At 39.3% G+C, this 243,793-nt stretch overlaps 1 protein-coding gene across 1 annotated transcript; it reads right to left on the reverse strand.

The window, feature by feature from the left end:
* Positions 1-105,081: 105,081 nt before the first annotated feature.
* On the reverse strand, positions 105,082-242,769 carry BRINP2 (BMP/retinoic acid inducible neural specific 2). Its single transcript, XM_072648559.1, has 8 exons — positions 241,966-242,769; positions 173,216-173,565; positions 139,139-139,329; positions 134,995-135,200; positions 115,069-115,174; positions 109,474-109,710; positions 108,687-108,909; positions 105,082-107,098 (listed from the first exon to the last, which is right to left on the reverse strand). Exons 2-8 carry the CDS (start codon positions 173,485-173,487, stop codon positions 105,982-105,984), a joined length of 2,352 nt encoding a protein of 783 aa, XP_072504660.1. The 5' UTR covers positions 173,488-173,565; positions 241,966-242,769; the 3' UTR covers positions 105,082-105,981.
* Between the last annotated feature and the right edge of the window lie 1,024 nt (positions 242,770-243,793).

The following is a 243,793-nucleotide window of genomic DNA, read 5'->3' on the forward strand; positions in this document are numbered from 1 at the left end:
CTTTGAGCAGGTCACTCAAACTCAGTGTGCGTAGGCACACTCCTTGGGTTTTATTTACTTATTAATGGGGGGAGGAGAAGGAAAATGGAACAAGCATTTATTAAGTACCTACTATGTGTCAAGACACTATGATAAACTTTTTATTTGCCTCTCACAACAACCCTGTGAAGCAGATGCTATCATGATTCCTCTTTTGTAACTGAGGAAACTTAGATTAAGTGACTTATCTGAGGTCACATAGCTAGAGGAGTCTGAGGCTAGATTTGAACTCAGGTCTTCCTGATTCCAGGGCCATTGCTCTATCCATAGTCATTGAGCTTTTATACAGTCCCTCCACTGAACCATTTAGACATCCTTCAGATGCTTCTATTTATGTATTAAACTGATTGGTCTACGACTGCTGAAGATACAGTTTATCTAGATTTTAGCAAAGCATTGGACAAAGTAGCTCATGCTCTTCTTATGGAAGAGCTGGAGAGATATAGGTTAGCAAACGGTGCAGTTAGGTAGATTCTGAACTGACTATGCTCAAAGATGAACTGTTATTCATTCAACATCATGTTTGAAGGAGGCTCCAGTGGGGTGTCACAGGAATCTTTCCTTGGTGTTACAGGGAATACCCCGCACCTGTGATGTTTAACATCTTGTCTTTCATTCTGACTCCATGTCAACCTGGCTGTCTCTTGTGAAGTCCTGGAGGGACCTTTGCTTGGCTCTGTGCTATTTAGCCTTTTTTTAAATCAGTGATTTTGACAATGCCATAGATAGCATGCTAATCTAATTTGAAGATGACTTAAGGCTAGGTTGAGAAGCTAATATAACACAGAAGGTTGGGGATCTAAGAAGATCTTGAAAGACTAAAATGTCAAGACAAATGAAATTTAATAAAGACAGTTGTTACACTTCGGTTTTTAAAAATTTCACAAATACATGATGTAAAGGGAATTGCTAGGTCTCCTTTTGTCTGAAGAAGATCTGAAATTTCAGTAGACCACAAGATTAATGTAAATCAACAGAATGATCTGACATCCAAAAACAGCTGTCAAGATCTTAGGATTCATTGAGAGAAGCAATGTTATCAGGATTAGAATCTCCTTTTCTCTAGTAATAATGACAGCATGTAGTTGGCACAGTAGATAACATATGGAGCTTGGAACCAAGAAAACTCATCTTCCTGAGTTCAAATCTAGTCTCAGACACTTGTTAGCTGAGTGATTTTGGCATGTTACTTAATGCTGTTTGCCTTAGTTTCCTCATCTGTCAAAAGACTGTTGAAGGAAATGACAATCCACTACAGTATCTTTGCCAGGAAAACCACAAATGGGATCACAAAGAGTTTAAAAAAACTGAACAAAGAGTAAAAACAACAGAGTGTTTCACTCTACTTTAGTTACCCATTTCAGGAGAGGCATTAATAAACTAGAAGACATTCAATGGAGGATAAATTAGATGATAAAGGGCATCTAGGTCATGCTTATGGGGAGTTAAAGCCTTAGGAACTGAGATAGTTAGGGTAGGGAAGAAAAACTACGAATAGGTCATAACTGTCTTCAAATATTTGAAAGATCATGACATAGAAGATGGAACAGGCAGGTTCTACTTGGACCTAAATGGCAGAAGTAAGAACGAGTAGAAGCTACTGAGAGTCAGATCTGGGCTTAATGTCAAGTTGCCTTGAATGTAATATTGCAAGTTCCTCTTCCCTTGAGGACTTCAAGCAAAGGCTAGATGACTATTTGTTAGATGTGTTGGAGTGAAGATTCTTTGGGGGCAGTGAGTTGGATGAGATGGCTGCTAAGGTCCTTTTTAACTCATTCTATGATCATTTCTTACCTTCAACTGTGCCAAGAATGATGCAAATGGGGCATTTTTTGAGAGCCTACATTTTATAATCATTACAGACATCTCTTTCCTCTAGCAAAGGCATCTTTAAAAATTAAGCTCATGGTAAGGATATTTTCCACAGAGTGGAAGAATATACGATGGCGATACATTTTTTAAAGTGACATTTTGAAGGGATGCTTGTTACCTGCGTGAAATTGTAATGCTTCATGTAACAATAAAAATAGAAATCATATGGATGCTTTGACAATATATTTCTGGGATACATCTCTGTATAATCTTTCTAGGGTTATTGAGTCTGAGTCTTATGCAATTAAGCTGAAATTTGAGTGAATCTGGACCACATACGTTTTCAATTTGGATCATTTGCTTTTTAGATCTATAAATCCTCAGAATTGGCTTCAGAAATTCACCTTTGAGCCCAATTTGTCCTGATTGCAGTCTGTACCCCATGATTTCACAGATACTTAATCCTCACTGAGTTTAGTAGATAGCCCTGTCCAAGCTGTTTGCAGCTCCACTAGAGTCCATTGTCCCTCAGCTAGTCAGTCCCTCTCTTTTCCCCAGTCCATAGTATGTTTTTATATTTATTCGGTGCTGACTAATAATGATCTCACTACCCTTGCTGCCACTTTTATTGACGACATGTTTTTTTCTTTTCCTGAAGTACACAAAGGTGAAGGCAAGAGTAGATATATGCAATCAGTACTTTGCTTTTTTACAGTCTGCTAATGATGTCATCTCCAAGTACACAGGGAGGGCATCCATTGGAGAAGAGATTCTAATACAGGTATAGGAGGGAATTGATCACCTCTGAGGTTCCTTCCAGTTTGGAGATTTTGCTGTATTTTCCCTTGATCATGACACATCTGGAATACTCTGTTCATTTCCAAATCCAAGGCTTTTATCATGGCATCACTCATGTCCATTTTTCCTTTCTTCTCTGTCCCTAACACTTGTTTTCACCACCCAGTTCAAAGCCCAGACTACTGTAGCAGATCAAAAATGATCTACCTTCCTCTTGTCTCTCTATTCTCTGATGGCTCCTTCACATTATCTCTAAAGTAAATTTCTTAATTATGTTGCTACCATGTTCAAAATATTAATTAGTATTTCACACTTTTAATTAGGCAGCTAGATGGAACAGTGTATAGCATGGCAGGTCTGGATTCAAGAAGACTCATCTTCCCAAATTCAAATCTGCCCTCAGACACTTACTAGCTGGGTGACCCTGGACAAGTCACTTAGCCCTGTTTGCCTCAGTTTTCTCATCTGTAAAACAAGCTGGAGATGGAAATGGCGAACCACTCTAGTATTTTTGCCAAGAAAATCCCAAATGGGGTCATGAAGAATTGGGCAATACTAAAAAAAACAAAAACAATTGAATAACAAAAAGAACAAATTTTATTTAATTAGGATACCTTACCTTGACCTTTATAATTTGTAATCTGACTCCAACCTACCTGCCCATCTCGACTTTGCCAGGGTATTGCCTGTTCCACACTCTAAAGTATAACCAAACTCAGACATTTGCTATTTCACTACCTCTTCCTATTCTCTCTGGACCTTTCCACACATCGTTCTCTAGACTTTCTTTTCCTTGTGCCTTCTTTCCACCCAGAATAGATTTTACTTTTTCCATGAAGGTTTTCCTTAACTAGAAGTGATCCATCCAGTCCAAAACAATACTGACATTTACATAAGTCTTTCACCATTTACAAAGTTATGATCTAACTGTGAAATAGATAAAACAAGTATTATAAAGAAGGAACCTGAGTTTCAGAGAGGATAAGTATCTTCATCACTATCACATTCCCAGGACATAGCCAGACCAGAACTCCAATTCAATAATCCTGATGCCAAAGACTGAAAAATCAGAAAAGTGTTTTTTACTTTACATCCATAGATCTCAAAGTATGATTCCAGAACCCCAGGGTTTCCCAAGACATTTTCATTGTGTCCGTAAGATCAAAACTATTTTCATAAGAATACTAAGACTTTTAATTTCTTCTATTGTTTTTATATATGTACATACATATACATACACATATATATGAATTGATAGATAAAACCTATATATGCAAACACTCTTTGGGAGATCCTCAATATTTTTAATAGTTTATAGGGGAGTCAAGACCAGAATGTTTGAGAATGTCCACACATCATAGTCCCTCTCAAATTGTACCTCTCTATTTGGCCTTTTCCATACAAATAATGATATTTTAGCTCACAGAATGGATTTTGGAGTGTATTTTCCCTATCCCGTACTAGTTTGTAAATGTTTTGAGGTCAGAGAGTTTGTATTATTTGAGTTTTGCATATTTGAACCTAGAAACGTTATTATTAGAAGTCATCCATATGCACTGTATTTGCTGAACTGAGTCATATGTATATTTCCATACTTGATGAACTGATCTACTGGTACCTAGGAACTTTAGGTACCAAGTCAAACCATATCAACACAAACTTATTAAGCACCTTCTACATGTCAATCAGTGTACTAAGTTCTGGGGACATTGGCAGTTACAAATGTGAAGGCCCAGATTTTCTTAAGAATTGAAGTAAGAATTGAAGAGGATCAGGAAAGACTTCCTACAGAAGAGTGGATTTTAGATGGTACTTGAGAAAACTAGGGTAGCTAGGTTGTGGGGATATGGAGGCAAAGCATTCCAGGCACAATGATTGTGTTCATCCTTTGTTGCTGAAGAAGACCATGATATCAGAGAAATGATGATATGACTTGCATTTGACTTTGTTTTGAGTGAAGGGACACTGTGCTGGTCACCAGCCTCACTTCACCTCCAGAGCCATCTGAATCCAGTGACCTGATATTCATCAGGATGACTAGAGATGTTCCCATATTTGGATGATATTGTATTGATTACATCCAGACCTAAAACATGGCAAGGCCTCCTAAATGAAATCCATGACCCCTCAAAAGCATTCAGCCTAATCATTCACACAGTAAAAAAAAAGTGGATGAAAAAATTCTAAATATTTTCTAGAGTAAGATATGAAGTAAAATGAACAGTTCACAGAGTTCATCCATCACATCATGCATATGGGAAAGATAATGCATAAGGTAATGAACTGGGCCCCAAATGAACTAAAATTGTTGTGACTTACATGCATGAATGTATGGATGCATGTATGTATGTATAATTTTCCTCACTTACATGTTAAAAGCAATTTTTAATATTTGGGATTTTTTAAAGTTTTGAGTTCCAAATTCTATCCCTCCTTCCTCCCCTCCTCTCTCCCTTTTCTGAGATGGTAAGCAATCAAATATAGGTTATATATGTGCAAGGTGTGACTTACATTTGAAAAGCTGCAAAGTACTTTCAATATACAAAATGTTCCCTAACATAAAAACCTCTTTTTCAAAGGATGATATTCTTCTTCCTGGTAGTGCTGTATTGACAGCAGATCACATCATATCACAATCTCTGGAGAACTAAAGTTGTGAATGACCCAAAGGGGTAATAGGGAGAATCTTGAACATAAATAGGCTAGAGAATGAAAAATATGTACCAAAAAAAGAAGCAATGTAAAATATATTAACCAGGAAATGGAAGGTTGGAAAAGAAAGTACCCTAGACATGTAGTGAGAGTGAGGGACAATAGACAACCTGACTGGATATGATACTGGTAAATGGTCTAGAGACATACCTGTGTTTTAGGTCATCTATGGAGGATTTATGGGAGAAGAGGCATAAGAAACACAGCAGATGAGAAGATGTAGATAAGATGTGAACCATACCAGTAGTGAGAGAACTCACATGGATGAGATAACAGAGCGACTGACATCCTAAAGCATACTTTCATAATTGATTCAGAGGACTTGCTAATTGAATGACCCTGGGCAAGTCATTTAACCTGTGAACTTCGATATCATCTGTAAAGTGAGAGGGTTGTTGTACTCAGTGAAGTCAAAGAGCCCTCAGCTCTAAATCTGTGTTCCTATGATTGTCTCATAGGCTCTTGCCAATTTCTAACCATTTATGGAACACTAAGGTTTGCTCAGTATTCGGCATACACTAGTTCATTTAAACCACAGAACCACTCTTTTATGTACAGACTATAGATATTATTGAACCCATTTAAGATGAAGAAATAGGATGCCAGAGCAGTTACCTGACTTGCCTATAGTCATATAATTGATAAATGTTGGGCTCAGGGTTCAAAACCTTGTCTTCCAGACTCCAAATCCATCACTCTATCCTCCATAGCAACCTTCCTCTCAACTGGACTGTCATTCCTTTATTTCTCCACAATGTTCCTTCATAATCTGATTTGCCTCTAGCCTGTCTTTTATCCTTGGTCTGTACCTTAATACTGCCTATTTTCTTGGGCATTATTCATTATTTAAATCTACAAGATATTTTTAGAGCATTGTTTGCATTGGAAGAGGCTTAAGAAAGCTAAATCTCGTATTGTCTTCATTCTACTTTCTCTTTCTTAAGGGATCTAGTGAAAATTTAAAACTGCACTTTTGAAGTAATGGTCTATCTGAAAACTGCTTTGCTCTCTGATGAGTCTTTCTGTGTCCTGCAAATGGCTGAGCCTGCCGCCTCATTAACCTTCCACCTTTATTTCCTCTGAGCCTCATTCCTCTGACTTTTAAAGCTCTTTACCACTTGACCCCATCCTACCTATCCAGCCTTACACTTTACTCCCTTCCACATACACTATAATCCCCCAATACATGTTTCTTTCCTGTTTCTCTTGACACTTCATTTCCCAATTCTTTGCCTTTTCCCTGTCTGTCCCCTACAGTTAGGACTCTTCTTTCTCTTCTTTGCCTCCTGGGTTCCTTCAAGAGGCAGTTAAAATGCCACCTTCTGCAAGAAGCCTTGGCCAGTCTTATTTAATTCTGTTCAAATCTCTCAGAGATTACTACTATTTTATCCTTATACATTTTGTATGTACACAGCTCCTTGCATGATGTCTCCCCTATTAATGGAAACTCCTGAGGGCTTGGAATTTTGGTTTGTTTGTTTGTTTTTGTCATAGTTGTTATCTACATTCTTTGGATTTCCAGCATTTTGCACAATACCTGGCACAAAGTAAGAGCTTAGGGGAAGCTAGAGAGTGCCATAGTGGATAGAGTGGCAGGCCTAGAGTCAGGAAGACTCATCTTCGAAGGTCATATCCAGCCTCAGACACCAACTAGCTGGGTGACCCATGGGCAAGTTACTTAACCATGTTTGCCTCAGTTTCCTCATCTGTAAAATGAACTAGAGAAGGAAATGACAAACCACTCCCAGTATTTTTGCCAAGAAAACCCCAAATGGGATCATGAAGAATCAGGCAGGGCTGAAAATGGCAGAACAATAACAAATACTCAATAAGTGCTTGCTGATTTGACTTGAGAATGGCCCATTCAAAAGGTCATTCTTTTCCCCATGACTTTATTGTGTGTGTGTGTGTGTGTGTGTGTGTGTGTGTGTGTGTGTTTTCTTTACTGGCATAAACTGAATGAGTTTAGAGAATTGGCTATGCAATCTTCCTTTCTACTTTATAACAGTTTTATAAAAGAGATGCTAATTCACCATGAGTTAGGTGAAGGGGGTCCAATAGTTCTGAAGATTAATAGAGAGACATGCAGCAGAGTAGGGGCAGGGTGCCTGGTTCCCACCGGCAGCAGTAAATATTTCTTTATTCCTCCTCAAAAATTCTCCAATAGGTGTGAGATCTAAGAAAAGTAAACAACCTCTCAAGAAAGACTTTGCCAGCTGCCAATAGCACAGCTAGCTTCATGTTCACATTGGGGGAATCATAATTTGTGGAACATGTCGGCTTCTTAGAAAGGGTGAGGTATGATCAAAAGGGTAGAATGGATGACCTGTGAGAAGATACACAAATGGGCAGTACTATGTCATGTTCTCCCAATGGAAATGCTATTTTCTGCCCTCAAACAGCTTCCTGATTTTTTTCTGGGCTCTTGGTGTTTTGTCCAAATCCCTAGATAATCACTCAGCTACCAGATATTGACCTTCCTTCCCCCCAAAACAATTGAGAAAGGGAATGAAAAGAGTTAACACATATAACTAAAGTGACTTTTTCCTGTCTTTCAGAAAATATAATAATTCATCTGAAATCCAGCTCACCCCCAAAATTCACAAGAGAACACCATTTTTGTCACATTAATGAGTTTAGGAATAGGGGACAAGGATTGGACTTGGGCCTTTACTGGAACTTCTGAATAAGGAAACTCTTTATTGTCTTCTATGCCACCTATGGTTTTGCAGAGGTGAAAACTCAGGGCAAAGAGTCCCAGGAGTTTTGAATTTCACTTTAAAAAATGGAATTTTACAGGTCAAAATGTAATTGGAAAATGCTTAACAATAAAAATACCACCTCAATAATGTTAATTTGTGGTTTTCTAAGTCAATATGTGACCTTCAGGGATCTGAAGCAGCTCTTTCTAACTCAAGGCCAGATCTCTCTTATTAAGTCATACTGTCCCTCAATGCACTACACAATGTTTCATTGTATTCAATAGGCACTTAATAAGTGCTAATTGCATTGCATATCCTCTTTGATGACTTCTTTGACCTCTATAATTTGTTTGTAATGTGGCTAATGAAACCCTCTTGAGCCTAACCAGCACATACACATACATACATTCATGCATGCAAACATGCCCATACACACAGAACAGGAGACAGTGGGACTTAGGAAAAGCCCTGACTTTGGAGTCTGAGGACTAGAGTCTTGCTCTCCCTCTGACTACTCATGTGTCCCTAGGCAAGTCATTTTATCTCTTTGAGGCTAAGGCCGGTCATCTGTAGAGAAGGGTTTAGACTAGTTAACCTATCTCCTTTCCACTTGAAAATCTGGGAGCTTTTAAACATCGCTTTCAAACTCAACTCTCTCCTGTGACTCAAAGAAGCTAGCAAATGTTCAGTGGCTACACCATAGTAAAACCACGTCAACAGACAAGCTAAACCAGGTTGAGCTAGCCAACAGTCCTCAAACCCATCGATGAGTTTTGGAGGTGTCTACCTCAAGCATGTGAAGACTTCCCCAGCACAGTGGACTGATAAAAACAATTTGTTCCAACAGCTATGAAGGCAGATTAGAGCTTATTCAGATATCCAAGACACCAAAGTCATCACTTCTTGTCTTTTGTCTTGCCAATGGACTTCAATGACTCTGGAAGAGAGAGTGAGGCTGACTATTTTGGGCAAGTCTGTCTCACTTAAATACAATTCATAAATGAGTCAAGGCATCCCCCTGTGGTGTCATTGGTCCCCTGAAAAGCAAAGGACCAACAGCAAACATTAGGCCTGAGGAAGTTAATAATAACAATGGATATTTACGCAGTACTTTAAAAGTTAACAAAGCAATTGACATGTTATTTCATTTGAAATGCTTGACAAACCTGTGAAGTAGGTTTTGCAAAGTTTTATTTTTTATTTTCATTTTATAGATAAGGAAACTGAGGCTCAGAGTTGTGACTTCTCCATGGCCACACAGCAAGGAAGTGTCAGGGATAGGGTGGATTTCAACCCTGATCTTCCTGATGGCACATCTGACCCTTAATCTTCTGTATAAGGACACGTACTTCTCAAGATCTGAATAGTAAGACTTGATAAAAATCAGACAATTCTGGAGCAACAGAATGAGAAAGAATCCAGGTATCCTGACTCTCACACTGGGGCTCTTTCCACTACATACACTACTATTCTGTTAGCCAGTGTATAATCTCAGCCATTTTCTTGAATAGGTCAATACTAGAAAGGGAATGGTGTAAGAGTTAAATCTCTGAGTAGCAGGAAAGACTAATGAGGTGATAGAGAGGCTAGCATTGTTTGTTCTGCAAATTAAGGTGAATTATGTCCATCCTTCATATCTCGGATGGCCTCAACATCTTCTACTTCATCACCTACCAAGGGTTCCACTTTCCTTCCCTGGCCTCATCTCCCACTACCCTGCTCCATGTAGCATCTGTCCTTGAAATACAAACTTCTTAATTATTTAGACTCACAAACTGAACAATGACGATGTCTTTTCCCAACATTACTAGTTGCTTCCTCCACTGAGAGTGACAGAGCTTGTCCTAGAGCTCTCAATATATTGGGCATCAGACTGTGAGAGCAGGGACTATTATTTTTTTTTTCTTTTCTTTGTATCCCCAGCACTTAGAAACTTCCTGACATGTAGTGGGCTCTTTATCAATTTACAAGATGCAAAACTCTTTCCTCATAACAACCTTATTGAGTGGAAAATATTATAATATTGTTCCAATGCTATTATCACCCATTGTACAGATGAACAAAGTGAGTTTGGGAAAGGCGATGTGAATGGCTCAGGGTCAGATAATAAATAAGTGTTTGAGTTAGAAGCTGAACCGAGGTTATCTGATACCTGTGATATGCTTCATCCAAATGGGTGGTTAGTCCTTTTTGTCTTTTTCTCCTACTCACCAGGGAAGTATCTCTCTGTTTCTGTCTGTCTGTGTATGTGTCTCTGTCTTTTTCTGTCCCTTTGCCTCTCTCTTCTTCCTCTCAGTTTCTCTCTCTTTGTCTCTTTCCTTCTCCTCTCTCTCTTTGTCTCTCTCTCTTCCCCCTCTCCCTCACTCTCTTCCCTTTCTTTCTCCCTCCCTTCTTCTCTTTCCCCCTCTTTTCTCTGTTTCTGTCTCTCTTTTCTGACCAAAGAGATCAACCCCTATTGCCACAGATGACACTTCTACCTCCTAATCCTGGATTTGCCTTGTTTTAAGGCAGTCTTGCTTGGCTGGGAATATTATTGTCCAGTCAAGGAAGAAATGAAATAGTTTTGAAACCAGAAATCGAATTAATTAAAACAATTATTACCATAGTTTCCCATACTCAAAAAAGGTTGTTAGGTAAGATTGTATTTTTTCCCCTCTAGACTGTAGAAGAGCCTTTTATTATTTTTTTTAATATTTTGAGCCTCAATAAGCAGGAAAGGAGCAGAACACTTCTGAAGAGGCCTGGGAAATGAAAAAGGAATGATAATTCATTATTCAGTAATCAACTGCCTCCTGAAACAGCAGCAGGTTCTGTGAAGACACGGATCTGTGAGCAAATTCTTCCAGGACCCTGCCCAGCCCCCTCTAGGGCGAATGTTTTCCACAGAGACCTTATTAAGAGGATAGAGAGATGGGGGAGGCATCAGGGGGCAAAACTCCTCATAGCCCCTCTGCTTGAAGCCCATCCTATTGACATGCAGATTCATTTTTATTAAATGCTGGCTCACTTGCCTTGACTCTCTCATTAAGAAGCTCTCTGTCAAACAATTATCTGTATAACCTGAGTATTCAGGCTGGGTGACTCACTCCCAATATTACCCTACCTATTGTCACGAGATAGAAGAATATACAATTTGTCTTCTTAAAACTTGTTTTCAGGCAGAGGGTTCTCCTGGCCAATTCTCAGTCCTCCTACTTTCTCTCCTAGAAGTTCATGGAGCATGCTTTGGGGGCACGCACTTTTGCTATCATAGCTTTCACATACAGATTTCCAGAGACCCCTTCCCAGTTAATACAGGTCTACAGTGGATCCAAATTTTTCTGGAATTACAAAGGCCTCTTCTGGTTTGACTTCTAAAACTGAGTAGTGGCCTCAGAGTAACCCATTTTAATGTAATGCAAACCTAGAACTCTGAGCTCTTTGAGATTAGATACTGTCTTTGGCCTTTCTTTGTATGCTCAGCTCTTAGCATTGTGAGTAACACATAGCAGGTGCTTAATAAATCCTTTTTGACTGACTAATACCTTAAAATACTAGAATTGCAGAGTTCCTGAATCGGAAAGAACCTCAAAATCCATCTAGTCTAACGACTAAATACTTTCCAGCCAAGCAAGTCTCATTTCTGTTTCTCACACACTATGCTTCATTTCCCATCTCCATGCTTTGGTACAACTGCTCCCCAAGCCTGGAATTCGCTCCTCCTGGCTAACTCATCCTAGAATCCTCAGTTTCCTTAAAAACTCAGCTCAAGAGTTACCTTCAACATTACACTATTTATGACCCTCCCAGATGGTAGGGTCTCCTACTCTCCCAACTGAATTGACTTTGTATTAATGTAATAATATAATGTAATAAATTAATGTGACGTAATAATTTTATACAGAATATTCCAAAAATCTTAGCACTATTTTAAATGCTTAAAACTGAAAATTGTACTAAAGCTTTTGGAACACCTTACTACTTAGATAAAATTATAAATACAATAAGAGAAGTATGTGATAAATTAATGATATCCATATGTGGGAACATGTGAGAAGATAGACTATATATAGGAATATCTATATCTAGATATATCTACTTTGATATATATGCAATGTCTCACACAGTAGGTTCTAGACTCTTTGGGAGCAGGGACTATTTCTCTTTCTTTTTTGAATTTGTATATCTATCACCTAATATGTAATTACGTAGTTGTTGCTGAGTCACATCCATCTTTCCTGATTCTATTTTAGACTTTCTTGCCAAAGATAATGGGGTAATTTGACATTTCCTCCTCCAGCTCATTTTATAGATGAGAAAATTGAGGCAAACAGAGTAACGTGACTTGCCCAGGGTCACATTGCTAGTAAGTGTCTGAGTCCAGATTTGAATTCAGGAAGATGAATTTTTCTGACTCCAGGCCCAGAACTCTGTGCACTGTGCCACTTCACTGCCCCTAACACATAATAAGTACTTATTAAATATCTATTAATTGGTTGTTAGATAACTGAACAGGAATTCCCCTCTATAATATTCCCATATGATCATCCAGTTTTTGTTTAAAGTAATCTCAGAAATCATCCCATACAACTACCTGATTTTACAGATGAGGAAGCTGAGGAACAGAATGAAAGTGACTTGCTCAAAGACATCCAATTTATTAATATCCTAACAAGGACTAGAACCTGATTCTTTAAACACCAGGACTCTTTCCCCTGCATTGTCGGAGCCTTCCTTAGTGACGATGGTCTAGTGAACAGAAACTGCAGGTAGTCAGGGATGATTCGTTAATATCAGCAATGAAACATGCTCAGTCTTGCATGCATTTGAATTTGTTTACTACTGGATGAGATCCAGGCTATAGGTGGAAGCCAATCTTGCAGCAGTGCCGCTGGTCTCTCTTTGGCTCCTGGCCGGAAACCAAGGCAGTCTGGCATACAATCTGTCATTTCCATCAGAATCTGATGGACAAGGCAGTCAGGATGCAAGTGAGCCACAGTAGTTTATGGAAGCAATCAAAAGGGGTGTGAAAAGGTGTTTAATCACAAGGTTACAAACTGATCTAAAAGTGAAAGGGCTGGAGAATCATGATTTCTGCAGAGAAGAGCTGTGAGAGAGGGAAAAGAGAGCTCTGAAATCAGAGCACTTGGCTTCCAATCTCATTCCTTACTGACCTACTACCTTTGTGCCTTGGGGCATATCTTTTAACCTACCTGGGCCATAGTGTTTTCATCTGCAGGATCTGGGGATTGGCCTAGATGGCCTTTAAGATCCCTTCCTATTCTGAATTTATATACATATGTATAAATTCAGAGGAGTTTCAGGCATTGCAGGAGCCAGGGAGAAAGCTAGAGTCAACGCTTCTTAAGAGTAAGACCTTTAATATCCCCAAGGATTGGATATAATAAGTATGTGTTAAACCGTTTCAGTCATGTCCCACTTTTACACACACATATATGTATATATGTATATATATACATATATGCATATATGTATATATTGCATATATATATACAAATGTAGAATATCTATATAGGAATATAGATATCAAAATATAAATATCTATGTCTAAATGGGCAGCTAGGTGGTGCAGTGGATAGAGCACCAGTGCAGGAGTCAGGTCAACCTGACTTCAAATCTCACCTCAGACACTCAGACACTCACTAGCTGTGTGACCTTGGGCAAGTCACTTAACCCTAGTTGCTTCATCCTGGGTCATCTCTAGTCATCCTGATGAATATCTGGTCACTGGATTCAGATGGCTCTGGAGGAGAAGTGAGGCTGGTGACCTGCACAGCCCTCCCTCACACAAAACAAAGTCAGGTGCAAGTCTTGTCATTATTTCTCTGATGGCATGGGCTTCTTTGGCAACAAAGGATAAACACACACACATCTATATCTAAATATAAATATCCATATCTAGATATATACATGTTGATGTGTATGAGATGTCTCACATGTAGGATGTAGACATTTGGAGAACAGGGACTGTTTCTGTTTCTTTTTTGTTTGTATGCCTAATACCTAATACATAATTTTGTTGTTGCTATTGAGTCTGTGAGTCACATCCAATTCTTCGTGATCCCTTTTGGAGTTTTCTTGGCAAAGATACTGGAGTAGTTTGCCATTTCCTTCTTCAGCTCATTTTACAGGTGAGGAAATTGAGGCAAATAGGCCTATGTGATTTGCTTAGGGTCACACAGCTACTAAGTGTCTGAATCTGATTTTGAACTCAGGTTTTTATGACTCCAAGCCCAGCGCTTTATCCTGTATGCCACCTAACTGCCCTTTAATACTTATGTAGCACTGAAGATTATTGTCCAACTTAGTAATGATAATGGACTGTCCCTCACGAGGATATGAGAGTTGGTAGAAAAAGTAGAGAATTAGCTCTATCTCTCCAGTAGGAAGCTGGCTGACTGCAGCAAAAGTCTGCCTCCCTGCCTTGGTCACAGTTCCTCTAAGTCCTGTCTAGTGGGGGTAGGAACATTTAAAAGACTCATTTTCATATATTTCATGAAATGATCACAAATCCAGCTCATATCTCAAGCACATCATAGAAATACAGAGAAGTCTCCAACACATCTGAGCTTCTCATTCCCCTGTTAAGAATCATATCTTTCTTATTTGCTTGCTTTCTAAGAACTGTGATCAACCCAAAGACCACTCATGATAGCAGAAGGCTGATAATGAATCTTGCTCTCCATTACAGAGATGTGATGAATTCAGGGTACAGAATGGCACATACATTTTTGTATACAGCTACAGAAGAAATTTGCTTCACTTGACTCTCCATATTTGTTACAAGAAATTTGTTTTTCTTTTTTTTCTTTCAATGGAGCCTGGGGAGAAATGAAGGTGCTAAGGTATGAAAAACTGAATGAACTTTGGGTGAAGTCACTGTATTATTAGTTTAGCTTAACTGTCTTTGTTACAAAAGATTTCTCACAAAGTGGGAACAATCTATAAATACAGGCAATGGGAAAACAAAACTCCCATAAAACTTTTTTTTAAAAGAATCATATCTCAACTTTGTATAACCTAAAAGGAAAACACATTCACATTATAGTGTATGTACATTTACTGCAAGAAGTAGAACAATATGAAAAAAACACAATATTGAGATTCCCCAAACAGCTGCTCACTGCTTAGGTAAAAGAATCAGCCATCTGCAAACTTAGAAGCAGCTGCCATCCAAAGGAAACCACGGAGGTAATGTGGTCTGGAATCCTCTCAAAGGAACTAGCACTCCTAGAAACCATTGGTAAAGGGGAACTCATTCATTCCTCCACGTTCCCGACTACTGCCCTTTACTTCCACAGTTCTAGATAGGGGATGGTCTAGTCCCATGCTCAAGCCTCAGAGGTTGGTCCATTTCAGTTCCTATGCATGTATCTAATAATTCTTGCCTGGTGGCTCAGCAAAATTTGCAGATTCCCACTGAAGACACACCAGTTTTGTTTTTCCAGGCTCCTGGGAGGTCATGGCACTGACAACATTCTTTCTATCTCTCATCAGTGAGGGGAATAAGGAATATTTAGTATGTATATGACTTCCATCTCATGTTATACTGTTGCAACATTTTGTAAGATCCCTCACCTTTCCTTTTTTCTGAAACTCCAGGTACTTCCTTGAAGCTCTCTGGTTTCTTGTTCCAAGTATGAAGTCCAAGGTGAAACGATCGAGCCAAGGAGGAAGCTATTATCAAGGTAGAAACTACAAGTGATAGCTAGCTAGCTAGATGATAGGTAGATAAATGGATAAACAAGCAAATTAATAATAATAGTTATCAATTCAATTCGACAAATATTAAGCACATGTTACTTGCCAGGTACTGTGTTAAGTGCTTTACAAATATTAAATCATTTGATCCTTATAACAACAGTGAGAATTAAGTAATTTTTATGCTCATTATACAGATGAAGGAAACTGAGGCAATCAGGGTGAAGTGACTTGCCTAGGGTCCTATAGCTAGTAAGTCTCTGAGACTGAATTTGAACTCAGATCTTCCTGACTGCAAGCCTTACACTCTATCCACCACCTAATCTCCCTGCCCCAATTCAAAACATAGGGAATGGACTGGAAAAATACTGCAAGTATTTCTCTTTATCACCTGCGGGAGAGGGACTTTTATATGTTCACCTACTTTCTAAAAATGAGACATCCCCAGTAACTATACTTCCCTTGAATTCAAATAAATTCATTCTGGTTCATAAGATATGGCAATAGGTAGGTGGCTGGAAATAACAATTCTCCAAATCTGTGAATGTTGTGATTTGAATGCTCCAGTGATATGGCCAGTGAGGTGACTCTTATTCACATCCTCCCAGAAATTCAAAATGGGTGTTCAATCAGTGTGCTAGGTGACTTGAGTTCTGTTCACATTGTGAAGATACCAATGGCACATTCTGGGTGTCCATTAGGCAATAGTCATCTTTCTTTATTTTTATAGTCACATATTCCTCTGATGGTATCCTTTAGATTCTTCTCATCATTGTAGCCTGCTCCTACCCACCATGGACCTCTCCACTGCCCTTTCAGTGTTTCCCCATTTTTATTCTTTAGAGATTGTAACCATCGCTAACATGTAGAGCTGAGAATTATGAGCTAATAATGATGACTTACATTATTTGATTCAATTACCTAATAGTGCTGTGTATTAGGTAATAATAATAAGTCCCATTTCCATAGTCCTTCTGGCTTAGAAGACATTTTCTCCACAACAATCCCATTTTTGTGGGGTAGGGTCAAGATTTCTAATCCCATCAATCTATGGAATTCCCAATGCAGGAACTTTTCTCTTACTAGGAAGATAAGCAATTCTTGTAACTCAAAATCTTAGACAGCTTCTTCTGAAAGCGTTAATTACTTTTCCAGGTTCACACAATTAGTGGAAGTCACATGCTCTCTGGTCTTGCTGAATCTGAGATTATCTTGCACAGTATCATAGATTTAGATCTGAAAGGGATTAAAGGGGTCATCCAACCCTTCTCTTCTATTATACCATTAATGTAAGTAAGACCTAGAGGGGTTAAATGACTTTATTAGAACTGAAACTGAGATTTAAACAGAGGTCTTCTGTCTTCAAATCCAGTATCTTTTCCACTACACCCTGATATCCTTTATAGCACACTGCCTCTGACTACAAGTGCTATTGCTATGAGGAAACAGAGACCCTCAGATATTGAGGCTGACCTATAGCAACATAGTTGAAGTAGGACTCAAATCCAGCTCTTCTGATTCCAAACTTAGTGTTCTTTCATGTTCTCTACCCCATTACCTTATATTTATTATGTATAATGGTCTCAAAACCAGGGAGACCTAGACACATGTGGACCTCTGACACATATGGATTGTGCAACTGTGGACAGCTCTCTAAGACTGGCAGTCACAGAGAAAGTGCTGACCACCATAGGTAGTGAGATTTTCTTCATTTGGAATTTTCCTATACTGATGAAATTACAACTTAAGGTCCTATCTCCATACTCTGTATATGCTTATTTAGAGTGCTCCTTGTATGCCTTCATCTCTTCAACTTCTTAGCACCCTTGGCTTCCTTCAAAAATTAGCTCAAATGATATTTTTTTACAGGAGGTCGCCTCAAATTCTGTTACTCTTCCTTCCAAGGTTACCTTATATCTATGTGTTTCCTATATCCTTGTTTCTGTTCATGTTGTTTTTCTCCTGATAGAATATAAGTTCCTTGGGGGGCAGAGACCACTTCACTTCTGTCTTTGTATCCCCCATGCTTAGGACAGTGCCTGAAAAACAGTAGGTGCTTAATAAATGTTTGCTGATTAATTTCTACTATATCACATTGCTTATAGAAAAGTAGTATGAAGTATTTATTTCTCTGTTTTATAGTTGAGGAACCTAAAGGCCAAGTTCATTTAGCTAGCAAATGATGGACCCGGTAGAGAACCTGAGTTCAGGTCTTGTGATGCTATGGCCAGTGATTTGTACCTATCTCTACAACTGCTCATGGTGGAAGCAGATGTTACATGGAAAATACTGACACCAAATGAAAAGACATGTTTTCCACACTCAGTCCTTGGAAATGAGCAAGAGAAGGCAAGAGAAGGGTGGAGTGACTTTCTGTGGCTTTGTAATCTTTTCTATATTCTTTATTTTTGTGTATATGTCATCTCATAGATGACATTAGATCATTAGATCATAATCTCACTAGGGGACTTACTGTGATTTTATTGTTGTATACCTAGAACCTGGCACAAAGCTTTGCGTGGTTATTTAAGAAATCTTTGTAGACAGGAATGTATAATGTATAAAAAAGTAGAAGAAAAAAAGGATACATCTATAGAAAAGTGTGTAACCTTACAGGAAATTCTACAATGAGTCAAATTTAAAGACTGTTAAATTGAAAAGATGGAAAGAAGGGCACAAAACTAAGGATGAATACAAGAGAGTGGCACAGAAATTTACAATTAATATAAGGAGGGCAAAAGCCTAGGGTAATTCAAATTTTACCCAAACACAAAAAAATAATATAAGATTATTCATTTAGGTGTATAGTTATAGCTAAAATCAGGTAGATTTTAATATTACAGAAACATTTTCATTAATAAGGGGCTAAAATTGGAGAAAATAAAGCAGGAAGAAAATGGAGAATTTATTAAAGAACAATAACTAAAGGAAAAAAAGGCCAGTCTGGCTTGAAATCTGAAGTGCTCTGGTAGGCTGATGAGCCCAAACTCAAGCAAAAACAAAAAAGAAACAAATGAGTACACTGCTTGATAGAAGGTGGTTGGAAGTTGAGCTAATTCAACTTCTGTTTTGAATTCATCATGTCTCTAGAGATAATTATTTTATCAAGCAGAATGACCTTCAAATGGTAAAATATAACACAAAGGTAATTAAGAGGAAATTGAAGCCCAACCACTGTAAGTGAGGTGATAGTAGAAAGTACCTCCCTACTTGGAGTATAGATGTCTCCAGTCCCAGAAGAAGGCTATCCAGGCTAAGAACTTGAAAATGTAATGCTTGACCATTATTGCTGTTGTTTTTCGAAGTTTACAAAATGAGATAGATACAAGAAAACTGAAAATAGACAAATCCTGCCCTGATTTTCAACAGAGAGAGGGATTCCAGAAATTAACTTGATGCCCCACCCCAGCAAAATTCAATTTAATTGTAGGGTTTGTATTTTTTGAAAGGGAAGCAGAGGTCACTGATTTATATCACTAGATCCCTGGGAAATGTTAGTTATGAAGTTCATGGCTATCCATCACTCCCTATCCCATATCCCCTATTACTAGTCTTGGGAGGGGCTTAATATACTACTATCAAACACCAGCCTATGAACTAGGCTGAGGTCATCTCTCATAGATGTTAACCTCAAGAAACTTACGAAGCTTAATAACTACTTGGAAGGTATGTCCCTAGCATCTTGCCATGGGGCTCAGGGTTAGATCCTACTCTATTTAACATCATTTTGTCAATGACTTGAGTGAAGACATGCTAACCAAATCTGCAGAACTTACAGAGCTGGCAGAGGCAGCTGGTGTATTCATTAACAACATTGCTTGCGGAAAGTTAAAACTGTTGTAGAAGAAATGAGTTCAATGATTTTAGGGGAAAAAAAACATGGAAATACTTGCACGGAATAATGAAGAGTGAAATGAGCAGAACCATGAGAACTACGTATACAGTAACAGTAACATTGTTTTAAGAATGACTTTGAGCAAGTGAGTTATTTTATCTATTCCAAATACTGAAATTAACCATTTTAGGACATAAGAAGAAAAATTCTATTGGCATCCAGGAAAGAACTGATAAATAGAAGTAGGTATAGAATAATTTCACAGACACACACACACACACACACACACATACACACACACACCTATTTGTGTCTAATGTCAGTCATCTCTAGGGTGGGGGAGGGAAAGAATTTTACATGATGATTTTGTTGTATATTTGAAAGGAATAGCTGTGTAGTGTGTGTGTAGTAGATCTGAAGTTTCATGTAAATAATCATCTTTATTTTTAACTGTACTATGTTGTGTAAATGCTTGTTTTTAAAGAAGTTAAAATGAGATAAAATTTAATGGGAATATGAGTATTGTGCATGGATTCCAAAAATCAGTTATAGAAAAATAGAACTAGATTACTTGGGCTTAGTAGTTTATTTGAAAAAGATTTAGGGATTTTAGTTGGGTGCAAGCTAAAAATGGGTCAACAGTGTGATGCTCTCATGGCACAATTCAGTGGATCTCTTCTCTCATCAATGTGAGTGGTCCCTTCAAAGATGTGGATTGAGACTCATGATGCAGCATTGCATAGAGGATAGAACATTGCACTTAGACCCAGGAAGATGTGTGTTCTAATCCCATCATACTTTAAGGCTGTGCGATCCTCTTACTTACTTGACCTTTCATAACCAGTTTCACAGAGTCACAATCCAATAGCTTAAGTTATGTTATCTTCACCCTCTATAGTTACAGAGTTTCTGTATTTCTGAATTGAATTATTCAGTCAGAGGTATTAAGCCTCTGAATAAGGCCTAGACATCTCTATTGAATCAATCAAATGCATTTTAATAGGATACAGAAAAATCTTTGATCATTTGGAAGAATTGAAGATCAATGAATGTAGTGAAGCAATCTTGAAGCAAGAAGTGGATTGGGATTGTCTGGAGACACATGATCATACTCTTCCTGTTTTATATAAAAGAGCAAATCAATCGGAGCCCAGCAGAATTGAGTTTCAGCTAAGGCACTGAGAAGAAATTGCTTCGAGAAGACAAAATGAACCTCTATCTCCCCCCACCTTTGACTCCAGAATGACTTCCTGAATATAGGAAGGTTGGAGGATTTGGATTTTTCATTGGCATCCTTGCAGTGTCCCTAGGACAGCTGTAGCTTTTAGCAGTGTCCACAGCAGGATCCAAGGACAAACTAAACACACTGAGGGAAGGCAACTTTAAGGCTCTACAAAAAATTGAACACTCCCTGAAGTAGACAAAGGACCTACAGCAGCCAGAAACTCTGAGTTAGTCTTTGCCATACATGTTCTCTAATGTAGAAAACACATTGCCTTGGACCATGTATGTTCTTTTGGGAAACTATGTCATAAGCTCTCTTTTGTGGGAGAAGGGAATTTTATACCTTAGTAAAAATCTCCTTCTAAAAGTTAATTAATCCTGGCTAATTGATATCAACTAATAGTTATAATGAAAGCACATTGGTGAGGTCTCATGAGCATTAGGAGGATGGTCCCATCCAGCAGGGTCCCAAAGACCTCTAAAGATAACAGTTAGCCATTGTCTTGAGACCTAATCTAACATAAAAGTATGGGTTAAGAGAGTCTAGAGCATAAGCTACAATATAATTTGAGAGTTGAAAGAGAGCTTACTGGTCTAGTCCCCTCCACAATATAGCATACCAGTAGTCATCTCATCTCTTCTTGAAGGCCTCTTAGGAAGGGGAAATTGCTACCCAGCACTCATGACAGCCTATTCCACTGTTGCATAGCTCTAATTATTGGGTAGATTTTTTTCTCTTGACAAGAAAACTAAATCTGTCTTTTTCTACCCTTTGTTTCTAGCTCTGCTCTCTAGCGATAAACGGAAGAAGTCTGGTCCTTCCTACACATGAGAGGACTTCAAATACTTGAATACAGTTACTCCATTCCCCCTGAGTCCTCTTCTCCAGTTTAAACATGCTCAGTTCCTCTATGAAATGACGAGAATATAGTATCAACTTCTCACAAGTATCAAATAAAATAATACATATAAAAACTTTTCATATCCTTAAAGCACTAAATCAATTTCAACTTTTATCATGATGATAATGATAATGATGATAATGATGATGGTGGTAATAGTGATGTCTTCCATTTGTGTAATTCTTGTCCATGACTACCTACAAATTCTCAGGGGGATTACCCAGCAAGTTGGGGGTTTTGCTCCGGATTTCTAGATCTCTTGTCATTTTTCATATGACAGTAGAGCACATGAAATGTTCAGTAAATTATCCATCTCTTGACCTATAATCCTATGATCCTTCAGTCTCACTATTTAGCCAGGCTCTCATTGTTTTTATAGTCATACATGTCTCTGACAACATCCATTCTATCTCTTCTGTTTAATTCCTCTTTTTTGGTAATATATTACAACATACATGTGACTACGTCCACCTCAACAGTCGTCTCTCCATTGTCCTTTGAGTGACTCTCAACATCAATCTTTCAAACAATGTAATATTGCATGGCCTTCAGGCATGCAGCAAAATCAGAAGCATATTCTTTTTTTGAGATGCTTTTTTGTTTAGAGAGAAACTTGGGCCTATTTAGAGAATTGGAAAATTTCCCAAAGGCTATCCAGTATGATTCTTCCTTTTTTTTTGATTTGGGCTCATACCATTTCTATCTCCAGTTTCTACACGTGAACTATATATGCTGATAAAACAGTTGTATATGTTATCTATCTAACTCTAATAAGCAGTCGTCATCCATTCCTTTTTTTCCCCAAGAGTATGTAGTGAGTTAAACTAAACTCTTCTGAATTCTTATGAAGCTAAACTAGGAAGTCCTACAATGTTCTAGGGTTTGATGAAATTAAGACAAAATGAATTACAGCCAATACCACTTGGAGAACCTCACCGCCTAGGGGAAATCTGTCATCCTTTTGGAATCTGTATACTGCACATCCCCTAAGACAGTGTCAAACACCTTTGGGCAACATATGATTCCCTCTTTTATGCAGAATATTGATCATGAGAAGGCTATTGAATAAACTTGTTTTTGTTGTTACATCTTTCAAGGAATCATATATGGATTTGACACATGCAACACCCACTCTTTGTTCAAGAAAAGCCTCATAATAGTACTACCTTGCTAGTAAAATATGTTATGATGTCTTAGATTGCATTAATAGAAGAGTAGTATTGAAAATTAGCAAAGTCAGAGGCTCACTTGTCTCTGTGCTGGTCAGACTATGTCTGTGCTCCATTTGAGAAGGGACTTTGACAAAATCCTCTATCATGGGTATAGTCAAAGTGGGTTGACAAGGATGGATGATAAGAGATCTTTAAGCCATGTCTTATGGGTATCAGTTTAAGGAAGGACATCAATATGATGGTTTTGTTTAATATAAGGAAGACTGTAACCTAGAAAAGGGATTCAATTTATTCTACATAGCTATGGAAGCAGCTAAAGTATAGAGAAAATACAATGGGATTGGGAGTCAGAAGACCTAGATTCAAGTTTAGAATATGTCACTTCCTAGCTGTATGACCGTCTGAAAGCCTGAACCTCATTTTCCCCCTTGTAAAATACATATGACGTAATTTGTATTGCTTCCTTTGTGAATACCAGTTAAGTTCAAATGAGATAGCATATGCCAAGCAATTTTGGATGTTATAAAGTACCTCATAAATGTTACTGATGATGATGACGAAAACACAGTTTAAGAAGAACAACGATCGGTCTGTGAAAAGGGTCCAGAGAGCACCAGAATGGCTAAGGGTTTCAAATTCATATCATGTGAGAATTCATTAAATGAACTGTGGTGTTTACATGCTGAAGAGAAGACTTGAGGGGACATAATAGTTATGTTCATGTATTTTAAAGGCAGTCACATAGAAGGATGGGACTTCTTTTCTTTTACCTCAAATGCTAGAACCAGGAGAAATGAAAGATTCAAAGGAATGACTTAAGGCATTGTGTCACAAAAGCCTTCTTAATAATTAGGATTGTCCAAAAATAGAATGGGCTACTTCAAAGACAGTGGATTCATCCTTCTCGGAGTTCTTCAAGTAAAGGTAAGTCAATAAGCATTTATTCATCACTTATCATGTGGCAGGCATTGTGCTAAAAGCTGGGGATACAAAGAAAAGAAAAACAACAGAGGCAAAACGACTATTTGTTGGGTTTGGTATAGTGAGGATTCCTTTCTGTATAGGTTGGACCAGTTGGCTACCTGCATCTTTCCTGTTTCTCCAATTCTGAGATCCTATCATACTATGAAGATAACTTTGTCCCCACCAGAAGGCAGAACTAGGAGCAATGCATACAAGTTACAAAGTAGTCGATGTTATGTCATTACAGGGAAGAATGCTCTCACATTTGTGGCTATCCAAAAAACTGAATAGGCTTACTTGTTCAGTACTGCTTTCCCAATCACTAGAAGTGCTTGGATTGAAGCTGAAATATTCTATGCCATGAAGTATTGGACTAGGTATCTTTTACAATCATTTCTCCCTTGGGAGTTCTATACATTTCCAAGGAGATTCGAGAATCTAATGTCCTTCTATGGGAGACTTAGTAATGTCTTTCATTTCAAAGGATTATTCAGGCAGGGGAATTACCAGCATGACTCCTTAAGGTCTAAATTTAAATTTATTCTTAAAACTCCAGTATCCTTTGGTCGTGAAAAAGGTTGGATGGAATTGAAGATATGGTGAGGTTATTTCTATATATGAACAGGCACATGGTCAGAGTCAGGTTTTAAAATTGTTGACACATGAAACACTTGAGGTCTAGTGTTAAAAAAAAAAAAAAAACCTTCCCAAAAGTACTAATACATGATCATAGCAAGGCAGTGACCCTGGTTTCTAAGAGGAATGCATTTCTGGTGGAGTGTAAGCTCTGACTGGACCTGCCAAGTTAAAATGGCTTCTAATACAGACGGGGTGATGGAGTGTGTGTCTGCCATCCAAGGAGCAGTCAAGTTAAGTTCAAATAGGGTCAGAATCATTGGGTTAGTCACCAGCTGATGAATTTTTTCAGCTGCAACCATTCATAAAGACCACAGTTGAAGCATGAAGGGGTTGTGATCTGTATCAATGAAGAGAACTTTCATAGTGAAAAAAAAGTCATAGGACCATGAACTATTAAATTTCAAATAATGAATTGGAGTCCCATTTGATATGACTTAGGCAATTCAAGCCTTTTGCATATGGCCAAGTTAACTCTGTTCTCAAAGTGGTTATGCACTGATCAGTCAGCTTCCTGTTTGAATGATCCTTCTTTTGTAAAATGAGAGTAATGACATGTGCCTTTTTTGCAACTCAAGAGAGATAAGGGTGAGAATTGGTTAGATCCTTTCTTGAAATCCTTTTAAAAACACAAGTTACAGTGTAAGTCTTTATATAGGCTGGTCCCAAATATAGGCCACACCCCTAAAACAAAATTTCATTGGGTCATTAAATGTGATGAAATTAGGGTAAAGAGAAGTTAGATGACTTTGAGGAAGGTGTCAAGGTAGGAAGGAGCAAAGGAAGAATTTGAATTCAGATCCTTTAACTCTAAGTACAGCACTCTTCCCATGGCACTGTACTATCTGCATTTTTTTTGGAGGGGGAAATAATGACAGATATGTATAGAAAGATAATTACAGAAAATTACCATATATACATACATATATTCACAGTGAATTTTTGTATACTTATTGCAATTCACATAAAGATGTTTTATTCATTTTTGTCATCACTGCTCTCTTCATCTTTTCCACTTAAGTTATCATTATCTTACTAAGAGCACAATTAGAGGCCATACTTAGGTTCTGCATAAGACAGCTTTTGCAGCCTATATTTGGACCAATGCAATAAATTTAAGATACTCTATTTCTAAATTTCCCATTATGCAACTGAGCCTTTAATGTACTAAAATGGATTCAGGACTCTCAGAATTATGAGCTTTCTCATATGAAGAACACTGAATTGCTGAAAAAGAATATTATGAATATCTCCTTATAAGGCATGAGATGTTCAGTGATTGGCAGGAGCCTTGAAGTATTTCACAGATAACTTAAAGAATTAATCAGGTAATGAGAACACGCACTTCCTTCCCTTCTTTTTAGAGATATGGGGGAATATGGATACAAAACGTAGCATACACTGTCAGACTAGTTTGATGTGTTGGCTAGTTTTGCTGAACTGTTATTTTTTTCCTTCTTTTTTTTCTATTATAAAGGAAGACTTGCTGGATAGGGGATGTGGGTGGAATATATTTGGAAATGAAGATATGTCAAAACAAAAGATAATTTAAAAAACAAATATTTGTAAAAGAATAATTGGCTGAATTTCATGAGTTGAGGCAAATTTTAGATTTGCAGCTGTAGTAGACTTTGCCAAAAAGTTTTAAAAATCTAACACACTATACAAACTTTTATCCATTCACAAATATTGCAATTCTTCTTTCCTTCATTGGTATCATTGCAGTTTTCAGCAGGGAGCATCAGTAGTTGGAGGCAGTGCCATACCAGGGCAGTGGAGAATGCCATTCATTTTTATTTCAAATTCTTACTTGCTGATTGCCAGGCCTAGAGGTCTGTGGGCTACCTGAGTCTTACCTTACCTCTATCGGAGGTCTTCGGCTGGCCAAACCGGATACTCGTATGAGAGAAGAGACCTATCAGAGTCGAACAAGGGTTGAGCTTTATTCAGGGTTCTGGTTACAAGTGCAGGGGAATTCTTCCTTAGGAGGGAGCGAAGAATCTCCCAAGGAGGCAAAGATCTTACAATAAGAGATTGGAAGCAGAAGTGTAAGTGGGGAGAGAGGGGGAGGGGAGAGCGGAGAGAGGAAAAGCGGAGCCTTCTGTCCTCACACGTGGCCCCTCCTCCCAAGAGAACTTTCAGGCTTTCCTGACTCCAATTAAGCTCTCCAGCTGCATAGTTTGCATCTGAATACTGTGCCTGTTAGGTAACAATGGGTGTGCCCAGATCCGGGACAGCCTCGAGAGCGGGGATGCTCCTCCCATCATGTATCTCACGGGAAGAGGCGGAAATACACGCGATAGCTCGGTCTCCTCCTCGATTCCCTGTTGTTATTATGGGGGGCCTCGTGAGAACTGTAAGATTTAGAAGTTCCCACCTTTACCCGCCCAAGACTGTCCACATGGAATTGAGCTTCCATTCCCAGCAGCTGATAGCCTGATTTATTTCAGTTCTAGCTTAATTTCACTGAGGACAAGGGACCAGGGGCATGAGGAAAAAGTATCATCAAACTAATTTACATGGCATGGTTTTATTGTTGGAAGTTTGATATCCACAGAACACCTGCCCACCAAGGAAGGATGGCAAAATTCATATTCAAACAGGACTCCTGCGATGGAGACAGAATGCTGATAATGGAGAAATGTAATTTCAATTTTCCATTGCAGCAGGATCCCACATTTGGCCTAGGCATATTTCTTGATTCACTGTACCTCAGTGTCCCCCTCTGCAAACTGGGGATGATATAACACTCTACTTGGCCTCCCATACATCACATACTGCTTATAATGCTTATAACCAGTCCTGATTAGTACTGACATGAGCTAACATTTTATACCATGCAGTTTATATTTGGCACCCTCAAGTGGTCCACTTCTTATTCCAACTCGGCTGTTTTAGAAGAGAAAAGCCAATAAAAATCTTCCTGGAATTTCTCCTTTATGTTTCTACCTTTCAGTTATAGAGTTAGGGTTTGAACTGGAACTCTGAGGATGTACAAGAGGTTGGTAGAAGTTGAGTACTCTTGTCAAGCTCATTTTTACAGACACTCCAAAACAACTACAGGAGTATCTATTCCAATCTATACCTAAACAAGAACCCCATCTATAATATAGCTGAGAAGTGGTCACCTGGGTTTCACCTGAAGACCAAAGCTTGAGGGTACTCACTCCATTCTTAGGCAATCCATTCCATTTTCCACAAGCTCTAATTTTTAAGAATTTTTCTTGCCATGTAGCTTAAATTTGCCTCTTTGTAACAAGAGATTAATTCCATGGGTTACTCTTGTCTGCCCTCTAGGATGAAACAGCTTCTGTCATCTTTACGTTGACAGTGATCATCTGCATCTCTCCACAGCTGCCAGCCAACACTACCAGTTGTCATTCCTTCAGGTAACTACAACTTTCAGCAGGGGTACCCAAGATCTACTCCTGTCATAGGCCTTCTTAGTATGGCAGAGAGGCATTTCTTGAATGTTCCTTTAATCAAAACTGTTACAAAATCATGCCAACTTTCTGAAACCTCTCCCATGTGCTAGGGATCACACAGATCCCTGCCCTCACAAAATAGTTCAACCAATAGTCATGAACATATACACCTCTCTCATCTTGCCCAGGTCTGTATTATTAACTCTAGGTTGAATTGGAGTGAAATTCACAAGCCTATAGATTTTTCCATGACAGCTTAGTGGTACAGTGTATAGTGCCAGGACCGAAGTCAGGAAGACCTGAGTTCCAATCCAGTCTCATGTTTGTACTCACATGTGACCCTAACCATGTCACTTAACATCTGTCCACCTCAGTTTCCACTCTAATAAATGAGGATAATAAAATCTCCTTCCTGCCTGTGTTGTTCTGAGGATAAAATGAGATAATATTTTGTAAAGTGCTTTGCAAACCTTAAAGTGCTATATGCATGCTTGCTATTAGCTATTATTGCCATGGCATGGTTTTATGGTTGGAAGTTGGATATCCACAGAACACCTGCCCACCAAGGAAGGATGGCAAAATCCATATTCAAACATGGCCATGCATGATATTTTTCCTATTCATGTCATTACTTTCCTCATTTGAAATAATCAAGCCCAGCTCCTACATATTTCAGATGTAGCAAACTGAGTCCCAAAGACTTGTCCAAGTTCACACAACAGACTAAAATACTTAATGAATCATTTACTGCTTGCTGGTACTTAAAAACAAACAAATAAACAAAAAAACCTTCTTATTTACTCCTTCTGGCTCAGTATTCTACTAATTCAAGGAGGGCTTGAATTCATAAATATTTCTTAGCATTTGACATCCTTTTTTGGGAGTAGGGAGATATCCCGAGTCATCTTGATGAACCACAACTAGAGGAATCAGCATTCCTATGATGTAGCGGGGAGAGGGGGAGAGTTGAATTTGTAATCAGAATTCAAGTTTCTAGTTTCTTTTATAATAGTTTCTTTTTATAAATGTATTTTATTTTTTAATTTATAGAACAAACAAGCATTTCCGTAATATAGTATAATAAAAAAAGATGACTGCATATGAAACTGCAAATCTACCATGTACAATTTACTATTCCTTTTGTTGTATAGTTATACAACAAAGTTTAATGTGCATTTCTTTTTACCCTTTTTTCCTTCTCCCACCCCGCCCTAGAGATGGCTACCATTCAACACAAATAGGATTACATGTGTGTGTGTGTGTGTGTGTGTGCGTGTGTCTGTGTGTGGGCATATAATGGGCATAAAATTCTAGACATGCTTCTCTTTAGCAGTTTTCTCTGGATGCACGTAGTGTCTTTATATGTTCTTCATAGTTAGTTCAGGTACTCATATAATAGTTATCTATTAATTTATTAAGTCAAAGTCGTTCTTAAAACAATATTGCTGTTACTGTCTAAAATGTTCTCTTGTTTCTGCTCATTTCACTCATTATTTCATGTAATTCTTTCCATGTTTTTCTAAAATCATTGAGTTAATCATTTCTTGTAGCAGTAGTATTTCATCACAATCATATACCACAAACTGTTTAACCATTCCTCAGTTGATAGGCATCTGCACAATTTCCAGTTCCTTACCACCACAAAGAAAGCTGCTAGAAATATTTTAGAACATAGGTTCTTTTCGTTTTTCCCCTAATCATCTTCAGAAATAGATAGAGTAGTGGTATTGCTGGGTCAAAGGATATAGAGAGTTTAATAGGATGCCCTAGTTCCTTAGGTTGGTTCTACCACTGGCTACTTGTGTGATCTTGGCCATATTACATCACTATTCAGGGATTTGTTTCCTCATCTGTGAAATAAGGAGCTGGACTGAACGACCTCTAGAGTCTCTTCCAGCTTTAATATCCTATGATCTTTCCTGTGTGTTTCTGAGAAAGAAAAAAAACAAAGCTTAAGACATGGAGCAGACATTATGTAAGCATTGATTGAATGAGTGAATGAATGAATGAATGAATGAATGAATGAAGTTAGTGAATGAATTAATGAAAAGGCTCCAAAGATCTATCAGATTTCCTACAAGAAAACAGTGTATATTTAAATTCTGTAGACACCTCAACCATGACTTGATCTCTTCCCCGCCCAATTTTACTCTTCTGTTAGGTTGCCCAGATAGAAGCTCACTGGTCAGTTAAATCTCCTGCTTTTCTTATCTAAAGAGAGCTTCTCTCTGAAGAGAACCTGCCTCCTAAATTCAGCATACATAATGACATCCTCCAAGGGAAAACATCCACTGCCAGAACAACTTTCAGAAAAATAGCAAGGAAAATAGCGTATGGGGATATTCAGAAGGAGTTACAATAATTTTCATCTTTGGCAAAAAATCTCTTTAGCACAGCAAAATCAGTTCACATATCTTTATGGAATCAGAGGATTTAGAGCTTTCTCCTCATTTTATAGAGAGAGAGACTTTGACCCAAAGGACTGAAGTGACTCTTCCAAAATCACATGAATAGTAACTGAATAAATGCGTTGATCATATGGCATGGTGTGCCATTATTAAGCTACAATATGATATGGACTTTGTCTTACAATATACAAAGTATTTGACAAATGAGACATTTTAACAACACAGTTTGTATGCTGTGGGTGGACAGTTTGCATCTTAAACATGCCCAGTATTCTTTATGAAGCATACATTTTAGCGATGCAAAATATATGCATGAGTACTTTGATTTTTTTCCCCACACCGTTAGCACCTACAGAATAGCTATTTGACAGGAAACTAACAGTACGCAGTTTGAAACTTTCTTTTATTTCCACTGCTTTCTACCATTTGGATCTACCTTTAATTGGATTTTGATATGAACTAGCCATTATAATTATTATCTTTTTTTTTTTAATTTCGGCAGTTTGCTCTATTTCCAAGTAACTAGCTGAATCCCTGTGTATCCCCCTAAGGAACTTGTTACATAATCCAAACAAAGTCAAGCTTTTTAGCTCAGAGGACTCTAGTTTCATCGGAAGGAAGGATATAAGAGCATATTGAGGGAGTAAGTGAAAGCATCATTTTTTGGTTTTTGTTTTTTCTGTCTGCATGAGGAAGAGAGAGGAAAGAGTCTGTGTTTGCCTGAAAATATTAGATGAAAGGCTGGTTGCTTGTGTGAAGGGAAAAGGAGGGAGTGTGGACAGACTGGAGATGATAAGGGCCATGGAATCATTTCAGGGAAGAGCATAGATGGAGGGAAGAAAGTAGGTGGGTGGATCACTGAGAGGGAGTCTCAGCAAAGGGGTGTGTGAATGTGTTGTCTCAGAGGATTTGTAAATCTGAGAGGAGTTGTGTTAGTGTTTGCAAGGAGGTGGGTAGCTGTCAGGGAGCGAACTCTTAAGAGAGACAGCAACTGAAGAAGTGAGGGTGGCATGTGCGTTTCCCATGTAGGTGTTGGAAGGAAAAGAAAGTGGAGGAATGGGGCAATGGGGAAGGGATTAATAGCTTTTCGCCTGTTTCTGTAACCTGACCACAAACACAGTTTCCCCATTAGGCTTTTTAATGGGCCATTGAGGTTGAAGTATGTGGCTGTGTGCCCTGTCAGGAGCAATGATATTGAGGCAGACAGCCCTGGGGCTCTGCTTCCCCCCTTCAGTTCATCATGTCTGAATTAAAATTGGAATTGTTTGGACAAGCCTGTTAAGTGAATGTTTTTTCAGCATTAGGGGAAGATCTTATGGAGCTCCCATTAGACTGAAACAGCTTCTAAGCACCTCAGGTGGCACCAGGGAGAGGAAACTCATATACCCAAATGCATATAGTCTCTTCTTCTGTTTCTTTTCTTTCCCGCATCCAGAAATGGGCTGAGGCATTTGGCCAAACTCCTCTCCCCATTGAGATCTCTTAAGTCGTCTTGCTTACAGAAAGCTTTTTCAGGCTTTCAGATACTTTGATAGGGCCTTAGATTCAGAAATTCCTGGGTTCAAGTATTGTCTCAAAGATATATTAGCTGTGTGAACTTGGGCTTTACCATGCAGCACCTCCAGTGTCCTTTCTAGGCCTAGAAACTAAGGAGCAAGTGATGATCACATTGGTAAAGTGAATCTCCCCAGTAAGACTTCCTTGCACCAATGCAATCATCTGTTGGGTTGTTCTGAAACTTTTAAATAAAACTATAATTTTAGTGTCTTGGCTTTGGTCACAGAGCCAGTAAGTGTAGAGGCCGCTTAACCTTGGGTCTTTCTGAATTTAAGTCCAGCATTCAATCCACCAAACAATGTTATGGGAACTTTTATGATCTAGTAAAGGTAAGAGAGATATAAAGACAGAGAGAGGTATAGTATATGCATATATGTATTGATTTATACAGGAGCAGCTAAGTGGTGCAGTAGATAGCACACCAGGCCTGTAGCCAAGAAGATCTGAGCTCAAATTTGGCCTCAGACATTTGCTAGCTGTGTGATCCTGGGCAAGTGACTTAACCCCTATTTGTTTCAGTTTCTTCATCTGTAAAATGACCTAGAGAAGAAAATGGCAAACCAGTGAAATATCTTTGCCAAGAAAACCCCAAAATGGGCTTGGGAAGAGTTGACACAGCTGAAACAACTGAACAACATATATGTAAAATGAATATACACACATTATTTTGCAAAGCACTTCCATAAAGACAAGTGTTATAAACCCCATTTTACAGATGAGAAAACCGAACCTCAGAGAGGTTAATTAAATTGTTTGTAATGGCAAACACTCACATTTATACAGTGCTTTTACTATGTGGATGATGTACAAAAGATTGAATGACTCATTCAGAATCATAGTGTCAGAAGTGAAAACTCTATCCAGGTCTTCTGATATCCAAACCTATTACCCAGACTACACCAGGTTTCCCTAGGCTCTTTAAAGAAAATATTATTTTTGAAATAATTTATAATTTTCTAATTTGTGATTAAATTAATAAAATAAATCTTAAATGTTGTACAAATCTATGGATGTTTTGAAGGTGGAGGAAGAATGATATTTAATGAAAAATTATAGAGAAAGAATAGGAGTCTGTCAATCAATCACACATTTATTAATCACATCCCATAAGTAATGTGCCTTTTCTGTTGTCATATACCCTAAAACAGGAGTTCTTTTTTTTTGTCATGGATGCCTTTGGCAGATTGGTGAAGTTTATATATCCCTTCTCAGAATAATGCCTAAATGCATAAAATAAAATAAATAGGATTTTAAAAGAAACCAATTGTATTGATTTTTTTCCTTTCCAAATTCACAGACACCCTTCCACCCCCCGCCCAAATCTATGACCATGGAACCCAAGTTAAGAACCTCTGCCCCAGAGGCACACTTTACCCCTAAGTGAATGATGGTTGGGAGGAAGCTAAGGAGAAAGAAATGAATGTATGTGGAACACTTAAGAACAGACTGCTCTGTCTGAGAAAAAGGCGGGGACCCTGGTAGGGGGAAATTATTTCTGTGGCCAAAAGCATTCTTGGGCCCTGCCCGCTCCATTAACTCTGCAAAGGAAGGGCTTCAGTTGCTGCCAGTGCAGGTGTGAACACTCAAGTCATCACTTTGGAAAGTGGGCCCTGGAGGGCAGAACTGCCAGCTGCCCAGTGATGGGCCCTGACTCCTTCCAAGTCCAGCAGTTTATAACCCAGCCCTCCCCCTCCCATTCCCCTTTCCTGGTAGTGATCTCTGCCTTTCTCCCCTCTTACCCTCCCCTTTTCTGCATCTCCTTTTTAGTTTCCCATGTAAATTGCTTGTAACAAGCGTCATAAAGTTTCATTGTGCTTGCTGGGAGTGTGGACAGACTTGAATGAAATGAGCTCATGTTTCTGGCAAAAGTGCATGGGGGTTAATGCAAGTCAGGGAGGGAGCTGTCCAGACAGTTTCAGGAATGGAACATATTTAACAACCTTCATACTTAGAAAGTGTCAGGAAAGTGAAGGTTGACTTAGATGGGTGTATATGAACCTCAGCTCCCAACCCCCACCATCTGTGATTTCTTCTGATCCTTTCATTTTCAGAAATCCAAACCTTTCTCTCTTATCCTTTTCCTAGCCAAGTATTTGACACTTGGATCATCACAAAATGAACATTTATCTATTTTCTCTTATCCCTTCCTCTTATGATCAACCTGAAGTTTCCTTATTTCACCCTGTTCTGTCATTCTCCCTTACAATCATTCAGTAAATCTCTTTAATCTGTCACCTATACAATAACAGCTTTTTATATGGGTGGCACTTTTAAGTCTGAACCTAGGATTTCATCAGTGTAGTGAACTACTTGAACTCAGATTGGTAGCATCTGTAACTCTCCTATTACTTAGCTTCCTGAAGGTTTGCCTACACCATTGAAAAGTAAACAGACTTGCCAAGAGTCACACAGCTATTACATGTCAAAGGCCAGACTTGAACCTGGATCTTCCTGACTCCAAGGTCAGCCCTCTCTCCATTACATCATGCTGCCCCTCAATTTAGCAATAATAATAGCTCAGAAAGGCAACATGGAATAGAAAACTGACCTTGAAGTCAGGAAGATGTGGGGCTAAGTCCTGCATCTAAAACATGTCATTTGTCCTTTTTGAAGAGGATCAGTGGCATCATGGAATCTTGACTCTGGTCTAAATTGAATTAAAGTGAGGGAGGGTTGTACAAAAGAGTCATTGGAGTCCAGTGGCAAGAGAAAAGTTGGGACTACTGGTCATGGCCCAGGATGCAGAAGATGAATGACCTTGGTATCTTTGATGTCTGACCAAGCTCTAAGCGCTCCACAGAGCCTGCTTCAGCCACCTTCATGACCCTTGGAACAAATTGTTTTCATCCACCCATTCTTCGAGGGGAAATTTTCATATGCTTGGGGACAATATCCTTCTGCCTCACCAATGAGTTTGAGACCTATTGGTCACCCTCAACCTGGTTTAGATGGTCTGCCAAGATGATTTTACCAAAGTAGAGTTGCTGTGCATGCTACAGCTTCTTGGAAACACAGGTGAGAGTTGGGTGACAGGTGGACACCAAAGGTGGATGAGTAGTCCTAAAAGGTCAGAGATGCTCATCCTCTCTGAACATTTCATATACCACTCTGATTGTGTGACCATGAGTACTGGGTGCATCCCTTCATCTCTTAGTGCCACAAGCAACTCACTAAAAATAGAAATTATTGAGAAGGTATATTTCTGCATTGGTAATACATTTCCTTATTTAGAATTATATATACCCATGAAATCATACATTCAGTACCTCCCCCCACACACACACAAAAATGAACTCACATTTATATCAGGCTTTAAGGTTTGCAAAAACACTTTCCTTCTACCAATCCTGTGAAGTAAGCAGCCTACGAATATTAGCATCATCCCCATTTTTGAGATAAGAAAACCATCTCAAGAGGATTAAATGATTGGCTCAAGGTCTCTTCCTGTTACTCTATCCAAAGCAGCATGTATTATTTGTAGTGTGTACTTATGTGTATACACACACATATGCACACACATATGTGTATATATATATGTATGTGTGTAGGTATATACATATAGTATAAATAGATACACACATACTTTCTTTTAATTTGCATACTTTTATTTGAATATATCCTCAATCAGTTCACAAGATAAAGCTCCTCACCCCTCTCCCAAATAAGTTCTAGCATTAATCTTACTGAATTCCCAATAAAACTCTAAGAGCTTCCTTCACCTCTATTTTTGAGGGGCAGGGTGAGATGGAAGGGAAGTTTTATAGCTCTGACAATTTCCATCCAAAGGAAAAAAAAATTAAAGTAGAAGAAAAATGCTTTGCAGATTACATAATTTGCATATTAGCCCTTCATAATGTGAATATTTTGTTTACTTAAAGGGCAGAAAAAGGACATTTGTGAGGGAAACAGAGAAAATCAGTCAGAGGAGGAATGTAACATTCTGAGAATCTAAGAAGGAAAAAAAAAGGTTTTCAGGGGAAAAAAATTAAGATGGTTACAGTGCATTTTTTCCCCTAGTAGCTAATTTAAATATACCTTTTTTCAGGCCTTTGGAATTTATTTTTGGTAAACTCTGAATCAAAGATCTTGGGACTATGGGGAAATTGTATATTAACTGTTCATGTTACGTCTGTCAGAAATGTGTATTTTTTATATCTTAACCTAAACTAGAGGTGGGTTACTTGTTGGGGGTGTAAGCTCAGTTCCATGTGGACAGTCTCGGGCGGGTAAAGGTGAGAGCTTCTAAACCTTAGAGTTCTCATGAGGCCCCCCAGGAAACAGCAGGGAATTGAGGAGTGAGATCTTGTGTATTTCCGCCTCTTCCCGTGAGAACGTGATGGGAGAGAGCATCCCTGCCCTCGAGACTGGCCCGGATCTGGGCACACCTATTGTAATCTAACAGGCATGGTATTCAAGTGCAAACTATGCGGCAGGAGAGCTTAAGTAGGGTCAGGAAAGCCCGAAGGCGCTCTTAGCGCTGAGGGGCCCTTAGAGGACAGAAGGCCCCTCTTCCCTCTCCCCTCTCTCCCCACTTCCACTTCTGCTTTCATTCTCTTACTGTAAGATCTTTGCCTCCTTGGGAGATTTCTCTCTCTCTCCTAAGGAAGAGTTCCCCCTGCACATGTAACCAGGACCCTGAATAAAGCCTAACCCTTGTTCGACTCTGGAAAGTCTCTTCTCTCATACGTTTATCCGGTTTGGCCAGCCGAAGACCTGCGATAGGTAAGATAAGACTCGGGTAGCCCTCAGGCCTCTAGGCCTGGCAGTTACTGCATAATAAATGACCCCAATTTTAGGCAGGAAAAATAATGAGAAGCCACAGCTTGAGAAGCCAGAAGTGAAACCAGAAACAACAACAAAAGCCAATGTATAGAACACAGAAGTCAAAAGAGCCAAGGAACTGGCAGAAGCAGAATCCAGCTGACTAGAAACACATTGGCTCTATAGTTGATGGGGGGAGCTGATCTGGTGCTGAAAGCTGAATGGGGAAAATAACCCTCTACTCTGTAAAGAACTAGATGGAGAAAAGCTGACTTGTTCTCTAGTACCATCTATAACTTGAGAAAGAGGGAAACCCTCAGAGCTTGCCTAGATTGCTCTACACTGTCCTCTGTGGATTTGAGAGGAAACCCCTCAAAGGACACATAGTAGGTCTCTATAGTCTTGCAGATCCCAAGCCAAGGAAACTGCTCTTCACTGAAAGAATATAAAGCTTTCTCATCATCCAGCTAAGAGAATAGACCAGCTGTTTGCTAAAAGAACAAGGTGAAGCTCTTCTCTTCCCCATCCCCAAGTACTAATTGTTTCATCAACCCGAGAGGACTGGAGATGAAACTTTGCTCAGCAGAATAATAGGAAGGTCTAAAGAAGAAGTGATTCTGTCCAGCATGTCATCTGTGATGCCTGCTATTTCCTAAAGAAACCCAAAACATCATGACCTACATGCTTAGATAGGGCATATAGGCCTTTCTACTCATGTGCTTCACAATGATGTGAAGAAATGTGTGTCTACTCTTCCCCGAGGACAAAGCGCATTGTTGGCAACTTGACACAGGGTTATAGGTTGTCATGTTGTGATTGTTATCACTTTTATCTTCTTTTTGATAAATATTTCTTTATTGAGTTAATGCTATTATGTTGGTTGATTGTTTAAATGGGAAGGAAATTGGCATGGACTCAGAATCCACCATTGTGAATAGTATGTCCCTTCTCCCACTTCAGAGGAATCCTTGGGAATCTTGAGAGAGAGGTAGCAATATAGCTTCCACCTCTTGGAAACCACTCTGGTTGAGGTGACCAAGCCAACACTAGCCCAGAGGAAAAGGAAGAGGGAGGGTTGGTGCCATGACAGATATACATGTCAATAACATGACTACTTACTTTACCCATATCCCTTTTCCATGTTTATCTAACACTTTTGCAAAGAAGAATGGTATTCACAGAAGAAAGCAACTTATAATATATCATAAAATACTTGGAGTGACTATTTAAAAAAAAAACATTTGGGGGAGGGAACAACCAGAGCCAGAAAAATCTGGGTTTAGTTTCCATCTTTGACACATACTTGTGTGACTGCACTAGTAACTGAACTTCTTAGTGCCAGCAATTTGATAAGTTTAAAAGTTGTAAGAGCAGACTTAATACTACTCAATGTTGCGTGCCTTCCCTCCATTGATTATCTCCAGTTTATCCTGCATAGATCTTGTTTTTACATCATTGTTTCCATTTTTTCCCCCTATTAGATTGTGAGCTCCTTGAAGGCAGAGGCTGTCTTTTGACTTTGGATCCTCAGCACTTTGCGTAATTCCTGATACATAGTAGGTGCTTCATAAATGTTTGAATTAATAGGAGTTCTCTCACTAGAAATTCCTTGCTTAGATGAAATTGCAGGTCTATTAAAAAAGAATTTTTAAATTAAAAAAAAATTCAATGAGAGGCTTAAAGATGTATTACAGAACTTTGAGAATATTTATAGCTAGAATATTTAGACTGCTTTATCATTGCTATCATTATGGTTTTTAATTCCTGAGTCAACCAACAAAAATGAAATGAAATGAAATAAAAATAAACCCAGACAACAAAACAATATGGTGATCTTGTCTTGATTTGGCAACAATTATTCCATTGTCTTTTTTGATAAAAACAAACCAACAAATGAAATGAAACAAAACAAAACAAAAGTTCACTTAAAAATATTCTCAGTGGTCAATGGAAGGCCTATTTGCATCACACTCTGATTTTATGACTGACATTTCCTAGAAGATAGACAGGAAAACTAAGATAGAATCATGAACCCAAGTGTGGCAGTCACAATGATTTTCATTGTATTGGTGGCTATAATGTCCTCTAGTGACGTGGAAGTCATACCTAGGCACATAATACCTACCAGATGATGAGATGTAGGTATGCAGGTCTTTAGGAATGTCAATGTCACAATTCATGATTGAGCTGGAGGTAGTTTTAGTGCTACCCAGGTGGTTGGAAGAGCTTTTGTACACTTGAATCTCTTGCTGCCAATGAGGATAACTTGACCAGTAGGAAATTCCAGAGAAAAACTGGACATAGTACATAGCTTCTTGGAGGCAACATGGCACAAGGGAAGGTGTTCATCATTTGGAGTCAGGGACTGAATTTGAATCTTTATTCTACCACTTACTGCCCAAGTGACATTGGGAAAGTCATTTTACCTGTCTGGAATTCAATCACCTCATCTATAAAATGAGAAGGTTGAATTCACAGACCTCCAGACCTCCAGAAACCCTAATAGCTTCAAAGATATGGTCCAATGCTCTTCGATATTACTGCACAATTTCCTTCTTACTTATGCTTCTTCCTTCTCTATTAGTGAGGAACTTCATGAGATAAACTGCAACATCATCACTGGTTTGATCCAGATGGAGAATGGCAAGAGGAAAAAAATTATATCTTCTATATCTTCTGTGTTAAGTGCCTAGTAGGTGATCAAAACATAGCTGTTGAGTTTAACTGAATCTCTTTTTCTTGGTTGGAGTTTAGCATGTTATCCTGCTAAATCAGCTCATAAGCAGAATACAATGTCAATCAGTCAACCAGTATTTATTAATGTATCCAGCACTATGTTAGTCACTGAGGATTGTTCTTGAAGAGAACCATGATATCAAGATGATGACATGACTTGCAGTTGACTTTGATTTGAGTGAGGGAGGGCTGTGCAAGCGTATCAGCCTCACTTTCTCCTCCTAAGCCATCTGGGTCCAGTGGCCTGATATTCATCAGGATAACTTGGGATGGGTGCAGTGTAGGACCCTGGCCATTTTAGGTTAAGGTCCTATAGCATCCTCACTTTGAGTGAGATACACCCATTCAATGTATAGGCTCTTTAAGTAGTTACTCAAGGGATGGCCCCTATAATAAAAAAAATAATAAACTGGGAGGGGAAGACCCTCAGGGTTCCTGGGTAAAAGAGAACCAGTTACTACTTAGTATTTACATTCACTCTATACTAGGTGGGCAGGGACCTGTTGTCCAGTCTATGACCTCCAGAGGTTTAAGGTTTGGTCTTTGAGAAAGAAATCTAGCCAATAAATCCAAAAGAAAAAAGGAAGCTTTTGGCCGTGAAAATGTACTTTCCCCTGAGCAGAGCACCCCCAAAAAAGGAGAGGAGAGGAGCTGCTACTCACTCACATGTTGTGTTTTTCTTTCATTCTCAATGAAGACTGAGACATCAAGATGATGACATGACTTGCAGTTGACTTTGATCTGAGTGAGGGAGGGCTGTTCAAGGTCACTAGCCTCTCTTTCTCCTCCTGAGCCATCTAGGTCCAGTGGCCAGATATTTATTGGGAGGACTGGAGATGATGCTGAGGATACAAGTAAAAAGAATGAAAAATCCCTACTAGCAAGAGACTTACATTGTAATAAAGTAGGCTAACATGGCTGCTTATTTATCTACCATCTCACAGTTAAGACTGAGGCTAGAATGTACATTTGTCCCTTTTTGTTCTTCTTCCTCCTTAAATCTTCCTCTATAATTTCCCATGAAGCTACGGGAAGCTTCCTTTTCTTTTCTCCTCTATTTTTGTCTCTACTTCCCTTTCCATTCATTTCCATTCCTCTCCACAGCCTAACCATTGTTTGATGGAAACATTATGAATTTTCTATTTTTCAAGCTTCTTCCCACTTTTATGATAACATTCCTCCCAAAGCCCTTTTCCTTCCTTCAGTACATGGGCAAGAATGCAAGTTCTTATTGAATTTTGCTTTTTTCCTTGATCTTCCCAATTTATTCCAGTCTTTTTGGGAGGGCTAAATCCAATTTTATCCACTCCTCTGTTCAAGAAACTCTGGTGGTTTTTCCCTTGAACCTAGGAGAAATTAGAAATTCTTGTTTTTCATTTAAAGCCCTAAACAATCTGCTTCCAGTCTACCTTTCCAAGTTCATGGCATAATACTGTGCTTTGTTTGTTTTTCTGGGAGTGGGTCTCCCTATCTCCCCCAGGCTGGAAGTGCAGTGACCACTCAGAAGACTGATCCCACTGATAATTGGCAAGACAGTTGTGCTCCCCCCGCCCCCATGCTCTCTTTCCTACCTGGTTTCTTTCACGCTTCCTTAGATAGATTGATGAATTTCTCCATCCCCTCACCTTCACCCCCCAATCCTAGGGGCTCATCATATTGATTCCAGACTGGAAGGGTAACAGATTGGCTTTACCACTGCACCTTGGAACACATGAGCTCAAGTAATCCACCAGCCTCAATCTACTCTGTAGCAGGGATGACAGACCTGGGTCCCTAGCCTCAATATTCTGTTTCCATCCAAAGTAACCTACTTGCTGATGCCCATATGTGTCATTCTATCTCTTGCCTCTGTGTAGACTGCCCCTAATGCCTGAATTGCATTTTCCTCTCACTTCTGCCTCATTGAATATCCAGCTTCTTTCAAAACTCAACTCAAGGGGCACTTCCTAGGAAACTTATGGATGAATAAATAAATTTTGGAAAGTATTTTTAAAGCACTAATTATGTTCCAAGACTTATGCTGAGGGCCAGAGATGTAAATACCAAAGAGAAAGACTCCTTGCCCTCAACAAGCATGGAAGTATCAACAACTACAACAACAAAGCTAGCATTTCTCTAGCTTACAAAGCATTTTCAAATATTCTTTCATTTTGCCCTCACAATAACTCTGGGAGGAAGTTACTATTGTTATTCCCATTTTACTGAAGGGGAAAAAAAACTGAGGCAGACAGACATTAGGTGAGTTGTTCAGGGTCACAAAGTTAATAAGTGTCCAAGGCTGGATCTGAACTCAGTTCCTCCTTACTCCATGTACAGACTCTGTCCATTGTGCTATCTAACTGACTAGAGCTTAGAGTTAATAGTGGGAGACAATACTTACAGAGAAAAGATGACCTACTTGGAGCATGGCAAGAAGAAGGTCAAAGTACTAGTGCCCTCTTCCCTGGATATTGCCTTGTATCTCTTTTGCATATATTTTATGTTAATTTTTTTCTTGTGTGTGTATATTTCCCCCCAAATAGAATGGAAAATGCTTGAGAACAAGGACTATTGTCTTTGGAACACAGTAGGCACTTAATAAATGTTTGTTGAATGAAGGGATGAATCTGTAGGAAATTTGGATTTTTTTCCTCTTCTAGGAGAGGTTCAAACCAATTACTTCCCTCATGCTGCCAATTCTAATGTTTGTTGGAATTCTAATTAGGAAGGGAGCACAGTAACCCAATATGTGTGTGTGTGTGTGTGTGTGTGTGTGTGTGTGTGTGTGTGAGTGTGTGAGTGTGTGTGAAGCTAGGTCTGGGATGGGAAGAGTAGTCTTGCAAATGGCGAAGTTCTATCCTTACAAAAAATTTGCAGGATCTCTGCTTTCGTGACCTAATCAGTAACCAACGACCATAACCTAAGGATCTGATGCATTTCTTGACTTTATAAAAGTTAATAGCTGTCTGGTACTTAAGGCTTTAAAAGTAAGACACAGATTGAAGAAAAATTTAGCCTTCTATTGCTGCATAACATTTAGGGTAAAAGTGTTGATGACTTCCAAAACAGCTCCCACAGCCCCAGTTCCTCTTTTTTAGGACAATACCATCATGTCTTTTGCCCTCATTCACGATGGATTTGGGTTTAGGGAGCTCCATTTCCTACCTAGCTGTGCTTTCCTGAAATAAAAAAGAATAATTAATGGTTTCCAGTTGGGTGCTGTGTGGTCTCAGAGAGCTACTGCTATGTCTGTGCTAGCCTAACGATGCCACTGACATCCATTAATCATTAGGACTTCCTCAAGAATGCAAGGAAACCTGCTATCCCAAAGGCACCAATTATGTCTGCTTAATATTGATGCAATGTATATTGAAGAGCAGTTGAGATTAGATCTGTGTCCCCTTCTTTTGACACCCCAACTGAGTCACTGCTCAGTGACTCCACTTAACCCCAGTACACACACACACACACACACACACACACACACACACACACACACACACACACACACACACACACACACACATACTCCTGCCTCCTAAATCCCCTTGTTAGTAGGATGCGTACAGGTATAACCCTGTGACCATATTCAGAGAGATCTCATTGGGCATTAAAAAAAGAAAGAAAACCATCAAAATGGCCAGGAACATTTTGTGGGTCTCATTTGCTGAAGTGCATGGCTTTTTCTGATCTAAATGGGTCCCCGGTAAAATTCCTGCTGGGAAGTTCAGGTCATCTTCTCAAACCTTAATGCTCTTACTTCTGGGTCTTATTTTTTTCATGAGAGAACTATTGAGCATCTTGTCAATCCGGTAGCATGCATGCTATGCTAAATGATTCTGAGCAGAATTATAGGACCGACTGAGGTGGCAAGCTTTCATTGTAAAGGAAAGAATATAGTGGAAATTTAATCATACTAATGTAGTCTGTATTGTAGAAGCTAGCACAGAGACATATATGTATTTGTGTGTGTATAGATACATATTTGTAATACATATTGCACATATTAATTTATGTAAATGTACATATATGCACTTGTAGCACACATATAAGTGCATATGTGTATTGCATGTATATATAAATATATACATATAGAGACAGATATGTCTGTGCATATGTGCATAAAATCACAGGCATTAGCAAATAAGAATTGTACTGAGGTGAAGTATAGATCCTGAGAGACCAGTGGAGCAACTTAACCTCAAGAAAAGCTGTTCCCACAGGAGAAATGAATTAGGATTTTATAAGGAGAAAAAGGACATTCTGGCTCAACAGTTTTAGAGTTACCTTGGCCAATGTGTGGCTCACTACCATGGCAGTCTAATTCTCTGCCCACTCAAGATTCTCAGGGACATTGTGTATCATGGCCAATGAGGGTGTGCCCTAGGATTGGGGGATAGGGAATGTTTTGTAAACTACTTTTCTAAATATTCCATTTTCCTGAATAGTTTTGCTTTGAGCTCATGGTGCCTGTTGTCTGACTAATGACAAATCCACCAGGCAGGGTTTGTGAGCTGTAGTTTTGAAATGCAACCACATGGGTTACCCTAAAAACCTGAAGATAGTCATTCTTCTGAGTATTCAAACTGCAAAACTACAAACGCCAATTTGGGAAGATAGCTGAGGGTGTGTGTTGTGCATACATAGTTCTGTGTGTGTTATGTATCTAGACATGTATACATACAAACATTATACATATATATAAATGAACATGTATTTATATGCATGCACATCTACACATAGTTATAACTACTTACACATACATGTGAATACATATATGTTTCCACCATCTTTTCTTTTTTGTCTTCTAGTTGATTCATGTAATTCTTTTCTCATCAGCTAGACAGTAAACTGGGGTTTTGTTTCTCTTTACAATGCCAAACATTTTGTAAATGGTGCTTTATGAAACCTGCCCCAGATGTTGGGCTTACCATCACTAAAGCTCTTCAGAAAGAGATGAGTACATGCTAGGGGTGTTTTGGAGGACAATCTTTTCTAGGTATGGCTTGGACTAGATAGCTATGGATATCCCTTCTACCTCTGAGATCCTTTGACTCTGTGGGCTATGATCAATGCTCAAACAGGAGGAAGGTGGGGAATAACAGGTTCTTTTCTCATCAGTCTAGAAAGTGGTATTTAATTGTGCCTGAATGTTTGTTTAGTGCTTTTATAGTTTTTTTCCAAAGCATTTTCACATAGACTATCTTTTTACTGCCACAACAATCCACCCACAGTTAGGTAGGATAGATATTATTGTCTCTATTTAGCTGATAGGAAAGAAGAGACCTAGGGGCCATAAATGAATTTTTTTTTTTTTAACTCATAAAATGGGTTAGGGACTGAACCCAGAATAAAACAGAAGCCTTTAATTACTAGTCAAGGGTTCTTTCTAGTAGGTCATTATTTAAATGAATCAGTTGACATTTGAGGTCAGAAAAATTCCTTATCAGTTCCTCCCACTCTTCTATGCTTAGGTACGTCTCCACCCAAACCATTTTAGATTAAATTGTAAAATTTCCCAGAAAGAATTTTCCATTACCTATCCCCCCCTCCAGCCCATTTTCTTTAATAGATCAAGTTTCCAAGAAGTTCTTCTTTGCACTTTATTCAAATCCCTCATTATTCTATTCACTTGTGCTATTTCTTATTCTGCCTTAACCAGAGAGAGAGAGAGAGAGAGAGAGAGAGAGAGAGAGAGAGAGAAAGAGAGAGAACAAAACCGCAATACCTGATCACCACCCACTCCATGGCATAACCCTTTCAAAACCCTCATTATAGATATGCTCAAGTTGAGCTAGTTCCATGGCATAAGGCCCAGAGCAAGACAGAGGAAGAAGTCTATACACACATTTTCCCAGCGTGACCAACTTTGAATGAATATGACTAAAGTCTCAAATTTATTTGATGTAAGAATAGGATCATACATCTTCAGTTTCTTGATGTTGTCCTACATTTTTCAGAAGCTAACATTAAAGTTATGAATCACATAAACAGCACTGTAATAATTTTCAAAACCAGCGATCATAAAGAAAGCCAATTTACAGAAATCAGTGGAAATGAGTTTGACTTATTTTATTCATCAGTCAAGATTTACAGTTGTCCGTTACCATGAGAGAGGTATTGGTTAGACATGCTCACATTTCTTCAGCTTTCTATAATCTTTCTCACATCTTAGAGTCAAGGAAGGGAAGAATCCTTTTGGATTATTTTGGAAATCTTCCAAACAAGCAACTTATCTCCAGTTCCTGAAAGGTGGTTTTAGTTGTGGTTTAAATAGAAGGGGATTCTTATGAATACTGAAGTATCTAGTTAACATTGGAGTGACCTTGGGTTATGTCCCTCCATTTCTTTAGGCCTCAATTTTCTTCTCTGTAAAAGGAGGGACACTCGACTTTATGATACCTTCCAGCTCTGAATCTATGATGCTATGGGTCTTATATCCTAGAAGAAAGTAGCTCAAGAGTTCTAATGAAATAAGGTGAAGGATCTGCCCATATGATGGAGACATAAAGACAAGAAGAGTCTTCCCCACTTCATGGTAATTATCTTCATTTTCTCCTTAACATCTTTAACATTTCAGGGGAATGTGATACTCAGCTTCTTTGTGAATCTATGCTACTAATATGTTCTACCAGAACTGGGCAATGATTGCCAATTCAATGCAATTTCATTCAAAACATTCACTGATCACCTACTACGTGCAAAACACTGAACTAGGCACTGGGAGAGGAACCAGCTTAATGCAGGGCAAAAGCATTAGATTTGGACTTCAAAGATGTGGGTTTGAACCCAACTCTACCATTTACTGCCTGTGTCAAATAGGGCAAGTCCCTTCAGCTTTCAGGGTCTCAATTTCTTCCCCTCCAAAATAATAACATTTGTCCTAGTTGACTATCTTGTTGCAGCTCTAAATCTATGACCCTAAGACCCTAAGTGCATTAATGACATCAACAAAGTTTTATGTGAGGATTCTCCTCATATTTCTACCCTGCTGGATCATTTCAGTTGTACAATCTTTGCCCTGGATGGAACTTTCAAACCACTATAGTCCAACCCTTTCATTCTATAAATGAATCTCAGAGAGGAGACCTAGTAGGACACAGTTGGTGGCAAAGCTAGAACTAAAATCCAGATCTCCTGCTTCAAGGTGCAGTGGTTTGTGTTTTTGTTTGTTTGTTTTGACTAAAACTGCTGAGGAAAGATCTAGACGTGGTCTAGGTCTCAAAGGTGGCCAAGTTTATATTATGCAACATCAGTCCTCAAAAATCTTTAATAAACCAGATTAAAATGCAGTTGGCAAATGTTTGACAAAATAAATAAAAATACGATAAACCAGAGATAATATTAATTTGTGGTTTTCTAAGTCTCTGTGTCATCAGCAGGGATGTATTTCTATTAGAGTTTGGCACCACTGGTCTAGGTGATTTCAAAGGTCACTTCCAACTCTAAACTCATACATGAATAATATTTTTAAGTACACTAAATAAAATGCATCAGGTTACAAAGGAAAACAATTATATTGAAACATAAGTACCTATTTATTTATCTGTATAGATCTATATCTACATTTTTATCTATTTCTGAATCCATATCTATCTACAGTCATATCTACAGGTATGTGCGCGCACACACACACAAAGACACACTCAAACACAGTGTTAAGAACTGTGCTCTAAGTCCTGTAATTTTGTGATCATTTTTTAATCCAGGCAACTGGTAAGTTCCAAGCTCTAAATTCAGTTAAAGCAGTATTATTTTGCTTTCTTGTTTTGTGTTATATGAAAGGGGGCTGTTCAGGGAGTACTAGCACCTCTGATAAGAGGGTTGGCTGAGCCCTCTTAAAGGCTGCTCACCCACCTTTCATGTCCACTTGGCACCCAACTCTCATCTGTGGGTCCAAGATGCTGTAGTATGTGCAGTGGCCATACCCAGGTAAAACTATCTGGGCAGACAGGTTAAACCAGGATGAGGATAACTAATAGGTCTCCAACCTATCGGTGACTTAGGGGGATGTCTACCCCAAGCATGTGACAACTTTCCCCTGCAGAACGGGTGGGTAAGAACAATTTGTTTTGAAGCAGGTACTATGGAGCACTTAGAGCTTGGTCAGAAATCAGATGCCAAGGATCATCCATGACATCCCAGGCCATCATCAATTATTCAGACTTATAGCTTGCCACTGGACTTCAATGACTCAGAAGAGAGAGTAAGGCTGATGACACAATTCTGCCTCACTTAAATCTAATTCACTTGCAAGTGAAGATGTCACCATGTGATGTCATTGGAAAACAAAGGATAAACAGCAATAACATAGGAAAAGGAAATATAATGGAAAGCACTGGTTCTGGAGTCCTAGAACCTGTGTTCAAACCCCAGCCCTTTAGATTTCTACCTGTATAAACTTGGATAATTCATTTACACTCACAGGGGCTCAGCATTCTCATCTCTAAAATGAGGGGGTTACACTACATGGCCTTTGAGACTTGAGATCTATGTGCTATGATTTTAATGCAAAAACAAATCACACACACACACGGAGGGAGAAAGGGAGAGAGAGAGAGAGAAGGAGGAAGACAGAGACAGACACAGAAAGACAGGGAGACAGAGAGAGAGGCAGAGAAGAGGGCCTAGTTGGCAGACTCCTCTATCCCTTCATCCCCAGATACTTCCATGAACCAGGTGTGTGCTGCAAACAAAAATGCAAAAAAATGTAGAGACATAGGTGTTGACATTAACACAATGGACTGGCACAAAGGGTAAGGGCTCCTCAGCAGGAAATACGTCCAGGTGTGGTGTTTTATGAGCCATACACTTCACTATTCCCATCACTGGCCAAACTGAACTGGAAAGACCTCTTTGCATTCCATCCTAAATGCCCCACATAAAGAGCTTCTCTCTTTCTGAAATATTTCCTTATTCAAGGCTGCCAATAAAGAAAATCTACAAAGAAAATAGCAACCTATGACTGGGAAAGGCTTCAATGCAACTCCTTCCTTTGGCCCATTGGATGAGGGGAGGGGGAACAGATGAGCTGGACATCAGCAGGCACACTCCCTGACAGCCAAAAAATCAAACCCAGTTTGCAGATGCCTCAGCCCACCATGGAATTTTGGCCCAGGACTGTATCTATTACTGTCACAGTCAAGTAGACAAAGACCCTCAGGGAAACAATGAATACCGAGGTCTGTGGACAGCTCTTCTTTGTGCAGAGACTCAGACAGAAGATCTTAGCACAGTCCAGGAACAGCCTGAAAGTCTCCAGCCCAGAAACTGCTATGTCCAACTGTCCTCCCAGAGGCAGTCAGCCTGCAGTGATGATCCAGAGATTTCTATCTAGCTGGCTGAAGTCCTTTGTTGTTTCTTTGAGGTAGCTGTTACATCTCTGCTATGGTGAGAACTTGGTGTCGGGGAAACACACTGGACTTGATGGAAAACCTGGTTCGGAATCCTTGACCTGCTGCCTCCAAGTTTGTATGACCTTAAACAAATCACTTCATTTTTCTTAATTTCAATTCCCTTAACAGTCAATAAGGAGAGTGGGTGGAGAGGGTAGACTGGATGTGCCTTCCAGATCAAACATGCTGTGATAATTGAGTATTGGTTTTGATTTATTTAGAACAAAGTATTAATTTCAACACACCACTTATGCACAGAACATTGTGCTAGAAGCTAAAGGAGACACAGTGCCTTTAAGACAAAGGTTTTGTCCCCACAGAGCTCACAGTTAGCCTGGGGAAGAGCTGCTATTCTCTCCTCAGTAAGAGAATTTATTCAAAACAGATTAATCTAAAATCATTTTCCTAGTTCCTTGTATTATTAATTTATGAAGTTTCATTTCTTTTATCAAAGTATTCCCAGAGGAAGTGTGGAAGAAAAGACACTAGGCTAAGAATTAAGACACCTAAGTTCTTACTCCAAATTCTTCTTATAGGGATTGTGGGGGAAAAAAGACACATTAAAACACTGTTGGCAGCACTGTGATTTGGCTCATCCATTCTGGAAAGCAACTGATAACTGGGAAAGAAAGTGATTAAAATGTTCATATCCTCTGATGTAGCGATCTGACTGATAGGTAAACATTTCAAGGAAATCAATCATAGAAAGGTCTTATAGACACCAAATTACATACTGTAATTTTTGTGGTAGTTAACAAAGCAGATACCCATTGGTCACGGTCACAAAGCAGTTACAGGATTAGGGCTAGAGCATAGATTCCTTGACTTTAAATGCAATGCTCTTTCTACCATACCATGCTGTTTCCCTAAACAATCTCACAAACACTTCTCAGTTCTCTACCCTCAGATCTCTACCATAGGGAATAGTTCTCAGACAGCACCCTCAAAAAAGTTATGCTAGATGATAGGAGAGAAAGATTCCAGGAAAGCTGATTCCAGTAGGCCACTAGAAAATGAAACCCCAACATTAATTTGGTGCTATGTTAAATTAACCATTTTTATGAGCATTAGAGAAAAAGCCTTCAGGGGAGTAGTATGATATTCCATGAGTCTAGCTCTGCATCATCAGCCTGTCAAGATAGTGGCTTTTCCCTTCCATAATGAATTATTTTATGATTCTATTTTAATGAATGAATTAGGTAGGGATCATCTCAATTTCATTGCATTTTCCTTTTCTAGAGGAATTCAACCTGACTTTGGTCCACAGTGGAGATATATTGGAAGAGAAAATTTAGTTCTCTCTCTCTCTCTCTGTCTCTTTCTCTCTCTCTCTCTCTCTCTCTCTCTCTCTTCTCTCTCTCTCTCTCTCTCTCTCTCTCTCTCTTTCTCTCTCTCTCTCTCTCTTTCTCTCTCTTTCTCTCTCTTTCTCTCTCTCTCTCTCTTTCTCTCTCTCTCTCTCTCTCTCTCTTTCTCTCTCTCTCTCTCTCTCTCTCTCTCTCTCTCTCTCTCTCTCTCTCTCTCTCTCTCTCTCTTTCATCAGTATCTTTATTTCTCTTGAGATAGTTAGCTGGAACAACAAATAGATTACCAAACCTAGAATCAGAAAGGCCGGAATTTAAATTTGACTTCAGACACTAACTAGCTATGTGATCCAGAGAAAGTCACTTAACCTTGTTTGCCTCAGTTTCCTCATCTGTAAAATGACCTCAAAAAAGAAATGGAAAACCACACCAGTATTTTTGCCAAGAAAATTCCAAATGGGGTCATTTAGAGTCAGACACAATTGAAATGACTGAATGGAAGTAATTGTCTGTCTTCTCTAACAACTGATACCTATATTGTATTTTCTAATTTGTGACTTACTTTCCTAACAACCCTATGAGGGACCTACAGTCAGTATTATTATCTTTAGTAAAAAGTGTATTAGATTTTTAGTCATAGAAATTAAGGTCAAATTTCACTTCTGTCATTTACTACCTGTGAGCAGGTCACTTCTTTTCTGGGGCTTAGTTTCTTCACTTGTAAAATGAGAGGTTAGATGAGATGATGTCTAAGGTCAGTAAATCTTTGATCAGATTTTCTCCATTTTACAAATGAGATAACCAAGGTTCACAGAAACTAAGCAAATTACCCATAAACATAAAACTAATAAGTTAAAGTCCCAGGAGAATATGTACTCTCTATGAGCAGAGACTGTTTTGTTTTTTATTTTGTATCCCAGTGCCAAATACATAGCGGATACCACAACAGACATTTGTTGCTTGTTGAATTGAATCTACTGAAGTTCTAGAATTTGAACTCAGGTCTTCTTACTCTGAGTTCCCTTCTCTTTCCCTTATAGAATGATGTTATAAAATCAGACGCTTTAATTAAACCCTTTCCCTATTTACTCCCCTATTGGCTTATTAGCCAATCCTAGTTACCCGTCAATTTCAGTAAGAGTAGTGTTGTTCCCCTATGTCGTGATTCATCTTGATGAAATATCCCTTTCTCATTCTAGAAATAGAATCCTAGTTCCCATTACTCACATATGTTCTAGCCAATCCTCAACTGTCTCACACGCTACATATTTCCCCTAACTTTGGTTTCTTTTATCTACAGAAGAATGGGGTGTTATAGTCTGTCATTCTTCCCCACTCAGCCATTCACTCTAACGTCTCTTAGAGATCAAAGAATGTTGTAACAAATAGCGCCAATCTTTTCTTTAAGCAATCAAACATCTTTGCATAACCTTCTTGGCAGGGTAAATGTAAATGCTTTTCAAATGGACAAAAGAGACAACTTTTTCTTGTGGTTCAGTGATGTACTCATTTTCTATTTCACTCTCATGCTTGGATAAAGCATGAAATCTCCTGCAACCAATGGGGTTTTTAATCCAAATTCTGTGACTTGAAGGTGTAAATTGCCTGTTTATCAAATTTTTGTATGGTGAAAAACTTGAAGGAATTTTAATCTGCTAGATGATTGAATCAAAATCTCAAAAGAAAACCAAAGGGTAAATGACAGACTGAATCTAATAAAACCAAATATTGTAAGGACAAAAGTAAAATCTTAGTTGTAGGCTTAAAAAGTCAACCCACCAATACAGAGTGTAGGACACATAGCTAGAAAGGGTATATGGGTAAATGACCTAGGGACCACAGTAGATGTGAACTCAGTGGTCCACAACCACATAACATAACATCTCCCAAAGCTAAACGAAAGCCAGTTTTACCTGAGCAAAAGTACAAGGGCCAAAACAAGACAGGACAGAGCTCTGCTATATTCTAACCTAATACAACCAAAATGGAGAATTGTGTTCAGTTCTTAGAGCCACATTTTAGAAAATGTCTGACTGGAATGCAACTAAGGAAAGGACAACAAAAAAGTTTAGGGAGATATAAACCCTGCGATGTGGCCTAGGGATATACAGCTTGGACAACTGGAGACTTATGTGGGATGTCATGACTAGGTTCAAGTATTTTAAGGGCACTCATGAGAAACAGAAATAAGATTTAAGACATAACTTGGATGGATAAGTGGAAGTAATGGAGAGGTGGATTTGGGTTTAAAGCAATGAAGAACTCACTAATGTTTAGTCAATTATGAGTCAATAAACACTTACTAAGCACCCACAGCATAATCATGGTAAGAGTTATACTTAGTGCTATCCAAAGGCAAAATGTGTTACTTTGGGAAGCAATGAGCTCCTCATTACTGGAGGTCTTGAAGCAAAGGCTGAATAAATACTTGGCAGCAAATTTATAAAGGAGATTCCTGTTCAGCTATTCGTTGATCACTAGATGAACTCTGAGATCCCTTCCAACTCAGATTTATCTACTTCCTTCCTGAATATAGAAATCTAGGATATATTCCTAAAAAGTTTCCTTTCCTAGTCCATACCAAAGGGGCTAATAACATTGGAAAGATCCCTTCCAAAAGGGAAAAGAAAATCTCTTTTATCTTTTCTTTGTTGCTCTTTTCCCCTCATAATTTCAGATCTCATTTAGTCTTGCTGCTTCAGCATGCTCTTTCTGCCAGCTGTTTCATTTTGTCTACTCCTTTTTCATTCTCTTATTTATTTATTTTTGTTTGAGTCAGTGTCTCTCCTTGCAATTTGTGCTGTTTCTTCTTGTTTCTCAGATGCTATCCAAGAGTCCTCATAAACTAAGAAAATTTCTAGACATGACATTGTACACAATCACAAGTCTTGAAAATTATAAGTTAAGTGACCCTCTCCAACATGGCCAGAACACATTTCCTTACCAATGAGCTCCTTTTCCATCTTCTAGTCCTTGCATCCCATTGCATTCAAGTAAGCATGGTTTTGGTTGATAAGAACCTTCGTTATTCTCTTAGAGACAATAATAATAAAGAACAATCCAAACAAGCACAAGAATGTTCTAACATATCTAACATGAACAGCAGGAGAATGTGCCTGACTGCCAATTAACAAGGAATCAAGTCTAATTTCCCACCTGCATGGTACTTCTGAACCTGTCAGAGATAGAGAAACCAGTCAGCCATTGTCTCCGTGTTTGTCTTCTTGGAAACAGCCTCCTTAAAGCAACTCAAAATAGCATTCATTAAAGTAAAAAAAATACAATCCTATCTCAGCCTCCAGTGCTCTCAACTCTGGTGGAAGAGAATTCTATTCCTTTCAAACGTCTCTGACATAACCTGAAACTAAACACTTGGGTTTGAGATAAGGGCATATTTTCAGAAAAACAGACGGATCAAGTTACTCAAATCCTAAAAAGGCAGAGATTATGAGAAGGATTTGACCTGTTAGTTTATTGGTATAGGGAACTTCCAGATAGGAAACTCCTTCCACCAGGACAGGATAACTATAACTTCTCAGAAAGTTTTAGTCTTAGAAAGTTTCCTAGAACATCGAAGGTTTATGTGATTTGACTTGGATGATTCAGCTAGTGTCAGAATCAGCACTTGAACTCAGATCTCCCTGACTTCAAGAATAGCTTTCTGTCCAGAATGCCACACTTCCTCTTGCTAACAATATCTAGCCCCATAACAGCATAGATAATGTTTTCTCCAAAACCTTGGAGAAGTCTATGTATATAAACCCAATATTCTTGTTTGCCCTTTTTAATCAGGGTCTCCAGTTTCATCATTGACATGAAAAATGCTCTCTTCTCTCACAAGGCTTCTAGAATAGCATCCAAACCCATATCTGCTATCAGTAGACAGATCTAGGTTAAAACCTCAGGTCTCCTTGTATAATATGTGGCATCTGCTACCCTTTCCTAGAAATAAATTTAGATGTTGAGTGCGTGAGAAAATATTCTTTTTCTTGGATATTTTGCCTGCAATTAGAAGATGTTAGCACCATGTAGTGATGCTGCATTATTATGGATATGCTTTAGTCAATGTAAGTCTGTTTTGCTTAAGGTTCTCTGATGTAATTTTGTCAGTATGAATGCTCCTGGAATAAGATTGATATAAGCCTTTTTTTACCTCCTTCATTTAGGATAGAAAATATATTATATCCATTTAATTAAAACTGTGTTACTAACTACTGTGTGTAAATTCAATTAAAATTCATAAGTATTTATTTAGCTGTCCCTATGTATAAGGCACCAAGAGCAAACTTTTCAAGGAATACAAAATTTAAGGTGTAATTCAATACATTTTCCCCCCAATCCTAAACCAAACCAGTACAATTTAACTCAACGCTAAGTTTATTCATTATTGTACATATATATTTGGCAAAATTAGGATTATCCTTTATAACTCACTTTGAATGCTATGTTGGAAACAAATGCCTTTGGGGAATGGCATATGGCTCTATAACTTCGGCGTAGTTTGGCATCAAGGAGTCCCCCCAGAATTTTTCTTCCGTTGCCAGTGGATTCTCTCTTTTCCTGTCCGAAAGAGGTCTATCCATCCTGTTTGTTGCAGATTTCCATGTGTTCTTTGCCTCCCACACAACCAAAACAAGTAATAGGGAGAAGCTGTCATGCAACAATGTGAACCTACTGGGAGGGAGCTGGAAATGGAGTTTGTGATCTCCTTTGCTAAGAAGCTTCCAATAATAGAAGTTTTGTTTTTTTCCACCAGACTGCCTCAATATCTTTACTTTGCATTGCCTCTTACTAAATCCTTCAAGGTTACCTCCCTACTTCTTCCTGATCAATACTTTATTTGCAAACAATGATTTTCTTCTGCTTAAGTTGCCCCTAGCAACAGCTTTAGCTCACAGACATCATCAGACACACCTTCTCCCCCTTCAGAGTTGTTTTCTAAAAGGGTCTGTGTCTCTTCCCACAGAACATTTTAAAACGACATTTATAAACTGGAAACTTAACAAGATTTTTGAACAGAGATCTTTCTTAAGTGGTTTCATCTCAGAAAGCCAAAGATGCATTGGATGGAATGAGAGTAATTCACCATGGGAGCTCAATAAATGTTTGTTGCTTTGATTTGATTTTCGTACTCTGGGGTACCTTAATTTACCCACCTACCCATCTGTGATACAGGAACAATAACATTTTGACACTCACAAGAGGTTGGGGGTGGAATGATGAGAAGAATTAAGGAATTTCAAGGAAAGAACAAGATAAATAGAAGTGTTTTTCTTGTTAGGAATTTTTCCTTAGCAATATTGGCTCTCTGAACTTGGTAAGCGATTTCAGAATTTCACTGGCGATTAGGTTATAGTCATTACCATATCAGCAGTTTCAGACAGTTGTATCAGAATATATCTCACAAGTACATGGCTCTATGATTAGGACAAAACTTTTGAAAAGCCAGTACAAGATTTGGAAATTGTAGCCACACATATAATTGTGGAAAATGTTGAACTTTCACCATAACATATGCCATGTCATTATAGTTTGAGGCTTGGATTCATCAGAGTGATTAGTTCCTCCATCAATTCATATATTCATCTCCACCATTCATTCTCCATTTCACTAAGCATATCACTTTTTCATTCTTTTTTCCTTCCTTCCTTCCTTCCTTCCTTCCTTCCTTCCTTCCTTCCTTCCTTCCTTCCTTCCTTCCTTCCTTCCTTCCTTCCTTCCTTCTTTCCTTCCTTTCTTCATACCTTCTTCCCTTTCTTCCTACCAGATACCCAAGGTATAGCCCACTTCAACTTAAATTCCAGATCTGACATCATCAGTCTTGCCTGCAGCAGGGATTACAGGCATATGCCACCAAGTCCAGTTTATCTATATCTTTCTATAAATTGGAGGACTTACTCTATGGGCTGGAGGGCTTCCTCTGTTTTTCTTTCATATCTTAGTAATAACACTATAGTACTCAGGCTGTCTGTCTCCATCAATACAGGTCCATTTCTTTTAATTTTACAGTCATTAGTCTTCAATCCCTTAATAAGCAAATTTGTTAAGTACCTACTACGTACAAAGAACTGATCTAGATAGTGGAGATTCATTGCTTTTAAAAAATAGCATCTGCCTTCAAGGAGCTTACATTATAGGGGAATAGGGGAAAGAGAAACATATGACCAATAGGAGAAAGAGAAACATATGACCCAAAAGAAATAATCATTTATTAAGTGTCTGCCATGTGCTAGGAACTATGCTAAGCACTTTACAAATGGTACCTCATTTGTTCCTCACATCAATCTTGGGAGGAAGGTGTTATTATTAGCACATTTTGCAGTTGAGAAAACCAAGGCAAACAGAGGTTGTGACTTGTCCAGAGTCAAAGAACTAGCAAGCATCTGACACAGAATTGAACTCAGATCTTCCTGACTCCAGGATCAACACTCTATCCATTGTGTCACTTGATTGCATAGATCAGTCTATAAAAAGATTTTTTTTATAACCAATCCTCCATAAAATCTCTGAATATAGCTTATGCCTAGGTTTTTCACTCTCTTATTCACCTCAACTCCCATACAAGTACTAAAGGTAATAAGTACAGCTAGTTGGTACAGGACATCCATTATTATTTTCCACAGAAAAGGAACAGAAAACCCATGGTCTTAAAGCATAAATATAGATAATATGTAAAATGTTCATAATAGCCCACAAACAATTAGCATCATTCTTCTTTTCTGTTGAATCACCTTTTTCCTTATTATCCATTCAGTGTCACCATGTGATTTAAACTCACCTTGAAAGGTTATTGAACTTAAGGTTGTCAGTAGTGTGACACCCCAACATCCTGTTCATTCCCTCTCCTACAAGGTCTCATATAGTCCTTTATGATGCATTTTACATTAATCTCCAAATACTGACCCAGCAGCTGATTATGCTATGAATAGGGAAGCATTGTTAAAAAGAAAAAACACCAGATTTGGAGTCAACACTCTGAGTCCAAATCCTAACTCTGGTATGTAAAAACCTCTGTGGCTGTGGATGGTTGACTTCATCTCTCTTTTCCTAACTTTGTCTGAAAAACAATTATGTAGTTGAACTAAATGACTTTTAAGGTCCTTTCTTAATGGAACTTAGCTAACTATGGATAAGTTTACCAACAGGCAACCATCAGATGATGACTTTTTTAGCAATAATGCATGAAATGGAATACAATGCAAAATGATCCTCTTTGCCTCTTCTACTTCCTTCATGACCTCTTCTGCTTCCATGCCAATGGTAACAGAGTAACCAAATAGAATTTGCTGAAAAACAACAGTTTTTAGATAATATGCAAATATTAATTTAACTGCCAATACTCATGATAGGACTTAACTTATAAAATAAATACATGACATAGTGAGTGTAATTTTCTGGCATTTTAAATGTATATTTATGGAAAATAATATTAAAAATAATCCCTTGTGGTCTCCTGAATTTTGCCCTCTAGGCAGCTTTTCACCTGCTTATCTCTAGCTTTGGCTCTATGAGCTCAGCGAGAGATTAAGTTCACACTAAAAAAAACAATTGTGAACCTCCCCCACTCTAGTTATAGATGCAGTCTAGTCCTATATATAGCCAGGACCCTGTGTAAGTGGTGCAAATCTCTCGAGAGTCAAGAAAGGAACAAGAATGGTAATCCCATCAGGAAAACCCATTTTATTCCCCAGACTAGAGCAAATACTGAGTTCATTGAATTGGTGGGTGGGAAGAAAATAGAAAAGTATTTCCATGGGGTAGGGTCATATCATATTTCAGCATACTGGGATCACCACTAATATGTCAATATTTTATGTTTCCCATTTGAAATACAAAGCAAGAAAAAATAGCCCCTCTTCAGTTCCATTTGGTCTTCACATGAGGAGAAGGAGCAACGCTGATAGAGGAAGCACTCATTCATTCACAAAAGAAAAGCTTTATATTTCATAATAGTTAGAGAATTATCCAGATGCATCACTGGATTATCTTTCAATGAACAGAAGAGCTCTTGGGTGATGCTCAGCTGGGTTGGATGGAAAATTCCACATAAAGTTATCTCATGAAGTAGCTACTTGTGGTTGTGAAATGGAAAGAGTAGAATTCCCTAGGATATTTATTACAGGTCTTTTATTCTGGAGGATTACTCCTAATTTTGTTAACCTGTCTTTCACCAATTCACTAAAGAAATCCATTCATTTAAATAAATAATGATGGTGACTATTTTTGGAACTAAAAAGCCATTCCCTCTTTTCCTCCTCTCACTTCCTTTCTCCACCCCCATCCCAGCCTCTTCTCGGTCTTCTCCAGTAGTACCATTCTTTGCCCATTTTGATCCAGTAACATAAGGTTTAGGCATACGCTAAATTTTAACAAAGTGTGAGAGTATCAAATCAAAGAGTTCACTCCACAAAGGAGAGTATGAATTTAGAGGAAGTATCAAGATGGGGGAGCACAATGACCCCTGCTAAAAACAAAAGGTAAAGTCATTTAAATTAGCAAGCATTCATTAAGCCTACATGCCAGGCACTGTTCTAAATGTAACCAAATTCTATAGGCATTGCATTTAAATACAAATATTTTCAGTGAAGCCATAAAGGAAAATGTCCAGGCTGTGAAAGAGCTACAGATGGCCAGATGGGTAGAGGTGTGAACAGATGACTCTTAGGGGGCAGAGTGATTTACTACCTGGCACAGAACAAAGTAAAGGGAGTCTAGAAACCGGTGAAAATGTGGAAGGACTCCATCCTGGACATTTGGCAATGCCTGTAAAAATCTAAGGAAGTGGCCCAGGGAAGGATGAACTCAGGAGATGGTTTGTAGTTCAGTTTAGCTGAACTAGAAACAAAGACGAAAGAGAGTGGTTTGAACAAAAAAAGTGGCATAGCTTAAAACATTAAGCATGTTTCTGACCAAAAGCCAAAGGAATTGACCTAGAGTCCAAATGGCCTCAAAATGAACCTGAACCATTCCCTGTCACCTAAGCTGACCTCACAATTTGAAACATTAATTTGTGAGAAAATCAAAAAAGGTACAAAACATATATAGTAAATTTTCTCACACTTTGATAAAACCTCAGTGGATGGCTAAATCTTATATTACTGGACCAAAATGGGCACAGGGTGACACTACTAAAGAATTCTAGGAAGGAGGCAAGGGCAGAAAGCTTGAGATGAGGGTGGGATGAAGAGGAGAGAGGGAGGGAATGGCTTATGAGTTCCAAAAGATGTTAATGACTTATCTAAGATCACATAAATAGGTGGGAGATACCAGGTATTCAAGGTAAACTCCAAGTCCAGTGTTCTGTTCATTGTATCATGTGCTCTCTCTAGATGAGAGGACCTGTTCCTTTCTTACTAAATCCCAATTAAATCCCAAAGGGTCCCTGTATTCTTTTTCTAGGAGTTGGCCAAAGAAGAATCATAGAAAGATTGAAGTGAAGAGATTTTTCCCAAAATAGTAGGTTGTTTGGTGTTATTTATAAGGCAGAATGCCATGTTTATTCAAATATTTATTGTTAATTCCTCCAGGGTCCATTACAAGAGAACTCCCGGAACCTCAGCTTTTACAACTGTGAGAAGCAACAGCTTAGTTCTCTGAGTACCAGCAAGCTCAAAGACTGGCTGAAATTTGGCCAAGGGGCCAAGGAAGGGCTATTTCTATTATAACCAAATCATGAACTGCCTGCATTAGCCCAGTTAAAAGTTATCATTTGGATCAATATAAGGAAAGACTTCCTAAGAATTAGAGTGTCCCCAGAAGAGAATTGTTTGCCTGAGGACGTTGGTCTTTCTTCACTAGAGAGGATGGATGAATATTTGCTATTAACTTTATCCAGAGGATTCATGTATTGGGTAGAGGGTTGGGCTAGATGCAGGCTAAGGTCATTTCCATCTCTGATTCTGTAATTCAGTATTAATCCCTGGTCACTGCCAACTACATAGAAGAATTTTAGCTCCATTTATGTTTGTAGGAGACATTAGATAACTTTGTGAAATAAGTACCCAATCATGGGGATCATAGTTAATACTGATGCTGTATTATTTAAGTATAAATATATAGCTACCAACCCTCTAGCTCTGAGTTGAATCTGCTTGATTTGTGGTGAGTTTAAATAGTGAAGATGAATTTGCAATAATTCAGCGACGCTCTCTCTTCTAGTTATCGTCGTGACCAAAAGTACACACTTGTGAAATATCTAGCCTCAGGCTGGGTGAACCGTAGGAAAAAGCTAAACTATCTGACTGGCTGTGGATTGAACTTATAGTGGAGTTCATTCACACCACTTTCCTACCTAGCTAAAGTATTATCCAGGGAGATAAAAATTCTACAATTAAAGTTAGAATCAATAAGAACTTATTATGTCTCTACTACATGATAAACACTGGCAGCTTCTGGTGATACAGAGACAAAAATAAAATCATCCCTGTCCTTAAGGATCTGCCATTCTAGTGAAGGATATATAAAATACAAAAGTAAAAAAAATACAAATTTCAAGAGCAAGAGAATCTTAACAATTAGAGGGATTAGGAAAATTCCCATGTGGGAAGTAACACCTGAACTCTACTTTGAAGGAAGCTAACAATTTTATGAGTCAAAGGGGAGAGGGCTTTCCCAATATAATGAACCACTTATGCAAAGGTATGGAGGTAGTAGATATAATGGCATGAAAAGAAACATCAATTTGTCCAGCTTACAACTGGTATGAAGTGAAAAAGAGTCTGAAATTGAAACAAGGTAGAACATGAGTCATTACTTTCACCTTTGCCTCTGTAGACTCAAGGACAGACCTAATAGTATTGACCCAGATATATTAGATTTGACAGTTTATTCCTTAAGTTGTATATTTAGCTTCTTAGACATAATAAATAAAGTAGCATCAGATTAATGTGAACCTAGTGATCATTAAAACTCTCTTTCCAGAGAAATAGAATTAGCATCCTGAATTGTTTTTTATGAATTGCAATGGGCAATTGTAATCCCTGCTCCATATGGCTACAGATACATCTGTGTATTGAAAAGTTCATTCCCCATCAGATGGTACCATTTTGGGTCAATGATAATTGCCAGAGACAATATGAAGAGGTGGGTAAACCCCAGAAGATTCCACTGGATTGAGGTTCCCTTCCTACAAATTCTGTGCCCATATGAACTGTCCAACTTCAACACATTCAGCCTTACATCTGAGCAAGAACAGATTTTCTTAATTGGTATTTTGGTATTTATGCTTCTTGCCTTGGCAAGGGCCCCAGGAAGACAGAGACAATGGTGGGGTGGGAATAAATGTTTCACAAAAAGGTTAGCTGGATTGTTTTCCGCTTTCCAAATGCTGAAGTGGATTCTTTTATTTGCACTGATGTATTTGCTCCCAGCTGTCCCAAGTCTGAGGAACTGTCCACAAAGCTGCTGGATGCCTGAGCCAGAGCAATGGAGGGGGCTACTTTCCTCCAGCTTACCAACTGACACCCCTTCATCTTCACTGCCCCATCAACTCCCTGAACACCTCTACTCTTCTTTAGCAATCTGTGGGCATATGCCTATGAGGCTGCCAAAGGCGGAGCTGCCAGCTAACTGCTTCTAATTTTTCCTTTTCGCACACCAACTCTCCTCTTTTTATTCAATAAAAGAAAAACAATAACAACAGTACAAATGTTCTACAAAATTCTGTTGGTTTCACTTACTGATCTTCTCTAGAAAGCAGACCTGTGGAGTCTAGATGAACTGACTGGCTTAGCATGAGGTCACTCCTTGGGAAAAAGGAGTCTAATTATAAGCAAATAAGGCATACACCCTTCCTTCCGAAACTTTTGTGGACTTTGGGGACAAAAGTCTGGCTTTGCCACATTTTTAATACATTAGAGAATCCATGGTACTACTCTTATTTTTAAAAAGTAGATAATATTTAGATAAGATGGGGTAACTAGGTGTCTTACTGCATAGGGCACCTGACCTGGAGTCAGAAAAAAAACCTATGTTCACATCCACCCTCAGATACTTTCTAGTTGTGTGACCCTAGGCAAGTCATTTAACCATGGTTTGCCTCAGTTTCCTTATCTGCAAAGTAGGGATAATAATAGCACCTACCTCCCGGGCTTGTGTTGATAATCAAATGAGATAATAATTAGAAAGTCCTTAGCATAGTGCCTAACACATCGTAAGTTCCATATGAATATTAAGCTAGATCTTTCTCTGAATGTGGAAAGCATTTTGCCTTAGAAGACTATTAGGAATTTTTTTTTTTTAATGTCCTTGCATTGCTATGAAGATCTAAGTCTACCAGAAAAACTCTTGCACACTGTGGTCATTGCTGTGTACAAAGTTCTCCTGGTTCTGCTCCTTTCACTCAGCATCAGATCATATAAGTCTTTCCAGGCCTCTCTCAAATATTCCTGTTCATCATTTCTCATGACACAATAGTATTCCATTACATTCATATACCACAATTTATTCAGCTATTCCCCAATTGATGGACATCCCCTTGATTTCCAGTTTTTGGCCACTACAAAGAGTGCTGCTATAAATACTTTTGTACATGTGGGACTCTTTCCGGTTTTTATGATCTCTTGGGGATACAGTCCTAGAAGCGATTTTGCTGGATCAAAGGGCATGCACATTTTTGTAGCCCTTTGGGCATAGTTCCAAACCACTCTCCAGAATGGTTGGATGAGCTCACAGCTCCACCAACAATGATTTAGTGTTCCAACTCGCCACATCCTCTCCAACATTTATCATTTTCCTGTTCTGTCATGTTTGCCAATCTTATAGGTGTGATGTGGTACCTCAGAGTTGTTTTGATTTGCATCTCTCTAATCAAAAGTGATTTAGAGCATTTTTTCATATGATTATAGATATCTTTAATTTCTTCCTCTGAAAATTGACTATTCATATCCTTTGTGGGGAAATGTTTCCCCTTTTTAATACATTTTTCCAATTATATGTAAAAACTATTTTAACACACATTTTTTAAAAAATGAGTTCCAAATCTTTCATTCCCTTCCCTCCATCCACCTTGAGAAGGCAAGCAATTTGATATGGGTTATACATGTGCAGTCATGCAAAACATATCTTCATATTAGCCATGTTGCAAAAGAGAACATAGACAAAAAAATTCTAGAAAAAGAAAGTTTAAAAAGTATGCTTCACTCTGCATTCATACTCTATCAGTTCATTCTCTGGAAGTGAATAGCACTTTTCATCATAAGCCCTTTGGAATTGTTTTAAATCATTGTATTCTGAGAATAACTAAATCATTCACAGTTGATCATCATAATATAGTGCTGTTACTGTGTACCATGTCCTCTTGGCACTGCTCACTTTATTTTACATCAATTCATGTAAGTCTGTTGTTACTTTTCTAAAAGCATCCTGCATATCTTATGGCACAATAGTATTCCATTATATACCATGATATCTTAACTATTCTCCAATTGATGGGCATCATCTTAATTTCCAATTCTTTGCCACTACAAAAAGAGCTGATATAATTATTTTTGCACATATATGTCCTTTTCTTTTGTTATTTCTTTGGGATATAGATCTAGTAGTGATATTTCTGGGTCAAAGATTATGCACAGTTTTATAGCCCTTTGGGCATAGTTCCAAATTACTCTCTTGAATGGTTGGATCAGTTTAGACTCCACCAATAGTACATTAGTGTCTCAATTTTCAAATATCCACTCCAATATCTGTCATTTTCAATTTCTGTCATATTGGTCAATCTGATAGAATGATGTGGTAACTCAGAGTTGTTTTAATTTGCATTTCTCTAATCAATAGTGATCAAGAGCATTTTTTCACGTGATGACAGATAGTTTTGATTTCATCTGAAAACTGCCTGTTCATGTACTTTGACCATTTATCAATTGGGGAATGACTTTTATTTTTATAAATTTGACTCAACTCTTTATATATATATATATATATATATATATATATATATATATATATATATATATATATATATAAATATATATAAGAAATGAGGTCTTTATCAGAGTAACTTGCTATAATCCTCCCTCCCAGTTTTCTGCTTTCCTTCTAACTTGACTCATTGGTTTTGTTGGTACAAAAACTTTTTCACTCTCTTTTCTATCAGTCTCTTCTCTCCCATTCCTCTCCCCTGTATCTTTCTTCCCTATAAGTTAAGATAGATTTTGATAAACATCTGAATGAGCATGTTATTCTTTCTCTGAACCAATTCTGGTGAAAGAAAGGCTCAAGAACTATCCACTTCTCTGCCCCCCCCCCCCATCCTTCCCTTCACTGGAAAAGTTCTTTTGGACCTCTTTAATGTGAGATAATTCACCCCCATTCTAACTCTCCCTCCCACCTGTTCCCGGTGAATCCCCTTTCTCAACTCTTAACTTTACTTTTTTTTTGGCTATCATAGTCAATTCACACCCATGCCTTCTCTCTGTATATTCCTAACTGCCCTAATAATGATGACACTCTTAGGAGTTAAAAAAGTGTCACCTTCCCATGTAGGAATGTCAATATTTTAACCTTATTGATTCCCTTACTATTTCTCTTTTGTCTTTATCTTTCTGTGCTTTTCTTGAGTGTTGTATTTGAAAGTATATTTTCTGTTTAACTCTGGTCTTTTCATCAGGAATACTTGAAAATCCTCTATTTCATTAAGTATCCATCCTCCCTCTTCCCCAAAGGATTATATTCAGTTTTGCTGGGTAGGTGATTCTTGGTTTTAACTCTAGCTCCTTTGCCCTCCAGAGCATCATATCCCAAGCTCTCCAGTCCTTTTAGTGTAGAAACTGCTAAGTCTTGTGTTATCCTAACTGTGGCTCCACAGTCTTTGAATCATTTTTTGGTAGCTTACAATATTTTCTCTTTGACCTGGGAGCTCTAGAATTTTGCTACACTATTTTTGACAGTTTTCATTTTGGGAACTGTTTCAGTAGCTGATCAATGGATTCTTTCAGTTTCTATTTCACCCTTGCTTCTAGGATATCAGGGCAGATTTCCTTGATAATTTCTGGAAATATGATTCCTATGATCTTTTTTTTAATCATGGCTTTCAAGTAATATAATAATTTGTAATTATCTCTCTTGGATCTATTTTCCAGGTCAGCTGTTTTTCCAATGAGATATTTCACATATTCTATTTTTTATCTCTTTGATTTTTAAAACTTGTTTCTTGATGTCTCATTGAGTCATTAGCTTCCATTTGCCCAATTCTAATTTAAGGAATTTTTTTCTTCAGTGAGCTTTTGTACCTTATTTTGTTTTGTTTTTCATTTAGCCTGTTCTACTTTTTAAGATGTTCTTTCCTTCAATGAATTTTTGTGCCTCTTTTACCATTTGCCATTCTGTTTTTAAAGTGTTATTTTCTTCAGTATTTTTTGTGCCTCCTTTATCAATTTTGACCCTTCTTTCATTATTTTCGTGCATCACTCATTTCTTTTCCCAATTTTTTCCTCTATCTCTTTGATTTTTGAAATCCTTTTTTGAGCTCTTCCAGGAATTATTTTGGGGCTTGTATCCAATTCACATTTTTTTCTTTGAGGCTTTGCATATAGCTATTTTGCTGCATTCTTGTTGTATTCTTCTGAGTTTATGTTTTGATCTTCCCTGTAACCATAGTAACTGCCTATGGTCAGGTTTCTTTTTGTTGTTGCTATATGCTCATTTTCCTAGCCTATTTCCTAACTTTTAACTTTAGTTAAAATTGGGCTCTGCTCCCAGGGTGCAGGAGGCACTATCCCAAGCTTCAGATCTTGTATGCTTCTGTTCTCAGAGCTAGTTCTGGGGGTCTGTAAGTTTTCAGTTCTTTCAAGATGGTATGATTTAGGGAGAGGTATGATAACTGCTCTCCTGGCCTGGGCTCTGGTTTTTGAGTGACCACAAGCACCTTTTTCTGTCTTGGAACTGTGACCCAGGTCCCTGCTTTTCTGTAGTTGCAAACTTCATTGTCCTTTTGTTCCTCTTTGCATTGGAACTGCAACCAAGAACCACATATGAGCAATGCATCAGAATACTTCTCCCAGTGACAGTAAAGGATACTTTGTAGCCTTTTTGTGATCAGTTGTCTGACCCCTGTACAGTCTGTGAGGTGAGATCTCTGGAAGCCACCGCTAATTCAGTCACCCCTGATTGAAGCTACCACTAATTCAGTCACTAATTCCAGTCACCTTGCTGCTGGCTTGTTCTCTACTCTCACTCCAGTAAGACAGATCCTTCCTGCCAATCTTCCAAGTTGTCTTTGGCTAGAGAATTGTTTCACTCAGATTTTTTGTTAGTTCTCTCACCCCACAATTCATTTTGAGGCATTTTTTTTATTTCGTTTGAAGGGGAATTTGAAAAAGCTCAGGCAAGTCCCTGCATTGTTCTGCCATCTTGGTTCTGCCCCCAGTGTACCTTATTTCTAATTTTCCATTCTTAATTTTCTTAAGAGAAGGCAAGAAAGGGGGAAACAAAGGAAAGGGAAAACATTCTGTACACATTTCAGAAATAAGGTTGACTCCTTTCCTTCTCTCCATCTCTCCCCATTTTTCCCACCTTCTCTTCCTGCTTGACTCTCACCAGTTGTCCTGATCTATATAGTCACTGGACCTAGAGGGCTCTGGAGGAGAAAATGAGACTAGAGACTTTGCACAGTTCTTTCTCACTCAAGTCTAATTCAGTTGCAAGTCTTATCATCTCCCTGATGTCATGGTCCTCTTTGGGAACAGAGGACAAACCACACACAACTATAAGGGATTGTCAGGATACCATTAGATTATCTTGTGACAAACAAACTGACATCCACATCATGATCTGTAGACCAATGTGAGACGGAGGCTTGACAATTGTTACAACAAGGTTTTTCCATTCTTATGGGGGTAGGGGGAGTGTGGACTCTCTGTCTGTCAATGTGTTGTACATTAAAACAGTTCAGGAAGGCTGAAGGGGCCTGGAAATTTTATAGAAAGGGAAGAATCTTCCACAGTGCTTCTCCTTGGATTTTTACCTCTGAGATCATAAGCAGGGAAATGCCAATCATGAAAATTGCATGGAATAAGGAATTTCCCAGCTTTGAAGCTTCCTAGTCTATCCAAGGAATGACACATCCAGTTTCCAACTCCCTCATTTTAAAGATAAGGAAACTGAGTCCCAGGAGATGAAGGGACTTGTCTAGGGTCACATAGGTAGTAAGGAGCAAAAATGGGGCTTGAACTCATCTATTTTTATTGTGAGTGAGGTCTTTCCCCTAAAAATTTCATCTATTGGTATGTCAAAATGTCAGTTCACATCTAATACATCCCAGGTGAAAAAATTGCCCTTTTAAACATATTTCCACAGAAGTAAATTATAAAACTTTTCTTACTCAGTATTTCTTGGGGGTGGTTCAGAACTGGTTCCCATAATTTGAGAAATATGAAATATACTAATTAAAATTAGAGATTGACTATAGGCACAGTTTAAAAGAGATATATTAAATCTTTTGAGGTATCATCATCATAATCCAAAAGTTTAAAAGGAATCTTTTTCATGAAATAAAAAAAGAAACAAAGTGACCTGAATGGCAGTAGAAGTAGTTCCATCAGGTGTAGGTTGAATAATCACCAAAAAATATTCATTAATAGATTAATGTGAAAGTGGAAACAGATCATTGATGTACTCTCCTAGGAATCTGTCCTCAGTTCTATGTTGTTCAACATTTATATTGAATGGTTTTACTGGTTTAAAGTCAACTTGAAAGGAGGCCTCTAATAGAATTCCCCAGGTCTCTTCAGTTCTGTGTTGTTTAGCATTATTTTCATCAATGCCTTGGATGAAGATAAAGATGTCATTGTTATACAATATTACAAATGACAAAGTTAGAAAGAATAACAAATCAGATGAGAGAATTAAAGTCCAAAAAGATCACATAAAAACTAGCATGATGAGCCTAATAAAAAAGATAAAATTTATTAGAAATAAGATTAAAGTCTAATGCTTGGGTTCAATGTATAGGATAGTGAAGAAGTGGCTAGACGATAATTCACATGCAAAAGAATTAGAGGTTTTAGAGAACTGCAAGCTCAATATGAAGATGAAATGACTGCTAAAATGGAAAAAAATAGCATGACTATAGATTGCTTTAATAGAGGTATGATGTCCTAAACAAACTTGGTGGATGGTTCCAGTATATTCTACTCTTCTCAGACCACATCTAGAACATTGTGTTCAGTTCTAATCAACATATTTTAGGAGGGATGGGTCCAGAGGTAGATCATCAACAGGATGATCTGAGGACTGAGATACATGATACTTGATAAATGTATCAAGTAATGAATTATTGTCTTTCTTTCTCCCCATCCTTTTTCCATTTGAGTAAGTAGGATAAATTGTGTGTCACTTTCAAGAGCCATACAAAGTGCTGAGTGAGACTGGAATCTGGGGATGTACAGAAGAAAGCCAGGGTTGAGGGAAAGAGCAGGACACAGAAGAACCTCATAGATATTTTTTACCCTCATCTTTCACAGGAAGATGGCATTCAAAGATTCAAGGTCTCTATAGAAACCCAATAACCTACAAGGAGACAGAGAGAGAGAGAGAGAGAGAGAGAGAGAGAGAGAGAGAGAGAGAAACACAGGAGACAGAGACAGACAGAGACAGAGACAGAGAGACAATCAAAACTGGATACTATCCCTTTTTGTGGCAAGAAGGAGCCAATACAGGATTATTGGTAAGTAGTTCCACCAGAAGTGACTATTTATTTACTGTACCTTTTTTTCCAACTAATATTTTTTCTAACTCGGCTGTTTTGTTTGCTTCCTTTTAATAAATCTTCCCTTTATAATATAGTACACTGCATGCTTAACAATAGTAAGTCAGTCTCTGTGTACTGGGAGTTACAATGCATGCAATTTTCCAGGTCTCTGGGGTGGGGACACCCACAAAAGTGGGTGATAAAAAGTGAGAAAAGCCCACAAAGTCCATGACAGATTCTCTACATGGATTCACAAGGATCATTTGACAGTTCTTGAAATACTTGACTTGGAAAAGAAGAAACCTAAGGGTGGCAGAATCAGTACCTTCAAATATTTGAAGACTTGTCATGTGGAAGAGAAACCAGAATTGTTCAACTTGGTCCTCTCAAAGATGAATAAGGTAGGAATTTGAAAGACAGATTTTCTACCTCTCAGCACCAAACTACTCTTCATTAAAGGAAAATATCTTGAATATACAGTACTTCTATCTACAACAAATTTTTCTAATGATCAGAGCTGTACAAAATTGCAACGGACTGCCTTGTGAGATTGTGGGTTCTCTCCATCACTGGAGGCCTTCAAGCCACATCCTATCACTTGTGGGAGATGTTTTAGAGAGAATTCCTCTTCAGGTATGGGTTGTTCAAGATGACTTTTGATGTTCTTTGATCTGAGATTCTCTGATCCTTACTCCCTCTGGTTTACACATACATACTGCTTACTTCTTCCTTTCTCAGCAATTCTAAGGGAGGGATGACAATTATTCTTTCCTGAACTAGTGACTCCCTATGTGCCACATAATCATAGATATAAAATAATGCGAAGGACTTCAGAAGTTCATCTGATCTAGTCCCCTGATCTTTGGTTGGGAAAATATTATCCTTTGCCTGAGGCAATGAGACACAGAGAGGTCGTGTAACTTCTACAACATCACACAGCTAGTAATTGTTAACAATGGGACGAGAACCCCAGGTCTTCCTGTCTCCCACTCTCAGCGTTCTGCTCCTCAGACAAAAATATAGGATTCTATTTTCACCAGGATTTGAAGTGATAGGGTAATAGCGAAAAGGGAAAGCTGTTTGTTTGTTTGTTTTCCTGCCGTGTTCTTTGTTCCTAGGCAATTTGGAATCCATGACAGTCTTGTAGATAAGCAATACAAGCAAACAAATACACACACACACGCACACACACACACACACACACACACACACACACATATATATGAATAGGACTGACAAATACTGAGATGTCAAGGTTTCACTAATTCTGATTTACCTTTGTTGGGTAGGATTCTGCCTAATTCTCCTCTCTCAAGAATGAACAGAAGAACTGTAGGTTCTATAGAATGATAGACTTCCTTTTCCAAACAAGCCTTTGCAGGCTCTGTGTTCTATCTGGCTTTTGAACAGACAAACTGCTCAGCACTAGGCAGCAGCCTCTGTGGTTCACTGGCTAATGCTGGTTCTTTTAAGCCCCTCTAAAGGCTGGTTCCAAAGATGAAATTACAACAGCTTTTCAGTGGCTATGTTTCCTACCTCCCCATCCCCCCATGCTGGACTTTATGGTAAAATGGCATGTTACCTTTCCTCACTGTACTCACCCTCATTCTGGAATTTTCACAAACCAATGACCAATTAAAATATTATTTCCTAGGCAAGAACATAAGATACATATAAGGGTTGGAAATCGGCCTTAAAACCAGGTCATGGGACAAAGATTCTGGAGCACGCCTTCTATAGAATAATAACACCATGGAAATTGAGAGTTGAAAAGTACATTAGAGATATTTAATTCAAGAATTCTTAACTTGGGGTTCATGAACTTGTATATGTATGTGTGTATGCATAGAGATATAGGTACTCACATACATACATATACACACCTTCCTTTCCCCATATATGTGGCTGTACATAATTAGTATATGTGACTATTTGTATTTATATGTTTAAATATAAGTGGTTTCTTAATTATCTTATGGATTTTATTTTTAGGCATAAAAACATTATCCTGTGAAAGGATAGGCTTCATCAGACTGCCAAAGTTATCCATGACACCAGAAAGGTAAGAACCTTTGACCTAGTCTAAGTCCATCCTTTACCATACAAACACTGGTTTTACAAATGAAAAAAAAACTGAGACAAAGAAAAAAGTGATAAAGACCAACATTCCACATGCAGTAAATAGTATAGACGGGGAAAAAAATCTTAATTTTTTTCTGACTCCTAGTCTTTCTTTCCCACCTGCCTCTTTTTGTCATAGAACCTTAGATTGGGGAGGTGTAGAATCCAGTGGGTGACAGACTTTGACGGATTCGGAGCCCAGGTTGGACTGGAGGGTCCACGGGAGGGATCTGTTCCGCGGGGGTAAGACCCCCGGTGCACAGCGCAGCGCGGTCAGCGCGCAGGGCGGAGGGGACCTGAGGGGCCCGAGAGTGGCGGGCGAGACCAGTGGAGCAGGAGATAAGCCAGGCCAAGCCGATGAGAGCCACTGAGTGCCAGATATCAGCGCAGCAGCCCTTGAAACCTTCAGCCTGAAGACTGGACTTCGGTGGGTCAACTACTTGAACTTCCAGGAGCTGGGATGGCGGAGTGATCAGTAAGTGCTCTCTCCTCCCCCCTGATGACCGTGAGGGAACCATAAAAATCTTCCCCAGATTAATCCTGGATCAGCAGGAACAGCAGAAGGGGGCGGTTGGTCTCATAACACCAGAGGCTGGAAAAGTGGCAAGGGGGGATTCTTCCTACTGTGGCGGAGGCGATCTGGAGGGACAGACGACCCAGGACAGAGAAAATTCGCACTGAGACCCAGGCAAGCCTCAGCGCCTGGAGACGAGCCCCAGGAGGGGCGGGAACACGCATTAGCTTCTAGGCGTGCCCCAGCCCTCCAGGGGAAAAGGGAAGACAACAGGGAAGCTGGGATCACCATCACCTGACCTTGCCTTTGCCTCAAGTCAGCTGAGGAGATCTCCTGAGACCAGACCACCCCTCCCACACACCTAACAAGCTAACCCCAGGGTTGATCTGGGAAACAACAACAACAAAAAAAAAAAGCCTGCTTTTAGCCTAGACACACATCAACTCAACTTAAAAGATCTGTATCTTCTGACTGAAAGAACCAAAAGCTACAACACTCAGCCAACATCATGAATCGGAAAAAGCAGACGAAAAGTGAAAAAACCATAGAATCTTTCTATGGGAATAAGGACCAAAACACAAACACCAAAGAGGTCAGAGCTGAGACTGTACTTCCATCTGAAACCTCAGATGGGACTAGGAATTTCTCACAAGCACAACTAGATTACCTGAAACATCTGAAGAAGGATATAAAAGAAAAACTGGCCAATGATTTTAAAATTATAAAAAAAGAATTCACTGATGAGAACATCACTCTGAAAAAGAAAATTGAAGAAATGGAAAAGGAAGTTCAAAAATTAACTGGAGAGAATAATTCCCTAAAAGGAAGAGTTAATCAAACGGAAAAGGAAACCCAAAACCTAATTGGGAAAATTGATCAGATGGAAAAGGAAACCCAAAACCTAACTGGGAAAATTGGTTGAATGGAAAAAGAAGTACAAAAATTAAATGGAGAAAATAGCTCCTTAAAGGGAAAAATTGGTCAGATGGAAAAGGAGATGCAAAAGCTAACGGAAGAAAACAATACGATGAAGATTAGAATTGGGCAAATAGAAACTAATGACTCAATGAGGCAACAAGAATCAGTCAAACAAAATCTAAAGAATGAAAAGATAGAAGAAAATGTAAAATATTTAATTGGAAAAAAAAAACTGACCTGGAAAATAGATCCAGGAGAGAAAATTTAAGAATTATTGGCCTGCCAGAAACCCATGATGAAGAAAAGAGTCTGGACAATATCTTCCAGGAAATCATCAAGGAAAACTGCCCAGAAGTACTAGACTCAGAGGGCAAAATAGTCATCGAAAGAATCCACCGTTCCCCTCCCGAAAGGGATCCCAAACTCAAAACCCCAAGAAATATAGTTGCCAAATTCCAGAGCTATCAAGTGAAGAAGAAAATACTACAAGCAGCCAGAAAGAAACAATTCAAATATCAAGGACACACAGTCAGGATCACACAGGACCTTGCAGCTTCTACATTAAAAGATCGAAAGAATTGGAACCCAATATTCCGTAAGGCAAAGGAGTTGGGACTTCAACCAAGGATCAACTACCCAGCAAAGTTCAGCATAACATTTCAGGCAAGGAGAAAGTCATTCAACGAAATAAGGGATTTCCAGAGCTTCCTGATCAAAACACCAGAACTCAATAGACAATTTGATCTTCAAATGCAGGTCTCCAGAGAATCATAAAAAGGTAAACAGAGGGGAAAAAACAAAAACAAAAACTTGCTACTCAATTAGGGCAAACTGTTTACCTCCCTATAAGGGAAGATGATACCTGTTAATCTTGAGAACTGTGCAGCTATTATGATAAAAGAGATATATGTAGAGGGAATGGGCATAAAGTAAATGATGTCATGTCAAAAATATGATTTAAATATGAGAAGGGAAAGTAATAGGAGGTGTGGAAAGGGGGAAGCAGAAAATGGCAAATTATATCACAGGAAGAAGTACAAAACTATAGTAGAGGGAAGGAGGGGAGGGAGATGAGCATTGTTTGAGAGGTAGTCTCATCTGATTTGTTCAAAGGAGGGAACAATAATCTTAAGTAGATAATCCTAACTAGCTCTATAGGTAGTAGGAGGGGAAGGGGGAAGAAAGGGGAGGGTGGATAAAAGGGAGGAAAGAAGCAATAAGAGTAAAGGGGAGTAAAAGGGAGGGGGGCGAAAAGAAGGAGGGGAAGGCTGCAGGAGGAGGGGGAGAAAAGTGAATACTATTGAGGAGGGGTAGGGAGACGGGAGAGCTAAAAGCACAAATGGTGGGAAAGAGGTTGGAGGGAAATACACAGATTGTAATCATAACTGTGAATGTGAATGGAATGAACTCTCCCATAAAACGGAGATGGATAGCAGAATGGATTAAAAGCCATAATCCAACAATATGCTGCTTACAAGAAACACATTTGAAACGGGGGGATACACATAGGATAAAGGTCAAAGGATGGAGCAGAATATATTGTGCTTCAGCTCATGTAAGAAAGGCAGGAATAGCAATCCTAATCTCAGACAAAGCGAAAGCAGAAATAGATCTAATCAAAAGGGATAAGGATGGAAACTATATCCTGCTAAAAGGCACCATAGACAATGAAGCAATATCATTACTAAACATGTATGCTCCAAGTGGTATAGCATCCAGATTCTTAGAGGAGAGGTTGGGGGAGTTGAAGGAAGAAATTGATAGCAAAACTATACTAGTGGGGGACCTCAACCTCCCCCTCTCTGAACTCGATAAATCCAACCTCAAAATAAACAAGAAAGAGGTTAAGGAGGTAAATAAAACTCTGGATAAGGTAGATATGATAGATCTTTGGAGAAAATTAAATGGGAATAGAAAGGAATATACCTTTTTCTCAGCGGTACATGGAACATTTACAAAAATGGACCATGTACTAGGACATAAAAATCTCACAATCCAGTGCAGAAAGGTAGAAATAATCAATGCATCCTTTTCAGATCATAATGCATTAAAAATTACATGTAATTAAAGGCCATGGAAAGAGAAACCAAAAATCAATTGGAAACTAAATAATCTAATTCTAAAGAAGGGTTGGGTTAAAGAAGAAATCATAGAAACAATCAACAATTTCATTCAAGAGAATGACAATAGTGAGACAACATACCAAAACTTATGGGATACTGCAAAAGCAGTTATTAGGGGAAGTTTTAGATCTTTGAATGCTTACATAAATAAAATAAAGAAAGAGGAGATCAATGATTTAGGCTTGCAGTTGAAAAAGCTAGAAAAAGAACAAATTGAAAATCCCCAAGTAAATACCAAATTAGAAATACTGAAAACCAAAGGAGAGATTAATAAAATTGAAATTAAGAAAACTATTGAATTAATAAATAAAACCAATAGTTGGTTTTATGAAAAAACTAATAAAATTGATAAACCTTTGGTCAATCTGATTAAAAAAAAGAAAGAAGAAAACCAAATTACTAATATTAAAAATGAAAGGGGTGAACTCACCTCCAATGAGGAGGAAATTAAAACAATAATTAGAAACTACTTTGCCCAACTTTATGCCCACAAATTCGATAATCTAAACGAGATGGATGAATATTTTAAAAAATACAAATTGCCCAGATTAACAGAAGAGGAAGTTGAATACTTAAACAACCCCATCTCAGAAAAAGAAATTGAACAAGCCATCAATGAACTCCCTAGGAAAAAATCTCCAGGGCCAGATGGATTCACAAGTGAATTCTATCAAACATTTAAAGAACAGTTAATTCCAATACTACATACACTATTTTTGAAAATTTGGGAAGAAGGAGTCCTCCCAAATTCTTTCTATGATACAAATATGGTTTTGATACCCAAACCAGGAAGAGACAAAACAGAGAAAGAAAATTATAGACCAATTTCCCTAATGAATATAGATGCAAAAATTTTAAATAAGATTTTAGCAAAACGAATACTGCATCTTATCATGAGATTAATACATTATGATCAGGTAGGATTCATACCAGGACTACAGGGCTGGTTCAATATTAGGAAAACTATTAGCATTATCGATCACATCAACAACAAAGCTAACAAAAACCACATGATTATCTCAATAGATGCAGAAAAAGCTTTTGAGAAAATACAACATCCATTCCTACTAAAAACATTGGAGAACGTAGGAATAAAGGGAACTTTCCATAAAATAATAAGCAGTATCTATCTAAAACCTTCAGCAAGCATTATATGCAATGGGGATAAGCTAGATGCATTCCCAATAAGATCAGGGGTGAAACAAGGTTGTCCATTATCACCACTATTATTCAATATGGTACTAGAAATGTTAGCTGTAGCAATTAGACAAGATAAAGATATTCAAGGAATAAGAATAGCCAAAGAAGAAACTAAGTTATCACTCTTTGCAGATGATATGATGATTTACCTAGAGAATCCCAGAGATTCAAGTAAAAAATTACTTGAATTAATAAACAACTTTGGCAAAGTTGCAGGGTACAAAATAAACCCACACAAATCTTCTGCATTCCTATATATTATCAACAAAGTCCAACAGCAAGAGATAGAAAGAGAAATCCCATTTAAAGCTAGGGTAGACAGTATAAAATACTTAGGAGTCTACCTGCCAAAACAAACCCAGGGATTATATGAACACAATTACAAGACACTTTTTGCACAAATAAAGTCAGATTTAAGTAAGTGGAAAAACATTAGTTGCTCATGGGTAGGCCGTGCTAATATAATAAAAATGACAATTCTACCCAAATTAATATACTTATTTAGTGCCATACCAATTAAACTATCAGACAATTACTTTCTAGAGCTGGATAAAATAATATCAAAATTCATTTGGAAAAACAAAAGGTCCAGAATATCAAAGGGGCTAATGAAAAGAAATGCTTGGGAAGGTGGCCTAGCGCTACCAGACCTCAAACTCTACTATAAAGCAGCAATTATCAAAACCACTTGGTATTGGCTAAGAAACAGAGAGGTAGACAAGTGGAATAGACTTGGCACTCAAGATGCAGTAGGCAAGGAATATAGCAACCTTCTGTTTGATAAACCCAAGGACCCCAGCTTCTGGGATAAGAACTCATTGTTTGACAAAAATTGCTGGGAAAACTGGATAACAGTGTGGCGGATATTAGGCATAGACCCATACCTGACACCGTACACAAGAATAAAGTCCAAATGGGTACATGATTTAGGTATAAAGATTGATACCATGAATAAACTGGAGAAGCAAGGAATAGTGTATTTATCAGATCTATGGAGAAGGGAAGAATTCTTTACTAAAGGAGAGATAGAAAGCATTATGAAATGCAAAATGGATAACTTTGAGTACATTAAACTGAGAAGTTTTTGCACAACCAAACCCAATGCAACCAAAATCCGGAGGGATGTAGTAAATTGGGAAAGAATTTTTACAGCTAAGCTCGGGGATAAAGGCCTCATTTCTAGAATATATAGAGAACTGACCCAAATGTATAATCATACAAGTCATTCCCCAATTGATAAATGGTCAAAGGATATGAACAGGCAATTTTCAGAGGAAGAAATTAAAGCTATCTATAATCATATGAAAAAATGCTCTAAATCACTATTGGTTAGAGAGATGCAAATCAAAACAACTCTGAGGTACCACATCACACCTATAAGATTGGCAAACATGACAGAACAAGAAAATGATAAATGCTGGAGAGGACGTGGGAGAGTTGGAACACTAATTCATTGTTGGTGGAGCTGCGAGCGCATCCAACCATTCTGGAGAACAATTTGGAACTATGCTCAAAGGGCTACAAAAATGTGCATACCCTTTGACCCAGCAATATCGCTACTAGGACTATATCCCCAAGAGATCATAAAAATGGGAAAGGGTCCCACATGTACAAAAATATTTATAGCAGCACTCTATGTAGTTGCCAAAAACTGGAAGTCAAGGGGATGTCCATCAATTGGGGAATGGCTGAATAAATTATGGTATATGAATATAATGGAGTACTATTGTGCCATAAGAAATGATGAACAAGAAGACTTCAGAGAGGCCTGGAAGGACTTATATGACCTGATGCTGAGTGAAAGGAGCAGAACCAGGAGAACTTTATGCACAGCAACGACCACAGTGTGTGAGAGTTTTTTCTGGTAGACTTAGATTTTTGTAATAACACAAGAACTTCTTACAAAAAAAAAAAAAATCCCAGTGGTGGATCTCAAGGCAAAATGCCTTCCACACTCAGAGAGAGAAATATGGAAGTCACTCACATAATGTAACAGATCATGTTTGTGTATGTGTATGTGTTTGTGTATCATGTTCTGATTTGTTATACGATTTCTTTCATTTATCTTAGTCTGACTACATAGCATGACTATAGTGAAAATATACTCAATAGGAAAGTATATGTAGAATTTATACAGAATTGTATGCAGTCGTGGGGAGGGAGGGGGGTAGTGGGGGGTAGGTGGGGGGGATAAAATCGCAATTGTATGGCAGTGATTGTTAAACATTAAAAAATAAAAATAAAAAAAAGGAGAAAAAGAAGAAAAAAATAAAATTAAAAAAAAGATATTAAAAAAAAAAACAACCTTAGATTGTCTTGAAGCATTTGGCTCATTGTTCTGTCTCGATACAAAATGGATGTCTGCTGAGATCCACTGGTGAGCAAGTTTGGATTTTTCTTGGTCAGAAAGGATAGAACTAGGGACAATAGGCTCATGTTGCAAAGAAATAGATTTCAATTTTTTAACACAAGGGAAAAGTCATTAACAATTAAATCTATCCAAGAACTTGGAAAGCAATATCCCTATATGACTACAACAATGTAAAAGGAAAGAACAAAACAGTCAAAACTCAATGTGATGTCCATAATGTCCATGGATGGCCCCTTTATAGGACTGGGGAACTATGAATTTAAACATTACATGCCAATTAAGCAAACAAGCATTTATCAAGTAACTATTAGATGCCAGTTATTTTACCAGGCACTGAATATAATGTATTGGTTAATTTTTCTGAACTGTTTTACCCATCCATACACATGCATGCATGCATACATACAAATACATGCACACATATGTGTATGTGTTTTAAAATAAGAGAAAATTTTATGGAAGAGGAAGAGAAAACTTTACTGGAAAAAGTAGGTGACATAAAAACAATATGAACACACTTTTTTTTTTAATTGTCACCCTTCCCAAAGGGAAAAACAAATAATCAAACAATTAAAGTCATGTAAGTGGCAAATGGGGTTGCCTTGGGAAATAGTGGATTCCTCTTCTCTGGAGTTTATTAAAGGCTGATAGACCTCTGACACTTGTGAATTTCCAAAATAGTTTGAATGGGGTTTGGATGGGACTCAATGGCAGCTGAGTCCTTTTGAGCTCTAATTCTGTGAGCCAAGTGTGTGGCTGTTGATTTTTTTTAATATTTTAGCAAAATCTTCTGAAATTGAGCCCCATTAATCAGGAATTTGTGATAATTTAAGGTGAATAATATCTGATGTTTGCCTTTACAGTTCTGAAGAATTTGCTAAGAAAATTAATATTATAACAAGATTGCTCAGGAGGAATATGGTATGGAAGAAAAAAGATGATTTAGGATTCAAGGATACCTGGGCAATATTGGACACATCACTTATCCCAGGCTTCCATTTCCTCATCTGTAAAATGAAATGTTGCACTGGATGATTTTTAAAGTTCCTTTATTGTGCTAACTTTCATGTACTAACTATCTAAGATCCTATAAATCTATCTATTTATGAAACTGGAAACTAGCAGCATAAATGAATTAAGACAATAAACTAGTTTTAAGCATTTAAGTACATTAATTGTTCAAATGCAAATAGATCTTGCTAATTACAAATGAATTTTTCTATTTTTTAAAGCAGACACATTTTCTCCCACTCTCTCCTCCCTTCCTCAATTAATTATCATGTACGTGAAAAGCAATAAGATAAAATAAAAAAAAGTACTTGAGAGAGGCAACTGAGTAAAAATAGGAATTGAAGTTAGGAAATGTGGATTAGATTGGGTGCAGAGACATGATGGAGGAACCTCAAACCTTTACTAGGGAGTCTATTGCTAAATTCTCAATCTGAGCATTGACAGCTTAGAAACTGGCAATGTAATCAAGGCTTGATTTATTGTTTGGTTAATTATCTAGACTTAAGAATATGATGAAGAAAAAAATAATAATGCAGATGAAACATAAAAGTGCTTCTGGGATACATTTTTTTCCTTCTGACAGCCAGTGGTTAAACATTTATGAGCACATAACTATTGTGTATGACGTTGTCAAGTCATTGAACTTCTTCAAGACTGTGTTTATTCACCTGTGAAATGGGGATAATAATGCCAGTACCATTTAGCTACTTCACAGAAGTGTTAGAAATATTAGGAAGCACTCCAAAATCTGTAAAGATTTATACAAATATTAGCATTTTTGTTGTGTTGATGTTATTCTGGCTTTTCACTCTAAAGTATCTAACTCTGACTTTTCGTCTCTTCCCCCCATCCTTGGTCTGAATTAAGGAGATTTTTTTTTCTTTATTATATCTGCCAAACTTCCAATATGATACCAGACCCATAGATCTGACACTTGTAAGTATGAGTGATAAAGGACATTGACATATTTCCTAAAAAAAGAGGATGGAACAAAGTCACTAGACCTCTTCAGTAAGTTCAGTGTCAGCTGCCAGGGCCACTCTTCCATAATAACTGGAGTGGAAGGATATGCCTTATTGTGTCTGAGGTTCTGATTTATTTTAAGGCTAGAAAATGGGGTGAGGGTGAAGATATGGGGAAGAAGGAGACAGATGAATGGTTAATGGAGGCTGAAGTGGCAGATAGAGAGAAAATGAAAGCACATCAGACAGGCAGATAGATTGATAGATTAGACCACAGGATGTAAATTGGCTAGTTTATCTGTCCTGTTTAAAGTCTCTCTTTCTTAACTAGTCCTCTATTTATCTATTTGCCTAAAGCACAGACTGATAAGAGAGCAGACAGATAATATGAACAGGATGGATTAGCAGCAAGTTTCATTGGTTTATGGCAATTTTCCTCCTTGAGAAAAGCTTTGGGGGATTGGTGGGTGCCTTGGGAGATCTGGACAATGGACATTTGTCAAGTACATATTAAGTACCTGTCACTTCATCAGGGACTGAATATATCAGTTAATTTCCCTCAACTGTTTTACCCATCTATACACATACATGCATGCATGCATGCATGCATACATACATGCATACACACTCATGCACACACAGATGTGTATGTGCATGTGCTTGTATGTATTTTTAAAAGAAGAGACAGTTTTATGGAACAAGAGGAGAAAAGCTCTACTGGAAAAGCATTAACAACCCAGGGGGCTTCTTCTACTCCTCCTTCATCAGTGATGATACTTATAATTAACAAAAGCAAGCAGAGGGGTGATCAGAGCATCTCTGAACTGGTCCCATTCCACTGTTCTGGGTCTATCCTCTAAACAATAAACAGGTGTTTCTATCTGTGCTTCAGCACTCAGGAAGTGGACAGCTGCCAATCTGGAGAGTGAACTAAGAGAGCAGGGATTGGTACTTGTATATATTTTGATCCCAACAACTTGCTTTAAATTCTGGTCATGTTGCCAGACCTGCAACAACAATGGAAAAAAGGAAAAGGAAAGGAGGAAAGGAAAAAAAAATCACAAAAAACCCTCAAAATACAAAAACAAACCTAACCAGCCCTCTGACTTGCTGAAAGCTGTCAGCTGTCAGGTCTCCTTAACTGACAGCAGTGTCTCCAGAGCCCCTGGAGCTTCTCAGGAGGGGTATGGGGGCAGGGCAGGACAGGCTAACTTAGTCATTCCTCCCTCCTTCCCAACTCCCTGACCTGTCAATGAGATGACTGAACTAATCATCCAGGCTCATACCTCAGAAAAAAAGAGGCAGGAGAAGTGTTTATTCTTTAATTCCTCTTCATCCAGGGTAAGGGAAAGCCACAGAGTAGAAAGCCAGAAAACCTCTGGCACTATTTGGTGGAGAACAGATTGGAGCTATCTCCTTCCCAGAAGATCAGAATTCCCCGTGGATTGGGGTGGAGTAGGATATTTGGGAAAGAGAAGAGACTACTCAGACTTCTTGACATCTTCAGTCCTGTAGATACCTATAAGTTTTAACTCAGTTGACTTCTCCAGGAGCTAGGCACAAGCAGCTTCTCTAAGGATTTGTTGGTTAGTTCATGTCAGAAAATCTTAGAGCTGGAAGGGATTGTATCATCTAGTAGTCTGACCTCTTGTGCCATGAATTAATATTCTCCACAAAAAAAGGTAGTCAACCATCCTTAGTTTGAAGACATCTATTGACAGGGCATCCACTACCTCATCATTGTGGTAACTCATTCAATAGTCAGTGAAACAATAAGCATTTATTAAGCACCTATTATGTGCCAGGCATTGTGCTAACTTGGGGATACAAAGGAAAACAAAACCAAAAACCAATTCCTTGTTCTCAGGGAGCACACAGTCTAAAAGGAAAGGCAACATGTAAACAATTATGTACAAATGTGATATATACAGAATAAATTGTATATAATCAACAGAGGAAAAATAATAGAATTTAGGTGGATTTGGAAAAAGGCCTTTTTGTGGAAGGTGAGATTTCACTTAGGACTTGCAGGAAGGCCGAAGAAAACAATGAGGAAGGAGGGAATTCCCAGCATGGGAGATAGTAAAAATGCTTGGAGTCAGGATGGAGTATCATATGCAGTAAACAGCAAGGAGACAAGTTTTACTCAATCACAGAGTAAATGGAGGTGAATAAGGTATAGGAAGAATGAAAAGGTAGGAGGGGGTAAAGGTTATGAAAGGCTTTCAATGTCAAACAGAGGGTTTTATATTTGTTTCTGGAGGTCATGGGTGACTAGATTGATTGAATGAAGGGAGGATGACAGAGTTCAACTTGTGCTTTTAGGAAGATCAGTTTTACAGCTGAATGGAAGATGGACTAAAGTAGGGAGAGAACTGAGGCAGGTAGATCCACTAGTAGGCCCCTGCAATAGTTCAGGTATGAGGCAACAAGGGCCTATACTAGAATGGTGGCAGTGTCAGAGTAGGGAAGGAGCCATATGAGAACAACGCAATAAAGGTAAATCAACAGGCTTTGGCAATAGATGGGATATTGGGAGTGGGAACTGGGGAGGGGATGATGAGTGGGAGCCTAGGTTGTGAACCAAACCCATTCATTCTAGCCCTGCATTTGAGACCATGCAGAAAAAAACAAACAAACAAACAAAAAACTGTAGTCTCTCATGTGACAATTCTTTAACTTCTTAAACTTTAACTAACAGGGAAGAAGCCTGGAGTCAGGAAGACATGGGTCCAAATCATATCTCAGATGTTTACTCTGTCACCCTGTGCAAGTCATTCTCCATCTCTATGCTTCAATTTCCTCATCTGCAAGGGGCCAGGTATTATTGATAATAATATCACCTACTTGGCAGTTATGATGCTATGATGATCAAAGGAGATAATATATATATATAAAGTGTTTTAAGAACCTCAAAGTGCTATATAAATATGAGTTATTTTCTTCTTATTATTTTTATGTGTAACCCCTACCTCTATAAACTTTTTTTCAGGCTAAATATCTTAATTTCATTTTCCAGTATTTACTATGTCCAAGGCTAGGCACTGGGAATGCAAAGTCACTAAAAAGCACAGTCTTCAAGGAGTTTATATTCTACTTGGTCTGGGCTTGGGGAGGGATGCACCTGCATATATGAAGCAAAACTAGTAGGAAAGTTATTTGTCCAGCATACTTGGAGAACGAGGAGTTGGAAGAGGTGTAAATGCTCTTTCAGAGTAAACCATAAGGCTGGACAAAGTGATTTCTGTAGCACCCCCTCACCCCTTCACGCTTGCATATTGGATCATGAGAGGCTAATTATTCCCTCAGGGTTCTAAGGGTAAACATGAAGGATTATAGATTTCAAAAACTATCAGTCACAGACCCCCATCTGGTACACTTCCCTCAATATCAATTAGCCAGTTGACATCAATTAACTTTTACAAAAGACTATTTATTGAGGAGATATAGGAAGGAGAGAAGTAACACAGAAAATTCCTATCAATCTGGGAAGTACAGTATCCCCCAGTGCAGAGCAGGTTTGAGCTTAAAGTAGCTAGTATAAAACTTTACCTTTCAATTTAGGGTGTACTCTCCCTCTTGCAAACATACAAAATACCTGAGGAAAATGGGCTCAAAATTAAAACACAAAGGTAATAAGGGAATAAATTATCCTTTTGTTCAGTTGGATTTGCAAGGTACGGTACCTAATCTGGAAGGCCTAACCATCGCTACTCTGAGCTAATCAATTTATCCTTCAGGACTGGCCCTTCCCTGGATTTAGTTTCTTTTGCTACCACCTCTGCTAATCTTTGTTACTGACTATGTTTGCTCAGAGGTCCTTTGATATCTCTTCCAAGCTCTTGGCATTCATAACTTTCATTCTATCCTTAGGTATTCATTTACCTAAGATCAGGAAAGAATAATCACAAAAGAGATAGTAGAAACAGAGATGCCATGAATTCACAGCTATATGGCAGCTGAATATGGAATAAATATCACTGCTCCCTTCCTACTGGAAAATCCACAGCTCTTTTCAAAAGCTACCAGAGAAAAGAGTGAAAAATTATCTGATTCAACCTTTTGAATGCATACTCAGTTCTGACTCAAAGGCCAATTAAAAGACTGACAACAGCATGACAATTGGAAGTATCTGTGCAAATGAAGTTTGGGGTCCTCCATTGTATTTACCCAGAAATTGGTTTATCAGGTCCCTACCTCTTCGGTTGGATCGGACAGAGGACATTTTGACTACTCCAAGGATGGGGCCCTCCACTATTAAAATGATTAACTTAGTACTCTGCGATCCAGCTTTCATTAACCTCTTAAACTTTATCTCTGCTCAGCTCAGTATTCTAATTCTGGTCTCCTATTCCTGGATAGCCAGCATACACCTCCTAGTTTTGAAGATTCTACTTCTGCTCTCTTCCTAGACAAAGAAATACCACTCTCAATTAGGGCTAAGATATTACCTCATCCTGGCTTCCCTCCACATCTTATTCTGAGTCTGGAGATTCACCCTTTCACAATCCCTATAGTTACCTCCTATTTACTTCCATCTTAATGGTTAGCCCTTGACTGGTTGATGTTGACTGATGAAATAAAAGCTTCAAAACCTCTTGTCATCTTTCTTGCAATAGTATGGATGAACTCCACTTTATTAATATTAAAAAAATGGTGGCCAGAAGCGAACACAGTATTCCAGACATCACCCAACAGCACAGAATACAATAAGATTATTGCCTCCATCATCTTGGACAGTCTTTGATTCTAATACTGTGAGGATCTGTGATTTCACAGATGGGTTATCCATATCCTGACATGGATGCTCTTTATACCTTAGTAGGTGGTTTTTAAAAGTTGCTATGAATTAAAAAAATATCATCACCCTGTGGCCAAACATATGATATGGCCTCTGTCCTTAGATGACTCCATCACTAGGCTGGTACCGAAAACTTTACCAGCCTGATATGAACTGCATAACTTGTCATTTATATTTTTATTAATGCATCTCAAAATCAGAGGAGCATTTTTGGTAGCCAAGTTATATGAATGACTCCTATTGCATGCATAACTGGACATTTATCCCCCATTCAATTTCATCTAATCAGATTTAGGTTTTCATCTCATGCTGTCAAGATAATTTTGAATCCCAGTTCTGTCATTCAACATATTATATTTTGCCAATATCCTACCTATGCAATTCAATACTTACTAAACATTTACTATAAAAAAGCCACTAGGTGTTGGGAATAGACAGATTTTAAAAAATCAACTCAAGTTTTTAGTCTACACCAGATCTTGTGTGAAGTGCTAAGGACAGAAAGTAAAAGCAAAGCAAACCAACAATAACAACAAATAGTCTTTGCCCCAAAGGAGATCAAAGTCTGATAAGAAGAGGAGGTAACATTAGAACAACTAAGTACAAACCATGAGGTGGAGATGAGGAAGAGAAGGAAGTTTCCTAAGTATCAGAGAATTTGTAGGCAGTAGCATAGAAAAGATCATGGAGGAGAGATTGAGGGAGGAAATGAATTATGGGGGCAAATTCATAGAGAAGACAGAATGGGGTGGTGTGGGGATTTAAGCATAAGAACTGACCGTAACAAGAAAGGATACCTCTTCCTCAGAGTTCAGAGGAAAGAGAGTATAGACGAAACTATACAGAAGTTTTCCTGGAACATGGAAAATAAGGCAATATATGATGGATGGCCTCAATTTTCTCAGTAAATTTTCAAGTAAGGTCATCTGTTGTGAGTAGAAAACAGGTCTCCCAGGGCCTATAGAAATACTCTTTCCTTTTCCCTCACAAGCAGGTGTCTCCAAACTCATGTAGGCTCAGAGGTTCATTTATATCTCCTTTCCCCCCAGGATGAGGTCCTCTGCCTATCTCTTCCAGGTCTGGAATCTCTGGCTAATCATCCCACTTTCTCAGTTGTCTTTTTTATCTCCTGCCTTCCAATGGAACAAGTGAAACAGGTTATTCAAATTATTCAGTGCCACTCCCCAAAATATCTAGAAAAGGACAGGCAGTAGTAGGCTCATCTCACTCTAGTGATGCCTTATTCTGATTCACTATTATATAGGCCCCATCTCTCCACTATGTTCATATGGATATCATTTGGGACTTTTTCCAATGCTTTGTTGTGGGTGCCATTCATTTAATTGGTCAACCCAATAATTGTGTAAAAAATTAAATGAATTAGCTTTGGCATACCTTCTTATCCATGGTCCAGGTAGACCACTTTCAGAGTAGAGGGTCAAGTAGGATTTACCCTGTGAGAGGCTTGACTCCAATGGGAGCAGGTAGGCTCTTGCTTTGGCTCTTTATACCCCTACTTTGAAATAGAATTCTAGGGAAAACTTTTCAAATAAAATGTAGGTATTTATTATGTCTGGTATCTCATCAAAAATGATTAACAGAGTTCCTTCTAGAAAAAATACTCAATATACAAAAGAGGTAGCAAGCATAGGGACAATCACTGATTTCTTCCATTATAAAATCTTTGCTTACACTACAAGAGGCCCATAAGTGTAGGTTGTTGTTTAATTGATTAGTGGTGTCTGACTCGTCATGACCCCATTTAGGGTTTTCTTGGCAAAGATATTTGAATGGTTTGCCATTTCCTTCTCCTGTTTATTTTACAGATAAGGAAACTGAGGCAAATAGAGTTAAATGACTTGCCAAGGTCATACAGCTAGTAAATTTCTGAAGCTGAATTTGAACTCAGGTCTTCCTGACTCCAGGCCCAGTACTCCATTCACTGTGCCTCCTAGTTGCCCCTAAATATACATTAACTAATACAAAAACCATAAAATAATAATCTAGTTACACTTTCCCTGGAGGTGATGACAACTTTGTGGGACTGCTGAACAGATATTTCATATTCACTTTGGATCTGTACTGTCCAAGCAACTCATAAGTCCAGATCTTCTGGACAGTCAGGCGTGGCTTTTAGTCAGGAGTATACTGATAAACACTTAATAACAAGCTCTCTTGGTGGGCAGGGGGAGGTGTGTAGGCATGATGACACACTTTTAAGTTTAATCTGAATTATTAACGTTTTTCCCATCTCTTTCATAATTCTAGACAATCAACAAAACAATAAGTCAAGCTCCAGTTGGCAGTGTTTACTGATTTCCAAGGTGTAAAGTTCAAAATCAGTTCTCCTGCTTCTTTTAGGTGGTTCAGATTCAGAATGATCAGTTCAATGGCTTTTTTACTATTCCCAGAAGTGGTTGCAGTTGCGGGAATGGGAGGGTGTTCTATGGGATAGCCAGTGTTGACTTAAGAGTGCTCAGCCTCTAGAACTCACAAAGTCACTGCCAAGGTTAGAAAGGTCCAGGATTACTATTACCTAACCTTAGGTCAGGAAAAAAACAGGACAGAAAATGCAGTAAGGCATTTGAGGTCCAGTCTCAGGTTCATATAATCAAGCCCATGTGTTTGCTGCCATATGCTTTAGTTGTAGAGTTACCCAAGGCTAATTGTAGAAAGAACATCTGCGTACACACACACACACAGACATACACACTTTTTCCAAGGAAGAATTGCCCCTAGATGTGTCTCTGCAGACACATAAGTGGGCTTTTTCATTACCCTGAACTATAATTCAGGTGAACTGGATGCCCTTGGGACAGTGAAATGCTCCTTTAGCCATCTGATTACAGAAACACAAGTTCACATTGTGATAGGAAACAAGTACTCTACCTCAGTCTCCCTTCACTTTAATTTTAGAGTGGTAAAATTCACACCTGCCTCCTCTCATCCTGACTTTAGAGACTAATGGGCTAATGCTTATAGAACACATTGGAAGGAGGACCACTGATTGAACACTAGAATAGACATGACCATCACTGCTGGGATGGACTCTGACTTTTTTCCTGGATAGAGGCTGCAATATGCAGGATGTGAGTAATTTGAGATACCTGGGCATTTGGTGCCCTCATTAGTCATAGCTTCCTTCTCATGCATGTGTCATTTTACAAATAAAGCATATTATATCCACAATGTCAGCTTGATTTCTTGGAACTACATTTTTGGGAACATTTTTGTGAATTGAAATAGTGTTACTTGAAATATTGTCTACCTGATATTTCAGCTCATAACCAATCCATTCCCAAAGTCTCACTCTCCTAGGAAGCTGTTGGGAACTTAAGATTTGTGGGAATACTTGGGATGGACTGTCTCCTATCCTTATCAGAATCCAACTAGATCATAGGATCATAGTTCTAAAGATGAAAGGCCCTCCAAAGCCACCTAATTTGACTCTTTCATGTTACAGAAGAGAACACTTAATGGGACTGTTGACCAGGCATTTCATCTTCACCTCAACTTGGCACTGTCCAAACAAATCCCTTGGAATTCATTTCTTTTGGAAAGTTGGACCTAGGTATGTGGTCATTCTCCTGTCAGAGCTCACCATTTCCACTAAGAAGTACTGTGGTAGCTGTCAGGGCCTCTTTCCACAGTGTATCTGGTCCTCCTGGAGGACTCAGAATTTTCTAAACTCTCAAACTCAAAAAGCTATTTAAAAAGCTGCAAATATCTATCTCATGATCACTGTTTGCTCACCTATACTCAGGCAAAGAAACATATTGCAGAAGAGGCTGCCTGGGCCTTGAGATTCTGACTCAGGCTCACCCAAAAAAACACCCAATCTAGTGGCTTTGAGTGAACTCTTACTATTTATGCTAGCATCAAGGAGGGTGTCCCACTTTCACCCTTCATCAGTCATCCCTAAAAGAGAATCTCAAGCCACAAATTCAGGAAATTGGAAAGAAAGAGACAAACATAGAAAGACAGGAAGATGGAGATAGAGACAAAGGTTGAGACAAAGAAGGACAAAGAGAGAGGAAGGATGTTTCTATTAAAACAGCACTCCCTACCCATTCCACTCTCATGGAGTGGGAATAGGGAACCAAGAAACCATCCAGTATTTTCTGTCATTACCATGTCCTTCAACTCTAAGATTGAATACATGTAGCCCACTGGAAGCAGCCCAAAGTCTTACAGATCTGGGTTGGAGAAAGGAGACTCACTTGTTTGTCCCCTCCTCCTTCCTTTATAGTTGGTGGAAAACTCCTTAGTCGAAATCTAATTAACATTCCACTTAGAAGAGATTAGGCTTAATTCAACACTACACACGGATACTGTTGGCATTAAAATATCATTGGATAACAACATCTCTGTCAGTGCCATGGAACCTACTTCATTGTCATCTCTCTCTTAGTATTGCCACTGCAAATATGGAGCTGGCTGCTTGATGGGGGTAGGAAGTGGGGGAGGAGGAGAGAAGACAGAGAAGTTAGCTCAAAGGAAACAGCAAAGGCACTCTGGGCAGCAGCTACTGTATCAGCTGCTGACAATTGGCAACTGCTCCAGATGATTGAGAACTGAACAGCTTAATTGGGGAAGCCAGGAAATCGTGAAGTACCAGCCTGGCATGGTAAAGTAAAAGAACATTTTCTCGGAGCCCTAGGTTCTCTCTGCCTTAGGCTTCCCTGGCTGTTCTTTCTTTGAGAGCCCCAGGAATGTCCTTAGCCAGCTCCCTAGTTTGCTGATGAGCTGTAGTTTTTCTTTTTCCTTCTATGGTGTCTCTAGAAGAAATAAATGCATATCAGCACAGAAGGAAGATCTAGTTAGGCAGACAACATAACCCTGTGCTAAGACAGGAGGATTAGAGGGCAGAGATGTAGACCTTTAAACTCCATGTAAATTCAATGCAAATTGTTCCAAGAACCCTTGGCCCATGTCATACCCTTACCTCAGTTATATTTGGTTTTAAGGGCAGCTAGGTGGCGGAGTGGTGTAGTTAGGAAGACTCAGATTCAAATAGTGTCTTGAAATCTTATAAGCTGTGTGTAGCCTTAGTCAAGTCACAACCTTTTTGTATCTCAGTTTCTCTATATGTAAAATGGATATAATAGTAACACTTACTTATCAGGGTTGTTGGAAAGATAAAATGAGATTATATATTATTATGTCAATATTAATAACTATATGTTAACTATTATTATTTTGAGGTATTATATTGAGTGCTCCAGCTTCTCAGGGGCATCCAGTGGCAAGAGGAATTAACTCCTCAAACAGCCAGCTGCAAGTAATGTGAAAATTCCAGCCCTAGGTACTTCTCCAATTGACACCTCATTGCCATTGGCACAAATAGCTATTCCTAACAGTTAATGGGGCCGTGTTACTCTTGGACTCTGGAGACCAAAGCAAGTAGTCACCTTGCTTCTAAAAAAGCCTTTGTTGGCCAGAAGCAAGATCTCACCTAAAAAGTTATTGAGTCTGTCTTGCCCTTGAGGTGAGAGAACAAGAGACCTTCAAGAAGAAACCTTTAAAGGGCAATGTCTTAGGTTGGGTTTTTCTCCCCCCACTCTGGAATTTCATTGGTCCAAACAAATATGGATCCAGTCAATTGTTCTGGAGTTTAGTCTGATAGTGTTTTCTGGGGCTCTGGTGAGAATAAGTGATTTGCTGATTGTCAAATGGCCAACATGAGCCAGAAGTAGGATGTGAGCTCAGGTCTCCTGGCTTCCCAGGCCAAGTCTCTATCTACCTCTGTACCTCTCATCCTGGGGTCAAGGAGGGATTTGTTCATCAGAGCAGTGATGGGATCAAAGAGAAGACAATGTTTTCTCAATTTATTCCCTGCTTCTCTCTTTCAGATACCATTTTCTTTTCATTTTCCAGAGCAGAAGTGTTATTATTCCATGTGCTAATCTTTCCAGCTTTAACTGAGACCTACCTCCAGTCAAGCCTGTTTATTAAGTACCTACTATATGCAAGGTAATATACTAAGTACTGGGGGTACAAAGAAAGAAATTAAAGTCCCAGTCTGCAGGACTCCTACTAAGGTAAATGGCATATAAATAGAGAGTCAGTCAACGAATTTATTAAGTACTTACTATGTGCTAGGGCTAGGCAGTGCACTAAGCTCTGGGGATATAGAGAAAGGCATAATAATATGAAAGAAAGAGTACAACCAATTAAGAGAATGGGGGATATCTTTCTATAGGAGGTAGCACATGAATTAGGCTACATTTGAATGAATTAAGGAAGGAATGAAAATATGCTTATCAAGTACCTACTATGTGCAAGGTGTCACCAAATAGCCTCCACTTGACTGAATACTACTCATTCTTTCATATCCAGCTTAAAGCCCATTTCTTCCATGAAGTTCACGCCAATCCACAGAGGTCTCCCCTTTCTCTGTATGTCTATGACACTTGATACTTGGACCCATCTATGGTCTTCATTAGAAGTTACCTGATATAGCTAATTATCTTTTCTTTATGCTTATGTGTCTCACATCCCCATCGTCATTTTAAATTCCATGAAGGGCTGGGGTTATTTTTACATACATTTTGTATACAGAATGGCAATCTTGCCTCATACAAGTCTACTGTTTGAAGGCCCCAAGGATTCCACTTCAGACAACAATACAGGATTTTTGAAATCCACATCCTCATCAGAGATACAGTATAAACTGGCTGGTATCCAGAATATATAAAAGACTTCTTTGAGACAGGTGATATTTACAAGAGTCAATCTAATAGACTTTTTAACTACCTATTTCTCTAAATTCTCACCTATCCTTTTATTCAGTTTTGGTCTTTAGTAAGTACCTTCTTAGACAATGTTATCTCAGCCCCTCTATACAACATGTGTTCAATAACTTGTGTTCTAATATTTTTGAATTAGTTTTTATAGTCAGCCATTCAAAGCACAGTTTAGGGACCACATCCTGCATGAAGACTTCTCTGATTTCCCAACCCATTACCACTCTTTTCCTAGTGAAATTGCTTTGTATTTATTTTGCACCTACAATGATTAGATCATTGACTTAGAATCTGAAGGTGTGTTGGAGGCCATCTAGTCCAAGATTTCATTTTACATTTGGGGAAACCAAGGCCCAGGAAGGTTAAATGTCTTAGCCCAATTCACACAGGTATTAAGCATTGGAGGTAGGATTTGAACCCAGGTTTTATGATATGAACCAGTGATATTTTTCATCATACCATACTAAACCCACCCAGTAGACTTCTAAGATCTTTGAGGAGAGGAAACATTTTAGTTTTCTCCTTGTATCCCAAGTGCCTAGTACAGTGTATTGCATATAGCAGGTGCTTCATGCATGTTTGTAGGAATGAACTGAATACAAGAAAGAAGATTTGATTTCCATATATTTTGCATAACAGTAGTTGAAGTCCACCTCAAGTTAAGCAATACTCCTAACACTAGAACCCATGGCATCAATTCTTTTAATTCAGTGACAGTAAAATATTTGTCTCTGCAGGAAAAAAAGGGAGGGGGGATAAGCTTTCTTTTTGACAGACAATGAAAACAAGATAACCTTTATTATTCCTTGCCTCCTTCTCTTTGCCTTAGCTTTTAGGAAATGCAGACATAAATTCAATATCTAAGGGTTTTTGTGAACTTATCTCAGGTGCCTGGTAACATCTATTAATCTGCTCCTCTCAATAGATCTTTCTAAGGTTTTATTTTTCATTGCCCTATTTTAAAGTTCATTTGATTTTAAAAGTGGCCACAAAGCCTTTTTTAGAAGCAAGATCCTAAATCCATACGGTATTTCTTTTGTAGCCCCCACAGTTCCAAACATAGGATTCAATAAATAGCTTTTGACTGACAGAAAGCTTTCTGTTCCTGGGAAGAACTGCTATACACAAATTCATGGTGTTCTTTTTATGAATGATGCAAAGGTGATAATAAAACAGGACAAAAACCTGCAAAAGATATGAAAGAAACCAAAAAGAGGGGAAAGAAGAGAATCAAAGAGATCAGGTGAGACAGATGGGGGTGTGTGCCATTCACCTACAAATAGGTGATTTTGGCACAACCTTAGCAGTGTGTTAGGCCAGGGATTCTGGATGCTTTGAAATAACTGATGTGGATTTAACCATTTTGTTTGATGGATGTGGGCTGCTGTCGAGTGACAGTTGTCTGCTGTCCTGCTTCTGAGCAGATTTATTCTGATAGGCTTGGGGGGGAAGACCTTTTTCAGCCAGTGTGATTCAGCTAATCTCTGAGCATGCTTAACTGGAAGTATGCACTTACAAACAAATTGACTAAGGATTCTGAGAATTTTCATTTTTAAGGCTGTTGTTTTTTTTCTTTTTTCATTCTCTGTATCTGTGTGTGTATGTGTGTGTGTGTGTGTGTGTGTGTGTGTGTGTGTGTGTGTGTGTGTGTGTGTGTGTGCGTTTCTGTTTCAGGGTCTGAGTTTCCTTTCTTCCTGTCTTATCACTTTCTTTTTTTTCTTTTTCTATCTTTTTCTTCCTTCCTCCATCCATCCTTCTTCTATCCTTCTTTCTCCCTCCCTTCCTTCCTCTTTATTCTCTTTCTTTTTTCTTTCTCTCTTTCCTTCTTTCTTTCTCTTTCTTCCTGTCATTATTCCTTTCTCTCCTTTCAATTCCTTTTTCTTTCTTCCTTTCCTTCTCTCTTTCCTCCTCTCTTCCTTCCTCCATTTCTATTTCTCTCCTTTTGTTTCTTTTTCTCTTTCCCTCTGTTCCTTCCTTCCTTCTTCCTTTCTTTCCTTTCTTTTCCTTTCCTTTCCAGCTCCCTAGGGATTTACTTGCCTTCCAAGCAATAACTACCTTGGGAAGACTTATGCTTCTTTCAAGGGTATCCAGATTTTGCTTCCTCACTCTAGATGAAATCCTCTCCAGGCTTTCCTCATCCCTGGTGGCAACCTCCTTGACATCAGGCATGTGATATATTTCCTACACCCTTCAAATTTAGTGTCATATTTCCCAATATGTAAGTGACTTGTTATGTCTCTGCCTACCATGAGAAGTTCTGGTAATTAAAGAGGGACTATTCCTCTGCAGGTGCAGACTGACTCCCCAAGTTCAGTCATTTTATATGTTAACTTGTCACTCTAATGACATCACATACTCCTTGAATTAGTCTATCCCTTACTATAACAAATAGTGAGGTATTGTATAAATGAAGGACGTCTAGGCAGAATGTGATATAGCAAGTTCAGGAACCAGTTAGTAGTCCAATGTTGCTTAAAAGTAGAGTGCATGAATAGAAATAATGAAAGAGGCATCTGAAAAGGTAAGCCAAGGACAGTTTGTGGAAGCTCTTAAATAGTGAATGGAAGGATTCATTTTCCATCTTAGAGGCAAGAGGGAGGTACTGCAGGTTTTTGAGGTAGAGAGTGCCACAGTCAGATTTGTGTCTTGGAAAGATTTTGTCAGTTGTATGAAGGCTAGATTGGAAAGTTAAAAGACTGGAGTCCTACTAGGAGGCTTTTACAATCATTCAACCAAGTGATGATGAATGCCTGAAATGAACTAGGGTAGTAATCATGTGACTGGAAAGGAAAGACATAAAAAAGATGTGGAAAGAGAACTGGTCAACTATTTGTATTTGCAGATAGTATGTTAGAGATAGATAGATAGATAGATGATAGACAGATAGATAGATAGATAGATAGATAGATAGATAGATAGATAGATAGACAGAGAGATAGATAGATAGATAGATAGATAGATAGATAGATAGATAGATAGATAGATAGATAGATAGATAGATGACATTAAGTTTTTACTATATGCAGTCACTTTGCAAAGCAAGGGGGATTTTAAAAAAACGTATGACTGAAGTTTTTGAACTTGTGCAACTGGAAAGATGATGTGCTCTAAAAAGAAGCAGCAAAGTTTAAAGGAAGGACATGTTTAGGTTAGGAAGATGATGAGTTCCATTTTGTGCATATTGAGATGAAGAAATCAATAGGACATCAAAGCAAAGACATTCATTCAGCAAGTAGTTGGTAATGTAGAATTGGAGTTCAGAAAAGAAATGAGACTGTATAGAAAAATGAATATATAGGAGCTGATGAGTTCACCAAGACAGAAAATGATAGTAGGAATCCACTAAGGCTCTGTTCTGGGACCTTATTTCATCTTTCTCTATGTTACCTCATTTGGGTGAGCATTAACTCCCATGAGTTTGATTATAATTTCAATGCAACTAATTCTCAGATTTATGTATTTATTCCTAATCACCCTTTAGACCTCCAGTTTCAAATCAACAACTAACTATTGGGTATCTGAACCTGGATAAACCATAGACATTTCAAACTCAACAGATCCAATAAAGAATTCATTTTTTTTGGCCTCTCTTCTCTTCTGAATTTTGTTGAACTTTCCAGTGGTGGTAGATGGGTACCATTATCCTCCTAGTTACTCAGGCTCACAATCTAGATGTTAACCTCAACTCTTTACTCATACTCACCCCCATATATCTCGTATGTTGCCAACTTCTCTCTTTTTTTAAACTTTGCAACTTTGGGCATATCCCCTTCTTTTCTCTGACATAGATGCCCTTCTAAGGGAGGCTCATGACCCCTCATTCCTGAACTATTACAATAGCCTACTGGTTGGCTGTTCAATGCCTTAAGCTCTCATCAGACCAGGACATTTTACACTCAGGTGATCATTCTAAATTGAAAGTCATATCATATCACCCTCCTACTCAATAAACTCCTCTGACTCCTTATTACCACTAAGATCAAATTTAACATCCTTGTTTGACTTTTAAAACCCATCACAACTTGTCCCCTTTCTACCTTTCCAAAATTCTTACATTCCTATATGACCTAGAGACGTTGACCTTCTTGCTACTGTACATGACATTCTATCTCCTTTTCACTGACTGTCTTCCATACCTAGAATACTTTCCATTCCCTCTTCCGCTTTCTGGCTCTCCTGACTTTCTTTGATACTAAGCTTACACTTTTTGTAAGAAGGCTGTTTCTGGGCCCTCTAGCTCTGGTTCCTTCCCTCTGAGATTGCTTCCAATTTACACTCTCTATATAACTTGTATTTCTGAAATTGCTTTCTGTTGTCTCCATCATTAAAATGTGAGCTCCTTGAGAGAAGGGAACAGAGTTGTTCTTTTCTTTGTATCCTTAGCCCTTAGCACAGTACCTGATGCATAGTAAAGGTTAATGAATGCTTTCTGACTCATTCAGTGAACCTACAAAGGAGATTCAGTAGGAATTGTTAGTTTGGAAGAGAATGGGGAGACAGTGGCTCTAATGAAAGCCAAAGGAAGAGAGAGTATTTAGGAAATACAAGGGGTTAAAAGAAGGAGAGGTATATGGTGAGACTTTCAGGGAATGGTAAAACCAAATTAAGATTTGAGTATGTTTGTAGATAATCCACCTAGAGAATAGTGGAGAGGAAAGAATCAAGAGCACAAAGACAGTTAGTGAGGTTTGGCAAGCAGACAGACCACTTGCATTCTTTCTAGATGAGAGCTCAAATAAGAAGGGGTTGTGGATAGTGGGAGGTAGACCTCTTCATTATCCAGGCTCAGTATAATAAAGAACATGAAAGAAAAAATGTCACAGAAGATGATTTCAAGGGCTGAAGCATTGTTAGGAGGTCAGATATTCCTGAATGTCAAAGATATTCAATATGAGAGGAAGAGGAGGTGAAAGAGAGCTAATAGAGTAGAAGTTTCAAAGTCAAAATCATCACTGCAAGTAAGAATTAAAAAGTAAAATATGAGACAGCTATCAGTAGTCCCTTTCCTCCCCTCTTGCCTCCTATCCTGATTTACTTCTAAGGTTGGTCTTTTTCCCTTCGGGTTTTCCTCTCACCTGTCAACTAATCTGCTAAGCTCATGGAATCATAGAATCTCAGAGCTAGAAGGAAAATTAGAAACCATGTGATCTGACTCATATTTATACTATAACCCCTTCACCTCTAAAATATTCCCAAGAAGTAGTCATTCAAACCTACAATGAAGACCACAAGTGAGTGGGAATCTTACTAGTAACTGAAGCAGCCCATTCCACTTTTGGAGAGCTCTAAGTGTTAAGAAGGTTTTCGCTGTCAATATAAACACATGCATTTGGTTTGGATCTATGATTTCATTAACGTAGGAACTTCTGACAAACAAACACCCTCTAATAATGCAGGAATCTATCCTACAACTAAAGAGTCTTAGAAATTTGTATGCAACACTAAAAAAAATTGACTGATTTTTCTCAAGATCAAGTGGCCAGCATTTCAGAATCAGGACTTAAACCAAGGATTTTATGATTTGGAGGTCCGTTCTTTGTCTACTATGGCATCTTATAACATGCACACACATACACATGCACACATACACTCACACATGCACCGAGTGTATAAACATTCTTGATTATTTTAACCAATGTGGCATGGTTTTTGATATCTTCACCATCTTGTTTGCCCCCTTCTGGATTGATTCCAGCTTGTCAATTCCCTTTTAAAATATGACTCCTAGAACTGAAAACAATATTACAAGTGTTGTGTTGTTGATCAGAGCAGAGTACAGTAGATGATAAATTTCCTTATTCTGAATGCTATGTTTCAGTATAAGATATCATTAGCTTAGTTTTGCTTGCCATGTCATTCTATTTGTTTGGATTGAGTTTTCAACCTCCTAAAACACCCATGTCTTTTTCACATCAGCGACTGATTAGCCATATTCCCCTCATTCTGTCCTTGTGCAGCTGACTCATTTTAATAAAATAAATCAACTGTACAAGTTTATATTTATTTGTAATTTACTTCACCTTATCAGACCTGGTGTATTGTCCTGGTCCGATGAGATCTTTTTGGATACAGACTCTGTCAGGCAGCTGACAGTTCTCTCTGTATGAGTTCCATGACTCACATAAACTTGAAAAAGATTTCATTTGACAATAATATTTCAAATTTACACAGTGCTTTAAGATTTACAAGTATATTATCACCAAAAACTCTAAAAGGCAGTCAGTGAGCTATTATTCCCATTTTACAAATGAGGAAACTGAGAAATAATTTCCCCATGATCATATGACTAGTGTTGGAAAATAAATTAAATCCAGTTGTTGTGATTCAGAATGATATTATTTGGGAAATGAAAAAAAAAGCTCAACAGCCATCTGGTTCAATGAAAAAGAGAATCCCCATTATAATGCACCAAAATAATATTTGCCTGGTCTCTGCTTGAAGATGTTCAAGAAAGGAGAACTCACTACTTCTTGAGGTAGCTCATTCCACTTTGGGGCAGCTCTAATTGTTAGAAAGCATTATTGACATCAAACCTACATTTGCCATTTTGGGTCTAGATAGCACATGTCTAATCCAAATCTATTCCAAGTTTAGACCCTTTCCACTATAAGACACTGCCCTGGAGTCATTATTAAAAATGACTTTGTCTTCAAATGATTAATCAAAAAACATGCCAAACAAATCAGGAGCAAGGACTGCTTCACTAGAGAACTTCACTAGAGAAGTACTACTCCCTCCCTATCTTGACATCAATCCCTTAAAGATCACTTGTGGGATCTGGACATTGAGCCAGGATGTGGTTTCATCTATTCCACAAATTTTCATCTTTTCTTCAATGATATAGTGATCTCTCCTTTCTGTTGGTGAAAAGACAGGCAACTCTATGTTCAAAACATTGTAAGCATACCATATTGTGCTTTTGCTTAACTGTTTTCTTTTTTATCATGGAAGGAGGTTTCAAGTGCAAGGTGGGGGTGTATGGTGATGGTATGGGAGGTGTAGTATAACCCTTAAACAATGAAGATATTTTAAAAAATCACCAATAAAACAAGTATAGAATGAAAGACATGGTCAAATGCTGTACTAAAATCAAGGTTTATACAAATGTCTATGGCATTTCCCTCATCTCTTAGAATAAGATTCCTGTCAAGAGGGCAAATGAGGCCAGTTGAGCACATCTTTGCATCTGTGTAGCTAATGGAGTATCACCTTCCTGGGATTTTTGCACTTTAATAGGAAAATATTAACAAAAGTCTCCAAGACTCCAGAGGAATCAAGGGATAGGGACAGATAATAATTTGATATTTGGTAGCAGGGGAATATGTCCTGTATTCTTTGAAGTCACACTGTGTAGGCAAGTTTATTGCACCTACTCATACTACCCACATGAATTCATTCTTATGCTAATGAGAAAAGGTCAGGGTCTGGACTTAAGCTTAACATGAGGATACGAAGCCTGGATATCACCTTCATTTGGGGGATTGGTTGTTGATGTATGAGCTTGCTCAAGATAGCATTATATTATTAGCATTAAGCCTTAAAGGTATTATTTCGTCTTAGAGGTATTAATCTAGTGCATTAGTACAGATTAGCATATGATGTATTATTTCTTTGGGGTTATAATTAAGGCTTGAATTTTTGATGATTGTTACTCAAAGTGTGTTAGTGGCTGAATGGAGATTTGGCTATTAATTCCAGTTCATGATAAGCTTGCCAGCACTATTACTAACTTGTTGACAATTTCATACTTACAATTATGTCCTGAAAAAGACTGTTGACATCCCCTAATGCAAATTCTGATGACTGCAGTTGTAGCCATGAACTCCTCTAACATGTGACTTCTCAACTTAGCTAGCTGTGAAATTCCACTATGATTTCAAGGTTATAATATTGATATACACAGGTCTCTAAAGAGTGTCTCTGGAGCTACTCTCACTTGCTCCTCTTCTTAGAATTTATTTTGCTTCCTAGTTTGTCCCAAACAATTCCACTACTTAGCTCCACATAGAAAGCTGACATAAAATGCTTACTGACTCTGATACTTACTAGCTATATGACCCTGGACAAGTCACTTAATCTAAATGTCCCTTGGGCAACTAACTCCCTAGGAGATGCTGGATTTGGAGACTCAAGATTTCAGTTTAGTTCCTGGTTCTTCAACTTAGTAACTGCATAATATTGAGCAAGTCACTAAAACTCACTTTCTTGTTCTTAGTTTCTCATGACTTCTAAAATCCCTTTTAGTTCTATGTTTCTGATGCTATGATCCAGGCTCAGTTACACTGGAGGCATCTAAGGTTCCCATATTTAGAGTGCTGGGGCTGAATTCAGAAAGACAATTCAAATCCAGCCTCCCAACACCAGTGAACTAGCTGGGTGATCCTGGGCAAGTTTCTTCAATTGCAAAATAAGGATAATAATAGCAACTACTTCACTGAGCTGTTGAGAAGATCAAATGAGATCATATTCACAGTTCACTTAGCACAGTATCTGGGACATAAGAGGTACTATATAAATGCTAGCTATTATTATTGACATTATTATCATTGTTGTTTGACCCCCAGGCAATCACAATCTCTCTAGGCTTTTTTGTAATATGAAAGGTTTGGACCAGAGGACATCTAAGGCTATTTGTAGCTCTAAATTGCTCATTATTATAGGATCTGTGTTAACAAAGGGAATTTGTACGTGAAGAATATTCTATGCTGAATAAAATATAGCTGCAGAGTGGAACCAAGATGGTGGAGCAGAAAGATGCATATACTCTAGTACTTCCCCCTCAGCCCACAAAAATACCTGTAAAAAATGACTCTCAACAAATTCTAGACCAGCAGAAGCCACAGAATGTCAGAGTGAAAGAGATTTCCAGCCAAAGGTAACCTGGAAGGCTGACAGGAAAGGTGTATCCCATAGGATGCTGAGCAGCCCTGGTCATGCAGCACAGGGAGGAACAGGACCTGAACAGGCCTCCGGGGCAGAATCCCCAGCAGGTATGGTCCCAGATCCCTCAAGTCACCAGTGACAAAGAAAGCTTCAAAGGTCAGTGTGGAAGGGATTTTCCAGCTGGGTGATAGGGGAGCAGGGTCCCCCCCAGCACTGGCCCCAGGTGGCAGCAGCAGCAGCAGCAGGTGGCGGGCAGCTACGGTAGCCACAGAAGCAGCCTGGGTCCATTGTCCCAGCAGCTCAGCTTAAATCCCCTGGGGCAATTGAGTAGCTGATATGAATCTCAGCCCTGAGCATGGTTCTGGGGGGAGGAGGAGCATTAGGACCCTCTTCTTGACAAAGGATTCAGAAGCCAAGTAACTGGTTGGGAAAATGCCCCAAAAAGGGGGAAAAAGACCACAGAAGGTTATTTTCTTGGTGAATAGATATCTCCTTCCATCTTTTCAGATGAGGAATAACAATGCATACTATCAGAGGAAGTCAAGGCTTCTGCCTCTAGTATCTCCAAAATGAACATGAAATGGACTCAGGCCATAGAAGAGCTTGAAAAGCACATCAGCAGCTTGCTAAAGGAGAACCAAAAAAATGCTGAGGAAAATAACAGCTTTAAAAATAGGCTAACTCAATTGGAAAAAGAGGTCCAAAAAGCCAATGAGGAGAAGAAGGCTTTAAAAAGCAGAATTAGCCAAATGGAAAAGGTTCAAAAGCTCACTGAAGAAAATAGTTCTTTAAAAATGAGAGTGGAGTTCAGGGAAGCTAATGACTATACCATAAAACAAGTTACAAAACAAAACCAAAAGACTGAAAACATAGAAGATATAATGTGAAACATCTCACTGGAAAAACAACTGACCAGGAAAACAGATCCAGGAGAGACAATTTAAGAATTATGGGACTACCTGAAAGCCATGATCAAAAAAGAGCCTAGACATTATCTTTCATGAAATTATCAAGGAAAACTGCCCTGATTTTCTAGAACCAGAGGGTAAAATAAATATTGAAAGAATCCAGTGATCACCTCCTGAAAGAGACTCGAAAAGAGAAACTCCTAGGAATATTGTGACCAAATTTCAGAGTTCCCAGGTCAAGGAGAAAATATTGCAAGCAGCTAGAGAGAAACAATTTTAGTATTGTGGAAATTCAATCAGGATAACACAGGATCTGATAGCTTCTACATTAAAGGATTGAAGTGCTTGGAATAGGATATTCTAGAAGTCAAAGGAACTGGGATTAAAACCAAGAATCACGCATCCAGCAAAACTGAGTACAATACTTTAAGGGAAAAAATGATCATTCAGTGATCTAGAGGACTTTAAAGCATTCATGATGAAAAGACCAGAACTGAATAGAAAATTTGACTTTCAAACACAAAAATTAAGGGAAGCATATAAAAGGTAAACAGGAAAGAGAAATCATAAAAGACTTGTAAAGCTGAATTGTTTACATTTCCACATGAAAAGATAATATTTGTAACTCTTGAGACTTTTCTCAGTATTTGGGTAGGTGGAAGGATTACACACACACACACACACACACACACACACACACACACACATACACATAGAGAGTGCAAGTTGAGTTGAATCAGAAGAGATATCCATAAAAAAATAAAATTAAGGAATGAGAGAGGAAAATATTGGGAGAAGAAAGGAAGAAATGGAATAGAGCAGACTATCACTCATAAGAGAGATAAGAAAAATCTTTTTCGATGGAAGAGAAAAGGGAAAAGGTAAGAGGGGAAAAGTGAAGCTTAATCTCTTCACATATGACTTAAGGAGGGAATAAACATGCTCACTAAATTTGGTATGAAAATCTATCTTACACTATAGGAAATTAGGGGAGAAGGGGACAAATGGGGTGAGGGGGATGATAGAAGGGAGGGCGAATGGGAGAAGAGAGTAACTAGAAGTGAACATTTTTGGGAAGGGACAAGGTTAAATGAGAGAATAGAAAAAAAGGGGGGACAGGGTAGGATGGAGAGAAATATGGTTAGTCTTATACAACAACACTATTATGGAAGTCTTTTGCAAAACAACACATATATGGTCTGTATTGAATTGCTCGCCTTCTCAGTGGACATAGATGGGGAGATAGGGAGAGAAGGTGGAATTCAAAGTATTAGAAACAAATGCTGAAAATTGTTATTGCATATAACTGGAAAATAAGAAATACAGGTAATAGAGTACAGAAATTTATCTTGCCCTACAAGAAAAGAGAGAAGATGGGAGTAAGAGAAGGGTGGGGTATGATAGAAGGGAGGGCATAGTGAGGGAAGGGGTTATCATAATGCAAGGTGTTATGGGGTGGGGGAAGGGGAGAGATGGGGAGAAAAATTGGAACTCAAAATTTTGTGGAAATGAATGTTGAAATCTAAAAATAAATAAATAAAACTATTAAAAAGAAAATATAGCTGCTTCAATAAGTACTAGAGGAATACTTCAGAACTGAACATTATATTGGTCACTGTGCTAAGTACTGGATAAATGCAATTAATAATAAAACAGCCTATTGTCAACATGGAGCTGATATTTGGGAGGTCTTCAGGATTACTTGAATGGAGGTGATAAACCTCAATTTTCAACACCTAACATCTGAACTAGCAAAGAGCCAGGCAGCAGGTAGCCCCTTAAGCATGTCTGGGTATTTCTAAAACCTCTTACACCATGACATTCCTACTAGACCAACCAAGTTAAGAAGGCCAAGAATGAGGAGTTCTCAAGATCCATCTTATAACGAAGTCAAGAGGCCACACTCTTTCCCCAAACTGGATCTTTTATTTAGAACCAAGTAGCTATAATTCCCCATCACGCTAGGTACATAAAATTGTGGGGATTTTAAGGGCTGGGGGATCAGAATGGGAGGATTGCCCTCATTTGGGAGTGGGGTTGGGGAGATACATGAGACCAGTGGAAAAAGTCCAGACTTTGGAGTTGGAGGGCCTGAGTTCAAATCCTGACTCTTCTATACTTAAGCACTCATATAACCTTAGGCAAAAGACACTTGGCCACTCTGGGCTTCAGTTTCCTCATGTATAAAACAAGGTTGGATTAGATAATTTCTGTGGTTCTATTGAGTACCAATCCATGATTCGATGATCCTTTGGTCTGACTCAATTTCCACCTAAATAAATCGGTTTTATTGAGATTCCAGTTTTGACAATAATGATCAGTCAGTCCTATGAGACTCCCCTTCCCAGAATGCTTATGTTGCTGTGGCAGGTAGCTGAGTCTCCCACCTGAGACCCTGATGCCTTTAATTGGTGAATTCAAGTCTCTCTCTCTCTCTTTCTCTGCCCACTCATAGAAGATGAAGATGTGCATGTCAGAGTTGTAAAATCACACTTTTCACACTCACTTCACACTTCTCAAGCACCCTTTATCAAACAAGGAAAGCATTTTCTCTTTCCAACCAACTCTATGTGACCTTCTCCTCTCCTAGCACCAGACTCTAACTTAACTTAACAGTTCTGGCTCAGTACATGACAAGTGTTGGCCTCATCTCTGCAGGTGAGGAAAAAGACATGGAGAATTTCCAAAGTTAGGAAGCAACAGAACTAGAGAAAGCAGCTCAAGCTGATATATGGTGTTGTTCATCAGACCAGGCCATCACTCAGTATTTCTGACCCAGAAGGGTTCAATGAAAGCTTTGAAGTCAGCAGTGCCCTGGGCCACTTACCTCACAAAAATTCTGGGTCATGATTTAATATAATAAAGCAGGAAGCTAGAGCATGACAGTAATCTTTGAACAGGATTGAATAGAGCTGACTGGCTTCCCACTGTCTCCTGATTCTAGTTATACCAACTGTGATGTACCATAGGTGGTGAATGAAATACTTGGTATTTATGTGGTGCTCTCTCCTGAACAGGGTGGAGGTTGTCATGCCTACCAACTGTACTGGGAGCATGTAGAGAACAGAGAGAAAACTGATTCACCCAGGGATGGGCTAGGCAACATTTGCCATGTCAGGCAATTAAGGTAGGAAATGTTGCATCCATCTCCACATCAAAAGTAAAAAAAAAAGATTCCTTTCATATTTTTTTAAAGAGGAAAATGGGTAGTGAAGAAAAGGATAGTCTTAGAGGGACTGCTTCCTGGATTTTGTCCAGTTCCCCCTGGGAGTGATTCAATCCCATGGAGCAAAAGATATTGGATATCCAGGAGGCCATTGGCAGCAGAGCCAAAAAAAAGATTTCCCGCTTTGCTTGCCCTTCACCCAGCTACTAGCCAAAACATAGAGCTTTTCTGCCTCTCTGAAGCAAGAACTGGCTAAACTGACCTACTGTGTATACATGTATGTGGGGACAGATCGAGTCTAATCCTAGAACAAAGACAATGTGGTGAGAGAAAGAGCTAACAAAGAACTTATATTTTCCCTTAATCAGTTCCTACCACATAGCAGGAGCTAATAAATACCCATTAATGACTTTTTATCATTCATAAGCATGCCCACAATTTGCACACACACTCCTTTAACACATACATGTATGCACACATGTCTAAAACACACCAGGATATCTTGCAATGCCACAGGTACAAGCAGGACTCCATATCAGTCAAGTCATTCAGTCACAGCACACCAACATGTTCGCAGCAGGCAAAATAACAAACAAAAATTCCAGCCAACCCAGACAAAGACACTCTTTTTTTTCTCTTTTCTCTTTTTTTTCCTCAAAAACGCATTTTTTTTAAAAAATATATTAAACCAGGTAAATTTTACTCAGATGTCACTTGGCTGGAGCAAATTAACAAAACAAATCATAAAATAAATATATTTTTGGTTAAAAAAAAGAAAGATGTCCCTAAACATTGAGTATCTGTTACTAATTTGACAACATTGCTTCCAGGGAATAAGTCCAGTTAGATGGGGGAGATGCATGGGGAGGATGGGAGGAGGGTTGAGCCCTGAAATTGTAGGTGGGACAGAGAGAGAGGAAGAGGTCAAAGAAGGTCTGAGGAATAGGGATTATGAGAAGAAGTAACAAACACAATCTCTGTCTGTTTCATTTGCAGTGGTTTCCCAAGGGGACGGCTTCTGAGGGGAAAGGCAGTGTTGTGAGGGTACAGCAGAGAAAAAATATGAAAACTGAAAAACCAAAATGGGGAACACAAAACCACTACATTGTTAGAAACATCTGGTTAAAAAGAATACAAAAGTGACTCCTTGGAGGGGGAGGCCCAATGCTCAACCCCACTTTTCTTTCTCCTTCCTTTGAATGGCAAGAATCACTTTTAAAGATTTCTGTAGTGTGGTGTTGGATTTTTTTTTTTTAAATCTCTTCTCTTATCTACCATTCTCATCTCAGAAATCACTAATTTCACCAATCAGATTCTGCTTCGTTTTAGTGTCCCAGTGAGGGAGATAATATATGTGTATGTCTATGCTTCTCTGTGCCCACATCTGTATCCATCCTTTCTCCCTAGCACTTGACGTTGCTTAAATGCACGGCATTGGCACTAAGGTAAGGCTGTTTAGATAGTCTTGGCTCCCCCTGCTTCCCAGCCCTGGGGGCATAACCAAGGCCCTCAGGTTAGCTGCAGAGCTTGCCAGTCTCATACTCTACAGGATTTGGCAGTTTGGCATTGAAGGCTCTCAGGGAGGACTGAATCCTGCCCACTTCGTTGTTGGCCAGCTTGAGCCGGTGCCGGAGCAAGCAAGAGAAGAGGTCGAGCCGGACTTTTCCTGGAGGAGAAAGCTGGTTCACTCGGTCCCTGATCTCAATGAGCTGCAAGAGGGCAGAGTCCTGGGACCCTTGAGTGTATGGGTAATCCAGCTGAAGGATTAAGTCCCGAATCGCATCAGGGTCAAATGGCATGCTATAGCCAAAGACCTGCAGGCTGTTGATTTTCATGTAGCCAAGATTCTTGGAAGGGTCAGACATCTCGAGGGGCTCATAGTAAAGTGTCTCATTAGAACTGTCATCCAGAGACTTGATTCGGCTCCTCAGGTAGACGTGGACAGTCTCAAAAAAGGTCTTCCACTTGTTACCCAGGGTGAGCGTCCAGTTTTGGCACTGGGCCGATGCATCCACATTAGTCCTTTCCCAGTCTGGAAAATCTCCTTCGTTCACAGGCATGAACCAGCTCTCTGAATGGCTGCCCCCAAAGGGGTTGACGTAGATGGCCATGGCAGGTTCCAGGGTGCTGTTCTTTGTGAGACAGATCTGGAGTGACAGGGCCAGCATCACATGTACCAGGCCCGGCTTGTACTTGTTACTTTTCAGAGTCAGAAGCATGCGCTTTCTCCACGAGGGGTCAAACCAGCTGCCCAGACGCATGTCATTGCTAATGAAGATGGAGTGCACCTCAATGCGGCTATCGCGTTTCTGAAGCAGGTACTTAAGTTCCAGGTCCTGCAGATCCGTCTCCAGGCCTAGGTAACTCTCCAGAGACTCCGCCACCTCTGGCCGGCACAGCCCTTGGGTCAACACATAGCCATCATTGCAACTCCCACAGCGGGTGCTATTGTCCGGGGCACAGACAGCACAGGCTGGCCCGTCACCCAAGGCACATGGGATGGGAGCCTGGCAGGAGGACTGATCATAGGGGCAGGTGCAGCTGTGGCTCTGCTCCAAGAAAGTCCCAGGGATAGTGCTTTCTGCACAGTATAGGAAGGACTGGATCCGGTTCCACCAATAGGATAAGGGTCTGGGGATAGAAAATAAGAGGGAAGCTTTATAGAGTCAAGGTGAAATACACAGATGATACATCTTTCTTAGGCTCATATGGAACGGTTAATAGGAGGAAAGAAAAAAGTCGAAAAGGCACCATATAACAATAACTGAGGAAAGAACCCATAGAATGGAGAATGCCCCTGGAGGCTCATACAAGACTAAGTAGTCTGTCCCACCTTGCTCAGTCTCTGCTGTGTGAGCACCAAGGAAATTTGAATGTATCCTGGTATTGGGAGTCATGAGCTAGAGTTCTTTGCATGACCAATTTTATCACATTTTTACCATGGCTCTAAAATCCAGAGGGGCTCCCTTAGATTCAGAATCACTTCCTTATCCTTGTCAACAAGCTCTCTGTCAAATGATTCTGCTGACCCACTCGATCTCAACACTCATTCCCTGCTATCATGCCTCCTGCTCTGCAGGAAGTCTCATCGACTTATTGTACCCTCTCCTGCTATTAAACACACTCCCTACCTCACAGCCTAGAAGACTTTCCCATCTCTCATCCACAGATCTGTGCACATCACTTCCTGTCTCCAGCTTCCTTTGTCATCACTTTGCCTCCTGGTTCCCACAAACAGTTTGCTATCTTTCCCTTGTGAGAGATACAGCATGGCTTATTGACTAGAGAGTCAGCCTGAAAACCAGGAAGACTGGGTTCAAGTCCCATCTCTGACTTATACTAGCTGAGTTATCTTGGATAGGTCACTTAACTTCAGTACTCTTTCTCTAAGAGTACTGGACACAGAGAAGGTGTTGACCTACTTCAGTAGAGGGAGTTCCTTCAGCCAATGAAAAGGAAAGGGAAAGGAATAAGCATCTATATAGCACTGACTACATTTCAGGAACTATGCTAAGCACTCTACTATGACCTTGAGAGGTAGGTGCAATTATTCTCTGTATTTTACAGCTGAGGAAATAGAGACTAAGTGACTTGTCCAGAGTCATATAACTAGTAAGTAGCTGAAACCAGACTCGAACTCAGGTCTTCCTGGCTCCAAGCCCCACACTCTATCCGCTATATCATCTAGCATATCCCTCTCTCCTAATTTGTTCTGCATTTTTTCCCATACATTTAGTTAGTTATTCCAGGGAAATTAAAAGTTCTTTGAAAGACGACTTTTCCTATCTCTGGAGGTATCTTCTAATGTCCCTAGCATAGTGATGACTAGATATATAGTATATGCAGCATAAATACATATTTTTTATCATAAACTTAATCAGTTTTGAACATCTGCATATTCAAAGAACAAAAGGGGAATAGCTTGCTTTCATTAAATCATATATGTTAAAATGGACGCAGTAGTGACAAAATTGCCCATTCATTTTTCTCCCCTTCTGATCTTACTTTGGTTTATAAATATTTGTCGAATGAATGAATGACATCAACAGCACAGCTTAGTCACCCCCCCCCTACACTTTTTTTTCTTTCCTCACAGAGACCAGGTACAACCTGTCACTCTTGTTCTTATCAATATGGACAGGATCATTGGCCCAGGTCACATAAGATGAGCTTAGGGCTCTGGCCTTGTCTAGCTGAGTGCTCCGACTGGGTAGCTCACCTTTCTTTGGGCAGCCAGAATCGAGGCTGTCTGGGGCAGCGTTTGCAAAGGTTGAAGAGGCGACGAATGACTCGATGGGTCTTCTTGGACAGCAGTTTTAAGGTGGTCCCCAGCTGCTGGTAACGGTGCTGGAGGCTAGAGTCCATGACCCAGAATTGGGAGATGGCAGTGGAATTCAGGAAGCGGTCCTCTGGAAGTCTCTTCAGCAGGGCCTGGAATTCCTCTATTGGGAGAAACCAAATGGTTTATATTATCAGAGGGAGAGGAAAAGAAAATAACTATTTCTAAGGGACAGCTTGGGAACCACACAGGAGTCCTCTCTGGAATTCTCCCCATAAACACCTGCTGTATCTTATGGAAAACCTCTGAAAGGATTTCTGTTTTATGGCACAGGGGAAAGAGCACTCGAATTGGACTCAGAAGTTCTGGGTTTAAATATCATTCCATTTCCTTATTACTTGGGTTATTTACCCTCTCAATATCATTTTCCTCAGTTGTAAAATGAATACATTGAACCAGATATTTCTTCAAGATAATGCATTACATTTCTTTCCTATCATCACTTGGTGGCCCCTGGCAAGGGTCATCTCTTGGGGTCGCCTGGCAAGCTCTTACTCTTTGTTTCTGACAGAACTACCCATTTCTTTTGGTTGGCCAGACAGAACCAGAGAAGGGATGAGTGGAAGGAAAGCAAGGTGAGTACAGGCTCCCTTCCTAGCTGGTTCTGAGAATCACCCCAAGGTGGCCAGGCAAATGTAGGGGAAGGCGGGGCTGTCAGGTGTCTCACCTGACTCCTCAAACTGCCTGTTGTGAGTAGCCCAGGTGTCCTGAATCTGGAGCAGGCTCTCTTCCATGGCCTGGATATCTGGTTCTGGGCAGTTGCACTCTGGGAAGCTGGGTCCACACTCGCACCAGCAGTCATTCTCCCGGCAGATGAGCTCCCCTTCAGAGCTGCAGGTGATATAGCTGAGAGCAGCTGCCACAAACCGCTCTCTGAGGTACTCAGGCAGCAGTACCTGCAGGCCTGAGGCAAAAGACCTGTCAGGGGAGAGGGACCAACTCCACAAACAGAGCCCTGACCCCGAGTCAAAGAGAAAGAGTCAGCTTCCAGCCAGATTCCCAGAAGAGTGACATTGGAAAGAACTTTAAAGGTTATCTAGCCCAGGGGTTCTTTACCTTTTTGTGTGTGTCATGGACCCCTTGGGTCATCTGGGGAAACTATGGATCCCTGTTCAGAACCATGTTTTTAAAAGCACAAAGTAAATTATACACAATTATAAAGGAAACCAATTATACTAAAATACAATTACAGAAATTTAAAACAACAAGGACAACAAAGTTCCAGGACCCCAGTTTAAGAACCTCTCCTTTAGGCCAGGAACCTGAGATGAGGGAACTTAAAGAGATTTGCCTAATACCATGCTGCTTATAAATGACAAGAGACCTGAGTGTGTGTGTATATGTATGCATATATCTGTGCATACATGTATGTATATAATATGTATGCATACACAAGTACATATGCATATAATATGTATGTGTATATATAATATGTATATAATGCATGTTGTTTACATAATGTGTATATGTATATGATTTACATATATAATATGTGTACATATAATGTAGGTGTATGTAGACATAGCATGTATATGTATATACACATAACGTACATGTGTGTTGTGTGTGTGTATATATAACATGGGCATGTATATTATATATAGTACTGTGCATATATAACATGTGTTTGCATGTATATTGTATGTGTGTACATATAGTATGTATACATATATACATGTATTTATGTGTGTATAGTATGAATACGTATGCATGCATATTATAAATACTGTGTGTATGTGATGCATGGTGTATGTGTCTACATGAAATGCATGTATGTACATTTGAGTATGGTATGCATGTATATGTACATATAATGCATGTATAGTATTATATGTGTATATATAGTATGATGTATGCATGTGTATATATGTATATATATTTGCTGTAAACATTAACATGCTGTGTAAATGTTAAAAATAAGATTTTTGTTACTGTCTCTGCCTCTAACTAGCTGTGTGACTTTGAGGGAGAACCTTAACCTTTCTGGGTCTCCTTTCCATCTTTGAAATGAAGAGGTAGAATCAGAAGTGGAAAGGGCCTAAAAGGTAATCCAATCCAGTTTTCTCCTTTTAGAGATGAGGACACTGAGACTTACAAAGGTTAAGTGACTTGACTTGGGTTACACAGCAAATAAATATGGCAGATTAGATCAGAACCTAAGTCTTCCAGACTCTAAATCCAGTACTCTCTCTCTGTACTGGGCCTGGAGTTAGAAAGACCTGAGTTCAAAATTAGCTTCAGACACTTACTAGCTGTGTGACCCTGGGCATGTCACTGAAACTTCACCTCAGTTTCCTCTAATGTAAAGTGAGAATAATAACGGCATACACCTCTTGGCACTGTTATGAGCATCAAGTGAGATAATATGTGTAAAGTACTTGCTTTCTAGAGTACCTGGCACATATTAGGTTACCATAAAAATGCTTATTCCTTTCCCTTTCTCCTACGCCAGGTGTTCCTAACCTGAGGTTCATGAATGTTTTCCCAAATTATATTTTGAGAGCTATTTTAATTGGATTCTTCTGTGATCCCATGTATTGTATTTCATGCATTTGAAAACATTATTCTGAGATGGGGTGTCACTAAACAGACAAAGGAATCTATAACACAAAAATGGTAGAATCTCTGCTTTGTAAAAGTTTCCCAAGGTCTCTCCCTGGTCCAATATTTTATGATTCTAAGCTCCCTCCTGGGATCTCCAAGGTTGCTTTCATTCCATGATATCAACAAACTTGGCCACCACACATGGACAGTAAACCCAAGAGCTCCATCTCATTTGTATCCCCATGACAGATCTGGAAATTCAGTAGAGAACATCATAGCCCCAAAACTTAGTCAATTCTCTTGCACTTGACACAAGAAGGAACTAGTACTCACAAGGACTCACCTAAAACTCAAGTACAGAGATGTCCAGTGGTCAAAGGAATTCATGGAAAGAGAATGGGATTTCTAGTTTTATATCAGCATTTACAGTATGGAAATGGGAAGAGGTCTTCAGATAAATGAGAGGTTTAAGATGTACAAGAAGGAGAACTTGTGGTTGGATAGTGCTTTCCGCGCCTCTGTCTTTGAACCTAATCTTAGCCCTCACTTATTTAACTGAGCTTGACAACAAAAATCCTAGTTTTCATTTGGCAGCATCTTCTCTTGAGGTTCCCACCCAATCTGGTAAACAACGGAAGTTGTGTTATTTCCGAAACATGAATGGAACACATTAACTGATTCCCCAGTGGGGACATATGGACTAAACTACACCATGCTCCAGAGCAGGAGTGTGGAACGTGTGGCCTTGAGGCCACATGTGGCTTTCTAGGTCCTCAAGTGTGACCCTTCGAAGGGCCACATGAGGACTCAAGGCCACAGGTTCCCCACCCCTGCTCTGGAGTAAAGACTTGTATTGATTTTCCACCTTTGATGCTCACCACCTATTTAATCATAACTGAGCCTACTAATCTCCCTGGGCCTCAGTTTCCTTAGTTTTAAAATGAAGGGGCTGGATGAGCTAACTTCTGAGGTCACATTCAGTTTTACATCTATGAGCCTATGAATCCCTTAATATAGGCACCCCATGACTCCACTGACGTAGAGAAGAGTAAGTCTGATGATGGCCATCTTACAATAGACCTGGGCATGAGGGAGCCCCAGTTCTACGTTTCCAGCTAAGTGTTAAAAGGAAACAAACCTGTGACCATTTCTGTGCTTCGGTTCCAAAGGAGTCACTGTGAGCCGGAGTCATACCTGAGCTGACTGCAGAGAAGTAGAACTCCCCTATATATCTTCCCACCTACCTGTAAAACAGCTAAAAGCTTGGCCGTGGATAACTGTCCATTGCGGGAGGCCTGGGATTCTGATATATGGTGCTCCCAAGGCTGGCCTTCAAAGGACCAAGCATCCCAGCAAACCTGTTTGTTTTGTGACCTAGAGAATGGGGAAACTTCTTGCAGTGTTGAGAGAATGGGAGGCAAAAGGACTCCGCTGTAGAACTGGAAAGGGGGGCACTGAATTCAACCCCCTCATTTCACAGATGAGGAACCCAAGAGCCAGCAAGAATAAGAGACTTGCCCAGGTTACATGTCTAGTAAGTGTTGAAGGGGTGAGTTGACCTACGGTCTTCCTGACTCCAAGTCAAGTGGTCTATCTGGAGGCAGAGGAGGAGTGGTACAATGGTTAGAGTCTTGGGCCTGGAGGCAGGAAGACTTGAACTCAAATCTAAACTCAGACACTTACTATCTGTGTGACTCTGGGCAGGTCATTTAACCTCTCTGTGCCTCAGTTTCCTTAACTGTAAAATGGAAATTAATGAGGTAATATTTGTAAATTTTAGCACTGTACCGGGTACATAGTAGGCATTTAATAAATAATTCACTTGATCCTTCCTTCCTTCCTTCCTTCCTTCCTTCCTTCCTTCCTTCCTTCCTTCCTTCCTTCCTTCCTTCCTTCCTTCCTTCCTTCCTTCCTTCCTATTCTGTACTTTCCCCCAGCATAGCCTGAATTGCTCTGGCTCAATTCCTGCCAGATTCTTATTTCTCCTGAACTTCCCATGGCTATGGCATACATAAACAGAGGGAACAGGGTCAGAGAGACAGAGTTGGCCCCACAGGCTTGGCTTACAGCATAAAGCATCCTGAAAGTTGGAGCTGACACATTTTTGTACATAGACACCTGTGTCACATCCTCACGCTGCTCTCAACCCTCCCCTTCTAGGCTGTCTGCCACCAATTCACCCCTGAAGAGGGCCCCCACATCATATACATTGGTTTCCTACCTTCTCTTAACCCCTCCCCACCTTCCTGTTTTCTCCCCGTCCTGATGGGAACATTCTCCATTGCTGTAGCAGAGGTGCCCTGAGCAACAGCTGTGTGAGTGATGGGCTATAAAATTAAACGGCATAAACTATTCCAAAGCAACCACTAGACATTTTGAACTTCACCCGTCACTATTCCCAGACATACAAACTAGCCCATTCAGGGACCTGAGCAAGGATGGATGATAATTGCATTAGTTAGCACCAAGGAACAGGCATTCTTTATTTCTTAAGAAACAAAAAATAAAATCAAATAAAAAATCTGACTCCCATGGCAGTAGTAGGTCGCTGCTGGCTCAGATTGGTTGGCATTTGTAATAATAGATCCTGGGTGAGGGTTATTGATTTTATAATGTAGAGACAATAATATCTTAAACAGAGTCCAATTCAGTTAAGCCTCAAGAAAAATGAACTTTTCCCCCTGCCAAACAGCTCTGTCTATATCAATTTGCATAGCCGTGGTCCAAAGGATGTCAGAGGGAAATGGAGTACAAGGGCAGGGGAACTCCTATCTTCCTGTCTCCAGGCCTAATGCAATTTTTTTCTAACTTCCCTCCCTGTTTTTGTTTATTAGCCTTCATCTAAGGCTGGCTCCCTCCTCTGTTCCCAGTCTTTCCTTTATCCCCTTCCCTTATTTTTTCACTCTCCTTTGCCTTTCCCCTGTCCCCTTCCCTTCCTCTTCCTCTTACCCCTGCTGCTCCTCTTCCCCTGCCCACTCTCGTCCTCTTTCCCATCCCCTTCCTCTCCCTTTCTTCTTCCCCTTCTCCTCTTTGTTTCTCTTCCTCTCTCTTTTCCTTTCCCTTCCCCTCTCCCTTCCTTTTCCTCTCTTCCCCTTCCTTTTTCCTCTGAATTATCTTGGATCTGTCCCTTCTTATCTGTGTAACCTAGACCAAGTCCCTTTACCTCTCTCTGAACTCTTAATCTATTGAATAAAGGATTTGGATTAGATGGTCTCCAAGGTCCCTCTTATCTCTACATCTACAGTCCTGGCTAGTTTAAGCTTTCTTCTGTCTCAAAAACCTTGTGTACCTTTTAGAGAAGGTTCCCTTCACTAAACACAACTTGGGAACAAAGAGGATGACTGTAGAAGAATTCTGTCTTGAAGAGGATTTGAACAGATTCATGGACTTGGGAAGTGGGCAAGTCATCTCAAAATTTGTTCTTAGAGGGGAAAAGGAAATCATGAATTCTGCCTCAGACATTTCCCAGTTGGATCAGTTTCCTTACCTATGAAATAAGAAAGCTGTACTCCATGGTCTCTTAGGGCCTTTCTAGCTCTAACCTAAGCTTTAATGATCCAATGTCCAGATAAAGTGTCCTGGCTTTAGCAGAATGAAATGGGTGCATTTTCTGCTTGCTAATTTGTTTTTTACTTTGTGGTTTTTCCCCCTTTCTTGCTTGAGTAGAAGGTTACAGATACTTCTGTGGCTGTGGAAAGGTGGGGAAAAGACTTCTTACCTAATAACTGAACCTTGTTTTCTGGACTCTGTACCAGGACTGAGCTGACGGAATCCAGGTTATCATAGTTACTACAGCCCAGAGGGCCTGTCCGGGTCTCTGTGACCTAGAGAAGTAAACAGAGAGGGGGGGTTTCAGTCAATAGGCATCATTTTCCTTTAGAACTCACTAGCGAAGTCATCCAAATGTGCGTTGGTAACCTATCCTTGATTGCCCTCAAGAAAGTCAAGTCAAGTCAATGAGCATTTATTAAGCACTTACTATGTACCGGATACTATAGGACTACCAAGGAAGGTAAAAGTAGTCCCTGCCCTCGCTGAGCTCAGAGACTAATGGGGGAAATAACATGTAAACAGCTAAGTAAATACAAGATATAGACAGCAGAGATAGAAATGATCACTGAAAGAAGACATGCGCAGCAGGAAGCATCAGAAAATAATAATAATGACAACAATTCTAATTAATAATAATAATTATAGTAATCATAGCATTTACACAGTCCTTAAAGGTTAGCAAAGGGCTTTACATATGTTATCTCATTTGATTCTCAAACAGGAGCTCGCATCATTATCCCAACTTACATACAAGGAAACCCAGACAGACATAGTAAGTGACTGCCAAGGTTATATAACCCGTAAGTATTTAAAGACAGGATTCAAATTCTGATCTTTGTTGCTTCAACTCCTAGTTCTGTTCCATCTACCATGCCACCTTGCTGCATCTAGGAGAAGCCCCCCCTACAGAAAGTTGTCTCGAGGTTTATTCATGAAGGAAACCAGAGAAGCTAAGAGATGCTGGGGAGGAGGAAGAGTATTTCAACGATAAGGGAGAGTCAGTACAATGGAACTTCACATGTCTTCTTCACAGGGACTATGGTCAATTGTCCTTCCTCCCTATTTTAAGACAGAAGCAGGATACAGCATACAACTAACTAAGAAGAGTCATACCCCAGAGCTCCATGGTGCCTGGATTTCATTTGGGAGCCAAAAGGAAGCTCTTTGAAGAAGAACTCATATGGGCTGGGTAAGGAAAATAAAAGGAACAATTAAAGCAAGAGCCAGCTAACAAGAATGAGTAAAATCTCTAAGTGGAAGAACCATGGGCAATCTTTGATGCCACCTCTAGTTTTCCCTCTGTCCTCCTTCCCATAGGAAGATTAAAAAGCCTCTGGATATGCAAGGGCAGACCAGATCCACACTGTAGGATGCTGGCAGACAAGTTGTGCTATAGTCAATTCATGTGAAATTGACAGATTTGGGGATTCCCTCAGGAAGCAAAACACTAGAGGAATTTGAATTATGAGTAGTATTATTAGTATTAAACATTTAAGTCCCACCTCAGTCCTAAGAAGTCCACAGAGAAAAGCAGCCATGGGCTTTACTGAATATTTTAATAAGTATATTAAATATACATAAACTCTTATAGCCATGTACTATTCTAGTGCACTACCTCTTTAAAATATTACAAAGCTGGCCCATCAGTTTTCCCATGATGTTTAAAGTACAAGTTGAATAATATGTAGCTTTAACTGAACTGAAACCATTATGCACTAAGAATGATGAGCCATTGCTCAGGATTTTAAACTTCTTTGCCAAGATTTATTCAATTAATAAGTATTTTTTTGTCCTCTATTGTATGGCACTTTGTAGGAATTTTTTTTTTGAGGAGGAGGGAAAGGGAATAAAAGGCATAAGGCACATTCCATGCTCTTTTGGAGAGGTTACAGTCAACTCTTCTATTGGGTGAATGGGGATGGGGTAAAGACTATGCTGACATATGAAATATTCCACTAAGTTATATGCTATTGACTGTGGAGAGAACACTGGGGCACAAGATAGCTGGAGGAATGCTTTTCGGAAGGATCAGTTTTAGACTGGGTGTTGAAGGAGAGATGGGATGGATAGGATGGGAAGAAAGGAGAGGAAAAGACATTTCAGGAATGAAAGAAACAAGGCAGTAAAGTAAAAATGAGTCTGTGGAAATAGATCAGTCTAACTCAGATACTAAGGGCATTTATTAATCTTTTCTGAAATAGGATCTAAGAATGATTATCCCCATTTTTGTCATATATTTTATTATCTTTTTGTTTTCACTTTGGCTAGATTTTCCTCTGCATTCTCCTCCCTTCCCCTCCAAAATAGCTCTCCTTTATAGCACAGAATTTTATAAAAAATAAAAGAAGAAAAAAAATCAATTAAACTGATCAACAAATATGAAAAAATTGACATATGCAATGTTTCACACCCATGGACCCTCACCTTTGCAAAAGAGTGGGAAGAGGCATTTTTTCTTCCCTCTTCTTTGGGACCAAGCTTGTTCTCTACAATTTTGCAAACTTTTTTCGATTGTTTACAGTTATTCTTTTTCCATTTACTTTATCGTTGTCAAGTGCATATCTTTTTCCTAGACTGGCTTTCTTCACATTGCATCAGTTTCATTTAAGTCTTTCCACGATTCTCTATAGTCATCATGTTAATCATTTCTTAAAGCACAGTAGTATTCCATTACATTCATGTACTCTAATTTGTTTAGATATTTCCTAACTGATGTTATCCCCATTTAGTGGGGGAGAAATGAGGCACCAAAGACTTTACCTAGTAGATTTATAAGTATCTTTTCCTCTTAGAAGTCAGTTGAGACAGTCTTACCACAAGCGGTATCAGGCTAGAACATTGGCTCACAATTTTTCTCTCTACCCTAACTCTTACCCTGCTACTAAAGGACTTCGGCATATGCATTGATATTTCTTCAAAACCCAAATTTTCCAGTTCCTCAATGTATTCAGCTCCCATGATGTAGTCTTCCACTATTCCTCTGCAGTACGCAAAGATGTTTATACCCAGGAACCTTCTAGTGGCCTTTTAGAGTCATTTGTTAAATTTTCTGTGTGAGTATTTAAACCTTGGGCATTGTCAAACTCTATAAATTAGGGCTTGACTTATTATTTTATTGAAACTCTATACTTTAAAAAGTGATGGAGAAAATAGTAATCATGCAGATTAAACTTAAAAGTTTGTCAGAGCACATTTTTCTGGAGAGCAGGTTGTTAAACATTTACCAGCACGCTACTGAACACCCTTGATTTCATCACTCACAAGCTTTCCATTGCCTTAAGTACTAATTCAGCAGGTCTAGCTAATCATGATCTCTTATCATCCTATCTCTTCCTACTCCTCATTCTATTTTAAACCTAGTCTTCTTCCTTATGGTAACATTAAATCTCTCCACTGCTTAATATCTTTCTGGGAAGTCATTCAAAATTTTTGCCTCATTCTCTTCCCTCTCATCTTGCAATTTTCTGTCTCTCTCTCTGTGTCTCTGTCTCTCTCTCTCCCTTTCTCCCTCCCTCTCTTAACATCTCTCCTGCTTCAATAAACCCCTACCCTTAATTACTCTTACCATCTGTTTCCTCTTTCCTATACACATGCTTCTCAATGGAGCTTGAACAAGTCTTGAAACCTTGTTGACTAAACCCACTACCAATTTATGTTCTTTAATTTCACATAGGTCTTTACTACAGCACAGCAATCCTATTGCTCCTCTTTAATTGACTGCCTATCTCACTCTCTAAAATGGTTCTTCACCATTCTCTTCATTCGGTAAGACTGAAAGAGCATTTTTTCCCTCATCTTCTGAGCTGAGACCCTCACTTTATACTCCCCACCCCCAAAAAAGAACCAAGGCTATACATGTAGAACTTCCAGTTCTCTTCCCTGAAATTGATAGCCCACCTTCTTCATCTCACAACCTCTTGACATCATTCTCCATGTTTTAGGTTGAGGATGATTCAGATCAGTCCTCAAATAATTTAATGTCGACAATGGAACAAAATGCAATGCTTGTCAGTAATTCAACATTTAACACAGATTTACATAGCTATAAAAGGAGGATATCTAGCAATGGATAGCCATTGAGGACACCTTGAGTTAATTCCATGGAACAAAGGTCCCTCGCCTGACATACCTAATGTAATCCATCATCCAAATATCAGAGATAGCACCTGAAGCTTCTGGCTGCTTTGTACTTAGGTGATGAGGAACAGATATCAATGATCTGAGCCTTTATTCCCCTGTACTATGCAATGACTTCAATACCTTTTCAAGAAAAAAAAACTAGCCTATGTTTCATGGGGGTTAGGTGCTGGTGTTGCTCTTGTCACACCCCAGGACTTCCACCTTTACACTAGTCTCTGATAAAAGTACTGCTTTTCATAACCAAGATCAATTCCTCCACATACACCTTTGAACTTGTTTAGATTTACCTCATTATCATCTCCCTCATCCTCCAAGTTTCAATTTCTCTCTTATTTTTTCTCACTGTACTTTTTTCCTATAGTCTACAGAACTCTCCAATCTCCCTAGTGCTGAAGGGGGTAAAAGAAACCATTAGTAGGTCCTACCATCCCCTTTAACCGTCAACTTATACTTCTCCTGCCATTCTCAGCCAAATACCTTCAAAAAGCCATCTATATCCAGTGCCTCCACTTTTTATTCCATATTCTCTCCTTAACCTTCTGCGATGTGAATTCTGACCTCACTCTTCTGAAAATGTTGTCCCTTTAGTTACTAACAATTTCCTAATCACCAACTTTATTAGCCTTTTCTCAATCCTCATCTTCTTTGACTTCAGTGCTATATTTGGCACTGTCCCCTACACTGTCCTCCTAGATACATGCTCTTTTCCCCTCTGGCTTTTAGGGCACTGCTTTCCTCTGGTTCTCCTTCTTCAAGTCTAACTATTTTTTTTTCTCCAATGTTGATTAATCATCCATGTCATGCCCACTAATTGTGGAAATACCCAAAGGCTCTGTCTTGGGCTCTCTTCTCTCTCTACATTTTCTAAACTGATGACCATATCAACTCTCATGGGTTCAATTATTACAACTATGCAGATGCCTCAGAAATCTGGCCTTAGAATCTTTCTCCCAAGTTTTCTTCCAACATCACCAACTGTGTATTGAACATGTCAAATTAGATGTCTCAGAGACAGCTCAAATTCAACATGTCCAAACAGAATTCAGCACTTTTCTCCAAAAATCTCACCTCTATCCCATACTTCCCTATTATTATCTGGGATACTACTATTCTTTTAATCATCCAGATTGATAACGTTGGTTTTTCCTGACTCCTTATTTTCTCTCATCCCATATATCTGACCAGTTGCAAAATCTCGTCATTTGTATCCTAACAATGTCTCTAGCAAACATCCCCTCCTCTTCACTCGCACAGCTACCATGCTGGTTCAAGCTCTCATCATTTCTTGACCACTGTAGTAGTCTCCTGTTTGGTCTTCCTACCTCAAATTTCTAATTCATCCTCTTTAGAGCTGCCAAAGTGATTTTGCTAAAGTGCAAGTGTGATCAGGTCACTGTCTCCCCACTTTCCCACCATCCCCTCAAATAACACCAATAATATCAATACACATTACCTGCAGGATTAATTTAATTTCCTGTGTGGGGCATTTAAAGCTATTCATAGTCTGACTCCATCTTACCCTTACAAGGTACTCCCTCCCTCTCATTTGGTGATCCTGCTACAATATGCAAGTGTTCTACACATGACACCTCATATCCAGTAGCCATATCTTTACACTGGATAGCTTCCATACCCACAATGTATTCCTCTCTTGTATCTGTTGGATCCCTGGTCTAAGTGGTCTAATCCTTTGACCCCTTAGTCTCTTTTACTCCCTTATTCAATCAATGGCTAGTCCTAGCATTAACACCTTTGTAACATCTCTCATATACTATCCCTTCTATCCTCTGACATTGCCACCACCCCTGGTGTGGGTTCTCATCACTTCACACATGGACTATTGAATTAGTTTCCAAGTAGGTCTCCCTGTGTCAAGCCTCTCTCCATTCTAGTTCAGTCTAGCACTCAGCTATCAAATTTATCTTCCTAAAGTACAAGTCTGACCATCCATCCATCCATCCATCCATCCATCCATCCATCCATCTCTCTCTCTCACACTCTTTCTCTCTCTCTCACACACACACATAGACACACACACACAAACACATTCACACACCAACAACACCAGCATCAACAACTTTACTGATTCTGGTGACTCCCTATTGCTTCCAAGATCAACTCTAAAATCCTCTGGTTTATAAAGCTCTTAATTACCTGACCTTTCTTTCCCATGTTTCCAGTCCTCTTATACCTTACACCACCCCTTCCTCTAGTATACTCTATGATCCAGTGACACTTGCCACCTCCTTGATGTTTCTTGCACATGACATGCCACCTCTCAGCTCCAAACATTTTCACTGGATCATATCTCTCATGCCAGAAACTCTCTCCCTCCTTATTTTTATCCCCTATCTTCCCTGATTTCTTTCAAGTCTCAACAAAGTCTCATATTCTGCAAAAAGATTTTCCCAATCTCTCATTCCCTCTGCTGATTATCTCTTTTTCATACCAAATATAGCTTGGTTATACGTAGTTATTTGCATATGGTCTCTTCCATTCAGACCAAGCTCCTTGAGAGTTGGGACTGTTTTTTGTCTTTTTTTTTTTTGCTTCCCCAGGACTTAGTACAGGACCTGACACATAGAAAATGCTTCTTAAATGCTCATTGACTAGTTTCCTTTAAGATTCAATTCATGATACATCTCAATTTCTAACAGAGGGAGAAGAAACAAGTGTCATTTCAGAACCTTTATGGCTTCAAATTTATTGAGGGAGCTAAAAAAAAGGATGTGGAAGTTCAGGAGGGAAAGGGTGGAGTGGAAATTGTTCCTTTTTTGAGCAGAAAGAAAAGGAAAAATAAAAGAAGGAAAATTGTAGTATGGAAAGAAGGGGATAAAAATAGCTATTTCCAATAATGGGGTGCTTGTAAAGAATATATAAACATCAGAAGAGTGTGGGGACTGTGTAACAGATGAATCTGACCCTTGTATGAAACAGACTAAGGAAAGAAACAAGCATTTATTAAACAACTGCCATATGCCAAGCACCGTACCAAGGTCTTCACAATAATGTGTCCTCACAACAACCCTGGCACTATTAATATGCCCATTTAATAGCTAAGGAAACTGAGGCAGATAAAGGTTAAGTGACTTGTACAGGATCACGTAACTAGTAAATGTCTCAGGTCAAATTTCAACTCAGCTCTTCTTGACTTCAGGTCCAATGTCCTGTCCTCTGCACCATGTAACTGACTCTAGCAAGGGAGACATAGCAGAGTTGAACACACACACACACACATACACACACACACACACACACACACACTTATATATATACACACACTGTTGTGGTGAAAAAATATATCAAACCCATCAGTGACACAATCCAGAATGGGGACAGGTTGGATATCCATTGGGGGATAATATTAGTGAGTGGATAGTCACAAGCAGAATAATCTTCCCAATGCTGAAGAGGATTGAGGGATTTAGAAAGAACTAGATTCAAAGAGATTATTTTATTTTTTCCCTTAGAATATTGGAGAATGGCTAAACAGATTGTAGTATAGTGATATAATAGAATATCAACGAGCCATAAATAATGACAAAACAGACAACTTCAGAGAATCCTGGGTAGTAGGAACTCACTGGAATTGTTTCCATTTGTTTCCAGAGTTTTATTCTTAAGTACCTCCCATCTCTCCCTGGCTAACTCCGCATGTAATACTTAAATGCATAGGACCCTACATATCTTCTCTCTGAACTCTTGGAATAAGCTTTCCTAACATCTAAGGCACACTTCAAATATGCCCACACTTTCTCTGTGCCATCACAAACTCTATAAAAAGTCATTACTTCCTTTCTTATCTTTCTCACCCCAGGAACCACTTCTTTCCTGTTAGAGAGAATCATATCCAGAATATAATATCTCCTTTTTGGTTTTCCCACCTTTTGAAGGATGGAGCCATCATTAAGGCATGCCAAGAAATCATTAGCCATTAGCTTATGGCAGTCAAGGAGAGAACCAGTAGATGTCTGGATAACTGAAGATTTCCACCTCTACTCTACCTTGCCACTGGTACCAAGCTTGTGATGCTTTTCACACTTCTCATCTATTTCTTTTCTGTCTAATTGGTCTGTTTTATTTTCTAAATGACAAAATTGCCTTTGTCTTTTCTCTCATTGCCATTTACCCAAATTTTCTACATTGTATTTCTTCATCTTGTTTCTTATTTTCCTTACAAGAACATAACTTTTATATACCACATTACTCTCTTTTATCCCTACTATTTCTCTTGAATTAGGTGAAACCACTCAGGGCCATAGTCCAATTGTTGGTGTCATTCCACTAATTCTGAGTGATACCTATGAAGTCAAATTTGCCTCTTTGTGTCAGGGCCTCTAATTTCTTTTGTTTGTTGTCTAAAGTTTGGATATTTGTATATAGATATTTGAAGTCATGGGTCTTCCCACTAGTTTGTTTTGTAGACTTTGTCTCCAGTGATCTTCTGAGTATAACTATTCCTCTCTCCTTGAAGTTTTTCTCTTCAGGGGTTTTCCCTGACATTTTTTCAGGGATCTGTGAAATCAAAACTATTTTCAAAATAATACTAAGATGTTACAATATGCTAAATATCAATACATTTAACCCCCATAAATAAAGGCTCTTTGGTGGGAGCTTCTCAGTAATTGAGTGTAAAGGTGTCCTTAGACCACAAAGTTTGAGAACTGTTTGTTGCCTTACATTTAAATTGAAGGAACAGGGATGTGTTGGCAAATGTTTAACAACCAAATCTGAGGTATACAGGACATACTTTTAAATTTAACCTGCATTATTAAGATTTTCTCTATAATTCTGAAAGATCAGAAAATTTAAAACATTAAAATAAAGCCCTGATTTGCAGTGTTTGCCAATTTCTTAGGTGCAAATGCTCACAGTTAAAATTTAACAATTACCTCCTAAGATCTGGCTTTCTCATACTCTGGATATACATAAATAGGCTTTTTCTTCCCCTAGCCTTTTTGGTATAAAAACCTTTTATATATACACTTTGCTTTCCCAAAATATAACCTAAGGCTCGTTATAACAGGCATTGTTTCATTTTGTTTTTATTAAAATTTTGTTTGACTTTTCCTCTATGTTTGCACAAGTCAAAGATTCTGTTGAACTTGCCTCTAGTGATCATAACCAAAGAAAAAGAATAATCAGTCAATCATTTTTATTAAATGCCTACTGTGTGCCTGGCCTTGTGTTAAGTGCTGGGGATCCAAAAGATGGTCCCTGCCCTCAAGCGTGCAAACAGAAGCAAGCTATATGTAGGATAAGCAGGAAATAATGAATAGAGGGAAGGCATTGGACCTAGGTCAGCTAGGTGACAACAGTGCCAATCCCAGAGTCAGAAGGACCTGAATTCAAATCTGGTTTCAGACACTAATTTTGTGACCTTGGGCAAGTCATTTAATTCTCCTGGGGTGTAAAGGAGCCAGAAAGGTCACTGATGTTGATGTATTCATCCTTTGTTGCTGAAGAAGACCATGTCATCAGAGAAATGATGACATGACTTTCATTTGACTTTGTTTTGCATGAGGGAGGGCTGTGCAGGTCACCAGCCTCACTTCTCCTCCAGAGCCATCTGAATCCAGTGACCAGATATTCATCAGGATGGCTGGAGATGACCCAGGATGAGGCAATTGAGGTTAAGTGACTTGCCCAAGGTCACACAGCTAGTGAGTGTCAAGTGTCTGAGGTGAGATTTGAACTCAGGTTCTCCTGACTCCTGCACTGGTGCTCTATCCACTGCACCACCTAGCTGCCCTTAAGGGAGGTCACTAGGTAGAGCAGAGAAGGAAGAGTGTTTCAGGTATGGTGGACAACCTGACACAGAGAACTAGAGTGTCTTGTACATAGAAGTGCCAAGAAGCCAGTATCACTGGGTTAAAGAATGCAAGTGGGGACAGAAGACATAGAAAAGTAGGAGGTGGCTTCATTATATCTTTTAATGCCAAACATAGCATTATATATTTGATCCTGGAGGCAATAAAGATCCCCTGGAGATTAGTGAGTGGAGGTGGTTGTGACAGGCTTCAACCTAGGCTTTAGGAAAATCACTTTAGTGGCTAAATGGGGGATAGATTGGAGTAGGGAGAGACTTGAGGCAGGTAGACCCACCAGCAGGCTATTGTACTAATACAGGTGCATTAGAGTAGTGGAAATATGAGGGGAAAGAAGGAAGCATATTCAAGAGATATTACAAAGGTGAAACTGACTGGTCTTAGCAACAGATTAGATATAGGGTGTGAGAAATACCAAGGAGTCCAGGATGAACCTGAGGGACTGGGAGAATGGTGTTGCTCTTTACAATAACAGGGAATGTAAGAGTGGGAGAAGATCTATACAGTGGTAAAGATAATGAGTTCTGTTTTGGACATACTGAGTTTAAGATGTCTATTGTACATATAGTTTAAGAACAAATGTGTTTGATCTGAGGGCCTGGAAAACTAAGCACCAGGGCTGAGTGGTGGTAGTTACCAAATGACCTCACCCTATCATGGGACAAGAATTTGGGGCTTCATTAGAATAAAACTTTCCTATGGAAGAAAAATGAGATATTTGCTGGTAATAATGGATTCTTGTTACATTCAGTATTCTTTACACGCCCCTCTAAATTTCTCTTTCTAGCTGATCTGGATTTTATGCCCAGCTTTTTTCAAGTTCTAAGTAGAACTTGAAACTTTAATTAAATAATTTCTTTATCAAAAGGTCTTAATGCTAAGAACACTGGATTCCGAGTGAGGCAACCTGGATTTGGATCCTAATTTTGACCCTTTTTATCTATGTGACCTTGGGAAAATTTCAAATCTCCTCTGCCCTAAAATAGAGATAAGCACCATTACATTTGCAGTACCTACATCATAGGATTACCGTGAAAAAAACATTTTGTGGTTCCAAAATCATCTGGCAAATCTGTTGCCATTATAATAACAATGTACAAAGGTATTTTAAGTTCATATTATCTTATGAACTATAGGAATTTGGTGGAGAATGGGGAAGAAAACTGAATGTGACCCCTACCATTCAGTTCACATTTGGCAGGATCTCAACCAGGGCCCTGGGGGTAATAGAGAAGCCCATTAATCCATTACTGGGTCCCAAGCCAGCAGATCTTTCAATTTCTCATTTCGTCAGAGACTATGCTCCATGGAGAAATGAGACAGCTGCTTCAACCTCAGCTCAGAAGTTCTAGATCATAAGCTCTGTTCCAGTATGAAGCATCTGACAGGACAGGGCTGGTAAGAGAAATAGGGAATCACTGTAGGGGAGTCCAGTGGTGGTCATATTAAAGCAAGGTAATAAGGTTGTACAAGGTAGGAAAAAGACAGAGGAGTGTCCCTTTGTTAGTCAGAATTCAAGCAGAAGCTTACATAAGTGGGCTGACCTTGAACCTGACATGTGACCAAAGATTTGACTTTTGAGGACAGCTGGGTGATCAGAGGACAAAGAGTACAGTCTGTGACTTTTTTCTGCAAAAGCAATGTTAGAAAAAGGCTGCAGATAAAGTGGTGAAGAGAGTGTCTATAGCAGCACAAACCCACACACTCAAAGAGAACCTCTGATAGGCTTTCAGGAAGGGAAAATAATTGTGTGCTAATTGGTCTGTTGACAGAGAGAGTCCTGCCTTCCTGCCTTCTGAAAGCCCAGATGAATCTCGCCTTCATTAGCAAGTCCAATTTTCCATAAATAACAAGAGCCTGCAAAACCTCGCTCCAGTCGTCCTGCTTTACTCTTCTCTACCCTTCCCCCATGCACTCCCCTTTCCTCTCCCTTCCTAGGGGGCCCCTGTCAAAGCAAGAGCCAGAGAGAGAAATGGGTTTCTAATTGCAAACATTAGGGCTGGGGAGAGCTGCCTGGGTGAAGGTGAGTGTGCTAAAACAAGCACAAATTGAATTTTACCTCTGCTGCAGCACAGAATTCAGACAGGTCATTTTTAAGGACACTCTTGGGAGAAGGAATACCAGAACTTTCCCCTCACCATCATGCTCTGCCCATAAGATTTAGGGCAGCTTCTCTCTCATCAGTTCGGGTGGATCTTAAATTCCCCCTTTTCTTTCTCCTGCCTCATCCTCCACCTAAGCAGATGACTGAATAGAAGGGGCAGCTAGGTGGTGCAGTGGATAGAGCACCAGTGCAGGAGTCAGGAGGACCTGAGTTCAAATCTCACCTCAGACACTTGACACTCACTAGCTGTGTGACCTTGGGCAAGTCACTTAACCCCAATTGTCTTATCCTGGTCATCTCCAGTCATCCTGATGAATATCTGGTCACTGGATTCAGATGGCTCTGGAGGAGAAGTGAGGCTGGTGACCTGCACAGCCCTCCCTCACTCCAAACAAAGTCAAGTGCAAGTCATGTCACTATTTTTCTGATGGCATGGTCTTCTTTGGCAACAAAGGATGAACTCACACGTATGACTGAATAGAGGCAGGGGTGGAGGTTAGGTGATACATTCAGAGGTGCTCATAATATTGGATTGTGCTACAAGCGCAAGTTTGAAATTCCAAAACATTAGCTAGCTGATAGCTGGTGATTTGAGAGCATAGATGAAAATTTCAAAGATTTCTAGTGGGACACCTTTGGAAGCTGGAACTAAACTTGGAGGTCAAACATTTCCACGTGTCCATTGTGGAGGGAGAAATAGTATCATTCTCACTCCAGATTCTAGCTTTGCAACTTTAGGTAAATGATTTCTCTTCTTTGGACCTCAGATTCCTTATCTGTCAAATAATGGGATGTATCTAAGGGCTTGCCAGCTTGTAGATTATACAATTCTATAATGCAAAATCTATGTAACAACTTCATTAAAGGTTGTAGGTATTTTAGTTTCATCATGGGCTTGGGAGCTGGGAAGATCCCTGCTATCCAAGGTGCCTTTCTTTTGAAGAGATGATATGAGTGATATGGAACTAGACTCAAAATAGACTCAGAACTCTAAGCCACTCTTTGGGTTCAAAATTTTCTTTCCAATCACAAGATTAATAATGTGAAATTAAAAGAAATCATTTAGTCCAATATCTCTGGCTTTATACATACCAGAAACTGAGGCCCAATGAGGTAAGTGACATGTGTGTGTTCCTGTCTGTCTGTCTGTTTGTCTATCTCTGTGTCTCTATCTGTTCCCTACTGTGGTGCCTATTTTGTGACAGGCATTGTTGTAAGTGATGGAGATTCAAAAAAATGTAGAGACAAGTCCCAACTCTTTTCCCAGGGAATGTGGTCAACTGGCTATTTATAAGGGCACTTTTGTCAAATTCTAGATTTCTCATTTCTACTTATTAGTTACCAGATCTCTCAGGTTAGGTGATCCCTTGACTCATCAAAAATACATATCCTCAAAGATCAGATTCATTCATTTATTCATTCATGATGTTCAACTAGCTGTAGGTTAATACATATTTGTTCAATGAATACTTATTGAGGAATTACTGTATTCAAAGCACGCTGATAGGGACTGTAGAAGAAATAAAGGTAAATACAACATGGTGTTTGACTTGAAGGGACTTACTATATAATAGAAAATATAGGACATACAGGGTATCCCAAAAGTCTTAGTACGTATTTAAGTTTAAGACTTTTGAGACACTCTATGTACCCTATAAATATAATACAAGGCCAAGTATGATAAGTGATGTGGGAGAGATAAAACAAAGTATTGCGGGGTTACTGAAGAGGGAGAAATTATGGTAGCTAGATCAAGGAAGTCTTGATGCCTTCAAGCTTTGCCTTATGGGATAGGGGGGATTCCATAATATGGCTATGTGAACAGAAGGCACTAAAAACAAAAAGAATGGCATAGGAAGGAAACCAGGCAGAGCTATGTATGTTTGGGAGCTGTTGAGAAGCCCAATTTGGATGGGACGTGAAGTTCATATAGAGAGATTAGTAATCAGCAAGGTCAAAAGATGCTAAATTGTGAGATGGTGGAGTTTTTACTAATTCCCATAGTTAGGGAGCAGAGACGTATAATAGAACCCATAAAGAGAATTATAATTTGGGACAGGGGATCATGTGAGTGTCATTTCTTCAACTTGACTACTGTCTTTCTTAGTGGGTTTTTTATCTTATTCATTCCTTTTGAGAAATCAATAGAATAGTTATCCAATAATTATTGCCAATATATATATGCTTCCTTTACTCTTTATTGTATTCCAGCAGTTGGAAACTCCCAAATACCTACCAGAGGATGTAACACATTGCCATACTGCATAGCATACTGGGCAAGCCCTTGGCCTTGGTCACAGCTAGCCTGCTAAGATTCCTGAAGTTTGCTATTGTCTTTGTTCCCGTAAATAGAGCCCAACAGGGGAAAGATCCTATACAAATTAAAAAGCTACCATTCCAAGCTCCAATGTACCACAATCTCCCCATTCCCACATTCTCAGCAGCTTAACATCTGGTAAGCACAATGATAACAACAAAAAAAAAAAAGCTTCAAAATTTTCAAATAATTGCTTTATTCTATTTTTAGTTAATCATTTTCTCTATCTGAAAAATAAATCTTTAGTACATTGTATTGAAATGCAAAAGCCATTCCTTTTATTTTTCCATTTAATTCCATCAGATTGTTCCACAATCCTTCCCTCTCTCCTTAATCTTCAGTCTCTTTCCTCTATGTACTAGTTCCTTCCCAGCTGCCTAAAAATATCCCCAAGTCTTCTGCATCCTTAAAAACAATTGTCTATAGACCCTATCATTCACTCAAGCTAGCATCCTACACCTCTCCTCCTCTATCCACAACCAGATTCTTAGAAAAAGTTATTTATCTTCATAGCCTCTACTTCCTCCTCTCTCACACAAGTATCACAACCCTCTACAATATGGCTTCTGACCTCATTGCTCAAGTGAAACTTTTCCCTCCAAAGCTTTTCTCAATTCTCAAACTTATGACTCTCTCTACAGTATTTGACATAGCTGACCACCCACTCTTCCTTAATTGTTACTCTTCTTTGGGGTTTTGTGACATTGCTTTCTCCTGATTCTCCTTTAAGCAGTTCAGCTGCTCATTCTCAGTCTTCTTTACTGATCTATCATCCGCATCATAGTAGCTATGGATGATCCTTAAGGCTGTATTCTGGTCCCTCTTTTCTTCTTTTTCAGTGAGCTCATCAAGACTTTAATTATTAGAAATCTTTCCCTTATCCATAGATTTTACAGGTAAAAGATTTTTCATGCTCTCATAATTTGTTTGTGATATCACTCTTTATGTCTAAATCATGTATCCATTTTGACCTTATCTTCATATATGGGGTGATATGTTGATCTAAAACCTAGTTTCTGCTAAACTGCTTTCCAGTTTTCCCAGCAATTTTTTTGTCAAGTAGTGAGTTCATGTCCCAAAAGCTTGGATCTTTGGGTTTATCCAAACTAACTTATGATGGTCATTCACTGCTGAATATTGTGTACCCAATCTCTTCCACTGATCCATTTTTGACTTTGTTTTATTGTTTCATAATATCTCAAAGGATCATTCACTTCTACTTGCCAAATTTCAATTTTTAAGGAATAATTTTCTTCAATGAGCTTTTATAGCTCTTTTCCATTTGGTCAGTTCTATTTTTAATGAGTTCTTTCATTCAGTGACTTTTTGTACCTCTTTTTCCATTTGACCAATTCTGCCTTTTAAGCAGTTCTCTTCAGTGAATTTACTTTTGCCTCTTTTGCCATTTGGTCAAGTCTAATTTTAAGAAATTATTTTTTTCAGTAGTTTTCTGTTTGCCTCTTTTATAAAGGTGTGGACTCTCTTTTCATAATTTTCTTGTATCATTCTCATTTCTCTTCTCATTTTTTCCTCTATTCCTCTTAACTGATTTTAAAAATCCTTTTGGCTCTATTCCCAGGAATTCTTGTTGGGTGTGTGTCCAATTCACATTTTTCTTTGACGCTTGTAGCTTGTAGATGTCTTAGCATTGTCTTCTGAGTTTGTGTCTTAACCTTCCCTGTCATAATAGCAACTTTTTGTCACATTTTTTTGTCATTGTTTACTCATTTACCAGTTTATTTCTTGACTTTTAACTTCATGCTAAAATTGAACTCTGCTCCTGGGTAGAGAGGGTACAACTGTCCCAAGCTTCCAGTTTATCATGCTGCTATTTTCAGAGCTAGTTCTAGGGCTCTACAAGCTTTTGGTGCTTCCAGGGTGGTATGATCTAAGGAGAGGTGTGGTCATTGATCTTCTGGTCTGTGGTCTAGTCTTTACCCAGGATAAAACTTTGTATCCCTATGGCCACGAGTGCTAATGCTTCTCTTAGCCCTGAAACTGTAACCACATCCCCTGCTCTTTGGTAGTCACAAGCAGTAGCACTCCTTCCTGCCTTAGAACTGAGACCCGGGTCTCTGCTCCCGTGTTAGCAAGCACAAGTACTCTTCCTCACCCTGGAGATGTGAGGAGGGACCCTACACCCCTGCAGCCACAAGCACTAGTGCTTCTCTTCAGCCTGGAACTGAAACCCAGAACTACATATTGGCAATTTCAACAGAATCCTCAACCCAGTGCCAGCAAAAAGGGCAATGTAATCTCTTTTTGATCAGTTGTCTGACTTCCTTATCATCTATGGGTCTAGAGCTCCAGAACATGCTGCTGCCATTGTTTTAGTCTCCTCCAAAGCCCGCAGCTGGTGTTGCCTCTATGTACACTTCAATCTGGGGCAACCATCATCCCAGTATCACAGACTTTTCCTTTTGAACTCCTAAATTGTCTTAAGCTAGAAAAAAAAAGCTCACCCTGACCTTTTGTTGACTCTGCCACTCTGGAATTGATCTGAGGCATTATTTTTAAGTTATTTGAATAAAAATGTTGGGTGAATTCATCTGAGTTGCTGCCTGTACTCCACCATCTTGGGGCCACTGAATGTAAGACTTTTTCATGAGAGAAACCATTTTTATTTTCTTTTTATGCCCAGTGTTTTGTACATAATAAATACTTAATAAATGTCTGTTGTATTGAGTTATATAAAAAAAACCATCTTCTTGTTTCTTTCTCCACAATACTTCTCTCATCCATTCCCTTCTCTTTAGTCACACAATCATCATACTGGGTGAGACCCTGAGCACCTATAACCTGGATTATTGCAATAGTCTTCTAATCAATCACTCCTATTGCCTTCAGACTCTTAACATTCAATTCCATCTTCCACCCAGAAGCCAAAGTGATTTTACTAAAGCTCAAGTCTGACCAGGTCACTTCTCTTTTCAATGAACTCCATTAGTTCTCTATTGCCTATAGGAACAAATATTAAAAATTCTGTTTAGCTTTTAAAGCCCTTTGATGTAACCAGATTAGAAAGACAGCAGAAAGCTGGGAAACAATTTTTATAGCCATATTTCTGATAAAAGCTTCATTTCTCAAATATATAGAGAATTGAGGAAAATTTATAAGAATGCAAGTCACTGCCTAACTGATAAAAGGAAAAAAAGGATATGAACAAGCAGTTTTCAGATGAAAAAATTAAAACTATCTATAGTGATATGAAAAAAAATGCTCTAAATCGCTATTAGAGAAATGTAAATTAAAACAACTACAAGGTATCACACCACAGCTATCAAATTGACTAATATGACCCAAAAAATGATCAATGTTGAAGAGGATGTGGAAAAATTCAGACACTAACACATTGTTGGTGGTTGTTGTGTTCATCCTTCATTCTCGAAGAAGACCATGACATCAGAGAAATGATGACGTGACTTGCACCTGACTTGGTTCTGAGTGAGGGAGAACTGATTGTTGGTGGAGTTGCGAACTGATCCATCCATTCTGGAGAGCAATTTGGAACTATGCCCAAAGAGCTACAAACACTGGGCATATCCTTTGATCTAGCAATATCACTACTAGGTCTGTATCCCAAAGAGATCATAAAAAAGAGAACAGGACCTAGATGTACAAAAATATTTATAGCAGCTCTTTTTGTGATAGCAACGAATTGAAAACTGAGGAGATGTTCATCTATTGAGGAATGGCTGAACAAGCTGTGGTGCGTGAATGTAACGAATACTCTTGTGCTATAAGAAATGATGAGAAGGCACATTTCAGAGAAAAAACAAAACAAAACCTGGAAAGACTTATGTGAATTAATGCTAAGAGAAGTAAGCGGAACCAGGAGAACATTGTACACAGTAACAGCAACATGCTACAATGATCAACTATGATAAACTTAGCTCTTCTCCACAACACAATGATCTAGCACAATTCCAAAAGATGCATGATGGAAAATGCTATCTACATGCAGAGAAAGAACTATAAAGTCAATGCAGATTGAAGCATACAATTTTCACTTTTTTTCTTGTGTTTTTCCCTTTTGTTCTGATTCTTCTTTCACCACATGACTAATGTGGAAATATAATCAGTATAATCATACATGTATAACTTATATCAGGTTATTTACTGTCTTGGGGGTGGGGTGGGAGGGAGAAAATTTGGAGCTCAAAATCTTGTAAAAGTGAATGTTGAAAATGATCTTTACTTGTAATTGGAAAATAAAATACTATTAAGTGGGGAAGAAATAAAGCCCTTTGAAATTTGCACCCACACTACCTTTCCAATCTTGTTATAATTATTCCCATTCTTGAACACAAAAGTATTTCCAAGCTGGCCTCTTAATATTTCTCATGCCTGACACTCCATCTCCCATCTCTATGTCTTTACATACTGGTTGTCCTTCATGCCAGGAATCCATACCCTTCTCCTTTCCCCCCTCTTAGAATCTCTAGTTTCTTTCAGTTCAGCTGCTATCTTCTACATGAAGCCTTTTCTAATTCCCTCATCTCTGTCCCACCCCCAAGTATTTTGTAGCAATTTTGAATATTTATTTACACACAAGTTTTCTTCCTGGCTAGATTATAATTTTGTATAACGCAGCTACTTCACTTTTTTAAAAATAGGGTCTGCACATAGTAGGTGCTTAATAAATGCGTGATGTTTAATTTGTACACTTTGACCTAGCAAAATCCCTACTAGATATATATTGCAAAGAGGATAAAGAAAGAGAAAGGACCTATATGCACAAAGATATTAATAGCAATACTTTCTGTAGCAGTAAAGAACTGGAAATAAGGGCTAAAATACTATGATCAATGAAATTGCATATTTGCAGTGTAAAAATGACAAATGAAGAATTTAGGGAACTTTGGGGCGACTTGCATGAATGGACACAAAGTGAAATAATAAGAACCAGGAGAGAACAATTTACATAATGACCACAATAATATGAAGGATAACTTTGAAAGACTTCGGAACTTTGAACAATGTGACAAAGCATGACTTCAAAAGGTTGATGAAGGAACATGTTTCCTTCTTCTTGGCTGAGAATTGGCAGGCTAGAGGAACAGAATGCCATTTTTATTTTCAAATATGGCAAGTGGATTGATTTGTTTTGCTTGACTATATTTTTAAAAGGGAGGACTTCAACGAGCAGGAGAGATGAGTTAGACGGAAGTGATAAAAATGGCTGGAGGAATGGACGGCAAGAAGAACACATCAATAAAACATAAAAGAAAATTCACCAAGAGAAATTTAGAAGAGGGTATACACCAACAAGGCAATTTTGTTATTATCTTGTTAAATTTAACACACACTTTCAAAAATAAGCTATACAAAAAATTCATAGTTCCGTACATTATCCACCTTTTTTGTTCTTTGCATATTGGAATGCTTGCATTTTGTTGACAATTACTAAGTTAATCATTGAAAAGAAAAATATAATTAAGGAAACAAAAACATAAATAGAGCCCAAAGCATGGAGGATCTTGAGTGTTAAATTCAGATGTTTGGATTTTATTTGGTAGGAAACTGGGAACCACTGAAGGTTTCAGAGCAAGGAGTGACGTGATCAAAAGAACATTCTGGAGTTGGCTTTGGGAATCCCGGAGCTAGGACTTCCTTTAGAAACTGGTCTTTCCCCTCTTCTTTATCAGCCCAATGGATTTTGTAGTTCCCTCTTCCCCATGGATTCTACATCCCCAAATTTACCTTGATGGCAGCTGTTGCTATCTGGATATGGTGGAGACGGCGGAGTGTGCTTTCTCTGTCAATGAAGTAGGAGGCTGCCAGTTGGTGCAGGGTCTCCAGGGACACAGCCGAACTGTTCCCACTTCTCCCAGCCCCAGTAGCTTCACTTGCGTCTGTTTTTCGGCTCAGTTTCCTCTTGTCCACAAAAATAGTCAATGACTCTTCACCTGTATAAACAACCACAACCTATTGGTATGATCTTCCTTTCATTCAGTATTCCATGTACCAATAAAAACACACCTCTCCCTGCTCTCTGTCAGATGAACTAGAGAGGTGCCTGAATACCATAGATTTTCAATCAAAATCTGAGAATAAGGTGCAAAGGGGTGACACGTTTAGTATTCGGCAATTAGCAGATCACTCCCAATTAGGTGGAGTTGCCACACAGACACAACCTGAGTGAAAAGGAATTTATCAGGAAAGCTACCTTCTTTTCACCCCTTCTCTCACCCCAAAACAGAAATGTTAGATTCAAAGCCAGTTTCCCTTGCTCAGGGGTTCCCTTGGCCCTTAAGACGATTATAGATATAATGAAATGCCAAAGAATATCCTGAAAGCTAATCTTAGCTAAATGTTGCCCCCAGTTCCAGAAGGATGTTCTCTCTCACTTTATCTCACCATTTTTCCATAGTGCTTAAGATAAACTATTAACTTGGGTTAGGTACTTGACTTCTCTGGGTCTCAGTTTTGTTATCTAATGTAACTAGAGAGTAGGTCCAAACCAACTCCTTTAAGGTCCTAACTCTTCACAAAATTTTTCACCCAATCCAGATCCTAGTGACTATTATCTTTTGACCCCCAGGCCATTCTACTGCCTTTTTTATTTAAAAAAAAATTAGTATTTTATTTTCCCCCAATTATGTGTAAAAACAATGTTAACATTTGTTTTTTAAAACTTTGAGTTCTAAATTCTCTCCCATTCTCCCTCCCTACTCCACCTCATTGAGAAGGCAAGAAATCTGATATAGGTTATACATGTGTAGTCATGCAAAACATTTCCATTTCAGTCACGTTGGGCCAAAAAAGAGACCAAAAAAAAAAAAAAACCTCAGGAAAAATAAAGTACAAAAAGTACGCTTCAATCTGTGTTCAGACACCATCAGTTCTTTGTCTGGGGATGGATAGCATTTTTCATCATAAGGCCTTCAGAGTTGTCTTGGATCACTGTACTGCTGAGAATAGCTAAGTCATTCACATCTGATGATTTTACAATGTTTCTCTTACTTTGTACACTCTACTATCTTTCTTAAGGAACTCTGCACCCGGTCCACAATCTCCTTATTTACTTTATATTAAGGGATTTCAACATAGAACACCCTAACCTCCCAAGTCTCTCAATCTACTTGGTTCTCATGACTTAGTGCTCTGCTCTCCCTCAGGGATATATGGGAATGGCCACATCTTTGATTTTACCATTGCCTATAAGTTTCCCCCACCATGATGCATAACTGACATCCCATTATTCAGTCAACCTCTCCTATCATTTCATTTCTGTCTACCTAAGTTTCCTTACCTGGAAAATGGGGATAATAATAGCAGCTCCCTCCCACAATTGTTATAGAATAAAACAAATTAATATTTGCAGATCACTCTGCAAACCTTAGGTTTACTAGCTGCTGTGATCATCCTCATCATTGTCATCTCTCTGCATGCCTTATTTCTCTTAAACCTAATTTCCAACCTCATTATGAACTCCAGTGGCTCCACCCTTTAGTCATGCAACCTTTTGGGACTCTCCCAGGCCTTTGCTTGGATTATATATTTTTTCTCTTCTCAATCTCAAACTTTTTAATGAATTAACCAGTTCAACTCTACTACTCTCTTTTCTAAAACAATCTCTTGCTCTCTTACATTATCACTCCTCTCACCTTACCCAATCCAACTCTAGATTAATCTTACCACCTGTCCTTTGACTAGAGTGTGTAAGCTCTTTGAGAACAAGAATCACATCATTTTTGCCTTTACCTCTTTAACACCTTGCAAACAGTGTGTGGCACATAACAAGTGGGTAATAAATGCTTGTTGACTGATTAATTTCTAGATCCTTTCCAGCTCGAGCAATGCATGAATCTATGCACTAGCCAGGTCTAGGGAATGTTCTCAACATCCCGCCTTAGTGATGTGTCTAATTGATTGAGTTTTCCTCGTCGTCATGTATAATTTTAGAAAGCCCTCTTCCTTTGGTTTTCTGACTTAAACTTCTTAAAAGTTCATTCTCAGGGTATCGTTTATAGGACTTCAAGTGATACCTTTACAGCACAGTCCCAGGTGAGACAGGAGTTTTGTCCTTGGGCATTCAAGTGAGGTGTCTATGTATTTCCCCTAGGATGGTTCCTTCTCCCACAAGAAGCCTTGGAACTCAGAAGCTTGAATCTCTTGACCCCCAAAGTATCCATCATGTAGAGACATGACTGGATTCCTTGGGGAGCCCTTTCCTGAGTTTTCAGCCTGAAAGCCCAAGGCAATAACGAATGTTCTCTGTCTTTCTGGGGGAGGTGTGGATGCCACCTCTGCTGCGATCCTGGCTTTACCCATTTGGGAAAAGATAGATCCCAGGGCCCCAGGTGCCTGAGGGACAGAAGGATCTGATTACCATTCCTTACTAAGCCTGATGCTGCAAACACAACAAAAGACTGCTTTCTCTGTTGCTAGGAAATAATCCAAACCTGCAGAAAGTAGGAGACAAGGGACTGACAGGCCATCCTTACAAAACTCACCTGAGAGAAAAATGTCAGCTCCCCCTGCTGACAGAGGCCTTAGAGTAATTTGGAACAAAGGTTCTCTATTATTATTAATTATTATGATCGTGTTTATAGGTATATATTTATTTATATATTTATATCATGGTAGCCTAGCAAGGCCTATGGTCCCCTCATCAGAAAAATATGGTTAAGTGTATATAATGAAATGCACTGAATTATGAAGGAAGATAACACAAAGAAAATTACAATGAAATAAAAAAATACTTAAAAAAACAAGCTAAAGAAAAGCAAGGAAACAAGCATTCATTAAGTGCCTACTATGTGCCAAGAGCTTTACAAATATTATCTTATTTGATCCTTGTGACAACTCTGGTAGGTAGGTGCTATTATATATATTATATTATATACAGGGTATACTGAACCAGAGGTTAAATGACTTGCCCAGGGACATGCAACCAGATTAAGAAACCCTGCTTTCAAATTTTACTAGTTTTGATCCTTTGTTATCACCTGCTTCCGCTATCACTTGTGAATAGTCTGAGCTGCCTGAATGGGAACCCAGCCAGTTGGCTAACTCATCTCAGCACCTCTGCCTCTGCCTGTCCTCTCCAAAGGAAGGTAAATTTTGATGGAAGAAAGCTGCCTAGTTAACTTGGGGGTTACTCGCTAGATCTCCTTATCAGACCAAGCCTTAAACCCAATTCACTCTGGAGCTCATAGATTGAGCAACAATAGGTCCTTGCCCAAGCACCACTTAATGGCTATATTTTGGGCCCTCCAGATTTAGAGTGAATGTCAATAGTAACTGTTTCTCTATTGGCCAGCAAAGCTTCCCCTCCCAGTTTGAATTTTTTTCATTATTATTATTAAACTCACTTCTTAAAGAGGTCTATTCACTGAATGGGTCCTAACTCACTCAAAGTGAGAACCTGAAAAGGCATTAGCCTAAAAGGGTCAGGGTCTCCAGGATCCATCCTGGACCATCTCCAGTCATCATCCTGATGAATATCTGGCCACTGGACCCAGATGGCTCTAGAGGAGAAAAGAAGGCTGGTGACCTTGCATAGCCCTCCCTTACTCAAATCAAGGTCAACTGCAAGTCATGTCATCATCTCCCATAGTCCTCTTCAAGAACACAGGACAAATACAGCAACAACAACCACAACCTCTATTTTCTCAGCATACATCTCCCAAACATGCCCACACATATGTAAATGTTCTCCAAGGCGATCCTGCACTAACTTTTTTTTTCCCTAAGAGAAATTAGAAAATCTTATTTGATTCCATGTGATTTAGTTGACTCTATATTTTCAAGAAGGAAAAGAATGACGAGATAATATCACATGCTGACAAAACCCTTTAAAGTATGACCTGGGAATCAGTCAGTGAGACTCCTTACTCACCTCCAAGAGTTGCAGAGAGTAAGAAATGAGTGCCATACTTTTTGATGAGGTTTTCTGTAATCTGCTGTAGGCTGGGCCTCCGTCCCAGGAGGCGGATATTCCGGATGAATTCTGGGGCTAGGGGCAATGGTAAGCTGAAAAAGTCCTTTCTTTCCAGAGCCAAGTTATTCACCTTCCATCTGGCAAACTCTCTGGAAGAAGTGTTAAAGGAAATAAGTGGTAAGTTCAAGTCAAGAAAGAACATGAGGCAGAGTAGCCAATAAACAAGATTCTGAAGTCAAAAACATTTTCCTTCCCCCTTTCAGTACCCCCTCTCCCAGAACCAGACACCCACGGCCCCTTCTGACAGTGAATCCCTTGCCTTGCCTAATATAATTAAAAACTGTTCCTGGAGCTGGGTCAAAATGGCAGAGTAAAGAAAGCTCTCAGCTGAGATCTTCCAATATCCCCTCCACCCCCCCCCAAAAAAAAACTTTAAAATAATACCTCAACTCAAATTCTGGAGTGGCAGAGCCAACAAAAGGTCAGAGAGATTTGTGACAGGGGAGAAGAGGTTGACCCAGTGCCCACATGGATGAAACACCAGTGGTAGGACTAGGTAGTGGTTACAGAAGTAGCAGCAGTTTTGGGAGGTCTCAAGTCAGAGATAGCAACTTGTAGAAAGAGACTACAACGGGTCCCTGTGCTAGCACCAGATGGAATACTAAATGACAAATAAGCTGATTTCAGAAAAACCTGGGAAGAATTAAATGAACTGATACAAAGTGAAGTAAGTAGAACCAGGAGAACATTACACACAGTAACAGCAACATCGTATGATGATCAACTATGAATGACTTAGCTATTCTCAGCCATACAATGATCTAAGCCAGTTGTGAAGGACTTATGATGAAAAAGTTCTCTCTGGAGAGAGAACTGATGGACTCTGAATGCAGTTTTAAGTATACTTTTCCTTTACTTTCTTGATTTGTGTTGTTTTATTTTGCTTGTGCTTTCTTTTGTAACATGGCTAATGTGGAAATAAGCTTTGCATGACTTCACATGTATAGTCAATATCATGTCGTTTATCTTCTTAAGGAGGGAGAAGGGGTAGGAGAGAGGGAAAGAATTTGAAAGTCAAAATAAAAAATACTGTTAAAAATTTACATGTAATTGGGGAACATTTTTGTAAAAGTTATTCTTAACAAGCTGTTGTACAAGAAAGGATTGTCTACTACAGATTCATACTAAAATGTAAATAACTGATGCACTTAATGTGCTATCTTTTACCAGGCATATTTAAACTTTAACAGATGACAATGTTATAACCAAAAGACTTGAAACTTCTAAAATTTCAAACATTTGCTTAAAAAATCAGAAATTGAGATATTTCTGGTGAGGGGTAGGTAGGTTCATCTACCCCTAAGTCCAGTCTTAACAAAAAAAAGACCCCATAGTTTGATGTTCTCTTTTATCTATCTCCTCCACTTTCATTCTTCATGCCTTTAAAGGGCTAGACCACAGGGGATATACTTTGAGAGACGTTGGATTATCATCAGGGACACAGATGGAATGCTGTCCCTTCTCTAATTCAGCTACTGATCTCCCTAGCTTCCTTTAAGTCCCAACTAAAACCCCACCTTCTACAGGAAGCCTTCCCCATATTCTCTTAATTCCACTGATTTCTCTCTGTCAGTTACTTCCTATTTATCCTGTATACAGTTTGCTTTGTATACATTTGCTTGCATGTTGTCTGCCATTAGATTGTCAGTTTCTTGATTAGGAAAAACTGTCTTTTGTCTCTGTTTGTATTCCCAGTGATTAGCATGGTACCTAGCACATAGTAGAACTTAGTAAATGTTTATTGTATTGCATTTATTGTATTGTATTGCACTGTATTATATTGTAATTGATATATTAGCCAATATACTTTTCAGGTAAGATGGGGACTCCATCTATCTAGGACTAATTCTCTGTTAGGGAGAAGTCACTTTCCAAAGCCTCAAGGGTGTGAAGAACATAAGAAATCTGTTATTCATCTTCCCACAGAACTCTTTAAGGGGAAAAAGTATCCACAAAATCTATCCTTCTTCTATGATAACCATCTTGTGACCTTGAGGATCACATCATCTTCCTGTACCTCAGTTTCCTTGTGTATAAAATGAGAGGACTGGACTATGAGGTTTCTGAGATTCCCTTCAGTTTCCATTTATGTGATCCCATTATCTGAGGAGCTAAGCTAGCAGTGTTTTGATGAAAGAAAAGCAAGCTACCACCATTCTAGGTTCTGGAATTCTCTCTGTGTAATTCTGGAGACCTAAGATTGAAAGGAGGGGCACATGTGGAATGTTGCCAGGGAAAACAAGGGAAAATGGGTAGAATAATAATACGTGATTCCAATGGAAATCTTTTGCTATTCCCACTGTGTGGCTTTATTTATCTAAGCAGGCAAGTTCATAATAATATATTATCAGTTCTTCCTTTGTGCAGGAAATGCTAAACTTTAATTAAACTACAGATTGTTTGTCAAAAGAGCTTTTTCTCAAATCACTTCACAGAGCAAAGAGTGGCTGGCATTTTGTTCTAGGTGACTCACTGGAAGAGAGGATTCTCTCAGTTCCTAGGGGTGTGTTATGATGGTCAGAATTACAGAACTCTGTGACCAGATAGTACTAGGATGGCCACCCAACCAAGCCCTCTTAATCTAGGAATGATTACCCTGAACCCATCATGGACTGAGTTACTATTTTATTCTATGGCAACCAAAGAAGTGGATTTCCTCCACCTACCTCTAAGCCATTATGGTAATGAATGTCCTATACTCTTTTTGGACAGATATTCTTGCATTTTAATAAAACTCAACAATATAGAGATAACTAGCAATTCTGGGGCCTGGGGCAGGTAATATGGAGTGTCCCTAGGAAAAGCAGCAGGAAAGGTACTCTCAAACTAATTTTGTAATTCAGGAAGCAAAAAATAATACAAGAAGTAATTAAGGCAAATCCAATTTAAGGTGAAGAATTATTTATCAGGGTAGCTTTTACATAGCTGAAAGACTGTGTTAAATTTTTATTTCCTCTAAATTTCAACATCCTAAGACAAAGCCTCATATACTCTACCATTGTTAAAGTTCTGTTCAATATATGAAAGTCTAACATTATTCTAATTTTTAAAAAATTCTCTAACTTACAAAAGGATTTGCTTCCTGAAAACAGTATCTCACCAACCCCATTTAAGTGGCTATTTACAAATTATTTACTACTTGACACGAAGACTGACCAGGAGCAATCAGAGAAATGAAATAGCTATGACTAACTAAAGATCAAACAGAAGAGAAAAGATAAAGATCAAACAGGGAAAATTCATCCCTGAAATTATTACTTTAAGTCAATGGAAAAAGGAGATAGGAAATATAGAATTTTGCTTTTTATCTTTAACTATTCAAGGATACATCACTGGTGTAAGACAAGATATATCTAACTGTATACAATCTGGATCCCTACCCTATCATGACTGTATTTTATAAAAAAAATCTATTAATGGACAAGCATTTATTAAGTACCCACAGTATGTTAAGTGCTAAGGAAATAAAGACAGAAGTGCAACAATGCCTTCCCTCAAGGAGATCACAGTTTATAGGAGACAATAACAGGTATGCATACAAAGAACATACATAAAAGATATATGGGGTGGGGAGACACTTGTAGCTTGGGGAAGCAAGAAAGGACCTGGGTAGGAGAAAGTGTTTGAGCTGAGGCTTGAAGACCAGAGATGCCAAGAGGAAGAGGTAAAGAGGGACAGTATTCCAGACATGAGGAACAGCGGATGGAAAGGGCACAGGAGACGGAGTTCCATGTAAGGAAGAATAAATAGATCAATATGGCTGGACATGGAAGGGAGTTTAGTGTAATGTGTTTAGTGTAATGCATTTAGTGTAATGAGGCTAGCAAAAGTAAGATAGAGACAGGATGTGAGGAGTCTTAAATGACAGAGTCTTCATTTGGTCCAGAGGTCATAGAGAGGCAGTGGAGATTATTGAGCAGGACATGTGTGACATGGTCAGACCTGAGTTTTAGGAAAACCACCCTGGAAGTTGGGGAGAGGATGATTTGGAGTCAGGACACATTTGATTCAGGGAGAACAATTAGGATGTTATTTTAAGAGCCTTGCAATGAGGATCTGAACTAGAGTTATATAAGCAGAAAGCAGGGAATATATTTGAGAATTAGATTGTGGAGATAGAAACATCAAAAATTGGCAACTGACTTGAATGAGTGGGGTAAGGGAGAATGAGAAGTTGTATGTGTCACCTCTGCATTGGCTGCCCCAGGGCTTGGAATGTTCTGAATCCTTCTCACATTCTCCTCTGGGAATCCTTCTCTTCCTTTAGGAGGAAGCTTATGTACTTCCTTCTGATTCCTACAATCTCTACTGTCACTACTAACTACACTGTATTAAATGTTTTGGTATTCTTCCATATTTGTCATCTACTTACTTTTTCCATTCCACTCCATTCTATTGCATTCCTCTCCATTCCATTCTGTTCCATCGTCCACATTATGGTCCTTGAACTTGTGATCTTTCCCATTCTCCCTCCAGTAGAATGTAAGTTCCTTGAGAGTAGGGAGTGCTGTATTCTTTGAATTTGTAATTCTGTGCCTTGCTTAGTGTCTGATTCAGAATAGGTGTTTAATAAATGCTTGTTGACTATCCGATTGACTGATACCAAAGTTGTGAACCTGGGCTGCTGGAAAAATACTAGTGGCCCCAATAGTAATGGGGAGGTTAGGAAAAGGAATAGATTAGGGGGCGTTGCATAAAAGATAATGAACTTTGTTTTAGACATGTTAATTTTCAGATGGCTACAGAACATTCAATCTAAAATAGAGAATAAAGTGCTTGTGATGTGGAACTAGAGCTCAAGAGATGCTGATATCTCTCAGATTCAGTTATAGTCAATATAGATCCGGGAGTAATCTTAGATAGAGATGATAACTAAACCCCATGGAAGTTCATGAAGTCACTAAGGAGAGAGAAGATGAGGTAGAAAGTCAGATTGCAAAAGCTTTAGATGATTATGAAAGAAGAGGAAATGAAGGCATTCCTTATAGACATCTTTTTAATGAGTGAAATAGATGTCCTATCTTTTGTGAAAAACAACAATTTTTATCTCATCCCTTTCCATCTTTTATAACAAATTCTCTCTCTAATCCTCAATCCCTATCTATCAACTCCTTTCCTGCTGCCCACAAACACAAGTCACATCCAGTTAAAATAAAAATAAAAAAGCCTTCGCTAGGTCTTACCACCCTTACTATCATCCTGTATCTCTATTTCTATATTCTCAATATTTTCTATGTCCTCAGAAAAACTCCTTGGAAAAGACTGCTTCCACTTTCACTTCTCTCACTTTCTTCTAAATTCTTTACAATGTGGCTTCCAACTTCACCCCTCACGAGAAACTGCTCTCTCCAAAGTTAGCAAGGTTCTCTTAACTGTCAATCAAATCTAATAGACTCTTCTCAGTTTGCATCCCTATTGACCTCTCTGCAGCTTTAGACACCCTCAATCATCTTCTTTGGGGTATTTTCTCCTCCCTGGTTTTTCCTGTCATTGTTCTCCTCCCCATCTGACTGCTTCATCTCAATTTCCTTTCTTGGATCATCTTATACACCCATTAAAGGTATCTATCTATACACCAAGACTAACGCCTAAATCCTTTTCTCTTTACCATCTCTCATTTGATGACATCTCCACCTTCTGTGAATTCAATGATCATCTCTATGGAGACAACTTCCAGATCTCTATGCTCAGTCCTAATCCTCAAGTCCCACTCACAGAATGTTTATTAAATATTTCAAACTCTCCCAGAAACTTGGTACTCTACATGTCCCAAAACAATACTCACTATTTTCCTTTCTAAAGCCTACCTTCCTTCCAAACTTTGCAATGTTTTGTAGTTGGCCGTATTCTCCCAGTCACCCAAGTTTGAAAGCTCTCTTTCATCACAAATCCCTTACTGTCACACCCACATACCAAATCAGATGCCGGCTCTTGTCATTTGTTTCTCTGTGATACCTCAACATTTACAAAGCCACTGCCCCTAGTTCAGCCCTCATCACCTCTCACCTGTACTATGATAAGAGCCTGCTAACTGGTCTCTTTGGTATATGTCTGTCCCATCCCATTCCATCCATTCCATTCTGTTCCATCGTCCACATTGTTGCCTGAGTGATTTCCCTAGAGTATAGGTCTTACCAGATCATTCCCCTACTCAATAAACTCCAGTGACTCCGTTACCTTTGCAACCAAATATGAACTCATATATTAGAAATTTAAAAATCTTCACAACCCAATCCTATTCTAATTTTCCAGTCTTCTTATACATGATTCCCCTCCCCATATTCTATTGTCAAGGAGTGCTCTAATTTGTAATTGTACTCTTCACACATGACCTTCCCTCTCACGTATCTATATCTTTGCCTCGGTTGTCTCCCCAGTCTTGAATACACCCTTTTTCATTTCTGCTTCATGGAATTGTTCCAAATTCAAGTCGTGTTATCTGCAATGTAAATATTTCCTATTTACCTCAGCTGTTAATGCCCTTCCTCCCAAAACTGCCTTCTATCTACACATATGTGCTGTTTTCTCTATTAGAATATAAGCTCTCTGAGGGCAGTGACTATTTCCTATTTGTCTTTTTACTCCCAGTACTTAGTACAGTGCCTGGCATGATAGGTACTTAATAAATACTTATTGATCATCTGATCGAAACTTGATCTGGGAATATAAAGTGAGCAGTGCCACCTCCCACTCCCACACTGACTATGGCCCCACTCCATTTATACTGGGTTTTGCAACTTGTCTAACACCTGCCATGCCTTAGAGGGCTATCAGAAAAGTCAGGATGCAGGGGACCAGTTAAAGCCATTACCAATTCATTAAGAATCCTAAATCATATATCATAAATAAGCACCTGGAATTTTAGGGCTGGAAGACTTTAAAGTTCATGTCATTCAGGCTAAGACACATATCCTGAGAGAGAAATCTGTTCGTCCACGGTGTGATGGCTCAGTAGCAGTGCAGCGGTGCCATGAAATCTGGAAGACTCTCATTCAAAAAGGCTTCACTGCTCTAGGTCTCCACTTCCTCATTTGTAAAATGATGATGACACTACATGATAGGTTCCAAGTTCCTTTCCGGTGCTATAAGCTCCTCATCTGGCCACAAGAGGGACTGAAGTACTGACCTCCTAGGACTATTGTGAGGGTCCACTCAGATCATCTATGCAAAGCACTTCGCAACTTTGAAAGACCTATGTCAATGTCAATTATTGTTAGTGAACATGCTGGGACTAGATGGTAGGACGCCAGCCTCCCAGGCTCAGAGCTCACAGCTACACCGAGCTATTTTTCATCACCCTCTTTTGAAGCTTAATGTAAGTGTGTTTGATCATATTTTAATTCCTTAAATATGCTACATATGGTAACTATAAACAAGCATACTTGATTAAGCCAGGCACCTGATCCCACAACTATGCTGGATAAACACACATTTCCTTTATTTCCAAAAACCTTGACAATATTTACACCACTCTGCCATCCTGCTGGGTTAAGGGGGCATGATTATTCCCATTTTCAGAAATTCAGACATTTTCAAGGTGGCATAGTATATTTTAATGGCAAAGGCAGAATTCAAACTCTTATGCTTTGATTATCCCACCTCCCTGGTTAAACTGTAAATCAGAGGGAAAAAAAAAACCTAAAACAAAGAATTGGCAATAAGTTAGGAAATGATGATGCAATAGGAAGTCTAGATTTTTCCTCCTCCTCCTCCTTCTCCTCCTCTTTCTCCTCCTCCTTCTTTTTCTCCTCCTCATCTTCCTTCTTCTCCTCCTCCTCATTCTTCCTCTTCTTGTTCTCCTTCTTCTCCTCCTCCTTCTTCTCCTCCTCCTCCTCCTCATTTTTCTTCTTTTTGTTCTTGTTCTCCTTCTCTTCCTCCTCTTGCTTCTCCTTCTCCTTCTCCTCCTTCTTCTTCTTCACCACCCATAGAAGCAGAAAGTTCAATCTTTTTTTGTAATTGACATCAGAAGTGGCAGGAAGTCAAGAGGAGTCAGGGAGGAGATAGGAAGTATATAACACTTTAGACATACACTGTGGCAGAAATTCAGAAATTGAGAAGCTATATTTGAAACAAAGCAATAAAATATGTCTGAAAATTATTTTTGATTGCCCTCTTATAATTCAGTGGGTATCTATTAAGAGTGTGGTGTGTGTGTGTACAAGACACTGTGCTAAGAACTGGAGTGTAAACAGCAAAACAGAACAACACCTGCCTTCCCGAAGCTTACAACCTAAGACTGCATAACCATTTTATTTCCTTTATACTTCTTTGCATTTTATTTATATACCTCTAGTTATTTATATATTCAGTCTAATTTATATTTCCTCCCTCCCTCCCTCTCTCTTTCCTTCTTGTAGCTTTTTAGCATGAGTTAAAATGAATGGGGAAATATTAGTGAATAAAACTTTCACTAGGAAATTGTGATACTATCTTCCCTAAAGTTACTAACTCAATTCTATTCAACCAGACATGTAACTAGAAATTACTGTACCTTGAAAATGGCATGTGAGGAAGTGGGAAAGGAGAAGGGGTATGAGAAATGGTGAAATACTCAAAGGATACTTTAAGCAAATCTTAAAGTTTTGGCCTGAGATGAAACCCTAGTCAATGAACCTTGGTTGCATTCTCTGACAGCATTTCCAAACCTCAGAGAAGTGTACCAAGTCATCTTAAGATATTCAAAGAATGAAATATTTACTTCCAATTCATTAATTCAGTAGAAATTGAGGAGATTTCTATTTCTTTATTTTTCCAGGCAGTCTAGAATAAAAACTTTGGGGTGGGGGGAGAGACTGGGATGTGAAATTGTTTTGCTTCAATTAAGACATCAGACCCAAATCCCTCCATTTCAATTTAGATTCTTTGCCCAAATTCTTCCTCATTGCACTCTCTATGTTCATAGGGAACAGCTTGAGAAAGCAAATGTTGCTAATCTTAGTCTAGCCAGAGAAAAGTGCCTATGAAACTCTGGAGAGCACTAAACAGGAGTATCTTGGGTAAATCCAAAGAGTAAAGAGATCTCTACATCTCAGGCTACAGGCTACAGTTTGTTATTCTAGCATCCTGCTGGGCTGCTTCAGCATCACATTCAGGGGTTTAATTACCACTCTGTATTTTCCATATAATCCCTAAATATTCTGGATTGTTTAAAGTAGGTTATAGTTACTTACTTTTATGTTTCAGGGACCCAAAATATTCCCCCCTCCCAAATCCCACCCGTCCAAGATTTTGTTGTTATTGTTCAGTGGTGTCTGACTTCATGACCCCATTTGAGGTTTTCTTGGCAAAGATACTGGAGTAGTTTGCCATTTCCTTCTCCAGCTCCTTTTACAAATGAGGAAACTGAGGCAAAATGAGTTAAGTGACTTGCATGGGGTCACACAGAGAGTAAATGTCTGAGGTCAGTTTCGAACTCAGGTCTTCTGACTCCAGGCGTCAATGCTTTATCCACTGCATCACCTAGCTGCCCCCATACAAGATTTAGTAATCATCTATTATGTGCAAGGCACTGTGCTGATCCTGAGGGACATAAAGACAAAATGAAAATAATTTCTGCCCTCAGGAAGGCTTTCTGCTGACTCATATCTACATGATACCACATGTAAACAGATGAGCATATTCTTGATTATTTGAGGATGGAAAGACCTTTTATAAGTAGGAAAACTGGGAAAACACTTTGAGATAGGGCACCTGAACGGAGTCTTGAAGGAATCTAAGAATGCTACAACATGGAGGTAAGGAGGAGGAGTATTCCAGGGGTGGGATGCAGCCCATGGGAGATGGAATGCTGAGTTTGGGGAACAGAAAGAAAACCAGTGTGGTAATGAGTATAGGAAGGGGAGGAATGTGAAATACATCTGGGAAGGTAGACTAGAGTCAGATTGTGAGAGATTTAAATGAGCAGAAAGAATCAAGAAAGTTCTGGGACATTAGCCAGTAAACGTTATTACCCCTACTATCTACACTATTCTACACATATCCTATGCATTAAACAGCAAGAATAACAATTCATATGTAATTGACATCGGATGCTTACAAAGTGTTTTCTTCAGACAGCCCTAGGAAAGAAGTGTAACTGTTATCAGCTCCAACGTATAAAGGAGGAAACAGGCTCAAAGGCAAAATGCCTTAGCAAAGTCATCCTAGTAGGCTTCTGAAGTGGGGTTCAAATTCAGGTGTCCAGACTCCAAGTACAGTCGCAATATATTAATTCTAGTGTCAAAAGAGCAAACCAGCATCCTTTTGCCTATATATATATATATGTATGTGTGTGTATACACATATGTGCGTATATACATATGTGTATGTATGTGTGTGTGTGTATACACATGACCAGGAAAGACTAGACTTTTATCTTGGATGTGAACCCAAGGATTTTCCCAGAAATGAGAACAGTTTACCAGGACCAACTACCATGGCAGGAATATTGAATATTCTTGATTAACTAGACTTGGCATGAGGAACCTAGGTTCAAATTCTATCTCCTATACCACTTTGGACCTTGGTTTCCTCATCTATAAAATGAAAGTGTCAGACTTGGTGGCCTCTATTTCCTTTCCAATTCTAAATCTATGCTCCTATGATTCCAAGGCTATGCTAACTTAACAGTATAAGAAATATGAGTGATACCCTGGGAACTGGCCAGCCTCATCTCCTGGGCTGGAAGCAAAGGAATCCCAGTTGCTAAAATAAAACAGCTAAGGAAACGAAGTGCTGGTAATTAGAGAAGTGTAAATGCAGGCTGTGCAGTGGCTCCCCTTCCTCATGCCTTTAGGTCATCTAGCTGCTGACTTTAATGACACCAGACACCCTGTGTGGGACCAGGAGGAATGGACCCCCTTCTGCTTTACACAAGGTCAAAAAGAGGTCTGCCAGCAAGTTTCCCCCTTGAAGGAATGTTATGACTAGTGAAGATGAAAGAGGCAGCGAGGGCACAGCTGGATCTTCTGATCCCAAGTGAGGTTTCCATAAGCTGAGCTTTGGAAGGCCACTTTCGGGCTTGCTGGTAAACTTTGATCTGGCCAGTCACCTGGAGTAATTATCTAGGAAACCCACCTCCCAGCCTTGAAGGGGAATCTTTTTTTTTCTTTTTTTTCAAACCCAATCAGACTTATTTTAAACCATTTATTTAAACATAGATAGAAGAGACTGTAAGAGGACATCTAGTTCAACTGTTTTATTTTTTTCAGTTAATATTCTTTTGTCTATTTCTTCCACCTCCTTTGTTCTGAGGAGAAGAGGTAACCTTTTTGGGGGAGAGGAGGAACAAATCTTTGTAATAAATGAGCATAAACAAGCAAAATAAATCCTTACATTGACCGTGTCCAAACACAAGAATCCCCTTCTTCTATTGGTCCATCATCTCTCTGTCAAGAGACAACAAACCCTCATTTTACGAATAAGGCAACTAAGGCTCAGTGTGGGCTTGTGAGAGCTTCCTATGGGCACAAAAATAGTAAATAACACAACTGAGATTTGAGCTTGGATTCTCTGAGTCCAAAACCAGTGCTGTTTCTACCACTCTGTACTTATCAATAACATCTTGTTATTTCCTAAAGTAACAGTGTAGTTGTGCCTAAGATTCAGGGGATCATAGATGGGGACTTGAAAGGGAGCTTAGAAGCCACTCAGTCCAGCCTCCTCATTTTACATTTGGGTTAACAAAGGTAAGGATCTGAACCCAGGTCTTTGGCTCCAAATAAAGCACTCTTGTCCAACATCTCATGCTTCCTCCATTTATTAATATAATATCAGCTTGATAATTTCTAGAATTGCTGAGCTGAGGACAAGTACTAAGGAGTGTGAGTTGTAATATTTATTTATTTTAAATAGTTATTTTATTTATTTTTATCTAAATTTTGCTAGGCATCCATGTTCCTTTTCAGGATCACCAGTATTTTGTTGGTTTGGAAATATATTAAAATTTTCAAAAACTTTTCCCCCTTAAATCTTAACTCTATCTCCACTGGTGGTACAATGAATAGAACTAGAAGACCTGACTTTAATCTTACCCCAGATACTTACTAGTTGGTTGACTCTGAGCAAGTCAGTTAACCTTGCCTGCCGAAAGAGAGAGAAAGAGAGAGAGAGAGAGAGAGACAGAGACAGAGAGAGAGAGAGAGAGAGAGAGAGAGAGAGAGAGAGAGAGAGAGAGAGAGAGAGAAACAAGAAAAAAAAGAAAAAAAGATCTTCAATCCTTAAAAGGGACGAACAGAGCTGCTATTTTTGAAACAGCTGCTAGTGATGCTAGCCGCTAGAGGAAAAACTGAGGTCAATCTTTCGTAGGGGTGAAATATTGATGGGTTTGTGGGTGGGAATGGTGAACACCAAAAGACAAAGTTTAACAACTTAAGTATTAAAAGGCTTGTTTGGGTTAAATTCAGCAATTTAATTATTTTTCTTGTTATTCCTTGGGACTTTTGATTGTTATGCCAATGCAGAGGGAGAACCCCGGCAACTTAAAACCAGAGATCTAGGTCCTCAGAGGAACTTCTAGTCCCATACCCTCATTTTATAGATGAGGATGCTGAAACCAAAGAGGTTAAGTAACATGCCAAAGTCACAGACTAATGAAACCTGAGTAGGTTAAAGTCAATGCTCTATACAATGCTACCAGATGCCCCAGCTGCTAGTGTTCCCTTAGCTTGTATCTATACATAGACATGTTGGCTCCCTAAATAAAATATAAATTTCTTGAGGACCAGCACAGTTCTCTCATCTTTATATTCCTAGTACCTAGAACAGTACCTGGTAAATAGTAAGCACTTAACAAATGCCAGATGATTGACTGAATTGATTTCTCAGATCCCACCTGTCTCTTGTTGATTTTACCACTGAAGATGATGACGACCTCCATGATGTGACAATATTTATGTGGCACTTTTAGTTTTGCAAAGCAGATATTATATCATTTTACCCTTACAACAATCCTAGGAGGAAAGCACTATCATTATCTTTGTTTTACAGTGGTGTAAACTGAGGCAGAGGGAGATTAAATGACTTTCCGAGAGTCATACAGCTATGTTTGAACGTAAGTCTTCCTGACGCCATCTACTGTACCACCTAAGCTGACTTCAGATGGCCCTTTCTTTCTCAGGACAAGCCTTTCTGTGAAGAGAACTCAGTCATAATGACTGCTCAGCTGAAATAGGACTTTCCAAATCAAACACAGGGCCACTAAAATGCACCTTTCTTTGGGGGAGTTCAAAGTATACTGCAGATATAACTTCTTCCATCCTCTTCAGACCAGTCGATGATGTTAGATGGCACATTGGGCTCCTGCCACTTTAAGTGAGGAAACTGATAGCCAGGGATGTGGAGTGTTTTGGCAGAAAGGCCAGGTTCCTGGTTTCTTGGCCTTCAGCAGAGGTTCTGTCCATTCAGCTAAGTCTTTGTTGCTTTCTGGGTCAGAAAGTTGTGTCTTTTCTTCAGGAGGAGACTCGAGTATTTTTTGTTGTGGAAATCAGAAAACTCTGGCCATGAATAAGAAGGATACCAATGGAAAGCCTGCTCTTTGTCTGAGTGACACAATCAAAGGGGGAGGTTTCCTTCATAGTACTTGAATATCTTAGAGTAAAAAGGATAGATATTAATTTTTCATCTCAAAGGTTGACCTCCAGCTCAGCTGAGTACTTTTATAATATTCTTAGGCAATAGAACTGCCTTGGACAGCAAGGAGTGATTAATCTGAACTCTATAAGTGAAAAAATAATAAAACCCAGAATACCTTATAATGGGGCAATGTTGTGAAATCATAAAGTATTTTCACATTTTTCTTTCGTTTTATCCATGTAGAACAAGTGAAGAAAACCCTGAACACTTGGGTTTAAATCCTTCCTTGTATGTTTCCTACAAGGATGACCTTCAGCAAGTCAGTAAACCCTGCTAGGTGTCAGTTTCCTCATCTGTAGAATGAGGTGGTTGGTAGTTGAACAAGATAGCCTTTGAGGTCCTTTCCAGCTCTAGATCTGGGATCCATGCAGCAACCAATCAATAAAGACTTATTATGTGCCAGGAACCACGCTAAGGACTGGGGACACACACACACACAAAGCAAATATAACCTGAGGAAATAGGAAAGCAAGGATTAACTGGGCACTAGGTAGTACAATGGATAGAAAGTTGATCCTTGACTCCAGAAGAGCTGAGTTCAAATCCTGCTTCCAATACATGCTACCTGTGTCACGCTGGACAGGGCATTTAGCCACTATCTGCCTCAGTTTACTGATTTGTAAACTGGAGATAGCCATACTCCTACCTCCAAGATTGTTTTGAGCATAAAATGAGATAATATTTGTAAAGCACTTTATAAACCTTAAAGTGCTATATAAATGTTAGGTATTATTATCATCACTTCAATTATTTTGCATTGGAAAAAAAATTACAGATATAGAAATTGATACCCAGAGAATTTAAATAACCTTATCTCTGATTCTATGGTGGATTTGGGACTCATAACTATGAACATTTACATAGCTTTCTCGAGTTTGCAAAGCATTTTATGTGCGCTATCTCATTTGAGTCTCATAACAACCTAGAGAGGAAGGAATCACAAATATTAATATCCCTATTTTACAGATGAAGAAATTGATTAGACTCAGAAAAGTTGGGTGACTTTCCCATGTTCATACAACTGAGGAGCCACAGAAAGGATCTGAAACTGGCTCCTTCCAAATCCAACTCAGCTGACTCCAGTCATTGTGATGCCTCCTGAACCCAATCTTGGCCAAGAGTTGGCACTATCTTATGGATATATTTAATTTTTATAATTGTAGTGCTATTACAGCTGGGCACATCAGGTATGTGATAGCATCCCAGCCCATTTTTTGCACTGGAAACCATTATCCCTAGAAGGAGGTCCTGACTGGGTGGGCTGTGAGATCATTTGATTAAGAAATATCTCCAGATAGAGGAAACCTTTCAGGCAAAAATGAAGTCAGTTTCATTTCTCCTAACCCTCCCAACCCCTAGCTTCTAAGTGCAGCCTGAAAAGCCTGGTAAGGAGGTAATTTAAAAGCCCACTCTGTTCTCAAACAACGGCTGGTAAACAATGATTGGCCAATTTCATTCTAATCTTCCCAATTTTGCTCTAATTAAAATCAAGCTGCAGCTTTCAAACAGCTTAATTAAAGCTGATTGGGGGAAATGAGGAAGGGGGGGTAGAAAGAAAAGGGAAGGGGTAGGAAATAGCTGTTTGGTGAGTCCTCAAGGATGACTCTAAGCAGTGTGGGTGGTGGTTTCTTTAGTGTCCATGTGAAATGCAAGATCCATATTGAATGTCTGGTGGGCAAATCACTGCAGTGCAGCCATGGGACCAGAACAAACCAAGCACCCAACTGGGAGGCTTGGGCTTTACTGGATTATCAGTCATGGCTCTGGTCCTCCTTATGTTCAGATACAGAGAAACTGGACTCTGCATCATCATTATTTATCCCTAAAATGATTATCTAGTCCACCATTATAACATTACAAGTCACTCCTTATTCCTGTCTTAAAGCACTTGTCTTTTTCCCTAGATCCATGGAAAGTCCTCATAGACTGCTAAAAATTCCCACCTTTTCTGCTTCTACCTTCAGTCATTTCTGATTATTTACTAATTAACAAACCAACAATCAACCTACTATGTGCCAGGTACCACTGTGCTGGATCCTGGAAACAGCTTAAAAACAAATTAGTCTCTGCCCTCAATAAGCTTATATTCTAACAGTAATGATAACATGCAAATAAACTTGCACAAAATACAGATAAAACCTTGGGAGGGGGAGGGAGAGTTATTAGTAGATGTGGAGAGAAAGAAAGGTTACATGTAAAAGGTGATTGACCTAAGTCTTGAAGGAAACCAGGGGTTCACGAGAACCAAGTCCAAGTGTGGTCCAAGTGAGGAGTGTAGTCTAGGCTTGGAAAAAAAACAGAAAAGAGAAAGAAATGGAACTTTTTAAAAGGTTGTTTCATTTTAAATTCATGGAATAAAATAAATGTTTCCATAGTATAGTACAATAAAAAAGAGGATTGCACACGAAACTGCAAATGGTGAGGAGCAATAAACAAGCCGATACGGCCGGACCATAGAGTGTAAGAAGTGGAAGCAACGTGCAAAGTCTAGAAGCGTAAGAAGGCTAGAATAAAGTAGTCAAGAAGTACAAATGCAAAATCGGAGTTTCTCTGTGATCCTAGAGCTAATTAGGTGCTACTGGGGTTTATGGGGAATGACATGGTTACACTTGAGCTATTAAGACCCAGGGTCACAGACCTAGCCCTAGCAGGGGCATCAGAAGCCATTTATTTCCAATTGTTCATTTTACAGATGAGAAAACTGAGGTCTAGGGAATTTAAATGACTTATTCTTGGTTATCCAAGCAATCTACAATTGAACCCATGTCCTCTGACTCCATAACCAGGGTTCTTTCTCCTGTACCATGCTTCCTCTTCCCAGAGCCTGGAAACTATTCTTCTCTTAATGGAAAGAAAAATTATATTAACTTTTCTTTTAAAATCATGTGCATCACACTGTGAGTTCATGTCATGGTCATGGTGACCAACTAATCTCCTTTCACTCTACCCCAAATCTTTTTCACTCCAAATGTTGGAAGTAATTAGATGGCTATGTAAATAGGACACCCAGCCTGTAGTCAGGAAGACCTGTGTTCAAATTCTATCTCACGCACATACTAGTTGTGTGATCCTGAGTAAGTCACTTAACCTCTGTTTGCCTCAGTTTTCCCAAATAGAGAAAATAATAGTACCTATTTCACACATTGTCAAAAGGATGAAATGAGCTAATATTTATAAAGGTTTAGCATATAATAAGCACTCAAATAATGCTTATTCCTTCCTTCCCCTCTTCTCTCTAAATGTACAACGGATTTTTGGAACAAGATGGACAGTTTGCATTTATCCCCATTAAATTAAATTTTGTTTATTCTGACTGTAGCTTGAGTTCATCCAGATAACTTTGTAGCTTTGTTGTAGCATTCACCATGGTAGTTGTCCCTTTCAGCTTTGTGTCATTTCCATTTTTTTTTTTTATCAATCCCTTTTGGTCCATCTTCTTAACCTAAAATTGCCAACTTTCCATTGCCTACCTGGTCAACCAACCTCAGGGCTTTTTTGTAAAGACACATTCTACCTTCTCTCCACATGAATTGTTGGTAGGGTACTATATACTAACTTGGTGACTTTTGGTCTAAGGGATTCACAACTTTTAGAGCTAAATGAGAGATAAATTTGTAAGAAGTCTCATTACCCTAGTTTTTCTGTGAACTCTACATGCTGCATAGCATAGAGATAGTAGCTATAACTGGTACATTTGTGACCTCATCTGCAAATAAAATGAATATATTGGACAATCCAATATTGTAGTGGGATGGGGAAATAAAATGATGAGTTGGGTTATGGTCATGAATATCCTGATATTCAAAAGTCTGATGAAAGAGATCTACAAATAATCCTTTCCCAACCCGATGAGGGCAAATCCTTCTGTTAAGCCACAGAATAATAAAGTAGGAAACGTTCCTAGAGGTCATCAGAGGCTATCTACTACAATCCATAGAGGAAGGGGGTCTAGATCTGTGATTTCCTTGGTTTTATTGTTGGTTATGTTTGGATAAGGGAACTCCCTCTACCAATGCAACATGGCACCTTCTCTTCAACTTCTAGTCACAGATTCAGCTAACGTTCTTCAGTGACTTGCTTAAGGTCATACTGTGTGCTCACATCTTCCTGATTACAAAGCCCATGCTCTATCTCCTATTACATCACATCTCTCAATATAAACTATTACTGAACAGAAATCTCCTCTACAACATACCCAACAAGCAGGCACCCATATTTTGCTTGAAGACCCCTAGAAAGGAAGAACTCATCACCTCCCAAGGCAGCCTAATCCACTTCTAAAAAATTCATTAAGAAGACCTTCCTTACAGAAGTCTAAACTTGTCACTTCACAACTTTCATCCATTGTTTCAAATATAATCCTCAGATGCCAAGCAGAATAAATCCTCTCTTTCATATAAGAATCAAATCCTTAGGGAAGACTGTTGGCTAGTATGATCCATTTCTCCACACACACCCCCAATTTCAACACATAAATCTCTTCTCTGAGTTGAGCACCCCTAGTTCATTCAACCAATGCTCAGGAATCTACTCAAGGACAATCAGTATCCTGATTGGTTGCCCTTTTCTGGATACTCTATTAGAATTTTTCTACACTCACTCATGCTACGTGTTTTATTTATGGGATCTGAGTAGTAGATCTGAATAGCAAAGCCAAGTATTTCTACTTTTATAACACGGGGACAAAGATCTGAATAACTGAGGGGAAAACAGAGTTTTACACCATAGAAATAGGGACTGGACCTATGATTTTATTAATATAGGGAACTCTTGGGTAAGAAATCCCAGCAATTCAGGCTGGTATCTTCCTTGTAACTTAGGGCTTAGAGACATTAAATGACTTACCCAGGGTTATATAGGACCCGAACCAAGTATTTCTGACTTTGAGGCTGGTTTTTTACATTTTTACTCCTCTCTTTCTTCTGTATGGACATGGATAATTCTAACACAGGCCCAGTGCACATCTCTGGTTAAATCACAACTTCCCCCAAAGTCGAATCTTCAGGACCAGATGAATGAAATGAAAGACTATTAAAAGTACCAGCTAATGAAATAAATGATCAATGAAAATAAAAATGATAGCACATTTTACATTTTTATTGATTTTCTCACATTTGATTCTATATAAACTCCACCTTCTATAGAATGGAACTTTTCTACCTACAAACACATGGTGTAAGGCTGATCACATGTACAATATTCTATACCCATAGTTCCCCAACTCTGCAGTAAAGGGAGGAAGGAATAGATTCTATTTCTGAAGCTCTTTAAAAACCTTTTTTTCCTGATATCTAGTGTATCACTAATCTCATTTTATGCTTGAAATAACAGAGGCTCATAGAAATGGGATAATTAGCCCACAGTCATGGACCTAGTATATGCCAGAGTTCAAACTTGAACTTAGGTCTCCCAGCTCTCTCCCTCAATGTTCTCTTTCTATGCTATACTGCTTTTGAACTTTGGGTGATTATGGGAAACAGGAAAGAGGATATTTGCAGAAGACGAGAGATAAGCAAATATTATCCATATTTATATAATAAAGTAGATAAGGTCAGTTTTGCAAATCATGGGCCATTGAGCTTTATGTCAGTCAATCTCAGTCAACATTCAATTGATTATTAAACAGATGATGTGTGCATGTAGGAAAAGAAATGTAATTTCAAAGTGCCAGCATAGATTCACTTAAACAAAAATGTTTCTCATTTACAAGGTAAAAAGAATGTCAAAGATCTGTTGTAAGAATGTTGATTCATGTCAACCTAGAAAGAAGTCTCTAGGACAAAGCAAGAGGCCTCTAGTCTTCGGATTCTCAGATCATGGATCTAGGTCTGCCATGTAGGCCAACCCCTTCACTTGGAATATGAGAAAACTAAGGTCCACGAAGGTGAAATGACTTGCCCAAAGTCAACCAGGGAGCTACCATTACGAGGGACATGTGGACTCAAGGACTCTGCCTTCAGAGCCAATGTTCTTTCTATTCCTGTTGAACAGTAAAAAAATTTCTTTTTAAAAATCAGTGACTTAGATGCATACGTCGATGGCCTACTTATACATCTGTGGATGTGTCAGAGATGGGAGGGACTGTTAATATGTTGAGTGGCAGAATCCATTTTTTTAATATTCTGACAGTTTGGAGAGTTGGGATGAAACTCACAAGATAAAAGGTAATGGGAATAAATGTGTGCTTGATTATAAGCTTATGTTTGTGTGTGTATATATATATAAATGTGTGTATATATGTATGTGTACATATATACACACATACAGAAATGTGTTAGATATTTTCTATGCATGCCACATGTAACACTATATATAATGTACAATATACATAACACATATGTAATATATGTATAGTATATGTAGATATAGTATATACTATTGCAGTTGATTTAATATTACATATATTCATGTATATGCATAACATGTGTATATACATAAACATACATGTGTGTTGTGTGTGTGTGTAAACATATATTTGCATGTATACATGTATATTTGTATATAGAGACATATACATACACACATATACACATACATATATATTCATGCCCACATACACATACACATATACATATATATATATATATATGCACATATACACACACATCACCTTCAATAATTCCATCAGGTGGAGACCTGAACTGCTTAACAGTAATTCATGTGAAAAACACCCAAGGCTTTTGGTTGACTAAATATTCAATGAGTCATCAGTGTGTCTTAGCTGCCAAAAAAAAATCATCATGTAATTTTAAGCTCTATTAACAGAAACGTAATGTCCAGAACACAAGGCATTAGATATAGGCCCACATGACTCTGTGATGGTCGGACAGCATGTGGAATACCGAGTTTAGCTCTCAGTGCACATTTTATTTTATTGTTTATTGAGGTCTTTTGTTTTTACATCACATTCATTTCTACATCTATATCTCTCCCCACTTCAGTGACTCAAAGTCATGCTATTTAACCAAGATTTAAAAAGAAAGGAGAAATTCAAAAGCCATTCAGGCAGAGTCAGACCAATCCACACATCAGCTCTGCCAGAGTCCATTATTTTCATGCATGTATATAGCCCACAGTCTCAGTTCTCTAATGCAGAGTGGTAGATTTTAATTTTTTCCCCCACTGGGTGTCACATTTTGAAGGGAACATGGATAAACTAGAGTATGTTTAGTAGAAGAGGGTACCAATGATAACGTGGCTCAGTGGATAGAGCACTGGGCCTGGAGCCAGGAAGACTTGAGTTCAAATCCAGCCCCAAACACTCACTTAGCTGTATGATCCCGGGCAAGTCTCTTAATCTCTATTTGCTTAATTCACCAGAGAAGGAAATGGCAAACCATTCCAGCATCTTTACCCAAGATCATGAAGAGTCACACATGATTCGATAACAACCTAGGTAAAAACAAAAACCCTCAAAACTATGTCATAACCAGGATAATTAAAAGAACTAGGAATTTCCAGCTTAGAAAATAGAAGAGTGATGGAGCACATGAGTAATGTCTTCATTTATTTGATGAGTTATCATTGAAAAGATATTCTATATAAACTAAAGAAAGCAAAATTAGAACCAAGGGGAAATCACGAGGAGACATTTTAACACAAAAAAAGAACTTTCTAACAATTAGAACTGTTTTTATAATGGTATAAGTTATTGTATAAAATAGTGATCTCCTTGTCACTGGAAGTGTTCAAGCAGGTCCTAGATAATTATCTATGAGACATGTTGTAGAGGATATTCCTACAGTGGTTGGATTGGGTGACCATTAAGAGTTTCTTCAGCTCCAAGACTGCCTGATTCTCTCTTTTCTAGAAATTCTCATACAAAATAGCCACATTACCTCATGTAGTTGACCCAGATATTGACTTATAGTAGAGTTCCAGAATTGGTTTCTTGCTTGCTTCTGCCAGTTTGACCTTGGTCTGTCCTTTTCCAAGCCAAGTATATGTGGTCCTTCATTTATACCCCATACTTGTAAGGTACACCCTAATCACCTCTTAACCCCTGAAGTCCTTCTCTCTGTCTCAATGGCCCCGTTTCTCCTTGAAATCTCTCTCTCATTCCACCCACCAATCCTAATTCTAGGTGAACATGATCTCTCTCCTTAAGCTATTCATGAATCTTTTTACTGATGTCTTCTTTGTCTTTGTCTTTCTTTGTTTTTGTCTTTCTTTGTCTTTCTCCAATTCTCCTTAGCATCATTCTTTACATACTACCATTAACTCTACCATATTATAAATACCATGAAGGTAGGATTCATGACATATCCCTAATGCCTCACACAATATTGTATCCATAGCAGGTGCTTAATAAATATTTGTTGCATTGAATTAAGTTGATCTGGTTTCTAGTCTCAGCTGTACAACCCACCTGGGATGTGCAGGCAGGCATCAGAGAAGACAGAGTAATGTTGTATTCATGCCTACTGAAGGCAAGCAAAGATGCCTCACTGGCCTGCAGACACGTGACATCATTGGATTAACAGAGAGATGGAGAGGCCGTTAGAGTTTAATTAGTCCCTCATTTTACAAAGAAGGAAACTGAGACCTAAGGAAGTAAAACAGCAGGTTCAAGGTCACATAGGGAATGAAAGGAGCTGAGTTGGGATTTGAATATTGATCCCCTGTTACCAAATGCAATACTTTTCCTAAGTAGGATTCCAAAACAATAAAGCCTGTGTACACAATTGCTAGGTTTGTGATCAATCCTCCTTTTATCCCTCCCCCTCCCCCAGTCAATATCTCCTTTAGGATTGGAACTTAACCACAGACAGCACTAGCATGCCCAGGGGTAGCTTCACCCTCTTAAGTTTACCCCAGTTACTAGTAAACCAACACCGTCACCTATGTGGAATGATCATTAGCTGTCTCTCTGCCCCAACGGATCTAGGAGATCTCATTCCCAGAGGTTCTCTCTTCCTCTCCCTTCTTCGTCACTGGCAGATCCCACAGGGAACACTGGCACTTGTGGAACATAAAGTAGAGTATGGATGTGAAAAGAAGAAAAAAATGGTGATTCTCATGGGACCCAAGCTTCACAGCAATGAGCTCAGAGCATCCCTGGTACCAGCTGTCTCACCTCATTGTCAGCCAGGGCCTCTCTCTGGGCTGAGCTGGGGGCTGGAAGGGTTGAGGAGGTGGAGGACTCTGGCATTCTTATTCACCGTGCCTGAAGTTGCATTTGATCTTTAGGAAGGCCAGTAGGCAGATCTCATGCCTGAAGCTTCTAATGCCCCACTCCCCTTCACTTAGCATTTATTTTATTTTAATAATCATAATTAGCTAGTATCCACTGAATGCTTTAAAATGTGCAAATCACTTTATGCATGTTGTCTAATCAGACACTGTGAGGTATGTTATATTTTATTATTTATAATTCTTATTTAATATAGAATATGTATTATTATATTATATCATTATAAATAATATTGATGATGATGATGAGGCAGATGGAGGTTAAGTGAATGGCCTCAAGTCAATAACTAGTAAGCGTGTGTGGTAGTGTTTGAGCTTGGCTCATTCCTGACTCCAAATTCAGCATTTTCTTATATATTGGTTTATGCTCTATGCTCTGATCGTCCCTGTACTGAAGAAGCTCAAATTCTCTTTCACTTTAATCTTTGTAGGCTTGAAGCCTAGAACACTGAAAAAGGTTTAATAAATGCTTATTAGTTGACTGACTTCTTAACTGCTCTAGGACTCGGTTTCATCACCTGTAAAACAAGGGCACTGGATTAGATTACCTCTAAGGCCATTCTTTTTTCAGCTCTAAAAATCAATGATCCTGTCATACTAGGTCAAGTTTTACTGGGCAGATTCGTTGGTGATCCCTAAACTCATGAGGTGGGTCTTGTAATCAATGATTCCCAAGGCTTCAAGAAAGTGACAGAGGGTTGCGGAAGTGAAATGAGCCCATTTTCTTTCCTCCTCAGCTCTCCCTTTAATTTTCAACTGATGTTGAGAGAGACACAGTAAGAGAATGGGTTCACCAAAGGTTGCAGCAGTGGCGGAAGCATCCAATGGAGGATGCATCATATATTTGGAAAGGAGGCATAGAGAACACACAATGAGAAAATAAGTGCATTCCTACCCAGCAAATCCTGGTGTCAGCAGTAAAGAGGCTAAAAACTCCTTGTAATGGTCTTCATGGGCCATGGTGAGAGGCTCCCGCCCTTCCAGACACACACTGCTCACAGTAGCGGTTCATTCATGAATAAAATTAATTATTTTCTGAAGCAAAAATTAATCCTATATTTCTCTGCCTGGCTGACTTTTGATCTCTCCACCAAATCTCATCTGAAAACAAAACTGTTCCTTCCTTCATCTCTCCACCCTCTTGGGCCCCCTCTTCCTTCATGACATGTTCTTTTCTTTTTCTTAATTTTAATTTTATGGATCAATTTCTAGACTGTTGAGAGGCCATGGAGGGTCATGGACAGCATGCCAGGGATGAAGTCAGGAATCTTGCCTCTGCACCTTTTGTTTTTGTTATGGTTATCATTGCTGCTGGTCAGTCATTTCAGTCATGTCCAACTCTGTGTAACCACAAGCAGGTCACTCAAATTCACTGAGTTTCTGTCTCCTATCTTTAAAATGGAGATCTTGACACCTGTCATCCTGACTTCACAGAGTCATTGTGATGAGCAAATAAGGTCATGCATATAAATCACAATGCCAGCCTTCAAGTGCTATATGAGTATCAGTTATTACTATTATTGAAAAGAAGCTAAAAATTCTAACAAGAAAAGAGGAGCAGAGAATGCATTGTAGACAAGGTGATTGACTACAGCAATGCAGAAAGACTATACACTTAAGCAGGGCAGGTTTGCAAGGGTGGAAGTCCCAAACCGTCTTGCTGATGGAAGTCACAGATCTTTTCAAATATTGACATATTAGATGAGCTACATCACATGGGGAGCCTGGGACTGGAAGCATAGTAGCTGATTTCTGCCTCGGTAGGAAAGAACTATGTTAAATCCCAATAATTTTTTCTGAAAATACTATATTGTTTATAATTATATACATGTATGCATATATATACATACACACAGATACACATACATATACATACATGTGTCTACATGTCTGTGTGTGTACATATATGTATGTGTGTATATATGTATATTCTCCTTGACTAGATCCTAAACTCATGGAGAACCAAAAGACCCTGTCTTCTTCTCGCCTTGGGTCCAGTCACATTGCCTAGCATAGAGCTCTGCATATAGGAGGTGTACCATAAAAGCTTCTTGACAAACTAAGTGTAAGAAAATCATAGAAATCAGAATTGCACTGTATTAGAGCTTTCAGACACTAGTGATGACGTGACAAGTGCAGTCTTAAAACAGTTGGTGGGAGGTAGGTGCTTACATGGATTTCTGATTTTGTTTTTGCAGATAGAGATCTGAAAATGCTATTTCACCAATTCAGGGAATTCCCCACGTGGAAATTCTCTCCTCTGAGACAGATGAATAACTTGCCTGCAACTTACAGCCTTGAAGAGTCATCGAGGGGCACTGATAAGTTAAGAGATTTGCCTAGGGTTATCGAGTCAATAAGTGTCAAGGGTGATGTCTGATCCTTTCAACCTCCTTTTGACTTTAGCCCGTCCAGATGCCAATTTCCTTTGTTCACGGCCTCAGTAATATGTGAAAAATGACGTGTGATCATTTTTTGAAACTGTAATATCTAGGAGGCACAGATAGAGTGCTAGGTCTAGAGTCAGGAAGATTCATCTTCCTGAGTTCAAATCTGGCCTCAGACACTTACTAGCTGTGTGACCCTGGGCAAGTCACTCAATCCTGTTTGCCTCAGTTTCCTCAGTATAAAATGAGGGTGTAATAGTACCTAACTCCCAGGGTTGTTGTGAGGATCAAATGAGATAATAGTTGAAAAACAACTTAGTGGAATGCTTGGAATACTCTATAAATGCTAGCTATCATTATTATTATAAATGTTTTCAGAAATGGTCATAAAAGAACAATTCTGGATTGCAGTGGTGTCATACAAATCTCACTATAACCTTGGTCTCAACATCCATATTGTAGCTCTGTCTTATAGCTGACGCTGCTTTATATATAAAATGTTTGGGGACCATTTGGTAATTAAATCCTCAATTCAATTCAATACTTATTCATTAAGCACCTAGTATGTGTCAGGCCCAGTTCTAGGGATACAAAGTTAAAAATGAAAATAGTCCATGCCCTCAAAGTTTCCTTATGGATCAAAGCCATGATAGGTTCATAGCATATGTAACTCTATCCTATAACAAAGTAGATTATAGAGGCAAGAGGCATCATGTATAATACATCACACCTTGGCTCTGGAGTCAGGAAGATCTGTATTCAAAGTCTATGTATAACATTCACTAAATCTGTGGCCTTGGGTAAACTTCAGTCTCCTCATCTATAAAATGGAGACAGTAATATCCATAGTACCTACCTCCCATGACTGTTGGAAGGTTCAAATGAGACAATCAATGTAAAATCCTTTGCAAATGGTAAACCACAATACAAACGTCAGTTATTAATATTGTAGTTACAAATTGGGACTTTTTAATGCTCAGCTAAATAGTGAACTGAATTCATGGTTGTACTAAGTGCCACCTCCCCATCAGTACCCTCAGGAAATACTGTCAGGGTTAAGGGTTAGAAGCTTTACATCACCATGTATTTCATTTAAATCCTTACTATATAAGTAAAAGATATCTCTAGTCGAGTTAAGGTAGGCTTCACTGGAAAATTCACCAAAGTAGATAGATGAAAGCAGTCAGATGTTCTGGACAGTCATGTAGGTTTTCAGTTCTATGTTTCACATGCTGGAACTTAGTTAAATAAGGGATTCCTGGATTTTCTCATTCTGGTTCTGCCTGCATCCTCTGGGCTTGTATGTAGCTCCTTTCTTTCCATTCCAATCAATGCCTCCTTTGCCAAACCACAGACCCAGAGCACAAGCCAATCCATATCTCATGGCTGGGCAGCTTTACTAGTCTCAAAGTCATATAATTCTGCCCCAAGATGAATTAAGCTACTTCCTTCCTTCTCCCATGTAACCAAACTGTAATTGTTTCATCATCCTTCACAGTATCCTCCTAACAAAATAATGCTTGCCCTCTCTCTCCTCTCTCCCTCTCTCCTTCTCTCCCCCCACCTCTCTCTGGCTTTGGGGCTGTGTCTGTCTCTCTGTGTCTGTCTCTGTCTCTCTCCCTCCCCCCACCCGTTTCTATGTCTGTCTGTCTGTCTGTCTCTGTCTCTCTGTCTGTCTGTCTATCTCCAACAGATGCGCTGAACACCTAGGAAATCACTGGGATTTATTCAGGAAGATTTAAATGACTTCATATTTATGTGGATTGTGATCTCTAATTGGAAATGGTGCCTTTCTCTCAGGGTAAGCTGTTTATCCCCAGAAAGCATTTGTTCGCGGGTGAGTTGTGGCCCAGATTTTAAATCAGCTGTGAGGTTCCTCCTTCTGTGATGCTTTCCATCTCCCAGTCTGTTTCCTCATCTTTCCCACTCCCAGGGGCATCCCTCAGGCTTCTTTGGAGCCCTCTCGCCTTCTCTGCCTTCATGTTTTCTCCACAGTAACTTCATCTGTTCCCAGACTTCATCTGCTCGTGCACCAGCATCTCCCACGGCTACCCTCCCACCTCTAACCTCTGTCTTGTGTCTACAGCATCCTCTCCAAAGTGTCCTTGAGGACAGATTCCTTCCCCCTTAAGCCTTCACCACTCCTCTGCCCTGACAGCCTTTGTCCCTCTCTCCAGCTCCCTGATTCTCAGCATTTTCAAGTCCTCGTCTTAACTTTTTCCTCTCTTCACTCCCATCCATGCTACTACAATGTCTTAACTTGCTTCCTAGTATATCTCCAAACATTCTTCTTTGTTAAGGAATACACCTCTTCTCGATATCTCTTTGCCTTTGTTGACAAGATTTCCAAAAAGCAACATGGTACAGTAAAAGGAGTCAGGGTTTTAAGTCAAAGGACCTTGGTTCAACTACTGCCATTATCCTGTCTGTGTGACTTTGGACCATGAATTTCTATTTTTTCATTTGTAAAAAGAAGGCTATTTAACTGTGACATATAAAGTGTTTGAAAGTCATAATTTCTGGGTATTTAGTCATTTTATTAATAATTCTAGCATTTTTAATAAAAAGTCAGTGGCATTCCTGAATGCCAAAGATAATTATGGCAGTGGGTTCATGGCTTATATGCCCTTGAAAGAGAGGTGTTCGTGAAGGTTGAGATCAGCTCTGATTGGTTAACAACTAATGAGAGGTGGACTTTACAAAGAGTAGTGAGGTCACTCTAACGAGAGGCTGAGAGTGACATCACGTCAGTCTTGGATTGAGAGAATATCCCTATACCCAACCGTGGGTCATCTAAACAAAGAATCTATATCCCTCACCTAGACCCCAGGTGATTGGGTGGAGTAGCTATACCCAGAATGAGGAGAATGTTAATCCTATCTTCTATCAGTCCCATCCTAGAAAGACTGGATAAGGAAATAGGACAAGAAAAAAGAAGCTGAGAATTTCCCAATTTTAATAACTATTAATACGGGGGAGAAATCATCATTTCTCTCAGAACTAAATAACCTCTAAGATCCCTTCTGGCTGTGGCTCTATGACCCTATATCAGCATCTTTCCCTATACTAATTCCAAATGTCCTTGACCAATAACGTTCCTTAGTCAAAACCAGATACATTCATAACCCACCATCCTCGTTGTTTTTAGTTTTTACTCTTTTTGTTTGCTTCTCCCAGACTGCATCCTTACCTGGATCATTCTGTCCTATTTTTGAGATTCTCTTCCTGTTATGGTCTTTTTTTCCCATAAAGACTTCTAGATCACCTACAAATGCTTCATTTTCAGAAAGCGATGGAAAGGGAGGCAGCGATGACTTGGGGCCAATTCCTTGGACTGACTAAGCACTAACCTTGCATTTGTCTCAAATGCAAAATTATATCTATCATTCTATATGGTTTCAGCCTCTTCCCATCTCTAAATTTTAATTTATTCTTTCCTAGTTTTAAGTGTTTCATCATAGTGGGCTAGATTTTTTCCCCTCTCATGATTGTCTCTCTATTAAAACCTTAATAAAAAAAGAAATTAAAAAACAAGACTGCTCATTACTTTGATTTGTAGCAAAGGGAGAATGGAACATTACCGCCAGAGTGTTTCGAGAAACCATATTTACATTTGCATCAGCTCAATTTAGGTGCCTGATTAGGTTGCGTGTTATGATGAAGATGCACTTACCAGCTGAAGGGAGGTGTCATGATCTAGAGTAACGAGCACAAGACTGCAAGTCGGGAGACCTGAGCACTATTTCTGACTGCAGCCCTGGATGGTTCTCTGACCTTGAAGAAAAGTCCACTTTAATTCTCTGGGCTTTGGTTTTTCCATCGGCTCCCTAACGCTTCTTTTGTGAGATGCTAATGAGTGATAGTTTCCTGAGGTTCTGCCATGAGCAGAGCAGCCTACTAGTTGCTGGGGTAGATGGTGAAAATAAGACCATATCTGACCCCTTAAAAAAATAATAATATATTGTGTAACCAGGAGATGAGCTCATGCCTCTGAAGCCTGCTAAATTCTTGGATCAGAGGATTAGACATTTAGAGGAGTTTGTGAGAAGTTGGTAGGTACAAATTTGAAAATTTGCTACAAAATCGAGCCAAGAAGTCCAGCACCCCTCAGATAAGCCCACTTAACTGAAGGACCTGTTGATCTCAAGGTCCATATCCTAACACAGTGAATTTCATTCTATCCTGGAAAATGGAGACAGTGTATTGGAGATACATCAGCTGCTCTTGAAGCATTTGTAGTCAGAGGGCCAGTTCCTTTTAGTAAACAGCAGTTTTAATGGACAAGAGACCATATAGCAGCCTAATATATTAGCATCCCTCTTGCTCCTTCTGGTAGCTTCTCAGAGCTGTGACAAGTAATGGGTCTGCTCCAGAGAGGGAACAGACATTCCAAAGACACCAATTGTCGAGAGCTGAGTCTGGGTACAGAGTAGAATGTACATGCTAAATCTTAGCCTGGATAGACTCACCCAATGCAGCTTTTTGTGGGCAGTGATACAGAAGAGGGGCAGGTACTTGGGAATAAACATACATATATATATGGATTTAGGGTTTAGAATAAAAAACACATGCATTTCTATATGTATATACGTGTGTATGCACATATATGTATATGCATTTATGTGTGTATGTATATTTGGACATGATCAATTGGCTTTCTGCTTGACTATCCATATTTTTTTTCCAGTGAAGGTAGGCAAGAGAGAGAAAAGATATATTTCTATTCACTGAAAAATTCATAAATAAATCAGAGGGAAAGTAAGGGAAGAAGGAAAGGGAAGGAGAAGGGTGGGAAAGGAAGGAGAGGGGAGGGGAAAGAGAAGGGTATCATGGAGGACTCCCTTTATATAATTGAACATAGGACTTAAATAGGAATTTTACCATTGATTCCTTTTAAAGATACTTTGTGCCTAGCATATGATGGGGCCCAGTAACACCAAGAGTACATTAGCTTACCAGTCTTGGGTAAGCACAAAAGTACAAAGCAGATATACTGGCTGGTAAGCACCGATCTCACCAGCCTCCACATCTTGTCACTGTTAATGGCTAAAGGCTGGCTGACGGTTCTAAAACTACTCTGCTCCTAAAGAGCAATTGGGTACTTGAGGTTTTGTTTTCAAAACTCTTGAAGCTCCCTGCAGTTAGCTGAACAAGTGTTTTTTTCAATCAATGAGGAAGGAAGGCTGGTTTCACTCTTACATTGTGTGTGAGTGGCCACTAAGTGTCTGATTTTCATCTGCACAGTTCAGGTAAATTGCTTTTCCCCCCACTGTTGTGTGAAATCAAGGCAGGGCATGTTGATTCAATTTGATTATGTCCTCTGTACATTTTGGGGGGGAGGGGAAGTAATATGAAAGGCTCATCTGCCATGGAGTAGCTAGCTCTGCCAAGGCCCACACATGACGTCATGTAGCACTTTCTGATGTATTATACTCTGCCTCATGTTCCCCTTTATAAGATTTGACAATATGTTTTCTGTGGGAAAACGGGACAAACTAGGAGTTGGTTGTATAGTATTTTAATGTTCCTTTGGGAGTGGTTTCTAGTCCACACCAAGTAACTCAGTTGTAGAACTGAGCCAAACACCTAAATGAGTATGTTAGGCAGAAACAGAGCTGAGTAGGAACAAAGACAAAACAAACAAGTTTTTGCTGAGAGAGCACTCAAACAGCATCAGTGATTACCCAGAGTCACACTGGTTTCCTTAAGGATGGAAATTTCAACTCCCATAGTACTATTGAGGTAGCATTACATGAATGTTACCTTTTCTACCTTCTAAAAGCTTCTCCCCCATCCCCATATCAGACGGCTGCTTTTCTGTCAGAAAAAGGCAGGGCATCTTAGACTCTTCGCTGTACAGTGACTGACCCCAGATGCACAACATGGTACTTCAAGAGCTTGTCACTTTAAATGATCCAAAGCTGTTACAATTTGATAGATGGGTACACATGTGATAATGGATCAGTTCTAAGCTACTGTGAGGGCAAGCAAAATAGGCTCTTTTGCAGTTTTCATTTTAGTATCATCAAGAAGTATAATACCTCTATTTGAATGTGATTAAAGAAGATCTTCCCCACCTATTGATGGGCCTGTCCATTGAGGGAAGATTGATTAGGGGAGTTGCTTTGTAGGAGGGTCCCAAGTACCTTTTGTTTTTTCTGTTAAGGCACTGGGTCAGAGAGTCATGCCCTCTGGCTCTGAAATGTGTATAAATACTCTGAGCATGAAGTTTTACTTTGCGGCTTACTGACTGGAAGTGTTTGTTTGGCCAGAGGACTCTGGGAAGCTGCAAAGGAGCTCCTGGCTTTGAAAACTCAGATGTTGGTACTTCCCTCTCTAGTAATTATGGTCAGACAGTTGGACCTGTTGGTTGAATTGTGATATATGTATCGATTATGGTCAGACAGAGGAAGCCATGTCTGTTGATCTTTGATTTCTCTGTATTTTCTCTGAAGTTCAGGGTGCTGACTCCCCTGAACTAAGTAAATTATATTTGTGCTTGATTAAAGGAATGATAAATGTACTTGATTAAAGTGATTTTTGACCCCTCAAAAGTTGCCTTTCCTTTTGAGAAGCAGATCTAAGAACCTGTGATAACAAGGCCCCTTGTGTATGTCAGGGTGCTTACTCTTACAGTTACCACCTCATCACCAGGCTACCAGATATGAGAAATACCAGAAATCTGTGTGGGTGGGTAAGGGCAGGAGAAGAAGGAGGAAAAAGGAGGAGGAAATGGTGATGAGGGGAAGTTCCACCATATAAGCTCATCAATAAAGCTCTTGCTTTATTGTCTTACACAGTCAATGGATTTCTAAAAGGTTGAGTATGAGTGGAGAATTATGGGGTCACAGCTTATTTTTTAATGCATATTTAAATGCATAAAATTTTGAATCATAGTTTATTTTTAAAAGCAATCAAAGAGGCTCATAGAAAGAAATTCTATGATGAACATGTAAATCTTTCAGTTAAAGAAAGAATTATATAAAACAGAATTCCTCACTACTACATCTTTTGGATTTGGGGAGGAACACTAAGAGTTTCATTTGTGTAGCTAACTTAAAATGGGGGGAGGGGTTGTCATACTGCTTAGATGTCTGCTTATTGTAAAAATAGGAAGGCCAAGTTGTCTTTGAAGGAAATTTGGCCTTTAGACTGGGCAGACTTTAAATAATGAATCAACCACTTCAGTTAATCCCTATCCCCATCCAGTGCAGCCTTTTAGAGGAGAAGATATAAAGCAGGAGAAGATACCTGGGAACAGAGGATGTTTATGTGGTAGAGTTCAGGGACTGAAATCAGAAGGACTCATCTTCCTGAGTTCAAATCTGGCCCCAGATCCTTACTAGCTGTATGACTCCGGGCAAGTCACTTAACCCAGTTTGCCTCATTTTCCTCATCTGTCAAATGAGCTGGAGAAGGAAACGACAAATCACTCCAATAAGATGTTGGAAAACCCCAAATGGGGCCATGAAGAGTAGACACGACTGAAATGACTGAATAACCACCTGGGAACAGGGATATTGAAATTCATAAAATAAGCAAAGCTCCTTCTCCATGACTGAATCGATCAATCAATAAATTAACCAAGACACATTTATTACACACCTCCTGTGTGCCAGGCATTATGCTAGGTTGTAGGCTGAATGAGATTTGGGAACACTAGAGAGAGGCTTAGAAGAGCACTTTGCCAGTCATGCATATGGGCTACAAACATGGAAATTTTAGCAAACTTGATTCTCTGCACCTCTGACCTATTTGGGTATCAGCCAAACACATATCTAGCTTTGTCTCTTAATGTGATATGAGAGTGGGCATTCTAAGCAACTGATAAGTGGCCCCCATACCAAACATCTGGCCACCATTTTAAAAAAGTTTTGCTTTGAAATATTCCTGTGCTACATACTTCTGCTCTCAGCTCTCAGTCCTTGCGTTAACTAAAAAAACTCATGCAGATGTTTTAAAGTCATCAGAAATCTCCAAAGATAAATTGGGGAAGTGGGAGGGAGGGGGATAAGGTGAAAGAGTTATGGAGGGAGAAAGAAAGAGAGTGAGAGTTCAAGGGAAGATGTGTGCATGGTCTTTGCATTTTGAAGTACCCTAAATGGTGCTGTGGCACATTGGGTCAGGACCCGGGTGTGGACAAGCATTGGTCTGGCCATCCTGGAAACATGTGACTTCAAAAGAAGAGTCAGTCAGGTCTCATACTTGACCTTCAGTTCTGATGTTCTAAGAGATCGGTGGTAGAGAAGAAAACTGTTAACTGCCAGAAAGAGCAACTTTGTCAGAGAGTGAGGACAGGTGCCCTTCTGTTCCCTGCAGAGCTTAGTTGGGTCTCTGAAATAGGAGGTTGGGTTGCCCTTCCCCTTATTTGCATGTGTAAGTGATTACCACTCATAAAAAAATTCAACCCATTAGTTAAAACCTGGCCCCTGCATTTGACTCTGACCTCCTGCTGCATCCTGGGCTACATGCTGACTCCATACCGCATGATTTGTCTTCAGTTTATAAGCCGCATGGCCTATAAATAGAAACTCTTTTGCCAAGTTCCCCAGGAGAAATCAGCAGGTTTTTTTTTTCTTTTAAACAAAACACAACAAAACTATGGTGGGTATATTCTCCCTGACTCATGGCATCCCCTGCTTTCACCTCTTGCTTGCTCTGAGGGTATTTGGGACCAGGGTTTGACTGATTTTTGCCTTAGGTCTGGGTCCTGGGTGACAGAGGGGCTAGCCCAAGTCAAGTAGTCAATGACACTGAGTTCTTATCAGATAAATACTTATCTCACCTGTAAATCCTGTACCTGGTGGTGAAACCTTGACGGTACCGTTCCATGAAGTCAGCATACTCTTGAGCTCGGTGAAATGGGCCCCGGTCAGTGAGCAACCAATCCAGTGGGGGCTGACCAGCCAAAGAGGCATGTTGCTCAGGGGTCACAGCAGCAGCCGCAGCAAGGGCAGTGGTGGCAAAGATCCAGCTGGTAAGACATAGTGCCAGCAGGGTCACCCATGGGGTCGCCAGCCGAAGCCCTTTAAACCGAACGCCGCACTGCCACCTCATGCTTCTCCTGGGCGGTTGGCTTCTTCATTCTCTCGCCACACTCTCCCCGTCAGCACTGCTCCTCCAGGGCCCCTGGAACTAGAACGATCCAGAGAGGTGATGTCAGTGCAATGACCCTTCCTTCAGTCTGTGTGGCAACGACCACCTTCCTCACCACCCACAGGTATTCATGTACAACCCTGAATTGGGCTGGTCCTGCTTTGGGAGCCCCTCTCCTGATTCTTTATAATTTTTAAAATATTAACCTTCACTATGAATTATGTTTTTAAATATTTCCCACATGGGGAAGTTGAGGTACAAAATGGTAAAAAGTAATACTGGCTTCACAGTAATTATCTATGTGAACATGGACAAATCATCCTTCACTCTGGGGACTAGTAGTTAGAAAGACCTTGGTTCAAAAGTGCCTAGCACATAGTAAATGGCTGAGGAACTTACCAATTCACCCAGGATGACAATTTCAGATGGTCTGGGCATGCCCCAGTCTCTAAATCAATCCCATGAGCCTTACCCATGAGGTGTGAGATGTCAATAATCTTCCCCAACATATTTCAAGATACAAGGAAAGGGATAGTTTTAGATTCAAGCAAAATTGGGATAGTGTCTTGGAAACAACAAACATGAGCTTGGACAGATGTTAGGAGATGGTGGAGAGTAGAAGGACCTGGCAGGCTATATAGTTCATGGTGAGTATGCAATCAGTTACCTGGGCATTAGAAAAGTCTGTTTCAATTCCTGAACCTTTAATTGGCAAATCATTCCTTTGAGGTTAACACATTTAAGATAAAAATGAAAAAATGCAAACCTTTTCAAAGAATGACCATATTAAAATGTTACCTTAGTTTGAATTAGCTTATTGGATGTTTTCCTACAAACAGATGGCTGGAATTCTTTGAGAGAATGGAAGTTCCTGAATAAATGTTATTTTGATTAACTTGTTGACTTGGGTAACCATGGAAGGAATTTAGCCAGTCATGCATTGGATATTGGAAGGGACTATGGATGGAAGGCTAACCAATTAAAAGAACAAGATAAAGGTTTCTAGCATGTTGGCTCCATCATATATGGAGGATTTTTTGAAAAATTCAGGAGTCACCTCCTCCATGGAGCCTTTGCTGACATGCTAATTTGTTAGTACTATCTCCTGCACTCTCTGCCCTTAATTTTCTTTGTATCTGAAATATCCCACCAGTAAAAAGTAGGCTGCTTGAGGGTGGGAATTTCATTCCTTCCCAGACTGCATTACAGAAACATTTTCCTCTCATGACCCCTACAGCATTTCTTAAACTGTGGGGTGAGAAGCATTGCTAGACTTTCCCCAACATCCCAGAAACCTGTTCATCCTGGAAGTTCACTCAAGTGCTGAAAATCATACCTCCACCCCCAAAGCTCCTCCCTCTAACTCGGTGGCTTCTCCCAGAATTTCCATTTAAGAAGGCTGCCCAGGCAAGCCATGTCTTTAATTTTCTCCCAGACCTTTTCTATCATTCCCCACGATTCCCGGTGCGGGGCACCTACCACCCCATTTTCCTCTCCTTTCATGCACTGATTTCTTCCATTAGAATACAATCTACCTGATGACTGGTGCTACTTTGCTTTTCTGTTCTCTGGGGTTAGCATGGTAGCACACACAGCGATGGCTCATAAATGTTTGTTGACTATTTCACATTGGTCACTGCATCCCCAGTACCAAGCACAGTGCTTGGCATAAAATAATAACTGAATAAATGTTTACTGAATTGAAATGTATTGGACTGAACTGAACTGAACTGAATTAAAAGGCTGAGAAGACAGAAAAAGACTGTATTGGTAAAAGGGTAAGCCTACACTGATGAAACCAGCAATCTACCAAAATGCACTAAAGGACTTACGGATCAAGGACTTTGGGAGAAGTAATAAGTCATAGGTCAAGGTGCTTTAATGAAGTTTTTTGGAAGAAATAGGACATATAAAACTTAATGGAACTGTATTATTATTTCTTAGTAATGATATTTATTTAACAACATACCGGGAAGACCAGTTTCAGGATCAAATGGTTTTGATTGTTAAGGTAAATTCGCTGAGCACAGCAAGAATGCTGCATTCAACACTGCCCCTCAGAAGGAGAAGGAAAAAAAAAACCTGGCCTTGGAATAATATATTTTCCACTTCATCAGTTTTTCTCTGGAGCTGAAGACAGTTTGACCAAAAATCTCTTCATAAGAAAGATAAGTTTCAAATCTATTTTAAAAGTTTCTGTAAAAACCTATCACTAGGAGAAAAAGACCATCTGTACAAAAATGTTTATAGTGACATTATTTGAGATAACAAAAAGCTAGAAACAAACTATGTGCCCCACAACTAGATGATGACTAGATGTTACAGGGCAGGGATAGAATGGAGGCATTCCTTTACTGTTGTAAGGAAGGATGGAAATGGAGCACTGCCATGAATATAGGAAGACCTATTGGAAATGAGACCAAGTGAAGAAAGCAGTGCCAAAAGAAAAGTATATAAGATGGTTTCAAGTATATAAGTACTTGAAAATATGTGCAATATACGTGTATATATACATGTATATATCATGTATACGTGTACACACAAACACACACACATATATATACACCCAGGTATATGGTTTAATTGAATTGGATTGAACTGAAGTGAATTAAACAGCTGAGAAGGCAACACACACATGTGTGTATACACACATGTATATATCCACAATACATAAATAAAATCAACGTGAAGTAGCCACAAAACTCTGGTTAAATAGGATAGTCAATGTTGATACCATGCCATACATTTTAAAGGATAGAGCTCTCCTTTCTGTTACATATTTTCCATGTTGGAAAACTGAGGCATGATAATGGCTTCATATTAATCACTTATGTGAACGTGGACAAATCATCCTTCCTTCTAGGGACCAATACTTAGGATGACCTTGGCTCAAGCCTCCAGAAGTGCCTAGCACAGAGTAAATGGCTGAAGAACTTACCAACCCACCAAGAATGACAATTGCAGATATTCTGGGCATGCCCCACTCTCTAAATAAATCAAAGATTTAATATTTTGTAAGAGTTTATTGGGGTATTTGTTGGGAAGTGTAACTCATGTAGAAACAAAATGTTTTAATAAGCTTTCTCCCCTCCCCCCTCCCCTACAGCAATAGTTAGAACTTATTTCTTTTCCTTTTTAAAAAGAGCAGATCTGGGGGTTGAAGGGCATAGAACTCAGCTTTTATGTGATTCCTCAGATCCACTTATTCTCAGCAAGTCTTCATGCTGTTTGTTCCTCTGGTGAACCTTGTACTTTATGAGGCTGAAGAATTGTGTGTAAATGTTAATCTCTTTACGATATATGCATACTGTTAACAAACAGAGCTGTCCAATTAGCACATGTAGGGACTGGGCCTTTCTTCACATTTCTAGTCCCCAAACTGATGGCTTCATTAAGTGGACTTTTTTGTGCCTACATAGAGTTAGTACAGAAAAGGTTGGCTGACCTTGGTTTCTTGATATGGAATGCTAAACATAAGAAATTCAAACTCACCTGAGGAAATCCAAAGAATTTCAATTTCTAATGGCAACTAATGACCTTAATCAAGGCTGCATCTCTTTACTCTAACAAATAAGCAATTAACTTGGTAATAGGAGAGAAAATAAAATCCTAATTAATGAATTTGTCTGAGAGATGAATTTATTAGTGGCATTTGATCTTCACTGATGATCTATGTGATATTAAGTTTTACTGCCCCAACTTTGTAAATGCAGGTACTGAGGTACAAAAGTAGTCATCTGTAGCCATTCAAGGAGGACAGCTGTGTGGTGAAGGGAATAGAACACACGGGGCCTTCAGTCAGGGAGACCTGAGTTCAAACCTGGCCTCAGACACTAACTAGCTATGTGACCCAGGGCAAGCCATTTAACTCTGTTAACATCTGTAACATGAGCCGGAGAAGGAAATGGCAAACCACTCCAGTATCTTTGCCAAGAAAACCCCAAATGGGGTCACGAAGAGTTGGATATGACTGAAAAAAGGGCTAAAAACAACAGGAAACCATTCAAGAAGTATGTGCCCTTATTAGAGTCTCTAAGGCAACTGGCTTGAAGATAATTTATCCAGGTAGTGGATTTTCTTAGGTCATGTTAGCCTCTTGCTTCTCTAGGCTTCTGTTTTTGCTTAGATTAGGATTGGAATGAATGAATGAATGAATGAATGAATGAATGAATGAATGAATGAGTAAATGAATGAAAAAGCAGTTCCCATAGCTTGCTCTGTGCCAAATGCTATGGTAAACATTGGAAACACAAACAGAAAAACAAAAATTGTCTTTGTTTTTAAGGAATTTACATTCTAACAGAGGAGATTATACACATAGGGAGTGGCAGCCAAGGAAGATAATCTTGGGTTCATAAAGTTATAGTGATGGCAAATAGGGTGGCAAAAGAATAGACTGTCCAAGAAAAAAAAAATCAGTCCACACTTAAGAAAGCTGAATAGTTGAACTTCAGGTCCAGAAAAAGCAACAGCTACTGCCAAAATACCTTAGAAGGGCAATAGATTCTCTCCCATGGATAGATAGATTATAGGCAGTTAATACACAAAAAGCCAGGAAGAAGAGGGCTTCTTTGTTAGAAGGTTGGCCCTCTACACAGCTCTTGAAGAGAGCCATGTGGGACCTATAAAGTGGTAAAGAGACAATGAGACTATGGCATTTCTGGTGGTTTTCTCTCCCTGTGTGTCAGTGTGCTTCCCTCTATTTTGCATGTGCCTGGGCACTCTTTTGGGTTGAGGCATGATGTTGAACACCTTGTATACGAAAACAGTCTTTGATGATGATACATCAGTTACCTAAGATCAGCACTGGTTAACTATTTGATATCTGAGTTGTTCTTCTACTGTTCTTTTGGATGTACCAGAGTCAGAAGTCACAGGAGCCTAGAATAATGATTGGGGCAGGGTGGGGGCGAGGAGTGAGGCAGGGAGAAGGTAGGAGGAGGAGGAGATGATAGGAGGAGAATGAGAGAGGAGGAGGGAAACAGGGGAGTGAGAATGAATGGCAACCTACTTTGGGACTTTTGAGATCCAAATTGTAGAGTATTTGATAAGAGGGGAAAGGGAAAGATTATCAGTTTATTCAGGAGGATCACAGTCATGGAAGATGTTTACTCATTTTCAGGAAGAGGGAAAAAGAAAAGCCCTAACACTCCAAGAAATGAGGCATATACTTCTCTGGGAAGTGTTAAGAGGCTGTCTGCTGCTCACTAAGGAGATAAGAGAAGTAAAAACAGAATCCCTGCCTTCAGAGAGCTTACATTGTAATGACAACATGCAAATAACTTTATAGGTACCTGATATATACCTAGGAGGTAGAAGATACCCTCAGAGGGAAGGCATTAGCCATTGCGGGGAGGGTTTGGGGGAGGACTCAAAAAACCTCTTCCAGAAGGTAGGATATGAGCCAGGATGTCAGGAGGCAGAGATAAGGGAGAGCATCATAGGCATGTGAAAAATATGGAGTTGGAAGGTAGAATGTTGTATTTAAGGACCAAGAAAGTCACTGTCACTGGATTCTGGAGCATATGGAGGGGAGTAAAGTGTAAAGAAGATTGGAAAGGTAGGGAGAGGCCAGGTTGTGAAGACTTTGCAGAGCCAAACAGATATTGGAGGCAATAGGAAAACACTGGAGTTTATTGAGAGGGGTGTGTGTGTGTGTGTGTGTGTGTGTGTGTGTGTGTGTGTGTGTGTGTGTGTGTGTGTGTGTATGTGTGTGTGTGTGTGGTGTGTTGGTAGGGGTGGGGTTGGGGAGGCAGCATGGTTATATCCCTAACACCACCATTAATTCAATTAGTGAGTAAGGTGAAAAACAATGGATTTAGAAGAAAGAAGATAGAGAAAGTACTCTTGATGGAAGCAAACTAGCAGAATAATGAAAGGTAGCCATTCTCAGTCCATTATCACTTCTATGACTCCCTGTCTAGAGATGATTTCTACAGCAGTCATATGGAGCAGTAGATAGAATGCTGGGCCTGGAGTCAAGAAGACCTGAGTCCAAATCCAGCCTCAGACACTATGACCTTAGGAAAGTCACTTAACCCCTCTACCAAGTTTTTCCTCAACAGTAAAGTGGAGATAATATGAGTACCTGCATCCTGGAGTTGTGGTGATGATCAAATGGGATATTTATAAAGCACTTAGCTCAACGTCTGATACAGAGTGGGTGCTTAATAAATGCTTGTTCCTTTCTCTCCTTTCTCCTTATCCTTTTTGTAATAGCTATGTTCCACTGGACATGGCTATGGAAATACCCACCACATGTCTTTAGGGGTTCTTAGAGGCAAGCACCATGGAAATAAAAATAACTACAACCAGCATCGTCAATTGTCAATCATCATTATTTATTCAGCACTGTAAGATTTTTCAAAATCATATATGTATAGATATGTTTGAATTATGTGTGTACATATATACATATATGTATATATGTGTGTATATATGTATATATGTGTATATCTTATTTTGTTTGCATAACAACCCTGTGAAGTGGGTGCCATTGTTATTCCCATTTTACAGATGAAGAAACTGTTTCTGAGAAGCTAAGTAACTTGCCCAGAGACCAGATCTGAACTCAGGTCTTCCTATCTTCAAGTCCAGCACTGTCCATTATGACACCCAGATGTCTCTGGCAAGCAAAGAAGGGGTCAATCAACCAGTAATTCCATGGATTTCAACCATCAGGGTCAGCTAGATTGTGATTGGTCCTCTGTGATTCCTAATGATGCCCTCCCCTCCTCCCTCATGTCATACCCAGTTTAGCCTTCTGGCCTTCAATGTTCATCAAGATTTAAGGAGTCTGACTTCCACTAACAAGCTGTGTGATCCTGAGCAAGTCACAATGCCTTCAAGCCTCCATTTCTTCATCTCTACAAATGAGGCAAGATGATCTCTAAGGTATCTTTGCTATTATACAGTTGTTCAATCACATCCAACTCTTCCTCATAGCTTGATGAAGTTGTGAGACGCAGCCTGGTTTGATGTTAAAAGCCTGGGGTTGAGATGAAGAGACTTGGGTTTGAATGTTGGCAGATTAGTCGCTTTGAACTCTTCATTTAGCCCATCTGGGTCTCAGTTTCTTCATCAGAAAAGTGAGTAAGTTGGACTAGGTGAGCTTGAAAGTGTCTTGATAGTTCTGATATCTGATCAATCTGTGAATGTAATTCAGAGAACTTAGGTGGAGATAGGGATGGTATATGTAAGTGAGAGAGGCAAGAAGATCTTTGAAAGGTAGCTTTTGTGGTCTGATAGCACTTAGCACATTATGCCTTGTACTAAGTTGTTAATTTCCTTCATATTCATATTCACTATGTGCTAGGAAGGCAGGTACCTATTGTCCAATCTATGAACTCCAGAGTGAATTGGGCTTAAGGTTTGGTCTTGAGAACCCAAAGGAATAAAAGGCAGCTTTTTGGCCATGAAAGTATATCTTCCCCTGGGCAGAGCACCCTGAGGTGAGGTGAGGAGAAGAGAGGGGAGGAGAGGAGAGGGGAGGAGAGGAGAGGGGAGGAGAGGAGAGGTAAGGAGAAGAAAACAAACAAAAGAAGAGGAAAGGAGAGGAAAGGGTTGAGGAGCTGCTTTTCATTCACAGGTTATGTTTGTTCTTTGTTCTTGAAGAGGACCATGACATCAGGGAGATAATGACATGACTTGCAGTTGACTTTGAGTGAGGGAGACCAGGAATCCTGAGGATCTTCCCCAACCAGTTTAATTTTTTTTTTAAAGGGGCCATCCCTAGAGTAACTACTTAAAGAAGCCTATTCACTGAATGGATGTTATCCCACCCAGAATAAGAACCTGAAAAGACCTAAGCCTAAAAGGGCCAGGGTCCCACATTGCACCCGGAGCCATCTCCAGTCAGCCTGATGAATATCTAACCACTGGACCCAGATGGCCCTAGAGGAAAAAGTGAGGCTGGTGTCTTTACACCGTCCTCCCTCACTCAAATCAAAGTCGACTGCAAGTCATGTCATCATCTCCCTGATGTCATGGTCCTCTTTGAGAACAAAGGACAAACACAACAACAGCAACAATTTCCTTAACTTGACTCTTTAGTCTGTTACTTCTTTGAGATCAAAGATTCATCTTTAAAGTTCTCAGAGTTCTAAGGAGAGTTCTTTACAGACAACAGGCTTGTTATCTATCAATTGAATGAATGAATGAAGGGTGGCAGAAAGGAGTTATAAACCATAATTCATATATGCTGAAGCAGTGACATTTAATAAAATGATTAGGCAGTGACATTAAATAAGTTCTCAAGCCATTTTTGAGTGATTAATAGGGCAGCTTTATTGAGGGGGTGTTTCCTTAATTAAATTGGAGGGTAGTAGTGGTAGAAAACTCAGGGTAATGCAGTTCATTTTTTATCATCAAAAACATTTTCATGGGAAAGCCTTGTTTTCTATTAAGGAGGGAGCACTAAAGAGGGAAGATGGGTAGATTGCGGGGCTGAGAGAGAAGAATGCAATAGGAATTGGGTGTGCCCTTGAATAAGTGGCCTGCAGGAGAGTGGGGGGGAACCCTTTTATTTCACTGATTTTCATTATCTTCTGAGACTTCTCTGGCTGATATTGTCTGGTTGGCTCAGAGGATTGTGATGTTTATTTTCACGCCATTAATTTTCCCTGGGAGTTGTAGCATCTAACTTCTACTGTAAACTATTACTGTCAGGTTAAGGCAGGGGGACGTTTGACAGTTCTGAAGGCAACAAATGAACTAGACCCCAAATCACCAACAAACAGCCAGGTCACAAGATTTTTAGGGATCTCTCCAATAATTCCCCCACTGCCAAAAAAGGATATGACTTAAAATAGAATAGATTCATGGGTGTCTATCCTATAACAATGACTGCTACCACCACTACTACCACTACTACTACTACCACCACTATTAGTACTACTGCTGCTGCTGCTACTACTACTAATGATGATGAGGGGGATGGGATCTAAACCACTAAAAGGAAAAGACCATGTCTTTGGGATCTGGATCCCATAAAGGACTTTTCCACAGGGCCCAGTCCCTGGCATTTGCCTGAGGCATCGCCCATCCCAGTAATCCTTTCAACTATCCTTTCATTGTGGCCCCATGTCGAACCCTTAATTCTGTGTTACTTCAAACCTAGCCCAACTTTCATTGTCTGTTACCTCCAGATGACCCCAGGTTATTAGCCACTCCTAGATCATGTCCAGATCTGCCCACAATCTTTCTGTATAAAATGTCCATCTTGTCCCCCATTAAATTCCACAGATTCCTTAAAAATCTGCTCTGCCTGTCAATACAAGTATCACAAATGCTCAGATTCTTAAAATTTGCCCACTTCTATTGGCTATACAATAAACCTTGTTTTTGACTGAAAGAAGGCTTGAGTCAAATTCTTCTGAGGCAGAATTCACATCTTTTGCCCTTGTATTTCAGAACTCCCAGTACCCCTAGACCACAACATGACTATTATTACTATTACTACCAGTATTACTACTGGAGAGATGGCCTATAATATAGTTTCATCAGTTGAAAACTAGAAGGATTTTTCCACCTTTTTGTTAAGTTTTCTAAGATTTGTCCATCCATATCCACAAAGTCCATCACATCCATCTCCTCACTACTTACATGACCCTTTAAAATGATTTCATATCTCTAGCTTGCAGTGTTATAATAACAGTTGCATCAATATATTTATCCAGCATTTCCCCTTTGCCCAAATTTCTTGGACACAAGTGCCAAGGCTTCCTAAAACCCAAGGTGATTATGTCACTGCCCTGTTCAAGGCTCCCTATTGCCTTTAAAATAAAATACAAATGTCTCTATTTGGAATTTAAGAATCTTCACAATCTTAATTGCATCCTACATCTCTAGACTAACTGCCCATTAATCAACTTCATGCACTCTATGGATCCAGCAAACTGGCCTACTTCGTGTTTCATGTAAATGACATTCCACCTTTCTCCTCCATGACTTTGCATGGAGGTTATCCTTCTTCATCTCCATGTTTTTGATTCCTTAGCTCCATTCAAGGTTCATTTCAAATGCCATCCCCTACAAGAGGCCTTTCCTAATTTTCTCAGTTGTTAACGTGCTCCCTCCCTTGCAATTTGGTTTCACCCAAGGAAAACAGTCTACATGACTATAAATATACAGTTAGAAAGAACAACAAAAAATCTAAATACTGTTTAATTTCAATAAACAAATACAGTCACAGGGAAAAGATGAGAATATGCATCTGCCTTCTTCTGCAGAGGTAGGGGCAAGGGATGTGAAACATTTCACCACCTATCTCACTGACCAATTGCCTCAGCTGGTTTATGGATTGGCTAATTCTGTCAAATTGCTTTTTGTCTTCTCTTTCTTTTAAATTGTTTATTATAAAGGAAGGCTAGCTAGGTGGCAGGTGGGAGAGGGAAGAGGGCACTATTTGTATATTTAGAAGTGGAGGTGACATAGGGGAGAAAAGAATTCTAATTTTTTAAAAAAGAAAATTCATATAACGAAGACCAAGTCCAAATCTTCAATGAAAACATACGTGGTTAGGAATTTGCTTCCCATCTATTCTCTGCACAACTATGAGATTAACTTTCCTGAAACACCATTGTCATCATGTCAAATCCCTTGCTCAAGAAACCATGTTTTATCAGAATAAATCTTAACTTCTGCACCTTGAGTCCTACATCTCTATATTTTCTTAACTCTTCCATGTCATGTATTGCTCATACAAAGACTGATAGATCTTTAGAGCAAAAAGGAAGCCATCACAGAAATCATCTATTTCAATCCTCAGCATGTTTCAGATGAAGAAATGAGGTTCAGCCTAGAGTGACTTGTCCAAGGTAATATAGCTAGGTAGTGACACAGCCAGGATTAGAACCCAAGTTTAAATATGTCACCAAACATCTCTGGGCTTCTCTCTTTATGAAATGGAGTCACTAGATTAAAAGTGCAAAGTGTCCCTTCCAGTTCTAAATCTATGATCTATGATCCTTATAACTAAAGTGTGTTTTAGAATGTCAGAGAAGGCAGACATCTCTTCTGGTTGGTGCTGGGAAGAGGGAATAGGAAAGACTTCAAGGAGTAATCATCTGGGGTGGGTCTTAAAGGATGTGTGGGAAGTAATAGTCAGGGCCAAAAAAAAAAGAAAAAAGAAAAAGGAGAGACATTCCAAATGGATGGTCAGATGTAAATAGATGAATGAGCAGCAAACATTTTAGAGGCTTAGAGGAAGCACAGAACTTGTGAGGGGGCACATTATAAGGTAAGACTAGAAAGGTAGGCTGAATTGAGATTATGCAAAGCCTTAAATGCTAGGCTTAAGAGTTTAAACTTTTTATATAGCTGAAGGATTCTTTTAAATTCCCCATATGTTTTGTATATACTTAAATCCTAACCTCAGATAGGTGAACTTTCACCTCATTCTACCCCAGAACCAGGCCTTCGTTCTACTTCCCATCCACTTCCAAACTTGCCCCATACCTCCTCTCCCTTTCTTGGCTCTTTATGTGTTATCATGCCCCAGAGGAAGGGAGAAAGGACTAAACAGTTGTAGAGCACTTTGTGTGTTCCAGGTTCCAGGTAACGTGTCAAGCATTAGGCAAATATTATCTCATTTGATCAATAAAACAACTCTGTGAGATAGGTGCTTTAATTATCCCCATTTTACAGTTGAGAAAACAGAGGAAAACAGATGCTAAGTGAATTGCCCAGCATCACACACAGCTGGTAAGTATGTGAGGTCAGATCTGAGCTTGGATTCTCCTGACTCCATGGGTATTTTTCCACCCAGCTGCCTCATTAGAATGGAAGTTCCTTGAGGGTAGATACTATTTTCCTTGTTTGTATTTGTATTCTCAGTACTCAGAATAATGCATATAATATATTAAGCTTTTATTAATATTTAAAAAATTCATTCATTACATATTCACATTTTGCCTTCCCTCAACAGAATATAAGATCCCTCAGGTCAGGGACTGTCTCATTATTGTCTTTGTAAGCCCAAAGTCTGATCACACAGTAGGCCCTTAATAAGTGCTACTGATTGATTACTAGACAGGAAAATTATATGAACAGATTTATGCTTTTAGGGGTGATTAACATTATAAAATCAAATGGACTGGCAGGAGAGAGACTGCAAGTCAGGAGACTGGTAAGAAAGTTAATACGATAGTTTTGGGAAGCAGTAGTGAGAACCTGAACAATATTCATGGTGATGAGATAGAAAGACTAACTTGTTTTAAATATTAGGGATGCATTTTCATGGAATGCTCTAAGTATTCCTTTTGAATCTTGTGGAGAGGATATCACAAAACAAAATCCCTAAACCTTGGAAAATTTCCCCATCGCACCTGTAATCTGGGTCCTACCAAAGCCTCCATTCAGCCCAACTGCTTCACTTTTACTGTGGGCTCTCTGCCAGACCTGCCTTTGGACTTGAACCTTGACTTGTATGTTCTGCCCAGCCTGGGCCTCAGTTGGCACCAGAATTCATCAACTCCTGAGCTATGCCCCAGAGCAAGGAGCTGCTGAGATATTATAGATGAGACTGTGACTGGCAAACACATTGTTTCTGGAACTGTGTTTGTAAATACATGAGTTGCCCGACAGCTTGTGGGATTAAATATAGAAGCGACAGTAGAAATTCTCTCTAAAATAAAGTATATGTTGCTCAATGAATGTTAATGAGTGTACTGAGGAAGAAGGATCACCCTTTATTACAACATAGTTTAAGGCAAGGAACCTTTTCTTAATCAGGAGTCACTTGCTGCTTCCTTCCAATCTTATGGTCACCCCCCAGAGGAGGGTTCCACTGGGAAGAATACTAACAGCCTAGGTCAAGAATGATGGGGAGAGCATGACATGGCCGTGAAAGTCAGTTTGCTATTAAGCCAGTTAAGACATTTAAATATACTGGTAGATCAAAATCAAGCTATGGGAAAATCCTGATCTAAGGGGAAGAGAACTGGAATGAGAATAAAGAAACCTAGCCTGTGATACTCACTCTAGTTTTGATTTGCAGTATAATCCTGGGAAAAATCATTTAACTTCTCTATGTCTCCTCTTCTCATCTTTAAAATAGAGACAATCCATCTTCTCATTCTGCTGCATCTCCTCTGAAAGGGTGTTATAAAACTATTACTGAGATAATAAATTTGAAAGTGTATCCTGTGATCAATGACCAGATATCCATAAACAGTTGGTGAAACCTGGGGGTTGATCCCAAAAGGGTCATTCTCTCTCTTTGGTTCACTGTCCCCTTTTGAAATTACTTCAGGGATACTCAAGATATGGCTTGTTGTTTAAGGTTCTCCAGAGTGGGGAGGTGGAGCCAAGATGGTGAGGTAGAAAGATGTACATACTCTAGCTCTTTCCCCATAGCCCATAAAAATACCTGTAAAAAAGGACTCTGAACAAATTCTTTAACAGCAAAAGCCACAAAATGACAGAGTGAAAGAGATTTCCAACCCAAGGCAGCCTGGAAGGCAGACAGGAAAGGTCTACTGCACAGGGTTCAGAGCCAAGTGAAGCGTAGCCTGGCATGGGCCGCACAGTGTGGTGCAGCAGGGACAGGACCCGGAACAAGTCTCAGGGGTAGAATCCCCAGAAGCAGCAATGATCCTCAGATATCTCAACCCACAATTACCAATGAAAGCTTCAAAAGTCAGTGAGAAAGCTTTTTCAACTGGGTGACAAGAAGGGTCCTCCCATAGCCCTGGCCCCAGGCTGCTGCAGTGGCAGAGGAGGAGGCAGAGTCAGCGGCAGTGGCAGCAGCAGTGTTGATTTTTTGAGCCCTCTGCCTAAAGCCCTTGGGGTAATTGAGCCACTGATCTGGGTCTCAGTCCTGAGTGGTGGTCCTGGGGTGAGAAAGAGTGCTGGCTGGCACGGTGGAGCTGGTGGAGGCTCTGGAAAGGGAATTCTACTTGCAGATCCTGGGCAAAAAAGCTCTGGTAGCTCCCAAACCAGTGCATGAGCCAGTAGAAGAGTAAACTCCTCTCCCTTAATTGTGCCACCTTGGAGGAACTGAGAACTTACAGGTCCCCAGAATATACCCCCCTCTTGACAAAGGACTCAAAAGTTAAGTAACTGATTGGGAAAATGCCCAAAAAAGGGGAAAAAATAAGACTATAAAAGGTTACTTTCTGGGTGAACAGGTATTTTCTTCCATCCTTCTGGATGAGGAAGAACAATGCTTTCCATCAGAGGCCTCCAAAATAAATATTCAATGGTCTCAGGCCATGGAAGAGCTCAAAAAGGATTTTGAAGATCAAGTAAGAGAGGCAGAGGTAAAATTGGGAAGGGAATTGAGAGTGATGCAAGAAAATCATGAAAATGAGTCAATAGTTTGCTAAAGGAGACTCAAAAAATGCTGAAGAAAATAACACCTTTAAAAACAGGCTAACTCAATTGGGAAAAGAGGTCCAAAAAGTCAATGAGGAGAAGAATGCTTTAAAAAGCAGAATTAGTCAAATGGAAAAGAAGGTTCAAAAGCTCACTGAAGAAAACAGTTCTTTAAAAATTAGAATGGAGCAGATGGAAACTAATGACTTTATGAGAAACCAAGAAATTGCAAAACAGAACCAAAATGATGAAAAAATAGAAGACAATGTGAAATATCTCATTGGAAAAACAACTGACCTAGAAAATAGATCTAGGAGAGTCAATTTAAAAATTATGGGACTACCTGAAAGCCATGATCAAAAAAAGAACCTAGACATCATCTTTCATGAAATTGTCAGGGAAAATTGCCCTGATATTCTAGAACCAGAGGGCAAAATAAATATTGAAAGAATCCACTGATCACCTCTTGAAAGAGATCCAAAATGAGAAACTCCTAGGAATATTGTAGCCAAATTCCAGAGTTCCCAGATCAAGGAGAAAATATTGCAAGTAGCTAGAAAGAAACAATTTTAATATTGTGGAAATACAATCAGAATAACACAGGATCTGGTAGCTTCTACATTAAGGGATCGAAGGGCTTGGAATATGAAATTCCAGAAGTCAAAGGAGCTAGGATTAAAACCAAGAATCACCTGCCCAGCCACACTGAGTATAATACCTCAGGAGAAAAAATGGTCATTCAATGATGTAGAGGACTTTCAAGCATTCTTGAAGAAAAGACCAGAACTGAATAGAAAATGTGGCTTTGGAACACAAGAATCAAGAGAAGCATGAAAAGGTAAACAGGAAAGAGAAATCATAAAGGACTTCCTAAAGTTGGACTGTTTATATTCCTACATGGAAAGATAATATTTGTAACTCTTGAGACTTTTCTCATTATTTGGGTAGTTGGAAGGATTATACATATATATGTAGACAGAGGGCACAGGGTGAGTTGAATAGGAAGGGATGGTATCTACAAAAATAAATTAAAGGATGAGAGAGGAATATATTGGGAGGAGAAAGGGAGAAATGGAATGGGGCAAGTTATCTCTCAAAAAAGAGGCAGGAAAAACCTTTTTCAATGGAGGGGAAGAGGGGAGAGGTAAGAGGGAAAAGGTGAAGCTTACTCTCATCACATTTGGCTTAAGGAGGGAATAACATGCAATTTGGTATGAAAATCTATCTTACACTACAGGAAAGTAGGGGAGAAGGGGAGAAGGGGGGTGTGGGGGGATGATAGAAGGGAGGGCACATGGGAAAAAGGAGTAATTAGAAGTAAACACTTTTGGGGAGGGACAAGGTCAAAAGAGAGAATGGAATAAACGGAGGGCAGGATAGGATGGAGGGAAATATGGTTAGTCTTACACAACATGACTATTACGGAAGTCTTTTGCAAAACTACACATATATAGCCTATATTGAATTGCTTGCCTTCTCAGTGGGGATGGGTGGGGAAGGAGGAAGGGAGAGAAGTTGGAAGTCAAAGTTATAGGAATGAATATTTGGAATTATTTTTGCATACAACTAGGAAATAAGGAATACTGGTAATGGGGTATAGAAATCAATCTTGCCCTACAAGAAAAGAGGGAAGATGGGGATAAGAGAAGGGGAGTGTGTGATAGAAGGGCGGGCATATTGAGGGAAGGAGTCATCAGAATGCAAGGCATTATGGGTTGGTGGGAGAGGAGAAATGTGGAGAAAATTTGGAACTCAAAATTTTGTGGAATTGAATGTTGAAAACTAAAAATAAATAAATAAACATTAAAAAAAAAGAAAAAGGTTAAGACAATTGGCAATAACCCAGGATGCAGTTGGGGACCTTACCGTTTCTAAACTAAAGCTTTCTCAGGTCTCAGTTTGTTTGAGGCCATGCCCATTCAATGACTAAGGGCTAGGTAAGAATTGATAAAAAAGATGGTCTAATTTACAATCCTGAGAATATCATTATTATTATCATTACTAAATGAAAATTATTGTTAAAATTATTAAAACTATCCCTAAAATTGGAAGTGTTTAATAATCAAATTATTAAAATAAAAATTATTAGAGTTATTTAAAAAAAATTTTCTCCAGAGTGAATAAAAGGGTACCCAGGTCTAGAACAAGCTTTCAGGGTAGCACATACATGTTGGTTATAGGACAACCTTTATTTCAACTGACAGGAAAACTCAAAAGGCGCAAAGAATTTGCACGAGTCTTTGAAACAGATATGGAAACACATATTAGCCCACCCACTCTCCCAAGAATGAAATGAAAGTTGGGCTTTCTTTGGGGACAATTCTTTGGAATTCTGGCAATTCTTTGGAATTCTAGTGAGTGCCTTTTTGCCACAAGGACTCCTCAATACCATAGTCATTTATATTCTTTCAGAAGATAAACATACTGTGGGGACTATTTAACAAGTAATCTCCTTCCCATAGGACCCACACTATAGAAATCACTAATGGCAATATGAAATAAGGTGCATGACTATTACCTTCCTCCACCCCATGACTTCATTTTAGTTCTTTGCATGCAGTAGTCTTTTTGTCAATCTGCTTCTTTCACCCACAAACATGATGTTGAGGGAATCTAGAAAGCAAGTACCCAAATTCTCAAATTTAAAATCTCTCAAACTGGTGATTACTTGTGAAGCAAATCCCAAACAAGGTGCTGCTCAGGAAACACTCCTCCTCTAGGCAGAAGGTTAGAGCCTGGGACCATACTGCTTAGAGAATTCAGGATCCCCTCTCTTCCACAAAGGAGTTTAGGGTTTATGAGCATTGACTATGATCTACCCTCTTGGGAAGAATGAGCACATATCTGCCTTGGTCATGTGCTTTGGTAAGAGCTCTATCACCATCCATGTCTTAGACTGGATGAGTTTACTATGAACTCTCTGGTCTCTTATTTGTACTCAAAAATGGAAAAAAAAATGGCAGAGGGTAGACATGAACTTTGATGCTCTGTCATATCACTGGGTGCATAACCATGCCCTGTGCTTTGGCTACAAGTTACCATTATGCACTTTTTGAGAGATAGGGGAAAATATCCTTTATCTATCCCTTGCTATAATTCTGAAGAAGGGCAAGGGAAAACGTGAAGAGGGACTCCTATAGAGAGATAATGACCTGATCTATTAGATCACTTTTATATAACACAGAGAAGGGTAGCTCCAACAAGCCTTTATTTCTGAGCTCAGGCAGTTAATCATTACTTAATCCCTCTGTCTTCTTAGCAAAGGGCCAGGGAAGATATCTATGTTGTTCCATAGGGAGATGACTTTCTGATGTATTCAAAGAGTCATAACTTCATCTAGTTGACTAAGAAACTCACCAAACTGATCAGGGATTGTTCTGTTTAACTTCTTTTGAAAAAAAAGTAATTCGAATTTTTTTCAAAGAGAGGGACAATTTTCAAAGACTGGGCACTGGAATATTCCCAATGTTCTCCTCAGTGGAATTCTATTAACTGACACTTAAAAACATCCATCAATATGTTAAGTATGTCTGAATTTTCAGGTGGGGGAGGGTCTCCACAGAAAGGGGGTACTTCACAAGCAATGTATAACTTAATAGCTAAGTCTTAGAGACACTTTAAGCTTAAGAAAGATTTAATGCCTTGTCAATAGTCATAGAACTAATAAGTATCAAAGGTAGGTGAGATTTGAACTCAGGTCTTTCTTGATTATAATTCAGCACACAATCCCTTATACTTCATAGCCTCATACATCCTTATAATACAGTGATACTATTTGTAATGGGCACTTTGAAATACTGAAAAATTCTGAAGAACCTTCTGGATCATTAAAGACTAAGTTGTGCTTAAATAATTTTACTCTATTTCATTTTATTTTAAATTTCTGAAAATTGGTAATCCATATATCTTGTTTTCTATGGCCAAACTATTCAACAGAAAAATTCAATAACCTGGAATGCTATATTTCTCAGTCATTCTGGACAGTATTGAATTTATTGTATAAAGATTTTCTAAGCATTTGAGTTAACATATTCTAATCGATCCTCAGAAGTCACCTTGGAGGTAAGGACTAACTCTTTCCTTGAGCACAACCTATTCCTGGTACCCTGTTTGTCAGGACTGGAAGGATGAAGTACAAATAAAACTCTAATTTAGTATGGCATTCAATAATCCTGTTCTTGGGTTGCCTTGGCTCACTCCATTCAAGAAAGTAAACAAAAACCATGTGTGGTTGAGGAGTAACATGTCCTTTTGGCATTTTTGCAATAAGTACAAAGATTCACAATGGACAGAAATAAAATAATTAGAGATCATGACTTGTAGCGTCTCAACTGTAATTTGTAGAGAGGCACCCTGTAACTCCTAAATTCCGAATTCTAAAAGTAAAAATATGAGCAAGCATCATCTCTTGGGGAGGTGTCACACAGCCCACAAAACTCCCAAGTGTAGTCAAACCAGATTAAATTGAGAAATATTTAACAAAATTGAGGAAAAAAAATATGATAAAAGAGATATTACTTTTTTAAACTAAGTCAATATATGGCCCATAGGGATCCTTATGTATGGTTTAGCAGATTCCATTTCTATTTGAAATTGTCATTACTGATCAACAAATGAATGGCACCAGAGTCAGAAGACCTAAGGTCAGCTCTTCTACAGATTTCTCTGCTCTTGGGCAACTCAACCAAATTAGTACCATGACTGTTTCACCCATAATGAGAATAAATATAAATGTTACCCTCCTTCTTCCCTCCTTACTAACCTCACTGGCTTGAGTTTTTATAAGACTTTAAGATTTGCAAATCATTTTAAATACATTATTTCATTCAATCTTCACAAAAACCTACATGGTAGGTTCTATTATCGTCTCCATTTTACGGATGAAGAAATTGAGATTAATAGGTTAAATGAATTGCCTTGAGTGATACAGTATCTGCAGTGAGATCTTCATGACTCCAAAGTCCAGTGCTTGATGGGTCAAAACAATGGTAGTGGAGAATCTTGAATTCCCAACACTATGGGATTAGAAATACATTTCTAGAATTAAGAATACTACTTTGTTTTTATCTCTCCCTAATTCATATGGGTTTGCACAAATCCTGAGCCTTAGCTCCTTTCATTATTTGGAATCCAGCTTTAGCCACCAACTCAGTCTAGCTGGTTGGACCAGGAAAGGTGAAATGTTTGAGCAAAAATGGGCCTTGGAGATCACCCCCTCCAACCAGGTCACTGTTCACCCCTGTTTGGCAAGTACTCAGTTCTTCCACTTGGTTGCTCTACTTGTAAGAGGGGGCTAGGTTTCAGACTAAGCTAACGGAAACAATTCATCACATTCATTCAAAAGGGCTCATTCATCTTCTAGCTATCACCAGACCCTGTAATCCTGTCTATTCTGCCAAGTTTCAAAGGATTGTGCTTAGTCAGCCCTGAGCTAGAAGGACTCCAGGGATAGTCCAGGCTATTTCCTGGACTTGATTTCAGGTCATCAGTAGAAGCATACTTTCCCACCTCATGCTACAGCAAGATGGAGTTATTTAATGATATAAGAATGAAGCTTCTATTCTGACCTCTTGACTAGAAAAGACCTGGAGAAAGATTGTGTTTGCACTATCAGTGCCTAAATTGTCTAATTAGGTCAATGATTTTCACACACATATATATTTGTATAATATATACATGTATATTTGTGTATACATATATGTGCATGTATATATGAAATGCATATATAGGTATGTGTGTATATATACGAAACATAAGAATCAGATTCTCACATATGTGAAAATTTTCTATTTTGTATATATATATATATATATATATATATATACAATACATGCATTATAGATGCATGTATGTACACAACCATATATATATACTCGTATCTCTGTTGTCTTACAACCCCATCCCTGTCTTTCTCACAAGATGCAAATATTAGTCTTGACAATGCACAAGACCAAATGAAAGGAGAGAATGAACACTCCAGCAACCTCTATAATGACCTCTCCTGTCTAATCCTATAGTAATGTTAGTTTTGAGTTCAAACCTTAAAGCCTAGGGTCACCTGAAGTGACATCTCAGCATGAAAATATGCCTAACTACAACAAGACAAACTAAGAATCTAGTGGAAGGGGTTGGGGAGCAAATGATCAGGAGTAGTTGGAACACAGATTCAATTCATTGAGAGGTATTTCTAGAAGTTACACAATTAAAGGCAGTTAGTAGGTCAGCAGTCATTTCACAGCATTAAATCCATTTTGATGTCCTGAAATGACAGTTTCCCATTCTGCTGGGATAGATTTTCATATCCAGAATACCCATCCTCCTTACTTTTGCTTCTTGGATCATTCACTTTCCTTCAAGAATCAGCCCAATTTTTTACCTCCCTTGTGAAACCTTTCATTATCTCGCCAAGCTACTAATGACTTCTGCCTTCAAAAAATAAATAAATAAGTCATCTTACATAAACGTAGAATATAATCCTTGGAGGGCAATGACTCTTTCACACTTATCTTTGTATCTCTATCATAGTCCCTGAAAATTTTCAGTGTTTAATAAATATTTGTTAATTGACTGAATCGCACTCATTTCAAAAGATTAGTGAAACTGCCCTGCCTGATACTAATCAATTATATATACAGGGCACCCAATCATTAGTTCTCATCATTGTAAAACTAGCTGGGAACAAGACTAGGTTATATATCCCCCCAATCTTGAAAAGATGATTCTCTAATTCAAAACCTCTCAGTTTCATCTCAGGAGAAGAAGGGAAGCTCATTGACAATGCCACAGATTGGTCTTTGATTTTCTTCTTGCCATTTCTAGGATTTTTGCCCAATTGGTCAACTTTACCCATTTTTCAGTATCTGTTGGCTCCTTTTCCTCTGCTTACAAACATAGCTAAGATTCGCTCATGCTAAAAATGTCTCTTTTTTGGCCATGTCCACCCCTTCAAGCTGCTATGCTATATATCTCTTCACTTTAGCTGCTGCTAAGCCTCTAACAAGAATACTCCACATACACATACATATCCAAATATATGCATCTATATCCATACTACTCCACTCACTTTCTATTCGATCCCCTGCATTCTGACCTCTAGTCCCTACTGTCTTCATACTGCCTTCTACAAAGTCACCAGTGACTTCCTCATTTCCAAATTACATGAGTTCTTCTCATTCTTTATTTTCTTTATCCTCTTTGCATCAGACTGCTGTTGTTTCTTGTTGTCTATTCTTTATTCTCAAAAAGGACCAATGATATCATGAGATCCATGGCTTTACTTGCCATTGATGAATCGGATATAAGTGAAGCAGAGCTCCATAAAGTCATCAGCCTCACTCTCTTCTCCAGTCATTGAAGTCCAATGGTAAGACAAAAGTCAAGTCGGCCAGAGATATGACAAATGTTGACCACCCCTTCTTCTTGATGCACTCTGCACTTTTGATTTCTGTATAAATTTTGACCTCTTTCTAATTCAGCTATTATAATAACTAAGAAATCTACCTGCCTTCACTTTTTCCCATCTCTACCCCATCCTTCCCATGGCTCTCAATGTAATCTTCCCAACACATAGTTCTAATGACATTTCTCCCTTCCTTAAAAGCCTTCAGTGGTTTCCAATTGCCTTTAATACAATACAAACTCCTTGGTCTGGCATTCAAGGCTCTTTTCATCTTATTTCATGGTACTTTTTATCAAGTATTGTTAAACTCTGTCTATACATTTCCAGTGCTTAGCACAATGCCTTGCACAAAAGCAAAAACTAAACATTCCCTACCTTCAAGGAGCTTACATTATTCAGAGTGAGAAAAACATGAACACATATTGGTAAGCACAAAAATATTATACATAGGCATATTTGTGTGTGTATGCATGTGTAAAATTTCAGGGCACTAACTAGTAGGCATATTATAGTAAGTACCCTGTAGGAGCAGGAGATATGCTTGAACCAAGTCATGAAAGGAGTAGAATTCTACGTAGTAGAGTTAAGAAGTGAAGGCACTCTAAATACAGAAGCATCTGGCATAAAGGCAAAGGAGACAGCAGGCCAGTGGAGATGCTATCTAGCACATGCAAAGTATAGTAGACTAAACTGAATATGATAAGTCAACAGCAACACCAAAATCTATCAAAAAATAATAAGAGAATTGAGGAAAGGGATAGCCGGGAATGTGAGAAAGAAATTGAAATTTTTTTTTTTTAAGGTAACTAGGCAAGAGTTAAAATAAGAGGCAGTGTATTGCAAGATATACTGAACTTGAACCCAGGAAATACTTCTATTTGAATTCACTTCCTGCTTATGTGACTTCAAAACAAGTTGTTATATTCTCAGCTTCAATGTTCCCATCTGTAAAACTGAGATAATAATACTTACAATGCCACATTCTCTGAGTTGCTTTGAAGAAAGAGTTTTGCATACCTTAAAGTGCTATACAAATGCTATTATTATGGTTATTATTATAGGAAAACAAAGAGGTGAGTTAAAAGGAATGAGACTGATGTGTAATTAAGAAAATTGTAAATATTGACAGAAAGAGTAAAGGGGGAATATAGAGGGAGCATGATGCCCTTGAGAGGAAAAGAAAGAGGTGGTAAAGAAGATGTTGGCTTCTCCCACTTGGAAGAGAGGTAGGGAATTATGGGTGAAGGATGGTACGTACAGTCAGACACAGTCAGTTCATTAATTGGTTTTGGTTAACTACCTTTTTTAAACAAAGAATATATGTATGTATATACTTATATTATACACACATTTTTACATGTTATGTGTGTATATAGACACACTCGTACATATAAATATGTATAATATTTACTTACTTGTATATATGTATTCTTTGCTACAAAGGCAGGATGTGTTTCCTTTTTGTACTTGTATTCCCAGCATATGGGTTAGTGCCTTGCAGGTAGTTGATGATATGCGCACACACGTGTACATGCACATGCACATGATACTGTTATGCGTACATGTATGCACATATATGTATGTAAATGTCTATGTAAATGTGATTTGCCTACACATATATGAATATGAACGTTTTCCAGTGCATGTCTATATGTATATGTATGTATACAGACAGAGTAGTAAAAATTGATTACAAGAATGATTTTTTTAAAATATTACAGTGGGTAGATTCATGGTGGGAGAGATAGTGGGAAATGCCTAATGTCAAAATATGTGTCTATACCCACATATATGGGTATAGATGCATATGTGTCTAATATATCTATGTGTATATAGACATGAAGGGAGAGGAGGAGAGAGACAGAGGCAAAGACAGAGAATATGAATCATGTCATAGTCGTTAAAGAGTTGGCATCAAAGCCAGAAAGTTCTGGGTTCAAGTGCTATCACTGAAACAAATTGGTGATTATGACCTTGAGTAAGTCAATTCATTTCTGAGTGCTCTAGACAGCTCTTTAAGATTGTAAGTTGCAGAACAGGTGCCAACCTATGTTGGCATAGGGAGTTTCATGATCTCAATGTTCCCTACACAAATGAGATCACAGATCCAGTCCATTTTCCTATCCCTATATTAAAGGATTCCAGTCTTTTTGCAATCCACCAGGTTGTGGCAGAGGCCCTAGATAGTCTGGTTGCTTTCTTGATGAGGAAGGTAAGGCTGTTGGGTGTGAGTCTTGAGAGAGGAGTCTAGAGGTCACCCAACATTTCTATGGGAGAGCTGTTTTTGAAGTCAGATGTTTCTAATTTACAGATTGCATCTGAGGACATTCTGCTAGTTTGTTGCTTATAGATTAAAGCTAGAAGAAGCCAGAAGCATTAAGAATAAGATCAACCACACATTTATCATCCCTTTTCTTCGTATATTTTAGAACCAGGTAGACTTTTGTAGCAGTTCAAAGGTTCCAAGGTCTACATCCAACATGGACACTCATCTCTCACTCTCTCTCTCTCTCTCTCTCTCACACACACACACACACACACACACACACATACACACATGCACATACACATGCACATGCACACACATATGCACATGTGCACACACACACAGAGCCTTCATATATGGAAGGTCTTTTCAGCAAATCTCTGGGTTTTTGGTTTTTTACCAAGCTGGTGCTCTAGGAAACATCCATCTTCATCTACAGAGCTTGTTTGCAGCGGGGACACAAAGGCCCATTAATAAATCAATAAGCCTTTAGAAGAGGGGAGTTGGGGGGTATAATTCAGCCCTCAGAAATCCTGTGGAAGCAGAAGGAGTCTAAAAATAGGTTTCTGAATAGCAGGGCACCACTACCCCTGACACTTTATAGCTTCCTGCTCATAAGCAGGAGCAGCAGATTTCTACCATGAGACCATTAGCTGAAATCTCCCTCTCCCGCTGTCTTTGGGGCTTTTTCTAGCTCTCTGTACACCCTATGTACACTCTCTGGCTCCCAGCTCTTTTGTTTCCTCTTCTTTTTCTTTCTTGCTCATCACGTCTCTTCCTTGTTCTTTGCATCAGTCTTCATTCTTGGCTTTCGGTGGATCTCTGTATGCTTACCTTCAAAGGCCATTTTTTCCCCACATCTACTTATGTCAAAATGATTAAATTTGACCTGTAGATACAGAGTACTTACAGGTTTGCAATGGGCATTACAACAACCACCCTGGGAGGTAAGTAGTGTAAGAATTACTACCCCAAATTTATAACAGAAAATGGAGGCTCAAAGACAAGATGCCCAATTTCCTGCCTCTAATGTACCAGTGTCAGGACTTGATCTTGAGTTTTCTGATTCTAAGACCAGCACTCTAAGGAGTATCTTGGATTTCAAGTCTGAGGACTTGGATTAAAATCCTGACTGTGCTACTGTGTCGCCTTGGGCAAATGGCAACCTCTCTAGGATTTTGCTTTCTTGGTAAAAAACCAAAAATCCAGAAATTTACTGAAGCTCAGGGTATAGAATTCGATAATCTCTGATGTCCTGCCAGGTCTGAGTGCTATGATCTCTACACTACACTGTTTCTCTTAGACATAGCTGTAAACAACAGGAAACCGTAAATTCCATATTGGACACAAGTATATCTTATAAAACAAGTGCAACATCTACGACACCCTTTAATGAATCTCATGCTCCTTGTACAATCAGTACATACTATTTAAATAAAAGCAATTTTCTTAAATAAACTTGTATGCCAATGTACAATCAGTGCATACTATTTAAATGAAAGCAATTTTCTTAAATAAACTTGTATGTCAAGACACATACCATTTTCAATGATTCATAACACCATCATTCAACCAACAAGCTTCTATTTAAGTCTTAGTATAGTCTAGGCCCTGTGCTAGCTAAGTACTGAGGATAAAAAGACAAAAGGTAAATAAGTCCCTACGCTCAAAATGCTTATATATATATGTGTATATATATATATATATGTATATGTATATGTGTATGTGAATGTATATGCATATATGTATGCATGTTTGTGTGTATATGTGTGTATACACATGTATGTATGTACATTTTTTTCCTGTCAAAGATATTGAAGTGGTTTGCACACAGGTAGCTTCTCTGAAAGTTATCGTCTTAGATGCCCACATAAGCTAAACGCAGAGTTAATACTGTGCAACCTTGGAGGACAAACATAGTTTGGTAGCCCAGAAAAGCATAGCAACTTTCAGCCTATAACTTAACACCTACATAATAGTGCCGTATCATAGTTTCAGTTTTCTTGCTGTATTACTTTGTCTTAGTCTAGCACTCCTGTCTTCTCCTGCACAAAATCTTGTGCTTAAAGGAGTCAGGGATGCATCAAGGATAGAAGTGTAGTGTTAATGAGTCAATAAGTATTTCTTACAACATAATTGTGCATCAGGAGTTTTTTCTAAGAGCTAGGAGTGCAAAGAAAGGCAGAAACGTAATCCCTATCCTCGAGGAGCATACATTCTAAAATGGGAGACAGCGCATGTGTGTGTGATATACATTATGTATGTCATATATTATACACACATATGTATATACATGTATGTATATACACACTTGCATATACAATGTACATAGAAAGTAAGCTTGGGGGAGTAGCAATGAGTGGGACAGAGAAGGATCTCTTACAGAAGCTGAGATTTTAGCTGAGTCTTGAAGGAAGCCAGTAAAGGCAAGAAGTCAGGTTGAAAAAGGGAGAGCATTCTGGGTATGGTGTTGGTTGGCTGTTGTCCTTTATCCTCAGAGAGGACCAAAATGACATCACTATGATAAAGTGAAGTTTCAGTGTGTCCAGCAGTGGCTGATCAGACCAATATGAGCTCAAAATGCTCTACCACAGGTTGGGCACAGATAGTCCGCATGAATTTTTGGGATGCACATCCTACTTTTACTTTGTGCTATCTCAATTCTGCTTTCCTCATAGAGCATAGCACTCTTTCTGATGTGGGTACTCTATGCTGAGAAGTCCTGTGCCAGTCTCTCCCATGTTGCACAGTCAAATCCCAAAAGCCTTGGGATATGGAGTGTCCGTGTGCTTTAACATTACTTATGTTACCTCTCACAGAGATTTATAAATATGTCAGAGCTATATCAATGTGATTCTTATTACTTAAAAAAAATGAGCCTCTATTAAAAAAAAAAAAAAAAAGGATCCAGTCCCCAGCCTGAGATCTTGTCTTCCACAGGAGCCTGTTTTCTCTCACAACTGCCTGAATTCTCCCACAGAACCATTTCTCTTGCACGTCCAGTTCTGGCTGGCCCTTGGCTCTCTGTATCCGACTGGCTTCTCTCCTAGAGTGTTGTTTCTCAGCTTTGACATTTCTAGAGCTTTACCCCAGCTTACCCTCTGGCTTGGCATTTTCCAAACATGGTTTGGAGCTCCCGGAATTCCACTTTTGCTTTGTTTTTGATTCTGATGCCTGTCCTTCTGCACCTAGAGGAAGGTCTGTTTATTACCACTGAAAATGACTCAGACATATCCAGGGCTGGGGTTGGAGGAGGTTGGAGGAAAATCACCCTGATTTAGGCCAGGTTAATCCTTTATATATGGGGCACGGTGTCAAGCACCCAGCTATCTACTCCCCACACCACTGCAGAATGTCAATGACCCTTATAGATTGCTGATGCCAACTTTGCAATGTTTTAGATTCTCATGGATATTGCTAAAATGTCCTCAGATACTTTATTTTTAAGGCAAGCATTTGAGCATCTTTTCCCCTCACCCACCTCCACCAGCACAGTTGAAGTCAATTCCTAAGCCTGGCCAATGGTTTCTCAGGATCTATATGGGGTCTGGAGAACTGGTCTTCCACATTCAACCTCTAGGTATCCCAAGAATGTCCAGAGCTTTGAAGCAGGCACCAAATAATTAGTTTCATTGATTTATTCAATTAATAAGCTTTAATTGAGTGACTTTATTAATTTCCATGAGCATTTAAGTGCTTATGATGTTTCAAGGATTGTGTTAAGTGTTGAATATATAAAGAAAAGGTAAAACACTCTCCCTGCCCCACATTTTAATAGAGGAAGAAACCTATAGATGATTTTGTACATACCACATATATATATATATATATATATATATATATATATATATATATATATATATATACACACATATAAAGTAAATGGAGCTCAGAGAATAGGGAGTGGGTGTGGGATCACAAATGCTTCCTGCAGAAGGTAGGATTTGAGCTGAGCCTTAAAGGAAACCTGGATGAAGAGATGGGGAGGCAGAACATTCCAGGATTGGCATGCAGCTAGTGAAAAGGTATGGAGGCAGGTAGAGATTCCTCTTCATAGACAGATCTGACGAGATGATCTTTGAGCAGCTACTATGTCATTCAGTCATTTCAGAGGTGTCTGATTCTTTGTAACTCCATTTGGGTTTTTCTTGGCAAAGATACTGGAGTGTTTTGTCTTTTCATTTCCTTCTCCAACTCATTTTACAGATGAGGACATTGAGGCAAACAGGGTTAAGTGACTTGCCCAGGAACACACAGCTAGTAAGTGTCTGAGGTCTGATTTGAACTCAGGTCTTCCTGACTCCAGGCCCACAGCTCCACCTATCTGCTGAGACAACATGATTTTAGTACAGTTCTGGGCCTGAAGTCACAAAGACTTAGTTTAAAACCCCACATCCATCACATACTAGATGTGTGACCATGGGAAGGTAACTTACCTTCTCTGAGGCTCAGTTTTATCATATCTCAGTGGCTATTAAAAGATCTTGATTTCCAGAGGCATAAATGAGATCATGTATGGAAACCACTTTGCAAACTTTTAAAGTCAGATGTATAAGTGCCAGGAAAGCTAGGTGGTACACTAGATAGAATGCAGGCCTAGAGTCAGGAAGACCTGAGCTCAAATCTAGCCTTAGATACTTACTAGCTGTGTGACTCTGGGCAAGTCACTTAACTTTGCTTGCTTCAGTTTTCTCCTCTGTAAAATGAACTGGAGAAGGAAATGGCAAACCACTCCAGTATCTTTGCCAAGAAAACCCAAAATGGGGTCACAAAGAGTTGGACATGACTGAAATAACGTAATAACAACCAGTATAAGTGCCAGCTATTACTATCTGGGGATATGTAAAGATCTGTAAAATAGCCCTGCCCTCAATGAAAACCAATGACCTACTTTGGGGCTCTCTAGAGAGCAATGAGGTGGCATATCGCCACCCCCCCTTTTACATCTTTTTAAAAAAGACAAAAAAAAAAGAAAAGAAATCCCTCTATGCAACTCTCTCTGACTTCTCTTTAGCTGAAATTGCTTGGGGGTCTATTGTTCCAACTTATTCCTTCCTGTTCTCAGGCAGCAGTCCTGGATTTATTTCAAAGAAGTACAATGGAATACACCTGCAGAATTCAACTTAGACTAAATGGTGGAGAGAAACTGTCAAGGAGCTGGCCTTCTAAAACTCCTGGAAAGCTCTCTACTCAGGTTTATACACACACATACACACACACACAAACACGTATACACACATATATGTATATATATGTATATACGTATATACGTGTATACGTGTATATGTGTGTATACGTGTATATATGTATATATATATGTATATATATATGTTTACATACTACCAGTTTCATGCTCTATATTTTTCTGGGTTTTTTTCCCCTACCATTTTCTAAAACTTCTACTGTGTCCTAGCCCTGTTGGTAGACCAGAGATAAAAACCTATTTTGACAGCAATCCCTTCTGTTCCTCCAATAAAATTCACAAATAAAATAAAAATCACAAGACTCAGGGGATAAATTTACAAAAATCTTGAGGTAGAAAAAGAGGCCCAGAGGACAGACACTGATTCTGTCCATTTCCACTGAGGAATTAAACTGTAGTCTGAAGGAATGACAGGGTTAGCTATGTGAGGGAAAACATTCTTGCTTTTCTTTTGAATTTTTAACCTTTGGGCCACTAAATCGTGGGGATGAGTTTCAGAAAGGGCTTTTCTTTTTTCTTGAAGATCAAAAAATTTTGTCTGCCTCTGACAACTGAAGATCGATGATGGAGACAGATTTTTATGATTGGGCTCAAACTGTCTTCCTGGTGAATAGTGTTGGATTTAGAGTTTGGAAGACCTGGGTTTGATTTCTGCCTCAAATACTTAATAGGCAGGTGGCCCTTGACAAGCTGTTAAATATCTTGGAAGCACAGTTTCCTTATATGTAAAAGGTGGATAATCATAGCTGTAACATTTACTTCATGGTTATGAGCTGCAAATAATAATTATAATAAAAGTTGCTAACTAGGCAAGGTGCTTTGCAAACTCTAAAAAGCAATATTGGAGGTGTACCAAAAGTTTTAGTGCAGTTTCAAGCTAAAAAAGTCTAAAATTACACTAAGACTTTTGGGACACCCTGTATAAATGTCATTTGTTAATATTATCATCACTATAAATTATATCCACTATTATTCCTTAAATTTTTATTTTTATTTATACAAAAATAGGTATATATATTGGTCTGGACAAAGAGGTGCATAGTATAACTTGGAGCCCATTGCTGTGAGCAAGTCTAAGAAAGAGAAGCCTTGAGATCATTGGAATAGATGACCTTGCCAGGCTGCTTGCAGCACTGTGATAGCCAAATAGTGTGAATTCACCAGATCATTATGAACAATGTTTTTGGTTGTACCAGTTAGCTCTATCCTGAAAATGCCAAAGAGAAACCACTCCCAGTCAAAACTGTAAGCTGAAAGCATCACAATTCTGCAAATACCTCATTGATTTTCTTCTAATTTAGCCCCCACTTCTCCTATCTCCAGGAGGATTAACGTTCTGCCAAGTCTCAAAAGTTTATGCTTTCAGCAGCTTTGGGAACTATAAGGGTATACGAAAGGTCAAAGTGTTTTTCTCTCCTTGTGGGAAAAGTAGATAATATTCCCCATCCTGAAAAAAAAAAAGTCAAAATCCTCTAAGGAGATTTTTCTCTGGTATCAGAGAATGAGATCTGAATAGTCTTTGGGTTAGGCAGGGGGCTGGGGCAAGGGAGCAAAACTACAAGAATGAAAGAGATGATTAGTAAAAATGCTTTTAATGCATAAACCAGTATCAGTGTGTGTGTATATATGAGAAGGCAGAGGGAGGAAAGGAGAGAGGGAGAGAGAGAGAGAGAGAAGGGAAGGAGAGAGAAGAAGGGAGAGTGAGTGAGTGAGAGAGAGAGAGAGAGAGAGATTGAACGATTACATGGCACATGCAGGGCAGGTCATAGGCAATGCTGACATGGGTTGTCTATGATATAAGATCATAGATTTTAAGCTAAAAGAGACTTTAGAGGCTATTTAGTCCCGCTCACTTATTTTATAGAGAGGGCTATAAATGAAGGGAGTCCATAGGAAGCCCCTAGACCAAATTCTACCATTAGTCCTCCATTCCTTTGGGTTAAGGTGTTGTCACCTATTAACATTCATATATTTGTAGGGCATGTGACACATTAAACCACAGTGTGAATTAGTCTATCAGATTGTTGTACCAAAGGATACCTAACAAACTCAAGTATAAATAAACTAGGATGCTCTTCTGTGCATCTAAAGGCTCCCGAGTACTTTATTTCACTTGGTTATACATCGGGTTTGGCCAACAGAAGTCTACTCTCATAAGGCTTTACTAAAAGAATGAACAGGGTTAAGGCAGAGGAGGCTCAGATGAATGGATGCTGTTATTTGTACACAAAAGGAAAAAGAGAATTGATTATCAATGATTTGGGGAGATCTAGAGTTTCCCCCTTTTTCTAAAGCCCTGATTTTAAAGAGTTCATTCTCTTAAAGGACATTGCTGATAATGAGATTGGACTAACTTTCTTCAGACCCCACCCAAGAGGGGCAACCATTGTGTTCTGCTCTGGTGTGGGTGGGGCATAAATTCTTTGAATGTGTTGCCCAAGGCTGGGGGGAACTTAAGTGGATAACATAATCAAAGTTCAGATCTAGCACCTCATTGTAATACTCTTTCCCTTATTAATTGTTAACCAATCAGAGTTGATTGCCATCCTTTTAAATACTCCTCTTCCAAAAGGACATATAAGCAATGAGCCCTCTGCCATGATTGTCTTTGGTCTAACAGAGAGGTCAAATGACCATCTTTTTTTATTAATAAATGTGTTGGTCTTATCAATAAAATGATCAAATTACCCAGAAACTATCTCTTGCAACCTTTCTAACTGCCACAGGAGGCAGAAATGGCAGCATAGAACCACACTCTGCCCTCTCCCACCCCCCCATCTTTAAGCATATAACGGATAAAGTTTATTCCATAAATGCAACTTCTTAGGGAAATGGCTAAAATGCGTAAGTATATGTTGAATTGTCTATTATTGTTGAATGTGGCATTGTCTATTATTATTAAAATGCCACTTTTCCTATTCACACATATCTTTATGTTCAGTAGATGTATGACCTACAGCAATTTAATTGAATAAATATTCACTGAGAGTTTGGCATGGAAGATAGAGACAATAGGACTTGAGTTAAGTCTTGTCTCTGATGCATAATGGTTACATACCATAGGGAAGTCACTTAACATTATTGCAGTGACCCAGGCAATTCACTCACTTTTTGCAAATTACAGATAAGTTGCTGAATGGCTCAGTGGACAGAGTTTTGACACTGGAAGTTTCCTGCACATATAAAATCTGAAGCTCTAGGTGCAGTAATAACTTACTGTGTACAAGGCACTGAGGAAGAAATAAAGATATTTAAGTATGAAAGATCTGAGAATTCAAAAGGACCTCAGAGGCCAAGGAGTCATATCAATTCAATAATAAGAATCCTATCTGACTAAAAGTTTTTCAGTCTTTACTGAAAGATCTCCAGAGAAGGAAAACCCAACCCCTCCCAAGTCAGCATATCATTCCACTTTTGAGTAGCTCCAACTTTTAGGAAGTTTTTCTCTGTACAACTTTAAATTTACTTTGTGACTTTAAATTCAGGAAGAATTTATTCATCACCTACAAAGTCCAAGGCACTATGCTTAGAGTCCATTATACAAACACAGACTTGAAAGTGCCCCTTCCCTCAGAGGGGTTCCATTCGTCTAAGAAATTAAAAAATATGAACAGAGTAAATGCAAATAAGTAAATACATGACAATTTGAGGAGGGAAATAGCAGTAACAACTAGGGGGATCAGGAAAGCTTTATCATAAGAGGCCATTGGATGAGTATCATTTTCTTTGTAAAATGAGGAAGCTGACTAGATTATCTCATAAGCACTCTTCCAGTTCTGACATTCTATGAATCTTAAAACAGGATTTTACTGTCTACTGGAATTGTCAGGCACCCAACAATACATATCACTGTCTGTCACATGAGTATCTCTCCACCACCCCGCACCCTCACTGAGGATTTGCTGACTAACTGGTAGAATATATGTATTTGGGTCATGGTCTGGTTCTGCATTAGCTATATTCTGCATTCAAAGCACTCTAGTGGCTAAGCCAGCAGATGAAGAAGGATATGTTTTCTTTTCACTTGCCATGTTACTAGAGACAGATAAATAAAGATTTTATTAAATTGCCCAACAAGGGAGAAACCAACAATTTCATGCCATTATATGGTTCCTGAAGGTTCTCCTAATTGAATTACCACAGGCCTATTGGGCATTCAAGGCCACGTACCCTATCATTCCATTAGCATTACCTCCATGGATCATATAAATGACATTAACATAAGGCTGATATTTGCTTTCAATAAGATAACACAGATGATTTTTGCCTAATTGTCTCTCTAATCCCTACCCTTCCCAGTCCAGGAAATGGTTTATAATTACTCAAAGCTTGTTATTTATTATTGCTGATTAAAACCACTTTTAAAAACTTGACATTGGTACAAGGTGCATTTTGGCATCCCTTTCTCTGACCCTCTGGCTCTGGCCCATTCTAATTTGCATGACCAGTGCTTTTATTACAAAGGGTTAGGAGTGAGCATTCTTCAGGGGATGAGGCAACACCTTGCTACTGGTAATGATGAATATGGAGGTCAGAAGGCATAACTAGAAATCATAAAACCTTAGAGTTGAAAGGTATCTTGGAGATTATCCAGTCATGTCTGCATCTGAAGTACAAATCTTCTTGACAGAACCCCTGGCAAGGGCTTCTCTCTCTGGTTTCTGTTTGAAGACCTCCAGACCTCACTCTTATTAAGGTAACCCACTCCACTTTTAGACAATCTAATTGCTATCATTTTTGTTTTCCTTGAAATGACTCTAAACCTCTCTCTGTACTTCTACTCATTGATCCTAGCTCTATTTAATGGTACAAAGAAAAACAGGTATTGTCATCTTTGACATCATCAACTCTTCTAATATTTGAAAACCAGTTTTAATCCCCTCCCCTTAAATTTCTCTTCTTCAAAGCTAAAAATACCTATTTCACAGAAGTAAAGAATCTTAGAATTGAAACAGACTCCAGCACAAACTTGTTAACCCTAAACAAAATTCTCCCCTAGAGGTTGTTGAGAAATAGATCACAAAATAAAAGGACAATAAAACTTGAGCTGGAAGGAAAAACAGTATAAGTAAAACCTTCTCATTTTACAGGCAGAGAAAGTAAAGCCAATGAAGGTTAAATGACTTGCCCGAAGTCCAATGGATAATAATGATCAAAGGTGGTATTTGAACCCAGGTCTTCTGATGTCATCTAACATTTTTTAAATTTTTTATTCTCCTTCCAATTATAGGGAGCCCACTGCCTCACAAGGCAGGCCATTTCCCTTTTTAACAGATATAATTATTATAAAGTTTTCCTTATTTACATCTACACCACATCTATATCTCTGTAATTTCCACCACTGTTCTTTATTTAGTGTAGAGCTAACCAAAACAGAGCAAATACCTCTTTCACATGACAGCTCTTCAAAAACTGAAGACAGCTGTAGAATTCCCTCTAAGGCTTCTCTTCTCCTGAATAAAAACTAGATGTGGCCTAGGTTTGCTTTAGCATTTTTGGTTGCCATTCCACATTTTTCACTCGTATTATATTTGTGATCCTCTAAAACCCTCAGACCATTTTCTCCAAAAAAGCACTAAAGTCATGCCTTTCCCATCTTTCACTGGCGAAAACGATTTTTTTTAACCAAAGCATAAGACTTGGAACTTATCCATAATAAATTTCATCTTATTTCATATTTCATCTTATTAGCTCAATGTTCTCTCTTTTCTATATCTTTTTGTATTCTGGTCCCATCATCAAATGTCCAAGTCATTCTTCCTGACTTTGTGCCATCTATAAGTTTCCTAAGCAAGTCATCTATGCTTTCATCCAAGTCATTGGTAAAAATGTTGAATGTTATTGGGCCATATCATTTCCACAACTTCTTTGCAAAAAATGATGGGTATAGATTATTTTCTAGAAAATGTCATGTATTTTCAATGCATTGATTACTCTGAATTGTTTTAATTTTCCTCTTTTTTATTCTTTATAAGGGATCACTTCACAATGAAGAATGAAAAAGAAAGATCCATTGTGAAATATAGGTGATATCAAGCAAGCTATACAAAATTTTAAAAAAGAGGGATAAAGTTGAATATTCTGGGCTTAATTGTACCAGGCCCTGGCTGGAGCTAAATAAAGCTCATGAGTAAAATTTCCTTGACCCTCCAAAAAGAAGAAAAAAAGGAGGTAGGAAGAGGTATATAGGGTCATGAGCACATGAGATAGTCTACTAAAGATCTCCTTCCAAGCTGATACCTTAACACTAAAGTAGCTACTCATGAGATCCTACTGGTCAACCAAATCCTAATCCACCTTGCCTTGTTGTCATTTTTCTTCCAGAACAGCATGAGGGACTTTGTTCAGATGTAGGTAAACTATGTCTATTATTCTTCTATTCTAGACATGCTTGTCAAAAATGGAAATGCAGTTATTTTGACCCCATCCTGATGAAGCCATGCTGGATGCTCATTACATTCCTCTAAAGTCTACACTTTACTCTTCCTTTACTTGTCCCCAGTTCTTCATCCTGGAATGTCACTTGAGCCCTAGAGTTCACAGCTCAGAAGTACCCTTACCCCTGGGGTCCTTCCGTCTGATTGGATGGCTCCTCCTATAACCTCTATTTTGGAAGGGCTGTCAGGTCAGCTCTGTCTCATTCCTAGGTATACTCCATTCCACTTCCTCTACCATGATCTTGGTTGGGTACTTTTGTCTCTCTTTTCTCAGCTTCACTTTATGTGTTGTCTTCCTTTGCTAGAATGTAAGCTCCTTGGGGACACAGATACTTTTTTTTCTATCTGTATCTGTGTTCCAACTGTTTAGCATAGTGCCTGGCATATTTCTCTTTGGTTCTTTTTCAGTCTTTCTGACTCTTTGCAACTCTGTTTGGGATTTTCTTGGCAAAGATACTGGAGTGGTTTGCTATTTCCTTCTCCAGCTCATTTGTCAGATGAAGAAACTGAGGCAAATAGGGTTAAAGTGCCTTGTCCAGAGTCACACAGCTAGTAAATGTCTGAGGTCATATTTGAATTCAGGAAGATGAGTCTTCCTGACTCTAGGCCCAGCACTACACTACCTAGCTGCTCTGCTTGGCAAATAGTATGCATTTAAAGGATGCTTTTAAATTCACTGATTAACTAGCATCCTAATCATAATCTTTTTAAAATGAATTCTGCAGTTTTTGAAGACCTGAAGTCAAGCACACTGGCCTATGTTTTACAGATTCCATGACCTTCTCTTTCTCTTGAAAACTAGGAATCTGACCTTCAATCCTAGGAAACCTCTTCCACACTCCACCATATTTCAGAGAGCAATGCCAGTAGCTCACCAATCCTGACTACAAAATCATATCACAGTCCTTTAATCCTAAAGTCCTATGGATAGTCTACAGTACTATCTCTATATTAGACACAGAATCAGAGGATTTAGAATAAGAAGAATAAATACATTTTTTTTGTTGTTTTTTGAGCCTATTCTGCTTATCCTAAGCAAACTGAAAAACCCAGAAATGTTCAGTGATCTGCTAGGAAGGGGTAGGGTTGGAATTTGAACTGAGTTAATCTGACTTTAAAATTAAGGTTCTTTCCCCTTTACCACATTGCATCCTTTGATGAACCCTGGTTTGTCACCAAGAATTGGACACAAATCCACAGGTATGGCTGAGCAGGCAGAATACAGTGGAAATCTTATTTTTCTCATCTTAGATACTATGCATGTATGAATGCAGCCTGAGATTGTATTAGCTTTTGGGCTGTGACTGTGGCCTCCTACAGAGCTTGTAGTACACTAAATCCCCCAGGTCTTTTTAATATGAACTGTTTTCCAGCCACATCTCGCCTCCCCTCTACTTCCATAGTTGTTGCAGGCCTTTACATTCATTTCTATTAAATTTTATTTTATTAGATGTGATCCATCATTCTTGAGATGCTTGATCCACCATATTAGCTCTCCTTCTCGGCTGCCTTCATCCGAACACAGAAGAAAGAGAAGAGTCTTTGCGTCCAGTCTTAGGTCATCTATACTCTTTTTAAAACTTACTGGAGTGCGTGCTACCTTTTCTCCTGTAGAAGATAAACTCCTTGATAGCAGAGGGTGAAATCTTATTTTATATCCCTAGTATTTATATAATACTCTGTGTAGGTTAATAAATGTATGTATATACATTTTAATAATGTAAGCATTAAATGATACATTTATTCTGTTATATGTGATATATAATATGTAAGCATTATAATATAAGCATTACTATACAATGTATATGTAACATTATTTCTATATAATCTATAGATATATAAATATTATAGGTATATGAATTATGGGGGTAACCAGGTGACACAATGCTTAGAGCACTGAGTTCGAAACGGCCTCAGATACTTCCTAGCTGTGTGAACCTGGGTGAGTCACTTAAACCCTATTGGACTCAGTTTCCTCATCAGCTGGAGAAGGAAATGGCAAACCATTCCAGTATCTTTGCCAAGAAAACCCTGAATGGGTGTGACTGAAACTACTGAAAAACAAGAAGTAAGCATTATAATACTTGTAAGTGCTTATTATATAAATGCATACAATATAAGACAGAATAAGCTCTAAACCCACCTAACTGCTCTGTCCTCCAGTCCATATTTCTCTATCTTATTCACAAGTTTATTTTGAGAACTGATGTGAAATACCTTGTGGAAATGTAGACATACTGTGTTTATGACTTTTCTCTGCTCTACAGTCTATTTACACTGTCAAAAAAGGACATTAGGTTAATTGTTTTTAATGTACTACCGTGGGTCCTTCGTGGTTACTGCCTCCATTTCTGGGGACTCACAAAACACTTCTTGAATAATCTGTGAAATATTTTTTTTCAGGAATCACGACATGAAATCTCATCGATACTGGATTTTAGACTTCTGGCATTATTTTTATGTAGGACCTTTCTACTCTTTTATATCTGTCCTCATTTACTTGTACTCACTTCCATCTCCTGTATCTATCCCTTTAAAATCTGGGCTCTTTAATGAGCTCCCTATACAGCCATTCTAGTCACTACAAACCTTCGGGACTTTCTTCCTTGTAGAAATGAAGTGTGATGGGGTTGTTGGGATTTCATTTTTGAGAATCTCCCATCCTTCTTCAAACAATCTCTTGTTAGGAGCCTACCTGCTTAGCCATCTGTGACTAGCATCTGATGTCCAGTTACTTTCCAGCTGTTACTACCTTTTGACCTTGAACTTCCTGAGTCAAGTTCTTTGGTGTCTAGGCCCTGGTAGAATAAGAGACTTTAGAAAAAATATAAGCATCAAATTGGCCTAGAGGAGGCTGGGACCTCTACAATCCCAGGGAAGCAGTGACAGGGGCCCCCCTACAGTTAGAACCAGAGATTGATGAAACAAAATTGTTGTGGGTATGGGTGGGGAAATATGATGAATACATGACTTTGGATATATCCTGGTCTTCTGTGCTTCTAGTCCACTTGGGGATGAGGTGGCTGACTCATATAATCAAGATGGGACTTGGAGGTATTCATATAAACTACGCTTATGGCATCCAGAATGACAGAAGTAAGAGCATGGGGGTGCTTGCCTCATTAGAACATGCAGTTATTTCAGCTTGATGTAATGAACAGGGAGCCAGCCTTGAAGGAAGCTGTGAAGGCCTAGGTTCATGTCCTGTCCTTGATGCCTACTGGCTGTGTGACTATGGGAAAGTCACTTAAACTCTCAATTCTCTTAGGCAACTCTCTAAAATGAAGCTTCAGAGGTAATATCCAAAGAGGGGTCCTTACCTGGAAATTCCCTGAATTAATGAAATCACAAGTCCAGTCTCAGTCCCCATTTAATGTCTTTATTAATGCCTTCCTCATGTCCTAATATTACAGTTAATTAAACAAATATCTAGTAGTGGGTTTATCTAAATAAACAAATATCTAGTAGTGGATTATAATAAAGCTGACACAATTAGGAATGTTGCCCCCATTTAAATATTCTAGTAGAACGTAAGGTAAGGTAGGTAATATCTCATTTGATTGGTTTCTTCAGCCACTAGCACCATCCTTGTCCATGGTAAAAACCTAATAAATACTAGCTGAATTGAACTGGGGGGTGGGGGGATGCTGTCAATAGAATCCTGTCATTTTATTCTTTCTCCCCAAATTGCTTCTATTTTAAGTAGAAAGTGTGTCCCAGGAGAGCCTCAGCAAGGTTAAAAGTTAAAGGGTGAGGCCTTTTTCTCTGGCACTGAAGATGTCTTTGTACACAAGACATTTCTTTTGAGATTTTTTTTCTGGCATGGATGGCATCATTTAACCCATGATCTCAACTTGCACTGGGTTTTCATTGGTTCTCTGACACAATAAGGATAAATGATTGAAGCATGTTTGATCATACTCTCTTACACTTGGCTTTTAAAAGGGTGAGCAGATACAAAGATAGACATGAAAAAATCAGAGCTCAGACAGAGAAAACTTTTGAGGATATTATATGAATTTGGTTCCTTAGAGGGAAACCTGCATAGCCACCTAACCCATGACTTCTCCAGAAAATGATGTGCATCAGATAGCCACATGGTCCTAAGAAAGGATGTCCCAGAGACGTAAGGGCTTGGAGGTAGAGGTAGAGAGAATAAAAGTTCTTAGACCAAGAGTCATAGGAATGCAAACCAACAGCAATGGAAATGCCAAATTCTTGAACTTCTCTCCAAGAAAGAAAAGGAGTTTTCAGATCAAAGGCAAGAGTTCTGGGGCTAAGAAGGAGCTGGAGCTAAGGGACAACAAAGGAAGGAGCAACAAGGTGAAAGCACAAAACTAGATCTTATCCCTTGAAGAATACTGCAGGTTATATGGACCATGAAGACCAGGGGGAGTATGCGTTGGTTTTCTGTTGATCCTTTGTGCCTTCTTCTTTTATGGAGGCCCCAACCAGGGTTATGATATACATCTGGGGGACTCTATAGATCCTTAGGACCTATAGGAAGGAAGGAAGAATTGTTGAATTCTCCAGCAATCCTGAGTCCTTTTGGCTACCAGGAAGATGTGAAGGTTTCAACCAAGGTAGTATTTATAGGACTAGAGGTGACTGTATAGGCCTCTAAGAAGGCAGGGATCACAGAAGTATAAAAGTAAATTGTTTAATGAAAAGAATACTTTCTCCTTGCAAGAGATCCCAGCTCTAACATAGTACCATAAGATGGAATGGATATCTATGTCCTGGGGATATATAGCTCTCATCAAAGAGGTAAAGGGAATTGTTTTGACTATATTGGCTATGGTGCAAGACCTCTGAAATTTTTGTTGGATTGAAAAAAGGCTGTCCCATTTCTGATGTATAGTTAGCCAGAGGGCTTTCATGGGAACTGAAGGCTTTTGACTTCTTCTGTAGAGACCTGGGCACAAACCAAGTGCTGATATTTCCAGGGGGAAACTTAGATCAGGGAATTTGCCAAAGATAGTATTTGTGAAAGACACTCCCCAAGATCAAATTCAGTCCATGTTAAGCCAAGAGCTTTGGTTCTGAGCCATGGATTATATTTGAGTGTTACATTATTCCTGGATGCCCATCAGTAAAAAAATTCATGCATACTGCTCTGGTCTAGCAACAGCCAGCAACTACTTCTAAAAGTCCAAGCCCAAAATTATTGGGCAGAGATGAGTATGGTTTTTCCACCTCCCCAGAAACCAACTTATGTACAATTATACATATATATGTGTGTGTGTATATATATATATTATACATATATATATATATAAACAAACATATCTAAGAGTCTAAAAATAAAGTCTTCATAATGTATCTTTAAAACTCCTGCACTCTGAATAACCCTCTGATAATTAATAGATCCATTGCCTGATTGAAGAAGCAGGCAGACCTCAGTTAATTGGGTGGCATGACTGTATGGGTGCCATACTCTCAGCTGGGAAACCCAAGGCTCTGGGGATCCAACTGAAATGTACCGGAATCATGTGTGTGACCTTTCTAAACTCAAGGAGTTTCAAAAGAGAATGCCAGCTTATTATTCTGGGTGGCTAATTTCCACAATTGAAGAGTTGCAAAGTGGGAAGGGAGGTTCATGGGAGATACTTTCCTTCCTTTCATGGTGAAGCAATTATCTGGTTAAATCCTCAACTGTGAACTATGATGCCAAAATTAATGATGGTTTCATATTACTGTGATTAAGTTGTTAATTGATCTCACATGATTGCTATCTTTAGCTCTTTCTAAAGAAAATGTAATATAGCCTAGTGTAAGATTAAAAAAAAAATCTATCTGAAACCCTTGGTTAAAATAAGGCATGTGATGAGCGATGTATAGTATGTGATCCTTTTTTTAAAATCAAATATAGTGAACAGACCTGAACTTTGAAAGGAAGCCAAGGCTTTTTCTCACTTGGATAATCTCGAGTTTCAGTCAGCAGCTGGAAAGCTACAGATTTTGCTAGTGCCAGTTCTTTCCCATCTCCCAAAAGACCCAAACAGTTACATATATGTGTATGCATATGTGCATGCACACACACATGAAAGGAAAAAGACATATAAATCATAGCAACCCAATATAGGAAAGTCCCATTAGGCCATTGTGTCCCAAATCCCCAGTGGGTAAGGTAAGACTGTTCCCACCTGCATATTCTCTGGAGTTTTATCTAGGTCAGGTTTCAGATATCTCCAACAGTGCATTTCCCCAAGGGTTGGTCCTGGTGAAACAGAGCTGTGCTATTAGGAAACCTTCCCTTATGCTCAGTCTAAAATGGAGCTCCCTTAATTTCTTCCCATTATTCATGATTTTCCAGAACTGATCTCTTACCTCCATAATCATCAGAAAAAAATACCTTCTCAGTACTGGGGAAGCAGTTCTATTACTACCCCAAATGCTGCCATCTTGCTACATGGCATCAGATTGTCCCTGAATTCAGGGGGCCTTTTCAAAGGCCATGTTTCTTGTCTATTTTGAAAGAGGAAAGCTTTGAAAGAATAAACTGAGTTTCCAGGTGTGGGAATTTGTATACAATGAAAATAATATTGGCATATCTTCATGTAAAGCTGCTCTCTGGCAGGTAGAGCAGGATCATCTCACTAAGTAAGATCTTCCCTCGATGATATTCGTAGGGGATTAGATCAGTCCTACTTGACCCCAGAAAACAGAACTAGAAGCAGCAGTTACAAGGTGCAGAAAGGCAGATTTCACCTTCATGAAAAGGCAAAACTCTATCAAGCACATCTATGGAATGATTCTTGTGGTCGTCCTTCACTGCTGAAGAAGACCATACCATCAGAGAAATGATGACATGACTTGCACTTGACTTTGTTTTGAGTGAGAGAGGGCTGTGCAAGGTCACCAGCCTCACTTCTCCTCCAGAGCCATCTGAATCCAGTGACCAGATATTCATCAGTATGACTGGAGATGACCCAGGATGCACTGGGAATGATGGAAAGGTGGACTTGGCCACCTTCAATGCAGTGGATTGTCCCTCACATAAAGGTTTTTTGTTTCTTTTAATTTAAGAAAAAGACTCAAATGGCTACATGTCAGAGTCATTCAAATTGAGCTTCTCTATCCAATAGGACTCAAGAGAGATGGCATCTGCTACACCAGTGGTGGGGAACCTGCAGCCTCGAAGCCACATGTGACCCTCTAGGTCCTCAAATATGGCTCTTCAACTGAATTCAAACTTCACAGGACATAGCCCCTCATTAAGAGGATTTCTTCTGTGAAGTTGTATTCAGTCAAAGGGTTACACTTGAGGCTGCAGGTTCCTCACCCATGTCCAATACCCTCCAAACTCTGATACTCTGTAATTTAGGAAAGTTCCATAGGTCTTTGGGACTCTCAATGCACTGGCTTTGAATGAGTTTTTAGCACCCTGCCTGGAGGCAAGCAAATGGAGTGGTACTCCTTAGAGAGTCTTTCAAATGCTTTACATATAGTATCTTGTTTTATTCCCACAACCACTCTGAAAAGTAGGTATACTTTTCAGATGAGGAAACTGAAGCTGAAAAAGGATCTCTGACTTGCCCAGGGTTACACAGCTGGTGAGTGTTGGTAGTAGGATTCGAACGCAGGCCTTCAGGATTTCATGTCTTATACTCTATCCCACCATACCACCTAGATCCCTACTTAAACTCTGAGAGTATGGTTTGCCAGTAAGGAAATGAGAGAACAGTTCACGTGGCAGGCCTGAAAGAGGAACCAGTAACCTTTTTTTCTTCCCTGGCCCCTCACTAAAGGAAAGAAGAGAGGAAGGAGAACTTGGAGTTTGCCAACCTTGACAGATGGTGTGTGGGAAGCTTTGGGGCTGGAAAAGAAAGATTTTTGCTGGCTGACAAAGAACAAGAGAAAGAGATGGGAAAGAAGTGTGACACAAGCAAAAAACAGAAGTTAAACTTGAGATACACATGGAAGAGGAGGAGACAGAAGGATGGGAAATCACCGAGGGAACAGATGGGAAGAAAATGGACTTGAAAGGACTTTCTTTTCTTTTCCTTTATTTCTTCTATTTTTTTTTAAAAAGCAGAACTCCAGTAGAACAAGAAAGGAAGAAATGGATTGCTTAATAAAATCAGCTTTCTGAGTTCTCAGCAGATTTGCTCCTCTTCTGGCCTGAAGCATCCATGGAAACCTCAGACACCTCAGTCAATGTAGCCCCCCATCCTACCACCCCCTTGCTCTTGTTAGCATCCATACACTTTAGCAGTGAAATCTTCCCCCAATCCAACCAGACTGAGGTCAGACTGGCAGCTCAGCAAAGAAACTAAAGCATTCTACCCTAGCCTCTCAGTTCTTGCAAGGCCTCATTCCCTGAGAATTGGATCTGGGAGAGACACAATAGGATGTGATAGAATTTCTGCTTGGTTGAACCTTACAGATTCACCACCTGTTACAAGGCTCTGAGGACCACCCCACATCTTGACAGAGTGCATACTGATGGCATGCTTAACTGCCCCATATTCTCTACCTTCTTCTCCCCACACTGACTAATAAAGCTTGTCTAAATAATTTATGCACATAACTTATTTTTTTAATAGTTCTGTGCACTGAGTTTGCCTTTGGACACTAAAGATAGACACCTCTCTTTTGTGAGGGCCTCTGGGAAATGGCAGTCACATAATGTGCTATTCAGGCAGGTTACGTCCTGCATGAACCCATCCCAATGTAGTGTACCCTGTCTAAAATGATGATCAAGGTTGAGCAGTCACCAATTTGAGTTGCTTTTACATTGACAAGGCTTCTTAAGGTAAAGAATCAAAAGGCTTTTTTGGAACTAGGGAAGGCAAGTATGTGTTAAAATGGAACAGAGAGATAAAGTCTAGCTATTCAGGGCTATAAACCCCCAAAGGCAATCTACCACAAACAGACTTGGCTCCATCTACCAGACAAGCTGAAAATGATAACCCATCTTACTAATATGTTCCTATAATGTCTCCCTAGAACACTGTAGAACAGGGTTTTGAGTGGCACCAGGCACACAGTAGGGGTTTAATAAATGCTTTTTTAAATTGAATAACAAAAAGTGAGAATCAAGCTTTTATTCACTGACTACCATGTGCCAAGCTCTGTGCATGGTACAAGGCATAGAAAGACAAAACTCAAAGAGACTTTGACCTCAGGGAACTCACATTCTACAAGGGGAGAGTACATGGACATACACATACACACACACAATAATTACAAGGTACCACCCTTGTGGCACACTTTGTAGAGAATAAGGACAAGACTCAAACAGGATAAATAGGCATGAATGGACTACACTAGAGGGTACTCAAGAATTGATGATATCACAGATCTATTTGAGTAATTTGAGTACAAAATATTATTGTTCATCCTTTGTTTTCAAAGAGGACCATGAAATCAAGGGGATGATGCCATGACTTGGAAGTGAATTGGATTTAAGTGAGAGAGGGCTGTGCAAAGTCACCAGCCTCACTTTCTCCTCCAGAGTCATCTGGGTCAGTAGTGAGATATAGAATAAGATGACGGAGATAGTCCAGGATGCAGTGGGAGACTTTGGCATTTTTTTCTGAGTACAAGAGAACTTGGAAGTGGAAGGAAAGATGAATTAGAAGCTGAGAGTGGAGAAAGGGTGGCAAAAAATTAGGAATAAAGTGATGTAGAATGTGGCACCTGAGCTAACCTTTGAAGGAAACTACGGACAAATCTGTCCAGGATCCCATCCAAAGACATTTGACTACTAGAGAGTCAAAGGACTCTTATTTAAAAATGCCTCACATTTAAATCAGCTCCATGACTGAGATGGGAAGGACGATGGTATTTCACGGTTCTAGTGCACCTTTTTCTTTAGAGATCTCACAACTTTATCTCAATGACTATTTGGTTTGGATTTATTTGGAAGCAAATCAAACTAAAACTACCTGTCTCTTTCAATTAAGCTCAGGATATATGCATTTTCTACTTTTCATTAAGATATTTTAATTTTTAAAGTGTGGGAAGATATTCTAGATATAAAATTATGCCTCATTCCTTGGCCTTCCATTGCATTGTCTTTCTATCACTCCAAGACCTACATTAAGGAAAAAGGAACAGAGATCACTGAAGGAGAAGAGAAACATATAGAAAATGAGGACAAGAACCAGGAGAGAATTATGTCAAGGAGTCACAGGGGGAAAAAAAGAGTCAAAAAAGACAATGGTGGCGATAAGGGCCATATGCTGTATAAACTTCAAAAAGGAGACCAATAAAAGGCCATTGATTCCAGAAATGAGGAATTTATTGATGATCTCTGTGGATATAGTTTCAGTCTAGCGACACAGTACCTGGTACCTGCCCTCATGGACTTGAAGTCTACTTGTGCATAGTGTAGAAATCAAGTAACTATGTTCAAAGTAATCCTGAACAAGAAGCCAAGAGATGCCACTGTGCAATAGGTTAGGTGCAACTTAAGACAACAATTAGGAAGGCAGAGTTCAGATGACAGTGAGATTCTTACGGAATCTAGTTGTCAAGAGAGGCTTGTAAAAGAAATGAGACTTGATCTGGCCCTTGGCAAAACTTCCCACCATCCTATGCACTCCTGCATAACTTAAGGACAGAAAAGCAAGTGAACAATGAATCTGGGTGAAAGTTGATACTCCACAGTGTAAGCGAACACAGTCAGCAATAGAATACTGAATTTCCTTTCTTGGCCCTGACTCTCCTCTGCTCATGGATGTGTAAGCACTGGTTTTTGTGTCTTGGAAAAAAAAGGTGGAGAGGAATAATACCTTGTTCTTAGAGGTTCAGAGAACAATAATGCTGCCAGTTGACGTATTCGGCTTAGGCTGAAACAATCATCCACCGGGTATCCCCTTTATCACATAGTAAAAGGGCTCAGAGTCAAAAGGAACACATCCATGAAGGAGAGATCTTGACAAAGCAAAAGAAAATAAGGGCAGAGATATATCGTTATGTTTGTGGTGATTGGCGACAGATGGTGTGCCAGCCAGGTGGTAAGGACCATAAGTATTTTCTTTTAGAGGAAGGGCACATGCTTTGGATTAGCCCCTCTGCTCAGCTATAGAAACAAGCAGGAAACAAACCTGGACAATGTGAATGCCAAGAATGGGAATCAGAAGGGAGCAGCCCTTTCCAATTTCACTTTAATGGCTCTTTTCTTACCCTCTTCTATGCTCTTCCTGACCACAGATTCCATCTTCTCTGCCCTTAAACACTGGGTGATCAGTTTTTGAAGTAGGGCTACTTTTCTAATCCTTTTAATGACTTAGGCCAGATTTCTGGACCTTAGCATCCTCATTTGCAAAAGAACCAAGTTGTACTAGAAAACTTCTAAAGCAGCTTCTGAACATGAAGCCTCTCTGTTGATTCAATAGCATGTCTGAAGTGTTTCCACAGCACTGGAGGAGATAGAAAGTTCTGATAAGACTTGGTCCCTGCTGCCACAGAGCCTGCATTTAGTTGGGAGATAAGATTCCAACACAGAAAGCATGACACTTAACATGACAAGATCCATTTATTAGGAAGTTGCAAAACAGAGGGTACTGGGAGATCTGAGGGGCAAAGTTGTTACTGAGTAGGAGGAGGCAGAGGATGCTTGGTGGAGAAGGAGATGTTTCTTTGGGGCTATAAAGGATAAGTATGAATTAAGCAGGCAAAACAGGGCAAGGGGGCAGGCATTACAGACTTAGGGAACAGGGTGAGAAAAGACACAGAGACATAGAAGCCCAGGGCATATTCGCGGCACAGAGGATGGTCCAGTTTGAAATAGAAAGGAATAAGTGATAATCCACTAAGGCTGGAAATAAAAGGTATTATCAGACTGAACACCAGTCAGAGAGAGGAATGTGAATTTTTACTCAGCAGGTAATATGGAACAAAGGAAGATTTCTGAAAAGAAAGGTAACAGCACCAAACTTTTGCTTAAGAAAGATCATTCTGGCAGTGTTTTAAAGAATAAATTGGAGTAGATGTGAAATGGGGAATAACTGTTAGGAGATTAATGCCTTAGTCTGAGCAGGTGGTAACAAGGGCCTATATTTGGATCTGGAGTGGAAATAGAGACAAGGGATAGATGGATATTGTTGTGTTGTATCGTATTACATAATTATACAATAACACTACATTCTATCATATATCACATCATATTGTATCATTTTATTATATATGCATATATATTATATTAGGTAATATAACGCATTGATATCCCCTTTATCAGACAGATGACGATGATGATGATGATGATGATGATGATGATGATGATGATGATGATGATAGCTAACATTTATATAGTATTTACCATGTGCCAGACACTGTGTCAGGCACTTTACCAATATTATCTCATTTGATCCTCAAATACTCTGGGAGGTAGGTGCTATTATTATCCTCATTTTACAGATGAAGAAACTAAGGCAAACTGAGGTGAGGTGACTTGCCCAGGGTCACACAGTAAGCTTTCCTGAAGACTTAGGTCTTCCTGACTGTAGACCCAGTGCTTTATCCACTGTGTCACCTGGCTACTGGATACTATGATAATACTATGAAATCCAATGGATGCTGCAATCTGCTACCTCTGCATCAGGCTCTGTATCTATTTCAACATATCAGGATCACAGATTCTGTTTGTGGTCCCTTCACTCCAGTATCATTAACAAAGCTGAACATTCCTCATGAGTTCTTGTTCTAAGAATTATTACTCTTATTTTACAGATGAAGAAATTTAGTCACTCACAGATTCAATAACCATTCTGGTACTGAGAACAAATCACATTGGAGACTAATCTCACCTAAGTTTATTGACGATAAAACTGAAGCCCAGAAGTGGTTACGTGATTCATCCAAGACCACACTGGTAGCAAGTGGGATTTAAATTCATGTTTACTGACTTGACATCTACTGCTTTCCCTACATGCTGCCTCTCAAGGGCTAATGTCCTTTCTAGTTATTTATCCTGGGTTCCTTATGGTCTTACAATATAATAAAACCCCATAGCTTAGTATCAGAAGACCTGGATTTGAATTGCATACTTAACATGTACTTATCATATGACAATGGCTAAGTGACCTCAGTTTCCTCATCTATAAAATGGGAATAATAACACCTTTACTCTTGACTTTACAGAAATACTAAGAAAAAAGTGTTTTATTAGGCAAAGTACTTTATGAAAATCCAGCTATCACCATTACTATTGATAATAGCAAATAATAAAAATAAACCAGTTCTTCCCAGGCTTCAACAGTAATCAACAAACAAAAAAAAAGAGCATGCAATGTGCAAGGCACTGGAGATACAAAGATACAATAAAATGGCCCCTCCCTTCAAGGAGCTCATAGTGTATAAGGGGGAGATACAGCATGTACACACAAATAAACATAGCAGAAGGAAAACAGAAAAGAAAAAACAGAGGGCTTCATAGAAGAGGTGGCCACTAAGCTGAGCCTTGAAAAATGACAAGAATTCTGGGAGACAGAGATAAGAGAGAAGTGAATTTTAATCATGGGGGACAAATATGCAAAAGCAATCACAGGAGATTAAGTGTCAAGTTAAGAGCAATCTAGTTTACCTAGAATACAGAGGAATAATGTGGAAGAAGGCTGGGAAGGTAAGTCATACGCTGATTGGAAAGAACCTCATGTGACAGACTGATAGGTTAGTCACTGAAAGTTTATTAATATCAAAGTGACATGATCACACCTATGCCTTAGTAAGATTATTATGGCAGCTGGAGGATAGATAAATCATTATGGAGAGAACCTGGAAGCAGGAAGACCAATTATAAGGCTAGCACAGTAGTATTAGAAGGAGATGAAGAAGGATGGACTAGGAGAGAGTGGCTGAGAATGAACTGAAGGGGAAAGATTGGAAGAGGTCAGATTCTACAAAATTTGGTCACTGGTTGAATGTGGAGAGTGAAGAACAATGCAGAGTCCAAGATGACTCCAAGATAATGAGACTGAGAACTAAAAGGAGGGGAGTACCTTTGACGGAAATAGGTAAGTTTTGAGGAGGAACAAGTTTAGGGGGAAAGGTGATGAGTTCCATTTGTGACATAGTGAGCTGTAGACATCAGTGTGGTCTTAGAGATTAGAGCTGGAGATAAGGATTTAGGAATCATCTGGACAGAGGTGATAAGCAAATCCTTAGGACAGATAAGATGTGGAGGACATTGTCTGCTAAGGAGACAGAAGGCAGATGATAATAGAATAAAAGTGCTTGAGGAGTCATCAGACAGGGAAGGGAAGATCCAGGAGATTGCAATGTCACAAAAGTCAAGGGAGAAGAGAGTAACCATGGAGGAAAGAGTTGTCAGCAGCATCAAAAGTTGTGGGGAGAACTTTTTTTGTTGTTGTTTCATAACAGACAAATGTTATCAATCTGGAAAGCTCAAAGTGAGAAGCATCCTCTTTAACAGGGCAGATGGACACCTTTTCTGAAATGTGTACTGTTAGGGAGACTTATCTGGCCCCCTGAGAGATAAAACGACTTGGTGAATCACACAGCCAGTATAAGTCAGAATAGGACTCAAACCCTGGTCTTCTTAACTCCCATTCTATTCTATTCCAATACCACACTACTTGCATCTTATGGGTAAAGGTTGTTTATTCATCAAAACAGTGATGTGTTCTGATTTATGGCCAGCTCTCCATCACATTAGGAACTCTGATCTCACCTAAGTTTCTTGCTGATGACTTGTTTATTGATGATGATAAATTTATTGAGACTGCCTCTCAAGAGTGAATTATGATCGAGAAAAAGCCACTGGATTTAGCAATTAAGATATCATTGCTAAACTTATAAAAAGTAGTTTCAGGAAGCTGAAAAAACAGAAATTGGAAACTGAGTAGATGACAATAAAGTGGAAACTACAAGTGTAGGGTCCTTTGTGGCAAAAAAAGAGAGAAGATATTTGGGATGGTAGCTTGAGGGAATAGAAAGGTGAAGTAAGGAGTTTTTAAGGATGAAGATGACATTTCCTGATAAAGCAGGACCCAATGGAATTGTTGAGGACTTGAGAAGATAAAAACAAAAAGTACAGAAGGTTTTGACCTTTCAGGTCAAAATCGCATATATCGTTCTCTTAAGAACAAAGGATGAATATTTATACTCTCTCCTCCAATAATCAATTTAATTTTTTTAAAGTGATAATGTCCATCCCATATATGACCAAAAACAAAAAAAAGTAAAAAATTTGTAATACCTCTCCTTAGCTCTAGTACATTATTGGCAGGGAAGCCACTGACATCATAATTTTTAGAGACAGAAGAATCCTTAAAAAATGTTATTTGGTTCAAACCTTTCATTTTACAAATGAAGAAACAAAGACCCAGGAAGCTGTTAAATGGGCTGCCCATGACCACACAGGTAAGTAAGCAACCAAGTTAAGATTGTGACCAAGGTCCTTCCACTGCACCTTCCACCGTGTGTGTGCCTTCATAGTTTTGCTTGAGGGTTGGGCCCAGGCATTGAATCCAGGACCAATGATAACATCAATTTCTTGCTGGCTGCCGGGAAGTAACCCCCTTCTCCCCCAAAGATGGAAAATGATCTGTCTGAGGTTTTATGGCATCCATGGAGAAGCCAAAAGTGGAGAGAATGGAGACAAATGAAAGGGAACTTAGTAGTAGAGGGTGAGAAGCGAAATGCAATAGCTAGATGAATTAAGGGAAGAAAAAGAAATCTAACCTTGCTAACTGTTTAGTTTAAGGTGAGAAATAACAGGATTAGAATGTCAAATTGCTGAGTCCTGCGGACCTGAAACATAAACCTTTTCCAAGTTGCTCCGCTTCCCACTCTTCCTGCCCCTCCCAAAGGTGCTAATTAAATCTAGACTGGAAATAAAATAAAAGAAATAAAATAAAAAATCGAGGTGCTGTTTTTGAATCAAGCAGGTCACATGCTATCAGTCTGCAAGCAAGCTCAGTGCCCGGCTTACTTAGACCCATTGTCAGAAGCTTCAGGGCAGGGACTGGGGCAAACATCAGGCTAAAATGAATTTCACAACTCTTCTGAACTTTCCATAGGCTCTTACTGAATGTCAAACCTTTGAATTCTCACCCTCTTAGTCCCCAAAGCGGTTCAGCTGCAAACAGTGGAAACTCTCTTTACAATGATTCTTAAGTAGTTTTCACCATTCTAAGAGTACTACAGCATCCCTGAAAAGATGCCCTTAGAGTCTTAAGAAGGACTACGTATGCTTCCAATTAGAGGTGGTTAGGTGGCAGGGGATCGAGTTAACTTGGAGTCAGAGTGACTCTGGGGCTGTTCATCATATCAACTCAGTGCTCTGTCTATCACTTAAAAAATAAAGGTGATTTCTTTGAAACTCGTAACTTTCAGGCTCCTTCCCTTTCCCACTGGGCTTCCCAGGAGGATGAGTTCTATAAAATTCAGGAGATTCCTGTCTACTCTACCCTGAACTCAGGGCTTTAATAGTCTATCAAAAGTCCAATCCAGCAAACATTTGTTAAACATCTATTATGTGCAAGGAACTAGTGATAAGCCAAAATGAGAAACATATCTTGCCCTCAAGGAACTTCAATTCTATTGGAGGAATGGAACATATAAATTTCTTTAATTTTATAAATAGTGTTCTTTATTTTTCAAAATTTATTTTATTTTATTTCTGGAATAAAACATTTTCATAACATAGCATAAAAAAATGATCGTACATGAAACTGCAAATCTATAATGCACAATTTGTTTTTCCTTTAAAATATATAATAAAGTTATCATGCAATTTCTTACAGCATATTTTCAAAGTTTTTTAGGTAAACATTTATTATTTATCCCTCTCACTTTCCCCCTCACCACTGAACATTTTTTAAAAATCCTCACAAGAAACATGAATAGTCAAGGAAAACAAATTCTCACATTGGCCATGTCCAAGAATGCATGCCTTATTCTGGATTTAAGTTCATCACCTTTCTGGCAAGAGATGGGTGGTGTGATTCATCATCAGTCCTCTGGACTCGTCACTTATTAATCAGAGTTCTAAAGTCTTTCAAACTTGTTTTTCCTTGATAATATTGTTATCATTATGCAAATTATTCTCCCAGTTTTGTTCAATTCAGTCTACATCAATTCACACAGGTCTTCCCAATTTCCTTTGAAATTGTTCACTTCGTCATTTCTTATTATACAATAATGTTATATTACATTCATATACTAAAATTTGTTTAGTCATTAACCAATAGGTGGACACTCTCTTAGTTTCTAGGTTTTGCTTTCTACATAAAGAGCTGCTATAAATATTTTTTGTACATGTTGGTCTTTTTCTTCTTTCTTTGATCTTTTTGGGGTACAGACCTAATAGTGGTCCAGTTGGGTCTCACAGTTCAGTTATTTGGGGGGTATAGTTCCAAACTGATTTACAGAATGGCAATATGAATTCCCAGCTCTACCAGCAAAGCCTTAGGGTTTATCTTCCCATAGCCTATCCAATTTGTCATTGTCTTAGTCTGTCATCTTTGTTAATCTTATGGATGTGAAGTAGACAGAACTTCATAACTGCTTTAATTTGAATTTTTCTTATTATTAATAATTTGGAGAAGTTTTCATAGGTCATTGATAGCTTAGATATCTTCCTTTGAAAACTGCCTATTTATGTAAATATATCTGTAAATTTCCAGAGGGACATCTAGGTAGCACAGTAGATGGAATGCCAGACCTGAAGCCAGAAGACATCTTCTTGAATTTGATTCTGGCCTTAGACACTCATTGGCTGTGTGACCCTTGGCAAGTCACTTAAATGTGCTTGCCTCAGTTTCCCCATCTGTAAAATGGGAACGCACCAGAGAAGGAAATGGCAAACCACTCCAGAATCTTTGCTAAGAAAACCTTAAATAGGATCACAAAGAAACAACTGAACAACAATAAATTTGCATAGGATGAGGGAGAGTGGACTAATACCTACAGGAACAGGCTTTCAATTGAAGAAGGCAAAGGAAGGGAGGCTGGAAGGAATCTAGGGAGTGTTAGAAGCAGAGGTCCTGAAGGAGTGCATACTGGGCTTGGGGGTCAACCTGTACAACATCACAGTGGTGGGAGATAGAGTCCCAGGTTTAGGGATGACAAATAGGCTTTGTTGGTTGGAACTTTGAAGGCATGAAAGGGAGTAAATGTGCAATACACTTGGGAAGGGAGGCAAGAGCCACATTGTACAGGGCTTTAAATTTCTTTTTCTTAGAAGATTCCAAATTGCTACACTCACCTAGCATGCATTTTTCCAACTTTGTGTTTTCCATATAGGACCATAGATATTAAAGTGGAATTGACTTCCCAGGTCATCTAGCCCAATTCCCTCATTTTGCAAATGAGGAAAATGAGGCCGAGAGATTTGAATCCAGGTCCTTGGATTCCAAAATACAAGAGTCTTTTCCACTAATCCCTGCACACAATCAAAAGTATGATCTGAACTCTTGGGAAAGTCCCACCTACCTGAAGGCCTATGTAGTCCCTGCTCCTCTGAACCATTCTATTATGTTTGCATAAGCAAAACCTCTCATTATTATATGACCCATGTCAATTCTTCCAAAATTACCCTATTTTCCTTCATATAAAGATGGATTCTTAAAAGTCATAATCCATGTGCTACAAAGCACAAACAGGGAGTTTACTTGTATTTTGTCCTTTTTCCCCAAATTAAGTCTCAGTAAGTCACTGCCAACCCCATTTCATACACAGTATTTGTGAAATGCATTTCAAGAAGCCAACCAAATATAATATGTCATCTGATGCCTGTCATCTGGCAAGAAGTCCACTGTCTTTACTGAAACAACCAATTCTAGACCAATTACTCACACATACTTTCCAATGCTGTCATTTCTGGTGGCCACAGGAAACTCAACACAGAAAAAGCTTGGGTCAGAGCAAGATAGAAATGTTGCAGGTGGAAGGATTAGAAGGTTGAAAGAACTGGAGCACAGATACCCAGAATTGTTGTGAGACTTAGCCCCAGCACCTGGGGGAGAGCATCATTAGTGTCAAACAAAGTCCACACCTGGGCAGTGTCTCAAATTGCATTCCAAATCATCCTCCTTCAAACAACCACAATGCTTATAGAAGAAAGAATGCCCCAGTGGCACTTAGCATGGATAATTCTGGAGTTTTAAGACATAAAGAGGAGTCCTCCATAACATTGTGCTTGAGTTCTAATATTTACACACACTCTATGACTTCTGTCCCTAAAAATGTCATTAAAACCATGGATCTACATGTTAGATGGAATAAACACTATGACTTCAAGGTCTTCAAGGAAGAGATTTATAACCCTTCTTTCCTTCCTCTTGTTCCTTCTCTTAATACGTTCACTTTAACCCATCTCTCCACTGGCTAGTAACAGAGGCTTAAATGTCCTGGTAAAATTAATTCCTTTAGTGTAAGCATGGAAGGATCATTGGACTTGGATGTAGAAAGGACCTTTGAGATCAATTCTTGTTAAATTGAAATGAATCCAATCAAGCCTAGCCTCATCAGTTTAGAGATGAAGAAAGTGAAACCAAGAAAGGTTAACTTTCTTGTGACTTGTTCACAGTCACACAGATGATGGACTGATGGGAGGTCTGCAAGGGATGGGCTTCTAAGTCAAAGCCCCTAATTCTAGAGTCTTCTGGAAAGGGCATCGCACTCGCACTCTCCTTGTCAGTCACTCGTACCTTCCTTGTCAGTCACTCATACCTTTGCCACACATTAGTTAGCAAAGATCAAAGGTCTAAGGAACTAAAAAAGAGAAAATGTAAATTGTAAAAGAGGAAGCAACAAATGATGGGAATGGTTTTCCATAAGGGTAGGTATCTCTGAGGGTCCATAGCCTTGATTCCTAGGCAGAATGAGGAAGAAGTAAGAGACAAGGAAGAAAAGTACCATTGAGAAGAAAAATTTACAATCTTGCTCAAGACACAATTTAATTGAGACTACAACGTAATGTTACCTAGCCTCCCTTTTTAATCCAGCCTCACCTCTAGTCTTCATCTCTCCCTCTCCTCTCCCTTTCTGCCTTCTCCTAGCCCCCATCAATCACAGAGATTCTGAGAATAACTGTGGAAGATCCATAGTATGAGGTGAGAGATGGCTTTGATGAAAGACAAGTATGGGTGCCCATTACCACCACACACTCATACATAAACAGCACCTCCAAGATGAAGGTTATAGATGCTGCAGTAAAGAATTCCAGGGTCCTAAGCTAGCCCAGAGAGAGTCATTTTCACAAAGGTAGTCACTCACCCCAAGCATCTTCCTTCCTCTCTAGATTCTGCCCTTGTGGTCCATAGACAGGTGTGTTGTAACAAAGTCATCTGCCTCTAGGGGTCTCTAGTGTATAGAGGTTTCTCTGGACTCCGGCGCTGCGGCTGCTGTATCAGCTTTGTAACTCAGACCCCCAAAGAAAAAGGGAAAGGGAAAGAAGGAGAGGGGAAAAGGGAGAGGAAGGCAAAACCAGGAGAGGGATAGAGGAAAAGGGAGAGAAAGAGAGAGGGAGAGGGAGAGAGAAGGCAGGGAGTCTAAAATGGACCTATCACCTCCCCAAATCTTGTTCATTCACCTGCTCTGAGACTGACATCTTTTTTTATAGTATGTTAAATGGCTGAATAAAACAGTGAAGAGAGGGAGCCATTAACCACCTTCACAACCCTAACTGATATGCTTCAGTATTTCCGTTCCTCAAGGGGATTCCAAGGACTTCCTTCTCCCTTCTCCATTCAACCCCATCTCAAGACTGTGAGACTAGATCAGGGAAAGAGAGCTGCAGGGCTCATGGAGGCTACCCTAGAAAGTCAGTGAGCTTCCTTTCCTCGCTTTCTAGAGGCTAGCTAATTAAGCCAATAACTGAGGTCTCTCTAGCCCAGTGCTTCAGATTCATGATTCCCCATTCCCATTGCTGGGTCCTATTACCACTAGGGGCAAGGCCAGAAGGCTGAGGGCCTGGGCGGAGAGGAAAGGAGGAAGGAACTGGGATTTTGAAAAAAGTAGCATCTGCAGTTCTGACAGAAAAGTGGCTCAACACCTGGGAGGAAACTTTTTTTTTTTTTTTTGAGACAAATGCTAGACAAGGACAATTTTTGCTGAGGGCCAATGTGTTCAAATACAGGTTTTTCCATTGCATCACTGCTGAGTAGGGCAGCCCAAAAGGAGCAGCTATGATGAGGGAAAGAAAAAAGCAAGTTAAGCTATTCTGATCCTACAGTGAGTTTCATCTCCATCTCTGTGCTTTTACATAAGCTGCATCTCATGCCTGACCCAGATGCCCTTCCTCTTTCCCTCCTCCCCTCAAGGTCTTCTGATGCCTGGCTCTGGTCAAAGCTCACCTCATGTGCTGCCTCATATCAGGCCTTTCCGGATAGCCCTTGTCGGCAGCCAACCCATTTAATTTTTATTGACTTTGAATATATTTTGTATTTAGTTAATGTATATGCCCCAATAAATTATAAGTTTCTTGAGGCCAAGGCCTGTTTTATTTTATGTTTCTTTGTCCCAAGTGCCTATCCTAGTATCTGAAACATTGTCTAATAAATTGTTCATTGAATGAATGAAAAATGGGTTCATGTTGACTTTACATATCAAATGGCATTTAGAGGTGCCAAGAGGTTTTAGTTTAAAAGGAATCCTCTTGTGAATTCTTATGTAAACAAAACAAACATCCCTTTGACTCTAATTATATGCTATTTTATGTATAAAATGAAGGGATCTGGACAAAGTGACTGACCTCAGAGGTCTCTTCCAGTTATAAGTCTATTTTCTATTTTATTAGAATTTATTAGAATTTTATTAGAATTTATTAGAATTTACAGATCTAAGAGCAGAGCATTTCTGTACTCTTCTTTTTCATCACTTGGATGAACCAGCCTACCTGGGTGAACTTTGTGATCAATGACTCCAGTACTTCCCACTGAGTTTCCTCCCTTCTACTCCATTCCTGAGACATTCAGATTTGTCCTCCTATATTAATTTTCTCCTCTTTGTGGCAACTCCTTACTCTAAGCTCTTCAGGGACCTGGGAAGTTTTTGATTCATTGAAGAGACACAAATCATTTTCAGCATACACTGATGACAATCACCCATCAACCTCTCATCCAAAGAACCACTGGACAAAGCCCAGTTGACTTTCAAGTAGATGACAAGATAATGAGTGGTTCTACATTTTGCTAGAGCACCTAGGATGTGCAAAGCACAGTGCAGTATGTTAGACACTATACTATTGTACATGGAGTCAGGAAAGATCTAGTTTAGAATTATGCCTCTGTCCCAGCTTAGCTGTGTGACCATGGGCAACTCATATAACCTCTTGGCTTATTTATCTGTAAAAGGGGAAGAACAGTAGCTGCACAATAGTGTGCAGTAAATGAGATGATGTATGTCAAAGTGCTTTTGTAACCCTTAAAATTCCCTATAAATGTCAAAAAAATTTTTATCACATCTAAAATTTCATTCATGTAGGGAGATTCGCATGAGGAAACTAATGCAGATCAGCATCTGCTCAACAAATTATAGTCTTAGTTGTTTAAATTCTTAAAAGTAAGACCTCTTGGTACCTTTAAAATGCAATTTGATTTCTAAACTAAACACAAACCCACTTTTCATTCATTTATTCATTCAATAAATAATTTATTAAGCCATGTGCTGGGTACTATGGTAGACACCTGGGGCATAGGAACATAAAATGAAACAAGACTCTGGTCTCAAGAAACTTACATTCCATTGCACACACATAACTAAATACAAAATGTATTCAAAGTCAATAAAAATCAAGTGGGTTGGCTACCAAGAGGAATCAGGAAAGGCTTCACATAGGAGGTAATACATGAGGTAAGCTTTGACTGGAACTAGGGATAAGATCTTGAGGGGAGGAGGGAGGGAGTACATTTCAGGCATGGGATGCAGCTTTTGCAAAAGGAGAGACAGAGAGACAGAGAGAGAGAGAGACAGAGAGAGAGAAAGAGAGAGAAAGAGAAAGAGAGAGAGAGAGAGAGAGAGAGAGAGAGAGAGAGAGAGAGAGAGAGAGAGAGAGAGAGCACACTCACTGGAGGATGGGAACGGCCTAAATTGCTTAGACAATAGCCTGGTCTATTAAGAGTTTCAGTGACTATCCCAGGATCACAAAGCCATCAGGTGACAGAAATGATACTTGAACCCAGGTCTCCCTGTCTCCAGGGCCTTTCCTCCACTCAGTATACCAGACTGCCTTTCTATTATTAAAAAATGAAAAATGGCATAATTTCTATCTTCAAGAGCCTTATACTCTAGCCGGGCATCAAGACTGTATGCAACCAAGGTTAGCATCTGAAAAGTACATTAAAGAGGTAAAACTGAGAAAGTTAAGAGGCTGGGAGAAAGTGAAAATGTTTAGTGAGGGAAGCAAATTGGGAAAAGCTTCGTGGTGGTAACAGCAAGGGTATAAAGCATCAAAGGAGGTTGGGGAATGCATTCTAGACACAGGAAACAAACAGCCTGTATAAAATGCAATTCCTGATTTCTTTTAAAACCATCCCTCCCAACCCATTTATGCATACTTCACTCCTTGCAGAGGTGAGAATGTCCTATGGGGAAAACAAAACAAAACGAAATGAAACCACAGGATTTGGAATCAGGAGACCTGATTGCATTCCTGGCTCCACCATTTCCCTGTCTATGACCTAGGGCAGGTACTTAAGTGTTTCTGGGTTTGTTTCCTCAACTGCAAAATGAGGAAGTTGGGCTAAATGACCGCTAAGATTCCTTCCAGCTCTCTATCTATACTCCCATAATCCACAGAATTAGATCGGGCCATCCATCTGCTTGCTCCATTCCAAATCTAAAATTCTGTGATTTTATGCTTATGCTTGGTAGCCCTCTGGCTATATTTAGGATGTTTTACTTTTCTCAAGTATCTCAGCATCATGCTGTTTGTAGGAAAGAGTTTAAAGTGGGATGGATAGCAAAGCAGGAATGTAGATGTTGGGCTTACAGCCTTGTGAGAATTGGCCAGATGAAGATGGATCAGGTTCCAAAGAGGCCCTTGAGGGCACTCAGTTTTAATATTATTAAACTTTTATGCAACACCCACAATGTGACAGGTATATGAGAGAAATAGAGACAGATTAAGAGAGAGGGTGATGCAGTGTGAGCTTCCAACAAATTTGTGACATCTGTCTTCATTTTCCCCTTCAACTCTTCTTTCTATGACTTCTTCTCATTTTGCAGAGACCCCTACTTGTATCCTCCAACAGACAACCTGTGCTGTGTATCCATACCATATTAGCTACTACCTTGGGTTCTTATGGTGACAAAATGGACTTGATCTATGCTCCACGGTAGTAATCCATGTTTGTTTTCTCCATGACCCCTTCCTCCATGAGTACTTACTAACTTGTCTTGTGTGTCATTTCCTCAAAGTATAAAGACACTGCTTTCTATTAGGGAACTAATAAATGTGGTTAATGTCAATATCCTTCCCTAACTCTACACCTTCATTCTCATATTTGCCTTTTATCAGGGTCTTTCCAAAGCCAGTACTGAGGTTGGTACCCCTCAAATTAAAGGGTACTAAAGCCTTTTATCTTTGGCATCAAGAAATAGGCTTAATTAAAATAAGGGTCTTGGCAACAGTGAGCAGTGTTCTTATCTTTGAGGTCTCCGAGGATTTTCTTTAGCTTCAGGTGTCCCTCTTGATAAAAAAAACAAAAACAAACACAAAATCCCCAAAATAAACAAAAAAAACCATCTTGGATTCAGTTGCCATATGTTGGTCATTACCTTACTACAAGAAAGGGTTCCCAGATTCTAAGATGTAGACAGACTTAAAAGTAATGTAACATATTTGATGAATTATTATTCAACAAGCTTAGCTTAGATTCATTCTATGTTCGTTCATAAGAGTATCCTAATTGTGGTTCTGATTATTCAAAAGGAAGCCAATTGTACTGTATGATTTATGTACTGCTACAAAAATTATTATAAATCAGAGTCTGACCTGAGATTTTTTTTTTCCTGTGACACCTCAATGACACCACACTGGGGAAACATAGGATTGTAGCCAATAGAGTTATGGACCAAGAAGTAAGGAAAAAATGAGTTCATATCCTCTACTCTGGACATTTATCAGTTTTGAGACTGTTGACAAATTATATATTCGCTTAGTCTATTTGAGTTTAAATTTCTTCATTTGTAAAATGGGGGTGATATTAATACCCATAGTACCTAGGTACTATATAGTCTGTTAAAATGGTCATATGAGATAAGATATGTAAAATTTCTTGTCAATCTCAAAATTCTATCCACATGGCTATTATTATTATTATTAAGCTGTATAAATTAAATAGTCTGGTCACATTATTGAAGGTCATTCCCAACATGCAGTCTGTACATATGATGCATGCATTGTGAGCCTACATTCCAATTGTGCCTAAATAGGTTATAATAGAAAATTCTATTTGTAGTCACTTTAGCCACTTGCCAAAGGGTCTTTATTGGCTTCTGCACCCTTGGCCCTCTACCTATTGTTCCTGTAGAAGGGAAAAATTGGCTCCTGATGCTAGCATGTAATGAATTGTTTGCTCTTTCTCAAAGAGATATGCAGTATCGACCAGGCTCAGTGTGTGTGACATTCAACAGCTGGGTCTCACCCTGGTGAGCTTTACTCTTTTTAGAACACAAGTTAAAAAGTGAGAACCTTCATTCTTAGGACCACAACTCAGTTCTGAATGTGCCTCATCCCCAATGCTACCAAAAAATAATCTTTGCCAAAGAGCAATGGTTTTCCTTAGTGATTTACATTATATCCACTTCTTATCTACTCCAGAAGACAAATGTTCAAGGGACATTCTAGGTAAAATATTCACACCAGACTTGAAGAATTATCATACTTTGAGGTGTGAGTCCCCCAAAAGAATTCTCTTGGTAATTTTCATTCTCAAACAGAAGGTCACAAAGATCACAAGGAAGAAATTAGTTTTCCTTAGGCCTTTCCCAATTAATCCTGAAATTAGAAGCTTCTCTCCCCACCCCTAGTGAAAATTCCTTTTGCATGTATAGGATGTGCCAAAAGTGTTAGTGTGGTTTTACTCTTCAATAGCTTAAACTACACTAACTTTTGGTTATACCCTGTGTTTAGCATGTTTACCTTAAACATAGGGGTATGCGTGGGGGCAGGGGGGGGGTGGTAGAATGTCTCTGTACATACAGTATATATAATGTATAATACACAAGGAGAGAGAGAGATTCCATCATACACACACACACACACACACGCACACACACACACACGCACACACCCACACATGCATACTATGAAGGCAGGGATGATACATATTCTCTCTCTCTCTCTCTCTCTCTCTCTCTCTCTCTCTCTCTCTCTCTCTCTCTCAGGACAGGGGATTTTTTTATTTTTTTGTTTATTTCTGTATCTTAGGTACCCAGGATAGATCCTGACACATAATGGCAACTTAGCCAAGGCCTTGTTTGACTGAGTTGATACAATGAGCAACAGGAAAGATGGTAGAGTTGAACAAGTACTGGATCTGACACTTGAGATGACTTTTGACCAGTCACTTAAATCTGGACCTCAGTTCTCTCATCAGTCAAATGTGGAGGATAAGATGGCTCTTCGGGTTTCTAACTCCAAGTCTATAATCAAATAATTTTATTCTCCAACACCCATTAATGCTTCTCCAGACTTCAAGTGACCCTGTCAAAGACACGACTTTCAATTCTAGCTTCAAGGCATGCCAGAAAGCTTAGTCTTCTGAAGTATATCACTCTCCTTCACTCAGCTTCAGGAAGGTGAAATTGCCTAAGTTTCCATACACCATAGTTTTCTGAGCTTTCTTGCTTCAATTATGCAGTATCTTTTGTCTTTTACATAATCACCATTTGGTAGGAAGTAGAGCTTGAAGCCAGAAGACAGCAGAGCACTCATGTTCTCCCACACAAATTATGGGTTCATCGATCACTTCACATGAATGGGCAAGCACACCGATCTTAATCCCTCTCTTGGTTCTACTTCTGAATCTCTGGACTTCATTACCAGGCCTCAGTTGCTTTCTCATCCTAGAAGCCCTAGGACATCCCTCCACCTCAAGTTCTCCTTCTCCCATTGATGAGTTCCTTCCCAGATCTCCATGTGGAGAAAGGGCCCTGAGCAGCCATCCTACATTCTTCTCTATGTGTTTCTTTTGACTCTCTGGAATTTATCACCAGACCCTATGTGAGAACCAGCCCCTCCTCTTGAGTTCTCCTGTGTGTCATCTTTCCCCATTAGATCATAAGCTCCTTGGGGAAAGGGACTGTCTTTCTTTTGTCTGACTTCCTATTCTCAGTAACTGCTTAAGAAATGCTTGTTGACTGACAACTGTCCATAAATCCTTTAATGGTACAGGAAACATTCAAGGAAAACTCAAGGATTGAAGGATGAAAATTCCAAGCCAAACCTTTATAAGACTGAACCTCAAATGTAGTGAAGTGATTATTTAAATATATTAGAAAAAATTCCAGAGTCCTTCCCATATGCCCCATTGATATTATATATATATATAGAGAGAGAGATCTATTATATATATATATACATATATATATATATATATATCAAACCCAACCTTAGGCACCTACTAGCCATGTGACCCTAGACAAGTCACTTCACCCTGTTCACCTTAGTCTCCTCATCTGTAAAATGAGCTGGAGAAGAAAATGGCAAACTACTTCAATATCTTTGCCAAGAAATCCCCAATTAGGGTCATGAAGAGTTGAACATGACTGAAAATAACTGAACAGGTACCTGTTGTATCTCCAATTCCTCTCACACGGTAGGCTCATGAGATTACAGAACCATAGATGAAAGAGACCTTAAAGTTCATTTAATCAGACCCCTTCAATTTCATAAATGAGGAAACTAAGGCAGAGACAAGTGGTTCCCCTTGTTCAAGATCATATAGGTAAGAAGTGACTAAGCTACCAATCCTACTCTAGGACTAGTGCTCCATGGGCAGCAGCTACCTCAACTACCAAGGTCAAACCTGGCTGCCTGTGTCATACCTTCCATCAACTACTGAGTGAGGGAGTTGAGGAGAAGGACTTAGTCATCAAGAACCTAAATGAACAAATAGAAAGCTGAAGCTTCTCACCTCTGTGGCTAAATATAAAGCAGGGGGCTTGACAGGGAAGGGATATTAGAAGACAGTAGGGTTTTCAGTAAATTGTTAAGTAACCAATAAGCACCTGCCTCAAGAAAGTGAGTAGAGATAAGAAACCAAACTGGAATGCAACTTTGCAGACACTGGGTTTATCTCTATCAGAAGAAACTTACAACTTACGTGACTTTGGACCAGTTTATATATCCCATTAATATTCATACTGGCCACAATCCCCCAGTCCATAATGGAAGAGGGCACCCAAGGAATGAGAGACACATGCAAAGGGAATATTCATTGCCAGAAATCAAATGAGGGGTGATGTCAAGAACCTGATGGTTTTATCAGTCCTTTCAGAGCATGACCTTTCCTTCGACAGATAAAGTCTACTTGTCATAGGTCTGCTGTTGACCAGATAAGGGGAAGGCCAGATGTTGCCACCACTGTATGTGTTCACAGCCCTTAGCTGTTCCTCGGAGCTGCCCCTCATATTAGAAATGATTTTATCCTCCCCAGATTAGCTTCAGAAAGGCCTAAATCACAGTACCTAGTAGTAAGGCTGTCAGCAATACAACACAACCTCCCCCCCACTCTCCACCCCCATTCCATCCTCCCTCTACTCCAGTGTGATTTCAACAGCAAATGTTTTATTAAAAAGGAAAAGGAGGGAAGGTAAAAGGTTATGCACACAGACACGCTCAAGAATTTTAAGACTGAAAACTCCTCAGTGCTAAATAACTCAAAATTTTAGCATTATATTGGTTTTAAAGGCATACTGGGAAAGAAATACTTGGGGGAAATTGACACCCACTCCAAAAAGTGTACAATTTCAATGAGATAGGATGACTTATACTGGTGCCTTTAAAATGTACGTGGTCCCTTATCAGCTGATAACAATTCCCATGCCATTTCCTAATGTGACACCATGAATCATCTGAATTTCATCAGGATTTTTGTTTGTTTGTTTGCCATTACACATGGACCATTGACTGGAAAAGGTGGAAAAGGCCAATCAAAAAGTTCAGTATTCCAGTGAACAGTACAGTCTCTAGAGCGAGGGAACATTCTTAATTTTTGCATGTGTCCCTTTGGCAGTATAGTGAAGTCAATAGACCTCTTCTGGGAATAAATATTTTTAAAGGTATAATATAAAATATTTAGGGTTACAAAGGAAACCAATTACAGTCCTGCTATTAATTATAGTTAACATTTATAGGTACTTTATAGTTTGCAAATTGCGCTACAAATATTAACTCATTTAATCCTCACCACCTCTGGGAGGTAAATGTTATTATTATTTCCATTTTACAGACGAGGAAACTGAGGCAATAATAATGAAATATAGTTTTTTTTATTTAAAAGAGCCCCTGTTCTAAATTATTTTATCTAGACCCTAGGACTGCTTCCTCCAGGTCGACTGTTAACTGAAATTCAGTTGCTACTTTATTTTCAGGATCCAAAGGGTAGGAGATGGATTGGATGGGAGAGCACTATTCTGGAGATATATGATTTCCTTCTCTTTATTACCAATTACAGCTTCTCTGCCCCTTATTATATTCTCATCAATCCTAATCCTAACTACTCGCCAAAGTATAAATCAGAGCCTGCCTCTTCCTCATAGCTATCTCCTCCCCAGCCCACCAATTGAAAATGATTTCTATCTTTTCTCAAGTCATGCTTATTGTCAATCCTGTATAGCCCAGTAGCAACTTTTACATGTCTTAGAATTTACATTGTTATCACTACTTAACTTCTTTGTTTTACAGTTTTCCTCAACTGTAAGCTCCCATAGGGCAAGCAAGGGACTCCATCTTTGTAAGCTTCGTAGCACCAAGCAAGTATTTGCTCGTTTCATTAGCTCTCCAACACAACCTTGTGTTCAATTACTACCTCCAATTCCAGTTAAAAACAGAGCAGCTGAAGCAAAATAAGATTATCAAAAAATAAGTTGTGCATTAAAAGAAATGGTAATAAAAAGGCAGCATGGTCCAGCATGGGTGAGGAAGTTATGAGACTCAGACTGGAGCTCCCCTTTTTGCTAAAGACTGACTCTGTATAAGATAGGAAAAGTCTTTTAACCTTTCTGTGCCTCTCTTTGCCATGCCCCCTCCAAACATGTAAGGAGGAAACAATATCAGCTCTGGCTCTACCTCACAGGATAATCAAAGATAAATGAGACAATAAGCTAGTGTGAGGATTAATTAGATGAGCTTTTCGAGAAAGATGCCATCATACAATTTATACAGGGCCGTTATGATTTAAGAGAAATAGTTGAATCACCAAAAGGAAAGAACAGAGTGTGTGTGTGTGTGTGTGTGTGTGTGTGTGTGTGTGTGTGTGTGTGTGTGTGTGTGTGCGTGCGTGCAAAAGGGATGTGGGGAAGACAAGACAGGGCACCAACCTAGGAACCTCCATCCTAAGCATCTCAAGTCAGAAGAAAGGGCCCACACAGGTATCTCAGCTCCCTCCAGATTATCTCTTGTTTATAAACTGGGAAGTGGTTTTGGAGCACTCCCTGAGAGGGGCTCTTTTTTATGTGTTAGTCCCAGAGGGATTGCCTGTACCTGGGGACAGGTTATCAGGAAGAGGTAGATGACGCAGGGCTGACTCTGGCACCATACATGCTTTACCCTCTGGTCATACTCTGTAAACAACCTGTTGAGGAGCCAGATGGGGACCTCCTGAGGGGGTCTCCAGGGCAGGGTATTGGAGAGACACTAGCGCCCCAGTAAGAGTCAGAAACCCTGTGAGTGAAGGTTCGAGATTATTCCCTCTGTAGCCTCTCCTCTCCTTCCCCACCCTGACTCCATGCCTGCCTGCCTGTGTTTGCTGGCCACATCTGCAGCACCCATCACTTTATTCCTTAAAATATCCCATCTCAATTCTGGAGAGGGGAGACCATTCAGGGACTGATACTTGTCCCTTGCTGCAGCTGTTGATTACCAAGCCATCAGACATTCTAGAGCAAGCTGAGCTCCACTGGGAAAAATCCACATTCCTGAATCTACTTCCCTCCTCCCCAACATTTCACAGAAGCCATTCCCTGCCCCCTTGCCCTCTCTCTCCAGTGCCACTGTGTAAGGCAGCAAAGCGTGCGCTCTGCTGCACAGCAGAAAGCAATTACAGGTATTGATAGGATTTCAGGACCATCCTGGTAGAATTGGCCAGTTCCACACCTGATGCTACAAGACAACTTATTCAGGTTGAGAGAGAACTCAGAAAGCTTCTGCCTTAAATAAAGAACAAACATGCAGCAGCAAACCCTCAAGGAGGGCCATCGCCAGCTTCTGATCCAAAAGAACCTACTTAAGGATCACTCTCCCAGCTTCTGACATCATTACCCTGGAACTCCTTCCCCTATTTGTCTTCCCCCTTTCAAGGAAATTTTACAAACTACTACCCAGCTGCTGGGTTGGTCACTACAGGCATTGTATGCCCTCAAGCCATATGTTCAAGAAGTGGACACACTTGCATGTGCACATGTGTGGAGAAAGACAGCTGCAGAAGCATTTGACTCCCCAATAAACCTTCTCTCTTCCTTATTGGTTTATGCTGACATAACACTGTCCCTGATACAGAAGGCCCTGAGTACACAGCTACAAGGGCAGACTTTGATAATTACTACCTTTAAAAAAATCATTTGTTCATTTCCAGGGCACCTGACTCCCTGGGCTAGGGATAACACACACAGAGTTCTTTACAGAGGGGTCTGTTCAAGCATGTTAATAGTGTATTAGCTTGATTGTTAGTTAATATTTGGCTTAAGTCTATATACTCTGAATAAATACATACCACACAGAGGGCTGACTGGAGAGGAGAACTCCTCTGGGCTCCCAAGTTCATGTTCTCACTGAACAATTCAGTCATCTCTGGCTAGCCCTGTGTCTTGCCAAAGCATATTCTGGATCCGGCATGCTCTTTCCATACACAGCATTTTGTGCCTGTATACATGCAGCCGTGTGCCCGTATACATGCAGCCGTGTGCCCAGGCAACCATGCATGAAAGTAACATGCAAATAAATATATGCAGACCATTGCAAGAAAGAAGAGAGCTGCTACATCCTAGAATGAAGACTGTATTTCTGTCAGAACAGCAGAGCTGCCTGCCCATAGTCTCCGGTGCTTTGCCTGGCTTAACTCAATCAGTGGGACTTCCACCACCACCCCTAGGGAGAAGAATTGCTCTCTAATAAGGTTCTCTCTTCAGATTGTTTTCTCTGACGTGTGAGTGTAGAAGAGTAAGGGAGGCATAGACAGATATTGTACAGATATACTAGGTAGCTATAAGAATCCTAAGAATGGAGATCGCATGGATCCAACCTATGTTCTATTTATGCCTTGTAGAGCATACCATGGACCAAGAACAGGCAAATAGACCTAGTCATCCCCCATGATTACTCAGGAAGATGGGATTCACTGATGCTAATGAAAATTGTTCTAACTTTGAAGAGTTACCCCAGGCAATAATAGCACAGGTCAGGAAGAATGCCCAGGGATCTGGCTGCCACGGAGCAGCAACCGTAAAAGAACTAGATCCAGTTCAAACCAGGAAGCCTTCAGCCCGGCTCAGAACAGGACAGGAGAAAGCTAAGATGCCAAGAAGCACGGAATTATCCTCTCCAGCTGCAACTGCTTGCAAATGACCAAAGCAGCTGGCTTCCAGGGAGCAATTTGCCCCTTTATCGGTCTACACATACACATGCAACCAGCGTTCCCCAGGAAAACACCATCAAATACAATACCCGCTTAGTTACCTTGAATCATTGCAAGAGTCTCCCTTGCTGTATCGGCTGCTCCCAAACCCCAGAGCGTCTGAGAGGAGATTCCTAACAGATTCCAGGGTTTTTTCAGCACCGACCACATCTCCGGTGGCAGCTTTCCAAAGTTTTCATTTCATGACTTCACGTGCTTCCCCCCTTCCCCATATTTGGAGGGAATGCGAATGTCTTCCTTTCAGAATGTGAGAGAGCACGGATACCCCTTCCGAATTCTGGCTTTCCTTGGCTGCTGGTGCTGCTATACCTCTCGCTTGCTCTTTTCCAGCCGAACACCAAGAACTCCGGTAACCCAAAGCATGGTTAAGGAGTGCTTCTGGACTGGATCAGGAGGGTGAAGACTGGACGAAAGAAGCAAGGACAGCACAGAGCCAGCCCCTTGGGGAGTCCGGGGTCCCTCTGCAGAGGAGAAATCCAGGACCTTGCCTTCTTCAACTCTAAAAAGACTCACTCCCTCTCCTCCCAATCAGTGCTTTTCACTTGGGGAAAGGAAAGTCCACAGTCTTCAGCTGATATCATGCTGCTAGCTGATTTGTTCCTGCTTTCGCTACACACAGCAGGTGCACCCACATAGGTGGGTAACTAGTAGCGAGGTCCCCCCAGCTTGAGGCACTACTAAACGATGAAGCGGCTCTTCTCAGCGATTGGATCCTAAGGCAGCCTGTAGCCCTGTGTTCCCATGCTCTGACTCCGTGCTCTGTACCTAAGCAGTGTCACCTGCAGACTCAGGCACCCGATGAGCGTCTTAAGATAACAATGCTGCCCTGCCTGCCTCCCTCTCTCTTCCTTATGCACGGAGGTTGGCAACCAATGAGATCCGTGGTCATACTTCCTCCAGGTGCCTATTGGTTAACCAGCTTTGCAGGAGGGAGGGCTCTGGATTTTACCGGCTGTCTCCTTTGGGTAGCTAGTAGGCTGGGGTAGGAGCTCGGTTAACCCTCCCAGACTGTAGCAGGGACTTTCCAGTGTGATGGAAAAAGTGATGGACAGAAGCCTGACTCCGGCTTAGGGTGGTGTAGGGAGCTTGGGGTGAAAGAGGTGGAGTCTGAAAAAGAAGCAATCCAAATTGCCCTAATCTTCTTAGAGTTACAGTAACGCCTTGGTCACACTTCTGTTGTGGTTAACTTGAACTCCTGCAGAACAGAGGTCCGTTTCTGACTTAGAGGGTGGAGGTGGGCCATGCAACTGTTCTCTCTCTTTTTTTCTCCCCTTGCTCCTGAAATATCTAAACATATTTACTGCAGAAATAAGGCCAGAGATGAAAGACATCTATTTCCAAACAGTGGCCAAAAAGGACACTACAATGAGTAGGGAGAAATAAAAGAGAAGAGTCAAGGGCTCAGGGAGATGAAGGAGTTACAAAGCTTAGCAGCATACTCAGAAATTTGGATGGACAAAAGTAAGGCAAAGGCAGCTCCCAAATCAGTCAGGAAAAGCAAGGGTGCTGGGCTATTCATCTTCATCCCAGGGACAGATTAGGAAGGGAACACACACACACACACACACACACACACACACACACACACACACACACCCCAAAACACCTCTTGTTTTGAATGGGGAAATGTTTCCACTATGTTAGTTTCCTTCCTATTTATGCGATGGGGAGAGAGGGGGAGGGGACATGGATCTTGCTCTCATTTTTTGTTTTTAAAGGCACACTGGAGAAATCGGAACAGCAGCCGCCTTGTTTCTCCTAAGCAGGTGCTGCTGCTGAGCCTGCGAATTTAGATGGGGGGGGGGGGGGAAGGAAAGTGTGAGGAAAGAATATTAATTGTAACCAGGAAGGGCTATATTATGAAGGATT

The sequence above is a fragment of the Notamacropus eugenii genome, chromosome 2 (assembly GCF_028372415.1).
Source record: "Notamacropus eugenii isolate mMacEug1 chromosome 2, mMacEug1.pri_v2, whole genome shotgun sequence".
NCBI lineage: Eukaryota > Metazoa > Chordata > Mammalia > Diprotodontia > Macropodidae > Notamacropus > Notamacropus eugenii.

Excerpts from the sequence above, each read along its gene's own strand:
- BRINP2 (XM_072648559.1), bottom strand. The coding sequence starts at position 173,487 with ATGAGGTGGCAGTGCGGCGTTCGGTTTAAAGGGCTTCGGCTGGCGACC. Across the intron at positions 109,711-115,068 it reads AAACAAGGTTCAGTTATTAG|GCCTGCAGGTACTGCTGCCT; the intron begins GTAAGAAGTCTT and ends CTTTTGCCTCAG. Across the intron at positions 107,099-108,686 it reads TTCTGGCTGCCCAAAGAAAG|ACCCTTATCCTATTGGTGGA; the intron begins GTGAGCTACCCA and ends TTCTATCCCCAG.